This window comes from Astyanax mexicanus, chromosome 11 (assembly GCF_023375975.1).
Source record: "Astyanax mexicanus isolate ESR-SI-001 chromosome 11, AstMex3_surface, whole genome shotgun sequence".
NCBI lineage: Eukaryota > Metazoa > Chordata > Actinopteri > Characiformes > Acestrorhamphidae > Astyanax > Astyanax mexicanus.
In genome coordinates this window covers 25,276,478-25,564,227 of record NC_064418.1, presented here as the reverse complement: position 1 = coordinate 25,564,227, position 287,750 = coordinate 25,276,478, and the positions used below count along the sequence as shown (strand labels likewise).

Below are 287,750 nucleotides of genomic sequence, written 5' to 3'. Positions count from 1 at the left end.
TTTGTACAATTATATAAATGACACTAATATTTTGCTATGATATTGTTAACATCTTAAAAGAGAAATCTTATGTACAATTACAATGTACAATTTAAAAGACTTGGGTTGTAGCAAAACATGATAATAAATACAAATTTTAATAAAAATTTGTACTCCTCCACTAGCATTAATACAACCCTTTTTTAGATAATGCTCCTATACACCATTAATAAGCTCAAAGTAGCTCCAAACTTCATTGGTAGAATTCTGAGGACTCTGACATTAAAAACGAGGCACTAAGAACTGAAAGTGATTGTTTATACCAGACGTCCCAAGTCTCCTGGAAGTTGCGGGAGTCTACCGCATATTAATAACGGCTCCCTGATGCCCGCAAGTCAGATAAAATCTCCCAGAACCTAGAACACTGTAGTATAATATAATATAATATAATATAATATACAAGTCCAGATCCGGGGGTACCTCCCTGAAATTATTTTTTGCAACTTGGGATGTCTGCTATACACACAGTGCCTTGAGGTAGCTCTCTGTGTGCTGCCATGTTGAAATTAAGTCACAATATGTTGACTGACAAATAAATTGGTTGGATAGGGGAACAGATTGCTAAATTAATTACATGGAATAATTATCCGTTTGTCTTATTAAGATTTGTGAAGTCCCAAAAAATGAAGACAATATGAGTAATAGTAAACAGTATGAAGGAAGTGATGTCACTGATGTCAAAGTTTACTTTCCTAAAGCGGATGTTATCCCAAGGTGACAGGGTGAACAGAGAATTCTAGAAAACATTTACAAATTTAAAAATGATATTAACAAAAGCTAAATGAATAATTCACTATTATTATGATATATTGTACTCAAGTAATACATGGAATAATTATTAGAAAACATATATTGTTTTAAAGCTGTGTTATTTAATCATGTTAAAGGATTTTTTTTTATTAACCCCGCCCTTTTACATAAAAGAAGACTGAATAAAATGTGCAAAAATGCTTTAAAGTGAATTTAAAGTGAGTTTAACATTCCTGTATATTTCTAATAATGTGTTCATTCGGAGTAAATCAGAGTAAACGTTTTGTTACACACATCTTTCAGACACAAAATGCACATTATATTGATTTCAATCCAACTACTGTCTCTCTTGCAATATATATATATATATATATATATATATATATATATATATATTAAAAAAGCAAATCAGCATATTTCATATTCTCTTTAACAGGTAAGTTCTGTAACTCTAGGTCCAACAGTTGGTGCCAACTAGTTCATAGGTTAGGCCAAGATTCTTGAGCACAGGCCACCCTCTAGTGGACAGTCTCCAGAGTGGAGACAGAGCCGGTTGATATCATCAGGCCTTAGAACAGACAGATAGAAACAATTAGGCCTAATGAAGGAAGCTAACCATCCGTACCCACAGAAAGAGGACTGGAGTGTAATGAATCAGAGCGAAACCACACTGCACGGGTGAGTGAAGCAGCGGGGCGCTGGCCTAATGGAAATGATAGAAGTGATTAGCCTTTAATGTGCGCTGAATGAGGATATCAGATATCATAGGCAATGCATGGGCCCTTCTTCTCCAACATGGGAAGGTGCACGTTCGAGACATCAGCAGGCCAATGGAAACGATCATCATTCCTGCATAATCAGTAAGAGTCTGTCAGATTAGGAAAAAAAAAATACTACTACAACAACGTAAGCGTAAGTGTGCAGCATTGCAGAAGGGGGGGGGGGGGGCTGTTGCTCTGGGAGCTGAATGTAAATAACATGATCTTTCAGTGCCATCTGGAAAAGATTGGGCCTTGGGTGTCGTAGCTGCTTTTCGGCCTTGTACATGCGAGGGCCTGCATTATTGTATTTATTTGTGCTGCTACTAAAGCTTCAGTCAGCGGACGGGATTATGTAGTGAGGGATTGAGAGCATATCCTAAACAAACAGCACTAATAATTCCGGATTTGGGAGATATCCTGAACAATAATGGATTTACAAGGCAAGAGCATTTTTTTCTCTCTTTCACAACTTCTTCGTTTTCCAGATATTGAAACCAGACTGAGGGGGTGAGCGCGCCTCTATGTGGTGGTGGCACCTGGCCAGCTTCTCTACCGTCACTTTAAACAACTAGTATGTAAGAGAATAAGAAAGTAGGGGACAGAGAAAGGAAGAGAATAGCCAAGACTCATTAGTACGGCTCATTATACTCACAAATACACAGGCTGCAGAGACTAGTATTGCTGAGAGGAGACCAAGAGCTAGAAACACTGGACTGCAGAGACTGTAGAAACTGTAGCGTTTAAGACAAGAGTTTCCCAGGCCGAATCTTTATGCTGAGATCACGTTTTGCCTCTCACATCTTGTCTCTCTTAATGAACCACTGGCGACTTCCATCTGGCTGTGTCTCTCCTCTCCTTCAGCGTGACCTGTGACCTTTCTCTCCCTGTCTTCCCTCTCGTAATTGCTAAACAATGTTTGCTTCTTCCCTTTCTGTAAGAAATCTACAAAACCCAATGCGCTCTGTGTCGATTCCATGTCGAGCGTACATCTTGATTAAGTGGACGATTCCTCTGCGGGGAATAACAGCTGGACGGAACCCAGAGCGAAGTTAAGGAGTGACAGCGGGCCTGTGAGCGAATCCACAGCGAGCACTCTTTCTCCAATGCAGGTCTGCTTTTCCCATTCAAGCCTCCTCACAACTGTCTGTCCATCATGCCTTCCCTCTCTCTTACTCACTCTCTCTCTCTCTCTGTCTGTTACTCTCTCTCTCTCTCTCTGCTTTGTGCTCCAGGTAGTTAACTCATGCCGTACTGTTAAGGTTTAATGGCTTGTGATTGTCCATCTTTTTCTTGATTATATTCCAGAGGTTTTCAATTTTGTATTTTTTTTGTTGTATATATATATATATATATATATATATATATATATATATATAATGTATGTACCAGAAATCAGAAAATGTGCAATACAAAGGAGAATCCTAAAAATTCTATTCAGGTTCTAGATGAGTCCATTCCTCAAAACGTGACTGAAGTGAATGTGCACCTGCCAGTGGCATCAAGAGTTCGACATATAATGGAAACGGACCTGTACGGAAAAATCTAATTTGGAGTTTTCAAGAAAGTAGTCAGACAGTTTATAGTTTTTGGCCACAATTCAAAATGTTGAACCTGGGACTCAGGCTAAGCACTGCCACTATGATCAGGAGATCGCCAGTTCGAATCCTGTTCATATAGCTTGCCATTGGCTACCGGAGCCCTGAGAGAGCACAATTGGCCTTGCCTTGGTCTCTCTGGGTGGGTAGATGTCTGGGAGGGTGATGTCTGCAGCACAAAGCATCTGTGAGCTGATGTATCAGAACCGAGTCGCTGAGCTTTTCTCCAAGTGCACTCAATCGTGTATCAGAAGAGGCATGTGCTAGTTTTCACCCTTCTGGTATTGGGACATCACTTGTGATAGGGGGAGTCCTAATGAGTGGGTTGGGTAACTGGGTAAATTGGGGAGAAAATGGGGAAAAAACGCTGAACCTAAAAACTCTTTAACAAGCAACATCCCAAGAGTGAAGTATGAGGGAAGCAGCATTCTGTTGTGAGGATGTAGGGACGTTTGACTCAACAAGGACTGAACTCAAGGCAACACAGTAAAAGTGTAGGAAAACCACAAGAATCCACTCAGCTGAGAGAATAGATCCTGCTGCTGTTAAGAGTTTGACTCTGGCTCTGAGTGTTATTACAGCACTGTTGTATTTATTTATCCTGAAGTACTTCTGGGCCAGAAGAAAGCTCTGCTCTACTCTGTTCAGTTTGACTTATCAAATCCTACAGTCTTACATCATTGATTTTTCAAGGCCACTTCTGCTGCTTAGAGATTTGGGCATGAATTACAGCCCTAAATCAGAAAAGGTTGGGATAGTTTGGAGAATTTGTAGTTTGTAATTTCTTTTTTTAAATTAATATACATTCATTCCTGCATTTCAGGCCTGCAACATATTAAAAAAGCAGATGATGTCAACGTTACTTCCACCAATGATTTCTCAGACAGCACTGCATCAACAACTGTCATTTAACAAAAGCTGATAGAACCATATGGTCAGTGAATTACTTTGGTAAATATTTGTCAAACACTACAGTACAAAGTTACATTCACAAATGCCCCTTAAAACGTTCCTTTGCAAAACAGAAGCCTTCCCTGCTGGCATTTCAACGTTGAATAAACATTGAATCAATGTTGAATTAATATAATTGACAATTGATATAGCAACGTTGTTTCAATGTCATACATTCAACCTTTAATAAACCATAGCTCACTAAAATTATAAAACCCTCCGATTAACTAAGTGTTAACAATAAACTTATATCACTGTAGTAAAGCTGAGTATTAAGAAAGTCACCCACCACTACTAATCTGATTCAACATCTGATCACTAAAACAGTAAAACTATTAGAACATGAACTAGATGTTAAATTAAAAAGCAGTTACTGCAAATAAAAGTAAAACAGTGTTTCATTCCTCCATCCAACTGTTTTTAAAAATTATATGGTGATAAAATGTAAAATGCTGATTCAAAAGGCAGAAGGTTGAGTACATTATGTTGATTCAACGTTAAAATTTCAACCTTAGCACAACCATTCAGAGGCGTGCAGACATCGACATCAGGTGGTGCTAAACCAACTCTGCCCTTTATCAACCAAAGTGCCCTTTTGAAACTTCGTTTTTTTTGTTGTTTTTTTTTTTATATTATTTTATTAAGATTTTACTGAGGCCAGTTTGAAATGATCTTTTGAAAACCTGAGCGATTAAAAACGAGTGAAAACAGAATGCCCTGAAATCAGCTCGCACACACCCGACCTCTCTCTTCCTCTGTCACATGATCCCATGCGGTCGCGCGCAAGGCACACTAGATGCGCTGCAGCAGCAGTTCAGTTCAGCGAGTCTTCAGCACAGCACGCACGGCAACAGATAGGCTTCTTCTCCCCCGTGTCCACCAGCCAGGTAACATACACATAAAAAAAATAAATGCCCTTTTCCCCCCTGAGCACTTGCCCCCCCAAAATGTCTGTGCACGCCACTGCAACCATTGAACATTAAATGTTGATTCAACGTTAAAATTTCAACATTAGCACAACCATTGAACATTAAATGTTGATTCAACGTTAAAATTTCAACGTTAGCACAACCATTGAACATTAAATGTTGATTCAACGTTAAAATTTCAACGTTGAAACAACAACAGACATTACTTCAGTCATATTTCAACCACTTTTCAATGTTGAAGGTCAGTTGTGTGCCAGCTGGGTTACGTATACCTTGTCCAGAAGTGGCATTGTTTTATCTGGGCTCAAAGGCATCTGAGACAGACCATCACACAGTGGAAACTGTGTAAGACGTAGTGTTGTAAGATGTATCAGTAATCCAGATTACAGACATAAGGCAAAAAGGACCATCTGTCCTGCTACACCAGCAACAAGTCAAAAAGCCCAAGATCTGTCATGGTCTGGAGTTTTGACAGTACACTTCTGTGATGCAGCATTAATGCAGAAAATGTCATTGAGATCTTAGAGCAACATTTGCTGCCCTCAAAATGACATATTTTCTAGAGACATCCAGGCATTTTCAACTAGACAATTCAAAACCACACGCTGCATACATTACAAAGGCATGGCTGTGCAGAACTGTAAAACATAAAAATTGGAGAAACATTTTGGAATGCGTCATAGGCCTGAAATGCAGGAATACATGTATTAAGAAATGAATCTTCCAAGCAGACAAACCTTAAAATATCTTAATACTGAGTCTATACTGTCTGTTAGAATCTAAGTATATTTCTATTTTAATTCTACGGGATTAGTTTCTCAGGGAGACGTCTGTGAAAAATATTTCACACTTCTACTCAGTGATAAAATCCTTGCATCCGGACTGCAATTGAAAAAACAGGAGAACCAGTGAGTTTTTAGGCTTTCTCAGTCACATGACATCACGTTCAGTAGCTCCTCCATTTCCACTTGCTGTTGTGTTGACGTGGATCTTAGTGGAAATGGAAATGTGCGCCCAAAGTGTAATTACAGTGAGTGGCAGTGGACAAATAGCTATTTTATTAAAGGTGAGGTGACGAAACTCAGAGATGTGCGTCCGGGCGGGATTAAAATGACTGGAGAACCACGGAATTCAGCAAAAAACATTAGGTAATTCAGCCTGTAATTTTCTCAGAGGACGTCTGAGAAAAACATATACATGGTTGTTCCGGACAGGAATAAAATCACAGTGGGGTCCTGTGGTAAAGAGAAATTTACCCCAGGACCCCCTGGGAAACAAATCACGTCCAGATAAGGTTTAAGTATAAGAAACACTGTTGTTTTTATCCCAACTTTTTCAATTTGAATAGAGTTGTAGAACTGGCCTCATGCACCCTGGATGTTCTGATTAGTCTTTGTCTGACAGCATTACTATTTTTAGCATCACTAAAAATCTTATTGTAGTTTTAATGTTATGTTCATTATATTGTAACTGTATTAGCAAAGATGATAGTTTAAAGATTCTATAGATGAAGGTTTGCTTTAAAAAATCCAAAACATTTTTTTCTATTTTTATGTTTTTATTTGTCAAACTCCAGCAATGCCACAGGCTGAAGACAGACATAAAACAAGCCTTTGAAATCATCCCACACTGTGCTGTGTTCACTGATCTATTGCCCACTTGAGGAAACACTGATCTTTCTAGTCATGAAAGAGCACCACGCGACTGTGTTTATGGACGCTTGGCCCAGGCTGAAGGTAACAGTGTTCTGTCATAGAAAGCCAGGCCTCTCTGAATGGTGTCGCCTGTACATATTTGAGCCAATAAGGACCAGGTGATGGACCAGAGAGCTGAAAGAGGCCAGAAGCCCCACTGACACGCTGACATGCTGTCACACAGATCGCACAGCAGTGATAAGAGAGTGATCAATGGAGGCTGGACATGAGCACCTGCTCTGGATGAAAGGTCACATTCAATCAGCGGAGAAGTGCTAAGCATTCACAGACTGTTCAAACTAGCCGTAATGACGTCCTCTGAGACACGTCAGCGTCTCCTTAACAGCTGAGACTGCTTAAACAGATTGCTGCATTAAAACAATCACAGTTTTAAAAAGGACAAAAGGTATGATATTTAGTATTTGGGAATATAATTTAAATATGATTTTCTTCTTGGTAATTATCTCTCCTTCTCTCTTCTTCCTTTGCTCACTCTCTCGCTCATCATTCATCTGCTATTGATTTCTCTCTTTCTCAGCCTCCTCACACTGGAACTCTTCCATACCAATGGTAAGAGGAGTGGAGCAAAGCAAAATCGAGGAAGGAAGATGAAAAGATGAAGGGGGTGAAGAAAGGGAGAAGAGTAGAGTGAATGTAAGAGCAGAAAGGGGAGACACAAAGTGAAGAGGAAAGCCCTTCGCTAATTAGGTCTCCTCCACAAAGCCAAAAGGAAGTGGGCCTGCCAGCTCCTCTTTCCCCCACGATCGCTCACCCCAGCTAGGGCAAAAGTGCCTGGGGCAGCCCCCCTCCCACCCGCCCTGCTGGAGCTCCCAGAGTGTGAGGTGCCACGTCCAATATCCCCGATTTCTCTTCACTGCTTTTGGAGTCCTGCTCTGTGCTGGGGGACAGCGGGGTTCCCACACTGATGTTTCTCCCCACCTCCGTCTGAATGAGCCGAGATTACACTCCTGCCTTGAGTTACGTGCCGACTTGTTAATTTGACTTCCTTTCATAGTCAGAGTCAGAGAGAAGAGGCTAGAGGCAACAACTGTGCATTTTCCCATATTGTAGAATACGGGGATTGAGTCTAGTCCTGAACTAGATTTTCTCTTCAGTGAAGAATCTCCATTCAGAATGTTGCATAGTCCAGGACTAGCCCTAATCACTGTCTGTGAAAAGAGACCCATGTGTTTAACTTCAGTTCTGTATGGTGACTCTTGTATAGTTATCTGTATATGTTTGGTGGTTTTATTTGTTTTGTTTGTATGTCTACCAGAAAATTTCAGTCAGTATGCAACAGTTTGATAGGAAACAATAGGTAAAAGTTCTTGATTTTAAGTAATAGTATTTGATGTAGGCCCCTTCATCAGCCCTGGTCTTGTAGCATCTGGAGCCTCACAGATCCTGCCATACGTGAAAGGCAGCCCTGCCGGCACTTAACAGTATTAGACGTTATTCAGATGTAAAATGTTTGTCATCTAATGTCATGACCAACATTTACTTGAAACTAACGCCTGTTGACATTGGTGGCAGGCTGGGAGAGGTAGAGTTTAATCCCTGTTAAACTGGGCCAGACCGAACTGATAGCGTTGGGAAGGATGAAGGGAAAAGGCAAAGCATTCAGCATCTGAAAACAGCAATTCCAGTATGATAGAGAAATTAGATGGATAAGAGATGAACCTGTAGCAGATAGCCTGATGTCTCATTGTGAAATCACACTCTTAGATCCACTTAAGAAATTCCACTGGAGAGCAGAGGGGGATTCTCCCCAACCTTGAATGATAACACTTTAACGACTTTTACGACCATTTGCTGGAAACATCTGTCTCGCTAAAAGCATCTGAACAAAAGACCCATAAACTTTGGGGATTAACATGTCACCTGCTGATCCGCTATCTTCGGAGCACACCTCTTAAACAGTCACATCTAATTTACACACTCACGCACACAGTTTGACCCTTTAACTGGTCAAGGACCCGTGGGCCATTTAACAAGACAATACTGCCACCCGCAGGAGAAGAAAGGAACTTTTCTTGGAGCACGAGGCTATGATCGAAAAATTACATATGTATATGCTTTTACAATAACTTAAATAACTGTTGGTTAATTCTAATATTGTGAGAAGCAGGGTATCAAGCAATGTGATGAAACACTTTCTAATCAAGAGAACAATTTTGAGGTTTACCTTCATTTTCTTCTACAGGTTCCAGGCTGAAGAATTATGTCTTGTTTGTCATTGGTTGAACTATTGCAACTAGTCAGCATAGTTTTAACTTTTGTGTTGGTTATATAGATACATTTTCCGGTTTAGTAAAGAGCAAAGCATAAAAGTATAAAGGTATAGTGAATTTCCGATTTAAAGGGTTCTGAAATGATGTTAACCAGAGCAATAGGACCTGCATTCCTTAGTGGGGGAGAGGTGTGAATTACGACGGCCACAGATTTACATCTTTGAATACACAGGCGAGTCTGCCATTTCAAAAGGGAAATTTAAGGCTGAAAAATGTTAAAACATTAAAAACAAAATGTGTTCTTAAGACGTGAATGAACATTAACTACAAAAAGAACACGGAGGGCAACAAACTAGCAGTCTGGTTAAAATAATTACTTAAAAGCTATCAGGGCATGTTTCCACAATACTTTAATCAGGTTAATAACTAGATCTTGAATTAATGAGTTTGGAGTTCATAACGAGTTTCTTTCTTTCCTTTCTAAGAGTCCGGTGCGTGTGAGTTAGTGTATTCCCTGGTCATGTGTTATATTTCTTTCCATTCTTACACCTCAAAATCAACTATGATTATCTAATTGTCTGGTTAGGATTTCAGTTCTGAGATGTTTATTCATATCACTAAAATGCTATGCAACAGTGGGTGAATGTGGGGAAATTGTGGGTTTTCTATGTCAAAGTACATTTTAATAAGCAATGGTTTAATTTGATCATTTAAGAATGTTAAGGTTTAAGTTAATAAAGAAAAAAAGGGGGAAGTCATCTAGGCAAGACTCCACCTACCTGGAAGATGATTGGGTTTTTAGAAATTATACTTGCAGTTAGGAAACCTATCACAAGTTAGGGCCAATACGTCACGAAGGGAACGTGTTTTCCAATAAAGGGGGATGTTAGTTCATTCGGTTGGGAGTTCGTGGTTCGCAGTTCGGAGTTCGTGCGCTTTTTAGGTTTAGTTAAGTTCAATTTTTTTTCTTAGAAGTAATTTTAACTTAGAGTTTTAGTTAGAATTTTGTACTCTCTCTTTTGTTTTACTTTCTCCTAGATTCAGCTTAGTGATTCTTAAGTTTTTGAGTCATAGATCTTAGCTTGAGCTGCGCTTGCAGCGCATCCGCGCTGACCAACACAAGTCCAGCGATTATCAACAGAATTAGAGAATTAGGTGCTTCCAGCTATTGAACCACCTTAGCGCTACGGAGCTGCCTATAGTTCACCGCTCATCTTTAGCGTTATACATCGCTCGCCGTACCAGACCCAGACGCGAAGAGAATCCTGAATCAACCAGTTGCCCGGAGCGAGGCTCCCGCTTGCCGTTGGAACCGAAGCCCTGCTTGCACCGTGAAGTCCACCTGAAGAACCCGCTTCGGCCACTTGGATCGAGCTACCCTTCCTGGCGGTCGACACCAACGGTTCCCTTCGCGGCAGAGACGACACCGGTTGCCCGAGGCCGGTCAACGCAAAGTGAGGCGCTGGTTAAATCTCTAATTCTCTGGTGGCGTTCTGTTGGTCTGGTTAGGTTGAGTCTTGCTAAGTCCTCAGTTATAGTCATTCCCGGTTGAGATGGTGGTGATCCCTGTCAGTTCCATAGTTCTAATGTAATCTAGTTAACTCAATTAGCTTGGATTTAGAGCGTTTTTGCTTCTTTAGTAGTTAGTTCGTTTATAGCAGTATATAATCACATATAATCTTGTTTAATCTCCTAATATTCTTATAGTGGGTTTAGTTAGTCATATTTAGGTTTATCTCCTAGTGGGTTATCATAATTACTTCCCCTTTGGTATATTAAGCTGGGTATTGATTTGTTTATTTTTATCTACTTATACATTTCGGTTGTTTGGGTTATTCATATATGCGATGAGAAGGTTTGGTTGTAAGACTGTTATCATCAGCGTGCTTGAATTTCACTCTCAAATTGTTGTTTGAATTATGCCCCTTATCTAATTCTGCATATATCCATGTATTACTTTTATTCTAAATAAACATTACTTGTTTTAGCCAATTCTTGACTTAAGTGTGTTCCTCCCGTGGTTCAAAGACTTTCTGAAACCGACAAGAACTCACCCTGAGGTTAAATATAAATTTTGTAGCTAGCCGCTACTGGCGCCCTATTAACCTTTAATATTAATATTAAAATTAATATTGATATCAGGTAAATAGTTCGGTATCCATTGTAACCACTACATATTTGGCGCGGCCGACGCGGGGCCAACGTCACATCTCTGATCTACGGGAGAAAGCACGGAGTTAAGAAACGTATTGGTGTGTTGTGTTTATTAAATATCTACCTTACGCTCCGCGTTAGTAAAACGCCAGCGGGCTGGCGAAAGCTAACCGGGTCACTCCTCTGTCTGTGTGCGCGCACATCTATATACATCTATATATATATCCAACTCCTTTGTGTGTATGTGTTTTAAAGAGCATTGGTAATCACTTGTGAAACGCCTCATATTACTCGCCAAAGAGCTGATCAGTGTGAGCGCGTGTGTGTATTGTAGACGCCGCTGTGCGTCTGCTTTCATTATCACTGTTATTGGTGCTTTACATTTACCCGGGGTATCTAAACAGGCTCAGCCGACAACTATTATCACGTGAATTATATCAGCGCTATTTGTAAAGGCCTCAGCGAGGTTGCTGTAGCTGCGGATTTCCAGTGCAGTAAACCCGCTTCCCAGTTTAAACGGCCCGTGTGCGCGGATTTCCGCACCCCGGTCGTACTGGGACCCTCTCGTGTGCCCCGCGGCTTTGCAAACCGCGGCGTAACGCTATCCTTTTAGGTGGTAGAGAGGTTTACAGTCGCGAAAACGCGACGGGCGAGGATCACGCCCTCAGCGGAAGCCCCGCTTGACTCAGACTGTGTGAAGTAAATTCCTGCGTGCTGTGCTCCTCTCTGTGTCTCTGTGTTAAGGTCAGCAAGACCGTTGTGTTCCCCACAAAGCTTGAAAGCAACTGAGCTCTCAGGAGCTGAGGTTTGTCCTCCCACTCAAGGGGGCGGGACTCAGTTGTGTCACCGGTAGGCGGAGCCTTCCCCACCAGTGGCCTCTAGTCGCCATCTCGTGGTCAACTGTATCAGTTACATCTTGCCTCAAGGCTGTCTTACCTTTTCGTGCCTCTAGGGGTAAAGCTATATCTACACTGCCCTCTTCTGGTCGTTTGGGTGAATACTCAGGTTAAAGGGGGTTGCAGTTCATTTATACGCTATTTTGGGAAATTCTTGTAGTAAACTGTGTTTACGTGTGGTTGGTGTTGGCTTCATATGAGTTTTGACATACCTTAATCGAGATATCCTCTTCCCCTGCTTTCTTTGCTTGGTTACTGTTATATTTTAAATGTTGTATCATCCTAGTTATTATTAATACTAGTAAGTGCCATTTCCATTCTTAATTACTAGTAAGTATATATTCAAAATAGAATTCACTTCAAATAGATACATTTAGATAACTCAATTGTAATAATTCACTATTTTGTTCTATGTAGCCATCCTACTTCAAACATAGTGTCAACTCTCAAAGCTAACTTGCTTGTCAGCTGTTCTACTCACATTGCTTACATTAAATATATTCATTTGAGCTAACCATAATATCCAGTATTTTTAAACATTCAAGTTATAATCATTGGTTGCTATAAATACCTGTTATTTAGGTAATCCATAGTAGCCATTCATTATTTTGTTTTGTCAAACATATTATCCACTTCTTCTTGTTATTCTAAATACAGGCATATAATCCTTATCCTATTTAGTCATATAAAAAAAAAAAAATTTAAATAAAAAAAAAAAAAAAAAAAAAAAAAAAAATCTGCTCGCTAATACTGAAGGTAGCTTAGACTCTGTCTGAGTCACTTTGTTGAATCTAAATAAATCAAAGCCTTATAGACATACATACATCCGCTCTATGCTGGTTTTTGACAGGATTTGACTGTGGTGTTTGGTGACAGCAGTGCTATCTTTAATTCATCCACAGTCATTCAAACCTTGTCAGTTACCACCTAGTTAATAAATTAATTAATTACTAATAGGTATTTGACAATTTTTATGCAAAACTATTAAAACTTATACCTATCCAAGGTCACCCAAATAAAATTAAAATAATAATTATCCATTGAAAAAAAAAAAAAAAAAAAACTTACACTTTTGGCTTATTAGATTCACTAGGGACTACGCATCAAAAGTTTGTTACCTTAGCATCAATCCCTCCAATCTCAGCAGCAGTGCTAAGTCACCCATCCGGGACTGGCTTCCAATACAGCTCGCATCGCTTGACCCTCGTCAAGTCAAAATGAGTTCTCCAAGAGAGGCAGGGTCCCCGCTCCTCAGCGAGGCTGAGTCGGTGGACCAAGTAGAAGCCACTCTTCTTGATTTAGTAAGCTGCCGCATTCCAGACTATGCTGAAGGCGTGCAACAGGCAGATGATGCCCACCTTCAGAGTTTGATGACTAGCTGTGTGGACGACCACCTAACTAAATCCCTTAAAATAAAAGAACAAATAGACACCGTATACAAAATGTCCCTCATACTCTGGAGACAACTCCAACTCTCACAAGAGAGAGAGCAACATGCTACTAACCACTGTACAGCTCTCCAGCAAACTAACCAAAAACTCAGGGACGAATTGGCGCAATGGCATAATACTGGTTCAGAGATACAATCCCAACAAGAAGCCCTTGAACATAAAGTAAAGTCACTGCAGGAAGAAGCCGAAACAGCCACAAAACTTGCCATCCAGTCACGAGGTAAGCTGGAGGAAGCCCAGGAGCAGCAGACCGAACTCGAGGCTGAACTAACACAGGCTATGAGTGCTTTAAGATTAGCTCGTATAGAAAAAAGGGATGCAGAAACGCAGTTGGCAGAGTTCAAATTAGAACGGGATGAGACATATTCCCGGGGGCCAAAGGTAAGCCCAACAAAGGGTAGACCAGCGACCCCACATCTCTTTAAGACGGAGGTACATACTCCTACGCCCGTAACTTCCATGGGTTACCAGGGAGGAGCTGAAGCTCCTCGATCACCCATCAGAGTCAAACCGGAACCGGCTGGCCCCAAAAAGGTGAACCGGACCCTGTTTGGCTGGGACGAATCTGAACGCACCCAACGACCCCAAACAAATGCAGATATGGCCAGGCCCATAACGCCCTCAGATAGAGATTTGGATAAAGTTGCCCGCAATATCAGCCGGTTTGAACCTAAGCCTGGCTGTCCTAATGATATCCACCTTTATCTAAATGACATTGATTACTATCTACGGCGCTTCCCTCTGGCCACCATAGACGACAGAATCTATCTCATTAAAATAACATCCAACCGCGACGTTAGCAGTTTCATTGAACGCCAACCACCACACGTAAGGGGGAACTATAGGGCTCTCTGCCAAGCATTGGTGGCAGAATTCTCTAGCTTCTCAACCCAGTTAGGCCTCTCTGCTGCATTCGCGGTGAGGCAGAACAGGCAGGAGGGTCCCGAACAGTACTACTATCGCCTCAGGCGCGCTTACTTTGGCTTCAAGAATGAACCAGAGATGGAGGAGGACGAAAATTTCAAGGTCCTGTTTGTCCAGAACCTCCATCCTTCAACCAGCCACCATTTAGGTGTCTCGGCTTGTCCCCGCACCCTGACTAGTCGGCAGCTAAGAGATCTAGCTCTTAGAGGCTTTGCAAAAGTTCAGCAAAGTTTGGGTAAAAAAACCGACTCCGAGGTCCTTGCAGTAGCCAGTAACCCTTGTATGGAACTAGAGGGGAAGCACAGCTTCCAGGGAACAGATAAGACTCACGGGTCCAGACCCTATAGACAAGAACCAGCCCAAAGTCAGCAGGTCGATCCACAGCGACGCCGCTCACCTACTTATAAGGTGAATCGCGGCCAGGGCAGACCCCATCGAGGTCGAGCCTCCCACCATCAACGTGGTGGCAGGCCACACCATCATGGGAATAACAGGCACTCTGGACCAAACCAGACTGCAAAAAGCCCTAAATCATCACTTGACAAAACCCTTAACGGCCTGGAGGCAGGGGATCTTGAGTTAATCCTACAATGGGTTAACCAAATGCGCAAGGAGAAAAGGGGTAACCTCAACCAAGGGCGCAACATCCAGGAGCAGTCGAGCACTGCTCCCCATGAAAAAGACCCCAAACGAGCTACTTGGGAGCATGCCCAAGACACTGCACCTAGTGCAGTCCTAGTTGTGGAACTAGACACTGACCACTCTCTCAAGGAAGAAGACCCATTTCTAATTCGGGGGGAGCTTCCTTTCCGACAGTTCTTGGGCCATCTGAGCGAAAGGGGGGTGGCCAGAAAATTCTATCTTGCTACTACTTTGGAGGATGAATTTGTGCAAGATGCTCTTCTTGACACGGCATCAGACATCACACTGATGTCCATGTCCCTTTTTAACCGAGTGCGGGCATCCGCTCGGCGACGGAACAGGGAGATACAGCTGAGTAACTGTTCTCTCAATATCCAGCCCTACTCACACACGGGCATCACCATACATTCGATGGCCCTAATTCAACTTACGATTGGGCCCGTGACTGTTGTTCATCCAATTCATGTGTCTCCCTTGGAGTCCATCCCATTCCTCGCAGGAAAAGATCTTCTTAATCGGTTCGAGCCCCTTATCGACTTTCAAGGTCTTAAGATCTGGGCGCAGGTTCGGCAACCCCTTCCTGTTCTTCCCTCTCGTGAGGAGGAGATCCAGTGCTACCGTCTTTGTGGACAGTTCCAACCATGCAAGGGACTGATCGACCCCGTGGTTCCTATGGAGATTGAGGAAGAGCCTACAGCCGCCGTTTCACAGTTTACAAATCCTTCTTGGCCTCCAAGCTCAGTCTTGGAACAACGTGACACCTTCTTGTGTACCATGGTCCCATCTGAAAATCCTGGGGAATATTGTCCCAGAGTGGAGAAGGGGGTCACATTGGACGACTTCCAGGTGGATGACGTGGTCATCGCCCTGTGGTCGGACAAATCCGCAGTCAGCCAAGACTTAGTAAACTCATTATCGGCAACCCATGCTAGCTTTCATTTCATTCAATCCCAGGGAGCTTTTCCGCTTGGGCCCGTTCCTCAACCCACCTTGCTGGCAGTCGGCACTTGTTCTTTGACCGTCCGGTGGAACAAGAAAGAGTTCACCCAGCTTTTTCTTGTGGTCCCAGACTTACCTCATTCCATCTATGTGGGCGGTGACATGTTGGTCAGGTTGGATGTTCAGGTAGACACCATCAATAACATCCTTTGGTCCCTCACAGACACTCAGGCAGATGGCTCTTACCCTGAACCAGAGTATCTGCACTCGGGTCAGACCATACCTGAAGTTTGTCAGGTGGCAAACAACCAAGCCATCACCCTACCGGCAAATACCAAAAATATCGGCCTCTACCTGACCATCCTACCTGGACAACAACTATGTCACCCCCATGCACTGTTCCAACCCTCACATCGATTCTTTGATCTTGGTCTGACCGTGGAAGCCACACCTCTTGTGGAGTTACGTGCTAGGTCAGTGTACTTGTTCGTTCAAAATTGTACAACTCAGGACATAGTGATTCCCCAACTCACAGAACTGGGTTGGCTGGTTAGCACCAAATTTCATGACTTTGAACTGCGGCTTCCAGTCATCGGTCCGATTCCTCAGCAGCTGCTCCCAAAGCAAGAGTCCAAGACATTATACACCCGACCGTCTGGGGCAATTGCTATTTTTCCTGTCTTGGAGACCAATGAAGATGCGTTGTACCGCATTGATCTGACCCACAGGGACCAGATGGTCTTGGATACAGTCACTGTCCTTAGTCTCGATTCTGTCCCATCACCTGACACTAACACAGTCCTGGTGAAGCAGAAGGAGGAGGCCGACAGTTTTCCTTCAACTCAAACAGAGTTTGAGAAGCAACTACAGCAAATGCTGTTAGATGCGGATGCCTTGCAATCAGACGAAGAGCGTGTAAAGCTCAGAACAGTGCTGACTAAGTATCGTGCGTCTTTCTCTCAAGATTCTATGGATTGTGGATTGACCCACATCCATATGATTCGTATTCCGACGCATCCCGACGCTGCTCCTGCTTACGTTCGCCAATACAAGATTCCACTTGCATCATACGGGCCGGTGCAAGAGATCATAGATGATCTCTTAGACAAAGGAATAATCCGACCATGCAACAGCACCTACTCTGCGCCACTTTGGCCGGTGTTGAAGCCCAATGGCAAATGGCGTCTGACTATTGACTATCGCCGCCTAAATGACCAGGTCCCTCTTTCTAGATGGCCCATGACCCAATTGGAGCAAGAACTCCCTAGGGTCAGAGATGCCAAATATTTTTCAACCTTAGATGTGGCATCGGGGTTCTGGACCATTCCGGTCCATGTGGAAGACCAACACAAACTGGCATTCACATTCGCCGGCCGTCAATTTACATTCACCCGCTGCCCATTCGGATATTCCAATTCACCAGCTGAATTCAACATCTTTCTCAACAAAGCTTGTCCTGATGCAAGAGAACGAGGAACCTTGATTTATGTTGACGATGTTCTTATCCGGAACAACTCTCTCGATGCCCACTTGGAAGAGATTGATCATGTGCTAGATCAGCTCACAAAAGCAGGTGCGAAAATATCCCTAGCCAAATGTCAGCGGTGCAAAACTAAGGTCAACTATGTGGGCCTTTTGGTTGGTCCAGATGGTGTTCTCCCGCAACCATGTCGTGCCCAAGGCATCATGGATATCGCGGAACCAAAAACCATCCACGCCCTTCGCAGCTTCTTGGGGGTATGCAACTACTCCCGCCAGTTCATCGAAAACTTTGCGGAACTGGCCAAGCCACTGTACCAGCTGTTAAAGCAGGATGTACCTTTCATTTGGGGTGAGGCCCAGGCACAAGCCATGCAAACCCTTAAAGACAAACTGGCATCGGCACCCTGTTTAACCTATCCGGACCACAGCAGAGAATTCTACCTTCAAGTTGGGTTTTCAGAGCACTGTGTGAGTGCTGGTCTATACCAGGTACACGATCGAGACAAGAGAGTGGTGGCTTATGCAAGCAAAGCTTTGATGGCTCCGGAACTCAAATACTCTGACTGTGAGAAAGCACTTTTGGCCACGGTCTGGGCAGTGAAACACTTCTCCAACTACCTTGGGGGACAAAAGATCATTGTAGAAACGAACCACCAGCCAGTGGTCTTTCTCAACAGTCAGCGCATTCGAGAAGGTGTGGTCACCAACGCACGAGTCGCCTCCTGGTTAATGGCCCTACAAAGTTTTGAGGTTGAGGTGCGCTATGCGCAAAACTCGAGATTACCTCTAGGCACTGATCTGGCGGCATGTCAGCGGTGCGAAACTGACATACCGGCCACATCAGGGCCCATTCCCAATCTCGCCTCCCAAAAACCCACAAACCATCGTTACTTTGACCCCAAGGAGTGTGAAAACATTCCCACGGTCTACGTAGATGGATGCTCTTTCCGACATGACCAAGAAGGCCTCAAAGCTGGTGCAGGAATCGTCTGGCTTGATGACAATCCTTGCGAACCACAACAGTTCAAACTAGGATCACAAACTTCTCAGTATGCCGAAATCGCTGCCATACTCATCACAATCCAACTTGCTATCGACCAGGGGGTAAAAACCCTGGTAATCTGTACAGATTCCAACTACGCACGTCTAAGTTTCACATGTCACTTGCCAATCTGGAAAACCAAAGGTTTTCTCACATCTGGCAGGAAAGCAGTCAAACACACAGAGCTGTTCACAGCCGCGGACTACCTGGTAGTTCGGCATGACATGCTTGTCTACTGGAAAAAGGTGAGGGGACACTCACGTGTCCCAGGGACAGACAAGACATACAATGATCAAGCTGATTCACTGGCCAAAAGAGGTGCCTTGGAAGGAGTTTCATGGGTCTTTGACCCGTTGAAATACCCAACCCAACCCAACCCCACTGTTTTAGCCGTGACTAGAGCACAAGCTAAACAAACCTCAACAACAGAAATCCCACCCTGCGCTGCGGTCTCCATTGATCCAGAAATAACAGATGCTGATTTGATCACGCTACAAGACGCAGACCCCGACATCAAATCTATTAAGGCTTTCTTGCTTGATCCCACCAACAATCCCATAACCAGCCAAATGCTGGAGGCATCAATTCCGCTTAAACAACTCTTGGACAACCGCGCATTCTTGAAGGTGGTCAAGGGCTTGCTTGTTCATGTCACTGAGACCCACACTTCTCCTGCGTTCGTGGTGCCTCCGTGCCACAGGGGGGTAATGTTGGGGCACGCCCATGACTCTCCATCAGCAGGTCACAAAGGGATCAAGGAAACCTATAGGACACTCAAACAGGTGGCCTTTTGGCCACGAATGCGGGAGCATGTAGCTAGTTACATTAAAGGATGCTTGGTGTGCTGCCAGTTCCAGCCGGCGAATCCTCTGCACAGGGCTCCCTTACAGAGAAAGGGGTTAACCTTCCCGTGGTCGGATCTGCAAATGGATTGGGTGGGCCCGCTCACAAAGTCTGCTCGAGGGAACAAATATTTCCTCACAGTCACATGTGCATTCACCAAGTGGGTGGAGTGTCTTCCAGCCGCCAATGACACCGCTATAACCACAGCGTGTCTCCTGGTTAATCATATCTTCACCCGGTTTGGTCTTCCTTGTAGGGTTGACTCAGATCGAGGTACTCATTTCACGGCAGAAGTCATGCAACAAATGTGGCACGTCCTCGGTGTAAAAGCCAAGTTGCACGTGAGCTACCACCCCCAGTCCTCTGGTCAGGTCGAACGGGCTAACCGCACAGTGGTCAGCATCCTCAAGAAATTTGTGGCCACGCATCACCGCGACTGGGATGTGAAATTGCCATTGGTACTCATGGCCATTAGGGCAACTCCTCACGATTCCACCGGCGTCTCTCCATTCGAGGTGATGACAGGCAGACAGATGACACTTCCGCTACATCTGTTATATCAGCCAGGTGGAACAGATACCTCAGTTGCCTACACAACACAGCAGTACATAGACGATTTGCAGAAACACCTAAAATCCACTTTTGCTTTTGCCCAACAGCACATGGCACGAAGTGCCCAGGGTCGGAAGGCCTACTATGATCAGAAGGCGTCCTATGACGAGCTTCAGGTGGGAGATAAGGTGTGGTACTACATTTTCGCTCAACCTGTCGAGAAACCCCAATCGAATACGGGTAGGCTGGCTCGCAAACTCATGCCTCGCTGGACTGGACCCCACACAATCACGGACAAATTGTCCCCGGTGGTGTACCAGATCCAGATCAGCCAAGGTTCTAAGGAGCCAACCCGCAAGTGGGTACACCGCAACCAAATTAAGCCACACCAAAGCCCTATGGGACAAGTCGGGGCCGCCAATGCCTTGATTAGAGTCTAATCAGGTGGACAAAACCCCTGCTAGACCCCTAGGTGTTTAGCAACTCCTAGCTGTACAACTGGCAACTAAACTAATAACTTCATTTTTTAAATTTAGGAATACATTGATCTTTGATCCATATACAGTAGTCTGTTGTTTGCAATTTCAACCCAAGTACCATTACACATCGGCCGATCAAGCCAGCCAACAGAACCATCATTTTGTGCCTGGGAATAGGATATCACTGATTGTTAGCCACTTATCTGTTAGATTCTACTTCATTGGTGGTTCACACTAGTACACCCAGGTTAATCATGTACATTTGTCTCGTTAGGAAGATGAGGACTCTCCTGCTCCTGACGCTCGTGCTGGGGACGATCGTTGCGGCCCCTGATGTGATCTCCCCCGGACCTACCTCAGGAGTAGTTCTTAGGGATAATTCGGGACTACTAATCACAAACTGCCGGTTACATACCCAAAGGGTGTTTGTACGACTGAACCCGGAGGAAGTATGTAAAAAGAACTTCCCTGATTGGTCCCGCCAAGTGGGGTGGGCTGGGCATTGGTGGGTACGAGAGGCAGTAAGCCATGCCGAACGAGACACCACCCACATGCTACAACAGCTGCAAAAATTTGCGGTCACACAGTCTGAACTGAATGGGGCTCAAAAGAGATCCAAACGGTTTCTTGCAGGTTTATTAACTGCTGCCGCCGCTGTAGGCTCACTCCTTGGCGTCGGCACATCCGCTGTTAATGCCGTGGGCCTAGCCACGGTCCGCCGTAATGTAGGGGAACTACAGGCAGAACTACCACACATCAAGGACCAAATAGACACCCAACAGAGACAGCTACAGGCAATTGGACAAACTTTACAGGGTACCATTGTGGTCCTCAATACCCACACGGTAGCTTTAAACAAAACTCTGCAAACGATCACCTCCCTGACCCGGGCAATCCAGACAGATATGGCTCACATCCAAGTGATTAACATGCTTTTGAATGACATGCTACAGGAAGTGGGATCCTCAGTAGACAGTCTAGCTATGGGCAAGATACCAGCTTATCTGGTGCCTTTAACCCTGGTACAGGAAATCCTCAGTCGGGCTACCCGAGAGGAAGTTACTGATCTCCAAGCACATTTAGCCTATACACTCGGAAGTGCAGTACCTCTTTATGTCAATCCAGAAAATAGAGAAGTAGCTTTTCTGGTCAACTTACCTATAATAGCTGCGGAAAACATTTATCGCTTAAAAGAAGTGGTAAATGTTGGGTTTTGGCAAAAAGAAGCACACATCAAAATTCAGACTCCGACCTTGGTAGCTTACCAAGACATCAATCCTGGACTTTATCTGGCCCCAAATTTGCGCATGTGTACCCTGTCCAAGGATATACACTATCTCTGTCCCAGTAAACCGTTCACTCGAGAGGGTGCCGGCAATCTTTGTGGCCTTAAGCCCATGCTCACTAAGGACCAGTGTCCTGCCACTGTCACTCATAGGTACCAACAGGTCGAGACTCAGGTTGAAATCGTAGGGAGCCGGTGGTTGGTAAATACTGCGGCACGGGAAGCGGTGTTGTCCTATGACCAGCATGATATCGATGAACGTATTCCCCTTCCGGAACAAACATTTTGGGTAGACGTACCACCTGGGGCTACTCTGCATGTTGGGGAATGGTCCCTGTACCACTTAGTACCTGATCAATATGAGAGTGAAATTGAGGTGTCTGATTTCTTTACTACCCACTCCTTAGAACTCAGCCCTGACACCCTTGGTCGGATACAGTATGAGGGTCCCCAGTCTATCGATTTGACCCCCATCAATAATGTCTTAAAAGAGATCGAGTCGCGTCCCACATGGACAGTCCAACCTGTAAGATACTCCTGGTCATTGCCCGATACCTTGTTAGCTGTGCTGGTATGTCTGGGGTATGTAGCAACCTTTGGTATAACGTGTTTTTATCGTAGGAAGACCGTGAAGCTACAGAGACAAATGGATTCATGGTCGGGTAAGGTGGTTAGATTTGTGAGACGTAGAAGGGGGGGTCAAGAAGTGTCAGTGGAAACTCAGGAGGACGCAACTGATGAACCTATGCAGGTAGCTGCAGTAAGGGAAGTGGTTTAGCTCTGGTTTGGATAACGCTAATGCAGCCTGTTGTGTACTGACCAGCAAATGCCACCAGTAAGAGTTGAGATACCCAGTAACCTTTTTGTCCACAGCTATCTACGTCATCTCATCGACTGATAACCTGGATCTCTGCTGATTATCACCCGATGGGGGGGGATATGTAGCAGATAGCCTGATGTCTCATTGTGAAATCACACTCTTAGATCCACTTAAGAAATTCCACTGGAGAGCAGAGGGGGATTCTCCCCAACCTTGAATGATAACACTTTAACGACTTTTACGACCATTTGCTGGAAACATCTGTCTCGCTAAAAGCATCTGAACAAAAGACCCATAAACTTTGGGGATTAACATGTCACCTGCTGATCCGCTATCTTCGGAGCACACCTCTTAAACAGTCACATCTAATTTACACACTCACGCACACAGTTTGACCCTTTAACTGGTCAAGGACCCGTGGGCCATTTAACAAGACAATACTGCCACCCGCAGGAGAAGAAAGGAACTTTTCTTGGAGCACGAGGCTATGATCGAAAAATTACATATGTATATGCTTTTACAATAACTTAAATAACTGTTGGTTAATTCTAATATTGTGAGAAGCAGGGTATCAAGCAATGTGATGAAACACTTTCTAATCAAGAGAACAATTTTGAGGTTTACCTTCATTTTCTTCTACAGGTTCCAGGCTGAAGAATTATGTCTTGTTTGTCATTGGTTGAACTATTGCAACTAGTCAGCATAGTTTTAACTTTTGTGTTGGTTATATAGATACATTTTCCGGTTTAGTAAAGAGCAAAGCATAAAAGTATAAAGGTATAGTGAATTTCCGATTTAAAGGGTTCTGAAATGATGTTAACCAGAGCAATAGGACCTGCATTCCTTAGTGGGGGAGAGGTGTGAATTACGACGGCCACAGATTTACATCTTTGAATACACAGGCGAGTCTGCCATTTCAAAAGGGAAATTTAAGGCTGAAAAATGTTAAAACATTAAAAACAAAATGTGTTCTTAAGACGTGAATGAACATTAACTACAAAAAGAACACGGAGGGCAACAAACTAGCAGTCTGGTTAAAATAATTACTTAAAAGCTATCAGGGCATGTTTCCACAATACTTTAATCAGGTTAATAACTAGATCTTGAATTAATGAGTTTGGAGTTCATAACGAGTTTCTTTCTTTCCTTTCTAAGAGTCCGGTGCGTGTGAGTTAGTGTATTCCCTGGTCATGTGTTATATTTCTTTCCATTCTTACACCTCAAAATCAACTATGATTATCTAATTGTCTGGTTAGGATTTCAGTTCTGAGATGTTTATTCATATCACTAAAATGCTATGCAACAGTGGGTGAATGTGGGGAAATTGTGGGTTTTCTATGTCAAAGTACATTTTAATAAGCAATGGTTTAATTTGATCATTTAAGAATGTTAAGGTTTAAGTTAATAAAGAAAAAAAGGGGGAAGTCATCTAGGCAAGACTCCACCTACCTGGAAGATGATTGGGTTTTTAGAAATTATACTTGCAGTTAGGAAACCTATCACAAGTTAGGGCCAATACGTCACGAAGGGAACGTGTTTTCCAATAAAGGGGGATGTTAGTTCATTCGGTTGGGAGTTCGTGGTTCGCAGTTCGGAGTTCGTGCGCTTTTTAGGTTTAGTTAAGTTCAATTTTTTTTCTTAGAAGTAATTTTAACTTAGAGTTTTAGTTAGAATTTTGTACTCTCTCTTTTGTTTTACTTTCTCCTAGATTCAGCTTAGTGATTCTTAAGTTTTTGAGTCATAGATCTTAGCTTGAGCTGCGCTTGCAGCGCATCCGCGCTGACCAACACAAGTCCAGCGATTATCAACAGAATTAGAGAATTAGGTGCTTCCAGCTATTGAACCACCTTAGCGCTACGGAGCTGCCTATAGTTCACCGCTCATCTTTAGCGTTATACATCGCTCGCCGTACCAGACCCAGACGCGAAGAGAATCCTGAATCAACCAGTTGCCCGGAGCGAGGCTCCCGCTTGCCGTTGGAACCGAAGCCCTGCTTGCACCGTGAAGTCCACCTGAAGAACCCGCTTCGGCCACTTGGATCGAGCTACCCTTCCTGGCGGTCGACACCAACGGTTCCCTTCGCGGCAGAGACGACACCGGTTGCCCGAGGCCGGTCAACGCAAAGTGAGGCGCTGGTTAAATCTCTAATTCTCTGGTGGCGTTCTGTTGGTCTGGTTAGGTTGAGTCTTGCTAAGTCCTCAGTTATAGTCATTCCCGGTTGAGATGGTGGTGATCCCTGTCAGTTCCATAGTTCTAATGTAATCTAGTTAACTCAATTAGCTTGGATTTAGAGCGTTTTTGCTTCTTTAGTAGTTAGTTCGTTTATAGCAGTATATAATCACATATAATCTTGTTTAATCTCCTAATATTCTTATAGTGGGTTTAGTTAGTCATATTTAGGTTTATCTCCTAGTGGGTTATCATAATTACTTCCCCTTTGGTATATTAAGCTGGGTATTGATTTGTTTATTTTTATCTACTTATACATTTCGGTTGTTTGGGTTATTCATATATGCGATGAGAAGGTTTGGTTGTAAGACTGTTATCATCAGCGTGCTTGAATTTCACTCTCAAATTGTTGTTTGAATTATGCCCCTTATCTAATTCTGCATATATCCATGTATTACTTTTATTCTAAATAAACATTACTTGTTTTAGCCAATTCTTGACTTAAGTGTGTTCCTCCCGTGGTTCAAAGACTTTCTGAAACCGACAAGAACTCACCCTGAGGTTAAATATAAATTTTGTAGCTAGCCGCTACTGGCGCCCTATTAACCTTTAATATTAATATTAAAATTAATATTGATATCAGGTAAATAGTTCGGTATCCATTGTAACCACTACAAACCATACAAGCATAGTCACATAAAATATAAACAATTGGTCACCTTAGTTGAGTTGATACCTAGTAGCACCTGCTTTGACTGAATTCTTGTGCCCATGTTTAGCCATCTTTTTACAAACATTGAGGAGTTTGACACACGCCTTCTGATTTTGTCCAAATAGAGACAAATATTTATATGGTCTGTTACCTTGCTATCCTGCCACTGAAAACCTCCCATCCATTTTTTTCTCTTCACACCCATGTTTTTTTTTCTCTTTGACATAAAGTTGCATGAATTCAGACATGTTCAAACTGTGTCTCACTGCCTTACATTACAACTTTGGAAAAAATAAGAGCCACTTAAAATGTATGAGTTTCTTTTATTTTACCACCTCTGGAATATAATCAAAAGGAAGATGGATGATCACAAGCCATCAAACCCAGCTGAACTCCTTGAGGAATGTTTGCATGTGACATAAAGTTATTCAAAAGCAGTGTGTAAGACTGGTGGAGGAGAACATGCCAAGATGCATGACAACTGTAATTAAAAAACAGGATTATTCCACCAAATATTGGTCTTTTTGTTATTTCAGCCATTTCTCATTTTCTGCAAATAAATGCTCTAAATTACAATTTTCTTTTGAAATTTGGGAGAAATGTTGTCTGAAGTTTATAGAATAAAACAACAATGTTCATTTTACTCAAACATATATCTATAAATAGCAAAATCAGATAAACTAATTCTGAAACTGAAGTGGTCTTTTAATTTTTTCCAGACTGTATATCGGATTTCAACACCATTAATGAAAGTGCCAAAAAACGGAATAGAAAAAAACATATTCAATATGTTTTTTCCACTTGTATCACATATGTATCACTCTTAACCGCTTACTATGCTGTTGCTATATGTCCACCGCCATGCTTTACAGTTTGTAATGTGTTCTTTATGTCTTTTTTTACTTTTTACTATTTTTACTTTTCCGTTCACAGCACAGTTTTAAAACAGACCTGGCTTGTCTAGGTGTTCTGTAACAAAGTGTAAACATTGAGTTTTGTGACAAGGCCTCAGGTAGGTTTCCTGTTACTGTCTCTGTCTCTTTATGAAAATCAGAATCTCTGTATCTTTCTGCATAGTGGAGATTATCAGTATGTCTTCAGGTAAAGTATATTCTAGCTTATTATTTACTTCCTACATTGTACAGTTTAGACTTACATCATGTATTAGCCTCTGATGTATTTTCATAAATGCACACAGGTTAGTGCAATGGTCTTTGACCATGTAAGAATATTATCAATATTGTTATCAGTACAAACGTACTGATAAACAACATGCAAATATGTACCGACCAAAACATCTGCTAGATGTGTACATGCTGGTATTAAATAGCACCAGTCCTGTCCACGTGAAGAGACTGTATGCTAGTGCATGTTGGATGCTTTTTAAGGATGTTTAATAATATAAAAAAAATAAAGTAATCTGATCACAAAGCGTACGCACATGTCTGACAGACTGCTGCCCTTCCATTTCAGAGCACCTATGCACTCTGTGCAATCTGCAGTGCAGATGTGGGCCTCGGTTACAGTCCCTCTCTGAGTGGTGTTCACATTTTTATCTGAAAGCATAAAAAAATCAGATAAAAGCAACAGCTTGCTTTAACTGCCGGAGCTGACAGGTTTGTGAGATTTGCCATAAAACGCTCAAAAGGAAATAAAGGATGAGAGGCAGAGAGGGACAAAGTTAACACCAAAGAAGACCTATACACATATCTCTCAGAACCGCTGAAGGCTGAGCAAGGATGCATCCGATATGGAAAATAAAACTTACTGAAAGCAGGCCTGTGAGTCTGTGCACTGTGCATGATCTTGAACGGTCAGTGACTTGAATATGGCGCTCATACACTCTTAACAGCCACACTTTTCATGCTCTTCGTACAGCACTGTCTCAATGACAGCATTGTTTCCAATCTGACCTGGCTGTATCTTTTTCATTCTATCTCCTGTCAAGACTTTATCAATTTCAGCGCAGTAGAAGTGCTGCAAATCCACTTCCACAACACATTGACCTGTGTAAAATCTTTAAAGTTAATTTAATTTGATTATTTAATTTAGTAATAAAACAGATGTGCATTTTTTATCCTACTGAGCCCTTAACCATAACATTTCCAGCATGTTTAAGTGTTCTGAATGTGCTGCCTCAGGTGTGAAATCTTTGGGCCACAATGAGTAAAGGTATTAATGGAGAAAAAATGTTAAACACCCCTCTATCTGTTAAGAATGGTGGTGAATCAATCACTGTCTGGGCTTGTGTTACAGCATGTGACACAAAATGGGCAATGTTTCACTTGTAGTGAGAAAAAATAATTAAATTAAACAGCAACAAAAATTGGAAGACACCAAAAAAAGACTGAAACCTGTAAAAAAGAAAAGGAACTACCTTAAGAAGAATGAGCTGAAAGTTTTGCCCTGGCTCTAACAGCTCATTCACCTAAATCATCTGTGAAAAATCTTTGGATATACCTAAAAATATGCATGTTAAACAGCCAAGGATTTGTCTCGAAGCCTTAGCCCAAAAATAGAATAAAAAAAAAAAAGTTTAAAGAACCGTGTAGGGTACCCAAATTATTGCTTTGGACCTTGTTCATTTTTTGTTTTATCTTCATTAAACACTGTTGTAATATCTGTTAAAATAAAATCCAAGATTGCTGTAAAACTGAACAGTTCCAACAGTTTTATTTACATTGTGATTTACTTCATTTATGCTTCCACAAATTATACACGCCTAGCCACTCAAGCCTGTTAAGGCTAAAGAAGAATGTGAAAGCAAGTAGACTAAAGCAAGTCCTAAAACTAACTGCTAGGAAAAAAAACTGACCAGAGCAATGATTAGGCATCAGGTCTGTCACCAGGAAACTGTGATCTGGTGGTGCACAGGGATTGAGAGGAGCCCCTACAAGGCTAACAGCAAAATGCTAAACTCACCATTGAAGGAAGAAGAGTCTGCTGGGTACAATCTCTTCTGCTGACTGACTTCACACTGTTCAATAAGGTATATTTATAAAAAAAAACATCTTGATCTGGTTACCGTGCTAAGCTAGGCTAGGTGAGGTTATGCTATGCTATGTGGTTCTAACCCTTCATGGGGATGTAAACCAGCAAATAGGCATATTTAAAAAACAGCATGTATTTTTTGAGGCAAAACACAACACAGTTGTGAATGAAAATGTAAAAACACTACTGTGCTTTTTAGCCACAACCTCATATTTATTTTTAATACAACTGTACAATAACTAAATAAATGTGTCATTCTCATGTCTTTCATAAAGTAATCGACAATTTTAAAATTTCAGTGTAAGTCATAACCCAGTAAATGCAGAAAATCAGTAATCTACTCATTTATATGCACAACTGTAATCATCTAATGGTAAAAGTCTTCCTGTCCTATTAGGCTATATGTGCGGAAACAGCTTTCAAGGACTTAATTTGATCTAAAAAAAACTGAAAAATATTATTTACATAACCAAAGAATAATCCAATAACTGCAGAAATCTGATTTTTCTTCTTCAATTATTTAAATGGGCTGCGAGTGACACATTGTTTGGTTATTTGTATATTTAAATACAAACTCTTTGTCAGTAACCTTCCTTTCTCAGCATATTTGTTTAAATGTACAATTAGTTTATACAAAAACCAGACAAACCAAGTCTCCCAGAAGCTGCGGGAGTCTCCCGCATTTCGGTAGTGGCTCCCTGATGCCCGCGAGTCACATATAATCTCCCAGAATTCAGAACGAGTGCCCCAAGAGCGCACTGCACACAAACGTGACAGACTTTTTTTCTCTAATCGGGTGTGGGAAGGAGAGAGAGAAAACAGAGAGGGCGGGCAGTGTTTTTCCCCCCTCCCGGACGGGATTTGTTTAGTGGGTGAGAGAAAGCAGATCATGGCCGAGGCAATATTAATAATTATTGTAATATGATATGAAATGTTTTTGATGTTGTGCATTTTTTTGTGATATTGTAACTGTCAATTTACAAAAAAAAAAAAGGAAAGCAGAGGCAGGGCCTTCCAAAAAGAAAAAAGATAAAACTCATTTCACCTCTGAAAAAAAAAAAGTTAAATTAATTAACATAAAAATAAAGTTTTGTTATCCTTTGGTGTGTGTGCAATTTTTTTTTGTTAGTTTTTTTTTATGGGGGGGTTCAGGGGATCCCTGAAATCAACTTTTGCAACTTGGGATGTCTGCTGTTTAACAATATATTTTTCAAGCTTTGTTTGAATGAAAAAATTGCATGTTAACCTTTTACTTTAAATTACATTTTATACAATTTGCTTTGTGGGGGTGGGTTTTTGCCATTTCCACAGTGCTTTGTGGTTAAGTTGAATAATAATTTGAAGGTTGTTTTTGTCTTTCATATCTCTGGGTTTGCTTTTACTGTATGTTTTGGGTCATTGTCCATCTGTACTTTCGAAGAGCCGTTCTGGCACTCTCCCAACTGTGATGTAAAGTGTCCTGACACTGCTTCCATTTTCTCAATAGTTTGTGCCTTATGTAAATTGTCTATATAATTTATTTTAATAATTTTCTACCACAAAAAAAATATTTGTTAAAATTCACATACTCATATAGACCCAGTTTACACAGCTGTCCCTTTAGCTCCCCCAGGTGGACATGTCATCCTGAACCTGTCTCACATTGGATCTGGTACAGATGAGGTTATAGTTCAGCTCCATGTATGTGATCTTTTTCTGTTACCTTCTCTTCCCCTCTCACACTGTCTCGTGCTGCATGCAGGGCGAGAGAGCGCAGGGCAGGAGGTTGGTCATAAAAGCAGACAAAGATAAGAAAGCCAGGAACACGAGTACATGTGATTGAGAGGGCCAGAGCAGAGTCACTTTATCAAAGGCCTTTTCCTTCCTCTCATAAATACCACATCGATGAATAAAAGCCCTCACTCTGCTTGGCGGACACTCACTCTAGCTCACAGATCTGCTCAACACATGAGCGGCCCTCACACTCCCACACACTGCCTGAAAAAGAGCTGTGCTCCACAGTGTATAAAACATACACGCTGCACACACAACTGTAGTGTACACTCTAAAATAGAAACCATTCAGAAATTCATCATTTCCAGTCAATCATGGTTATTTTAGTGATACAAAGTAAAATGACTTATCATCAGAACAAAAGCAGAACAAAAACAATGTATGTTGTAAAATCTGAAAAATGTACAGTGATTGAAAAAAGTGTTTGCCCCCTTCATGATTTCTTTTTTTTTTTTTGTCACTCCTAATTGTTTCAAATCATCATACAAATTTTAATATTTAAAAAGACAACCTAAATACACAAAATGCAGTTTTTTAAATAAAGGTTTTTATTATGAATGGAGAAAAAAACAAACCTACATGACCCTGTGTGAAAAAGTAATTGCCCCCTAAACCTAATAACTTGTTTGACAACCCTTAGCAGCAAAAACTGCAACCAAGCGTTTGCAGTTACTTGCAATAAGTCTTTCACAGCACTGTGGAGAAATTTTGATTCACTCTTTTTTGCAGAATGGTTGTAATTCCTCCACATTGGAAGTTTTTAAGGCATGCATCTCACTTTTTATTGCATCTCAGTAGGATTCAGGTCAGGACTTTGACTTGGCCACTCCAAGTTAGCCATTCAGAGGTGGACTTGCTGGTGTGGTGGTTCATTGTCCTGCTGCAGAACCCAAGTTCATTCCAGGTTAAGGTCACAAACAATTCAATTCAATTCAATTTTATTTATATAGCTCTTTTTACAACAAATGTTGTCACAAAGCAGCTTTACAGAGAAAAACAGGTCCACCCCTCTTATGAGCAGCACCACAGAGATGCCAATTTTATGGTGACACAGTGGCAAGAAAAACTCCCTTTAAGAGGAAGAAACCTTGGAAGGAACCAAGACCCAGTCAGAGGAACCCATCAGTACAAACAAGTAACAAACAACAAACAAATAACAGAACAAAACAGTACAGAGAATGAGCTATAGCTAATGTAACAGTACACAAAATTAAATGTGAGCTATAGCTAATGTAACAGTACAGAGAATTAATGTGAGCCATAGCTAATGTAACAGTACAGAGAATTAATGTGAGCTATAGCTAATGTAACAGTACAGAGAATTAATGTGAGCTATAGCTAATGTAACTACAGAGAATTAATGTGAGCTATAGGTAATGTAACAGGTACTAATAAAAATAAAAATGTGATGGGCACAAATTATAGAGCTATGGCTAATATAGAAACAGATACTGAGTGTGTTAATGTTGATGAGTGCAGGGTTGCAGAGCCGGAGTACAACACAGCGGGCAGTACAACACAGAGGGCTGGACATTCTCCACAGCAAGTCTGTCTGGTTCTTAAGCAGCAAAAAAGCCCCAGAACATCACTCTACCACCACCATGTTTTACTGTAAGTATGATGTTCTGTTTTTGAAATGCGGTATCACTTTTACACCTGATGAAATGGAAAATGCTCCTTTCAAAAAGCTCAGCTTTTGTCTTGTCAGTCTACTATGGAAGCCCATTTCCGCCACCTGAAGAAAACAAAAACTAAGTCATAATTATGAGATAGAAAGTCATAATTATGAGATAGAAAGTCATAATTATGAGATGACTTTTTATCTCATAAATATGACTTACTATCTCATAATTATGACTTACTATCTCATAATTATGACTTACTATCTCATAATTATGACTTACTATCCCATAATTATGACTTTTCTATCTCATAATTATGACTTAGTTGAGGACGTTTTTTTTTCTTCAGGTGGCGGAAATGGGCTTCCATAGTCTACAGAGTATTTACTCAAAAAAGGCTTGGGTATCTTCAAGGTGTTTTCTGGCAAACTGAGCCTTAATGTTCTTTTAGTCAGCAATGGTTTTCATCTTGGCACTCTGCCATGGAAGCCATTTTTGCCAAGTCTATTTCTTATTGTGGAGTCATTAATGCTGACCTTAATTGAAGCAAGTAAGTCCTACAGTTCTTTTGAGGTTGTTGTGGGGTCTTTTGTGACCTCTTGAATGAGTCCTTGTTGCGCTCTTGGGCTAACTTTGGTTGGCCATCCACTCCTGAAAAGGTTCACTACTGTTCTACCTTTTCACCATTTGTGGATGATGGATCTCACTGTGGTTTACTGGAGTCCCAAAACTTTAGAAATGGCTTCATAACTTTTTTCAGGCTGATATATAGTATCTTTTAATAGTTTGGTTTCTCAGGCAGGTCCTATTTAGGTGATTTTTTGATTGAGAAGAGACGTGGCAGTAATCTGACCTGGGTGTGGCTAGAGAAATTGAACTCAGGTGTGATAAACGACAGTTAAGTTAGGTCTTAACTGGGGCAAACAGTTTTTCACACAGGGTCATGTAGGTTTGGATTTCTTTTCTCCCTTAATAAAAAAATGTTTCCCTGTGTTATCTTTGAACATTATCTAAATTAGTTTAATAAAATGACATGTAAGGCTGGCAAGTATGCTAAAAAATAAGAAATTGTGAAAGAGGAAAACAATTTTTGACACCACTGTAAAGTTCACTTTAAGTAGCGTCTCTCTTTCACACTGAAGTTATAATGAGTGAATCGACCTGGACTGTTTTTTCAATGTTGACCAATGTTGGGAGTAACGGCGTTAAAACCCTTTTTTCAGTAACGAGTAATTTAACTAATTACTATGACTGTAACTATAACGCCGTTACCATTTCCGACACCCCGTTACTGCACGTTACTTTACGTTAACTTGAGCTTCTGGCCGCTGTGCCTGTGGGTTGGCGTGGTGAAGTGAGGCACAATTGTGACTATTTGCGCTCTAATCAATTCAGTGATTGCCGTGGACAGCCCAAGTTCCGAATTAAGGACGTTAAGCTCTTTTTTAGCTGCTCCGGTTTTTGTGGTGCTGCTGCTTTCTCTTTTAGAGCTTAGATTCTCTTCCCGAACCCTACCTGACCCGAGGACCGACCCGAAATCGGGCTCCTATTTTTATTTTATATAAAGCTCTGGTGTTTATATAAAGCTCTGGTAATTATTATTGTTCACTAAAGCGAACGAAATAGCGAAAACTGAAAGTGAAAAAACATTTGTGTTAACTGAATCTAATAAAAATGGTAATTAAAAGGAAAAAACATAACTATCTCGAACTGTATTTTGTGTTTATAAAACTAACTAAAACGAACTGAAATTACTGATAGAATATCCTCATTTTCGTGTTTAATTTATTTATAAGCGCTGTTGTACAGCGCAGTTGTACAGCGGGAGGTGTTGTGCCAAGCGCGCAGCACCTCGTGGTCCTTTAGTTCTTGTGTAAAGCGCTCGCGCTAGCAAGCCCACCCTAAAAACTTACTGAACAGAAAAAATAAAAACAAAATAAAATTAAACTATAATAAAAATGAAAAATGTAATCACGTAGCTCTGGGCGCACGTGAACGCCTCCGCGTTTGACTTGCAGCATTGTGTCTAGCTGTTCTTAAAAATCATTTAAATTAAATAATAGTTATATGCTTCTATGTTACAGTGTTAATTAACATAATTCTGATCATATTTCGCTCATTCAATCAGCCCGAAAACAGACAGTTTATGGGGCGGATCGGGTCGGGCTCATAATGACAGTTTATGGTTCGGGTTTGGTAAGGCTCGGGCTGGGTCGGGTCGGATTTTTTGGGCCGATCTAAGCTCTATTCCCTTTTGGTGAAGCTGTTATATTAATACCATTTTAACGGGCATTAAATTGTTGTTTTAAATTATTTTGTTTTATATATACATATTTCTTTTGAGTGTGACTTGGTTTGTTTAATTTCATCCCTAGACGCGTTTTTCCGCTTTTTTCAGTATTACAAGTTTTAGTAATTTTCTTTGATTGTGTGGAGAATTTCGTTTTATTTTTTTGAAATTCGTTAGATTATATTTTTGTCAACATTTTGGGTTTATTTTCGTTTGTTATTTTTCTAATAATAATAGTAAATGCATAATTGATATTCCTTTTTTTTTGACCAGCGAATAATAAAAAGTAACGAGTACTTTTACTGGTAACTAATTACTTTTATAGTGGAGTAACTCCGTTAGTAACTCAGTTACTTTTTTGGAGAAGTAACGAGTAACTAAAACTAATTACTTTTTCAAAGTAACCTGCCCAACACTGATGTTGACTAGTACTGTGCAACCAATCAGAAGGGAGGTAATTAGAGTAATAAAAATGCCCTGCTTAACTCTAAAAGTCAAAGAGAGTTTTTAATTGGTAATATTAAACTCTGTTTCTACTTATTCTTACCAATAATTAAAACAGGCAAATTTAAATAAAGTGCAGTAATATGAAATGTAAACATGAATATTATTCAATTAACTCAACCAACAAATATTGTCAGCCAGTCACATATTTTAAGAAAATACTAAACTGATATAATATCACACTGTGCTTTATCTGCTGACTGTGTTTTTACTTTGTTATCAAACTCAACTCTGAAGCCAAAATGCGGCGCTACCTCGCGCGGGGCACAGCCCCGCCGACCGCGGTGCTTCTTCGCGCGGGACACAGCCCCGACGACCGCGGCGCTTCCTCGCGCGGGAAACACAGCCCCGCCGACCGCTGCGCTCCCTAGCGCGGGACACAGCCCCGCCGACCGCGGCGCTACCTCGCGCGTGGCACAGCCGACCGTGGCGCTACCTCGCGCGTGGCACAGTCGACCGCGGCGCTCCGCGGCTAGAATTGCTGTATTTCTCCTTTCTCCTCTTGCTCTTACTCTAAGTTCTCTGCCTCTCCTACTAGTCTAAACTTTGTGTGTCCCCCGGGTCCTAAGCAGTCTGATCTCCCAGTAGACAGAATACACAGAACATATCCAATCAATAACCAAAAATAAAACATTAAAGTTTTGTCACCAGAACCAGCCAGAGACAGCTGGATAAACTCAAACTTTTTTATTTTCTTAACAGGAAATTAGCAAACTCAAATTAAAGGGCGGGGGAAGGACGGAAACAGTGTCCTCACATGCTTCATCAGCAGTGCTGCTGTACTGCGGGGCTGTGCATTACTGAGAGCGTTCGTTCGCTCTGTTAATGCGCGCACCAAAATATTGCGGTTCTTCCAGGTGTATCGAACCGAGCAGGCCGAACCGAACGGTTCGATAAAATACAGAGAACCATTGCATCCCTAGTTAGCGGTTAGCAGCACTACTCAGCTCCAGTTAGCAGCATAGCCTGCCACGGTTAGCAGCACTAATTAGCCGTGGTTAGCAGCATAGCCAGCCATGGTTAGCATCATTGTTTGCGGTTTTAAGGTGCACTGATGGTTTTTTGGAAAATTAAAGGATTTTAGTTGCGGCTTATAGTCTAAAAAATCCAGTATATTTCTCCTCGTGGGGGCCATGTATCGCTGGTGCAGAGCTGCTTTGGTGACACAAAATATACACAATATTAGACAGGTAGTTTAAATGTTATAGCTGTTCAGTGAACATTTGTTTTTACATCATTCCATCACAGGCTCTGACTTCACTGCTGACCAAACACAGCATTATACAATGACCACTGTCTGATAAATAAAGAAGCCTTAGTGTTTATTTTTAGCTACTAGACTGCTAACCTCTTTCTAACACAGACAAATACACTATGTTGTGCAGGATATGATGGATTGTTTTGAGGAAATTGGGCCTATATAAAGCAGCTTCAGATTTAAAACTGCGTCTTTGACCAAAAACTCAATTTATTACTGTCACATCTATTTCCATTATATAAGCTGCAAGTTGGCTTTGACAGTTGGCAGCTGTGGTTAGGGCTGCTATTTCCCAAAAGGCTTTAAAAAGATTTGGTCTATCTCAGTAGGGTTTAACAGAGATTCCAAAAGATTTCTCTCGACCAGAAAACCGCCATAAACAGCTCATAGGATGACTGAAACGTCCACATGAATAAAGTGTGTGTGTGTTTATGTGTATATTCTTCTCTCGATCTCTCTTCTATATAAATGTCCTTACACAGGCTGAACTGAGGGTGGAGTTGGGGTCAAAGTGAAGCAGGGCAGGGGTGGGGGTGACAGAAGCAATCAAACTAAATGTTTACACAGACAGAAGTTCTATCTATCATGTGTTACTTGTATCTGCACTGTTAGGCTAAGCAATTGAAAAATGTCAGTGGTTGTGGTATGTGGATTATTTTGTTTGTGAGGAAAAAGTTTTTCCTATTATTCATTCTAAGTAACTGAGGTTTATGTAGAACACTGGGAAATAGTACTATGGAGCCTTTGGCAGAAGGTTTACTTAAAATTTCCTAAAAATGTTATTGCATCTCCTAGAGCAGTGGTTCCCAACCTTTTTCTTCAGGGACCCATATTTTTACCATTGTAAGCTTTGGTGACCCAACATAAACCCCCCCCCCCCCCACCTCACCCCCCCCCCCCCCAAAATGTAAAAGATGTAAGTGTATAATTGGGTTGGGGGGGGGTGGTTAGAAATGACAAAAAAAACTGACATTTACTATAGATGAATAAAATAACACGTAAAAAAGGAAAAATTGATACATAAAAAATAAGGAATTTTTATCTTATGAAGAAAAAAATAATTAGATCAATAAAATAATACAACTATTTAAAATGAATAAAAAATAATTAATATAAAATAAAAACAAACAAACAAAAAAAAGAATAATATCAGTTTCAGTTTCAGTTTCAAATCAGTAAAACAGCTCACCAAAACCTCAACCTGTCCAAATATTGGACAATAATTGATTAACTTTACAGGCCCTCACTCATTTTCATTTATTTAACTAAACTGAGTTTTATATTCTTATATTATTATATTATTATATTCAGCCTCGCGCTGAATTCAGCTCCGCGCTGCCGGAGAGAGCGCCCGCGCGCGCGCCAGAGAGAGAGAGAGAGACAGAGAGAGCGCAGCGCGGTGCGGTGCTTACCCTAGACTATATATAGTATTAAAATTAAACCCCTTAAAATCAAGAGGGCTTCGCGACCCATCGTGGATCTTTGGCGACCCATAGGTTGGGTCGCGACCCATAGGTTGGGAACCACTGTCCTAGAGTACCCTGGAGAAATGAACCAATAGCTGAAGATACTCCTGGATGTCATGCTATGAAGGGGATGTGGACAACTGTGGAAAATTGAGGGCTCCAGTGATGCTGTTACTATGACCCAAGGATCGCTGCTTCAAATCTTAGATCACGATGCCTGCTGTCAGCAGCCAGAGTCAGAGAGAGCACAATTGGCCCTTCTTTCTCAGGGGTGAGTAGATGTTGCTCTTTTCCCACATCACTCCTAGTGTAGTGCTGGCCAAAAATAAAAGTGTGACAAACTGTGACTATGAGAAATAGTCTTTCAATTCTACAAATACAAGGCTAAAATATCAAAACTCAAAAATGAGGAAAATCACATCTGTACACAAAGGTAATTTCTGTCAGTAATCTAATAATATGTTAGTATGAAGCTAACAACAATGATCATTAACCATTTTTGTCCATTTTAGACTAAATCCAGTCATTCAGGGGTAGTGTTGTTCAGTAAAAGTTTTGTGCTGCAAGCTAACAGCTTTTGCTTTCCTTAGTGGTTTATACAGAAGTGGCACATTCTCTTTCAATCTCTCCATCTCTTTTCTTTTTCATCCCTGAGCTCTGCGCCTAATCAGAGCTTTAGAGAGACGTGTGCCATCTCCTGGCTTTCTTCAGCTTGTTTCTTAGTATGTGCAGCTTGATTTCTGGCTTTGTGTATGTGTACGAATTGAGTTCTGCAGTGGTAAATGGCATATCAAACACACACTCACATACTGTCCTAATCCAGGCCTTGTCCTTCAAGTACAGTGATGGCTCCTGGTTTCTATTTGCCATCTGATAGTGCTGATTTTTGAAGCATTTCAAGCTTTGCTTCATAAAACAAAAAATGTATAAAGCTAATGTGGCGCCACTCTTCATTTAGCTAATATGCTTTTGTCTCTGTGATTCCACTTTAAAAGCGTTGTGGGCACGGGGCTGCTAAAAGGAATTATGGATAGCATCTTCAATGTGTGTGGTGAGTAGGTTTACAATAAAGTTTTTTTACAATAGAGATGAAGAAGAGTTTAACAAATCTTGGTGAAAGTATAGACCACTGAAGTTGTGCGTAATTAGTCTGTAGTCCTCATACGGCTACCGTGTCTATGGCAGTTTTTCCCTATGAGAAAAATGAATAGGGTTTCCAAAAACCCACCTCTGTCACATTCTGTGGTAAATAGATCTGTTCAGACCCCTGTACGTTTTATTCTGTGGACATTTACCTCCTGAACATCACTGGATCCTCGTTTAAGAGTCATAATGAGAAAAATGCTAACTTTAAGCTAATGCTACAGCGTAGTGAACTTACCTCCCAGCCCAGCTGCAGAGATCAGCCGGGGACTTTTTTCGGCGCAACACCAGCGAACTCCGGCCGTAAGTTAGGAGCATATTACACACAGCTGATCCAACTAATGAACTAACTGCCCTTACTGAGGAGAGCTGAGAGTGTCACAGCAAAAAATCACTAAAACAGGACAGTGATACTTCAGAACCAGCTGTAACACGCTTAAAATTTACCCTCTTTATTATGCAGTGAAATAAATTGGTGTTTCTGGTTCATTGTCGCCTCAGTGAGGGCAGGTATTTAGTTGATTAGTTAAATGTTAGTTGATGATTTGGGTCAGGTGTTGTAATTAGTATAAACTGCAGGGAAGCGCTGCTGAACTGAGAGACACTTTCTCTTATTATCTGCCTTTTAAAGCTCTAACACAGACTACACTGCTCAACATTACTGAAAGAGTTTTCCCCTGTTTAAATGCTTTAATGATCCTCTGTGAAGAAGCGTAATAATCTAAAAATCGATCTGACCGTTCACTGGTGTTATGCAGAATCCAGTCCGGGGTAATTTCCAGCTGCTGTTCTATGACGTCAGTTAAGTATTAGCTTAAAGTTAGCATTTTTCTAATTACTACCTTTAAACGATCTCAAAATTCAGAAGATCCAGTGATATTTAGGAGGTAAATGTACACAGAATAAAACGTACAGGGCCAACTACAAAATGACGACACGACACGACGGTCTATTGCAATGAATTCAGATCATTGTATCTTACATGGACACAGAGTAAACCATATTTTACCAGTGGTGAACCACAACTACAGTTGCAAGAAAAGGTATGTGAATCCTTTGGGATTACTTGGATTTCTTCATAAATTGATAATAAATGTGTTCTGATCACCTAAGTCACAACAATAGACAAACACTGTCTACTTAAACAAATACCACACAAACAAATTGTATGTTTGCATGGTTTTATAGTAACAATCACAGTAAGGAGAGGGAATATGTGAACCCTAGCTAATGCCTTTTCTAAGCGCTAATTGGAGCCAGGATTGTGATGAGATTGGATATGATGGATTAAATGTGTTGGTTAAAGCTGCTCTGCCCTATAAAAACACACACCTGTTTTTATTTGCTGTTCTTAAGAAGCATTGCTTGATGTGAGTCATGCTTCGCACAAAAGAGTTCTCAGAAGAGCTACGTTTAAGAATTGTTGACTTGCATGAAGCTGTAAAGGGTTACAACATTATCTCTAAAAGCCTTGATGTTCATGTGTCCACGGTAAGACCGACGGTCTACAAATGGAGAAAGTTCAGCACTGTTGCTACTCTCCCCAGGCATGATCGTCCTGTAAAGATGACTGCTAGAGCACAGCGCAGAATGATCAATAAGCTAAAGACTTACAGAAATCTCTGGCACATGCTAACATATTGGTTGACAAATCTACAATAAGGTAAACATTAAACAAGAATGGAGCTCATGGTAGGACACCACAGAGGAACTCTGCTGTCCAAAAAAAAAACATTCCTGCACGTTTGAAGTTTGCAATGTCCCACAGCACTACAGGCTACATATACTGTGGACAGATTAAACCAAAATTGAGTTGTTTGCACGGAACACCAAAGCTATGTGTGGAGAAAAAAGGCACAGCACACCATCATCAAAACTGTGAAACATGGTGGAGGGGACATCATGGTTTGAGGCTGCCTCAGGGCCTGAACGGATTGCTGTCATTAACGGAAAAATGAATTCCCAAGTTTACCAAGACATTTTGCAGGAAAACTTAGGACCACTTGTCCGCCAACTGAAGCTCAGCAGAGGATGAATGATGCAACAGGACAACGACCCAAAACATAAAAGTAAATCAACTGAATAGCTTCAACAGAAAAAAGGTACATTAATGTACCTTTAGTTACAGACAGATGTAGAGTTAAAGGCCAAGATCAGAGGGACTAGCTCTTTAATACACAACACAGACATACACACATACAGGTTTGGTATCATTAAAAAAAATCTACTCTTTAAGCAGCATATACAGTGATTGGAAGGCTACTAAAAATAGCCTTACGCGCACTTTGTTTCTTTCTTTTTTTACTCACTTTCTCTTTCTCTCTCTCTCTCTCTCTCTCTCTCTCTCTCTCTCCAGCTGTAGCAAATTGAGTGTCTGATTTTGATCAGTACTGTTCTCCGAGCTCTGCATTAGATTACAGTCACACAGCATCTCTGAGAAAGCACAAAGGAGATGGGTGTGACGAGACTGAACATACTGGTCTCTGTACAAACACTCAGAAACAAATAAACATCTACAAACAGGAACAAAGCGAACACAGCTCAGCGACCTACTGATCAGACCCCTGACCAATCAGACATTTACATCAAGCCACACGAGGCATGAGGCCCAAATTTGTGCATAATATGACAGTGATTGTCCGGCATTTTGCCATTTAGAAATGAAGAACAGGAAAAAGAATGGAAAATTGAACACTGCCTGGGGAGGGTGTGCGAGGTAAGGAGCTGAAAAGCTGAGATGAATTTAGATCGTCTTGGACGCATGAAGTAGAGTACTAAAGCAGTCTGCCAGCAAATACACACACACACACACACACACACACTACAAGGCTCAGCTCTCACTCCCTGTCTATCACACGTCAGTAGATATACTCACAGAGAGAAGAAACTCATTTATGTAAAACAGTGGAACTCTTTTTTAGAGTATTTAGTATTTAATGCACATTTAAATAAAGATGTCTTTCAAGGGTTCCTTTGTAAAGAACATTTATACAACCATGACAACCTAAAGCATGATTCAAAATCTACGCTAAAAAAAAATGTACAATATATTACTGGAAAAAAAAAACAGATTTGCTATAAAAATAGTGGAATCTTATTGAAGCTATACATTACCAGCCTTTAAATGTTCTTTAAAGAGTTTTTGAATATTAAAAACTTTTGAAACAGACAAATGAATATTCGAGTTACTGTGGTTATAAAGCGAATCATTGCTGAATAATTAATTAAGGTATTTTTGGCCATGTTCCATGGCAGCTAAAGAACACTGCACTGACCTGTTGGATATGCATGTTAAATGTAAAATGTCCCTTGTCTATGGGCAATTGCCACCTACTGTGCTGTCCACTGTGGGTGGCAATTCCTTCCATGACATATTCTTGGTAGAAATGTGCCACTGTAGATCCAGGCATGCACAACTTTAGAAGCGGAATGTCCATGAGCATGAGCATGGACACTCACAAGACAAACTCACAAGATAAACCACCAAAACTTATACAGGTGTGAACATTCCCAGGCCATCCCTAATAAATCATGAACACTTTACATACTGCTATCCGGTGGTGTTTGGCATGTCAAGGTATTCAAAAATATATATTATATGGGATGCTAATCATGCACAAAAGAATATAGAATCATAACAGGTTTCCATTTCATTAGCAGGTGCTTGTGACGCAGTGGATAACACCACCCCCTGCTAGTAAGCTATCACATCATGTGGGAAACTAGAGTTCAGTTCCAGGTCTGGGTGACTGGATGCTGTGTTACACCAATAAGAGTCCTTGGGGAAAACTCCTAACACTACATTGGCCCACCTCTGTAATAGAAATAACCTTATAAGTCACAGCAGTGCCAATGTTACACGTTATAGCACAAACATTGAGTGTATTATTGCGATCATGCCACAGTTCCATTATCACTGTTTTTTTTTTTTTTTAAGATTTTGAGTTAAAGAGGATCTGTTTGGTCATAAACATTCTGCAAGTTAAAACAGTTCCATTGCTGCTTCATGTGTAGCTTCACTGTTTGGATTGAAAGTGCTGTTAGGTTACCTCTTGTAACAGCCAGTATTTAGTTATGTGCACACTGTCCCTTTAAGAGACCCTTACGCCAAGCAGGCATGGTGTACATGGGTAGCTACGCTAATAACACAGAGAGGCAGAGTGTGCAATGTTGTTCTGTACCACTAGACCCACTGGACCCATGCTTCTTTGTTTTGCTTATTTTATTTTCCTAGTAACGCCTTATATGTTCTTTTGGTGTCTCCTTAGTTCATGTATGAACTAATAAGTGGAATGCCGCCAGAGTGAATTTCTCATCTGCTCCAGTGTGCTTCATGTTTCACCTGCCCAGAGGCTCCCTATCCGGGCTGGAGCATTACAACTGCGCCCAAACAGGAACTAAATAGAAACCAAAAGCACATATAAGGCGTTACAATGAAAATAAAATAAGCAAAATAAAGGAGCATGGGTCCAGTGGGTCTAGTGGTACAGCACAACAACGCTCTGCATCTCTACATTATCAGTGTAAAGGGACAGTGTACACATAACTAAATACTGGCAGTTACACTGTATGTGGCAGGGTAACACATGAAGAGCTTCTGTTACAGTGAATTACCGGCTAATAATGTCACTCATAAAACGCCTCACAGCCAATCACATTGCAGGGTCAGAACTAACGGTGGTGTAATGTAGGTTTTACTATACAGGTTCTACTATTGATGTTTTTATAGAAGCCCTTTTCAGTACTAGGTACTAAAATGTATCAGAATCCACACAGTTGTTTAGATTTGGACATTGTAATCTGCAGTGACTGGTTCCTTCCATCTCCCAAATCTGTTAGGTCAAAAGAAGAGAACAGACGCATACACACACACCCACACACACAAAGCAAGAACACATACATACACAGATGCACACACATGCAGATGACTAATACTGACCTCATTCTCATGCTCAAAATTGAACGCCAGTTGCAGTGGAGCTTCAACACTCCAGAGCATCCTTTCCAGATTACTCCGGATATAGAACAATTTTTTAATCTTAGATAGAAGTCTATTTTATTCCTCTGCCCATCTGAGCTCCATCCAAGCTCTTTTTCTCTCTTTCTGATCCGAAAGCATGTCTCCAATTTTACTTCTAAATGGTTAGCTATAATCACACAGCTTGGAAACACCTGGTTTTGTGGACGATTGACTCTGAATTGGACCGTAGCAGGTCTAACAATGAGGAGACCCTCGGACCGGTCCAACAGAAACCAATCCAAGTATCCATGAATATATCATGTAGATTGTGAACATTTAAATGAAGAGGACACAGCTGCAAGAAAACGTTCTATAACGTTAACAGTGATCACTGCACTAAGATAATGAATGGTTTGTGTCCTAAACCCATGATTTTAGTAGTTTAGACCTTTGGTGCTGTTTGTTTCAGGACGTATGACTACCATAGTCACGCTCTGTGCAAACCCAAACAGCCTCATTGAAACCTGCAAGAGGAGGTTTGAGATACTGTTCCGGTGCAGTTTAACATGATTTACTACCCAGATAATTACTACAGCTATTACTAAATGGAATCTGTATGCGTGCTCCATACTTAATTTCACTAAAATACATGCTATTCCGGTACAGAGGATCCTCTTCCTGTATTTACGTTCTTGTTCCCATTCTAGATAGGTCTGACCAATAAGCAGAGACAATACATTTTGTTGCATATGCAGTTTTTTATTGTGTGAAATCAAACCAAAATAAGTGGGGGAAATGCTCCAAGTTAACAAACCCAATACCTTTTTATAATTTGGACCAGAGAAACCAATTACAGGTGTGAAAACAGCTGGGGAAATCTTTAAATTGTCTTGACATTCACTTTTCAAGTCATAACAATCTTCTACACCAAGCTGCTTTCATCCTAAAAGTTTTACAAAAACCATATTGTTTATAAAACCATTTATAGTCTACTGTAAAAGTTATGTTTTATACCTGTAAGAAAATGGAAATGTTTAGATATAGTGAATAATTGGAACGCAACTGTAGAGCTGTCCAGAGTGCTGAACCATCTTCAATAACATTAATTTATTTTGATTAAATCAACCTTGTCATCCAGTACGACCACACTTGTCAACCAGCATGGCCAGTGTGACCATTACAAGTGCAACACGCATTATTCTGGTCAATAGCTGGTTTACCAAATAGTTTACTAGAATATGGTCTGCTTGGATGGCCAGCTTTTTAAGCACATTCATAATCAAAGTACATATAAGATCATCTGAGACCTGCTACCAGGATTTTTCAACAGAAGAAATGTTGGCTGAGACATCTAGTTTTTTAAACATGTCCTGGCTGTTACTAAAACATTAGTTCAGCAACCTGTCTGCACACAGTAGGAGAAATGCTAACGAATATGTGTTGCTCAAAATCTAAAAATATTTAGGTGCATTTTTTTTACTTTATTCTACTTTCCGAAATTAAAGGAATTAGTTATATTTATTGAGGACTCACTTGCAGACTTGCATAAACTGTTTCCAGATACAATTCATTTTAGAATATGTAGCATTAGATATTTACTTTTAAACACAATTGCAAAGTGAGAAAAAATAATGTAAAATTAAAAGTTTTTTTTCTTACAGTGACCACTGTGCCTCATATTGTTAACGTTCAGTACATGAAAGAGAAACTAGAGATTGGAAGCTCAGTATCTGAACCTGTTGTTGCTCCTGAGTCTTTTTTTCCATTGGAAAACTCTTGTATCAAATCAACAGATCATTCTTTCTTGTGCTGTATTGCGTATATAGAACACTGTGACAACACATGCCTCGGCATATTGATGGGCTGGCTAAGCTGAGCAGCTGATGTTGCTGAGAGACGGCGGAGTAAAGTGTGCGAGTGCTGAAGCAAGGCCTGATTTCCAGCATAGACTGTGGTGAGTGGGTCTCTTCACACGGGCACAACATCAAAGAAAGCGCATCCATCAGTGTGCCTCAGCTCCAGATTTATGATTCTAGACAGTGACAGTTGGACAGTGACAGATTGAGAGGGATGGGAGAGGCTTTATTAGCGAGTTCTATTTGACAGGCTCTAAATTCTTAGACAGTGAAATAGCAGTGCAGCAAACGCCAAGACGCCACTGTTGGAGAAAGACAACAAGCTCGCTCCTCTGAGCTGGAGGTTTAGTAAAGGTTGGAAGATGAAAACATGGACTCATCCCTTAGATGAGTAATAGAATCTAGGAAAATGAATCATCACTAACAGTATTCTCACCACCACCGACAATAACAACAAGGCACTGAATATAAGGAAAAAGTATTGAGACATCTACTCCTTTCCAAAATGAAGGATATTTACCACTTAAACCCTAGGTTAATTATTTAGTTATTAATTTAGCATATTTTGTGGCATCCCACAGGGTTCTGTATAAAAAAAATGTAATAAATAGTGGCGTGTGAAGAGAAGACCTGATTATACCTACTATAGACACAATGTTTAAAGGGTTAAAAAAAGTGTTTATACTGCTTTTGATGGAGTAACTGTCTCTACTGTCCAGATAAGAAATTTTGCAGCATTGTTGTGAGAATGTTATTGCATTCAGCAAAAAGAGGGGCATTAGTGAAGAAAAAGAAAGATGTTGGATGATCACTACCCCACCTCATCCCTCTCACTATAGTTCACCCAAGTACTTTTTGTTTTATTTGATGTGGAGGAATCATTTTTGGTATATCTTGTTTAATAATTTAAGTTTTATATGTGTTTCTTTACATATAATTTAGGCATTTTAAGTATTCATTTAGCTAATAATAATATCCTAAAAATATCAAGCTATTTGAACATTTAAATTCCCTGTCCACCCTGTCATCTTGGGATAAACTGCCCTTTTATGAAGGTAACCTTTGACTAGATTGACATCACTACCTTCAAACTGTTTTTTTTTTTTTTTTTTGCATGCGTTTGCAGCATTCAATAATATTACTTTCACTTAACATTTCTCATATTGTTTCTATACTTAGCTGAGGTAAAACTTAAAGGACCCTTATGTAACTAATGTTCAGTAGTAAATGATAAAATGATCAGGATGGATCATCAGATATTAAGGAAACATGTTGAGTGAAAGCACTGACAGCTCTTGTCAGCATGGCTTCAGCAGAACGTTCCTATTTTAAATCTGCAGGCCGTCCCGGATTTTGTGTTTGTTTTGTCCTCTGTCTCCTCCTGCTGCTCCTTCCCCAACACTAATTCCGCCCACCGAGGTTGCCAGCACTACAGCAGCGCAGCACAGCAAAGGAGCTAGCAGAGCTGGTTCAGTTAAACCTCAGCTGCTACACAGCTTAAAAAGCCTCAGCATGTCTCAAAACAGCTCAGTGACAGGAAGCAGGAATATAACAAGAGTGAATACTGGCAGTGAGTTCGAACGGTGGAGACTTAGAGCTCAAAAAGACTACAGAACTGACCCAGAGCTGCTACTTTTCTGCTGAACAGGTAAGCTAACTGGCTAGCAGTCAGGTACTTTCGCGGAGCCGCGGTCAGACACACCGCGGAGCTTGCGCAGTCCGGCACACCGCGGAGCTCGCGCGGTCCGACACACCGCGGGGCTCATGCGGTCCGGCACATTGCGGAGCTGTAGCTCTCCCTCCTGTAACATACAGTCAATATAACTCTAGATACTGGTTTTAGAAGAGTTTAGAATTGCTGTATTTCTCCTCTCCTCTCGCTCGTACTCTCCGCCTCTCCTACTAGTATTAACGTTTTTGTAGATGCAGCCTGCTAAATTTGGCAACCCAAAGTTTCGTGGCTGGGTAGGGGTGGGCGGAGCAGACTACTCTCTGTGGTGTTTTGAAATTGGACTGCTGTAGCCATTTCACACACTCGCTCTCAGGTCCTACATAATGCACCTTTAAGCTGTCCATCCTGTCATGGTAAAATATAAAAGTAATGAAAATAATTTTAGAAAAAACTGTAAAAAGGTCACTGTAAACAATTCAGAATGTTTGCAACACTGGGTCAACTACATTTCAGTGCCTAAATTGTCCAACCTGTCATTCTTGGACTTCTGCATGACAGAAAACTTCACTAGACTCTAGAAGGCGCTTTAGTAATTTTATGATTGGGGCATAAAAGGGGTCAGTTGCCCCCTACCGCCCCAGTCCTGAGTTTGTCAGTGGCATCTATTGCTTACCTCTAAAGTTTTTCAGTGTAGAATGAGGGTTTTTTTAAGTGAAGAAACCAGTCAGTGTTTATTGTAGAGAAGGCTGGTGTTTTTGATCAAACAGGTATATTGTGACCAGCAGACTGTGTTATTTTGGCTCAGGACCATGTGGAACGAAAGGCTACAGTGGTGAAAAACAGTCAAGCATCCAAACTGAACTAAATCTAGTTTCACTAGAGCGTATGTGTGTGTGTGTGTGTGTGTGTGTGTGTATAGAGGAGTTGTGTGGGCTAAGACAAAAGAGACGGCCAGCAGTGCAGGAGAACACCCCGCTGAATCCAACACACATGTTGTGGGCAGACGGTGTTGTAGCCTGAGGGCAGAGACAGCAGCAGCAGCAGCAGCATGAGAAAGGTTTTAAGAATTAAAGTAAAAAAGGCTCAGATCTGAAAGAAAGATGTGAGAGAGGGAGAGGGTGGTTGAGAGAGAGAGAAAGAAAGAGAGAGCAAAAGATATGATCATCATCAGAGCCAGCTGTGGATTAACCCAGTTCCCACCTCAGTGAGAGCAGGTCCGTCAGCACTTGTTTGTGTTTCTCTGGGGAGGAGGCCATCAAAGCACGAAGCCCTGACCGCTGCCCTCAGTCCATCAGCCCACTGCAGACCGAAACAAAACCAGTATGTGGAGGAAGACTGTGGGGGACTTCGAGAATATGATTTCACGGATTAAACAGAATAAGTGGAATAAAATTACTAATGAGAAAGAAGGAGAAAATCTGATTTAGCTTCTCAACCACCACTGTGTGAACAGTATGTGACTAGAGTTTTGTTACAACCTCGTTTACATGCTATGGGCTACTCCATCCTCACACACAAGGTCACACACATAAACTAAATCTCTTCTGTTTTTCACTTTAAAAACGGACCCACCCTGGATAAAAAGATCTGAGCAACATTACAGGCACTTCAATTGCTTGACTTATATTCATGGGTATCAACCAGTAACCACAATCTACTGATCTCCCACCCATGGAGAATAACCTTCGAGCCACTGATACAGTACTAAATAATATCATGCGTGTTTAATGTGTGGCATCAGTATCATATTTATCTAGAATGAAAACTCTCCTCAATCTCTTATTCAGACTTTTTGTTTGTAATTTTTTTTTCTTCCCAATTTGGAAGACCAATCCCTCAACCCATAAGTTTTCCCCCTATCGCTAGTTATACTCCCAATCATGTGCATCTTGACTAGGTAGCTAATGTGACCCAGCTCTGATACATCAGCAAACAGATGTGTGTGCCCACCAACATACCCTTGGGAATGATATGTGGAGAGAATCCCATCTATTACCACTTGTGCACTCTAAGACTCCAGCAGCTGATGGCAAGCAGCATGACCCAGGATTTGAACCAGTGATCCTTGGATCATAGTGACAGAGCCTTAGTCCATTGGACAACTTGGAACCAATGAACCTAACTAACTGTGCCCTCCCAAGGTTGAATTTTTCTTCTATTTGTTTCCTTTTTCAAAAATTGTATTTGCTTATTTGTAGTGCACACATATGGGGTCTTTGTTCAAACTGTAACATGACTCATTGTATTCATTTTAATGTGATTGGTTTTCTCATTTTATTAACAACAAAAACAATTAGAAGAATGAAACATATTTGAATAATAAAATGCTTTTTTCAGAGATAAGCAGGTTTTTGTGTGTCCTATTTGTTTACCTTTTTAAACCTACTTTGTTTGGAGAAGCCAGAAACCTCCCGTCTTGGTGGTTATAGGTGGCATTTTTCTGCAAAGTATTAAACAAAAAGGAAGGCTTTTTCATTTGGAATGGAAACTGGTTAAAATGGGAGTTAGTAAGTCCTATTGTCCACTAAAGAGGACATTAAATAAAAGCTGTGTTTTAAAATGGCTAAAAATACTGTATAATCCCAGATAATGCTGATTACCATCAGCAGCCAAAAGTGCACAGTTGGCCCTCTCTCCCCTCATCACATCATTTATTTATGCTTTTTAAAGTGACTATATGTAATATAAACAAATAAAAGTGTATTATATACAGTGTAACTATAAATACATTTTTTGGAGTATAAGCTTTATGTGTTGTACATACTTGCTTGGCTTAATTTGTTGAATTAGGCAACTAAACAGTGATTATGTTTCAATTGTGTATTTCTTTTAACCAGAAGTGTGCAAACATACTATACTGGATCTTACACTGTAAATAAATCCAACTTTTTTTTACAAAACCCAACGTTTTATCAAGTGGATTGACCAAAAGGCCTTACCCTATGTCTGAGTAAAAATAAGTGTTAAAGTGTCAGCATTTGGGATTTTTTTTGTGTTGTTTTTTGTGCAAGATAAACATTTTTACAGTTTAGGATTTAAGGGATTAAGTCAACAGTATTAGAATAATACATCTTAGGATTCATAACCACATAAGTATTCTGCATCATAAATATCTTAATTCTCTTAGTTAAATTAAAAATATATGAACAATATTAAAAATGTAAAATTAAGGTACAATTTAAACATATTATTAATATCTTAAATTTCCAGACATCTGCATTCCTACATCCATAAGACTCATACTTATATAAAGTATATAAAGAGTTTATTTAAGAGGGTAAGAAATTTAAGACAGCAGAATCAAAAGGATGTGACAAAAGCCTGACTGTACACCTGGGGGTCATGGGAGGGATACACACATTAAACACAATCAGAACAAAAAAGTTACTGTCGGCCCCTTATTCAGTCATGTACAATGTGAGGACCAGGCCCACAATGCTGACAGTGGCTTAGTTTATCTGTGTGTGTGTGTGTGTGTGTGTGTTTCTATGAACAACTAGTATTGGTATCAAAGCCAGGGGAAGAGCCGATTCCAGTAGATAGGGGTTGGGCTTCTGGGGTATGACCCTACCTAACGCATGTGTCCCACGAAAAGAGGACAGGTCACAGGACCAAAGCAAGAGCGTCAATGACCAGGTAGGAACATCTTACTTCATACAACTGCTACACATTTACCTTCCACCCATTAAGACTGTGAACAGGGATTACATTATATTTAAAAACCCTCTGTTCAATATACATAATATGCACTGACTCATATCTACAAAACACACTGCCTCCAATAATAGTAGCAATTTAACTTGTAGTTTTACAATTACTAGCTGAAATTAAGCTTTCATCTTTTTCTGATTTGCTGTATCCAAAGTTTGTTTCATATTTTACTCTATTTTTAGATTCAATTTGTTAATTATTTAGCAAAGCTGGAAAAACACAGCCCCCCTTCTGGAAATGTACCTCAACAATATGCTTTTAACAGTGTGTGAATGCAGCTATATGGTGTATGTGTGGAGCACCATTGCTGGTTGCTCTCACCATTCACATGCTGCTGACAGCTCACAAAGCCACATTCACTCAAATTCTGTATCTCAGTCTGACACATGACCATTTATGTAAATAGCGGAAAAAATAAAATCTATTAATAAAAGTAAAAATAACTACAAAGCAATGTCATACAAACATCACATGAACTAGGCTGTGTCTTTGCTCATAGAAAACCTAAAGGGACAGGGCAACTCATTTAATGTTTTTCTATAAATATTTTCATTTTATTATTTATGTTCTGTTTGACCTTTTTCTCCTCTTTGAAATTAGTGTGTAATACTCATTAAATCTACTGGATAACAATGTTGTAAAAAATATCTCTGAAAGCTAATAAAATATGGAAGTGTAAAATAAGTTTAATTTTGGAATACTTATCAAAATGTGTGTACCATAAATTCTTTAGTACCCTTAAAAGTACTATTTCAGTAATAGTACTGTCTAAAAAGTGTTTTATTCATTTAATATGAAAATATTACTTAATGTGGAAACAAGCAATTGGAAAGATTTATTTAATATAACTACATTTAGTTAAGTTAAATAAAGAAAGTTCTTTGTTTTAGGTTCTAAAACTAAATTAAACTAGTACTGAAAAAATGTAAGCTAAAAAATAAATTTAACTCCACTAACAGTTAACAGTGGAACTTCTTTGGTGGTGAAATATGGTTGGCCCTGTTTTTGTCTTTTTATTGTACTTTGGATTTAAAGTACATGGCAAATATCTGAACAAATGGAATTAAACACCATAAAGAATTAAATAAACAAAATGAAATCATTTTCTCATATGCTTTAGTATATGTAAAATATTCGCACCGAAATAGATATGTCCATTTAACTTTACATGTATTTATATAAATTTACATAAAAAATATAAATTCTTTTGAAAGGTAATTCAGTGTTTAGTGTGGTGCACAGAGCTTTATTTTAAATACATTTTAAACCAAAATCAAAGACAAGATGATGATGTAATCAATTCAACTGTTAACTTGTTTTCTCGGCTGCCACCCAGTGTCCTGAGATATTGTTTTTCTTTTTTTCTTTTTTGTTGGTCCTGTGATAAAAAGGCAGTGTGGTTTAATTACTATCCATTTTCATAAAACTATAATAATAATAATAATAATAATAATAATAATAATAATAATAATATTTTTTTAAACTAAATATATCTCTGTTAATTTTTTTTGCAGGCTGTACTGCACGCTGTTCTGAAAAAATGAACAATCTATTCTGCAATCGGTGAGTTTACTGTTTACAGTTATAATCACATAAAGAATTTGTCATATTGGGAGGTTGATATATAAGGACAGGCTTTTTTATGGTTCTGCATTAAACACTGTAATATAATTTTCAGAGTAGTAGTCAGACAAAACCTGGACTGGTTCATTTCCTGTTAAATATACTGTAGATCTTATCATTATACTGAACTAAATCGTTAGAATCAGATAATAAATACTGTATTTGGCGACAGTCTTGTTAGAAACAATTAAAACATTCAACAAAGATCCATTTTTTGATCAGTTGCTGTATGGACATATACCTGAACTCTGATAAATAATTGACTGAATTGGTGCACAACTTATTCCAATATAAGTCCAGGACAGATCCTGTCACTTTAAAATATTTACCCATTAAACAAAATTCTCACCCCAGATTATTGACATATATCTTTATGAATACATTGGCTGTTTAGACGATGGTATATGTTAGTAGTTGTATATGTAGGTACATATAAACTGGAGAGATTATGTTATGGTGGCAGTGCTTCAGTCTGACTGAGACTGAAGCACTGGCATTGGATGGTCAATGTGGGTGAAATCCTGGTCCCCCCATGAAGCTTGTCCTATGCTGGTAAGCTAGCTGGTAAATTGCATGGTGCATTTGATTTTGTCAATGCTTTGGTCCTGCTGGTCATGCTGGTCCACTGGCTTGGCTTGCTGGTCATGCAGCCCATTATTGCTGGTCATGCTGGTTGTGTAGCTTGAGCAGACTGATTATACTTGTAGACCAGTTTATCCCCCTCAAACTCAGACAAAAACATACTGATCAACCACCATCTATGGGGTTATTGCATTAATTATATTTTTAGCATAGCAATTCCAGTACTTTCAACAATTTCAGTAGAGCCAGAAAGCCAAGTCAGAATGTAAAACAATTTGTATGTCAGAGTATGTAAGTATATAGGATTTGTTCCAGTAATATAATATTAATAATATTGTTTATTGTGACTGAAAGCCTTATATACAGAAATTGTCTACGAGGAAAACAAATAGGTGAATTTAATTTCCACATGAAACACTACATAAATGCAGTTAATATGTTTACACTAACTAAATCCCTAGATTACTAGAGGCCAATACAATTTCAAACATCTTAAAACACCACTCCTAATTTAATCATGCTTACCTGAGTGGATTATACTAGGTTATACTATGTAGGTCCAATAAACTTCTACAAAACCCTTTACATCCAAAATATATAAAATAAATCTTTCCTCCATTATTTCTCTATGATTAATCTTTGTAAAATATCCCTGCCAGCAAAAACATTATACAGCTCTGCAACAAAATAAGAGACCATTTAAAAATGACAAGTTTCTTTGATTTTACCAAATTAAAAACCTCTGTAATATAATCAAGAGGAAGATGGATGATCGCAAGCCATCAAACCAAGCTTAACTGCTTGAATTGTTGCACCAGGAGTTGCATAAATGTATCCAAAATCAGTGTGTAAGACTAGTGGAGGAGAACATGCTCAGACACATGAAAACTGTGATTAAAAACCAGGGTTATTCTACCAAATACTGATTTCTGAACTCTTAAAACTTCATGATTATGAATTTGCATTATTTGAGGTCTGAAAGCTCTGTATCTTTTTTGTTATTTCAGCCATTTCTCATTGTCTGCAAATAAATGCTTTAAATGACAATATTTTTATTTGGACTTTGGGAGACATGTTGTCTGTAGTTTATAGAAAAAAAACAACAATGTTCATAGCAAAATCAGAAACTGATTCAGAAAATGAAGAAAAAAATATTTCTTGGGTCAATCATTATCAATCATCTGCTGCCACCTACAGTCACTAATAGCACATGAACAGACTAACAGACCACACAACGCTGCCATTTTTCTTTCCTCTGGTTTACAGCTTCCCTGATTTATTCTGATAAACCGATAGCTGACATTAATACTTCAACACACAGAGAGAACACAGAGCGCCTCATATTTAATCTAATATAACCTGCACATGTGCAGCAGATAGTAATATAAAATGAATCTGTGAGACAGTGTGGTGAAGTTTTCCGCGGTGAGCTCCCCCTCCTGTTCCCCTCAGCAACAGCAGAAGCAGTGGTGGAAGTAGTGGTGGTAGTGGTGGCGGTGTGAGGGCTGGATCACGCCGGGCTCAGGGAGCAGGAGAGCGGACTCAGAGCAGCACAGTTAGCGGTCTGGTTCAGGTGTGTCTGTGTGTGTTTTCACCGGGCGGATAAAAACAAGGCTGTTGAAGTTTAGAAGGACCGTGCTGTAATTAGGACAGCAGGTCAGTCTAGCCAGCTAACCAAACTATAGTTACAGCAGAGCTGATTACACCATTCACCTCAGACCAGGTAAGAGTACTGTCCATATTTAACTAATATTTAACCTGGTTAACGGTTATAGTATATTACTGTTATATTCTCTGTCAGGGGTTCTGGTAGTGTTATTGACTGGTGTATTTTCTGACCTGTTCAGGCTGTTGAGTGTGTTTATAGATAGCATGGTGGACTTCATGGACCTGGTGGTCAGAGTGAGGAACCGTGTTTTTACCAGCAGCCAGTGTAGTTTAGCACCTTAGTGTAGGTTAGCAACCGGCTAGCTTTAATTAGCTTTAAGCTAACTAACATATGTGAAACTACTGTCTTCAGCTTTCTACAAATATTATCCTCTGTATCCTCTGTATTAAACATCACAGCTGTTATTCTATCATTGTTTAATTGCTGTGTTGTTTAATTGCTGTTATGTAATTGTTGTTGTTTAATTTGTAGTGTTGTTTAATTATTGAGTTGTTTAATCATTATGTTGTTTAATTATTATATTGTTTAATTGTTGTTGTTTCATTGCTGTGTTTGTGTTGTTTAATTGCTGTATTGTTAAATTGCTTTGTTGTTAAATCATTGTTGTTTAAATGTTGCTGTGTTGTTTAATAATTATGTTGTTTAGTTGTTATTGTTTTATTGTATGACCATTCAGCCTTAACTTATTTCTGTACTATTTCTGGTTTAAGTTTGCAAGTTTGTCCTGGATATTTACAAGTAATACAAAGTTAAAAATATGTGTAAAATATAAGTACACATGTATTTATCACTGCTGAGTGATAAAAAAAAATCTTGAATATATTTTTCTTCATGTTAATCATTAATGTGCATTTCTGAAGTGTCTTTTGGCCTTGTTCACTGAGTTTGCCTGAGCACAAACTCAAATCACACTCTGATCAATCCACAATATCCAAAAATATGTCTAAAAAATGAGTTTATAAATCATAATCACATCTGTTGATGACATAGGACCACTGATTTAAGCAAAACATTTAAATCTGATTATAGAAGAAAAATATATAGAACTAAAATCCATCTTTTAATGCTTCATACATATTGAAAGTCAATATAAGAAGATTATTTTAACTAAATTTGCAACAATCCTGTTTGTGCATTAATCATTAAATATCGACACATTGCAAAGAGTAGCTGTCTGTGTTAAATTATTTAAATAATGAAAAACAACAAAATGGAGATTCAGAGTTTTGTTAAAAGAGCAAAACATGTAATGTGTATATCATGGAGTTTGTTACTTAAAGTACTAAACTGTTGGTTAAGAATAGGATTAGATAAAAAAATATCATTCTGTTGTTTAAGGTTTTTTTTTTGTCTTAGTTGAGGCTGAGGTACTTGTTGAGCATGCAGTATCCATGTGATTAATATTTAAACAGTATGAAACTTTGCACTAGGCCTGCATGCTATAAGAAAATACATTTCTGGTGACATATGTTCAACTTTTAGCATTTGACACAATAAAAGACAACAATATAGTAAACACCACATTAGAAGCTAGGGTCACTTTGGGGTCACATTTACTGCCAGCGTAATCTCTGCTGTATTTATATGTGACACAAAAGCTTTATCTCGCAAAGCAGATTGAGAGTAAGCTATTGCCTTATAAAAAGCAAATAATTACACAAAAAATAAACTGTTGAATATAATTTGAATGGAAGCCTTAAAGGGCCAATGTACTTATTTAGTTGTTTTTTTTTCTTTGATGACAAATTAGATATTATTTGTGTTCTTTCTAATAAAGTTACCATAGCTGTGTAGTGAACAGTGTTTTCCCAAGATGGCAGTTTAAATATTCTGAGACCTAAAGAAATCAAAGCAGATCAGTCTGGGGTGCAGTAAGAAGCTGATCTCTGTGTTTGCTGTGATGACACTCTAGCATGCAGCTCTCAGTCAAACAAACTCTGAGCTTGTTTGTTCTGAAAATGAAAAGCCGTGAGATTCGTTCAGGTTCGCTGACCACAGCAAAGAGAAAAGCACAGGTCTCACGTGGGTAAGCCACGGTCAGAGTATCCATATGTTTAAGCTATATGTTTAAGTATCAGATCTCTGGGAATTGCTTTCATTGATCAAGATGTGTATGTTGTTATCTCAAGATGTAGTAGAAAATGAGTGTTTGTTTTAATAGAAATAACGTTGTTGATAAAACTAGAAGTTTATAGTAAATAAATAAACAATGAACCTATTAGGGGAAAAAAGAAAGTCTGTTAAGGCGTTTAGTTAGTTGGAAATCAGCACATCAGTTTTTTGGTTAATATTTTTGAGTTTCCAAAGCATGTTTTTTCCTCTTATTAAATATAAGTATAAATAAAAAAAACATCTACACACAATATTATTTATAATAATGTTTCATGTTTATTCTGATCCAGTTTATCTTCAGTGTATGCGATGTAAATTAATGTTGAGCTTCAGTGAATATTATAGGCAAATATTTATTTGTGGATCGGTTCTCTTTTTTTTAAACTTTGTTAGCTCCTAAAAAGATTGACTGCCAGTTTCTCCATTTCATTTTAAGTAGCTCACAGGTAAATAATTGAAAGTAAAGTTTTAGCAATACTTTAGTGGCATATTTGACAGGTAATGACGAATCATATTATACCCACAAAATATCAAACAATGTATGTGTCACTGTTGGCAGCTGTTTGTTTTTTTTAAGTTTTTGCATTGTGTTTTTCACACAGTGATAATGAAATCTAGGACCTGACATTTCATTTCAGTGTCATGTAATGGGTGACTTGCTTGAAACTTGGTCTCTTTCTGGTTAATGTTTGCAATACAGTACAAGGTTCCTTTTGGTTTAATTTTCACAGAGGAAAAAAGAGCAAAAACATACCAAAACCAGCGCTGTCAAGTCTGTGAAACTCTGAAAATATTAATTTTAAGTATCATAAGATATCATAATACCAGGATAAATTCTAAAATGTATATTCTACTGTGATGCTAAATTTTATCAGTCCCCTCAAGTACTAATTAAGGTGATCCTTTTTTTAATATAATAAATAAGCACAGCTTTACATGCAGGAATCAAAACCACTACCTGTAATAAAGCAATGTAATTTCTAATGCTATGTATTGTTTTATGGGAAAAGACTTCTGTATTCTGTTATAAAAACTCTTTAGCGTGTCTTTGAGGATGTTATGGCTGTTTTGCTGTGTAGGGAGGGAGCCGTCTGTGGCGAGATGGCTATGGTATGTCTGACTGACTTTGAGGAGTATGCCAAACAGCATCTCTCCAAAGCTACCTGGGACTACTACGCAGCTGGAGCAGATGAGTGCTGTACTAGAGATGACAATCTACTGGCGTACAAGAGGTACTTTATCTTTTCTCTTTTATGGACGAAAAAAATACTGTTAATTATTTATAAGGCACATATAATAGAAACTGGTAAATGTTTAAAATAGTCTTGTGTGTTCTATAAACGTATTTTCTGGTCTGGAAAAAAGTTATACTGTATTTTTTAACACTTAGTTTGATATTTTATGCCTGGGGTTTGCTTAATTGAAATGGCTCTCATCATGTGACAAGGAGCTGGTCTGTTACACCACTAATAAACATTATTAAAGATTCAAAACGTAGCCATGTTTATTCCTGCCCATTTACATTTGAGTTATTGGAAATACTTCAACCTGGAATGTTTTTTGAATGAGGCAGATTACATTGAAACAGACATTAGTTGCAAATATTAATCTTAAATCCACAGTCAAAAAAGTGGATTTCATTCTAAAAGAAAAAGAGAGTTTGCATAGTTTCCATAGTCACTTTTTTATAAACCACATATCTGAAGTCTAAACCCCTACATTCTCATTTAAATATATTTTTAAACAATATTTTATTACACAGCAGTACTGTTTTTTTAAACGTTTTTTTTTTTTTAACCTGCTATGAGGAGCATTTTGAGATATCGGACTATAAGACGTCCACACAAGTCACCTTCCATGCATCCTCGATAATGAGAGAGGAGCAAAAAAACACATCTTAGTTGTGTACTTTGTTGTGTACTTGGCTAACTGCAAACTTCTAAAGGGAACAGTACTTTGGCTGCAACTTATGACGTTTCCCGAGTCCACAAGAACACAAGTACAGACAAGAACACAGATTGAAAAACACTCAAACTTTTTGGCAACAAGCACTCTAAGTGGGTCTGGCGTAACAGTAAGTATGATAAGTATGTGGGAGGATCGGTGATGATATCAGGACATTTAGAATGTGGTGGGTCTTTCAGCAAGATAATGACCCTAAATATGGGCCAAAACTGCTCAAAAATGGTTTACAAGGCACAAAATCAAGCTCCTCTCATGATCATCTCAGTCCCCAGACCTCAACCCAATAGAAAACTTGTGGGGTGAGCTGAAGAGGAGAGTGCACAGGAGAAGATCCCTCTTTCTGTATTTTCCCATCTTATGAAGAATTATAGGAGAAGATTAAGTGCTGTCTTGTTGGCAAAATGGGGTGCTAATACCAGGGGTGCTAATAATTGTGGCACACATAATTTAATTTAAAATATTTATTTCTTTATGTGTAATTTTTTTCCCCACGAAATAAAGGCACTTGAATTAAAGCCTAATTGTTTCTCTCTTTTTTTCACATTGTTGTCCTATATTATATAAAATAAAATAAAAAATAATAAAAAAAAATTAAAAAAAATATATATATATATATATATAAATATAAGAAAAAAAAATCCACTTCTTAACCAGAGGTGCCAATAATTATGGAGGGCGCTGTAAATGTCAAGTGTAAAAATATATGATTTAACCCCTTTTTTCTTGCTGAAATCACGTCCAGGATTCGCCTGAGGCCACGGATCTTGCGGGACGTGTCCGTGAGTGACACTCGAACTACTGTGCTGGGCACAGAGATCAGTTTCCCTGTGGGTATTGCACCCACAGCTTTCCACTGCCTTGCCTGGCATGAGGGAGAACTGGCCACTGCCAGAGGTAAGCATGAATTCAGGAGCACATGCATGAGCACTTTAAAATGATTAGAATGAGTTACAAGACTTCTGCAGCTGTACATCATTGCTCATCATCTGAGTTCATGTATTAACAGATTAGTTGTTTTTATTGAGGGACAACAGTGACAGTAAACATTAGCCACTAGATGGGGATATACTGACATTTTTTGCAAATTCTATAATTAAAAGGTTTCATGTTACATGTATGTAGTTGTAATTGGCATGCTTGGTGTTTAACCATATAGTTCTATAATAAAACCAAAGATGTTTAATGTAGATCAAACATCAAACCATTCTTTTTATTATGTTTAAATAGACTTGCTGTTATGGTTTATTAATATTGATGTATTATATTGTAAAAATAAACAAAATTTGAGTTAGTTAGTGCTGATGTTTTTAACTGGGGTCAGTGTACTTGTCAAGTATGATTTAGGCATGCATGGCTTTACATTGCCTTATAGCCTTATTACAAAAGTAAAGATAAACTTCAGACATCAAAGCAAATCTAAAGTAAGCAGAACAGTGTAGTAAGCAGATTTCCTGATTTTATTTTCTAAATCCTGCTCTATGTCCTTTCCCCACAGCCACAGAGGCACTGAACACCTGCTATATTGCCAGCACCTACTCTACCTGCTCAGTAGAGGAGATTAGTGCTGCAGCACCCAGTGGTTACCGCTGGTTCCAGCTGTATGTATATCGTGACCGGAAACTGTCGGAGCAGATAGTACACAGAGTGGAATCACTAGGCTACAAGGCCTTGGTGCTCACGGTGGATGTGCCGTACACAGGCAAACGCCGGGATGACATTCGCAACCAGTTTAAGCTCCCCCCGCACCTGAAAGTGAAGAACTTTGATGGTATCTTTCAGGTAAGAGTACAGACATGCGTATGGACTTGTGTGTATGGACTGTATTCTTGTCAATTTTATACTATTTCTAATAGTATACAGACCATTAACGACCAGTAATCATTACAAGGAATGCTGGAATTTTAGCGGTACATGTCCACTAGCACTTTTCTTAAATGCACGTTGCCGTGCCGGATTTCTTTGCTCACCGTGTGGGTGTGTTCGTGGTGATCATTAATTTAAATAAAGCAACAGATGTAGTCAATAATAAGTTTAAGATTTAAATGTTGTAATTAACCTCATTGTAATCTATAGTTGTATAAGTCTGAATTCCTTCATTTCAGCTTCTCTTCTGTGGATGAAAGGTGCCTGTTTTGTGTTTGGTGCTTGTATATTCTCTTCCCCAATTGGCAGGCGGTCGGTTTCATTACAGTGAAGTTGAGCCCTGCTGAACTTTTTTGCTCTCTTTTTATTAAAATAATTAGGATACGTCAGGGCTTAAGTGCTAGTGGACACGTACCATAACTTTACTAATAGGTTGCCAGATCATTCCAGTAGTAATTAGTTAATAGCTTATCCCTGTACACTCTGAGCTATTACAAAAAATATATATATCCACTCCAGTAACTTGAAACGTAGACCATTAACATGTGTGTGCCAGGTGAATGTGCAGTCCAGGTGTTAATAAGAGCAGACTTGATTAATGGCCTGTGAGACCCACCACAATAGAGATCTGCACTCCAGCTGGAGTCCTGTGGGACCCACTTATCTTTCAGTGCTAATTTTCAGTTTTGTATGCAGGGGCAATGGTTAACCAGCCCAGCGTAAGCAGGAGCAGGACAATACATACATTTGGAGAAATCCCATTTTATATTAAACATATTGAAATAACAAATAAAAGGAGAACAATGATAAGATGGAAAATACTCTCAGTCTAACACAGAATCAAGCTGAGGAGCTTGCAACGATATGAACAGTATTCAAATTCTTCTCTTGTAGCAAATACAAATAATAAATATAGCCGCAAGCGGCAATCATCGGGTTCAAGCACCAACTTGCACAATGGTGCCTACTGGAGCATTGAATGGTGATGTGTAAGAAGGTCTAATATGATTGGAGATGCCCTGTCACATTTAGAAATTATCAAGTTTTTCACCTGTTATTAATGTTGAGCAGAGGCCTTTCAACCTGATCAGTGCTTAAATTCACATGTAAATCTAGTGAACTTTGTAGGATATTCATTAAGTGAGTTAGAACTAGTCAAAAGGTGTCTACATGTTATTGGTATTGATCAGGTGGCTTCAACCAGAATGTTCACAAAGTGGTATTCAGATTGACCTTTGAACCTTTGCAGAACAAGCTGAAATGTTTGACCAAACAAGTTTAAATTAACACAAAGGAGTGAATGTTCTGATGTGACATGTAATTACGAAGTTATTATAAATCTAGTTCTGAATTAAATGGCGCTTCATCAAGCACCAACTAGCACAATGGTGCCTACTAGAGCATAGGATGGTGATGTGTAAGAAGGTCTAACACAATTGGAGACATTCTGTCACATTTAAAATGATCAAAAGTCTTTCACCTGTTATTAATGTTGAGAAGAGGCACAAAGGAGTGAATGTTCTGATATGACATGTAATGTCAAGTTATTCTTAATCTAGTTCTGTATTAAATGGCGCTTCATCAGAGTGATATTGTACAGAGGTCTTTAACATTGTGAGATTACAGCAAATACTGCAGAGTTACAGCAATTTAGGTTAGAAATTCCAAGGACGCACAGATTGCTTGATGCCTGGAGAGTATTGTATGTGAAATTTTCACAAATGTTTTTAATGAACATTTACCTAGAGACTCTACAGTGTGCAGCAAGACTGAAATGGAGGTGATAGGCCAAATATCCAGAGAGTAGTTTCAATATAGCTATTTTCAAACAATTAGCAATTATGAATGAACAAAGCACTTTTTAAACATATTGTTTACATATTTCAACTTTTTCTTAATGAATATTGAAGCGCATGCTCTCACGAGTGTTTTGATACCAAACATGCCAGGATTGGTCAAAATTCCTAGGACTAGTTTGCAAAAGTAGGTTTTGCATATTATGCAAATTAGCACAAAATCTATATAGACGGAAGTGCATGGTCCAAATTGGAGAGTTGTTGGTATTGACCCAAGGAATCCATCAAAAAAAGAATTTTGAATGTAGGTCTTATGGTTTTTGAGTTATTGAGAGAATTGTGAAAAATGAATTTCCTTGTTTATAGCGCCACCACTTGACCAATCGGTGCCATTTTTGTTGTCCACCGAGATGCACTGATCCTACATCTACCTACCAAGTTTCATTTCTCTATGACTTACGGTTTAGGCTGCACAACTGTTTTTACAGGAGAAAAAGAATAATAATAAGAAGAAGAAGAAGAAGAAGAAAAATCTTAGCAAAAACAATAGGGTTCTACGCACCTTCGGTGCTTGAACCCTAAATATACAATCCAGAAAAACAATGCACCACCATTAGAGGTGCATTCACTAGTAGTATGTGAGTAAAAGTAATTGTCAAACTGTGTAATTTAGTCAGAGGCTACAGAGGCGCATAGTCTACAGTGAAATTACTTGTAACAAAAAAAAAAAAAAAAGGATTACCAAGCTAAAAAGAGTGCTTCACACAAAGGTGCAGGACTGTTTAGGACTTTTGGAGCCAGAAGAGTCAAATTGAATCAAACTGAATTCTCTGTGAGAAAAAGGCAAAAAGGGAAAACAGACAACAGTGGTAAATGAGGGTTTCATTGGTGGGATAATGAGAAAACAGAGCTCATAAATATTTAGACTGATATCTCTTTTTCAGTAATATTAGACGGCTTGTAGCACAACCACTCAATGTTTTTTAATGAAACAGGGCCACAAGATGTGGAGGAAAAAAAAAGCTTTAAAACAAAATTTAAAGGAAATGAGACAAACTAAAGAAGTGTCTGTGGAAGAATGACGTTCCTTTTTTATACAGCACGCTCCAGTGTATTCTCTGTGATAAGCCCAGCTGTTGTTTACATGGCATGAACTGTTCAGGCAAATATCAGATATGAGTCACATTTAAAAAGATAATCTGAAAATTTGAATTTTTGCATTGCGTTGTATTAGGTATAGAATTTCAGTACCACAAAAAAGTATTCAAATTCAGAATCTAAATGGTCAGATGTACATGGTCAATGTAATTTTCTTTGCTATTCGCACTGCCACATAGACAAAAATGATGTGTCTTATATTACGAAAAGGTCAGATTTTGTCCACTGTTACCTGCTGAGTGAGCATAGCCTGAGACTTCTCTATTGGCGCATTATTAAATCAACATTATGAAACATTGTGCCTCCTGCTACAGGAAAATGCCGGTCCTGAAGAGTACGGAATTCCTGCAAACACTCTGGATCCATCAATCAGTTGGAAAGATGTGACTTGGCTGCAGTCTCTCACCCGCCTGCCCATCATTATTAAAGGAATTCTGACTAAAGAGGATGCAGAGCTGGCTGTTCAGCATGGAGTCCAGGGGATCATTGTGTCCAATCACGGTGGAAGACAACTAGATGGAGGACCAGCAACGGTGAGGAAAAATATTGTTTTTTACATCTAAGTAGTAGTGTAACAAATCACAAATTTCATGGAATAGATCACGGTTTTTGAGTCAAGGTTTGGATCTTTTTCGGAGAGGAATAAAAAAAAAAAAAAGGATTTTGTATTGGGTCTCTCTAGCTTATCATTAGTATGCAAAATAATCTATCTGTATCTGTATTTATGACCCCTATATTTGTTTTATTATGTTTTTGATAGATTTACTTTATTATTGTTATGAACATCTAATGTATAAATAATTGTTTTATTTCTAAAAAAAAATTCAGTCAAAATAGGAACCATCTGATTGGCTGCAGTAAGTGCTGGGCAATTGTCATGATTAATTTGGTTAATTTGGATTACAGTTTTAGTGGGATTTTTTAAAATGGTGTAATTGCGATTAACCATCTTATTCTGGCATATATTTAGCTAGAAATAAATTCTATCATTTCTAAAAACTGCATTGTCATCGCTCTCGGTGAGGATCCATGATTTTTTGTGGAAAAAAAAAATAAAATTGCTCCTTCAAAGTTTCTTCAGTGACTTGTTTAGTGCATTCACAAATCGGCTTATTGAAGAATAATCCAGTGTACGTCAGTGTGTAAGTTTCTCCTGTGTGTACACAAAGTCTGTGTTATTAAATCAATTAAAATCGAAAATAGGATTTTTTTTTTTTTTTTTTTTAGCAATATGGCACAGAACAGGTTGCAGTCACATATTGGTATATCTGCCCTAGATTTTTGACTAAGTGCCACAATGTTTGGAACATGCTGCCTTCACGTGACATTAAACATATTATGCGCACAGGTGTGATTATTCGTGTTTTGTTCCATCCCTAGTAAATATGTATTTAAAAAATCACCTGTTTTTTTTTGTTTTTTGTTGTTGTTTTTTTGCTGTTCTGCATTTCACCTGCTTCTTTCTTTATCCTTCCTTCATTCCCTCCCCAACTCACTGTTTTTCTTATTATGTCCTTGTCTTTTGCTTTGCTCCTGAACACAGATAGACTGTCTGTCTGAGATAGCAGACACAGTGCAAGGCCGGATTGAGGTGTACATGGACGGTGGGATACGCACAGGCAGTGACGTGCTGAAGGCCTTGGCTCTGGGAGCTAGATGTGTGTTTATCGGAAGACCAGCAATCTGGGGCCTTGCTTACAAGGTAACTGTGGGGGAGTGGGGCTAAGAATTTGCCAGCAAAGTTATTAGTGATTCACAGTTATTGGCAGTGTAGTATTCACAGTTAAGGCCATTAGCACACAATTTGTTGTACACTGACACATGTTTCTCATATTGCCAGGGTGAGGAAGGAGTGAGAGAAATCCTCCAAATTCTAAATGATGAATTTCGTTTATCCATGGCTTTATCAGGTATGCATCAAACACGTTACAGCATTTGCATGTGTGATCTGTCTCACTTTTGACAATATTTACTTACAGACAGTGTTCATACCCCTTTTTCTCTGTTTTATTTCATCAGGTTGCAGAAATGTGTCTGAGATTAACAGGAACCTCATCCAGTTATCTAAACTTTGACCAAAGGAAGAAAATAGCAAATAGAGTTGAGCTAAACATGACAGAATTGGTTCAGTTACACTAAAATGTGTTCATTTCATGGCAACAGTATCCCAAACAGATCAACATACAGATCAGAAGAAGAGTGTGGTTAAGAATGATTTACTCAATATTAATATGTGCAAAAACTGCAGAACACTAAATTTAATATTAATACATAATTAGTCCATGTTTAATAATTATGTGCTTTAAGGGAAACTTGCTGTATTTAACTGTATAAAAATACAGTTAATGAAATACAATAATGGAGTTTCCTTGCAGACTGCAGATTAGCAAATTTGCTAAATTGCTGTCTTTGAGAGCTAGTAATTCTTTATCAATGAGTGATAATGTTTTAAGAATGAAGCGCTGGTGAGTTTAGCCACAGGAAGGTATCAAAGTGAATGACTGGTAAAAAAAAAAATGGATTGAGAGTGCAGACAACAAACTGTTGGGCTAATACACAGGCTTGCATCTGACTTTTTTTATATATATAATTTTTTCTATCTTAAATTTTGTGTTTTGTTTTAGAGGGAGAGGGTGAATGGAATGGAAAAGGGCTTTATTGAGAACTTTATAGAGAGGAGGGTAAAAGGATGGTTTGTGGGGGACCAGTACATATACATGCTAGTGTGTTGTACGTTAATTCCCAGAAATAAAATGTAAACTAATTCCATATAATAAACTGCTCAGTGTTTTGTATTGTCTTGATTTCAAGTGTAAAGCAACATTATGTGGACTAAAAATAAATTAAACTCTGCAGCTTTAGGGGAAGCCCAAAAGCAAAAAATGCCAGTTCTGACCTAATGATGCTAAAGTGATTTAGTAACTTAGCTAGCTTGCTAGTTGTAGTAAACAGTTGGCTTAAACGGGGGCTCTGAGTGGTCCAGATTGCCAAGGACATGTCAACATGCGCTTTCAGATCTTTCTGAAGACATGTCTTTACCACATCACATTACTCCTAATGTGATATTGGTCAGCACATGGATGTGTTAGCTAAAGTATTGAAGCTGAAAAGACATGGCTTCACATGTGTCAGAGGAGTCATGTGCTAATCTTCACCCACCTAGTATTAGGAGCACTGATATTGAACGGGTTAGCTCATATGAACACAGATATGATAACTGGCTTTCCAATTAATAGAAAATGGGGTAATTCAAAATAAAGATGTTATTCTAAAGATCTTGCATGTTCAGAATTAGAATTTCACAAACAGGCATGCAAAACCTCAACACTGTGACTGTTTTTTGTAATTTCCTTCAGACACATCATTTTGAGACAAAAGACATCTAAATATAAATGCATCTTCTGTTAAAATACTTCCTGACAGCGTTCTTCTCGCACTGCTGTGATGTGAATCAGCTTTTGGTGTGGTCTTTCATTCTCTACACTTTAAAGTGTTTTTCTTACAGCTTCTCCGAAAGCAAGAGATCAAAAATAGGGAAACACCTCTATAAGATGAGACACATCATAGGAAATCTTGGTCCTACACAAACACACACACACATGTATATCTAAATAGGGAAGGTTCTTGTTAAAGTGTACTACTTAGAAAAGTAGGTCTTTACCAGAAATGTGAAGACCTTTAGGCAATAGTATGTTAAATGCTGCAAGGCTGTGTTTGTGTGTGTGTGTGTGTGTGTGTGTCTGTTTTTTTGTGCAAAAGAGACAGAGTTAGAAGCAGAAGTGACACAGGAAGTCAAAGAGGCTTGTGGTGTACAGCTCATATGCCTCAATTTAAAGAAGCGGTTTGCAGTGCAATGCTCAGTGCTGTGATGAGACGAACACTTTGAAACTCCACTGAGCGTGTCCGTTTGGGTAAGAACTCTTTCATGGGAAACCCTTTTCCCGCTTTTCTTACATTTGTTCTAAATTCATGCTGCTCTGTAGAATGTTTATTGGCCAGTATTTCAGAAATGCATCATGCATTTGTACAGTTCTATAGAAGTGAACTGTGGGTTAGTCTGCTAAAGATGAATCTTCATCTGTAGTCTGTCAGTTTTAGCCAGGTTTAATCTGGGGAAAGGCCTATATCCTGTGTGCATGCATGTGTTAAAGATATAAACACCTGTTACTATGGCTTTTATATGTGACGTGTTCATGCTAACCCCGTTTCATTTCCTTTTTTCAGACAGTCTGCTTTGAGAACATGTTCTCTGAATGTGGGATGTCTGTGTCATCACAATAAGGTGGACAACGTTTAACTTCACGTATCATTTTGGCTGTCGGCAAGACTTTGAAGAGGCAGCTAACAAGATATGGGGTAAGAGTTCACTTTATTCAGTTTTTACAGGACAGCTTGTAGATGATTGAAATGAGTAGAGCATAATTTATTATAGTGCCTATTTACTAGCGCCACAGATCTAGAAAATATGGATAAAAATTATCGGATCACTTTTTTTTCCCCCTTTTTTTTCAAGAACAAGTGCAACATACAGAAGCAAGTAAAGGAATAAAAACATTGAACACAAGATTAAAATGCTGTTAATAACCCAACATGTTTTGCAAACCCCTCCTTGGCAGGGGAAAAGTAAAATATATACACATATATATATATATATATATATATATATATATATATATATATATATATATATATATATATATATATATATATATATTTGGCACAATATATTCTGGCAGTGGCCCTCTCCAGCAAATTTTTTATTTATTTATTTTTTTAAAGAAAGTGTGTGTTAAAAGTAATTTCTTCTCTATACGGGATTTCAATATCAATGTTATGGCTGCTGTAACAGCTGCTATTATTATTTTCCTTTGAGAGATATAAAGATCAAGAGTGGAGTTTTTCCCAAGGAGAAAAGCGTAGAAGAGAAAGGAAGGTCCAGGTCTAGGAAACTGGGTAACCGAGAGATCACCACATTCCAAAATGTAAACCCTGGGAGGCACTGCCAGAAAACATGCATGTAAATGGCGAATCAAATTTTTTAGTAATATAAGCATAGGCTGGGTGATATGAGTAAACAACTGTGTAAAATATCTTAATATGTTTAAGAGAAATCGAAATCTATTATACAATGTTATGAAAAGCAAGTGTAATGTTAAATTATCCAGATTTATTTGTAATCACCAGAAACACTATGTTCTATACTCAATAAATAAATATTGTATATATATATATTTTTTTTTCACTATGTGATATATTTTTTTATAATACAAATAAGGCAGGTGGAATTTTTGTGTCATATCATTGATTCAGCAGACTGTACTGGTTTATATTGTTTGAAATAAGGTTGTCGGGCTGCTCCATTATTTGCGATTGAGATTCTGCATCATAATTTGCACTAGGCTGTATTCAGAGTGTCATCTCTCCAACCTTCAACAAAACCAGATAACTTGGACAATATTACAATATTTAAATTGCTTATGTTACAATAGATAAAATAAGATAATTCTTTATTAATCCCCCAGCGTGGACATTTGTAATATTACAGTAGCCCAGCATTTTGTCTGGCATTGTCTGACTGTCTTATGTTGTTTTAAAAAAATCTTATTGGATTCAATCTGCTTTATAAACAGAAACAGTGGAGAGGAGGGAAAAATGCATTTATCCCGCAGACTGTCCCGTATAGGAAGCAGAGGACAGAGAGAACCACCAAGACCCCCACCACAGGCAGAAAAACCCCCAACCCCGGCCCCACCAGCTGCCACTGCAAGACCACCTGAACCTGCTCCAAAACCTCCAGAAGCAAGTGCTAAGCCCTTAGAACCTGCTCCCAGACCCCAACCTGTCGTTTCAAAGACCCCTGAGGTCGCTCCAAAGCCCAATATTCCTCCAAAACCACAAATACAGGAATTCAACAGCACAGACCATGGAAATGCCATACTTCAGGTAAAAGATTTCATGTGGTTATTAGTAAATCATTTTTAAACACTTTATATTACCGTATATATAATTTGTGACTACATCAGCAAACAAGGTTATGCCCTTCTAAATTTAAATAGACCTAAAAGTGCTGTAATACTACCGTATTATGCAGGAACCATTTAAGCCTTTTAATGATAATTCTGTTATCGACTTAGCATATCATATATTGATATGACCTAAATTATTTTTGCTGATACTACCCATTATGTTTTTACAGTAATTTCATGCTTAATTAAGAAATTAGGTTCATTGCTATTTTAAACAGTGTAACTGCATTATTCTGCATTATTATTTTGCCCTCTAAGACAAAATGAAACAAAACTGTCACTGGCATGGTACCCTTAAAAATACTGTATGTCTTCAGCACCTTAAGTTATAGAAGATATTTGTGCTTTAGTTATAGTTGCAGGTGCTTTCTCTTTTAAGAGACACAGTTAGACATGAAGGATTTGCTTTCTTCGTACTTGGTAAACAAAAGTTTACCTTTACTGTACATTTTTACAGATTGTGTATTTATGATTATATTCGGAGCAGAAAAAGGTCTTCCACTTGCAAAAATATAATTTATCACATTAATATATCAATATAACAATATATCATCTAAACAAAAATAATTATTTTTGCAGGCCAGTTACATTGCTCTACATGTAAGCAATTGAATTCATGTGGGTGTTTGGCTAATTTCATTAACCATGTAGTGTCAGTTAATGGAAATGGCTATGTCTTCTCAGGGGCTGGATCATTTTCGCTGTGATAAGACGCTGTGTGATGTCACTCTGGTGCCCGGAGACAGCAGTGAAACTTTCCCAGTTCACAGAGTGATCATGGCATCAGCCAGCGATTACTTTAAGGCCATGTTCACAGGTACGTCTCAAGCTCTGTTTTTTTTTTTAGTATTTATTAAATATCAAACGCTGTAGGCTACATTCATGGCACTTATGGCACTAATTACTTTATTTGCATGTATTTGTATGTACTGTTATTGGTCATTACACTGATGACGTTACTGTGACTGATTAATGCAGTAATTCAATCAACTAAAACAAATCTGCTGACTCTCTGCAGGGGGGATGAAAGAACAGGACCTGCAGGAAATTAAACTCCACGGTGTGAGCAAAACTGGATTAAAGAATATTATTGAATTCATTTATACTTCTCACCTAAATCTAAGTTTAAGCTCCCTCCAGGACACGTTAGAGGCAGCCAGTTTCCTCCAGGTGCTTCCAGTCCTGAACTTCTGCAACCAGCTCTTAAATAGTGAGGTATGTGGGAGTTAAAGCCTGTCTATTTTTCTTCTGAATTAATTGATTTTGATTCTGAATCACTTGTCATGTTTAAAGTACTTTTAAAGTACTTTAGAAATTATTTCAGTTGTGATGGCTGATTTAGATAATTGAGATCAAATATAGATTAGATAAATAATTAGATTAGATAAATAGTTTAGTTTTCTTTAGAGCAGCAACACTGCAATAAATAGTAATAGCAATTGCCTTGGGTATTTTTTCTAATACAAGGCATATTAAAACATTTTTTAATGTTAACTTAATTTTCAGTGATCATCATTTTAAACACATGTTATATATAATTTATTGCTTATTTTATTTTTTTGTTTGTTACTGCAAATAATTTGAAATGTGAAGTTGCACGTAATTCATATTAGAATAAGATAATAAGTATTTTCTGCAGCAAAACTGATTATGTATTATTATGTACTATTGTTCATTCTAAAAGGATGTTGAGTATATTTATTTTTAAAGTACCCATAATGTCTTTTCTCTTTATATGACAGGTCACCATTGAAAACTGTGCAGAAGTTGAGCGCATTGCTAGTGATCTTCTCCTGGAAGATGTTCAGACCCACATTCACAACTTCGTGTGCCAGAACTTTGCAGCTTTGGTGCAGAGTGGACGCTTTCTGGAACTGTCCGAGGCCACCATAACCTTTGCTCTGTCCAGTGACTCTCTGAAAGGCTTCTCGGAGATGGAGCTCTACCGTGCTGCCCGCGCTTGGCTGGCGCACAGTCCCAGCGAGCGTCGGCCTGCTGCGTATTCCCTGATGCGGCACATCCGCTTCCCTCTGATGACCCCTGCTGAGCTCCTGCAGATATCTCAGGAAGATCAGACAGATGAGGGCAGTGAAGGGGAGAAAAAAAAAGAGGAGCCTTTCATGCGTTCTGACACAGCCTGTGTGAACCTCCTGTTGGAGGCCAGCAACTACCAGATGCTGCCGTTCCTTCAGCCAGCTCTGCAGACAGAGCGGACCCGCATTAGGTCAGACGCTACACACCTGCTGGCTCTGGGTGGGGTGATGAGGCAGCAGCTGGTGGTCAGCAGGGAGTTAAGGCTATACGATGAGGAGGGAGAAGGTACGTGGAGGGCTCTGCAGCCCATGGAGGTTCCTCGTTACCAGCACGGCGTGGCCCTCTTGGGAGGATTTCTCTATATTGTTGGTGGACAGAGCACTTACGATACGAAGGGCAAGACTGCAGTGGACAGCGCTTACAGGTACGACCCTCGCTTTGACCGCTGGCTGCAGGTGGCCCCTCTAAATGAAAAGAGGACATTCTTCCATCTGAGCGCTCTGAAGGGGAAGCTGTATGCTGTTGGGGGGAGGAACGCCACAGGCGAGATTGGTGAGTTCCAAGAATTAAAAAAAAAAAAAAAAAAAAAGCCTTAACAACACTGTGTGTGTCACAAACTGATTTGTCATCCAAGTAGATCGCACACATTTAGTGGTTTTGACAGTCATTTGGTTGGACCTAATATGCCTGGAAAAAAGCAAAATAAAATGTCTTCAGGATTTTAGTAGAATTTTTATTTTATTATTCTATTTAAAGCTTTTAATAATATCAATTTCTAATAGCAACAATATAACAGAAATACTCTTGACATGCGAAATGTTATGAGACAGTAACTAATATCATGTGCCATGACTGTTTGCTATGTAAAATGGAAGCTAAAACAAAAAAAAGTTTGCACTCCCTGTGAGATGCACTGAATGTCAATGAGATTTCTGCCTAAATCATGTCACAATCATTACCACTCATTGAACTGTCTACTGTGGGTGATAATGCCAGCTACAATGCATTCCTAGTACACATGCGATACTGTGGATCGAGAAACGTGGCTCAGCCCCGATAATTCAGTTTGTCTTGCCATGAGCATGCTGGCCAGTGTTTAGCCTCATTCACAAGATAACACCTCACAACTTATACTTATACAGGTGTAGGCATTCCCAAGCCAGCCCTCTAAAGTAACACTTCATGATCGACTTACTTATGTTAATTTACTTAAATTAATTATCTATTCAAGCACTTATTCTGAGTGTACAGTAATATGATATGACCTTAATAGTTAATCAAGATCATATAATTAAATACAATTCTATATTTTTTTGTACTGCTATTATTTACAGATACAGTAGAGTGTTACAACCTGAACAAGAACGAGTGGACCTTTGTTGCGCCCATGAGTGAACCTCATTACGGCCATGCTGGGACAGTACATGGAGGACTTATGTTTGTGTCAGGTAAGACTCTTTTTTTTTTTTTTTTTTTTTTTTTTTTGTATTTATTTATTAAATACTTTTCTACTTTTTTTATTTCTGACATTGGAAAGAAGCCAAATCATTGTGTAACTCCCAGTCCGGGGAGTATGAAAAACAATCAGTGTGAAAAGATCACTGGTTTCACTCCTCCACTGCTTTTAAATTTGAGTTTAACAGAGGACTTGTTCAGTAGTTACACCACAATGACTACTTTCTAATAGGAACTCAAAAAGGGAAGCTGTGACTAGGATGAAAATAAACCGAAGCAGCAGACATGCTAGAAGCATTACTCTGGGCACAGTTCACTGCCTACCGTCAGACCTGTTCAGGAATATCACATTTCACCAAAGGAGCCTTACACTTGAAAATTAACTTAACTATTCAGGTCAGCTCAACTGTTTAGAGCATGTCTTCATGTACTGACCTTTGTTAGATTCTGACTGTAACAGACCTCTGTGTGGGTGGGGGCACTTATTGTTTTGTAGATTAGTTCAGGTCCTTTAGGTTCCTCTTCTTACCACATCCTTCCTGGTTGCAGTTACTACCAGGCTTGTGCTACATATTCTCACGCCAGGCGTTCGCTACCATTGTCTAATGTAAAACTGCGTTTATGGACAGAACAACTGAGGCCTCTTGCTTGAACTGTGACAATAATTATGTTATTGATTTAATGTACTATATGTTGCTATAATGTTAAACATTTCGACGCCCTCAATATTGCCCATTTTGTTCACTTGGAATTGGTTGACTTTGTTTAGACTTTGTTTTGTGGTGGTTTTATTTTATTTATGTTTAATTCATGCTGAGTTTTTAAATATTTTTAAATTAAAATACCAATGTTGAAAATTAATAATAATTAAACTAAGTATTAGATTAAAAGTTAATTGTTTTTTAGAAGTAATGTATGAAGTGTTGTTGTTGTTGTTGTTGTTATTATTACACTTGTTATTACAATTTACAGATAACTAATAAGTGTGTAATAATATGGTAATATTATGTTAACAAATTGTATTTATCTTTAAATTAAATATCAATATATCTATTTCCCATTTGTTACTGATTAATAAATCAGTAACAGCTCCGCAACAAAACAGCTCTGCAACAATTGGGTATTAATACAATGATACTAAGGTAGCAAGTTGTATTTAAACATTAATTAATTGTATTTGTTACTAAATAATAACAATAAATGGGTAATTGTAGAGGTATCAGGTCAGTGACAAGTAAGTAATGGCATGGTTATATTATCGTAACAATTGTGTTTATTATTAATTATTTTCTAATACATTTTCTAGTTGTTACTAAATAACAAATTTGTAAAATTATGGAAATATTATACTAACATACCGCTTACTTATTAAATATTTTAGTAATATTTACATTTTAATGATAATTTGTAAAATATAGATAAAACCTTTTTTTACATAATAAATTATGTGGACATTTTCTACTCATTAAAAAATAAAAAGATTGTAATTGTAGTGGTAATCAAAAAGAAAATAATACATTAATGGTAACAGGAAATACTTAGCATAAATTAATCTGCCGCTACAATCACAATATTTTAATTGTTAAGGAGCTATTTATTAATCAGTAACAGTAGGAATTGATATTTAATTTATGGATAAATTCAACTTGTTACCATAATGTTACCATATTATTACCCACTTATTAGCAATCTACCATTTTTGTTATTATTATTATTATTATTATTATTATTATACAGTGGTATTAAAAAGTTTGATCACCCCCGATCATTTTCAGAATTTTTATTTATAAATCATTGGTTGTTCGGATCAGCGATTTTGGTTACATATATCATATAGCAGATTTCTCATAATTGGATTCACCTGTGTATGTAGGGCAAGAGTCAGTTAGCTTACCTAAATTTTATGTTCCAGTAATTAGTGCTAAAGGTATTCAAATCAATAAAATGACAAAGGTGCCAAAATGTATGATCATGCCTGATTTAGCTTAAAGAATTATTGCACACTTTCTGTAAATTCTATAAACTTTATTTCACTTCTCAAATATCACTGTGTTCATCTTCTATATGATATATTTAATAGAAAATCGATGATCTGGACAACCAACGATTTATAAAGAAAAATCTTGGTTCCAATAACATGCATTAAGCACCCATAATACTATAACCCCATCCTTTAGATGCACATGATGAATGTGTTCAAAGTCTTCTTCGTTCCATATTTCAGGTGGAATAACGAGAGATGCCTTCCAGAAAGAGCTGTCGTGTTACGACCCGGACACAGACTCGTGGAGTCGTCGAGCAGACATGATGGAGCTCCGTGGTCTACACTGCATGTGCACTGTGGGCGACCGCCTCTATGTCATGGGTGGAAACCACTTCCGCGGAACCAATGACTATGATGATGTTCTCAGCTGTGAATACTACAGTCCCTCAACTGACCAGTGGACACTGGTGGCTCCAATGCCCAGGGGTCAGAGCGATGTTGGCGTGGCCGTGTATAAGGGGAAAATTTACGTGGTGGGTGGTTACTCGTGGAACAGTCGGTGTATGGTGGACATCGTCCAGTGTTACGACCCTGAAAAAGACGAGTGGGAGAGGGTGTTCAATGTGCTGGAGCCTCTTGGAGGAATACGAGCCTGCACCATGACTGTCCACCGTCCAGATGCTTCTGTGGACGAAGCTCAGATTCAGGAATGTCCCGTCCTAACAGCGAAGAACTGAAATACAGAGCACAGATCGTTTTTTTTGTGTGCCTACCTGTGGCACAGACTTGTGGGCACTGGTACCATGCGTTAAACACGCAATTAGTGCAACAATAATAAGATTAACTTTCGAGAAGTAATGGGTTCATCTTTATATGAATTAATTGCTCTTTGAATTATTTTTTTTATATATTTGAGCCTGACTCTGTGCCTCCGTGTGAAGAGTCATTGTAAATGTCTTGTCCTTCATTGTGTGGTTTCATAAAGTGATTGTTAATTTGCTTTTATATCTGCTACTGATTAAAGGTTAGAAGATGCTGTACAGATGCTATACAGATAGAATTTTGTCAGTAACAAGATGAGTAACAGTGAATAGTACTCAGGGTATCTGCAGATCCTTATAAAGTCTTTGGAAAAAAAAGCAATAATTTGTTTTAAAATATCTGAAATCTCCCAAAGTTTAAGAAATGTCACAGACTGTAAATAAAATGTTGTATCTTAACTCCCTGGACTGTCAATTAGATCAACATTTGGAAGTGAAATGATAGTCCAACAAAAGTACAAAAGAGGAAACTAATGTAGTGCTTTAAATACAGTTTTGGTTTTATTACTGCTCATTGCATTTAGCAGTTTCTAAATTTAATATGCACATTAGCTTGCTGATTTTGCGGTAAACTGAGCTAAGCAAACCAATTTCATTATTTATGCCTCTGAGAGGTGCAATGTTCATGTAAACCAGGGGTGTCCAAACCGTTTCCTTTTTTGGAGCGGCCCGCGAGGTATTTTAGAAATAGAATGAAAGTTGGCCCGCTGCTAAGCAGGTTTTTATAATGTGAGATTCAAAGTTTAGACGCTAGGTGTCAGAAACGGGCCAAAGAGTCTAAAAGCGGAGAGAGTGTGCAATTATAGCGCAGAAAAACGGGCCAAAGAGTCTAAAAGCGGAGAGAGTGCACATTTCAAGCGCAGAAAAACGGGCCAAAGAGTCTAAAAGCAGAGAGGGTGCGCATTTCTAGCGCAGAAAACCGGGCCAAAGAGTCTAAAAGCGGAGAGAGTGCGCATTTCTAGCGCAGAAAAACGGGGCAAAGAGTCTAAAAACGGAGAGGGTGCACATTTCTAGCGCAGAAAAACGGGCCAAAGGGTCTAAAAATTGTCGTAATTAAGGAGTTTAATATTAAAAGACATCATGAAAATAAACATCAATTAGAAAAATCTTAGTTTACACAACACTGTCAAACATAAAGATAGTAAGTCAAGTAAAATAGTGTGTAAATGAAATAATCAGGAAAAAAGTATTATTTAAAGTTGTATATTTCATTATTTGTTTTATTATAGAGTTTGGCCCGTGACTTCAAATATGTTTCTCCTTCTGGCCCCCAATAAAAAAAGTTTGGGCACCCCTGATGTAAACATTAATTTATTTGGACAGCTAGTGGAGGCAGTACTGTAGGCATGGGGAAATCATAGGCATGGGTGGCAGGTAAGTCAGTTTTTGCACTGGACTATATTTAAAAATACAGAACAGTATGCAGCAGAAGTGCAGTTCCATATTTGGCAATTTATGGTTGTTTAAATATTGGTCACAAGCTTACTGTAGCATTAGTAATAGTGTTTTGTGCTTGTTGATATTTTGTTTTTGTGATTATATGATTTTTATTAGTGGGATTAAAAGTCTTAATGTTTTAAATGTAATTTCTCCTTACCTGCAGATACCCTGGTACTGTATTTTTTTTGTTGTTGTTGTTGGATTAGCTTGTTTTTTTATATGTTTCTTTTTTTTTCTTTTGGGTTAAGATCTTATGATCGGGAGATCGCTGGTTCGAATCCTGTTCATGTAGCTTGCTATCAGCTACTGGAGCCCTGAGGGAGGCCTTGCTCTCTCTGGGTGGGGAGATGGCGCTCTCTCCCCACGTCACTCCAAAGGGTTCTGAACAAACACCCAACGATGCGCGATTAGGAGGAAAAGATTTTGAACTCCTGTGTAACATGATTTGACTGTAAGATGCTTTGTATTAGAACATCAGCCAAATGCCTTAAATGTAATGTAAAACGTCTTGAGAAAAAGATCTTTGTACCATTTGTCCACTTAATAAAGGTCTCAGGAATAAACAGCAAACTCTCCAGTTGAATGTACAGACAATATAGGAAAAGAATAGAGCAGTGCTTCCTAAATCAATCATTATGTCCCCTTAACTCCAGATTTTTGCTTTAGGCCAACTCCCCTTGTAAGAACTCCCTTGCCAATGTTAGAAATGGGAAGCATCAAGAGGTCCCTGGGTGCTGATTGGAGAACCAGTGTTATGGAGTATTTATTGCACATTCTTAGCAAAACTAAGCACTTTATCACTTAAAGTTTTTAAAGCAGCAGTATGTAGAACGTTTACCTTAAAATAACAGCTTCAAAACTGTGAAATCTGCTGTAAGTAATGCTGCTTAAAATCCTATAATATTGCTCTACCACCTTAGTCAATGACATTCTTTAACATTCAGTATTAATTCTGTATTTCCCAGTGAGTAAAATGCACATGTGCCACAAGTGAGAGAGCTCAAATACACTTTTCACTTATAAATACCAAATCCTGCATAATTCTGCTTTACTGTATTTTTTCCAGTTTCCCCATATAATCTCAGTTTAAATCTAGGTTTGTTTTAACTCCCTGGACCTTTTTTTATTATTTTTTATTATTATTATTATTATTATTGTTTACTATCAATTTGATCAACACGAAGAGATAAAAAAGCCTGAAGGTGAGACCATGACGGCTGTCTCGCAAACAAAGAAAACAAGAGGAAACAAATGTAGTGCTCAGACATCATTAACCTTGAGGTTTTAGCCCTGACTGATTGTGATTTGTAATCCCAAGGCGGCACCGGCTTTGTCCTTGACAGCAAGCTTTAAAACATGCCTCCCTTCTGATGTCCCTGCCAGCCTTAACATCACATCCTTTCCCCTCACATCTGAGTGTCTGTGGAATATTCTGGCAGGTGCAGAGCGGCAGAAGTTGTGGAGATGTCTCTCGCCGGAGATGTGTGTGTGTTATCGGGAGCTTGTGGTTTTCTTGGGGAGAAGCTGGTCAGGCTGCTGCTGGAGGAGGAGAAGCTTGCAGAAATTCGACTGCTGGACAAAAATATCCGACCGGAATTAGTACAGTCTCTGGAAGGTAAACTCTGATCAAAGTATTTCTTGTTTTTTTTTTTTTTCAGTCAATTAAAACATCTATTCCTTCTTATCCTTTCATTATTTCAACTTAAAAACTTAACATTTACTGTGCTATTGATAGTATATAGGGGTGAGAAATTTGGCTCTAAAATAATATCACTATCATTTTATAGTATTTTTGCAATAATGATACTTTAGTCAAAATGACAAAACACTGAATTAAAAAAAATGTCAAAAATACACTACTGCAACAAAATGAAAATGTAAATTGTATTATTGCATAGAACATGATATGGCACACCCCTTACTGAGATAGATTTGTAACAGAATTCAATGATCCAGAATTTCATGATACTAATGATGCATCCAGGACTAAAGTAAAATAAATGATACTGGACAGATATAATCTGTCTCTATTAGATTTATAATGGAAAGTGAAAACAGTGTGAATTTTTCTTTTGCTAAAAACATCAAAAAAGTAGTACCCTGATGTGATAATTAGGGGTGGATGATATGGCACAATATTGTAGGGTATAATATCATTGACGATATTGAAAAATGTTAGCAATATTATTCCGTACGATACAGTAAGGCACACCCCTAGTAGTATATTATATAATCTGTCCAAATGTGTTACATTTTAGTATAGATTTAGATCCAAAAATATATATTTGCTTCTCTAAAGACCCATCAGTTGAACTTTTCATATATTGTAATTTGGAAATATTTTAATTTAAAAAAAAAAACTTTTAGCCAGATAGTCTTATATTTGAATCATTTTGTTTCACGGTTTCTAGATCGCTGCGGTGACACAAAACTTAGTGTGTTTGAGGGAGACATCAGAGACAATGAGCTGCTGAGGCGAGCCTGTAGAGGAGCAACACTCGTATTTCACACTGCCTCTCTTATAGACGTCATTGGAGCCATCGACTACAGAGAACTGTACGAGGTCAATGTCAAAGGTAGGAAATAATTTTGTAAGAACTGTAATGTATTTTCTGCAGCCTGTAAACTCATTGCAGATATAAACTTTTTTAATTAATATTGAATTTAGTCAGGGGTCATTCCTTTAACTTCATACAGTACCTCATCTTAGCCTACAGAAGACAAATGGAAAAACTAAAATCCCACAATACTGTGCTGTATGTCCTACTGACAGACTGTTAAGGTTGTATCTAAATCTGTGTTGGACACAGAGGAAATGTTCCCTCCACCTCTAACCCATCTGTTTAGTGAATACACACATACATGATAGTGAGCACAGTGATATACACACAGTGATATAGTGCTGTATCTCAGTGCTCAGTGCGATAAATACTGAGCCACAACGGCACACAGCATGAATATCAGCGCAATTATTAGGTTTACATTTTTATGTCACGTGACATAATTTGTTTCTTTGGAATTCAGGTGCACATTTTAATCAAGTAAATTCAAAAAACCCTAATAACTTTTTTATTTAACCTTTTTGCTATTTTCTAACCTGAGACACTGGCTATGGCACACATCCTTACATATATCCTGTTATTTTGCTTCAGAAGGAAATGCTGAATTAGCTTTTGCATTTAGCCTCAAAAAGTTTTCAGGTTTTAGGCAAGGTGATTGTTCAAATCTGTTATTGAGCTATGTACAGTTTTCCATTCTAGTGCAATTTTTAGGATATTTTTACTTGTCCAGGTAGCACTAAATATGTAAAATAACATAATGCACGTGTAACAAACTTTTGTACAAATTTATTTATCTCCATAAGTGTAGCTAGAAAACAAAAACACCTTAAAGTTTCTGGATATGATATTTTCTTGCAATAAATGTCGCACTAGAGCATCAGCATGTAGTACTAAAACAAATGCTTTGTATTCAGCTGTATCCTTCCCTTGATGTCTTCACATGCCTATATTAATGTTAAACATGTTCGATATTTCACTTTTCATTTTTGCATTGTCATCACACAATGTACAGGGTGGGCCAGGTGGGGAATTTCACAAGAAAAGCAACGGTGTGCTTGGTTTTAAAATTATCTTTATACTTTTATTTACAACTTACTGACCACTTATAAAATGTGTTTAAAGTTCCGCCCATTGTTTTGTATTGTCAATGCAACCCTCTTCTCCCACTATTTACACACTGATAGCAATTTGGCCATTTCAAGGGAGAACCATTGCTTGGTGGTCATTTTTTGCTCTTTCCCAGTTGCTAAATGGTGCTATGGCTTGGTCTCGTAACTACGCTCCCAGTGATGCTACTATTGATCTACAGTATTCTTTTAATGGACCATTCCTTATCAAAATGTTTAGGCAGCGTCTATATTTAAATTATGTAAAAAAAATTGGAAAGCATTGCTTGGTGAGACCATATAATACATTCAAAACACCTTATTCCTTTATTTTCCCAGGTACCCAGCTACTTCTTGAGACATGCATCCAGGAGAGCGTGGCTTCATTCATATATACAAGCAGCATTGAGGTTGCTGGTCCCAATCCTCGTGGTGAACCTATAATCAACGGCAATGAGGACACTGTGTACACCTCGTCCTTAAAGTTTCCCTACAGTCAAACTAAAAAGGAAGCTGAGCAGCTTTGCCTGAATGCCCAGGGAGAGCTGCTTTCCAACGGGGGTCGACTTGCTACCTGTGTTCTGAGGCCAATGTACATCTACGGAGAAGGCTGCCGCTTCACTTTAGGCCACATGCGAGACGGTATCCGAAACGGCGACGTGTTACTGCGGACTTCAAGTCGCGAGGCTAAAGTGAACCCTGTGTATGTGGGAAATGTTGCTCTAGCACATCTGCAGGCTGCTCGAGCCCTGAAAGAGCCACAGAAGAGAGCTGTGGTCGGAGGAAACTTCTACTACATCTCAGACAACACGCCCCCCATCAGCTATTCTGACTTCAATCACGCCGTTTTGTCTCCGTTAGGCTTTGGCATACAGGAGAGGCCTGTCCTACCTTTCACCGTTCTCTACCTCATAGCCTTCCTCGTTGAAATGCTCCAAGCTGTGCTCCGCCCCTTCCTGCGCTTCACTCTGCCCCTCAACAGGCAGCTTCTGGTTATGTTGAACACGCCCTTCAGCTTCTCCTATCAAAAAGCACACAGAGATTTGGGATACACTCCTCGTTATGAGTGGGCAGAAGCACGCAAGCGAACTACTGATTGGCTGGCATCTGTGTTAGCCAGAGAAAGAGAACAAATTAGCCTGAAGTGAAAGCCCACAATGTCGTGCTTTATGTTCTACAAACAAACTAAAACTAAAGTTTTTAAGAAGCTTTGAAATGATCCTTGCCTGTCAATTTAAGGACATTCCTTAGTGACACAATAAGGCATGGGGGACCATCTACATTTACAAAAGAAAAGTGTTCTTTATTTTATGGCCTTACTTATTTATAACTGGTCCAATTTTATACTAAACCATTAAAATGTATATATGAAATAAAAAAATATATTTGTATTTGCCGTTTACATGCAAATGCAGATGCTGTTGCAAAGTAGTTTTACTTAAAGTAGAAATAGCAGTAGTCTATAAAAAATATATAGTGTGAAAATATAGTGTGAACATTATCAGTTTGTGGCTAACAACTCCAGCAGATCTGACTATAACAGTCTTATTAAAAGGAGAAAAAAATATTTAACAAGTATATCTTACGACTAGATTGGTCCACCTTGAGCTGCATAAACTTCACAAATGTGTGCAAAAGTCTCTAATAAGTAGATCATATCTTTCTGATAGTCAGCTGATCATGAGCTTCAGTAGAACAAAAGGACTTTATCAACCTGACCTTATTTGTGTAGACACAAAGACTGTAACTTAATCTTTTTTTAACATTTACCCATAAATCATATTTTACTTCATAAAAAATAACATTTCATAACATTTCTTTGTTTTTCCATTTTTTTTATTTGTTTAAAATGTTCTGTTATTTATAAGTTTGAATAAAGAATTCAAAAGGCATCTGCTGCGTTTTCATTGTTCTTTGCTTGAGTAAATAAATCAACACAGTTGAATAGGGACATACAGTATATATGACTTGAATTACCATCTAAACTAGATGTTTAGGTATTTAAACTATGGGTCAGGAGGTCAATCAAACCTGCTGGAAGTCCAACCCCCCAGCTAAAGCAATTTTCAAAGACAGAGTGAATACTGCCAAAGGCCAGAGTCCAGCAGCTAGACAAAAACAAACATTTAAGCCCAGTGAGGTCATGGCTTCACAGCCAGCTGCAGCACAATGAACACAGATCATTTGTTTCACATTGCAGGAGTTAGAGCCTTCTCTGTCTGCTACAGCTTCTCCGGCTCTGAAGCACAAGATGGATGCGGGCTGTTAATACCACACAAGTGCTGTTGTGCTGTTGTAGGTAATAAAAGCACAGCAGGGCTGGACGGGAGGGCTTGCCAAAAGCTCCCTCATCTCACTTAATCGGATATTGTAACATTTTTTTCAGTGCCAAGCAGTGTGAAGCAGATTGTTCTCTGCTGTAAATTCCGCTATTAAGTAAATTCCTGACCTGCCTTGCAGTGCTGGCTGCAGGAAAAGGACAGAATGGGGTTTGGCAATAGTTAGAAAGTGAAAGGTTTATGAGCACATTGGAGTAACCAGCCTAACCAAAAAGAACTATAAAATAATCTCTGGAAGGATCTAATTCATCCTGAGGAGAAATGGCATGGAAATGGATCAAGTTCTGCACACTTCTGTCACTCTGTATCGCTTCAGTGATTGGTAAGTGCAAACTGTTCTACATATGTTATAATTATTGCACTTTAAACTGTTTAACAAATATTTAAACATTGGCAAATGGGGTGCAGCACTTTCACTTTCACTATTCACTGTATAAATATACTGAAATAGTGATTAAAAATATATATATGTTGGTTACCGGTATATGCATTATGATCCTTCAAGTTAATTAATGACAAAAGTATACAGTAGCTGTAGTTCAATTAATGGAATTAGTTCAATAAATAAAAAAAAAGAATAATAATTTACACTATATGTACTGACTTGGTCACACTACTTACCTCAAAAATCAAGAGTAAACCTGTCTAAAAATGTCTAAATAAAACAGGCTCTTCCAAAATCTTCTCTTAATAATGTCCTAATCATCTGCACCTTTATACATTTTGTGGATATCAGATAAACAGTGAGACACACAAGTGCCCACAATAGATGATAGTGTTTTTGTTTTTTTAGGGAATATGTGTACATGTATATGGTATTACAATGGTAGAAAATGTATGTATAATTCAACAAAAATGATAAATAAAGCAATACCTTTAATAATAAATATGAAAAAAGTGTTGCTCTTATTTTTCACTATATAAAACATAAATTTAATTTTCTTTACTTATAAATTAAGAAATTTTATAAAGCACATTTAATTTTTAAAAAAAGAAAATAACTGATTTCTTTAAAAGTTGAGAAATTGTTTATGTGATAAATTATTTTAGACATATTAAGTAGCAATAAAAATTCTCATAGAAAAATTGCATTTTTGGAGAATACATTTTTGCAAATGACATTTAGTTATATTAACTCCATAAATCACTATTTATATGGATATTAAAATCACATGTTTATATGTTAAAACATATTTTAAAAGGACAAAAAAATATATGTTTGTTTTTTCCTCTGTACTTTTTCCATTGTATAAATCTTATACATATCCTCAACAACCTCATTATCCACTGCACTGTTCACTCCTGTTATGTGTCGTATGCATTTAGTACGTGATGAAGCATCCAAACCACAGTGTGCCGATTTCAACAACACCACCTGGTTAGAATACAAGCAGGGCACTAAAGTGCTGGTCCAGTATCTGCTTCTGACCCGAAAGAATGCAGACTGTGCCAGCCTCTTCACCCAGGACTGCCTCAATCACACCCAGCAGCACACTGCATACTTCAACTCCACACTCAACACTATAGTCATCATTCATGGATACAGGTAATCTGCTCATGCTGCTCATTCATAAAACCCATTCATATTACCAGCCCTTTTTTATCAGGGATAAATCTATCATTCTCTCTCTTTAATGTACTGTCATCTCTTTCAGGGCTATAGGCTCTAAGCCCTCCTGGGTGAGTGGCTTAGCCCAGGCTTTATTACAGCAGGAGGATGTGAATGTTGTGGTGGTTGATTGGATCTATGGAGCATCCTTTGCTTATAACCTGGTGGTAGAGAACTATAAGGAGGTGTCTGTGCAGATATCGGTTCTTATTAATCAGTTGACGGTAAGAGAGTTATATAGTATATTCTTCTTCTTCTTGCTATTATTTATTTCATTCAACCCTTTGATGTGTAACATGGGTTATAAGTGTTTGTTTCCTATATCTTTTTAATAAATTTATTTAATAATTTAGTATTTAAGATATTCCTTAATCAACTTGTTTTTGTTATCATTAAATTTTTTTCTTTCTTACTTTTTGTAATGAAAGCCCTTTTTGTGTCACTACCTCTGTAATGCACAACATGAGGCAAAAGTGGTACGAATGCATTTTCTATGTTACTTCACATACTCCAAGTGTTTCTATAATATATATTTTAAATAAATTTGTCATGTATAATTTTCTATGTATAAGTATCTTTTTGCTTTTTTACTTACATCTTTTGTATTTTTACCATACGTTTACACACTGGTCAGACACGACCCACAGCTCCCAGCTCACAGCTAACTCAGTATTGTTTTCAATTGTTCTAACATTACCTAAGAAACTATTTGATGCCAGCAGTGAAAGATGACTGTCCATAATATGTACATTACTTGTCAGAAAATATATCGAAATATTATTACCTAATATATCGTTAATATATCGTTACCTTAATTCCTATTACTTTTGTACTTCATTATTGTAAGTCGCTTTGGACAAAAGCGTCTGCCAAATGTAATGTAATGTAAATATGGTAGTTAGCTTAGCCAACTACGCAGCTAAGCAGTTATTACTGCTAGTACATTGGTTGGCTGTTTAGCAAATTAGTTAGCTTAGCTAAAGGTTTGTTGTTGTTTTTTTCAATAACGATTTTATTGATATGACAGCGATATGACAGCGATTGTCATATCGCTGTCATATCACTGTCATATCAATAAAAATCGTTATTAAACTAAAAATAATAATAATTTGAAGAATAAACTACTTAAAAATTAATGGTAACGTTGGTTTTTATAGTGTGGTATTTTATACTATATAGTAGTATAGTAACAGTTTCAAATATTCAGTAGAAACAAAAGTAAAATCTGTAAACCTTTGTAGATTTTGTAAATAACAGTCACTTACCAAGATTATTACTTCTATACACAGATTGTGTATATAATAATAATAATAATAATAATAATAATAATAATAATAATAATAATAATAATAATAATAATAATTGAACGAAAAATGTACCACAACAAACAAAATTATAATATATATATATATATATATATATATATATATATATATATATATATATATATATATATATATATATATAATTAATGCTTCACAGAAAATTCTATATATTCAATCATGAAATAACCTGATTTCAGTAGATAGAACAAAGGAAAACTCAGCCAACATGAAATAACGTGTCTTTTTTTAAACTATTTCTTTATTTATTTTATACAATTTACCCCATTGTCTCTTCAATTTACAAGGCCAATTATCCAACCTATCCAAGACTATCACATGTGAAGTCAGCCACCGCCTTTTTTTTTTTTTAAACTGCTGCTTATGTAGCATTGCTGAGTAGCCAGCGCGCTGCAATCTCCTGATCATAGTGGAAACGCTTAGCTTGCTAGACCACTCGGAACCCCCCCAATTTGGGACATTTTTGACCAACGTTGTTTGTTAGAGGGGGTGTGAATATGTTTTGTATCAAAGGGATAGTGGACCAGTTTTCAGCTGTGTGTCACTGTATTTTGTCCTTGCAGACCTACGGTAGTACATTGGAATCATTCCATTTAATTGGAGTAAGTCTTGGAGCTCATGTGGCAGGATTTGTGGGGACCCTGTTCAAAGGCAAGCTGGGCCGAATTACAGGTGAGAAACAGAGAGAATTTGTCCTCCTTTTGCTAAAGTAACAACCTCTGCTAGACAGGATTGTGAGGCAGGAAGTCCCCCAGTCAAGTCTGAATTGAGGTTTAGTTATCTGACCTTCAATTTTATTGGGTTAACAGCTAAACACAGCTATTAATGCTCATATCTAGCAGTAAACTGTCTTCAGCTTTCCAATGTTAGGACATACAGATGTTGGACAATTAAACTGAAACACCTGTCATGTTAGTGTGGGAGGTTTCATGGCTAAATTGAAACAGCCTGGTGGCTAATCTTCATTAATTGCACATTGCACCAGTAAGAGCAGGGTGTGAAGGTTCAGTTAGCAGGGTAAGAGCACAGAGCACAGTTCAAAAGAGGACAAATTGTTGGTGCACGTCTTCCTGGCGCATCTGTGACCATTTCGGTAGTGGCTCCCTGAAGCCCGCGAGTCACATATAATCTCCCGGAATTCAGAATGAGTGCCCCAAACGCGCACACAGGCCACAGACTTTTTTCTCTAATCGCGTGTGGGAAGGAGAGAGAGAAAACAGAGAGGGTTCTGATTGGCCTGTTCTCTGCAAAGAGTCTGTGAGACAGCCAATCAGTTTTTAGTGTGGGCGGGCAGTGTTTTTCCCCAATATTAGAGGCAATATTAATAATTATTGTAATATGAAATGTTTTTGATGTTGTGCAATTTTTTTTGATATTGTAACTGTCAATTTTTTTCAAATAAAGGCTTTTTTTTCCAAAGAAAAAGAAAAGGAAAGCAGAGGCAGGGCCTTCCAAAAAGAAAAAAGATAACTCATTTCACCTCTGAATACTCTAAATTTAATAAAAATAAATAAATTTAATTAACATAAAAGTAAAGTTTCGTTATCCTTTGGTGTGTGTGCAAGTAACCTCCCTGAAATCAACTTTTGCAACTTGGGATGTCTGGAATATAGGCACTGTTCAGTGGTGCTAGCCAAAGTTTCTGGAGAACATTGTGTCCTTAATGAGTCCATCTTTATGGGGTAGTAGTAAACAATACTGTAAAAATTCACTTTTTTGATCTTGATCAAGATAAAGATATTGATAGCCTATAAGAACTAATTAATTCTGCCTCTGGGTTTTACTAAATAGAGATTCTGCTTGGTAGTGCTGTGCAGTTTGATTGTCTCTTTCTCTATGTCTATCTATAAGTGTCAGTGTGGTTGAGACAGAGTACATTTTTTTAATAAGTATGTAGATTCTAAATGTACTTGCTGTGACTAATTACAACCTTTACTAGGGTTTTTCCAACCAGCTGGCCGTATGTTTGACACCCCTGCTCTGTATTTCAACTACTTCTCAAATTTAGAATCCTTGACCTTTTAAAAAGCACAGCGCTCAGTCATTCTGTGCTGTAAGTTTGCTTTCACTTTCATTACTGTAATGTTGTTATATTGGGGCACCACTAAACCATCCTTCCCAACATGTTTCCACAGGTCTGGACCCAGCAGGCCCCATGTTCAAGAACGCTGATCCATTCGATCGCCTGGACCCTTCAGACGCCATGTTTGTTGAGGCTATACACACAGATTCTGACTGTGAGAAAGTAACATTCCCTTTCATGACCTTGTGAATATTTGTAATAAAATGGGGACAGTATCAATTTATGGAATGTTGTTTTTCATGCGTGTATAATCTCTGAGCATTAGGATGGACTAATAGTTGTAGTAATTGCTGTAAAACTAATGATTTACAGTTATTTCATCACTTGTATGCTCTGTACTGTTTTAATTGTTTTTATTGTTTGGCAGATTTTGGCATCTCTATTCCTGTTGGACACGTGGATTTTTTCTTAAATGGTGGAATGGACCAAACGGGATGTGCACGATCTAGGTTTGCTTCAAGTATGTGGAAGAGAAAGTTGAGTCTACACTGTGAACCCACAAATAGTTTGAAATCCAATAAATTAAATTAGTTTTTTCAAACATAACTCAACTATTTTAAGTAGTGTAAAATACTTGACTAGAGATCATTGAGTTCAAACAACTTATAATAACTGAGTTTAGTGTATTGCCATTGACCACTTTTGTCATTGGCTTGTGTCACAATCTTTTTGCATACAGGGTGTGTCCCCCAGTTTCTGACATGCACCCTCAGTGTGTAGTGATTACCCCCATTCTAGGTGAACTTCTAGGACTGCCTGGCCATTATGTTGTAGGCTGTAAGAGCAAGCATCCTTCCCTGAGCTCCTAACTCTATGTTGGCACAAATCTATTTTATTAAGCTGGCCATAACTTTCTTTGCAAAATTATTGAGCAAAGCATTTGATACAAAAAAAAGCATGTATAAAAAAGAAAAAAGCATCTAGAAAGCATAAATAAAAATTACTTTAAATTTAACATAACTTAAAAAAATCAAGATGACACAAGAAGTTAATTCAACTCATCCAGCGTAAAGCTGTTACAATAAGCATAATTAATAAAATGTAATTACACCCTTTTTATGAGCAATGAATTTTTACGATAGTCTGGCGAAAGTATTGATGGGGTTCATTCTCATGTAAACAAACACAACGTTATTTTTTTGTATTGTGGTTATGTCCATATACAGTGGTATGAAAAAGTTTGGCACCCCTAAGAATTTTTATGATTTTCCTTTATAAATCATTGGTTGTTCGGATCAGCCATTTTAGTTAAATATATCAGATAGCAGACAAACACAGTGATATTTAAGAACTGAAATTAAGTTTACAGGATTTACAGAAAGGGTGCAATAATTATTTTAAAAAATCTACTTGTTAAATCTGTCTAGTTGAATAAAAGGCAATACAGTCTTCATGTAAATGAATTCAGTCTACATAATTAAATGGTAAATGAATCAGCAGTAGTGATTAGCTGAGAATCCCTGTTTGTTGTCAGTTCTTATTTATTTTCCAGTGTATGGCTATGTGATCTGTGACCACATGAGGGCGCTGCATGTGTATATGAGTGCACTGAATGGAACCTGTGCCCTGACTGGGATCCCCTGCTCCAGTTATGAGGAGTTCTTGGATGGGCGATGCGTTAGCTGTGATGAGACTTTTAATGGTACCTGTCCTCAGATGGGTAAGACGAGTGGCTGTTTAGCATTTACAGCCTGTAATATTCTCTGATGTGTTTTAAATAGACACTTCTTATAGTGCACTCAAAAACATATTTAGGTGTGCTTTAGGTGCTTTTAGTGAGTTATTCTACATATGTGTGTTTTTTATGCCAGGTTTGCTGAAGAACAGTGGGATAACAGTATCACCTCTTCCCAAGCATGAGAAGGTCTACCTCCTGACAACATCTGAAACGCCGTTCTGTGGTGGGTTTCACTGTAGAGAACTGTCCTGATCAAAAAAAAAAAAACCGTAATTGTACCTAAAACATATTGTTAAATGTCTAAGTACGGATTTATATACTTACTTAAAATATATTAAAGTATGTTAAAATTATGCTTTCATCAAATTTTTGAAAGTAAACTTTGATCATTTTTTAAAAAACAATACAATATAGTGTATATAAAAATATAATATAGTGTATTTTTAAAGAATAGACCACTTTTAGTTTAATGTAATTCAATACACTTCTAAAATACATATTTCCAAATATACTTTTGTATATTTTAAGCAAAGTGTGTTAAAAACAACTGTTACAGTAGTTCACTTAAAGTACAGTGTATCATGTAACTTTTTAGAAAGCAAATTAAATTACTACTGCTATTTAAAAAATGTATGTAAATTTGTAGCGCGCTAAAAATTGTAGTACAGTATATTAAAATATATTTTCATTCCCAACAAAGTATACTAGAAGTGTGCTACTTACAAAAGACAGGAACAAGAAGCATGTTTGTACTCTAATGTAAATATATTTAACATCAATTCTTAGTAGATTTCTAATATACCTGGTGTATAACAGTGATAAAGTTGTAATACTCATTAAATGTATTATAATTTTATATTTTTTATTTTTAAAATATGGGGTTACATACATTAAGTAGTACATTTAAATATTACTTAAGTATATTTGAAATAGTTCCATTTTGGTACAATTAAGGACACTTTAAGTAAGATTTTGTATTATTTTTATACAATTCAAGTATAATAAGTACAAAAAAAGTTATTTAATTTTAGCAATCTTTAAATATACTAAAAGTACACTTGAGTGCACTATTGCATAATAATGCTTTTATATATACAGTGCCCTCCATAATTATTGGCACCCCTGGTTAAGATGTGTTCTTTAGCTTCTCATAAATTGAGTTTTGTTCAAAATAATATAGGACCACGATGGGAAAAAAAGTAAAGTCCAACCTTTAACTCAAGTAAATTTTAAGGGGGAAATAAAATCCCTGACTAAGAAATAATTATTCTTCATAAAATCACCTGTTCCACAATTATTGGCACCCCTAACAATTCTTAGGAAATAAATTTAATAAAAGTATTTCTGTCACTTCTACAGTAGTTTACGAAGTTGATCAGAGTATGTAGGAACATTTAATTAGTAATTCACAACTTCCTGTTTCCCTGGGGTATAAATATGACGTGACACAGAGGCCATTTATCTTCAACATGGGAAAGACAAAGGAACATACCATTCAAGTGAGGCAGATGTGTGTTGACCTTCACAAGTCAGGCAATGGCTACAAGAAAATCGCTACTCGCCTACACCTGTCCATATCTACTGTCAGAGGAATTATTAAGAAGTTTAAAACAACTGGAACAGTGGTAAACAAGCCTGGACGAGGACGCAAGTTTATTTTGCCACCACGCACAGTGAGGAGGATGATAAGAGAAATAAAAAGTTCTCCAAAGCTCACTGTTACAGAATTGCAACAAATGGTAGCTTCTTGGGGTCACAAAGTCTCCAAAACAACCATCAGGCGCTATCTACATGCCAACAAGCTGTTTGGGAGGCATGCACGGAAGAAACCATTTCTCACTCACAATCATAAACGCAAACGTTTGGAGTTTGCTAAGCGGTACTGGGACTTCAACTGGGACCGTGTGCTTTGGTCAGATGAAACAAAGATAGGGCTTTTTGGCAACAAATGCTCTAAGTGGGTCTGGCGTAACACAAGAGCTGAGTATGCAGAAAAGCACCTCATGCCCACTGTGAAATACGGCGGGGGATCAGTGATGCTGTGGGCCTGTTTCTCTTCTAAAGGCCCTGGGAACCTTGTTAGGGTGCATGGCATCATGAATGCTCTAAAATACCAGGACATTTTAAAACAAAATCTGGTGGCTTCTGCCCGAAAGCTGAAGATGGGTCGTCACTGGGTCTTTCAGCAAGATAATGACCCTAAACATGTGGCCAAATCTACACAGAAATGGTTCACCGCACACAGAATCAAGCTCCTCCCATGGCCATCTCAGTCCCCAGACCTCAACCCCATTGAAAACCTGTGGGGTGAGCTGAAGAGGAGAGTGCAGAGGAGAGGACCCAGGTCGTTGGATGATTTAGAGAGAATGTGCAAAGAGGAATGGTCAAAGATCCCTCTTTCTGTTGTACAAAGTATTAACATCAGGGGTGCTAATAATTGTGGCACACATGATTTGATGTTAAATAATTATTTCTTAATGTGGGATTTTTTCCCTACTGAATAAATTCACTTGAGTTAAAGGTTGTATTTTACTCTTTTTTTCCATCGTGGTCCTATATTATTTTGAACAAAACTCAATTTATGAGAAGCTAAAGAACACATCTTAACCAGGGGTGCCAATAATTATGGAGGGCACTGTGTATATATATATATATATATATATATATATATATATATATATATATATATATATATATATATATATATATATATATGTATACTTTAATCTACTTTTTTTCCCCACAAGGGTGCTTTCAGCTTTGTGTGCTGTATATCATAAGGCAATGCATGGAAATGTTCTAATCTGCATCCTTAGAAATGTACAATATCCTCTAAAAGTATTGGCCAAAAATATCCTGAAGTCACTCACCAGCAGAATCCACCAGAATCAGAAGATCAGATTGCAACAAAATACAGAAATGCACCACAAAATTAGTTTTTTTTTTGTGTGTGAATGAATCCAAAAAGAAGAGAACCTTGAAATGAAAGAACCTTAAAATGCAACAAGACAATGACCGAAACACAACTAAACAAACTACATAATCACAGAAAAAAGTGTATTAAACTATTATTTTACCAGGTTTTAGACCACCTTTTAGACCTCCAATTAAATTGCTTACATATACAAAGAGGGGACCAATGGCACCATTATCTGAATTGTTTAACTCTGCAAAACTGCTGGTGAAACCTGGCTTTTTTGCTTCACTATTAACTAACTTAGTAACAATTCAGACAGTTCCTTCTAAATACCAACTATTTATCCTTAGAGTGTAAATAAGTCATTACAATCAATAAAACAACTATTTTATTGTATTGTATGATGCACCATAGCTTTGTGAGTGCTGGTGGGCTGTTGTGCAGTTGGTGCCCTTTTAATTAGTTTGTCCTTCAAACAGCCTGAGTCTACCACTTCTCTTTAGTCTAGCGCAAAAAAACACCAACAAGAAAATATGGTCTTGTCAATACATTTTTGGGGGAGACCGTAAAATTCCTCATTAGTCTATTAAAAGCTAATCACCAAGGACTAAACTCTTACAACTCCTCTCAAATCCTGTTGATCAAATGTCTTTTTCTCCTAGCTCACCACATCCTGATTGAGCTGAAGGTCAACCGTCTGGAAAAGACTGCTGAGGTGCAGGTCAACCTGATTTCCATGAATGGTGCTGAGACAGAGAAGAATCTCAGGCTGTGAGTACCACCTGCTTTCAAACACCTCCCATTTATCCACCTACCACTTCTTGTAGTTCCTACTGGGTAGAAATGTGAACACATTTCTTGTTCATTTGTATAAACTGTATACTGTTACGACCCGGTCTAGGGTCAGGCCGTAACAGAAAATGAGAGTGGGCTCTCTCCCCAGACCCTCTGCCAGACCAAACACCAGACACCAAAAATGAATTAAAACAGGATGAATTTATTGATAAAAATAAGGGAATATGACTTCAGGGGTGAGCGTAGGCCAAAATAACAAATAAACCAACTAACAAACAAAGACAACTAACTGAACTTGCAAAAATAAAGAAAACTAAATACACAAACTACCCTGACTCCCTTTCACCAAAACAGGAGAAAAAGGTAGCAAAACAAAATGGCACTCACCCCCTACTTTACCCAAAGACTAATGTATATTAAAGCAAAAACTAAAGCAACACACAGAATGCAAAATGGAGGTGACGGGTTGGTCTGAGCAGGAAGTTGTTCCAGGTCAGGAAAGGGGAGGAGCCCTGAACGTCTCTCCCAGGTCAGGTTTCCTCTAGCCCTTTTATACAGTGCGCCCCCGGTGACCAATCCTGGTCCTGCAACTAAAAACTAAACAAACAGCACAGAGGGCACACAAAGAAAAACCAATACGACCAGGGGTCGTAACAATACCTATCATCAAAAATATAGTTGCACCTAGAAGGAATCAGCCAACAGGAATCAGGAATAAAACTTGCTGGGTAGTTATATCAAACTGTCACTAGAATAGTAGTGAATTCTCATCATTAGTAGTGAGTTCTGCTTTTGTCTTAGTTTTGGTGACCAAAAAAAAAAATGTGTGGAGGCACTGTGGTCAGCACCAAGATCAAAGGTTTGTTTTTTTTAACGTGTCACATGTCCAGAAGGCCTGGTGGTGTTAACACTTCACCATACATAAAACATCTGCAGGAACTGTGTGAGAGTATTTAAAACATGAATGAATAGATTATCACAGGACACCATTAGGAACCCCTACCACTCCATGCTGAAATGTCTGGCATTTTGTATTATAGTTGTGTCAAACAGGCATTGCACGCTACTTCTTTATGTGTAGCTCAAGAGTTGCCCTAATCGGTCTACATTTTTAATATTTTATTTTTCCATATTATATATATTTTTAATCTTCCTTCCGAACTCCTTCTAGGTGCTAATCTTATTTTTTTCAGTTATTTCTTTGTTGATAAGTGCATACTCATTGCTATAACGTACTGTGAAAGTGTTAATGTTTTCATCATATTCTCATAACTGTTCTGCATTTACACATTTCAGACAGACAGATGAAATGATTTATAAAGCAGTGATCGGGCATCCGGAGTGTCTCTGTAAGATCGACTCCATTCAGCTGAAGAATATTGGAGCCCGATTCTACAGACAAGGGAACATTCACTTTGAATACATCTGCATCTCTGAGATCCTGAATATGAGGTAATTTGTTAGCATTGTTATCTGTTCCTTATCTGCTCTTATTAACACCACACTGTTAGTGTGCACAAGTGAAGTGTTTAAATCTATTTCAATTTGTGTGTGTGTGTGTGTGTGTGTGTGTGTGTGTGTGTGTGTGTGTGTGTGTGTGTGTGTGTGTGTGTGTGTTTATAGGGTGAGTCCATTGTGTGTGGAGAATATAAACATTGGAAGGGGAACTCCATGGTCATATGACTTTGTCCAAGTGTGCTAAATTACTAAGAGAGCTGAAATCCCCTGCACACTAGACAAGATCTACGGAAGCAAGGTGTCAAACACATTGGTAGCAAGACAAACTGCATCTAAATATACACTGTAAAAACCATAACAATAAAACTACCTGATTAATATTGCAGAGGCCCCCTTGTGTCACCATAACAGCTCTCACCCATCGAGAAATGGACTCCACAGGACATCTACCCAAGACCCAGGCACAGAGACATTAACAGCAGGTCCAGATCTTTAATGTCCTTTGCAGGGGCTAATTTTCTATGTGTAACCTACCCCTAACCTTAGGTGCTTCTGTAACCAAATAATCACTTCACCTGCCATTTTTTTTAATGTTATGGCTATTCCATCTATTTACAGTTTATTATATATTTCTATTTGCTTTACACTTGAGCAAAACATATATATCTGCACACTACATATGTTATATAAAGTGGTTATATACATAAAAAAACAGGACTGGTATGTTGTAAACAGTTAAAGTCAACAGCATTTATTTAAGTGTTCTTACAGAATCACACATTTTTACATGTATAATGTGTAAAATACCATGTACAAATGCATCAGTTATTAACAGCCCTTATTATATTATGGAGCAACAGTAATTACATGTAATTAGTAAAATCCTGGAGGTACACTGTTTTTTTTTTTTTTTTGTCTGGTTCATGTTTTATAGTTATATGCTAAAAATAAAACACACTGCCCCTGAGTTAAAAAAAGGCTATGTATGCACAATCAGCCAGTGAAAAAAAGTATGCACGTTTTTATTTTTATCTTAGCTCACTCTAGAGATTTTTTAGCAGATGTTAGCTAAAAGATTGATTCTATGAACCAATTTTTCTTTTGTCTTTTGCTATACTGGAAGATCAGCATTTATTGGGTTCATAATGTCATGTCAAAAAGCCTTACATTACAGATCCATCCACCACCATGCTTAACAGTGAAGATTTGTGTTTTTTTTACTAATGAATTTTGTTATGCATGATCAGCTTCTGAAATGGCTCTTTTATTGTCTAAGGGTGTGCTCACACTAGGCAATCCGTGCCTTGCCTAAGCACGGTTTCCTCCCAAAGCACGGCTCAATTGACTAGTGTGATCGCTACGAACCGTGCCATGGCCCACCTCTTTAAGCGCTCACTTGGACTCGGGCTCTTTACGCCTGCAGTTTGAGCGCGATCTGTGTCTGAGCATGGAACACGATAATGTCAGTGATTTCTACAGAAACATGGGGGGGTGTTGTGTCGAATTCAGCTACGCCATTAGAAAAAGCACCCTCTCTCGCGCTGTATCACTATGTATGTAACTATGACTGAGATAACCATGAATAATGCGGATTATCTTCGCTTTTATCAAGAAGACGCACTCCTGAGAGAGGGTGATTTTCATGGTGGGGCTGCTAATGTGGCAGGACAACGGCAAGCCCACTGAGCAGTAAATGACGTAAGCGTGCTCGGGCACGGATTGTTTAAACGCAGTGTGAGTGCAGGCCAGCGGGGGAGTGGGAGTGGGCAGAACCATGCTGCAGCACAATTTAACCAAACTGTGCTTAGTATGAGTACACCCTTGGAATACCACACTTAAACCAATGTTAGAAATATTAAAATGTTTTAGTCGTGTTGGCAATGGCATATCACGGTTTGACAACCAATAACATGTTGGGTTTGAGGAAGCCTGCATATACTTTTAAATATGACAGTAATTTATAATATGCTTTTAAAAATTATACTTTTTATGTTATGAGGTTTCTAAAGAGTTATCTGGGATTCTTAGTATTAGATCAAGCTGTTAAACAACAAGATATTTACATATTTTCGCCTTCTTGCCCTATCAAGGGTGCCATTAATTCTCAGCCAGTGAATGTGCAGACCAGGACATGAATTTATCTAATCTACTCCAGACAAAGATTTTGCAGGCTGGCATAAGTGTTATTTAATACAATTGGCCCCAATAAAATTACTGTCTAATACTGTTAATCTAATACTGTGAATAAAGACTGTTGTAACTCAATATGCTGTTGTATTCATGAGTATCTTGTGCAGAAATATATGTACTGTATGTTATGTTACAGAACACAGCATGATGTGAGGAAATTAAGAAGCACAGTGAGGTTTGATCCCAGGGCGGGATGGACTGAGATCAAATGTGAAGTGAAACATCCTCCCTACTTCCTTCCAAATTACAAAGCTACAGTGTCTAAAGACAAACAACAACTGTGACAAAAATAGTTCAACTGCAATGGAAGCAATGTGGAATTGAATGTAATAGTATCTACACACTGGCAACAACGCTTTCTGACTTTGTGGAGTGAGGCCAGGGGAAGGGATTATGTGTGCTTTCCTAGTAACCTCAAATAGTTAAATCCTTTTAAAAACCTTCCTGTGTTGTCCATTCAGTGTGCTTGTTCTTGTCGCTAGTTAAACATAACCTATGACAACAGAGGAAATGAGGCACTGGTAGTGGCTGTAGTGAGGCTCTAGTTCTGCTGAAGACCATGGTATGCTTTGTTTATGGATTAGACTATTTTTAGAGCCTTGGGGTGTCCGTGGGAGCCAGTGGAGCCCGTCCTCTTTGGGGTCGATGTGGAAACCTTCCAGGAGTGTCACCTTCTGTTAGATTTATGAAGAGAATCAAAAACATGAGTGGTCATGTACTTACTGTCTTAGCATTATCATAATATACAAAGAAATAGGTGCCCTTCATAATAACAACATTGACCAATTTCTTTATTTCTTTCTAGCCTATGATGCATGCTAGAACTCCACCCAATCCCATATTTCTCATTCCTCCACGGACCAAGTGTCAAGGTCAGCATTTCAATGACAGTGGAGCCCTCCTCTTCCCTGCAGCTGTCCTGCTATCTAACACCACCCTTTCCTACTCCTTCGTGAAATGCAATTCCACACGCAGCTGATGTAGAAATGCCTTTGGAAAGAAGGCAGTGCTGGGATACTGCCATTTTGGGTCTCTGGGTATGGTGGCCCACTAATGCTGCGTTCCATTTGAACTCAAATATCGGAATTTCCTCGTTCGAATTGGGCAATTTGAACTAGAACACTCTTACGGGTCGGATGTCCTACTCAAAAGGTCAGGATAGCCTTCTAAAACCCATGCTCAGAATCCAATATGGCTAGTTTCCAATGATACCTAATATCTGAATGTTTAACTGGAATACAGTCAACTCGGCTGCAACAGCATTCCCAGCCCTGACATCAGACACCCAACGTTTGGGATAAGCGCAAAGAAACACATTGTCATTTCAGTCTGTTCTCCAATATTTTTTGAAAAGTAAATTTGGACGCTAATTCAGATGTTGCAATTCCCAATTTTTATGTACAAAAAATTTAATGGAATGGCCCCACTGGTCGAATTTCCTACGCTAATAGGCGAGAGAGCTTTGCCAACCCCAAGTTCAGAATGCAGGAAAGGTGCACTGCACATAAACACCAGTAAAAGCAGTAGTATTATTATACAGTTTATTAGCACATCTATCTATTTGTGTTTCATAAAATTAGTCATACACCCAGTTCTGTCCAACTTGTATCTGTGGACATGATTCCATGATATTTGGATGCACAAAATACTAAACAATGCATTATCAAATTACATCGCTAGCCAACTAGCAGTAGACTTTCAATGATAGCTGGCTAATAGCTGAGTGTTTATCTGGAAGGCAGTCAACTTCCCAGCTCAGCTCTGTTTCATGGTGTTTGGATGCATAAAATGTGTTTTTATCAATTGGTATATCTAGCAGTGCTAACTGGAGGCAATGCTAGCTAACAACGATAGATGATATCTTAGCTGGAACATGTTTAGCTGGAACACAGTCAATTCTGGTGTGGCGTCATTTTTAGATCTGACATCCGACTTTTGAGGTAAATGGAATGCAGCATTAGACTAAACAGATGTCTAAATTGATGCTTACCAATAGAGGCATTCAAATAAATAGTGACACACTATACAATTAGCAGCTTCAAACTTCATCCATGCAGAAATTCCATTCCATTCACCCGTTCTCTCTGTTAGTCAAGTGCTCAATGCCAAATTAGTGCACATGTGCCACTTCAAGCAAAACAAGCCCCATTCCCTGCTTATCGCTCCCACCCCACTCACTTATGTGTACTTACATGTAGCTTAAGAAGTGGCCCAGTGTGTTAGCGTCAGCGCCCCATTTTCTACTTCAAATAATCCCTCTCACTCCCATAGTCCACTAGCGAGCCTATCATATCAGCAAAGTCCTCCAGGACTAGGCTGGTTGAGTCCTCACCAGAGGGCATCTCAGTGTCCGAGGGCCAGGGCTGTCGCTGAGAGGCCTGAGGGTTGGGCATTGGGTCCTTCCCCTGCCGATGCTGTGTTGATGGTGGTGCATCTACATGCTGGTTGGTGGGTGTTGGCTCCAGGGTCCCTGAGATCTGATCCCCTTGGCTCCCCCTGGGTGGGGAACTGGCACTGTCCCTCTCGCTGCCTGGCGGGGAGGGTGCAAGAACATGGTAGAGGCTGGGCAAGCGGATGTCAAGGCGTACCCCACTCTTGGCAAAGAGTTTGTCATTCAGTGAGTACAGTTTGTCCGCAATGTCGCTACCAAGCATTAGAGAGAAGAGACGAGCAATGAAGCGATCCTTAGATAGCAGGAGATATAGGCGTCGTCGCCGCCAGGAGATGTATCGGCAATCGGTCTCTGCTGTCAGGGTCACCTGAGGGTAGGGGAGAACCAAGATGGTGAAAATTACATTGCTGAACATACAGTTTTAAAAATAAATAGATAAACACACTACATGCATCATCATATTAAAAACTCTTAAGATATTATTAGAGCATTACAAGAGATACCTGGAAATTCCCCTCCTCCGTAGGCCTGAGGGATTCCCATTCAGGAGAATCAAGGAACTGATGTGGGAAGATGTAATGAAGGAACTGTCCTTCTAAAGACACTCGAATCCTAAAAATAAGCGAAAGAAAAAGAAGAACAGTGTTTCTTTTTGATAACTGTGAGTTATCCGAGAATCAAATGGTTCTGAAGTTAATACAAGTGCTCAGTATGGCTGGCGATACAACTTTAAAAACCCATATCACAATATGCTCAAGAGAAATGGCAATATAAGTATATACAGCACCATATATAGAAAACCTTTATATCTGTGGACCTAAGCAATATATATCTATGTTTTAATAATAAACATAAAATAAATACAGTCTTGAGTTTGTAAATTAGAGATTGTAAAATAAAATCGCCATGCTGCTCATTTTAAACAGAAAACAAACCATTTCAATATAACAATCTTGCAATGCATTTTGTTTGTAATGAATTTGAACACACATGGTAACCCACAACCAAACTGTGATATTACAATATGGTCGGTTTTATCTTATCTAAAACAGTTTCAAATATGTTTAAAATCAGTCAACAAATCAAATACAAAATGAGTGAATGTCAAGCTAAAGTTCTCATTTTTAAAAACAAATGACTGAACCAAACCTTAGATGACGAGGTAATGTGTTGTGTAGTTTAGTATCTACTAGAAAGTAGCATTCAGAAAAAACGGGAAAAAATATCATATTGTCGCTGTCCAATAAGAAACAAATATCTATTTTTTTTCAAATAATTTGAACAGACAAACTGTCCCTCACTTTGTATCAAAATGTTTTGATGAATGGACCAATATAAATTCTCCAAAATTACATGAAATGAGCTCTTTTTACATTGACTTCCTTTAAAAGTTAAGAAGGTTTTATCTTTCTCCTTGGACAGTGACGATATGATATACATAGTATAGTTTAGATGTACCAAACAGCACCACTTTGATCTCAAGCAGCCCCACAAACCTTCCAGAAAGGAGAAAAGAGAGTTGGTCAATAGGTGTTTTTCCCTCTATAGCGTAGGTCTCTTCAGCCTCCAGGGAGAGCACTCTGTTCTCGCAGGCAGCAGTGATCTCTTTGAACACCTGCACAGGTACATCCAGCGGCAGGTAGACGGCAGAGTAGAGCGCAGAAAGCTCCTCGCTTGATAAACCTTCTTGCAGCAGCCGAAAGATCAGGTGGCACACCTGGAGGAGGCACTGCAGCATCAGCACCAGGTTCCAGATGAAGACATCAAGGCCACACACGGACAGCCAGCCCCACACGGCCAGACAGATGAAAGCAGGAACCAGAAAGCTAAAGATGTAAAGTGCTCCATAAGCCCCACTTCCACCCATGTACCCCAAAAAGAGGATAGTGTTCCCCAGATGGTAGATGGCACCCTCTGTAGTGTTGAACCATCCATCACAAAGTGGGTGACCGTAGATTATGTCATCAAAAAAGGTGAAGTTTTCGTTGCTCATGTTGTGCTAGTGGTATTCTCAGAACATCCAGTCAGAGGCAAAGAGCTTTATTCGGCCTGTCTCTGAGACGTGTCCTCAGGCAAGGGTTCTTCTTTTCTGCGTCATAGGAAAGAATCCCTTGGGTTAAGCCAGAGAGCTTACAAAGAATGTAATAAAAGAAGTGTGAAGGAGATTATTACTACTTATTCCCTTTACTCACTATTAAAAAAACAACAACTAGAAGAAAAAAACGCCTTCATTTCGTAAACTTCTCCATCTCTTCTGCACCCTCTCTAACTTTTAAATTTTCCCTCTATCACCTACTATGCCTTTCCTCTGCTGTTGTCTCTTCTGGACACAGCACTGAGCCCTGCTAGCAACACAGAGCAGAAGAGCTGAGGGGTGGGGGGGCTTTGCGTGGGGGGGCGAGACACCCCTAGCAGGATAACCATGTTTGGAATTGAAACCCAAGGAGGAAAGAGGGAGGCAGAGACAGAAAGCAGACCAGCTACTTAACATAACACACCAGAGCAGCGAGAGAGAGAGAGACGATAACAAAGTGACAGCAGGGAAAGTTTCCAAAAGTGGCACACAGATTTTCCAACGCCTCGGCAGATTACAACAGTTTCTAGATTTTCATTCAATAAAAGGAATATGTATTTCCTTCCTGGATCAGCTGGACAGTGTGAGGCTTTGGCAGGGACTTTGGCATGAAGGCTGAAATATGTGTAGAATTACAGAGGTCATGTTACACTGTTTACTGCCCTCTCCCTCACAGTCCCTCCTCGTATCTTACGACCCAACAACCCCTACCAGAGGGCTATACACCACTTTACCCCTCAGCAGGGTTCAGGTGTTACGTCGTTGGCTCTCATGTCTCATGTTCTATAATAATTCATCCTCTATAGTCCTAACTGTAGTAGTAGTAGAACCTTGAAGGCATCTCCAATCACGGGTAAATCTTTGTTTCTATGTTTATGACATAAATAATTACTTCTCTAAAATATTCCTTCCAAAAATCATTGGCTGTGGTGGGTTATAATGGAGATGGTGTGTATATAGTTTTTTTCCAGAATATACAAAGGTTGGACAGACGTACATAATGATTTCAGATTTTTAAACAACAGTTTTTGTTGCTATAACCAGGAGATAAAATAAGAAAATGTTCCCTTGAAGAATCACCTATTCTCCTTCTGCCCCGAATAAAGTACAATACAAATGGATGCATTTCTGAGAACTGCAGAAAGTGTTTCAATTAATGCGTTTACCAACTTACCAGCAAATATGGATTTATGTTTTTTAATGCAAATGAAATACAGTACCAAAGGTTTGGACAAATATTCTCATTAATATTTGTTCTTAAATATTATATTAAATACTTAGGTAGTAGACAAAAAAGTGTTGGTCTTCAAAAAAAAAAAAACTGACATAAAAACCCAACCCAAAATAATGTGGTTTGGGACGCAAGTTGGAGTGCAAAATGAAGGAGAACCAGGTTAAGGTTAAATTATTTTCATCTCTTTTCAGCAGAGCCTCAGACAGTAGTTTTACTTACCGTATTTTTTGCACTATAAAGCGCACTTAAAATCCTGTAATTTTTCTTAAAAACATCAGTGCGCCTTATGCAACCCCGGCTAACCCCTACTAGCACTGCTGGAGCAGCATTATCATTAGTCGCTAACTGCAGCGCTAGCTCTTTTGCCGTTCAAAGGTGAGTATATCGGACTGTAGCCTGCGCGTTTACAGCGTTAAAACAAGCTACATGGGACAAACCACTAACTAATATTGCCCTCGGTTACCAGAACACTCAGGGTTGTCGGGCGGCATTAGCTGCTAACCGCAGGTAGCCTTAGAGAAAATATGGAATTCTAAGCTTACTTTAAATAAACTGAAGCGCTTAACTCACCTAAATAAACAGTTTTAGGAGGGATAACAAGGCAGAGCGTACCTCAGGGAGCTAACCCCTGCTAGCTACATTAGCAAAGAGCTCTGCAGTGACACTATGCCGAAAATATACACCAGAAACTGAAAGTTAAGACTCAATATTTAACAAGTGCTCAGCACCTGTAAAAGTCCTTTAACCATCCCAGGCTCTACCTCATGAAGCTGACTGAAAGAACACCAAGAGTGTTCCTGAGTCAAAGTAAAAGGTGCTACTTTAAAGAATTTAAAATGTAAAATATATTTTGGCTTGTTGTATTAAATATTACTCTACACTGCAGAAAATCATAATAAATAAGAAACTGGTTCTGGTACTGGTCTTGTTCTTCTTCTTACTTTAATCAGATTTTTAAATGGGACTTTTAAGATTTAATTAAATCTATAAAACAGGAGTATGCTATTCATATGCCCATTTAAATAATCAGATAACTCATAAATCAGACACTGAATGCCTAAAATTACCATGACATTAATGTCCATAGTGAGTGTATGTGAATGCCTGACCAGAACAGTAAATGAAGAGTTTAGATAAGTTTATTCCACCGATAAAGCATACAGTACCTATTATCTGAAAAAAAAAACTGTTTTAGGTGCAAGCAGAAATGCAATATTACATGTTGTGCTAATTTGTGAAATCAAATTAATCAAATTAACTCTCTACTATGAAAAATCTACTACTTATTATTTATTTTGCATATCAAGACATTTTCAACAGACTGTTCTATGTACTTTTTAACCACTAACCCTACAAATAATCTGTCAGTGTCTCAATTTCTCATAGAACACATCACACTTTTCCTCCACATTCCTGAGCCAGAGCAGTCCTGTGCATGCCAGGCCCTCCTGTGGCACAGATAAACAGCAAAGGCGACACTTCACAGCAGTCGAGTGCCTCATCCATACATGGCACAGAGCCAGAGAATGTTAGAGCAAATGCATGCATGAATCAATGCTACTGCAAACCCATGGACCAGATTTTCACATAAATGTACAGCTAAATCTTCAATCCCACTAATAACCTTCATATTTCACACAACCTACGCAACATTCTTTGCATTAAAGCAGTCTTACAGTTCAAATCATTATTTTTTTTTTACTTTTTTGATACATAGCTTAAATGATATTTTAAAACTAAAACATAGGAAAACAAAAACAAAACAAACAAAATGTGATTTGTAACTCTTCCCTGCAGTGGTGTGCTCCACATCTATGCTGATACTGCATTTCTACCTTCCCCCAGTTTTCACAATACATTTCCGCACAGGAGTGCTGCTCTGACACCCCATTCATTATGGCCTTAGTCACTAAAACAGAGCGCACTCCAGCACACCTTAAATGAGACACTTCATTAATTTCAGTCCAGATCCACCTACAGAATAGCCCAATGTGGAGGAGAATAGTTGAGATAAGCTGAGAGCAGGCCTGGCCGCTGCAACTCTATTTTAGGCACATGAGCATAGTTAAGAGGAACAGCTGTCGTCACCAGACAAACTCTGAGGAAAAGCCTGTTAAAGAGCTGCAATCCAGACACTTTCATACTGTCACTGTGTATTTTAGGAGGAAACAGGCAGTTTACCTAAAATGTCACCCCACAGACACTGCTGTACAGTGTCAAACAGACTAACAGACTGTCACTTTAAATACTAAACTACTTTAAAGAAAATCTAAGGTCCAGAGGATGGTTAAAGAAAAACTTTTCTTATTTAGGCCTTTATGCAGCCTTTTACACTGCATTAACAAATTATTTTACACCAGCCAGATTTCACTAGAAACTAATGTTAATGATCTAACGTAATGCTTTTACTAATCATGTATTCATGTGACATGGGAAAAACTTTTAAGATATGCTTGTGGACCTGACCTGCATTTTAAAACTATGCACTTAAAACTAGCCACTTAAATCAATCTACTGAGCCTAATGTTAACCTGGCTATTACAATTATTAACCACAAACGTAGGTGTTTTTTTAGATTTAACTGTTTTTAATTTAACTATGTACAACATTATTCTGTCATTATAGCATAAACCATTATTTAAACTATTTTTACCATTAAACCATTACTTAAACTATTTAAAATTTAAAAGTGTAAAAAATTTAAATAATTCTACAAATTTTACCCAAGTATTTTATAAGTATGTGGACTTGTGAACTCTGAGGTTAAACTTTCCTCTCAGGTGTTATTTTTACCTTGTGCAGGCAAATAATTAATTTAATCAAATTAATTTAATCTTAAAATAAAACTTAAAAAGAAGATGAAAATGCATAACATTGCATAGGATGTTTATTCATCATTTACAGAAATATTTGAAACAAAAATAGAAAAATCACATTTGTAAAAACCAAAATAGAAAGAAAGAACAAAGAAATCTTCCCTCTGTAGAATAAATAGAAGTAGTCCAAACGCCGATCCACGGTGAGCTCTGCCCTGCAAGAGCCGAAATACAGATTTATTAAATGAAAACCAACAGCTGTTTCAACAGAACACATTTACAACTGCTAAACACAAATAGCAGCATGGTCATGTGACAGGAAATATGCTGATGCTGCATTCTTAAACTGCTGATAACACTATACAGTGATGAAAACCCCACCCAAACTGATTACAGGGCAAAATAAGAGATTTTATTAAGTAACTCTTTCTTTTAAACCCACATACACACACTCCATTTTACAGTATACTCTATGGGAGAACTTGTGTAACAATTTGGAAAAAAGCTGGAAACTCTAAACTCTAGAGAAGCAAAAGTAAAATGTTCAGCAAAACAGATTTACACAATCTCCACTTCCCTGAAGTACAGCTGGTCAGATGAGTGGGATTTATTAATGGCAGAGTTTAGTAGAGGTCAAGACAGAGCAAAATACTTCAATTTATCAATGCTGCCATTTATAGACCAGATCTGCCAAAATGCCATACATGCAAAAACAACTGAAAACAACTTTACAATTAAAATATTACGAAATAAAAACTGTATTGTTTTAAATAAATTTATAAAATCATAATTATAATTTAATTAATAAGTAAATATTGGTAATAAATAAATATTTAAATAAGTACGCCCAAATAAGTTGATTTATATTTATTTTCAATTACTTATTTCACTATTACTTTTATTATCCCTTCAGGCAGACAACAGAATAGAGCCCTTTCAAACCCGTGGCAAATATTGCTTTTTAATAAACTTACTTATCTTTTCCTCTCTAAAGAATACTTCTGTTATTGCAGTTTTGTTTACAGTCTGTTCAGCTGACTGTCATGACTCACATGCAGAGACTACTGCTGCTACTGTTATTACCCCAAGATTGTGGCTGATGATGGTGCAAGACTTATGCAGACAGGAACTGTGACACTTTTTGCTACACTGACTTGCTTGGGCAAGAGTCATCTTGGTTCTGTTGCTTAATAGATCTCACTTTTGCTCTGAACAGTGATGTTATCATATCATACCACAGCGCTTAAACTACAGCTGCAGCTGTCAAGTACTAAACTTCAATGTTCCAAAGTAACAAAGTGGAGTCCTGCTAACAAAAGCACAAAAAATAAACCTAAAAAGAGGCAATTGGTACCATTAGCTTTAACTTAAAACAAGGTAGCTTTTATGAAGTCAATTTAATTAGGCATTTAGCATCACTGGTCATGCTTGATACCAGTTTACAATTTCTTCAAAAGTTGTGTGAATTTAAAGAGCTGTGTTTTCATGATAACTTGGCTTGTTTTCCCTGTGTTAGTCTGACTCACAAGTGACTGGAGCAGAACTACATGGGTAAATAAGTAAATACAATATTAGAATAGCACTTCTGAGGTAAATGTGTGACTAGAATTGCACTGCTTGTCTGCTGAGATATTAAACATGTACAAGGTTTATTAAATATGTTTAAATTAAAACTTTTTAAATTGCTATATCTATTAATTTATTTAATGGCTAAAAAGTGGCAAATTTAATGAAAACCATGGTCAAATATTTTCATTTTAGTGCAAGTAAAAAATAAATACATGCAAACTATGAACAAAAATAAATATTTAATCTTTTTGTGTTTACTCCTGCTATGACATTATTCCCAGCTAAATTTTATATATTTTCATTCATCAATGAAATCATTTATCATTTTTTTATTTTATGCCATATCTGGTGACATTCAAATAATTTAAATTATTTTTTTTACTTGACTTACACTAAATATACACATAACACACAGATTAATATATTACTATATATATATGTACAAGTGACAATCAGTGTGAAATGTGTTCAATACTTAATGGCAGGCACAAACTTAAATCATTATATCATCAGTTACATGAGTTTGATGACTTCAGTCTCAGAATAATATAGCAAGTTAAAAAATGACAATTTGAAAGTACTACTGTGTACTAATGCACGTCATTTTGTAATGATAAAAGATACACCTACCATTTATTTTCACACCTCTGATGTTATATTTTAAAGCCAAGTGCTCTCATACACTCCTTGTGTGCCTCAATGAGATTTGTGCAACTTTCTTCCCCCTTCTCAATAATGCTGCAAAGAAAAAATACTATACATGAACCACAAATGCCAAATATAATAACACAGTTATTATTAAACACAGTAGATTGTTGTTAAGAAGTGAGAACTACATTATTAAGAGCTACTAACGTCATTTTGCAATTACTCATTAGCTCCTCATGTCTACAGCTGATTTTAAAAGCCTAATTTACAACTTTGTATGTCAATACACAAACTGAAATCTGACTGTACTTCCAATGTCCTTACCAGGCATCCCTGGCTTTTTTGGTTTCTGGGCATGCACAGCATGGTTTCAGAGGCTTTTTCTCTTGTGCCCCCTCGATTGCAGGGGCAGCCTCTACGCTGGCAGCAGATATGGTCGACATTATCTTTCTGAAGAAGCTGTAAAAGCAGAGCAAAACAGTCTTTGGTTAATCCTACAGTCTTACATAATGATGTTCATTAAAAAAAATAAATAAACTTGACAGTTACATAACAAGGTTCACCAAACTTGCACATACACTCATTGGCCAATTAACCTTGTACTTCTACCATACAGAAGCACTATTCAGATTTTAAATTTCTGATTGTAGCCTATCTGGTCATTGTTTTCAGTTGCCATCTATCATACTGATCAACTGAAAGGATTAATCATAGGCCCACTGACTACATTATTGGAACACCATTCTCAGCACAGCAGTTACACTGGCCTGATTACTGACATTGGGAGAAGGATCTGGGCTGATCTACTGTCTTGTGTGTCACCACACTGTATTAGTTCAGTAGTTCATGTTATTTACACGATGAAAGACAAACCTATTAATAAAACAATGTGTAATAGTATTAGGATCACATATGCAGGTATGAAGCAAACAAACAAAAAAATCAAAATCAAAAAGTCAAAATATGTTATACTTTGGATGCTTCAAAGTAGCACCTTTTGGCTTGATGCCAACTTTGACCACTCTTAGCATTATTCTCTCTGTTGACTTAATGAGGTAGAACCTGGAATAGTTCTCCAACTGTCTATAGGTTTAAAGTTAAAGTTAAGCTTAAAGTTCTAGGTTGTTTTATTTTTGTAAGGTGTTTGTAAAGGCCAAACCTCTCTTTTTTGCCTATTACCTTACTGTAAGTCTTCTGTTATAGTTGTATGTCTTTAATATTAATCAACAATGTAGAATATAATACATATAAACAAATATTAATGAGAATGTGAAGGGTACTCTATACAGCAAATACATACAATTTAGAGAATCAATAAAAGGAAAAAATATTGTATGGTTAAATTAAATCAAATATAAAAAGACAAATGGGTATATCTGAATGAGTAATAACAGTATCATGATAACAGAATACAAGTAAAATTAGATATTAACTCGACAATGTATAATGTACATGAATCTGTAAAACTGCGTTTAATACAAACCACACAACACTAAGTTACACATATTAACCTTAGCCGTTAAAAAAGTTATTTCTAAGCAACCGGTTTATTATAACTTTAGCTTATCTGCCCCAAAATGTATATACACAGCTGGGAGGCAACAAGTAGTTAAATTCATAATTAAAATGAGGGAATGTCCGCTAAACCTCTGAGCAGGTTTATAGTCAGAAATCTGTCTCTCTTCAGAATCCAGTTGGGTTAACCTCTAACAGAATCACTGGCTGATGTAACCTAAACTAGCAGATGTTTAGATAAGCTGAGCTCCTGCGCAGATCACAGTACCTCTGTTTCCGGCTTCTATCAGCCTTCCGCTGCTTCACATGTGTTTCTAACGACTGCGATCTGCGATTATAGGAGATATTAAACAATCGATAAACTCCACACTTACATAAACAGCAGCAGCAACAGCAGACAAAGCGCGACCTTCCTCACACAGCGTGGAGCAGCCTGTACAACATCCGGGGTACTCCGGGGAGAACCTTTCATCAAAATAAAAGTCATTAAGTCACATGTAACGTGCTATTTCAGCGTGCAGTGACTTTGATCCTTTAATGATGCGTTTAATCACTTTAATGTACAGTTTCATATGTTTTTTAGAAAATAGTTTAAATTACTAGTTAAAAATGTTAAACATCATGTTAAATCAGCGACACATGATAAAGCAGAAAGAAACATTGCAACAGAGTTAGTGTTTTCTTATGTGTGGCAAAAACTCGTGTCACGATTTTATTTTCCTCTATAATTTTTTTATTTTATTTTAGATTCAGCGCTGTCCTGTACACGTGTTTTATGCTTCTGGTGGACTCTGGTAGGCATTTTGTGTACAGCTTTAGAGAAAATCAAATACATCAGAATCTAAGATACAGATTAATTGCGTTATAATGATCTGATTAACTTAAACAAGTTCAGGATAACATGTGATAACTTGTGGGCACACATGAGAACAGTACACTAACACTGCTGCTAGTCTTATTTAAACTAACATTATATCAGTGTTCTCAAGTCTCACGCTTTGAGCGTGTGACACACGCACCTCAGCGATGTTAACACGCTCACACGCCACACATGGTATTTCTCACGCTTGCGAATTCATCGGCTGTATATTATAATGTACTCTCGTTGAGCCAATCAGAATATAGATCACTCTGTTGTTAGGCAGACCTAGTCAAAGAGGGTGGAGTTTTAGCCAGAGTGTCAGGCGCAAAGAACTGTTCGATTGGAAAGTTCTGAAACACACGTCGGTGAACAACTGAAGGAGAACGGTGGCAAGATTTTTCAGGTTCACTATTTTATGTCATTAAATTAAACTTTAAATGCAACATTTTCGGTCACTGGTAGACACATTTGTGGCCAATGTGTGGCCAGTGCTACGTTGGTCCAAATAGTTCCTTAAGACGTGCCAGTCGGTGTGCCAGTTGCCGTAAGATGTAAGATACAGGGTCAAGGTTCTTGTATTCTGGTCCTTCCATTAAAATGAATAGCTTTCCCTTCTCCCAACAAACCTGATTCAACTAATCAGCTCATTAACAAGCGCTTTAGAGATTCAATGGGTTTGTTGGTGCATTGCCAGTCAGCACCCAGCTGAAAAAGTAAAGTAACATTGGCAATAAAATAGACAGGTATCATTTATTTGCATATCATTTGTACTTTAGATTTTATCCATTTACAATAACCCCCCCCCCCCCCCATAAAAAATTTGCTTGTCTATCAACGATGGAAAAAAGTTTCATTTAATGTAATAAAAAAGATAACCTGAGAAATCTACATTAATGGTACGATACAATTATAATTGACATGCACAAGAAACACTCATGAAATCAATTTCATATTATAATGAATGTCACGAATCCCAATAAATTGTCCGGGGAATGTATACATAATGTCAAGATTCTGAACTTGAGAATGCTGTCCCAAAACGACAGGTAGTTTAGCTAAAGTTTTGTTCAGAATTCCTAAACTACAAGCCTGGCTGATTCAGCAACAGAAAGGATTTTGCTCACTAGGTGCTCGGTACCCAAAGGTCCAAACCTTGCAAACGTCATCCAAACTCATCATGTACAGTATTTGTAATATTGCAAGGTCACACATATTGTATTTAGCTCTGTGAGCTGCTGCTGCTGCAGCTTTTCTGAGTCCAGAGTCCATTAAAATGAACTTTTTTGTCAGTAGGTGGCAGTTCCTGAACCTGGAAATGAAAATCTCCATGGACTTGGTCATTGTGTTATTGGTAATAATTTTAAGTTTACACAGAACATTTCTATGTAATATTACTACTTACTGAATGAGCAATTTGTTAGGAGAATCTGTACAATTAGTCAGTCATGCAATTAATCAGCCAATCATGTGGCATGAGAGCAGTGCATAAAACCATGCAGATGCACAGTGTATTATTAATTACAGCAATATATCACAGATCCCTTGCATTTGTTTCATTGCACTTAAAAACGATACAGGGCACTGTTAAACTGGAATCAGTTCCCTGCTACAATCACAGGTATTGTGAGTCCAGTGGGGTCTTTCCAAAGTGCAGAAGCAGAGTATTTTCTGTATGTAGTCAGAAATAACCTCAAGGCTGCTGCACACAGCAGCCATAAGATTTTGTCAGCTTAATACATATTTTGACTGCTGCATGCTTACTGTAACTTGCTGCACTGTAACAGTCTTTACATTAAAACAATAAAAGTAAATGCGACAAGAGAAAATTAAATGTATTTCTTGTATTGAATGTTAAAAGACAGGACAATGCTAGAAAAAGGATGCTAACAAACTTTTGACCATTAATACTCTAAAGGACAACCATCCAAGAGTTGCTTTACAAAGCTTTTCAACCACTTTAACCATTTAAAACCAGTTACCAGCAAAAGCTGGTCTTGAGCTAGACAGGCAGTCAAAGAAAAGACAGCAGAGAACAACCATAACAACAGTTGCACAAAGACCGTTAGGGAATATATTTTCAGTAGTACATAATAAAATGATCAGTATGGGTCATCATATATTAAGGAAACATGGAAAGTTCAGTCCAGTATTTTATTACTAGAACTGTGTGGTATGTCATGGAAATCTGTGTGGGTGTGGTCTCTGTCTCCTCCTGCTGCTCATTTCCAACACTGTAATCCTAAAGTGGGAAAGAAGCCATGGAAGCTAGCAAGCAAATCTTAGCTGCTACACAGACTAAATATTCTTGGCATTCATTGAAAAAGCTCAGTGATCAAAGACAGAATAAAACAATAGTAAATATAGTCTCACAGAGGGAGAAGTTTTCGAGCTCAGAAAGAATACAAGACGCTGTGCTGCTACTTTTCTCCTGAACAGGTAGCTAAGTTACTTTGGCTAAATAATTTATCATAACCACTAGGTTAGCTTTCTAAGGACAGGTATTTTAATTCATTTAAAATTTTGAGTGTCATTTAAAATTTTCAGTGGTCTGTGTGCAACTGGGATAACAAGGCAGAGAATACTTGAGATAGCTAATGCTAGCTAGGTTAGCTAATGTCATCTGGACTATGCTGGCTAACCCTGCGTTCACAGTAGAAAGCGACGTGACAGATGAACATTCATTTTCTATGGCAGGGCTGAGGGACAAGTGACACGGAGTTTAAATGTTCTCAATTTTATGCAAATTAATTATTAATTAATTATGACACAGTGAAGCGACATTCTAACTTGATTTACCTGATTTCTTTCAACTTATTACATAGGCAGTCTGAGGTCTTCAAGCTTCTGATCTTTAAACTTTTGGTTCCCTTCACATTTTCTTTCCACCACACAGATATAGCCAAGAGTCTAGCAAGCTCGGGAGTCATAGCTGAGGTTTTGCTAGTATTGACCCATGCCCTTTACTGGGCAGAGAAGAAGAAAAGAGGGGGAGCGAACTCAGAGTATTTGGGCTGGAGTTCGGGGCAGCTTCGCTGTAAAGCGTGAAGCCGAAGCCCCCCCCCTCTCATGAAGAGAAACATGAGGAAATAGAATAAAATTAAAGAAGGAGGAAGATGGGTGTTACAGATGAGAAGGGTGGACGTGAGTAGGTGCAGATATATAATATTTCAATTTAATTAATAAACAAGATAAATGAAAAACAGAAGACAAACACGGATAGCGCAAAAAAACTAAGAACTAAGAAAACTAAGAACAAAACTAAGCTAAACAAACAAGAATAACTAGAATAACTAGAAACTAGAAAACTAGAATAACACTAAAACAAAATTAACAAACTTGGCACACTTACTTAACAAAACAGACCTGGACTGAAGAAACAGATTCAAGGAACACAAACTACAAAACTGGTACATGCAAATACAGATGACACAAAAAGACAAAAGACTCAACAAGAAAACACTCATACAAGGGGCTTTTTATACACAAGGAGGGTGAGGACTAGTAATGAGGGGGCGGGGTTACAAACAAGACACAAGGTGACAACAATGGCTAGGGTGGGGCTAAGGCGGAGACAGGGAGGAGACAGGGACAAAAACACAACAGTAGCACATGGCTGGGAACACATGACAGGTAAACAGAGCAGAAGCACAAGGGACCAAATGAGGGAGAAATACAAGACAGACATGGGCTAAGGTGTGACATTACCCCCCCTCAACGGCGCCACTACCAGAGGCGCCGAGAGAGGCAGGGAACAGGGGAACAAGACAAGACAGAACTATGACAGAGGAACTCAGAACAAAAGAGGTGACTGGACTGTGGATGGAAATAGAGACTGGACTAAAGACAGGACAGGGGGCGGAGACTGGACAGGGGACAAGGACTGAACAAAAGACTGGACAGGGGACATGGACTGAACAAAAGACTGGACAGGGGACATGGACTGAACAAAAGACTGGACAGGGGATAGGGCTGGACAAAAGACTGGACAGGGGGCTTAGACTGGACAGGGGACACAGATTGGACAAAAGAATGGGCAGGGAGCTTAGACTGGACAAAGGGCTGAGCCTGGACAGAGGATTGGACGCTAGACTGGACAGAGGGCTGGACACTAGACAGGGACAGAGACTGGACAGGGGGTTGAAACACAGACTGGACAGTGGCCGGGAACTGGGACTGGACATGGGGCTGAACACTAGACAAAAACGCAGATGGGGTAGTGGACGGGAACAAGGACTGGACAAGACTGGACAGGGGAACTGGGACAAAAACATTGACAGGGATGGACACGAACACAGTGACATGAACAGGAACTAATACAGGGATAGACACGGGTACAAATACACTCATAGACTGGAGCCCAGGACTGGTGAGGTTCAAAGTCTTAGGGGCCAGCCTGGGCAGAGTTTGAGGGGCTGGAGCAGGAGACCTTGGAGCAGGTCTAGGAGCACACGACCTGGGGGTGTGCTTAGTTCTGGGAGCGGGCACAGGGTCAGAGGGGGCCGGAGCTGCGGGCACAGGATCAGAGGCGGCCGGAGCCGCGGGCACAGGGTCAGAGGGCACCGCTGGCACTGTAGCTGAAGCAGTGGGTACCACATGGGCGGCAGGCACTGCAGACATAGGAGCAGGAGCGGCGGGCACCGCTGGCACTGGAGCTGGAGCTGAGGCAGCAGGTGCTGGAGCTGAGGCAGCAGGCACTGCTGGAGCTGGAGCTGGGGCAGCAGGTGCTGGAGCTGGAGCTCAGGCAGCAGGTGCTGGAGCTGAATCTGAGTACTCCTCTGCCAAATCCTCCCCACCTCTGTAAGGATTATCTGCTACGTCCATAGTAAAGGTCGAGTCTTATGTTACAGATGAGAAGGGTGGACGTAAGTGCAGATATATAATATTTCAATTTAATTAATAAACAAGATAAATGAAAAAACAGAAAACAAACAAGGATAGCGCAAAAAAATAAGAACTAAGAAAAATAAGAACAAAACTAAGCTTAACTAAACAAACAAGAAACAGAAAAACTAGAATAACACTAAGAACACAAAATTAACAAACTTGGCACACTTACTTAACAAAAGAAACCCGGACTGAAGAAACAGATTCAAGGAACACAAACTACAAAACTGGTACATGCAAATACAGATGACACAGTTACAAAAGACTTGACAAGAAAACACTCATACAAGGGGCTATTTATACACAAGGAGGGTGAGGACTGGTAATGAGGGGGCAGGGTTAAACAGAGGTAAACAGAGCAGGAGCGCAAGGGACCAAATTAGAGAGAAACACAAGACAGATATGGGCTAAGGTGTGACAATGGGGAGGAGGTGGGTGCGATGTTGTTAAACGAACAGGTAGAGAGGAAGTGACGGTTTAAATAGGGAAGGAAGTGGGAGGAGTGAGGGCGTGGATCAATCTCCCAAAACGTAGTTATGATACATAACTCCACATAAAGTGGCCAAGCGATTGGGAAGATGGGGGGCGCTGGAGTGGGAAGATGGAGTGGGAAGATGGGGGCGATGGAGTGGGAAGATGGGGCGATGGAGTGATAAGAAGAAGTGTGAAGATGGGGGCGATGGAGTGGGAAGACGAAGTGGGAAGATGGGGGGCGATGGAGTGGGAAGACGGAGTGGGAAGATGGGGGCGATGGAGTGGTAAGACGAAGTGGGAAGATGGGGGGCGATGGAGTGGGAAGATGGGGGGCGATGGAGTGGGAAGATGGAGTGGGAAGATGGTGGCGATGGAGTGGTAAGACGAAGTGGGAAGATGGGGGGCGATGGAGTGGGAAGACGGAGTGGGAAGATGGGGGCGATGGAGTGGTAAGACGAAGTGGGAAGATGGGGGGATGGAGTGGAAAGACGAAGTGGGAAGATGGGGCGATGGAGTGGGAAGATGAAGTGGGAAGATGGGGGCGATGGAGTGGGAAGAAGAAGTGGGAAGATGGGGGGCGATGGAGTGGGAAGATGGGGGGATGGAGTGGAAAGACGAAGTGGGAAGATGGGGCGATGGAGTGGGAAGATGAAGTGGGAAGATGGGGGGCGATGGAGTGGGAAGATGGGGGGCGATGTGTGGGAAGATAGGGACAATAGAGTGGGAAGACGGAGTGGGAAGATGGTGGCAATGGGAGACAGAAGAAGAGAGAGAGGAGGGGTGGCCACACTCAAGCATCGCCCTACGAGACTGCAGGGAGGCGGAGACGCCAGCGGGCCGAGCGGAAAAATGCAGGTTGGAAGGGAAAACAGGGAAGGGCGGGCCACGGGAGTGAAGGAGCGGCGGCGCCGGAAGCGGCAGAGAGGGAGTCGCCGAGAGAGAGAGAGAAAGAATTCCTGAACTCATTTGCAGGAATTTCACTGAACTATGTATATGGAAGGCACAAAAAAATGTATATGGAAGGCACACCTACAGTCGCTCAGGAGAGCGAGGAGGCGTGGCCACGCTCGAGTACCGCCCAGAGAGGCTGCAGGGAGGCGGAGACATAGCCCGCCAGTGGGTCGGGCGGAAGGACACCAGTTGGAGGGGGAAAAGCAAACCAGACGGCTCCAAACCAAAGCAGTGAGCCGCCGGAGGGGTGCGTGCAGCGCCGAAAAGGATAAAGAGGAGTCCTGCGGCGGAGGTGGCGGAGAGAGAGAGAGAGAGAGAGGCCGCTGCAGACGACAAGGTCGCGTGGAGGCCTCGCGAGAGTAGCAGAAGGGGATTAGCAGCAGCAGCTGGCCAGGTGTCGGAGAGAGAGAGAGAGAGGCCGCCGCGGAGGACAAGGTCGCATGGAGGCCTCACGAGGGTAGCAGAAGGGGATTAGCAGCAGCGGCGCTGGGAAGGTGGCGGAGAGAGAGAGAGTCCGCGAAGATCGCGTAGAGGCCTCGTAGGGGCAGCAGGAGGGGATTAGCAGCAGCGGAAGCGGCAAGAGAGAGAGAGAAGAAGCCGCAGAAGGCCTGAGGAGACCGCACGGGAAGTGTCAGACCAGGTCGAGGAGACGCCAGCTGTGGCAGCTGAGACAAGACAAACCACTACCAGGGAAGGCAGCCTGGAGCAGTGGCAGTGGAGGAGCTAGGGTGGACGGGAACAGCCGGTCACAGGAGACAGACAGGTGCGGAACCATCGTGTACCAGGTAAGGAGCGGGAGCCAACACCACATGCGATGTTGTTCAAAGAGCAATTAGAGAGGAAGTGACGGTTTAAATAGGGAAGGAAGTGGGAGGAGTGAGGGCGTGGATCAATCTCCCAAAACTTAGTTATGATACATAACTCCACATAAAGTGGCCAAGCGATTCCTCATATTTGTACCTTATTTCCCCCGCAAAAAGTATAGATTTCAAGTGGGAATAGAAATGTCTGGATGAATGCTATATGTATATTAAAAAAACTCTCACCATGTATTGTTTTGAAAATGTAAATGTTTGTGTATTGTTTTTCAATTAAGTGATCAAGTGCAATGAAATGTAATGTAGTGATTTTGCATTTAATTTTGGCACATTTTCTGCATGTTAGTTAGGAAAAGCAATGCATTTTGTGGATTGCATTTACATTTTTTTGTGTTTGTTTTTCAATTTGTCACTAATTCCTCTTCTTACTCATCTCCGTTACATCCATTTTTATACCCTTTTCTGGGTGGGACAGAACATTCTAGAATTATCCATGCAAGGTGTGATCATTTGCCTAATTCTGCTAAATCATTCAAACTGTGACCCAAAGGAGGAGGTGATCTTCTATTCTAGGGCTTTCAGAGTTTGTCTTGTTCTTTTCTCGCAAAGAGGAAGTGTAGTTTGCAAGCATAAAGAATGTATGTGAAACAGGACATTCTGTGATCACACAGGATGCTACAATTTAGAGGAAGAATCTGAAAATCCTTATTATATGTTGTCAGACATGCATACATTAGTTTTAACACAATTACATGTAAAACTCCTATAAAAGTGTTGAATGGAATTAATTGTTTTAAATGGAGTTTATTATTTCAGTTTCCTTTACGGAATGTGAAATAGTCTACTTGAATAAGTATGAAATAAACTTTAAACAAATTTTAATTGTGAACTGGCACAACACTGCAACCTCCTGGTGTTAGGGTGAATAAGGTCTTCATTAATGTCTTTCCGTTTTTAGATGGCACCACTTTTATTTCATATCGTTCTCCCAGTGGAAATTTTAGAGTTACTGTTCAACAGTGGAGCACAAACAGTATCAGCTTTTGGCCAAAGCTGCCTTTGTATGTAGCTGCCTCAGAATATGGACATCTGTTTGGTGCTAGAGAGAGCTCACCTCTTGTTTTTTCACAATATCCATGTCACAATTTGCAAGAGTCAATATTTAAAATGCATGATTTCACCAGAATGGCAAAAAAGTAAGACTCATTAATCTGACCAAACAACCAAGATGCAATGTTACAATACTCAGACTCTGCAAGACTTATTAGTCTATTATAAGCATTAGATTAAAATTTAGTCTTTAAAAAAAAAAATCATTTCATCTTTTAATGTAAGTAACAGGCAGGTCAAAGCCAGAGACTAATCTTAAACAAACAGACCAATGGACTATTTCAGCAAGCAAATTAATTATAAAAGCCATTCTTATTAGAGTTAGCACTTCACCCCAGCCTTATTGTAGTACACTAACAAAATGCAGGACTAATCAGTTCTCACTCAGTCTAGCCACACAGCTGTACATGGTCTGTCCATTAAAATGGATTAAGCTTAGCTAAGCCTCAGTAGTAGCCTGCCTTAGAAGAGGAATGTCCTGCATACTGCATAATTATGCTCCTGTAGTATCCTTTAGTTAAGGCTACTTGAACTATTAATACATTTCTTTAATAATAATTAGTAATACACAATGTTATTCACAAACTGTAAGAAACTCTTTTCTCAAAACGATGATGTTTTTTTTTAATGGAACTCTCTAGGGATAAAAGAGCAGTTACTCATTGCGTTATGTTGAACACCACACTGAAACCTAACCCAGTGTCATGACACCCAGAGCATTTACACAGAGATTAGCAGTGTAACACTGAGTCTGTAATTCAACACTGTAAAATGCATGCTAAAGAACAAATGATCTGTAGCGTTCAGCAGTGTGTGGAAAGCACATAACGTTCCTGCAACTTTGGTACTTTACTTAAACAAATATTGACAATGCTTTTTCCAAGGTATTAAAAAATCCTGTTTTTACTTTTATTTTATATTTTAAATATATATATATATATATATATATATATATATATATATATATATATATATATATATATATATATATAAAAAATGATTCACACGCTTTTTTTTTTGCCATTTTTAGCAATACCTTCCATTGCACATGCTCAATCTTTAATCGTCTGTGTAACAATTCACCCCAGTATCACACTAAGTCCAGGTGTTCAGTTCTGTCAGAATCATCCAGCTATCTGGTTCAGATGGCATGTAATCATGATATTCAAAACCACCCATTGAGATATCGAGCCAGTTTACATTTCAGTGCCTAAGTTCATGGGTGCATGAAGCGGAGCAGCTGAATAGTTGATGAGGCTGTCGAGGGAGACTGGCAGTGATGAGGTGAGGGAGAGAATGGAAAGTCTGGCACTTGCTTTGTCTTTGCCACCCTGCTTGAACTGAGCTGGAGAACAATGGTGGAAAATTACTGTGTGTGAGGGAGAGAGAGAGAGAGAGAGAGAGACAGAAAGAGAAAAAACTAAGAGAGAGAAACCTGGCGAGAGAGAGAGAGAGTGAGACAGTGAGGGAGAGTAAGTAGGAGAGAGAAAGAGAAGCTCAGCACAAAAAGAAGTCCAGAAATAAAGTTGTCACAGAGGTGCAGTGATGTTAAAAGTGGCTTCGTGATCACAGTGCTTAGTCAGGGAGCAGAGATGGAGAGGCCAGCACCTGGAGGAGGCAGGGGACGCTTCAGCTGGGACTGCTGGAGAAATCTGCTGCTGCCCCAGTTAAACAGGCAGTCTCTGTATGTGTATGGAAGTGAAGTGGCTGTGGAGAAGGAGTGCATCAGACAGAGAGAGAGAGGAGTGTTTGTCATCCATCCCTTCAGTCCATTAAGGTACTGTATGCTTTTTCTAAATGGTTTCTAATTGGTTGATCTTGTTGAGATGAGATGAGCTGCAAGAATAGCTCTAATTCTGCTTTCTTCAGGAGTTACTACATAATGTGCATGGTGGCCATCACTTTTCTCAACCTGATTGGGATCCCAATAGAGATTGCCTTTTTAGACGGTCAGTCCGGCGTCGGCTGGGAGGGTTTCAACGTGTTCTCAGACACTCTGTTCCTGATTGATGTAGGGCTCAACTTTCGCATGGGCATAATTCCAGAGGACGGTGAGGTAACCAATTCAACAAGACTCAAGAAGTCAAGAACTTTACTAGCAGTTGCAGAAATAATATTTCAATATTTCAATGTGTGTCTGTTTAAAGTTTTAACACACATTAACACACATTTTCACATTCTGTCCATCACACAGGCAGCCATTCTTGACCTGAAATGCATTCGACAAAATTATTTAAAGAGTTGGTTTGTGCCAGATATGATCGCAGCATTTCCAGTGGGTTACATAATACTAATTGCGGTAAGCCTCAGTTTGTTTATTAATGACAAATGACATGAGAACAAGGGACATGAGAACTTTGTGTCAAAGGTTGAGTGTTAATGTGTTACAGGATCTACAGTACCACAGTGACTCTCCCTCCTCCAAAGCCAGTAAAATGGTACGAATTCTTATGTTTGTGAGGATCATCAGTCTTGTCCGGTTGCTGCGGGTCTCCCGGCTGGTCAGGTTTTTTAATGAAGTTGAGAAAGTAAGTGCATCCTTTGGGTGCAGGTGTAATCTTTAAAATTGCACATTTTTATATTGATTACATCTTTAAATAGTTTACATCTCTTATGTAACATCTGATGTAATTTTTTGGTTTATTCATTATTTTATTAGTTTATCATTTCTTGATTGTTTGTATGTTTTTGGTTTTTGCTTAATAGGTCTCAAACGCAAACCTGGAGGTGGTTAGAGTCTTCTTCAGAATCTTGTCTTTGTTTATGATGATTTTTCTTCTGTGTCACTGGAACGGCTGTGTGCAGTATTTCGTTCCGATGCTGGAAGAGTTCCCCACAGACTGCTGGGTCCGCCGTGAGAATCTGATGGTACATGATTACACAGCATAACACAGCATGTTTACTGTGCAGCACAGATGGAACTACAGATGTGATATTTTAAACATTTTTTGGGCTCCATTAGTTAACAAAATGCAATTTAGTGAGTCACTTGGATACTCTAGAAATGATTATTCATATTGTGATTGAGATAGTATGACTTAATATCTCATAATTATGTCTGTTTCAAAATGGTTGTTTATGACCTGAAGATAATCCCAGAATGAATCCCTATGGCAGGGTCACCAACCCTGCTCCTGAAGACTCTAGCTGTAACCAATAATCAGCCCCACCTGATGCATGTAATTACTACCTAGTGCTTGAATTAGATGTTAGATATAGGATGAAGGTGTCAAAATGATGATGTATAATCTCAATAATAAGGTACTGGTTTAGAAATATCAGTCATGATTGAAAGCGCCTCATAAATATCACATATGATCTCATAATAATGATATAACATCTCAAAATCACCACCTATGATTGTATAAAAACGTGAAAGTGTGTCAGAAATATCATGTATGATCTCATGATAATGAAATGGTATTTAATTAATATCCATTATAATCTCGTAATAATAGCACAGTGGCTCATAATTATTACCTTTGATCTTTTAAAAATAACAGTATCTCATAAAGGTAATTTCATTACCATCAAAAAATCAACAATGGTCTCATCAAAGACACAATATGTAAATATAATTTTCATGTAATCAGTATCTTAAAATGAACACTTATGATTTTATTTACAATAGATTAAATGAGATTCGATTATTAATTATTATTAAATTGAATCTAAGAATAATATAGTATTTTAAAAATCATCAGTTCATAGTAATGAGAAGGTCTCTCTATATTATGCTATGACATTCTTATGAGATATGAGCATAAGATAATTTGTTTTTTATGATAAACATGCCATGTTAAAGAGATAACATATCATTGTCCTGTTCTCGTCCTGTTCTGTGTCTCTCCTGTCTGTCTCTGGGTTTTTCCTGTCCTGCTGTTTGTTTATTTACCTTTCCTAAGCACATGGCCCTCTCTGTGTTCTTCTTGTATCCACCCATGTCCTTAGTGCTTCTACCTGTGTTCATTTGTAGCTCCACCCCCTTATTACCTGTCCCCAGGTGTTTCCTGCTCACTCCATGTATATTTTAGCCCCTGTGTTTTCAGTGTTAGTTTTTGGTTTTACGTCAGTGAGGCTACGTGATTCTTTTGGTTTCTTTATCCCCCATGTACTCTGTGTTTCTTCGTTTTTTGTTTCTTTTGTTTGTTTGTTCCTGTTTATCAATAAATACTCACAAGTGCGTCCTCTTCCCACGTCTCATTCCTGCTCCCACCTGACACTCATACAGTATGTCATAAATGGGATTATGTAAGGTAAAATAAATTAATTAAGAAAGTAGCTTTTTTCTAATATTTCAAACAGACTGTGATACTTTTATTTTTCTGTATATGAAACGTTGTTGTTGACCTTTTCTTTATTTATTAAACAAATAATATGAAAGTCTGTTTTACAGAATGCTACAGTGGGGGAGAAGTACTCGTTTGGTGTCTTCCGTGCACTCTCACACATGACAGCAATATCTTATGGTTCCAGCGAGACACCAACAAGTAAAGTTTATTACTCTGATCAGTCTGTAAATGAAATGCGTTAGTCTAATTGGCCTGCTGTGTATAATTAGATGATTGGATATATTTTATTATTTTGAATATAGATGATGTGGAGCTGTGGATTGTCATGACCAGCATTGTGTCTGGAGCTCTGATGTATACAGTCCTGGTTGCCAACACGGTTGCACTGATGTCAGATGCAGATATCCCAGCAAGAATTTATAAGAGCAAGGTACAGAAGAAGAAGTCAGTCAAGCAGATAAATACGGGACAGGTGTACAAATGTCCTGAAATGGTATTTGTATATGATATGTATATTATCCCCTCATAGATGAATGATTTGGAAGACTATATGATCTTCTTGAAGCTTCCCAAAGCCCTGCGTATTCGCATCAGCAATTACTATCAGACTCGTCACCAGGGAAAGTGGTATGACGAGAAGGATGTTCTAAACTGGGTGTCTTCATCCCTTAAAGAGGTATCATGGAGTAATACCATTTATATTCCAAAAGTAAAGATTCTGATGTTGAGCAGATTTTTAGTATGTTTTTATTTTTTGAAGGAAATTTTGATGATCATGTGTTCGAGGCTGGTGAGAAAAGTACCCATGTTTCATAAGTGTGAATCAAGCATCATCAATGCCATCGCCTCAGAACTCCAGTATGAGGTTTTCCAGGAGGGGGATGTCATCATTCGTCAGAATACTGCAGCTGACCGCATGTTCTTTATCGAGCGTGGACAGGTAGTCGTGGAGACTGACTGCTTTCACCAGGAGCTGTCTGATGGAGACTATTTTGGAGGTATGACAGCAGACCGATGTTGATTTCAAACTTATAATATTCTGAATTTACGATAGTGTATGTAACATATATGTGTTTTTACTGGGACCCAGTTGGGCTTTCCAAATTGGTCCCATCGATACAGCCCATCTTATCCTTATTGGGTCCCATTTGGGCACCATTTACAGTGTACATCCCAGTTTAAAACAATAGATAACGCCTTCTGGCCCCATCACAGACATCCATAAGTGAGGCCAACATAGATGCCATGGACAAAACCTTCTGGTTGCCAGTAGGGCCGCCCATACAGACCCCACACTGGCAGGTTATTTTGGACTAGGCTGGGTACATTTGAGCTCTGTCTTTATGTTTTGCTAAACATCTGGGGATCTGGACCGTCTAATGATTTTTGACATCAGGTGTGAGAACCACTGATAAAGGAATTATACACTTAAATGCTGTGATATATTGTTTTAATAGGAGGTCACATGTATTTAATCCTTTAAACTAAAAGTCAGGCCCATAGGCCCATATTTAAAGCCCTTACCCTCACCTTACATTCTGTAAAATGACCCTTATATCTACTTATATCTATAACTTGTTCATTAGCTAGAAACAAATATATAGTGGTAACTAAATAGTAACTTTTATGATTAATGACAGAATAATACGCTTTTATTCATTCCTTTTGTCAGCCTTTTGCCAGACCAATAAGAGGTTGTTTTTAATGACTCATCTGGATACAAAAAGGTTAAATGGAAAAAATATAATACAAAAAGTAGGATTAAAAAAAAAATCACTCAAATTTTAAAACAAAAGTATGAATAATGTTTCTTGCCCTTTCCAGAGACATGTCTCCTGACCAGAGGAAGACGTCTGGCTACAGTCCGAGCTCAGACTATTTGCCAGCTCTTCTTTCTGTCTGTGGAAAGTTTTCACCGTGTCCTTGAAGACTACCCAGAGGCCATGAAGGAACTCAAGAGAACAAGTCATCTGGGCATGAGCTTTGTTTGATGTCCTTCAAAAAATACTAATGGTTATGTTAAGGGTCCTCCCCATCATATCATCTTTCCAGAAGGCCAAATATAATAATAAGTATGTACAGGAAGAGTTTATTTTTAGATGTATAATAAATGAGATTTCCATTTGACACTCAGATTCCTCAGGGACTTTTAAGATTAAGATTAAGATCATTCTTTAAAGCCATTTCTGCAGTTCATTGGAATTTAGCTTAGCCTTTACATTTAATGTATGTGTGGTGGTAAAACACACACAAACAACGCACACACACACACACACACACACACACACACACACAAACACACTAGTGACTGAGCAGTGAACATGCACATTTGAAGCAGTCACTTTATTCAGCACCCATGAATCACGAGGTTTGGAGCTTTGCTTTGGGCACCTCAGCTGTAAAGGTTGCCAGTTCAGGGGATTTAACCTTCCAGTCCCAGCAAACCTCTCTAACACTTTAGGCCAGGACTGCCCCCAGTCACGTATGACTTTTACTGTGATAATATGTGAGGAAATGTATTGCAAATGGAAAAAATAGAAATTTTCTAATATCCTTCTCACACTCATTTTTGGAGTCCTTTATGTAGCCCTTGAAAGGACATGAGGGGAAAACAATTACGCAGGTTTTTAACGTGAGTGAAAAAAATACTCTGCTTGTAAAATGCAAAATGACTCGACTTGTTATTTTTTTTAGGGCTGGGATTACTAATTAATAAATTATCTTAAGAAATTAATTGGAGAAAAAAAAACCTCATTACTCACTCTGGCCTGTAGATGGCACTAATACCTCATTCACTTTTATCTCCTCAAACCCACCTGTTCTGCCAGTGCTTAAACTCAGCACGTTTCCTTAATATCTTATGATACATCCTGATCATGTTATGAGTTACTACAAAAAAATAAAATGCGAAAAGTTTTTTTTCCACATTAAACCTTTTTCATGTTAAAACCCATGTAATTATTCCCCAAAAGTCCTTTCAGTGGCTCTGTATCCTTGTTATAAACAAATGAACAACATTATTTTGTGTGTTGAGCATGGTACACTTTTATTGATTTTAATACTCATTTCTGCACACAATCTTAAACAAACAACAATACTCATACATCATACTAGTTCAATACAATAGCTACTGATAGGTGCCCAATGTATATATATACTGTATTTGTGTTGTACCGTATCATTGAGCAATACAAACTAACACTTGCAGTATGTTCAGGGAATTGTTGTTGGTATAGATATCTGCTTGAATGTGACATGAATAATACCCTATCCAAATACACACACTGTTCCAGAAGCCAGCCTGTGCTTGTATTCATACTGATAGTATGAGGCCTGAGGAAAGTTGCACTTCATCTCCATTTTTCCTGGTACAACATGGATAGCCACACCAGTGCCAAGCCCCTCTTGCAGCTTTTTCAACATCCGATTAGCCAGATAGAGCCTGGCTTTGCCGGGATCTTCTTCAATAGCTGCATATATCTCAGGAGGCGGGTTTGGGATCTTCCATTCCAGGTCCACTATCAGCTGATGGATGCGACTTTTATCCAGAGAGGAAGGGGTGTCCCTGAAGCAGGCGACTATATTGGAATTAGGAACCTCTGAGCAAACAGAGATGAAGTGCTCAGAGCTCAGGCTTGGCTGACTGCTCTGCTCTTCAGCTCCATCCTTGTCTTCAGCCGCTACCTCCTGCCAGGATCCAACAGGGGGGTGTACCATCACAGCCCAGCGCAGCCAGTCGTAATTTCGCTCTAAGGATTTTAGAATCTCTGCCGCTTGCTCCTCCGGGGTGTGCGTGTTCCACTTAAGCTCTAAGATCTGCTTCTTGACATCCTCTTGAGCCTGTTCCCTGAAGTATCCAGAGCAGAGCCCTCCAGTGGATTTTAGCTTCCTGTACAAGGCAGCCATCCTGTCGGACCAGCTCTTCATAAGGAGGGCCTGATCTCGGCCTGTCAAAGAGGCTTCAATAAAAAGACATAACAGGCCTGTCCCAAGGACAAAATTCACCTGAAACAGACCAACAAATGTATGAAAATAAATGAATTAATTAATTAAATAAGAATAGTGCTTGTAATTTATTTGTCAACACAGAAATGTATATTATTGTTATACAATAATTGTAAAACTGTCATTGTAATGCTATAAGCAGAACTTATGTATTGGCTTTGGCATTAACATCAATGCAGTACCTGAATAAACAGCAGAGAGTTATCAGCTGTCATTGATTTGTCCTTGGTCTTTAACTACTGAAATGTACTTTACTTGAATGCGTATCAAGGTAATCTTACACCTTGGGAATAACCTTGCCTTTCAAAGGAGCCTAATTAGAAATCCACTGGCGGTCAAAAAGAATTGCTCAGCTGTACACACAGCACTGTATGTCGCACTGATTACTGAGTAACTGTTTACTGTTTACTGACACTGTAAAATGTTCAGATATTAAACCAAATATAAAATCAACCACCTATAAAAACATTGAGATCCTGAGGGACTGCATGTATGTTTGTCCTAATTAATGCCAGTAGCTAGTTTACTTAGTATTCAGTGTTGACAGATGTGCAAATAAATCACCCAGCACTGACCCCAAGAGTGGACTAGTTGAACAGTTAGTCCAACAATTTTGGTTTGAATTGGGGATTAGGGGATTTAATACGAGTGGGTGATCATCCAACATCCTGACCTCACTAACTCTAACTAATCAAATCCTTATAGCAATGTACCAAAATCTAGTGGAATCCCTTCCCTGGACAATAGAGACAGTTACTTAAACAAAAGCAGGGTAAACTGTATTTTACACCCTTGATATTAAAAATAGTAAAACAATGACGCAACAAGTGTCCCTCTACTTTTGTAAAGAAAGCAGTGAAGAATAAGTTGGAAGGAATTCATAAAATGAAATAAAGTAAAAAAATATGACCAAGCAGTGTCATCACAATAAACATTTAAGCAATAGTTTTTGACTGCAAATGTATGCACTCATTTTATGTGTTTACTCCGACACACAAATAAATGTAGATTACACACTGTATTGACACTGACCTTCACACAAAACTCCTTAATTTGCCAGCGTCTTGGCTTGCGTTTTTGAACCAGCTCCTCTAGCAGTGTAGGCTGATCAGTCAGGACAGAGATGCCCATCATCCGACTGTACAGTGCTGTCAGTTGCCTCTCCAGACGATACTCTTGGACAAAACGAAGAAACACTTCCTTTTCTCGCTTTGTAAACTCTGGCTGGGCTCTCACCGATGCTCCTAGCTGACTGTATACCACAGCTAAGTCATTTTCGAGACAGTGGACCTCCTGATCAGTCAACAGACCTGGGCCAAAGGAGCTAAATTCATGATCAATGTGGTCCAAGTTCTTCTTCACCAGGTCCATGTCATCAGATGTGGCATTGCCATTCAAGTAAGTGCAGATTCCTTCTACTAGCACACGCATGGACTGCATGAAGCCAACTGGTTCCAAAACTTTCCCAAAAAGTGCCATGGTTTTAATCAAAATAATGCAGATTATCAGACCTAGAGACAAGATAGCAAAAGTAAAAATTATTTTTTACTTAAGTCATTTTAATGTATAAGAGATAAAACAGATAACAGATGTAGCTCTGGGAGAAATGAATGGTAAAGACTCACCACAGCAGAAAAGTGGTAGGGTTTGTGGTGACCTTCATTGAATCCAGAATTTATACTCACACACCAGAACAAACAAAGATTTGATAACATTTTTACCTAGTTGCCCTTGAAATAACATTTACAGCATGAACAATAGCCCAGTGGTGTTTGCTGGGAGATTAAATAAACTAACATGACATATTCACATGCTACACTGAAGTAGCTTATATGAAGGCTGTTATTTGATTAGTATGAAAGCAATCATCAGTGCTCAAGACGCAACTGTAAAATGCATGGATTTTCCAGTTATTTACATGACTGTTTTTGCATTCATTCTTGGTATCGTCTCAAGCAGCTTCATGGGGAGCTTCCTGGGATGTTTTTTTCCCCAGCAGACTATGGTGTAAGTGGCTACCCCAATAAACTGTAAGCCATTAAGTTTAAGTCTTTATATTAAATATAATTTGAAAAACACAAAGTATGCACAGACATTTGACTGGTCCTGAGCACTTACGCTTTACTAATATTGCTAATGGACTCCCTTTTCTCTCCAGACAGTTCAAATTCTTTATGACGAACCAAAATTATGCTGAAAGTAGCTGTTTTAGTCATGAAGGGATGTTATGTTTAGTAAATATAGCATATTAAATGAAATTTTAATTACAGTACTAGTCAAAGTTAGAACACACCTTATAATTCAATGTTTTTCTTTATTTCTTTACTTAATTAATCGTCCACATTGTAGATTAATATTAAAGACAAAACAAAAATTAAAGGACACACAGAAATGTTTGTCCTCCACAATTGAATGGAAAACCCATTGAACAAGAAGAGGTGTGTCCAAAATTTTAACTGTATATGAATATTTTGAAAGGAGATGTAAAAGAATAGTTTAGTATTGTATTGTACAATATATTAAAAATATAGTACAGTGTAGTATTGTATAGTATAGTATATTAAAAAAAAATATGGTATAGTATAGTGTAGTATTGTACGGTATACTATATTATAGTATAGAATAGTGCAGTACAGTAGAGTATAGTATATAATTAATATAATATAGTATTGTATGGTATTTCATAGTGTAGTATAGTCCAATATAGTATAAAATAATTATAGTATTGTGTAGTACAATGTTGTACTGTATAGTATACTATATTATAGTTTAGAATAGTATAGTACAGAATAGTACATTATTTATATAATATAGCATTGTATGGTATATTATAGTGCAGTGTAGTATAGTGCAATATAGTATATTATAATTATAGTATAGAATGGTATAGTAGAGTGTTGTATTGTATAGTATACTATATTATAGTATAGTGCAGTATAGTGTAGTATAGTGCAGTTTAGTGCAAAAGGGTATAGTAAAGTATAGTAAAGAAAATCACAGATTACCTCAAAGCTGATTGGCTTTAACTTTGTAAATCGACACTTCCGCCAAACCACGGAAGCGGCAGATTTGAAAAGTGTCCCGTAAACTCAGAGCGGTACGGCTATTCTCTTCACTTTAAACTCTTTATTTGGACGTTATTGTGATTTTTTATGAATCCGTTTAAATACAGTAGGTTAAATCCTGGGTAATAAATAAAGGCTCTGACTGTAGAACACAGCTGTAGTGATTTTGTTAACGGTAGTTACCTAGTTTTAACTAGCCTTAGTTAGCATTTTCTGCTAATCGGTTGTAAACATTGACAGCTGGTGATTTAGCTACCCTTAGCTGAGTCGCTGACTGATGAACCAGGGCGGTTTCTGGTGTTTATTTATTGCTCTTGACTGTGTTTTCTGGATGTAGGCGGAAATATGGCTGCAATGGACATATCAATACGATTCTTCACAAAACTGCGAAGTCTGGCCGTGCGCTTAGAGACAGAGAGAGCGAACCTGGAGCACACGGCCAGCCAGAAACTGGACGAGGAGGACGGTAAACTAACCTAAACTAGTTAACTCAGTTAACTGCCTACTGTTACATTCTTTATTGCAGGACTTATTTAGCTAACTAGCGATGGTGGACCCTGACTTTTCTATGATGAAAACAGTGACGTAGAAACGCAGTCCGGTTATTTCTTTTTTGAAACAATAAAACGATAATCTTAAAATAAAGCATTGTTTTTTGGCTCTGTTGAAACCCATTAGCTATAGGGTTAAATTTGACGTGGCTTAATTTAAAACAAAGAATTGACCTTAATAGCTGCGCCACTCATGAAATCCTTAAGTGACATATACTGTACAACCTGAGCGCATCACAGGACAGTGTGTGAATGTGTGTTCGTTATTTACAGAATATAGGTGTGCTTAAGATTAAACTAGCTCCATTTAATGGTGCATTTCTTGCTTCTACAGGTCTGTTCCATTCGGTTTCATTCATTTTTACAATTCAGATACTTTATTTAAATGTTTTGCATATTATATATCTGGTTCTGACAATTTTTAAAACAAAATGTTACACTACAACTTATGAAATTTTTACCATTTACGTTACTTGAGGATTTTAACCTTAAAATATTTACAGTCATGTTTCCACAAAAAGGAACATGAATGAGCTGCTCACTGAATTTATCTATTATTCAATTTGAAAATTGACATCAATATTTAGAAGTTGGCCTGGGCTCTTATGGGTTAAACAAGCTTAAGAATTTAGTGATCTTATATCATTGTAATATTGACAGACATAATTGTGAGGTATATTTATGTGTTGTTGTTATCACAAGTAGTGGGATATTTTTAATTTGCTTTTTAATTTTATTATTTATTTATTTATTTATTTATTTATTTATTTTTAAGAAGGGACGGAGAGTGGGGCAGTCCAGGCACTACATGAACTACATTCTGAGGTTAAAGGGTTTAAGGTAGGTGACTGAGACCTTTTTGATTATCATTATCTGTTCAGGCAGCATATTGGAACCTAATGCGACAATCTGTCCAATACACCTGCTATTTCTGAATTTATCTAAAAGTATGCCATATTTGCAGAAACTGGTTCAAGGACAGGTGGCATCTCAAGATGATGGGTGTGGTGAGCTGAGGAGCTTTATAAAATCATGCATGGTGTTAAAACAGCGAACCACAGAAGACATAGAAAGAATCAAGAATCATTATGAAAAGTATGGGTACAAACCTCGAAAGAACTTCCAGAAAAAATCAGGTATGAGTGTTCCATAAATGTAGAGTGTCAAGAAAAACTGTAATTATTTCTTTATTTTATTTATGTAATAATGTAAACGTTTCTAACAGCACCACAAACGTATTTCTGTGTGTTATTCGTTCTTGGCTTCCTGAGCTTTGAGTAAAGAGCTTTATGTAAACATCCCTAATGGTTTACCTTGTTTTCTAGAGGTAAATGGCCATTGCGAGACACAGGCTGGGCCCATCTTAGAGAATCAACCAGAGAGAGAGCCGGCTGACGAAGAGTCAGGAGATGCTGGGGAAGATGTACAAGTTCAAGAATTAGCCCAGGGTCCTGAAACACCTGATAAGATGCTCCCTCCAGCTGTTGACCAAATGCGCACTCCGCAGCTCGCAGATTTTGGCCTGTCTGCACTTCACTTGCAGATGGTGCTTGGCAATGCAGAACAGTCTCGGGAAGTGTCTCATCTTCCAGCTGTGGCTCTCACACCACCACCACCACCGTTAGTGATGACCATAGAACCATCCCAGCCAAAGACACCCAGGTGTTCTCTCATTATGGATGAGGATGCTCCCACCCCTCGATTAGAAGACTTTGGAATTACAGAGCACACAATGTGTTTAAATAATGATTTCACCATGGACCTGTTCCGCAAGAAACCACCAAAAGGAAGGCAGACTTACAGGTAGACACATGTTACTAGTCTTTTAGATGTCTTTTAGTGTGTCCTTATAGAAGAACAAAATGAGATGCATTTTCTATCAGCACATTTCTCTGTCTGTAAGTTTTCAGGTTGCAGAATACATTAATTACTAGGTTTATGTTAGCTGAACTAGATGCTACAAAAGGCCCCCAGCTAGGGTGGGCAAAAAGATTCGATTTTATCGATTAATCATGACATTTTTCTCTTTTTGTGCACATCAGAGACATTATCAGTACTTAAGCACTGGGAAACCATGTGTTCTATTACTGGTGTAAATCACACTTTATAGCCACTGTACAGTAATATAATAGAATAAAACAAACCCCAGAAGTGGGAGCCAGTCACTTCAGTGCCTGAGGGGAAATTCAGGGTTAGGATGATGGATGCTGTCTTGTATGTGAATGTTAAATGAAGATCAGTGTACTTTTTAAACGTGGTATTTCTGTGCTTTGTCTTTGTAAAGATGTTGTAATGTCACATATAGTGAAGACCCCTGTCCAAGTATTACAATACATGTTTTGCCATATGATATTTAAAATACTGCTTAGGAATTTCCTCAGATATTACAAGATGCTAGTATTTACAGTATTCTATTGGGTCTGATATGGGAACACAGCACATGTTTATCATCTTGTACAAAATGTGAGTTGTAAGTAAAAATTGCCTGTTTTCCATTTCTTTTGTTAATCATCTTTTTATCGGGTTTTCTATTATTTACAACAATATAAAAAAAATAAAATATGCAAAAGTATAACAGGTCCGGGAAATAGTATAATACAGACGATGAAATAAAGTTTGTATCTCTTAATGCAATAAACATTTCTTATATAAATATAAGAACATTTCTTCCGGTGCCAAGTCTGAACACAGAAGGGATGTAACATAATAAGATGTAGAGATACACATCTAGAAGGAAACTCAGTTAGCCTTTTCCAGATATAATTGTAGATACAGTTTAGAATTCTGGTGCACCTAGTAGGTTAGTTTTCCACAAATACTATTTGTTAATCTGCTTCAACCACATCTTTTTAGAAGGAATGTCTGTTTTAACAATAATAATAGAATACACCTTCTGGTGAGATAAAATAAAATATATAAAAGACTAATGATCCAGTTAGGAGTCTACAGCATTTAAGAGATACACTTCTGAACACATAACAAACTGTATGCCAGTTATTTCTTGTAAGGCCAAATGGATTTTCTTTCCAGTAATCCTGTAGATTGACACAAGACCAAAAAACATGTAGACTTTTTTCCATTTCTTACAGAACAACTGAAGAGACTGACCATCGACCACCTCAAAGTCTTCCTACTCCGCCGTCTTGTTTCCCTCATGAGAAGATTTCTAATGGTAATTGAAACTGGTAAAAATTGTTTTTCTTTTTAAAATAATTTTAGCAGGACTTAAGTCTATATTTTTTGGTTTTGAACTTACTGTAGTATAGATTTCTTTGCTTTTCTACCCAGGCTGAATGCATTTTGAGGTTCATGTATGGTGCATCTTGAAACCTATACATCAAATTCTTCCTGAGGTGTGCACACCCTGAATTGTACATTACTGCTTTATGAGTTTCTGCTTCACAGAGCTGTGCTTGGCTTCACCCAGAATACATAGTCTCCCTCTAGTGGCCAAAACTAAAATGAAGGGAAATGACTATATTCAGCTTTTTTGGAATGGGAGCTGTGTTTGTTTTTGTACTGCAGCTATAAAGTTACTCTGATGTTTGGATGAAGGTTACGTATGCAGTACATACTTGTTTCTTGGAGAGCATCTGCAGCACCCTAAAGACTCTTTGTTTCCTCTTGTTTGCACAGAGAGCATGGAATCCCCAGAACTGCCTGTATTTTGTACTCTGGACCTTAAGATGAATAAACAGTCTCTTCCATCATCTGCTGTACCTGACAGTCCTCAGTCCCCAAAGTACACCAGTAATTCTGCGTGTACACCGCCTCTCCCTGCGTTTGAGACGCCTTACATCAGCAAGCTCATCAGTGCAAAAAAGGTGAGTCAGATGTTTGATATTTAATACAAATCAGTAGCTACCAATCATGCTCCAGGTTTCCTGAACTAATTTATGCACTATTTACTTATAAAAATTAATATGTTCATTTTAAATGTTGTAACTGTCACTGCCCATAATGAGTGTGCCATATTGCATGGTACACAATAGGCTTTGAAACGCCTTTTTTGGTACAGTGCATGACCTGCATTAACATATTACTCTTTTAATCTTGCAAATGCACTTCAAAGGCTGTCGCTATAGTTGCTCCTGAACACATTTTATGTCATAATTAGTATGTCTTTATACTTTCTTTAAACTTCTTTTTAACATGTAACATTTTAGCTTGATTTTTTTCTTCTGCTTGTCTTTGTCTAAATTGTCACTTTACTTATGTATTCTGAATTGCTTTTATATTATATATATTAATTGGATTTATTAGCATTACATTCCACTTTGATTATTTTTTTTGTTTTTCTCCATTATGTTGTTTTAAAAAACGGCAGGAAAGTAAAGATTTCTTTGATATTACTTTTATACATATGGATTTGTTTTATGTTTACACCTTATCTAGTTCTTATGGATTTAACTGCACTTTTCTCTTGTCAGTAGCTGTATCATATTCATGCAGTTTCATGCAACATCAGAGAGTCTCTACCATATACACTTATTCTGCTACAAAGAACTCAAAAGTAGCAAAGGGGTTGCAGCTGGTGAATGCCTGACTTGACAGCCTCTGTAATTTTATTCCTGTCTAGAACTACTATGTATGTGTTTTTCTTAGATGTCCTCTGAGAAAAATTACAGGCTAAATTACTTACTGTTTTTCTATTATATCTATTCGTCCACTGCTACACACCATAATTACACTTTGGGCGTGCGTTTCAACGGAGTACCACATAAACACAATAGTGAGTGGAAATGGAGGAGCTACTGAACGCATGTCATGTGACCAAGAAAGCCAAAGAACACTCTGGTACTCCTGTTTTTTAATTGCAGTCCAGATGCAAGAGTTTGATCACTGAGTAGAAGTGTGAAATATTTTTCACAGACGTCCCCCTGAGACACTAATCCCATCCAGATGGGCAAACAGTAAAGAAAAGTTTCTTTTCTGTCAGAGTATCTTCATCATCGTATACATATGGTATGGTCAGCTAAACTAGCAAGTAGTAGTACTTTTCCAGTAGAATGTTCACAAATATATTAGCTAAATTAGATGTGTTTGTTGTATGGAAAAAACTGTATGTAAGAGAGCTGGTAATTTAAATTCTGTGTTTATCCACATTAGAAGCAAAGCCTTCTGAACTGTTTTATATGAGGATGAAAATGATGCCTAAATCCACTGTCCTTCCTCAGGACACCAGACAGAATGAGCAGGATGGACTCGGAGGATCAGTGAATAGCATGCCCAACCCTTTGGAATGCCCAGCTGTCAGAGTGTCATCGTCAGACATGCCACAGATGCCAGTCAGTTTTTGTCCGAAAGAGGAGACCACTCCCGAAATGCCAAAACTACAGTCTTTATTCGGCCGCTCTTTACCTTGTGTAAGTAGATCTTCCTAAGAATCGCTTAATTAGTAGTATTTAGGTGTAATTTAAAGCCTATTTCAATCCCTTCATGATTGACTCTGTGGAATGTAGATGGGGGGAAATAACCGGGCAGGCATAACTGAGCCACCACCCCTTGTGCTACATGCCAATGATGACCACACTGAGGATTGGTGTCTGGCCACCCCACGTGTTCGGATGAATTTCCAAGAAGAGCCACGCACACCAGAGATGCCTGATATGAGTTCCATCACACAGGATATCCTTAAAGTAAGAAGTGACCTTGTCATTCACTCTGACACAGTTCTGGGGAGTGCTACAGACAGAAAAAGCAGAGCACTTTTCATACTCCCCGTTCACACCTCCTCACTTCATGTGACCAGTATCCGGTTTTTGGTCACATGCATTTACACTATAGTCAGATGCATGTCTGGTTAGTCTGAAACAATGAAATCTAATTGCTGTGGTAATTGGCCTGTCACGATAACTACTTTGTATTGAGTTATATAATGCCACAGGAATAATGGCAGTAAACAATATTATTGTCATGGTACGATCACTTAATGCCACTGATAAAATCATAATGAGTAGCACAATAATATAATATCATTTTAATTAAAAATATACTTCTGCATTAAGGCCACCAAAAATTAACTTTAGGTCATGATCATATATTGTATGATAAATGGATAATGTTATTATCATGGCAGGCATATGTGGCAAGTATTAGTGGTGACCACCTCTGAGTGTGGTCTTTTAAGTAAGGGTTATGCATTTGAATACCATTTTTTTTTTACTGCACAAACATTTATCAGATATATTTTTGTATACACAACACATTGCTCGTGGAGTTGAAGGTTCTGGGGTTACACAAGATAGCCATCCTTTGTTCTAAAAATAGATTAAATTAACTTGTTTTGCAAAAAAAACATGCCCAAAAATATCACCCAAGGATGAAATTTTGAGGTATATAATCAAATTAAATTTAGAATTAATTGATTCTATGTTGTTTATATATGTGTATTATGTTATTTTTGTTCATGTGTGAACTACACTATATGTCAAAATATAATATGTGGACACCATGTCCCATGAATGCATTCTTTTACCTTCATGTGCACTCACTGCTGACATGGATGTGCAAATGCACTCACAGCTTGTCTGGTCCCTGTAGACCAGTACTGCCAAGAAAATAGAACTCTGGAGAAAAAAAAAACAAGAACTATTGACACCAAAAATAGAGCGGTATAAAGCTCCCAGAATTGAGCTGTGCAGCAGTAGAACTGTGTTCTCTGGAATGATGATGCTCCATCCAGTACTTTCAGGATAAGTGATCATCCAACATCAATCCAGACAGCTGGTCTTTAAATGCAATAAAATATTTTTTATTACTCTTGATTTCAGAAGAAGCAATGAAGCATGCATTCATTATTATTTTTTTTTTATTTCTGTTTGCTTGCTTTCCTAATAGCTTGTTTCTCAGGCTAATAGCAAGCAACACTCTACTGCATCGGTACAACAGAGCTCAAAAGCTAATTCGCAGACTTCAGCACCTGGGAAAGAGAACAGGTAAACAGCAGCTGGACACTATTGCAATATTTTTACCTGCTACACAGCTTTCCATCTGAGTGTTATTTTTTAATGCACAATAAACAAAATAATGTGCATGGGTCCTTTGGGTATATATTTATTCTATAAAATGTATGCACACACATTAACGTATATTGGATATATGTTGTGATGCTGTGCAAAATTTGCAAAACTCTTACTCATTTTTTATTAAACAATAGTACATAGAAAATGAGATTTCGCAGATAGCTGAACCTTCTAAGAGATTCTATCCTATTCTATTCTACCCATTGCTTCACCAACTTTTTTTTTATTAGTACCACTTACTTTTTCAGCATTTTGTGGCCCTGTCCCAACTGTCTTGAGATACGTTGTTGCAATCAAGTTTTAAATGAGTTAATGATATGTGATTTAAGTTCTATGGTGAATAAAATAAGGGTCTGTGAAGTTTAAAAATCATTGCATTCTTAGTTTTACATTTATTTTGCACAGCTTCCAAACATCTTTGTAAATTGTTTCTGTAGTTTTCTCCATATAACATTGTATATCGCTATTTCTTTTAACATTTTGTGATTTTTTTTAATCGCATCCCCTGCTGTGCTGCATGGTAATGTGGAAGCAAGGTTTACTGCTGTCTGTCATTTAAATAACCCATTGAAATAAACTGACATTATCCAGCATGCTCAGAATTGATGAGGATACACTTTTACATATTGGAACCAATATCTCTTCTTTTTATATGAACTGTTGTTCTTTGTGACAGAGCCCGGTGTCTTGATCATGTGACTGAGAGAGAGTTTAATGGACTTACCTCTTACATGAAACAAATCCCCCTGACCAGTCTGAACCAGGCAATCAATAAAATGAACCAAGTCATTAAGGAGCGACATGGAGGTCAGTGGAAACTCAGCATTCACTGCTCGCATTAACAATTAACCACAGCCTCTTTGGCCATTCTCTATTGGGATGGGCTTTTATGCCTAATATAGTTCAACACATTAAATATTTAACACTGCCCTCTGTAACAGATGGTGACCCCAACTCTGAAGCATTTCAGATGGAAGATTTGAGGAAGATATTGGAGGTAGGACCCCAGTCTCCGATGTATATCTTGGCTCTGGTTGAGCTGAAAAGGTTGGAGAGTGTGCAGGGGAGACCTGCAACGTTCAAGATCATCACAAAAACATGAGAACTGGACTTTTGTTAACTGTGCTTCATTATGTTGTCTATTTTCTGTGTTTAATTGTAATATTCAATCTGATGGCATGCTATTTTATGTTTGTTGCTTCTAAAACATTAAGATAGCAAGTACAACTCAACCCCCTGACTCGATTTTCTGTTTATTCTTTATTTTGATTTGTTGGAAAATTGCACTCCTTTGCTTTGAAAAATAAAACATGCACATCATTTTATATATACTTAAAGTGCTTAGAAGGTACTCTTCTGGTTGCTGTGTACATGTTTACATTTTATAGCCCTTCCCTCCACTCTTTCTTTGTAGACAGTTCTTCAAGACCAATGGGAATCAATAATAACCCAGTTGTTCAGGTGGAATCATCTGTGGACAGACACTTTATTAAATGGTCATGACTAAAATAGAGGTGTATTTAGCACTGTAATGTGCTTATTCAGAATTTTTATTTCATTGAATACTTACATTTCTCACAATTTATTCTCAAAAAATACGCTCTAATTTATGAGACTAAATTGTGGAATGTCTGGTGATAGTCTTTTAGCCATTTTATCCACCAGAAGACCTAACTAGCTTATACTTTGTTCCCTTTGCCACAATGAGAAACAAAATTTTTGGTTTTTATTTATTTAAATTTAGTTCACATAGCTCCACTAAAACATACCAAGCAAACTCAATAAAACCTCTAAACCCATTTGAGTCTTTTGAACAAGTTTTACTATAAAGCAACTCTTTAAACAACTTTTAAAAACAGAATTGCATTTTCTAGTGCTTGCAACTAAAAAAAAAAACGTTTAAAGATAACCACGCAAGGTAGAATTTCTTGCACTAATATTGCAATTTTTCCTGTAGACATTCTAGGCTACCTCAAACTCACCAGCATTTGGTTTTCTAAGCAAATCCTTCAAATGTTTTTAAAACTCATGAACTTGATGCAGAGGAATTGTTCTTCCACTCTATCAGCTCACTATCAACCACAAATTGAGGCAATAGTCACACCCACAGGATTTATTCTTGGTTTTCACATAAAAATTCATGTGAGCTTTCTTTACTTCTTGGTCTAGGTATGAAAAACAAAAAGTGTGTTCTGGGCAAGTGCATATCTATAAAAAAACAAAAAAAAAAACAAATAAAAAGCCATCTCCTTTGTTGCTCTGATTTATATTCTAAAGTGGCAGATTTACCAGCATTTAGAATAATGTTTAATGCCATGATTTATTGATTATTATCATCTATCTATTTATCTATCTATCTATTATTATTATTATTATCATCATCATCATCATCTGATGTAAGAACTGTTAACTGGAAATAAGACATTTTCTTGATAGCACACACAGACAACATTTACTAGAGAAAAACTTTTATTCACCATTAAGTGTTACATGGAGGGTAGGGTTAACCTTAAAAACTCAAAGCCAATAAATCCAGTATAAAAATTCTGAGAAGAAAACGTAGACAACAACAAAATGTAATCATGTAGACAAGACCACACAGGCACCAGGGTTCTAGCATGGAGAGACTCAGTAGGGTCTCATACGGCCTGGCATAGGAGGAGCACGGTTGGGAGGAGTAATGGCAATGTCAAGGTAGTCTCCTATCTGAAAGCGCTGAGACTGCAGGGTCATCGAGTCATCTGCACCCTTGCGCCCAGATACTGTGTTACCGATTTCTTTGACCCTATAAAAGCAAAGCAAAAATTCTAAAATTATTATATATCTACAGTCTACACGCCTCAGTCAGACAACACCTAGGACTGTAGATAAAAAAGAAAAATGTATTAAATAAAAGGATGAGTTCACATAAAACTGTGATCATACTAAAAATCTATCTACAGATGACAAAGAAATGGTTCAAAACTAGGTTTAACTGTTACAAATAAAATGGTGTTCAGATGCTTTGGGTTGAGTTGACTCATTGAGTAAATAATTCAAAACATAGTTTAAGCTCATGCGTTCATATCACACGCTGACCTCGTCCACACACCCTGGAGTTACTCACACACTGGATTATACTTAAGAACACGGGTTTGTGACTGAAAAATTGAGAAATAGTGCACTAAACGAGTCTCAGAAGAAACTTTGAAGGAGAGATTTTTATTGTTTTCCACAATTAACCACAGATCCTAAGCAGAGAGTGATGGTGCTGCAGTTTTTAAAGCAATAGGATTTATTTCTAGCTAAATATATGTTATATAACTTTTTTTTGGTACAAGCTCAGTTCTCAGTCTGTGGGAGGTGCCGGCAAGCATTGTAAGATAGATAAACACTTCAGAAATGAGTAGCGTTTTTTTAAATGTTTTAGATTAAAATGATAAAATGTCTATGTAAAATCACAATTACTCAACTTTAAAAAAATCGCATTAAAACTAATTTAAATTAACCAAATTAATCGTGAAAATCGCCCAGCAGTTCTGAAAATACATGCTATTTTTTTCTCTCCAGTGACTGTTCTGCAATATGTTATTGATCCAGGGATTAAGACTGCAGTGCTTCTGATTGAACCTTGTTTTCTCAGTTCAGATGAAGACCTGGAGCAATGCAGGGGCTGTTTGGAAGCACGCGTGTTACTCAGTAATATAAGTAATTTAGGGTCTATTTAGCTTGTTACACTACTTTCAGCATTCAGTCCACCATTCTATTGATCTAACTCGCTGAATGTTTCTCAAAAATTGGTTGTAAATGCTCCAAATAATCAAGTCACTGTACATGAAGTGTGCACACGGGCAACTGTAGCAAAGGCAGTTAAAACCACTAGATGCTTTAAACTGTGGATATTAAACTGTTCAAGGGTTCTGTTCAAGAATGTTGACTGTGGCAATAAGAATGAAAAATTGAAACAGAGACACAAAAGGCTGAAACGAGAAAATATATACTGCACAAAACAGAACTGTCCTACATTACCTGTAGCCTGGTCTTTTAGGGTCTGGATAAACAATAGCAAACCCGAAGTGTGTGCCTTTCTTTCGAGCCTCAGGATAAACCTCCTTTACTAGACTGGTCAGCTCTTTCAGGGTGGCGTCCATCCTGTTTTTAAACACACACAAGACACAAGAGGTGTTAAAGCCAGGAGAAGATTTGAGATCTCCTCTTATGACTATTATACTTGTTGCTAAAGGTTATTAAAGTCAGAAAGAGAGAGGGAGGAAATGAGCTGAAGGAAATTGTCCTTAAAATGTAGTGGACTTTCATTCGTTAATATTTCTTTGTGTGAAAATAAATACTTTGATAATTTTAAATTAGAACTATTTTTCTATATATAGTATTTAGGTCATATAACAACAATAACAATAGCTTGGGCATCACTTTAAATGGTGCTGTTTGTCTACAAATAAAAAACTGAAGTTGTTATGTGCAGTATATTATTTGAAGAATATTGAAAAAAAAAAGAAAAATGGTAATTTCTTTGATTATACTAAATTTAAAAGCCTTTGAATATAATCAAGAGGAAGATGGATGAGCACAAGCCATCAAAATGTATTTTTTTCACCAGGAGTGGCATAAAGTTATCCAAAAGCAGTGTGTAAGACTGGTGGGGGATAACATGCCAAAATGCATGAAAGCTGTGATTAAAAACCCAGTGTTATTCTACCAAATATTGACTTCTCAACTCTTAAAACTTTAGGAATATGAACTTTTTTTCTTTGAATTAAGTCTAAATGACAATCTTTACAATAATTACTATATGGCCATAATTTATAGAATAAAACAACAACAAAGTTAATTTTAATCAAACATATACCTATAAATTGCAAAACCAGAGAAACTGATTCAGAAACTGAAGTTATCTCTTCATTTTTCTAGAGCTGTATATAGATAATTAACTAGGTTATATCGCCCGGCCCTAGTTACAGACAGTCAAAACCGGACATAAGAACGTTCACTCACCAGGTGTAAATCTGAAGCTCGCTTGATGGTACATTTCCTCGGGCAAACTCGTCCATTCTGTGATGCCTCCCATTATTTGTGGTGAAAACTCTAAGCAGCAGCGGACACGTCTGTACACACACACACACACACACACACACACACACACACACACACACACACACACAAAAACACACACACACACAAAAACACACACAAAAACACACACAAAAACACACACAAAAACACACACACACAGTCAATCCATGCTAGCTAGCTAGTTAGTTAGTTAGCTAGCTAGCTAGCTAGCAAACTGGATTTATCCAGCAAGTTGAATTGGCCGTGCTTACAGAGGAACTATTAAACATCAAAATAGACGTTTCAGAGCTAATATCCATCAGATGGTTAACTAATTTACTCCAAAAAAGTTTAAATATTAATTTATTAGTTAGCTTTAGCAGATTTTAGCTGGCTGATTCTGTATGAACCAAACTGCAGCGGGATGCTAGCGTTAGCTCCACACTACCCCCTCACTAAACAAACTAATGTTCAGCGCTAACAAACCTTTTCTCTATCGACCGGCTTCTCCGGCTCCTTCTTAATTTCCTCCTGGGTCACCCTCGACTCCACAGCCATCGTTGGAACCCTCTTTCTCTGACCAGAAGCTCAGATTTAAGCTCCTCTAAACGCAGCGCTCTCGCTAATTCAGGTTCGCTAGCTTTAGCTGCCTCCCCGCCGGGCGCTTGAGGATGACCCGCTGTAGCGACCGAGCGCCTCGACCAATCACAGCGCTGGTGTTCTGTCGAGTTGTGCTACCCATTGATATGTGCTACTTAGCGGCTCTGCGCGTGCGCAAAACTCTAATTTTTACTGTTTTCATGTTTTTTTCCAAGAGTTGGGTAACTCAATTCCAGAAAGTAAAAATCCATCCCAGGGTCCCATGTTTTTAATCACCTATATTGCCTCATCTTTATCCTGATACAGCGATTCAGGCTATTGAAATGTCATATCGACACTTCTCATGCATGCAGCATGTATTTTTACAGTTAAACATACAGTATGGTTGCACGGTTTGACAGGGTAGCACAACTCGACACAACACCAGAACCGGGGCCCCACGGATGACGCGCTCCGAACCCGTCAGTGCGTTTGTATGGCAGTCCCCCCGCCGCCATTTTGGGAGTCAGAATATCAATCAGTGGTGTGTGTGTGTGTGTGTGTGTGTGTGTGTGTGAGTGAGAAAAAGACTGGAGCCCCGCGCAGCTCCTGGCGCTCTGTAACATGGTTCACACGTGCGTGGTGTCCGGCTGTCGGAACAGGAGGACCCCCGGCACCGCGCTGTCCTTCTACAGGTTCCCCAGAGACCCCGAGAGGAAGCAGCGCTGGATCGCCGCGGTGAATCGTGAAGGCTGGATGCCAAACGAGGGCAGCAGACTCTGCAGCACCCACTTCATTTCAGGTAGAGGTTCAGCAGCTACAGCAGCACAGTTACCTTTACTGAAACAACAGCATGGCCACACCAGGCTGGTAAAGATGGTTGACCAGCATAGGATATGGTTGAGTTTGAGTTTAATAATTTGGCTGGCCTGGAAGCATAGATAACCAATAAAACCAAGCTCAGCCAAGCTGATACAAGTCAACAACCTTGGTGAATTTGGTCATACTGTTCCACCAGTTTAGTCATGCTGGTCAGTCAACTTGGTCAAGCTTGGTTATATAGGCTATCCAGCTTGGTCAGAATGATCATGCTTGCAGACCAGCCAAAGTATTAAACTCAAACATAAACTCAAACCCTATGCAGGTCAAAAACTAAGCTGGTCAACCTGCTGGAGCATTCTGAACTGGCCTTGCTGTTTTTTTTTCAGCAGAGATAACAGCAAGACCAGTATAATGAGCCAGGACCAAGCCAGGAGACCACCAAGACCAAGCTGGTTGGTCAGCATAAGCAACAAAACTAAACTGGTAGACCACCAAGCCCAGCATTACCCGCAAGACCAAGGTTGTTGACCAGCAAGACCAGTGTAGTTTTTTTGGACGCTGGTAGACCACCAAGCCCAGCATTACAAGCAAGACCAAGCTGGTAGACCAACATGACCATCAAGACCAAGGTGGTAGACCAACATGACCATCAAGACCAAGATGGTAGACAACCAAGCCCAGCATAACCAGCAAGACCAAGCTGATAGACCAACATGACCATCAAGACCAAGGTGGTTGACCAGCATAACGGGTCAGACCAAGGTGGTAGACCAACACAGCCATCAAGACCAAGGTGGTTGACCAGCATAACGGGTCAGACCAAGGTGGCAGACCAACAAGACCATAAAGACCAAGGTGGTTGGCCAGCATAAGCAACAAAACTGGTTGGCCAGTGAAACCAAGCTAGTAGACCACCAAGCCTAGCATTACTAGCAACACCAAGGTGGTTGACCAGCATAACCAGCAAGACCAAGCTGGTAGACAACCAAGCCCAGCATTACCAGCAAGACAGAGGTGGTTGACCAGTATGAGCAACAAAACCATGCAGGTTCTCCAGCATATTCTGCGAGACCAAGTTGGTTAACCAGCATGACCAACAAGGCCACACTAATTGACCAGCATAGCCAAGCATGACCAAAATCAAACAAGACACACTATGCAGGCAAGAGCTGGTTAACCATTTAGCTTACCAGTCTAGAGTATATTTTCACCTGTCTGACCAGCTTTTCAACCACCTTAACTATCAAAGACCAGCTTAGACCGTGTGAAACCAGCTACCACCATTTCTGATATTAAGCTGATTTTTCTAAAGCAAGGATATTACATTTATACCTCATCTTTAAATGTGACAGCTTATGTTGAAACAACATATTTATTTAGTATGGTTTTATTGTCTAATATTTACACTCTTTGTCCATATCACAGGTAGACAAGTAAAGAACCCACGGTCTCCAGACTATGTTCCCTCTGTTTTCACTTCAGCACCTCTGTCCCCGAATATAAAAGAAGCCAACGCCTTTGAACCCTATGACAAACAAGAGGCGCAAGTGGAGGCTGCTAATGCCTTGCTTTTCCTGCAAGGGCAGGGGCGTCTGAAAGAGGGCCATAGCCATAACCACTGTCAGGGGGATCCAGAGAGTGCAGCCTCTTCACTAAACAGCTATGATGAAGAGGAGGAGGACGACGACGATGATGACGACGATGAGAGGGAAGAAGAAAGTGTATTAGAAAGCGAGGACCAGATCAAACAAGAAATACCACTGAGAAACATTTGCACACAGTCAGTCAACTATGAGGCCAGTCTCAACGCCCTGAGAAAAGAGAACATTGAACTGAGGGGGTCCTTAGCGAAGATGTCCCTCACGGAAACCTCGTTCCGGAACGATCCAGAGAAAGTTCAGTTCTACACAGGATTGCCAAACTATTTTGTGTTTGAGACTGTAATGTGGCTGCTTGTACCACATATGAAGGGAGACAAAAATGCCAAGCTTTCAACATTCCAGCAGTTACTTCTCACGCTAATGAGACTTAGGCTTGATCTTAGGAATCAGGATTTAGCTTACCGTTTTGGAGTTAAAGTTGCAACAGTAACCAGAACTGTTCATCGAGTCATCAACATAATGTTTACCACTCTGGTACCCACAGCTGTGTATTGGCCGTCAAGGTTGGAGCTTCGGAAAAACCTTCCTGCTGCTGTGAAGTGCTCACATCCAGACTGTGCCGTGATAATTGACTGCTTTACCGTGTCCCTCGAAAAAGCAGTCAGTGTAGATGTAAACCCTCATTGTGCAGCATCAGCAGCGGACATGGTCCCTCAGTCTCCTCACAAGGCATTTGTCAGTGAGCTCAAATATGTGATTGGTGTTGCCCCTCAGGGTGTTGTCATGTTTGTTTCCAGGGGGTCACCAGGGAATGTCAGCGATAAGACTTTAGTACAGAGTAGTGGTCTCCTATGTAAACTCCTGCCTGGGGATGTAGTATTGGCTGAGAGAGATTTTGACATTAGAGACTTGGTCAGTGCTTGTAGGGCTGAGCTTAAAATCACTAGTAGTGATCATCATGGTGAGATCTTTACAGGTGACCAACATTTAAGAGAACAGGCCTCTCTGGTCACTGTAGAAAGGTTGAATGTGTATAATCATGTGGGGAGGGTCATACAAATGGTCAAGAAAAGATATTCTATGCTCACTGGTCCAGTGGAGAGTCCTTTTACAGTCCTAGACCGTAGTTCAGGCGTGACCACTTTTGACAAGATAGTACAGGTTGCCTGTGCCTTAAACAACCTGTGTATATCTGCTGTCCCACTAGAGTAGAGTAAGGTAAATTTGTGTACACATTTTGCATTCATACCGTTTCACTCCATATTTCTCATTCCTTTAATTGATTCCATTAAGGCTTTATTCCATTTAAATTATGATGCCAGAATTTTCTGCTTTCAGGTAGACAGTTTAAACTGGAACAGGTCTCCACAGGTCGGGTTCCAAAAGGAGATGGACCATCTTAGATGGTCGAGCAAGCTTCACACTGAGCACTCTCTCTCTCCACGTAAAGATGTATTAAATGCTAAAATGCTTTTGGCAAACTGGGTCCAAATTTCCTACTGAGTAGTTTGGAAGAGTCTCACTAATTACAGAATTAAGAATCCAAGATGGCTGTACCATACACAAACAGTAGTACTTTTTTTAGCACTTCTTTTTTATTTGTCTCATTAAGTTAGTTGTGCAGTACTGTCTAACTTCCATCTGTAAACAGACTGTATCAATGGTTAGCAGCTGGTATCACTAAAAAGCTAAAACCATAACCTGGTAAACTCAGGTAAATAACTGTCAAACCAGTTGTGGTAAACTTTTTAGCTTGCCGTCAGAAATGTTTTGAAATATTATACACTTTCCTCATTTACCATGTTTAACTGGAACGCTGTCAACTCTGGTGTGACATCTCCAATATCTGTGGGGAAAGGGATGCAGAATAAGTATCTCACCATCATAAGCATGTTGTGTAAAATTATGGCTGCCCATTGTTTTTTGTGTTTTTTTTTTGCACTTAATTATTTGGAAAACTAATAAAAAAAAAGAAGTGAATGGTCCAAAAAATGTGGAAAAAAATCAAATAGAATGCTAATTTTACTATTTATAAGTAGCATTATCACTGTTACTATAAACATACTTATGATATGTATTTTCTGATTAGAACATAATGAACTACACATTCCTTTATCTGAACCACATAAAACCAAGGGCATCTGCAGTTAGATCTGGCTATTAAATGTATTTCTAGTGACTTTATTCATATTCCAATCACTTGTGGTTCTTTAGTTTGACTGTGCAAAACTTTCTAAAGAGAAAGCGTTATAATGAGAAACCAATGTCTGATCAGATCTAGTCTATATATGTCCAAAAGTGTACCAAGCATCAGCTAGAGACGTATAAATCTCTCCCAAAACTGGAACCTACATGGTCCTAAATAAGATGTGTGTCTGACTCATGGCCATGCAGCCTTAATGAGAGTGGTCATCTGAATTCACATTTATCCAGCTTTACGAACTAGTAAAAATAGTAAAATTGTGTAATTTAACACCATCAGATACTAAGTTTGGTTTATTCTGGGCTGAAGTGGCTCAAATGTTATTGTTTGGATTAATGTGACACAGGTTCAGTAATTTAGTATTTTTGGTAATTTTGAATATAACACTGACAGTTTTAAAGCAGATCTCCGCCATTATGCTACATGCAGTCAGGTTCATGAGGTAATGAAGGAACAGGCCATATCTGCTCACAAATCTCCAGTTAATTGTCTGATTACCTGTGAAAGAGACGGTCCAGTTTTCAAAGACAGTGTTTGTCATTCTTACGTCTTAGTGCCTTAGCCTGTATACTGGCAATACAGTGGTGTCAAAACAGCTGTTGTTTTGTACATGGTTGATACATGTTTCATATTTTTATTTCATTAGGCTGTTGACATTGAACTTTGACTATTGGTAGTATACTTTTTCCTTTTGTATTGGTGTCATAATGTTACTGAAAACATAAAGCTATAATAAGTTATTTTTGTTGTTTTCTATGTCAACACTAATAACCTCCTGCATGTTGTATTTGATTTAGAGTGTATTTTTATGTTTGTGCCTCAGCATTTGCTGAGCTTGGGCATTAAGCGCACACAAACTGTATGACCGCCCCCTTTTGCACAATGTTAGTATTTCCCATTTTCTGACATAGTACATTTTGCTGCATTTGGCTATATGTTTGTATATGACTGCTGGAAAGCTTTATGTGGTGCATTTAAATTACAGGTTTTACGCAGACATGCAGATTTGCATTTATAATGTGTAAATCATAGAATTTGCACAAAGTCTGCATTACTTAAAGACTTGTTACGCTGCTTTACATATGTGTGCTTGTATGGAGATACTGCTATTCTATGCTAATGTAGCATCATGTTTATTAAATATACCCTGTGTATATTCCTTCCCACAAAATTATTATTGTCTTGTGTTCTACTTCTTCTGTGTGAACCATGGCATTAGATCTGTTAAAACAATTTTCATAATCACAACAATGGTGAGGCCAACTTTGTCCTAACATTTTTAATATAATGTCTAGTGTTTGTCTATTCTGGTATATATTATAGTTCTACTGTGATATGCCGCATCAGCTGTGTACCATGGGAGCTAAAGGACACTGCACTGTCCTGCAGAATAAGCAGTTGAGTGTCCTGCGTTGAGTGTGATGTGGCATCTTTGTACACATGGACGGTTTAGCCAGACGCGACTGGTCATGATCATTAACCACCCACTGTGCTGTTTACTGTGGGTCTTGATAGGCAAGTCAGTTTACTTGGGGGCCATCTATGCAACGTGGCTGGGCAGTTCTGTCCACTTGTACAAGACCTGTATCTGTTTAAATGGGGAGAAATACTCAAAACTGAAGGTGTAATTACAATATGAATAACATATTTTACAAAAACTTTATAAAAAGCTTTTAAACTTTGGCTCAAAAAAAGATTTTTTCTGCATTTTATGGCTACTGCACCTGAGCAGAACTCCACAGCAAGGGAGGCTTCCCCACCAGCATGCTGACCCTTTCCCAAGGTGGCAGGAGCAGGACCACATATACAAGTAGAAAAATCCTACAAATGAATAAATAGTCTGGGAAATTATAATAATCACGCAGTGATCTCCATGCATAACGAACAGAAAGAAAACAACGAATCAATCAATAAGATTATTAATAATGATGCATATATTCATTAGTTTAATGTTTTTTTTCTAAATCAATCTCTTCATCCAGTGTACAGGCCTAAATCCACCTCTAGTACAAGATTCTTGATCTGACTGCAGTCAATGCTTAAATCTTGATTAATGCATTCAGCACTGAGAATAACTCAAAGAAATGTAATTCTAAAGCGAACTTCCTGAGTATTACAGACGCATGACTGGCACTCAAGTAAAGCTGCAAAGAAAACAGAAAGCAGTTTCAGATTAATAGCCAATGCAAGCGAAAAAAAAATCTTCAAGATATTACTGATAAATATCAAAACAGAGGTTGAACCGACAGACACTCGCACACGGGGGGACTATATCAGCATCTCTAATTCACCTGACGGCATTGGTTTGGACTGTGGTAATGGGACAGCGCTGTATTGCTGTTTAATAAATACATAAATAAATTTTAAGCAAAAAAAGTTGAATTATTCAATTCATATTAGCACTGTGGGTGGGAGTGGCAGAAATGTGTATGTGCGGGCAGGCAGGCACATGATTAAATCAAGTGTCTTTTGGTAGGTGCAAGATTAAAACAAGCAATTTTTGGGCAGGTGCAGGATTAAGCGATTTTTGGTTAGTGTAGGATCAAAAAAAGTGTTTTTTGGCGGGTGCAGGATTGAAACAATCGATTTTTGGCGGGTGCGGGTTTAAACAAGTGATTTTTGGCGGAGCAGGATTAAAACAAACAATTTTTGGAGGGTGGGGGGTTAAAACAAACGATTTTTGTGGGCACAGGATTAAAAGAAACAATTTTTGGTGAGTGTAGGATTAAAACAAGCGATTTTTGGTGGGTCTGGGATTAAAAGAAACAATTTTTGTTGCCCGTGGCATTAAAATCAGTAATTTTGGCAGGTGAGGGATTAAAACAATCAGAGAAGCAGACATTCGGGATTAAAACAATCGGGAGCGGGTTTAAAAAAGCAGTCCTGTGCAGACCTCTAACATAAGGTAACACCTTATGATCAATTTACACACTGCTATCCCACGAGTAGGCCTATGTTGTGAAATGTCAGTATTTTTATGCAAGAACAAGATAATGTTTACTGTGGCATGCAAATGTCAGAGCACCTTGTGATCCGAGATGCAAGGTTGCAAGAAAAAGTAAGTAAAGCCTTTGTGATTACATGGATTTCTGCAAAAATTGGTCATTAAATGTGTTCTGATCTTTATCTAAGTCACAACAATAGACAAACACAGTCTGCTTAAACTAATACCACACACAAAAATTATGTTTGCATGGTTTTATTGAACACAACACGTTAACAATCACAGTGAGGGGGGAAAAGCTATGTGAACCCCTAGGCTAATGACTTTTCTAAGATCTAATTGTAGTCAGGATGTGATGAGATTGGATGTGCTGGTTAAAGATGCCCTGCCCCATAAAAACACACCAGTTTTGAGTTCTTTTAAGAAGTTATTATTAGAAGCTTTGCTTGATGTGCAGGGGCGTAGCAGCAAATTCTGGGCCCTGTACACCCTCTATGTTAATGGGCCCCTATCCATGCCAGTAAACAAAGGAAAGTGAGCGAAAAAAAAATCAGGATTTTCATGGGCCCCTCTCCCTACTCGGGCCCTGGGTAGTCAGGTCCACTTTTCCCCCCACTACCACGCCCATGTTGATGTGAATCATGCCTCGCACAAAAGAGCTCTTAGGAGACCTACATTCAAGAATTGTTGACTTGCATGAAGCTGGAAAGGGTTACAAAAGTATCTCTAAAAGCCTTGATGTTCATGTGTCCACGGTAAGACAGACGATCCACAAATAAAGAAATTTCAGCACTGTTGCTACTCTCCCTAGGCGTGGTCTTCCTGCACAGATAACTGCAAGAGCACAGTGCAGAATGATCAATAAGGTGAGGAAGAATCCTAGAGTGTCAGCTGAAGACTTACAGAAATCTCTGGCACATGCTAACATTTTTTGTTGACAAATTTACAATAAGGAAAACATTAAACAAGAATGGAGTTCATGAGAGGACACCACAGAGGAAGCCACTGCTGTTCAAAAAACATTGCTGCACGTTTGAAGTTTGCAAAAGAGCACCTGGATGTTCCACAGCACAACTGGCAAAATATACTGAGGATAGATAAAACCAAAATTGAGTTGTTTGGACGGAACACAAAACGCTATGTATGGATAAAAATGGCACAGCACACACTCATCAAAACCTCATCCCAACTGTGAAACATGGTGGAGGGTGCATCTTGGTTTAGGGCTGCTTTGCTGCCTCAGGGCCTGGAGGGATTGCCGTCATCAACGGAAAAATGAATTCCCCAGTTTACCAAGACATTTTGCAGGAAAACCTAAGACCATCTGGACGCCAACTGAAGCTCAACAGAGGATGAATGATGCAACAGGACAGCGACCCAAAACATAGAAGTAAATCAACAACCGAATAGCTTCAACAGAAGAAAATACGCCTTCTGGAGAGTTCCGACCTCAACCCAATTGAGATGCTGTGGCATGACCACAAGAGAGTGATTCACACCAGATATACCAAGAATATTGCTGAACTGAAACAGTTTTGTGAAGAGGAATCATCCAAAATTCCTCCTGACAGAAAATGTTTGGTTGAGGTTATTGCTGCCAAAGGTGGGTCAGCCAGTTATTAAATCCAAAGGTTCACATACTGTTTCCACCCTGCACTGTGAATTTTAACATGTTGTGTTCAATAAATCGATGCAAATATGTAATTTTTGGTGTGGTATTAGTTTAAGCAGACTGTGTTTGTCTATTGTTGTGACTTAGATGAAGATCAGAACACATTTATTTGACCAATTTATGCAGAAATCCAAGTAATCCCAAAGGATTTACATACCTTTTCTTGCAACTGTATAACAAAGTACTTCACAACTGTAATTAAGTACTAAAATGCTGTATCTGCTGTATCTATTATTATTTTTCTCCGACTTCCACTTTTACTTCAATACATGTTTTCCATGAGTTTTATACTTTTAGTCTGATACATTTTGCACTACATCCTTATTCGGTACCAGGAGGATCGCCAGTACTTTTTAGGGCTCAGGAACCGCAAAAATAATCTTCATTGTCTCATGCGCATGCACAAAACAACACTATTTATTCTGTATTGTCCCACTCTTGATAGGTTCTATGTGTGCCTGCGCATACATGTGTGTGCCCATGAGTCAGTCATGGATATGGGTTGTTTTGTTTAAAATAAAGGGCCATATTCAAATTCATGTAAAAGAATAAAATAAAAAAGGAAAAAATATATATTTCATTGCTCAGTGTGAACAGATGCCCTGAAAATTCCATACTGCTCTGCACTGTCACCGGGTTTGCTGAAGCTGCTCATCATTGGGTGAATTAAGTGACCAAGTTGATCTTATAAGAAGACCTTGCTGCTCACATTCTGCCTTTTGCTCTACTGCCTTCCTGCACTGACAACATTGGAGCTTTGTTAGTTTGTTTTGAGATGGAAGAACCAGAAACATCACCTTCAACTTGGAGTAATGGTGGTGGTGAGGGTGAGGAAGGAGACCCCTTGCCCTATTTATGCTTTAAAGGTGGAGGGATATAGTTGATCTTATTTATTTTTTTTTTTTTACAAATATATAAGCTCTGTGTTTTAAGGTGCTCTAATCTCTTTGCCTTTGACAGGTTTAATTTAGATTTTACAATAGTGATAGACTAGTGACCTTTTATGCTAAATTTGTTAAAATACCTCAACAGTAGCATTTCTTTTGGGTAAGGATGAAAAAAAAAACACTTTTCCTACTGGGTGTTCGGGAGATAACACAAGATAATGCAAGAATATCATATATATGACCTCCAAAAAATATATCATTGAAAAGTTACTCGATTTTAGTAATTTAGTTTAAAATGTAAAAGTCCTATATTAAACATGGTTTACTCTGTGTGTAATACCGAAATAAAATAATTTTAAAATGATATTCTTCTGATTCTAATAAATGTTATTATTGACATTTAAGACCATTTAAATGCCACTGACATAATGGTTACCATGTTAAAGACTTTTTTAATCATATATTGGGAAATTAATACTTTTCTCTTTACTTACTGCAGTCCACACAGCAAGTCGCAATTACTGAAGCATTGGTCATTGCACAACTGGCTAAAATACTGTTCACTATTATAAATATTATCAAACATACAAATAAACGCAATAGATAAAATCACGATTATCAAATATTACTGATGTCACGTCCATTTATTGTGTTATAAGTCAATAATGTATTTTTTTTTCACAAATAATAAAAAACATCTGTACTGATGGCAAACGCGTTTCCATGGCAACATGTTGATTTCCATGTTATACAATAATTTTCTTATTGAAAGAGCGAGTCGGTAAATCTGCGCAGGAGTTAGTTGTTAATAGTTAAGACACGATATAAAGTTACGGGTGTTTGGTGCAGCCGGATTTAGTAAAAAGGAGGTTTGAAACTAACCAGTGCAGTTAACTAAGAACTTAGTAGAGACTTTACACACACACTTTTAAAGGAACTGAAGCTGAAATGGTGCAGCCCTGGTCAGGTTTGTGATCTGTGCTGGGTCTCAGGCCCGGGCGGCAGTAGCAGCAGCAGCAGCGGCAGCACAGTCCACCCCGGCCCGGCCTGGCTTTTCCACAGCGGCGCGGCGGCGGCGGCGGCGGCGGCGGGGTCGCTGAGCGGGGTGTTGTAAATGGAGGAAGCCCCGCCTAGACTATGTGCAGTGCTGACGTGCGTCGGTGCCTCACGTGACTCCTAAGGAATGTTAACAATGCAGTAAGTGTCCAACTTTGTGCTGCATTTCTAAATCTGCCGAGAGGAGCAAGAAAATGGAGGACGAGCTCAGCATATTTAAACTCTGCTTTTTATAAAAACGAGTCCGACCAGCGAAAACCCGAGAAACCGATGTTTAAATCCCCAGCTTTCCTCTGTACACGGGATTTACAGTTCTATCAGTTGGTGAGTAGACCCGCAGCTTTATCACTTTTCGGGCTCTGGGGAAGGGAAGCGCGTGAGGACGAGCCGCTGGAGCTGCTGGAGGTTTGTTTCTCCGTCGTGGTTTGTGTAGAATTGTGGTTAAAGTTGTGTTTGGTTGGTGAGAGGAGCCGCAGCAGCAGCAGCAGCAGGCTGGAGTTTCTCCCTCAGCTGGAGGAGGAATGTCGAGCTGCTTCAGCGGGTCTGCGTTCCTCTCGCTCCATTCGGCCAGAGAGCTCCAACTCCTCCAGGCTCTGGGAAAAGGCCTTTAACTGACTCTCTACAGAACTTACACACCACTAAAACTCTTATAACACCGAGGAAACAGTGAATAGTAACACCAACTGTGATTTAACTGTGATATAATTAAAAAAAAAAGCTCAACAATTCACTGCCTTTTTGAGTAAGTTGTGATTTTGGACTTCTCTCATTTTAAATCCTAATAATAGTCTCATTTTATTGTGTTCTCAGTAACATTGTGTTTTCTAGTGTATTTAAGCATGTTAGATTAAAAACATATTAAAATGGGAATGTATTTGTATTGACAATACGTGCTTCCTGTGCTCTTTAAATATTTTTATTCAAGTGGGTTTAATGTTACAATTAAGATGAGCCTTAGTTAAAGACTAGAAAGTGTTAGGAATAAGCTTAATATAATTAATAATACCATATTTTTAAACAGGTAGTATCACTTTGCTTATACAGTAGCTATAATACTACTCGTACTATTATTTAATTATATATTTTTTAATTACATTAATAATCATAAAAATAATTAAAATCTTTATTATTATAAATACACTAAAAGTATTACTGTTGTTGTTATTATTATTGTTGTTGTTGTTATTTTTATTATTCTAGTGTTTTCTGTGAATGAAGTCCTCATTTCTGTGAATGGATGGTCTCAGGTGTGCTGCCTAATAAAGTGATCACACATACATACACATACCAGTAATATTAAATAGTGCACTATAGTAAATGTACACTAGCTAACTTATATAAGCTATGTATGCCCAGATGATTATGGACACTACAGTACTCAACTACAGTACTTTAGTTAGGTTGCACCCACTGCTGTCACAGATGTGCAAATGCACACACAGGGATTACACAGACTGTGTAGTCCCTGTAGAAAAGTATTTCCAATTAAATGGAATAAACCTGATCCTGTTGATACCATGCCTAACCATGTATTGATCTGTAGAGCAGTGAAACTGTGTTCTCTGAAATGATGCTGCTCCATTCAGCACTTTTGGGAAGACTTGAGAGGGGGGGGGGGGTGTGAGTTGGGTATGGGGTGAGTTGAGGTGGGATGGTGATCATTCAACATCCTGTCCTCACTATTGCTCCTCTTTTGTTGCTGAACGAAATCAGAACCTCACAGCAGTGCTTCAAAATCTAGTGGAAGCTCTTATCAGCACAGAAGACACAGTTACTCCAACAAAAGCAGGATAAATTCTTGTTCCCAACACTTTTGTCCATATAGTGTGTACGTTTCCTCGTTGTTTAACATGCACCAGAAATTGCATTTTATAATTGTATTCTGCATTTTAGTTACAAGTTATTAGTAACTTATTTCAGTAGCTCAGTCAGTGAATAATAACTCTTCTCTAAAGCTCTACCCACCATTCTGCACATCGCACCTCCAACCCACATCAAACACACCTCATTCAGCTAATCAGGGACATCTGAAGGCTGTAATTACTGTATATGGATCAGGTGAGACTGAGTGTGGTCTGATTTGAAATCTGCAGGAAGGTGGATCGTATGTAGCAGGTTTGGCTTAACCAATTTGGCTGATATGTCTTTTACAGTATGTACATCATAGGCTAGACATATCATACAATGTATGGACATGACATCTATCATTTTTGCTGACCCCAGTACTGGCCACGGGGTTTACATCACGAGAAGAATCTATTAATGTGAATGACTTTGTGGCATGTTTTATAATAATCAAAAGTTAATTTCTATTTAAAAGGTATATAAAATGGCACGATTATGCTATTACTGTATATTGTCATTATATAAAAATATATAGTGGTATAAATCTTTGACATATATATCTTGGACAATAATTGTCCAAAAAATATTATTATGACAGGCCTAAAGCATTTATAGTGGTGTAATTTGTTAATGCTGGCTGTATGTCGTGTTTCAGATATTTGTTTTCCATATTATTTTAGGTTCAGTATGAATGCGTAATGTTTATTTAATTTCTCACAGTGAGTTTTGTGGGTTTGGGTGTTGACTGATGTTTGACACTGTGAATAGTAGCTGTTGTGGACAGTGAGTGTAGAGTGCCCAGAGAAATGGATATTACAGTGTAGAGATGTGTGTTAAGCCAGGTACACCACATGTGACAGTACAGATTAGGTCATGTTTTCAATCTTTGTGTTGTGGAAAATTTTTACTGAATCGTGTTGAATATATTTTGTACTCTGAACATTCTGGCTTGTTTTGAATTAATTCCATTATGTTACACAGAGCTTATCTTATCAAATAGCTTACCTGGTTCTGTGTTGTTCAGCTTTGTGTCCATTGAATGTGTTCTGAAAAGAACCTGTGGGAACTCCTCAACTGTTTTGTTGCTTTAAGTTTGTGCTGGGGACCTGAGGTGGTGATGATGGTGATGATGAAAGCCTGCTGAAGGCTGAGCTGTGACGTCTTGGGACTGGTATGTGTATCTGTGACATTCATTCGGCAACTTTTAATAGGAGGCAGTGACCCAATGTCTATAGTAGTACACCTGATACTGAACAACTGTGATGTTTGTTTTTATAGTGTGTTGTTTGTTCTGTTTTGTGCAAGTTTTGTGCAATATACTCAGGACCCAGTGGTTAAAATGTTTGTCATATGCTGTGTTACTTCAGACTGTTATAAACTTAAAAATAGTTTTCTTTTTGTAAATGTGGTTTGTGTAAAAAAAATTGAAGGACAAAAAAATACTTTAAAATAGTCCAAACACAAAGTCTGTGCCAGCTTGGTAAGACAACACTTACATGAAGAGAGGTTCATCAACATCGTTAGTGCTTATTAAATATGCTAAGAAAGCACTGATGTGTGAGTAAATTCAGGTCAGTGCTGATATCCAATAATTTTCATGTGCACATCTGCAAAGGCTGATCCATAAACATTTAAATATGTGAATACAAATCAAACATCTGAACTAGAATTTTTTATAATTTTGTTCAGTGCAGCAACCCAGGGTCACCTAAACACTCAACTCTTATAGAGTAAATTACTTGATATTTAATGCCAATAATCTACAGATAATTATTATATTTTATTTTTAAATCTGGTATTATATAATTCCTGCTGTCTTTTGATTTTGCCTTTTGACATCTGTATGTCACTTTGGTCAGCTTTGACTTTTAAATGTGCTCTAAAAATGAAATACATTGCTTTGAATTTAATTGATGTAGCTATAATCAGACATCCCATACCATATTGTGCTTTCAAATGGTAATATACCTCGACCCAGCACTAAAAGAAAGATATGCTCTGTGTGGGCTTTTTGCGAAGTAAGAAGTTATCACTTTTGATGACAATATAGATAAAAACTGACCTTTTAAGATGCCAAGAAATGTTAAATATTTTGAATAATGTTTTTAATTTAATAATGTGGATCTAACCACATCTCTTATTTAGCTCTTGCATAGTCTATGAAAGCTATATTTTCTGATTGAACTTTATTTATTTATTGTATCTCCCAATTGGCAACAAAGCAATGTAAAAATGTAAATGAGATACAAGGCTTTTGTGTGAAAGCTAATATAATCAGTTCACTGCCATATTCATACATGGTAATTTTCTGAAAGAATTGGAGACAGCATCATGGGGGGCACCCAGCAATACTCGTGATTGAATTGTACCGAAGCACATTTTGTGTTACAGAAGTAAAACAGACAGATACACTGGGTGTATACATATATATGTTTTTGCTGTCATGCAAACACCTGTCCATTTTTTGTCTTTTTGACTTTTTTTTTTACATGATATCTAAAGTTCATGATAAATGGACCAATAGAAATGCTTCAAAATGTCTTGGAATATAATCTTTTTACTCTGACTTTCATTGAAAGTTAAGATTTTTTTTCCTTATCCTCTGCTGCTTCAGAGAAACACAATTTATGTCCAACTGCAATATATGTTCTCTGCTTAAGTCCAGAATATGAATGCATTTACATTATTACATTCTGAGGTCCAGCCTTTGTGAGCGCATTTCGACCCCTATGGGTAGTTCATTGGGTAGTCTCTCTGAAATTGTCATATCAGAATTAATATGGCTAAAAACACCTTATGACACTTGCAGTGGCTAATGCAGTATGTCTGGACCAAAAACTGCAGCATGTCCTAGAAACTCAATTTGATAATAAAAAATAATAATTGTAATTGTGTGCTGCAGCTGTTCTCATCCTCGAGTTGAGGCATCTCTACAATTGTATTTATTTATTGGTTTATTTGGAGATGCTGGTCTTGTGATGACACAGTATGGCTTTTCATGTTGTTACTTGTGGAATGGAATGCTTTGTACTCCGACCTGATGCTGGAAGCATCACAAGAATGGAGACTTAGGTTAAAGATTCTGGAGATTGAGCAACGTGCTTGCATCCTGGAGCAAGGCATCACCATCATGCTTGTATAGGTATATATGTATATATGTATATATGTTTCAATTAACCAATCAGAGTAATGCAACAATAAAACTCTACAAATTGAACCTAAAAAATATATATACTCAAAAATGACTTTGAAGATTAGGGCTATACAGAATACATACCATGTAACAGTAAACTGGTGTGACATATTGACACACTGACATATTACATTTCAGCTTAAGTGATATCATTAGTGCTGTAAAGTTAATTAACAGTAATTGGAGGCCCATAAAACAGCAGAAGTAAATTCAGTTCAAGCAGTTTCTATTAGACCTTAAAGTGACAGTACACAAGTTTTGGAGGTTTGTACATATAGATAAGCACATTGTGGTGTGGTCAGCTCTTAGTGCAGAAAAATCAAATGATTTTAGCAAGAAAGTGGTCTTAGTCTCAGTTCAGTTCTAATTCTGTGCGTGAATGAGCACGTGAAGACTGAGAAAACTATTCTGATATCTCTGTGTTCACAGTAGCTCTTGTATCGGCGGCATTAGCAGCTAATTAGCAGTTGCTCAGGTAACCAGCAAAAGTTGTAGTGGCCAGAAAAACTACTATGGGGACCTACCACATACCCTGTTTATAGAATTAATATATATTTGGTTTTGCTGACTGATGCCACTTATTACAGTATGTATCTTCCCACTTAGAAATAGTACTGCTTTCAGTTAAAAAGAAAAAAAATCTTCAAAATGTACTGCATAGAGCCACATGACTATAGCTTGCTTTTGCTAAGGCCTGTTTATTGGCAAAAACTTGGAGATATGGTACATATTATGGTGCTGAGTTTAAGATTTAGTATATTGCAATACTGTAAGCAATGCAGTATATTGTGGTTATTAAAACAGATTTTAGAAAAAAAAAACTGTTGTAGTACAAAATTTACACATTAATATTTATTAAATCAGGGAAATTTATATTTTACACAATCAGAACAGTAAGATTTAACAACGTGATTTAAAATGCTATCTAGTTGTCAGTGTTTAAACAAAACACAAAATGAAGCACCATCTAACACCAATTTCTACATGTAAACTTATAACTAAAAATTAATGTGCTTTTGAAAGTTGTGTTGCAATATGACATTGCAAAACAAAATATCACAATATAATACAATATCTTTATTTTTTCTACACATATACTTCAATGGGCTCAGTACATGAACACACAGTGTGGAAATATTTTAATAATTAGATTACCTCGACTAGAGATAAATGTAAAAAAAAAAAGAAAAAAAAAACAGGCCTGGATAATGCAGGATAATGCTTATAAGTAGTGTTTAGTCATAGTTGTGTAAAATTAAGTGAATTTGTTGAGGTTATTTATTTTTCAGTTAGAAACTCAGTACATGTGTAGTTTGACCAGCTGTTCACCAAATTTTGTGTCCGAGTGTAGTTGGTCAGTTTGGTTAGTGTACTCTTTTTGTTCGAAATTAGCACTGCTGGTGTTTAGCAGAAACTATCTGATAATGAATAATGATAGCAGTTTATCTCTTTGGGCATGAAGCTCTGCTTGCGTCAGAAAGACATGTGCCTCTTCTCCTCATCCTCCGGTCCTCCGCCTCGGGAGAGTAGCAGCGCAGTGCTGGAATGCACACAATGTTCTTTGAAATAAACCAGTGCAGAGGTGCTAATTTCTGCTCAGTCTTGAGTATTTCACACACACTGACACACTGACGCGCACATAAATAAATCAAATATTTTTTTAATTTATTTTATTTATGTGGCCAAAATCAAGGCTATAGGTTAGACAGTGTAGGGGGGGGGTTGTTATGATAATTATATTGTTGATTTATTCTACCATAAATTGCCATGACCTTAATTAGTGGTAAGCAAAAAGGATAATAATATCACAATATTTCATTTTTGCGATAACTATACATATCTTGGCGATATGACAAAACACTAAATTAAAAAATGTATTATTACAAGAATACACTACTGCAACGAAAAGAAAATTACATTTTATTGTTGCATACATACACCCCTAAGTGAGGTATTAAAAAAATACCAGAATTTTTATCAGATTGTAAAAGAAGTCAGTGATAATGCTCTCCAAATATCTCCATATATCCAAAGCGAAGGTAAAATAAATGATACTGGACAGATATAATCTGTCTCTAGTAGATATATAATGGGAAATGAGAACAGTGTGAATTTTTAACAGCTAAAAAGTAGTACCTTGATGGGATAATTAGGGGTGGGTGAAATGGCACAATATATTTTAGATTATAATATGGTTCACGATATTCAAAAATGTTGGCAATATTATTGCATAAGATACGATATGGCACACCCCTAACCTTAATACATATTGCTGACCTCGCTTTCATCCATTGTGTTTCCTTGCATTTGTGTTTATTTACATACAAATGAACATCACCAATATTCATTATTCGAGTCTCACAATGAACAGTGCATTGATGCACACAGAGTAGACTGAAGTGCAGTTGCCCCATGTGATTGCTTTTTTATGTTGCAATATGATCATAATATTATTAGTGGCATGAACTGGCCTTAAATTGACAGTAATATAATGTATCAGAATTATTTCTAGAACAAAGTATCGTTCAGTAGATTTTTTTTTATTGTGACAGGCCTATTTAAAGGAATTGATAGACCTGTACACACTGATACACATTATTTTTTTTAAATAAATAAATCAAATAAACAAAAATTTAAATAAAAAATACACACATCAAGTCTCACTTCTGCCTTCTCTGTCTCCACAGGTAAAGATGCAAACCATGCCAGAATGGAACGAACCCACGAGTGTGACCCCTTTCATGTCATGGGAGGAAGGGGAGTGTGACCCCTAAAAGGGGGCGATGTGATCTATTAGAAGTCTGAAGCCGGAGACAGAAGAATTTTTTTTTTCCAAAAGTGTCCCAATCTCTGCTCAAATCTGCCCCACTGCAGGGCCTTATCTATTTAGGTTAGACCCATTCACAGCTGAGCCTTGTCTCTGTGTGTGTGAGTGAGTTAAGTTTTTGTGTAGATTTTTCTGTGATTTTATTCTATTTACACTCTAGCTTTGTTTAAGCACTTGGGATGTGTAAGTGAGTGAGTGCGTGAGTGGATTTGCTGGCTTTGTACAGTACCGGTGAACGCTTGTGAGTCAGCATTAGTCCAGGTCAGGTTCACCCATGAGGCCAAAAACGTTCCCCGCTGCCCCGTACGTGGGCAACACGCGCCAGCGCCTTCAGGAGATCAAGGAGGGACTGAAGCAGCCGGCTAAGCTGGTGAGCCAGGCGCTGCATGGGGGCAGTTCTCGAGGAGAAGGGGGCCGTGGTGGGGACTGTAAGGGTAAAGACCAGGCCGGCAGGCAGCAGCAACTCCGACAGCCACAGAAGTTCAACAACTACCAGAATGCACTGCGAGAGATCCGCAAGTCTTTGATGCCCTTTGCCAACGAGTCGGGTCCAGCGTCCAGCTCAGCACACCCCAGCGGAGATGTAAACCGGCAGATGCTGCAGGAGCTGGTCAAAGCCGGATGTGATCAGGTAAAATGTTTCTGTATTTTTGATTTTTTGTGAATTTTTTTTGTGTATTTTAAGTCCAAAATGTCCCAACCTTGCAGGAAAAACAGAAAACATTGATTTACAATATTTAGACCAGCTAAATCACCAAAACCTTGAGTTTGTAAAGCCTTTTTTATTGTAACTGTTGGATTTTATGTTTTTAAAGTGCAATACCAATTCTCTTTAGTGACCAAAAGGAAGATTATGGTTTGGTTCAGTAGATAGATTTAGACAGTTCTTATTTTATAGAGATACAATTAAACATACACACATTTATAATTCTTACACAGGAGTGTATCGATAGTTCACATATTTTAATGTTTGGAACAAGTTTTGTGTAGTGGTGAACTGGTACACAAATGTCATGGTATGAGTATGTGATACAGACAAGACTATTTACCAGTAGAGCTAGACAATATATCCATATACTAACAAGTAGTGTTGCCAGGCCCCCGAGTACGACACGAAACGAAGATAACTGCTTAATCTGACATAGTGAACATCGTCAGAGACGAAAATGTTGTGTAGTCTGAGTTTGGTATTAAGACTTGAGAGTTCACCACAACTGATTTAACTATCCTTTACTGGTGTTTAATTGTGTACCTAATCAAAACGTGACACTTTTTCTGTCCCAAGTAATCATTGTTAGCGATTCCATTTGATATCAAAGCATTATACTGTATTTATGTCCAAAGGTAGACATTGATCAGTACTGTGTGTACCACAGATGTAATGAGACAAATACTCAGCTAGAAGTGCAAGTAAAGTGAATTATACTACTGCTTTTACTGCTGTTAATATGCAGTGAAGCTATCTTGGATTCTAAACTCTTTCCAAGTAGAAAATGCAAGTAAAAAACATCCAACATCCAAGTTAAAATGGAAAACGGCATTACAGATTTCGGCGGTGCAAATGCACTGTAACTACTGTAAGTTATAGCATGTATTGTTAAGTCTTCTTGTGACTGCATTCACTAAACCCTGAAATATACATTCCTAGGTTTTAGATCAAAATATTTTATATTAAACTTTATTTTATTTATTAAACCTCTGAAACTTTTAAGATCTGTTATTTCCTGAACAACAGAACCATAATAAAGAAAGTCCACAGTATAAGCTCCTGTTTTCCTATTTGGATAGTGTGAACCCATGTGCCAAGTTATGATTGTTGCCACTGTTTTCTGTAAAAGACAGCAAAAGAGTGACCCTGGGAAGAGAGTGAGGACGATATCTGCAATACAGCTTTAAATTTGACAGTGTTTTGAACATTTATACTTTTAATATTGATTCAACCACAACTAACTCTGTATCCTGTGTGGGTGTGCATGTGAGTCTCCCTGTCTGTCTGTCTGTCTCCTGGAAATCATAGACAGAAATTGACCTTCATTAAGTTCCAGTTGCTATGTGTGTTTTTAGTTGTGAATGTGTTGTTAATGTATGTGGGCTGAAAACTGGTGGTGTCAACAGGTGATGTCTGTGGACCGTTTCAGCTATGTACAGTATGTGCTACAGCGGCACACACATATAGACACTACACAGCAATAGCACGCTATGCTGTGAGTAAACAGAATAGCGAACATAGGTTTTAGTGTTCCAGTGACTAAAAAGTCTTTTCTTATTTTATTTCTAATAGAAATATGAATGTTCTGTTTGTTGAAGGAATTTGTGATAGAATTTGATTTCTGATATGAATATTTAGTATTAAAAAAATACTGAAACACGTAACTTTATTTATTACTCTATTACAATTTGAATGTTGACATTGTACTTTACATTATTTCAAAATATTGTGAGGAATTGAGCAGTAGGAATGCTCAAAATGGTATAAAATTAATACTTTCTAAATTGACTTCTTTTAACAGTTAAGACGTTTTTTTTTTCCTCTGGAAAGTTGTCAAGTTGGAGAACGATAAGCAGTAAATAAGACAAAATGCCAAAAAAGTATTTTTTCCTGTTTTGTTTTTCATTATTTTATTTTATTTTTTTCCCATTTTCTTCCCAATTCACACGACCAGTTACCCAACCCACTTATTGGGACTCCCCCTGTCACTAGTGTTGCCCAAACATCCGAAGGTTGAAGGCTAGCACATGCCTTCTGCAATACATGTGAAGTCAGCCACCATTTTTTTCGAGCTCCTACTAATGCAGCATTGCTGAGTAGCATCACAGCACACTCGGATCCGATACATCAGCTCACAGACGCCTTGTGCTGCGGACATCACCATTTTGGAGTGATGTGGAGAGGGAGAGCCATCTACCCACCCAGAGAGAACAAGCCCAATTGTGCTCCAGTAGCCAATGGCACGCTACCTGAACAGGATTTGAACCGGCGATCTCCTGATCATAGTGGCAGCGCTTAGCCCACTGGATCACTCAGAGACCCATCTTTATTCTTGGTTAAAAAAAACAATGATTTTTTTTAACACATTGATGTCCCATGTGATCGATTTCCAGTTGTACAACAGGATGTGTTTAGAGTTGTGGCGTTCCAGGAATGAACATCCACACTTTCTTATCATACAAAATGTGTCTTATTTCTTTTTTACATTACTAGGCATTTTATACATTTTAACATTCTTTTTCAATTCATAAGAAATCACACCCTCTCAAAAAATGCCCTCTGATAGTACATGAGTCAGGTATTGTGTGTGAACTTTTCACTGTTTAATTTGTAACGTACAGTGGACCCCAACACAATGACTGCTGCTTGCCAATTTGAAGCAGTTACATAATATTCAGTACAGAAATGTTGAAATGGCAGTTGGATTTCTCAATCTATTGAACAGTTCTTTTCTTTGGGAGGCCTGTGGAACATCTCCAACCAAGAGAGGAGAAGAGGAAGGGGGTACTTTCGGCAGTATACGAAGCCAATCACCTTTTCCCCTGAAAAATAAAAGTATTCAGATATATCTGACTACATTTGATTACTTAAAGCACTATATTATACTGAAGCACTGATATGTAGAACCAGTTTTTGTATAAAGACAATCCATATATAAAATATGAGGACAGTGGTGCCTGTGTTTTGTATATTGTAGCACAGTGGTATGTTTTGAGTAAATAAGAGAAAGCTGTAGATTTGGTGAATTTGTAGATAACTTATGTACTGTAGCTGAATTTTTGTAACAGGCCCATGAGCAGATCGTTATGAAGCTGCTCGGCATTGAGGCCGTGTGTCTAAAGTGGCGCTACGGGCCTGAGAGCGGCCCTGTGATTGTGAGGCATGTGAGGAATGCTATGCTCAAGCCCATGCACAACACCACTGAGAAATCCACCACCGCACAGTGGAATTATGAGGCCTAGCCTGAGGGAGCTGAGCTGCCTCTGTGACAGGCTTTATGACATGGCTAAATAGAGCCTGGAATGGGGCTTTTTTGCTCTTCTGCAGTGAAGTGGTGTGACAGTTCACACAATTTTATTTTGCTTGATATAACACGGAGGTGTCTTAATTAGTAGAGTGGTTAAAATGTGTCTCATGCTAATATGTTATTGCAGTTATTTATTATATAAAATGGAATCTCATGTTTCCATATTCTTTTATAATAATGTGCTACCCATAAGCTGTTAGCCTTGATTTAGAATCTTAAGAGCAGTCTGCTTTTTCTAGCTGCTCCACCAACAGTGTGTTGGAGTTTATTGTTTAATACACGTGCACATAAATTGTTGGAATTAAAAATTATTTGTATCTAATTTATGGCTTGTTTTCTACAACTACTATTATGTGGAAATCTGGGTTGGTCTTAAAGGAGAAATGTACTGTTGTGAAATGGACTTGGGTTGTAGTGAAACATGAAAATGAGTACAAACTTTTTTTGAAAAGCCCACCTCAGTTTGCTCCCAGCATTCCAAAATACAGCGCTTTTAGACAAAACTCATTGGTAAAAAAAGGGCTGACGAGCACAAATGAAGGGGTAGGATAGATATATTCTCATCAACACCTAAAATTCCTATATTTCCACTGAATTAGTTTTGCAATTTGTTTCCTTATCCTACCTATTTGTTTAATTTTTAATAAACTACCTGTGCATTTTTTTTTATAGTTTTCAGTTCAAATATCAGGGCCCTCAGAATTCTACCAATGAAGTGTGGAGCTACTTTAAGTTTGTTAATGGTGTAAAAATAGCCATATGAATGGGCAATGCTATGCCCCTGTCACTAGTATTGTAAGCAATTGTTGGGAGCTTCGGCTAAAAGCACTGCATTTTGCTGGGTGTGAACTGAGGTGGGCTATTCAACAATTTTAATAATGTCTCCTAGAATATAAAGCTGCATTTACAGGTACCTTATCATAGTTAAACACTGTTGTGTTCTCTTCTGCAAGCAAAGCCTACAAACCTAAAGCAGAGCTGTAAAACCGGCCAATTATAAAACCCCAAAAATGTATGTAACAGTCTTGACTTTGATTATAAATAATTACATACCCAAAACTTACCTAAAGCCAGTCCACTAGTAAAAACATTTTGTGGCTAAATACAAAAGCTATTTCAGAAGAATGTGGAGGTGAGGCTAAGGCTAAAATATATATGATAGCTTAAAGGTGAAACTAACTAAGAGCAGTCTGGTGCTAGCCAGCTGCTAGTTCTAAAGCTTACCAACCTTATCTGACCTTACTAGAATTTCTTCACTTGGAAATAAGTATTAAACATTCTTGTTAGAGTGTTTAAATATATAATTGAGTTGGCTAGGCTAGGCTAGGCTAGGCTAGGCTATGCTATGTGAATGTGGGCAATCATAGTGCTGTAAACCATCAGCATGTATCTTACTGAGGCAAGATAACACGGTTATCTAAACATTTTATTCATTTATTTAAGATCAGTTGTAAATAATGAATAAATGCTTTATTCCTTTCAATGCATTATGTGGACAAAAGGACAAACATTTAGTACACCTACTCAGGAGCTTTTATGATATTTTTAATACCACTCAGCATCATATTACAGGACCATAATGGTGTTCTTTGAGCTCTTTCATTCATTTGAAATTGTTAGTAAAAGCAGACTGCATGGGTGAGTGCAAGGTGATTTTATATACCTATTGCAGTGAGACAGAATTAAACACCTACATACAAGAATTAAGGGGTGTTGTATACTTTTGACCACATATTGTACGTGAATTACATAGTCGGGCACCAATATGTGGCTCATTCACACTAGACCTGATGTATGCAATCTTTGTACAAATCTACCTCCATGTCATTTAGGACTTAAGGTGCTGATCTACTGACACTGAAGGCTGCTGTGTTTTTATTTAAAAAACTAGTGATTTCATTATACTGGAGAACTAGACAGCGTCCTCCCTGCTTGTGGTGAAAGATGAATTGGGACAGTTTGGACACACACAGGAAGTGTTTCCATTCAATAGCAGCTGGGTGGAACAGTTTCCCCAGTGGGAGTGACGCATACAGCCGCCTGGGATAACACACACAGTATATGACTGTATGTGTCACTCTTTTTTCTATGCATTAATTAATTTTTTATGTAATTTCATATGATTTTTCTCTATGTTTTTTATGCTTTTTTAATTGTAACCTCTTCAGCACCAGACACTGACCCTTAGTCAGTTTCCTGGATAAGTATAAAGCTTAGTCATAGACTGTTATGTTCATTTGAATGGAAAATCCATATTAAAGTGCTGCAACATCCTAAACTGGATTTTATTTCATATTAGTGATTTGATTGTCTTTATATAGTATTAATAATTTAGATATAATATGCTTAATCATCACTATTATTATTGTATATATTGTTGTAACTGCATTTTTTTCTGGGTAAGAAATGGCTGCCACTCTGCTTCCAGTGCTTTCCTGGGCTACTCTGGTTAGATTTTATCGCAGCTCCTGGTCCGCCAGTTACACAGCAATGCAGTGCTGGGTTACATAATCACCTTTTAGGAGGAAATGTTTTGCTGGGGGAGGAGGAGGGGGGGCTAAGGGAGGAGATGTAGAGCACTTTAAACCCCATCCTTCTTCTGTATGCCAAATGTAGATGAGTTACAACATGTTTGTTCTGTTTATGGGTGTGTTTTTGGGGGCAAAGAAGAGCTGTGATACTTGAGCGATTGTGTGAAATGTTACTTTTTTGAGGGGTTTTTTTTGCAAATCTTTACAATCTGTCTAAATAAAGTATCTGCATAGCTGTGTAGTATTACACCTTTCCATGCAGATAAACAGAAATATAGGAATTGTTTTAAATTACAGCGATTAAGTTACCATTTTGGAGAAATTTAATTTTCTTAGGCTAATGAATATACAGTCCTGTGAAGAACAATACTATTTTTATCTTGTATTGTTTGCTTAGCTGTGTCTGTCTATGATTATTAGATAGATAATAAATACATACTCCTTCACACAATATGCATGAAACACACACACACCTGACTTATTTTACCATTCATTTGCAGATACAGGATAATTGCATATACTGTCTCACACATTAGTCATGAATGAAACACATAGTCAGTGGTTCCCAATAAATTCTATAGGAATTTCTATAGAAACATGGGGTAAAATATATAAAGTTTTGTCAAATATATGAAGTTGAATTTTAATTTTAACCATATCAATAACATGTTATTTGAGGAATAATCAGAATATGAAGTGACAATAACTCATTACAAAGGTATTGCAAGATAATATAGCAAGTTAATAAAGCAAGGGATATTTAGTTTTCTGTGATAGGGGCACAAAATAATATAGTATACAAAGCTATGATTTCAGGGCAGCTATTCTAATGTTACTGAAGACTGATATTACAATAAATACAAATAAACAAGCTGAGAGTACTTTGTAATATGATGACACTGACCAGCCTGACCCTAGTTTATCAAATCAGTCTTTCGTTAAAGTGTAACAGGTAAGCTGCTAGCAGAACAGAACCGGTCCATACAGTGACTACAGTTTACAAACATGTTAATACCAAAACCTGTGTTTTTCTACTTATATAATGTTCTCACAGAGAGAAACTCACATATACTGCTGTGATAAACACTTTTGCTAACTGTCTAAAGCTTTAGTAAAGCACTGTGATTGTTGCAAATTATCCAATAATGGTGTGAATAACACTGTGGGCAGCATATCATCAGGATCTTAATTACGTGTTTCGGCATGAGCTGCAGATGTGTTTACTCGTGCTGTTTTTTGCTAAGGTTTTGCTGTACAGGAGCGTGAACCGAGCAAGATGGGCGGCGAAAGCTTCCAAACACTTGCAAATAATCACTTTCACATAATTGATGTTTACTGTGAAGTGAAGTGAAGTGTGACGATGCTAAGTTGTTTTGGGAAAGGTTTTTTTTTTTTTTTTTTTTTTTTTGATAAGGTCTGTCATTCTGTGCATCTGTTTGCACACATCTCTAAGAGTACTCCATATGGCATTTATTTCTGCATGCTATGGAGGAATGTGATTGAGTCAAATCGGGTCAAAGTGAATGCTTGTACAAGAAGTGACACTGAGTCACTGCTGTACAGCCAGCTAGAGTTATGTCACTCCAGTCATAGAGACAGTTTGTTTTTTACAAATGTTCAGTAAAGCTGGAGGTTTTGTTCGGCCCAGTTTTTGAATATGTGTATGTGTCTGGGTGTGTGTGGGACTGTCTGACTGGTTAAATGTCTGTTTCTTGTAGCAGTGAAACTGGTGGTAGTGACCATGATGACTAGGGTATGAATGTGAATGCAGAAATTTTGGACACATTCCATAGGAAAGGAGGTGGTACAGAGACAGATAAAGCAAGAATAAACAAGGCGGGTTTGATTCTCACAGATAGAAGTAGAGATTTTCACATAGCTGGAATATTTCCTCCTTGACTCGTGGAATGTCCTGAACATCTGTCGCAGTGACAGCCGAGGTCACAACCATAACGATCTCAGTCAAGCCAGACCCAACCCCTGTTTTAAGTGTTGTTTGTGTGTATATGTGATGTGTGTGTGGGTGTGTGGGTGTCTGTATGTGTGTGGTGTGTATTTGAATGGCGCCTTGAAATCTCAAGGGAGACAAGAAGGCACACTGCCTTTGAGTAGGCAACACTGGAATTTAACAAATAACCCCTGAATAGAGATAGACTCTATGTTTTTATTTCCTCTATGTGTGTGTGTGTGTGTGTGTGTGTGTGTGTATCTATGAATGTCTGCATGTGTGCCTGGAAAAGGGACCACATGTGTAAATCACACACACAGACACACACATACATACAAACAAGAGGTGTTCTTGATCAGTAACTCAGTCACACTCAGGGAATGTGTGGAATTCTTGTGGCTGTGGCACATGTTTCAGTTCTAACTATGTACCCAGTGTGCCCACAGTTGCTCTGCCTGCCAGTGGCTTTCTGAGCTCATCTTGTTGCAGTCCCACCAAGACAGCTGGTCAACTGCTGGAACTCTGAAACTGATTAAAGTAGAAATAGATATAGATTTGCGTGTTGGCCAACTGTTGGAAAGACTCTAAATGCAAAATATTACAGGCAGCAAAGATTGGAGACCTATTTTAATTGAATTCCATCTGCAGTACCACATTCGGCGGCAAGAGGCAGTATAAGATTGAGTGAGTGGAGTTGATGTGTCTTGGTAGAGTGAGGTTTAGGCAGAATGTCTTCTGAATGAGATCATGTGCCATTCTGGGGTTTTCCTCATATAGGTGTGGGTCATAGAGTTGTTTTTTATTTAGGACACACTTACAGTGTTACAGATTATGACAGGGTAAGGCTTCATTCTATGACTTGGTGTCTGGGATCTAAATAAAGCATAAATGTCTGTCTGCAAATAAATTGAATGAGAAATGAAAAAAGTATCAGTGTAATTCACTGTTTAAACCCAGAGTTCTAGGCCTCCACCAGAACAATGCGCTACTATTGCACTACTATGCTTTGCCTACTGTGACTGTAGCATTGCACGCCGGGCTAAAGTAACAATGTGTTCTAGGAGGTGCGAACTTTTGTTTGTGTGCTGGCACAGGAAGGAGCTGGTCCATGACCTGCAGAGGAAGCAGGTGCATGGAATGTTATCTTTACTACAACCTGCTGTGAGTGGTGTGTGTGTTGGGCTGCTTGTGTAAAGTATTAATGCCTTTAATACATGACAACAGTGTTGAAATTCCTGCAAAAATGAAAAAAAAAAATCTCACAAACGTCTTTTTATGCTTTTCTGTTCAGGAAATGGCCGTGCGTGCATTGAAACAAACTGGCAGTCGCAACATAGAGGCAGCATTGGAGTATATCAGTAAGATGGGCTACCTGGACCCCCGGAATGAACAAATTGTGCGCGTCATCAAGCAGACTTCCCCAGGTCAGTTAGTCCTGCACAGTCTGTGTAGACATATCATATATGTTTTAAAATGAAACCTAAAGCTTAACTATGTGTACCCTGTCCCCCTTCATAGGTAAAAATGGCATGCCAAATTCAATGGACCATAGACCGGCAATGGAGGCACCTAACGATGGTGCAATGCAACCTTACCACCAGATGGGAACACCGCTTTATGATGGAGCTGGCTATGGAGCAGAGGGAGAAATTGCACGGCCCTACATGGGCGGCCCACCAGTCATGAACTACATGATGTCACCTGCCGGCTCACCACAGGGTTCTGCAATGGGGAACCCCATGGGTCGTCCCCCCAGCATGGGTGCCTATCCTGCAGGCATGGCTCCTCAAAATGCTCAAGGGACACCCATGTACCCCCCTGGTCCCGCCCAGCAGAAAAGCTATGCAGGGGGTATGGATCAGGCAATGATGGGCTACAGTGTGCCTGGTCCACCCATGCAGCTCCAGGCCCAGTCACCAGGGGGGCCCAACCCCCATTATGAGTACAGACCTCATATGATGGAGCCAACCAGCTATAGTGTCAAACGGAGTGCCTCCTTCCAGAACAAGATGCCCCCTCTGGCACCGCAAGGCAAAGGGGCAATGGGCCAAAATGGGGGTGGCTACCCTCCTAACCTTTACTTGCCTCCCCACTCACACCCTCGTCAGGCCAGCCCAACCTCACACCCAGTCCACATGATGTCTCGCTCCCCAGGAGGAGCAGCTGCAGCGGCTATGGGGGAATTTTCAGATATTCCCCAGGGTCTTCTTACACCTTCCAGGGTCAGCCTCAACCTTGATCTATATGACCACCACTGGGCAAGTGCTCAGGGCCCAGAAGCAGCTCCTCCAGCGAGGCAGCCACAGGGGCCTTTCAGGAGTGAGGTACGTGTCCCCAGTAGGACCAACTCTTTTAACAATCATCAAAAGGTCAATGTGAGACAGACAATGCCCCCTGCAGCCAATGTACCTGGCAAACAAGAGGCAAACGTGGGCCCACCAAACACCATTACAGCAGTGACATCTCCACCCATCCAGCAGCCAGTTAAGAGCATGAGGGTCATGAGGCCAGAGCCCAAAACTGCAGTTGGGCCGTGTCACCCAGGCTGGCTAACTGCACAAGCCCAGGATGCTCCTGAGACTCATGGGTACTTGCCAGATGAAAGCTTTACTTTGGAATCCAACCAAGAGCCCCGGTGTCCACCACCACCTTACCCCAAAACACTGCTCCTGTCTGGAGCTGCAGCAGGACCAGAAACAGCACCTTTAGAAAGCGGAGCCATAGCTGGAGCTCCGGACCACAGTGCTGCAGGCAGGCCCGTCCCTAATGTCGCAGCAGGAAAGCAAGAAGAGCCTGTCACCAAAGACAAGTCCAAGCCAGGAAAAGGAGAGAAGACTGTGAAGGATAAGAAGCAGATTCAGACCTCACCAGTACCAGTGCGGAAGAATGCCCGAGACGAGGAGAAGAGAGAGTCTCGCATCAAGAGCTATTCACCTTTTGCCTTCAAGTTTTACATGGAGCAGCATGTAGAAAATATCATGAAGACCTACCAGCAGAAGCTTAATCGCAGACTGCAGCTGGAGCAGGAGATGTCCAAGGTAAGCCAGCTCAAACTAATGCTCTGTAACAAGGATTCCTAACCTTTTAAATCTCACAGCCCACTTACCTCACAACAAAAGGTTCTGTGGCACATTGACCATTTAAAATCAATTAACAAATACTGATATTTGCAATGCTATAATCAAATTGATTGCTAGGCTGTAACTGCTTCAGAATAGTTTGTTTCAAAATACAATGTTTTTACTCATTTATTCATGATTGGTTTGCCAATCGACCAGCCAGATTTTGTCATTGTCATAAGAACAATTTACTTAAATATGTATTATTTTTGCAAATTATTTACTTAAATCATCTTATATTCTGATAGTTCAAATATTTTTATATATTGAAATGTTTTTTTAATTTTTGTACAGTAGCCCCTAGCAGTACCACTGTGCCCCACTGGGGGGCCGCAGACCACAGGTTAAATAACACTTCTCTATAATGTATTATGAGACCGCTTCAGGTCAAATAATCAATTACCTCCTTTTTCCCTCTCCATTCTCTTCCAACATTATCTCAAACTCTACATTTTATTTTCTGTTTCACTAGGCTGGTCTGTCAGAAGCAGAGCAGGGGCAGATGCGAAAAATGCTGAACCAGAAGGAGTCCAACTACAATCGACTGCGCCGGGCCAAGATGGACAAATCTATGTTTGTGAAAATCAAAACACTTGGAATAGGGGCTTTTGGCGAGGTGTGTCTGACCCGTAAGGTGGACACGGGGGCTCTGTATGCCATGAAGACTCTTCGAAAAAAGGACGTCCTGAACCGCAACCAGGTGGCTCATGTCAAAGCCGAACGAGATATCTTAGCCGAGGCTGATAATGAATGGGTGGTCCGGCTGTACTACTCGTTTCAGGACCGGGACAGTCTGTATTTCGTTATGGACTACATTCCTGGAGGAGACATGATGAGCCTGCTGATCCGTATGGGAGTTTTCCCTGAGCAGCTGGCCAGGTTTTATGTGGCCGAGCTCACACTAGCCATTGAGAGTGTGCATAAGATGGGCTTCATCCATAGAGACATCAAGCCTGACAACATCCTCATTGACCTGGATGGACACATCAAGTTGACTGATTTTGGCTTGTGCACAGGGTTCCGTTGGACACACAACTCAAAGTATTACCAGAAAGGTGAGAAAGAGAGATGGTGGCCTTAAACAACTGTGTTGTGTCCTAGATTAGATTCTTTGTAATTTATTTGATTTTTTTTACTTTTTTTCATGCTACTTCTATAGGGAACCATATTCGTCAGGACAGTATGGAACCTAGTGACTTCTGGGATGATGTGTCTAACTGTCGCTGCGGTGATCGCTTGATAACACTGGAACAGCGGGCGAATCGTCAGCACCAGCGTTGCCTTGCACACTCCCTGGTGGGCACTCCAAACTACATTGCCCCTGAAGTGCTGCTGCGGAAAGGTACAAAACAAAGTTTTGACAAATGCTCTCTGTTGTGCTGTCTAATATAAAAATATTTTTATTTCCACTGTGTCTGTTCTTTGAATAATACATTGAAAAAAATTGCTATTTGTATGCAGGCTACACCCAGCTGTGTGACTGGTGGAGTGTGGGAGTGATTCTGTTTGAGATGCTGGTGGGTCAGCCTCCATTCCTTGCTCCAACCCCTACAGAGACACAAATCAAGGTCAGGAACATTTCACCACAGAAAAATGTAACATATCTTGATATTTTACAGTGCATTGCAGTACTTTGTTCTACATTTCAACACTCGAATAATGTGCATTAGGCCTGTATGTTGTGCAAGAATAGCCATTAATCATGTAATGATTGTCAGCAGAGTAAAATGATGTTATACAGATCCTGCCAAGCTATAGTGGAATGACAAAAAAAAATTATATTTTTTCCTTGAAACCTGGGAATTATGCATTTAAAAATGACAATTAAAATTAAAGTAAATATTGTAATGTTTGTTTTGTGTTTTCATTTAAGGTTTTGTGATGTGGGACGACTTGTCATGTTGGTTTGACTTTTTGCTTAAACTTGTCGTCTAAAGTCGCTTGTCTTAAGTGCCAGCTTGAGTGCATACTCTTTGTAAAGAAAGAAGGAGATACACCAAAATCATAGAGGTTCAAAATTTAAGCTTTTTTCATTTTTTTTATTATTTAAATAATTTTTAAAGATGGGTTGAATTATAAAGGGATTTATGCATAGTGTTTTTACTAGTGGTCTCTGATTTTAAACCTTGCTGTATATGCATCTGTATAATGTTGTCATTTTTTTCAAGTTCTGTCTTTGTCACAAATTCTGACAACACGAAATGTCATCAAGCTAATTTAATATTAGCCTTTTTCTTTTTTTTACTTGTACCTTGGTTAGTAGACTTTCTCAATCCTGGCTCTGGAGGCACCCTGCCCTGCACATTTTAGTTTTTTCCTGCTCCCAACACAAATGACTCAAGTAATCAGGTCATTACCAGCCCTTTCAGAGTTTCTGGAATGTATTAAGGTAGAAAAATCACTAAAATGTGCCTCAACTACCAGGATTGAGAGATGTTGGCCTAAATGCCCCCCCGAAACACCCCTCATGTATCATTAGCACTATGATATGAAACTCACATCCAGTCCTCGGGCAGCTGCAGTGCTGCTTCAGCAGTTTTCAGAAGTGGGATTTACACAACAACAGCACGTTCATTTGCCTGCTGTCCGAATGCAGTGTTTGCTTACTCAGAGCCTGGAGTTTATGGATAGGATAAAACGCCACACAGATGTTCTGTTGTTATTATTATTGTACCTTAACATGAAATTATCTTATATTTTTCAGGTGATAAACTGGGAGAGCACACTGCAGGTCCCCCCGCAGGTGAAGCTGAGTCCTGAGGCTGTTGACATCATCGGACGCCTCTGCTGCTCAGCGGAGGAGCGCCTGGGCAGCAATGGCGCTGGAGAGATAAAGGCCCACCCTTTCTTTTCCCAAGTGGACTTCTCCAGCAACCTTCGCACTCAGCCTGCTCCATACCGGCCTAAGATCGCCCACCCGATGGATACCTCCAACTTTGACCCTGTGGAAGAGGAGGGGTCTCCGGGGGCGTGGAGCGACAGCGGGGACAGCACTCGTGCTTGGGACACCCTCTGCTCTCCAAATGGCAAACACCCTGAACACGCCTTCTATGAGTTCACTTTCCGCAGGTTCTTTGATGACAACGGCTGTCCGTTCCGCTACCCCAAACCCCTTGAAGACATACAAGGACCCCCCAGCAGTAGTGGAGTGAGCAGCATAAGCCCTGAAGAGGAGGAAGAAGAGGATGAGGAGGAGGAAGAGGAAGAACAGGGAGAGGGCTGTGAGCCTGTATATGTGTGATATGTGGAGAGAGGGTCCACACGCTTCATTAAATAACACACAGGCCATCAGGTTATATCTCTATGGTGTATGTTTATGGTATGGCTGGAAAGGAGATAAGATAACAGCAAGATCAAGTAATGGAAAGAGAAAAATAACGCCATGCGAAACAAAAAAATAACGCCATGCGAAACAATTACATTTTATTACTCTTAACACAATCCTGCAGGATCTTTTACTTGTTCAAGGATATATGCTTCTAACTGAAACTGCTATCTGGGACCAAAAGCACACGTCGCGTAGTCTACTCTAGGGATATGGACTAATGATGAGTCTACAGACATGCCCCCTGTGGATCTCAGTCAAAGCACTCCTTTCTTACGATCTACTGTGTCCCATTCCTTGATTCTCCAGCCGTGTTGGTGTGTGTGTGGGCTGAGACTGATACAAAGTAAATGCAGGATGCTAACACTTCCTCCAGGCCTCTCAGCCTCTTTGGTGATGCCGACACAGCCATTCCTTTCTCCAGAGGAGCAACTGTCATCATGTTCACTGCAGCTTGCAGTGGTGGTGGCGGTGGTGTTATCCAGTGGTTAATTATTGACTGTGCCTTACATCACCTATATGACCAGACAGTTTCATCAAAATGCTTTTACACACTGCTTTATCCAAAAGCATACAAGCCCACATATGTTGCTTAATAACTTAGCCATGTAAACAACAAAGCATAGGAGACCAGATCAAAAATGCCACAGGAGAAATGATGGCATACATCATAAATTACGATATGGCTCAGGTTGTTTCCCTCTTTATGAGGAAAGTGAGGAAAATTGTGTATAAAAGACAGAATATTATGATTTTGCCTCCTAGTGGTTTTGAAAAAAATCACAGTAAATTACAGTGAAATGCTTTAATGATTGATTGATGGTTTTGAACTCACATCAGCTAAATTTGTGCCATTAGCTGTTTTTCCAAACTTGAAATCTTAAAGTTAGCCATAAAACATGTATATTAATGCAAAAATATCATAATAGGTCTTTAAAAGTTTCCACCAGAGACCTATTCAAAGATGTTTTCAGCTGTTTGCTTTATGTATGTGCTGTATATTCAAATACGGATGCGTTTATGTGTACCTCACACTTTTCTCAGATATGAACTTCGTGCCTTTAAGCTGGTTCTGTCATCACATTCAGTTTTGTGTCCACTTACTTTCTAAAAATCAAAGAATCTGGGTCTGTCCTATTGCTTAATATCAGCAACTGGGCATATCAGCTTAACTACTTTTCATCAAGTTATTTGTTTAAGCATAATGAGTAATGTATTTAGTTGAATAAGGTCTTAAGAATCAGGGGATTTCTTGCTTATCCTTATGTAGATCCACTGGCAATACGTATTACCCAAAGAGGTAAACTGTTCAATGGATGAAAAATACATAGTTGGCAAAAAAAAAAAAAAAAGTTACCGCACTATCCTAAAACATGTCCACACACATACACTACACAGTATTATAAACAGGCAGTCTTCGACTGAAGTGCGATCAGTATCTTATCAGGCGGTAATGTAAAGATTTAAATATGACGGAGAAAAAAGATGGCAAAAGAAAAAAAAAAGAAATGTATGTGATGGTATGACTATGTGCAATACAAAAAATACATTATATAGTTTTCTAATCACACAAATAGCCTTTTCCATTTTATTACTGAGATACACTATGTAAAAGTAAATATATATTGGTTTATGTATTTTCAGTATAGTTACCTGACCCAATGCTGCTCATTGTTAATAATGTTACAAAGTACACTATCATCATACTTTCATATATGCTTTTTCATTTTCTATTTTTGTAAAAAAAAAAAAAAAAAGTGTGTGGTATTGGTTGACAGTGTAATTGATGCGGGATGTGACGAACTGTGTGCCTTCTAATGAATGTGTGGGTGTGTCCACCACATGCTGATCAGTATTGAGGATGAGATGGAAACGTGCCTTCTTCCTGCCCTCAGGCTGGTCCCGAAGGTTTGGGAGAGGGCATAGAGAAGAGTGTGAGGAGATGAAAGAAAAGAGGAATTCAATTGGAGTGAAAATGAGTTATGAAATGAATTATGAAATAATATGTTGAAGGAGTTGTAAGAGAGGAGGCAGGGTTGATCATTAACAGATTTAATGTGCTTATTTTGAAACTCATGCAAGATGAGTGGCCAGATTGAATCTTATTAATATTAATATTGTAAGTCCATCAGATTTGATCACTGATGTTTATGTGATCAACCAATGTACAAAACAAACTATATATACCAACTTTAACTTGACAATCATTGATATACTTAACTGTTTAATTTGCTCAAACCAAGCGGTTATATCAATATTGGTAACCCATATTTTAAAACAACTGATAAGCTGACTGAACAATCCACAAATGGCTCTTGTCTTTAGTCTGGAGCTAACCACCATACATTTGAGTATATTTAAAAGAATATATAATCATCTATGTAATTTAATACTGACATTATACATTTTGTCCCAATTAGTCTAATTTGTGGACTTTAAAAGCTGAAGTGCTCAGTAGAGCTTGACAGCAGATGTTCTGCTTGCCCATGTTCATCAGGATGGACCACTCAGTGAAGAATTAGTGTTGTAGGAGACAGTCCTCATAGAGTCAGTTTAAGAGGTCGTGTGTGAGTGTTTGTGTGATGTTTTGGATGGATTTTCTATATTTTACTTTTGAAAGTGCTGACTGACAATCTTCGATTGACTATAATGTAATCTGATAATGGGACTTTTTCTTGTGTGCCTTTTTTTGTATTTCAGAGCTTGAGTGGGGTGGGACTTCTTTTGACTTCTGTGATCTTCCTTAATGTATTATATAATACAGTTACTATTGGATATATATTTATACAGATATACATATTTTTTGTATCTTTATTATTTTTCATTTTTCTGAGCTAACTTTTGAACCTCTATGTCTACAGTATTACAGACAGCAAACATTTGGATTCATATCTTTTTTACATATATGTATGAACCAAGAATTTGTTAAAATGCTTTCACTGTTCTCACTTGTGTAAATGTATATGTCTAAATTAAATTAAATAAATCAACCTGTTGTTTTCATTATTGCTAAAAAAAGAACTTACCAATCAGAATGTACTATTGTCACTCATATCTATTGTAATGTAATGAAATGAATGGCTTAAAATGAACATTCTGGTATTAGTGCTCAGTTTAAAATATCCAAATGGGAATTATATCCAAATGAGGGACAATTAATGTGTTCAAATTATAGTAGTATGTAGTAAACTAAAAAACAACAAAAATGGAGATACTTGTTTTTCACTGGACAGCGACGATATAATATATATGTTACATTGATGTAGAAAGGTTACAATACAATACTTAAAAATAAATGCTTGGATACAGTGTAATGTCTCTGCCTTATAATAATGATTGTATTAGTATTTTGTTATATTTTGATCACAATACCACAAAAATGTAAATATCAAAGTTATGTTATAAATTAGACAACAACAGTGAGTTATCAGCTGCAGATGGGTGTTTGAATGTTGATTGTCCTATATAGAGACGCTGTCTTCTCTAAACCATACTTTTTAATTGTATATTTAACATTATTTAAATATACAGACAATGAAACTGAAACACCTGGTTTTAGACCACAATAATGTTTTGTCCCGACCATAGACTGTGTATAGCTGGAAAAAGCATCATCTCAAAAGTGAAGCCACCACAGATCAGGCGCCCCCTGCTGTTCGGTTGCAGAAAGCTGTGTAACCCCCCCACACCCATAGGTTTCAATGGCAAAACAGACAAATTTCAGTCACGTTTTTTCCAATATACTGTAATTCTACCTCCATTATTTTAATGCAACAGCTAGTGTACCCTCTGCTTATATTTTCAAATTTTTATATCTCCACAGAATTTGTTTTTTTAAAAACGTTATTCAGCTCTATTCAAAAAGGTGTGGTTATTTTAAAAGGGCTGGGTTACACCTAGCCGGGGTGGGACCAATGACTGTATGGGTGGGACCGTAGACTGTGCATTGCTCTGTGGAGGCAGCTCTCAGGGGCGGGGTTATTTAAACGAGTAGGCTGTCTCTTCACAGTCTTTCTCCCTCCTCTGGTCTCGGGTTTCAAGATTGCAAACATGGCGGAAGATTTTGACTTCATTTTCATTGAATGAATGGAAACAGTGACACTGCGCCCATCTTTTTTACAGTCTCTGGTCCTGACGGACAGTTCTGGTGGAAACAGGAGAGTAATTTTATGTTTTTTGGATACAGTCCGGGTTAGCACCTGAACATCCCTTTCAGACAGCTTCCTCTTGCGTCCACATTTTTTTTTAATTTTTTTTATTTTCCCATTTTCTCCCCAATTTACACGGCCAATTACCCACTCATTAGGACTCCCCCTATCACTAGTCATGCCCCAACACACCAGGAGAGTGAAGACTAACATATGCTTCCTCCGATACATTTAAAGCCAGCCACTGCTTCTTTTTGAGCTGCTGCTGATGCAGCATTGCCGAGCAGCCAGCGCGCTTGGAGCAAAGCGCAGCGGCTAGGTTTGGTACATCAGCTCACAGACGCCCTGTGAGTGATGTGGGGAGAGAGCGTCATCTACCCACCTGGAGGGAGCAGGGCCAATTTTGCTCCCTCTGAGCGCCGGCAGCTTGATGGCAAAGCTGCATGAGCTGGGGTTCGAACCTGCGACCTCCCATTTATAGTAGCAGCGCTTTAGACTGCTGGATCACTCAGCGCTCCACGTCCACAGTTAATCCTGTTGGATACCGTGGCTCTTGATACATCACAAAGACTTGCTGTCTTGGTCACAGATGCGCCAGCAAGACGTGCACCAACAATTTGTCCTCTTTTGAACTCTGGTATGTCACCCATAATGTTGTGTGCAATTGCAATATTTTGAGCAAAACTGTGCTCTTACCCTGCTAATTGAACCTTCACACTCTGCTCTTACTGGTGCAATGTGCAATTAATGAAGATTGGCCACCAGGCTGCTCCAATTTAGCCATGAAACCTCCCACACTAAAATGACAGGTGTTTCAGTTTCATTGTCCAACCCCTGTACTAGCTACACTGCAAAAAAATGTTCAAGGCATTAAATCGTATTTTTTTGTCTGATAAGAATTTTTGTCTTAATAATCATTGTAAATAAAAGATTATTTAGCTTAGTTTAGGAATGTATAATCATTATCAGCCTTACTTAGTATTTTCATCTTGTCATAAGTATGACATGTTTTTTTTCTTTTTTTTTCCACCTATCTATCAATTTAGCTAGGCCAATTGTCCCTAACCATTCAGCTGCTACTCAGCTGTATATATTAGCTTAGCTGAGTAGCAGTATCACTAGTGATGCCCCAACACCAGGAGGGTGAAGACTAGCACATGCCTCCTCCGACACATGTGAAGTCAGGCATCGCCTTTTTTCGAACTGCTGCTGATGTAGCATTGCTGAGTAGCATCACAGCACAGCTCACAGATGCCTTGTGGGCATCACTCTATGAGTGATAAGGGGAAAGAGCGCCATCTACCCACCCAGAGAGAGCAAGGCCAATTGTGCTCTCTTAGGGCCCAGGCAGACGATGGCAAGCTGCATAACCGGGATTCGAACTCAATCCAAGTATCATATATAGTCTACTATATCATTATTATGATATAATTATGACTTAGTATCTCGTAATTATGACTTACCATCTCAAAATTATTTATTATGGAGGACCCTTATTTTACCCAAGTGGTGGATGTGGGCTTCTATAGATAATATAGAGGTAAAAAATGTGTAGTGTGTAGTGTATGAGTAGTATGTAGTGTTTAGTATGTGTAGTGTAGTGTGTAGTGTATGAATAGTACGTAGTGTTTAGTATGTGTAGTGTGTAGTGTATGAATAGTATGTAGTGTTTAGTATGTGTAGTGTGTAGTGTATGAGTAGTATGTAGTGTTTAGTATGTGTAGTGTGTAGTGTATGAGTAGTATGTAGTGTATGGGTGGTATGTAGTGTGTGGTGTATGAGTAGTATGTAGTGTATGAGTAGTATGTAGTGTTTAGTATGTGTAGTGTAGTGTGTGGTGTATGAGTAGTATGTAGTGTTTAGTATGTGTAGTGTGTAGTGTATGAATAGTATGTAGTGTTTAGTATGTGTAGTGTAGTGTGTGGTGTATGAGTAGTATGTAGTGTTTAGTATGTGTAGTGTATGAGTAGTATGTAGTGTTTAGTATGTGTAGTGTAGTGTGTATTGTATGAGTAGTATGTAGTGTTTAGTATGTGTAGTGTGTAGTGTATGAATAGTATGTAGTGTTTAGTATGTGTAGTGTAGTGTGTGGTGTATGAGTAGTATGTAGTGTTTAGTATGTGTAGTGTATGAGTAGTATGTAGTGTTTAGTATGTGTAGTGTAGTGTGTATTGTATGAGTAGTATGTAGTGTTTAGTATGTGTAGTGTAGTGTTTAGTATGTGTAGTATAGTGTGTATTGTATGAGTAGTATGTAGTGTTTAGTATATGTAGTGTAGTGTATAGTGTATGAGTAGTATGTAGTGTGTAGTGTATGAGTAGTATGTAGTGTTTAGTATGTGTAGTGTAGTGTGTAGTGTATGAGTAGTATGTAGTGTTTAGTATGTGTAGTGCGTAGTGTGTAGTGTATGAGTAGTATGTAGTGTATGAGTAGTATGTAGTGTTTAGTATGTGTAGTGTAGTGTGTAGTGTATGAGTAGTATGTAGTGTTTAGTATGTGTAGTGCGTAGTGTATGAGTAGTATGTAGTGTATGAGTAGTATGTAGTGTTTAGTATGTGTAGTGTGTAGTGTATGAGTAGTATGTAGTGTTTAGTATGTGTAGTGCGTAGTGTGTGAGTAGTATGTAGTGTTTAGTATGTGTAGTGTGTGAGTAGTATGTAGTGTTTAGTATGTGTAGTGTAGTGTGTAGTGTATGAGTAGTATGTAGTGTTTAGTATGTGTAGTGTAGTGTGTAGTGTATGAGTAGTATGTAGTGTTTAGTATGTGTAGTGCGTAGTGTGTGAGTAGTATGTAGTGTTTAGTATGTGTAGTGTATGAGTAGTATGTAGTATGTAGTGTATGAGTAGTATGTAATGTTTAGTATGTGTAGTGTAGTGTGTAGCTGCTGCTGCTGCTGCTGAGCGCGCGCGCCAGCCTGCGTTACCGCTTCATCCCAGCATGCAGCGCATGGCGCGTCATTGAGGAGAGACCATGATGGCGGCGGTCGGTGCACCAGAAGTGATTTCACAGCTGGAGAGCGCTGCTAAAGTTTTAATGGTGAGAGACTCCGGCGCTGTTTCTTCCTCCGCGGGTGTGTGAGGTATTGTGCGAGTCTGCCGGCGGTGAGCGGTGGAGGTGCGGGGCTGTGTTTGGAGGCGGGCGGGAGAGCGGTGCGTGGCGGGCGCTCTGAGCTCCTCAGCCCGCAGGAACAGCACGGGCGCTCGCGGTCCCTCCGGTTCCTAAACGGAGCGGACTGAGCCTGGTCTGAAGTAAAACTCGGGCTGTGAGCCGGTGAGGCCTGCGGTTCCCCCGGTAGAGCTCGGTACGGGCTCTGGGGGATGTTTTCCCTCCGTGTTTAAAGTGTGAGGCTGTTCGGGAGCATCACTCTCCGAGAGCTAGCGCAGAGAGAGAGAGAGGGGCACGCTGTTGATTCAGCCCCGTGCGCGTGTTAACACCGCCAAGTGTAGAACAGCTTCAACCAGCGCGCGGAATATAACCGATAACTAGCGGGATTAAACCGGTAAACTTCATCCCGGGCTCTGAAACGCGCCCGGTAGCGCTGCTGAGCAGCGCTGAGCAGCTAACTTAACTAGTTAGCTAAAAAGTTGAGAGTGGAGCGGCGTGGAGAGACACAGAGAGAGATGAGCTGCTGTAGCTTAGCTTAACTAACCTAACCTAACTAAAACACTGATACGAGCCCGTTAGCCCGGAGCTGAGCCTCAGGTCAGGTGTATCTCCTCACATTGAACTGAATAAACACTAAACCCAGAACTAAGACTTTACCGAGCTTTATTAACGTCTAAATTCATTATACTTTATATACTTAACTTTATATAACTTCAGCCATGCGGTCTGACCCAATTTCCTCCTCCTATACTAAATAAATTATACCAAAGTACATTAAACATGGTAAAAATATTTAAATTTACCCGAATTAAGACCCTTTAAAACATGTGTTAAGTTACCAACAGCACTCTGTCCTTCATTTTACCTTATAAAGTTCTAAGTGACCATCTAACTGAACAGCCTGAGAGCATCACAGCACAGTGTGAATCTTTGTTCTCTTACCTAAGCTTGTTTACAGAATATAGCTAGATAGGTGTGCTGGGTTAGTGCTGGAGATAAAACTAGCTCCCTTTAAACGTGTATTTTAGCTTCAACTGCTCTGTTCCAACATTTTAACAATTCAGACACTTTAATTATTAAAGTTTTTAGGCTCTATATACACAGTTTAAACCTCCTTCTAGAAAAAAAAATGTTAACATGTAGGTTATGAACTATATGTTGTCATTTGTGTTGCATCAGGATTTAAAGGAGAAATCCAGTGTGAAATGGATTTGTGGTGGTGTGAAACAGAATAATGAGTACCAACTTGTGTCGAATAGCCCACCTCCGATCACCCCAGTATTCTGAAATACAGCCCTTTTAGCCTATGCTCCCAAAAGGCATACAATAATAGGGGCATAGCGCTGCCTACGTAAAGGAATCGCTGCTTTTACACTGTTATCAAGCTCAAAGTAGCTCCACACTTCATCGGTAGAATTCCGAGAGCCCTGACTTTTAAAATGAAGTATGAACTTTAAAAGTGCACAGGTAGTTTGTTAAAAACAGTGTTTATTCACACAGTACCTTAAGGAAGTTCTCTGGGTGAATATTATAATTAACAGCTGCAATGCATCCATGCATTTCAGCAGAGTTAATTTTGCCATTTGTTCCCCTATTTTGCCTATTCATCTGTCAAATTATCGTTGCTTGCAATGCCCAGAAAACTACCTGAAGATACTGTGTCTGTATAAACAGTGATTTTTAATAAACTACTTGTGCAGTATCAAAGCTCTCATTGTAACGTTTTGATTGTCAGGGCCCTAAGAGTTTTAATAATGAAGTGTGGAGCTACTTTGAGTTTATTAATGGTGTAAAAAAAAAAAAAATCATTTCTTTGCATGAGCAATGCTATGCCCCCATCACTAGTATTGTAAGTCTGTTGTAGGCATCAGCTAGAACTGTTGTATTTTGGAATGTAGGTGGGATATCTACAAAATTCCTACTTGTTATTCTGTTTCACTACACCCCAAATCCATTTCACACCGGATTTCTTCTTTAACCTTAACATATTTGCAGTCACGTGCCCACAGTAAGAGAAAAATACAATTAGCTGCTCACTGAATTTATCTGATTTCATTTTGGGGATTTGTTATCAATATTCAGAAGTGGATCTGAAAATGTTAAGAAATAAACTTCATATCATTATATTCCTAGAGAATTGGCAGTACAAATGTGATGAGAAAGTATCAGTATTTATTAAAAAAACAGTATCCCTGTACAAAATAATAATTAGATAATAAATATCGAACATCTCTTAATATAAAAAATATTAAGAATAAAAAATAAAAAGAATAAACAAAGTCTTCATGTTATTTCCCTGAATCAGCAAACTGTACTGTTTTTTTTTTAGATATTGTGATAAAATGTCACAGACGGAAAAAAACACAATGAAAAATTAATGGCACTTTCCATATATTGTACAAGTTGTTAATCTAACCCAATTGTGACATGCGTAGCCCACAGTTCTCTTTTTTCACCCCATTTTAATATTATGTCATGGTTTGCTAGGCCTGTGCAGATTACACAAACACATTTTAGATTGTCATCACCTGCTGATTCTCTATCCTTTCAGAGGTGAATGTGTGACATCAATCCCAGAAATGGCAGAAAAAACGTGATGCTAAAGTTTCAGTATTTATTCATAACACTGAAAAACAGAATAAATTGCACTTTTTTGTATTCCTTAAAGCAAATGTAGAAAAAGGCAGTTTCAATTATGACAGTGATTATACAAAATACAGGTTACTCTATAACTACACTGCTCATAAATTACTTTAAATATAAAAACATGAGTAATTCAGACAAAGCCAAACATGCCCTCGAAACACCAGCCAAGACTCAAATACGCATTCTATGATGAGCTTCCATGATGTCTTAAGATCCGTCAGAGAAGCACAGTTGTTTATTTAGTGTTACTTTTTGCTTTTACTGAATATTTTTGGGGAATTAAGGTATTTTTAAATATTGCACTGAAAATTGGTGTAATATTAATTTAATGATAATTTCAATCATGTAACATGGGTTGGTAAATGTGCACTTGTAAATTGTTGAACAAAGTTACCAGGGTCGACTGATTATTGTAGAACTGTGTGTTTGTATTCACACTGTTTAGCTCCAAACTAAGGTAATTACTGTAAATTTGCATCTGTGGTAAGTGATTTAATCAAATCCAAATCTGGCAATACTGGTGACAGACTGTGTAGTCATCATCAGGCACACTAGTCATCAGGCTAGTTCTTAAGAGAAAAAGACAGTTCAGAAAAAAGCAGAGCATGAAAACAAACAAAAAATGGATAATGTTTGCTGTTAATTTGCTTGAGGATGGCTTTTGTACTCTCCCATTGAGAATGTGGCCATTTGTGGCTGTTTATTAACACCCTATGTGTTTTAATTAGATATTAAAACTTCACCCAGATGTTGGTTGATTTATTTAATTATGTTTAAGAATGACCAAATGTACGCATTTTCTTTGTAAAACTGTGCTAGTTATGGAAAGTTCATGAATTACTATTGGCCCACAGTAGGCATATCATAATGATCATTTTTTATAGGTGATACATCAGCTAAAAAATAAGTGAGATTTAGTGAGAGTGATATTAATAGTATTTTAATTTTTTGCCAATTTATGCCACTGATATGTTTATAATTTATATTGATGCAAGTTCACCCTTCCAAATGGCAATAAACCTTTTAATAAACAAAAGTTAGGGAAATTTGCATGTTTCTGTAATTTTGGAAAATTAAAAAAAAAAAAAAACATAATAAGCAATCAAAAATAGTAGAGCAAAAAAATCTGGTCATTTTTATGTTCTGTACAATCATTTGTAATGTAATTGAGACAGGCCTGACCCAAAGTTCTAATTTTTGTATCCTTTTATATATTTCTCCTGCTTTAAAGATAATGGAGTTCAATTTCTATATCTTAAGTTTTGCTATGTGAACACATTTTAATTTATGGTCATTACCCCTGATCCTTTCAGGTGTGAATGTGTAACATTCATTACAGTATGATCTTTTTTTCTCTCTCTCCGAATCACTAGTTATTTTAAAGTTTAGAAGATACTATTGTTTAGAGCATATTGTTATATTGTTTAAAACAGCGAGTTAATAACACTGACAGGCTTGCTCAAGGACCTTTATTGTGGCTTATTTTTATTTCTATTTTTTTTGGTGTAGTGAGGTCTTCTCTATTTGTGTAAGTTTAAGTAACAGGAAATCCCTAGTAATAAAGCCCATTCACTAATCCAATGTCCCAATGTCTTTTGTTATCTGTTGGTTTTAGTTCAGCTGAGTTTCTGAAATATAGAATAAAAGTCTTTTGTACTGATAGTTTTGTGGAAGTGTTTTTAAATGTCACAGATCTGTTCTAACCTAGTAAACAATTCTGTATTGTGAGGCAAATTTTTTTTTTTTTATGTAAGGGAAGTAGTTAAATCCAGGTTTCTACATTAGGTAGGTATTTAAAGTTAAGTTTAAAGTAAGTTAGGACAGACCAGAGGGTTAAATTAAATTAGATCAGGGGTTACTGTGCCCAGATCATCCAATAGCTAGCATGCAGGACTATCCAGATGACTAGTATCTACTTACTCTATAATCCCTACCTAAGACCTAGTTTGTTGAGCTGTAACTGGGGCTGGATGATCTGTAATATATGGTAATTAATTAGTTATAATTTAATTGAAACAAATGGGGAAAAAAACTGCCCAAACACCCCCAAAGCTATCTGTAACTACAAACTTAAAAGAAAAATTGTACATTCATGTAATACACCCTATTAGTGACACTAATCATAGTGCAGTGCTCACTTTTATAATGAAACTTTACTGACAGTCTAAATGTTGAAGTCCAGTGTCTGTAAACTAGATATTTTTATTTTCTGATCTAAGGGTTGAGATGTATAATAAAGATTTTAACTGATTACACCCCTGATGATCTATGCTGCATTGGTTATTCTTTAGCCTTTAATCTCCTAAATATTTATAACAATCAGGGTTTCCATTAATTTTGCAAATACTGTACACATTAATTAAATTTTAGCATGAAATGTTTCCTTCTACTACAGACATGTGAAGAAACTCTAGATAAAGCGACATTTGACACTCCTGTGTCCTTGTTTTCAGCAGAATCATATTTACATTGACTTGCAATCTTTTTTCATGGCTGTGTTTAGGTCTGTCACAATAACAATATTTTCAGGATCCCAGGGTCCCAGAAATTATTGCGATAAATGATATCGTCAGTTTAAAGCACCGCTATATATGTACTTTTTTTCTTGCTTTACGGCTCCCCAAAGGAGCTTTAAGACAATGTGCCACAATAATAATATAGTAGCATAATAATACAATAGCACCATTTTAACTTGAAATGTATTATTATTATTATTATTATTATTTTTTTTTTTTAATTAAAAACAGAGATTGTACTGAAATAATTTCCTAACCAATAGATCACAGATTTGAGCAGTGCAGCACGACTTTCTAAAATCTTGCTTTTCGGAAACTCATTGGCTATTATCGTCATCTGCAAAAATGTTTCGTATTATAAGTGGATAATGTAATTATTACGACAGGCCTAGCTGTGTTGAATGCAGTTTAGAGACATTGTGCAGCATCTCCACCAAAACAGACTGCCCTTTTTGAACTGGATTCCAGAAGATTTTTAACATAATTACATCATAATTTTATCATAATTGCACAGGCAGATGCAACAGATTTCTCAGGAGCGAATGTCACATTCTACTATATGCCAGAGGTGTTTTGTTGGATTCAAATATTTGGGAAGATCAATGAAGATGGGTAAATTGTGGCCATGAAGGGATACACACGGTTAGCAAAAATATTCAAATGGGCTGTAGCTTTTGAGTGATGAGTGACTGATGTTAATGAACCCAAAGTGGGGCCAGAAAACATTACCAACTTTACACAAGGCAGGTTGGGCTTATAGATTGATGCTGTTGGCCCTAAATTCTGACACTATAATCTGTGTGCCTCTACAGAAACTGAGATTCATTAGACATTTTCAAGTGTAAGCTGTTCTCTTCTGTTGAGTGTGTGTTAATTGCAGCCCCAGTTCTCTGTTCTTGGCAGAAAGATGTATGTGGTCTTATGCTGTTTTACACCCTCTGACACTGATGGTTTGGCTAGTGCAAAAAGGGTACTGACCCAGTGTGTATCGAGAATTGCATTTTTTTTACAGTATTGTTCAGCCCTGCCTTATAGGCTGGTGTGCTGAAAACCCCATAACGCCCCATTGGATAATTTAAGTTATTGCATCAAAGTGTGTGTGAGTACCGGTAAGGTTTCATTTGTGTGAAATGTATGTAGTAGTTTTCTATGGGTTACATAGTGCCATAGTGTGACTGCTGTCATACATTGGCATTTCATTACATTACATTTTCAGGTTAAAGAAATGTGTATGTGTTGTCTTAACGTTTGCTGCATTTACACTGTGTTTGTGTTCTGTGTGTGTGTGTGTGTGTGTGTGTGTGTGTGTGTGTGTGTGTGTGTGTGTGTTTCAGGCACCGCCGTCCATGGTCAGTACAGAACAGAGGCAACATGCAGAGCACATATTCCTCTCCTTCCGCAAGTCCAAATCACCTTTTGGTGTCTGTAAGCACATTCTTGGTAAGTGTTTAATTCCTGCTTAAAACACTTCATGTCTGATTATAGTTGGGCTGTATGATTTTTTCATACTGCAGAAAATACGGAAATAATTGAGGAATAAAAGCAGAATTCAGGTATAAACACGGAAATGCACAAAATTAAACAACCTAAAAAAGACAGACTGTGAGAGGCACTGTAGCCTGATGCTGGTGTTTGACCTTTATACCTGATGACCAGAGTAATATACAAATATCATACACACACCATATTAAACATTAGGGGTGTGATGAGACACTAATATCACGAGACGAGACACAATACTGGGTTCACGAGAACGAGACGAGACAATATTTTAAAATAAAATTTCAAAGAAAATGTCAAAAATGATAAATGGCTTAAAAACTAGAGTTTTGTTTGACAATCATATAAAGCAAACTCAACAGACTGGTTTCTCACACACATAGATTCTATAAAAATAGAAATAAGAATAAAATATATATAAAAAAAAAATTCTAGGTCTTTATATAGTGCAAACAATAAGTGCAAACCACAACCAGTCATATTAAGCCTAGGGTTTGTTTTTTTTCCTAAATCTTTTGTAATTTAACTATGCATAACCATAACCAGTCATATTAAGACTATGCTTGAAGTGCAAACAGACATAACTTTTTTTTGGCTAAGGGATTAGTACACCTGCCTATGAAACAGTCACGTGTAGGACTTACTTACAGTATTTATATATGGTTTGTGTCTTGGTCATTCTGTTATCGTTTATTGTTTCCACTATAAAGCCAAAATGCAGCCAGACATACAACTTAAAAGTAACAGAAGCATCTTTTATGCAAATGCCTGACTTTTCCTCTTCTGCTGAGAGCTGCTCTTACTGCTCAGCCATCATACTCTATCACTATCGCTACTGTGTTGCCAGATCCCTCTTAAAAAGTCCACAACTGTTTTTTTTTCCCGTGAGACAGGTTTAAGCTTGACGAGAAATATCATCACGTTTTAATCCCGCGAGATTTTGTGCCACGAGATCTCGTCACACCCCTAATATAAAGTAAAACTAACCATATCCAGCCCAGTAACATCATTCTGATCTCAAACATCAATGCTTAATATCTCAGGAAACAGTTAAATATAATATTGAGCATAATTTTGAACATAATAATATAATAACACATAATATAATAATGAACATAATATTAAACAAAAGAACCTAATATAATACTAATCTAACCAGCGCAGTGGCATCCATCTGTTATCAAAAATATGTGATTATTTCAGGTGGGAAAACAGTTAGTCACCAAGTTAGCTGTTAGCCATTATGGCTTGTCTGTCATTTGGGCTTCTCAATAAAAGCACCAGGGCAGATAATACACACATAAACATGTTTACAAAAATCTTTGACTGTATTGGCTAAAATAAACAAAGAACATCAGTATTTTATGTATTTTATTTTAAGTAAACATTTGATCAAAATATAGTCAAATAGACTATAGACTCTTTTATTTTAAGCATTTTAAACAGGGCTGATATATTTTATGATTCCAGAGCAACATAGTTCAGTTATTAATGTAAAAATTGTCTTACAGTGTGGTTACTCTTAAGACATTTGAGTAGCCTAGAATCTCCTGAAAATAACCTCTGGCATGTGTGACCTTCTGTAATTGTTTTGTAGTTTTTAGGAGAAAATAGGAGCAGGTATAATTAATTGGTCTTGGCTTGTAAGAGAAACTAGTGCATCTGAAACAATTAATATCATTATAAAAGTTACTTTAACTCAGTAATTCAGTGTAAAATGTGACTTATAGATGTGTATTATATGCAGAGTGAGCTATTTTAAATGTTTTTCTTTTATTGTTCATGACTTATGGCTTATAGTCAGTGAAAGCCCTAAAATCATAAAGAATATAAGAAACACTCTGCATGTAATACATCTATATAATGTGAGTTTCCATTTTTAACTGTATTACTGACATAAAGCAACTTCTTAATTATGTCAGGTGTCCTGAATAAGATTGTATCAGTTTCTCATTTCTAATGAATTATTGTAATCTTGCATCTGGATGTAGAAAAAATGTATACACTTTTGTTGTTCTTATTAGATTTGTATCATATAACTCAGTCCAGCTTCTCTCTGTCTGTCCTGTTACTGTAGTTATTGTTTGACACATTGTAGAGACACTTGTGTCCATCTAAAATTGTCATAGATCATCTCATTATTCGATGATTCACTCACTGTTTCAGGCATATAAATTGTGCATGTTTAAAAAAATATCAGTGTCCATCAAGCACAGGATCTTGATCCAAAGCCTTGACTTTTTGCTTCCCTCAGAAGTTTGACTAAAAATTGTATAGTGTTCACCAGGCTTAAGAGAGTACAAGATGACCTGATTTTTAAAAGGCATAAAGTTAAGTCACAAACATTTCTTGAATGTATTGTAGGTCAAATAATTTATATCCATCCTGTATAATATTTAAAATAATAACAAAAAAGGAAGGTATGGAAACAACTTTTTTGGGGTGTTTGCTTTTAGGAGAATCCAGTGGTCCTCTGGTGTTCTTTTCAAGAAATCCTGTTCCATGTTGTTTCCAAACATGCCTTTGTCCAATATGCATGAGGCATGTTTACGGTGTTCACTTGAATTTTCAGCTTTGTGAAGTTGCAGTAGCTGTTTCCAAAAATATGAAAGTTTAGTGGCCATGCTTCATTCTGAACTAATGCACACTAACAAACACTGCCTATCTGTCTGTCTCTCTTTCTCTCTTTTCCAGAGACCAGTAAGGTGGACTATGTGCTGTTTCAGGCTGCCACGGCTATAATGGAGGCTGTGGTCAGAGAGTGGGTTCTGCTGGAGAAGAATAGTATCGAGTCGCTCCGAACATTCCTCCTCACCTACGTCTTACAGAGACCGAAGTAAGTGAAGTGATGAGCATAAAGCTGATTCTTTCCACTATTCCTAATTCTCTTAATTAAACCTTAATTGTTCTGCTTTTATTTTCTTCAGTCTACAGAAGTACGTCAGAGAGCAGATGCTGTTAGCAGTTGCAGTCATAGTGAAACGTGGCTCCTTAGATAAATCAATCAACTGCAAGAGCATCTTCCATGAGGTCGGCCAGCTCATCAGCAGTGGCAATCCTATTGTGGTAATGTGAAATATTTAAAAACTCTATAATTACTTTCAAAAGAAGATAGGGAGAAAGTTTAGCAGATCAGTCTCATACAGCAGGAATGGTTGACTGTAGAGGTAGAAGTGACTATTAGTGTCCACTAGGGGGTGCTGAGTGTTTGCTGAATTATTGAATCAGTAGTAGTAGTTGTTCTGTGCAGATGGACGGTTCAGTGGAAGTTGTAGGAATGTTGTATGTAAATGTCTAGCTGGAATTAACAATATACATTGCCTTAAAGATAGTCTATGATAAATTTTAAAATAAAAATAGTTGAAAATGCTTACGTGTACAACACATTCCACTGTTTTAGTATGCTTATATATATTAACTAGTAAATATAAAACGTTGGCTAATTTTTTTCAAGTGTTCACTTTTTTTTTATTTAATGGGTTTTCTTTATTTTGTTTGTTCTCTAAATTGTAAATTAATATTGAGGACATACAAACTGTGAAGAGACCTCTTGAATTATATGGCAAACAAAAATTAACAGATGGTAATTTACAGACAAATGTTTCTAGATTTTTTTTTTCTAAATGTTTGAAATATTTATTTTGAATAATTTATTTGAAATATTTATTTTGGATAGAAAATTTATAAAATGAATAAATTTGGTGTAAATTGTTTTTCTCATAAATATCCTAAAAATATGTATAATTTTTGAGGGCCATATTACCCACCACTAGCTGGTACTGTGTAATTAATGAAAGTGTAAACTGATTGCTTGGTTTTAATCTGTGGATTTCTGTCTGTGTCTCTGTAGCAAACTCTAGCCTGTTCAATCCTGACTGCTCTGTTGAGCGAGTTCTCCAGCTCCAATAAGACCAGTAACATTGGCCTCAGTATGGAGTTTCATGGCAGCTGCAAGCGTGTCTTTCAGGTCAGCCATCTCCTGCTAATTACTGATTTTCTCATTATTTTTATGATCATTATATTTGTATTTAATGTGTGTATGTGGTTGTTATAGGAGGATGACCTCAGACAGATTTTTGTCCTCACCATGGAGGTTTTGCAAGAGTTCAGTCGAAGAGAAAACCTCAATGCCCAGATGTCGTGTGTGTTCCAGCGTTATCTAGCACTGGCCAATCAAGTGCTTAGCTGGAACTTTCTCCCACCCAATCATATCCTTTTCAAAGAAATCTTGTTGATTATTTTTATCTGAACATAATCTGATCTTTTACAAACACTAACACAAAGACCCTCCTTAGTTGTTGTTATTGTTTTTTGAGAATTTCAGCCAGTCTAGACTGCAGCATCACCTGGTAGCATTTCTAGCTTGGGGTTGGAAAGATATAAATGATACTGTTCTTTTATGTCTAAACACTTTAAGCTTGGTCCTTATTGTGTAATTATTCTTTAATTGCAGCTTAATTTAAATATTTCTATATAAGGCTCCTCCTCCTAGTCCACTCTTGCTCAGCTCGAGAAATAATGTAAAAATTAGGTTGAATTTGTGTTACACAAGTAAGAAAAATTTAATCAAACTATTTACACATAGCAAGCAAAAAAAAAGATTTTACCCCCATATACAGCTGTTTTTAGAGAGACTTCTAATAGACTGTAATTGGTTGCTTAAATGTTTGATACACATTTGAATAATAAGTTACTTTATCAATGTGGAATATTTTCCTATGACGTGATCTTGTAATGTAAATGGATTTAGCCACAGACTGTTCTCTGTGGAGAGACGGCGTGTTTGAAAGTCATATACATTTATAAGGAAACACTTGAGATTTAACAGAAAGTTAAACAACTGAGGTCCGTTTTTTTTTGTATTAAAGCAACATTTTTAGAGGGAGCTTTTTTAGAAGTACTACATGTGCTGTCTGTGGTTGGCTGCTTGGAGACTGGGTGTTGCAGCGGGTGAGATAGATATCTATAGATAGATAGATAGATAGATAGATAGATAGATAGATAGATAGATAGATAGATAGATAGATAGATAGATAGATAGATAGATAGATAGATAGATAGATAGATAGATAGATAGATAGATAGATAGATAGATAGATAGATAGATAGATAGATAGATAGATAGATAGATAGATAGATAGATATAGATAGATAGATAGATAGATATAGATAGATAGATATAGATAGATAGATATAGATAGATAGATAGATATAGATAGATAGATAGATATAGATAGATAGATAGATATAGATAGATAGATAGATAGATAGATATAGATAGATAGATATAGATAGATAGATAGATATAGATAGATAGATAGATATAGATAGATAGATAGATAGATATAGATAGATAGATATAGATAGATAGATAGATAGATAGATAAAAATATTTCAAATAATCATATGGGCATATGGCCCAGCATATGGATCAGCTATGACACGGTGTTAAGTTTGTGTTGCTGTTAAATTGAGCAAATAAGAACAAGCAAAGTGATTATTTCTAATATCCATGACCGTTGAACATAGGCATTTTGTCTTTTGAGTCTTTTTAAGGTTTTACCACAGTCAGTGGTGAAAATAGCAACAGCAGCTTGCTGCTGTTACTCACAGCTGTTCCACACAATTTGTCATTTTCCGGAACTCCACCTCTGCGTGATTAGAATAGCAGGTGTCTGAATTACGTGTTCTTCAGCAGTACTTTTTCACTCCTAACTTCTAACTGAAATATTTTCTGGTCCATTTTTATACATAAAGCTCACTAGATTATAAGGAGATTTTAAGAGAGACTATAAGGAAATAAAGGAAAGGTCTTGCCGCTGGGTGGTGGTGGAGGGTAACTAACTAAGTTAAGTAAAGCTAAGTAAACAAAACTGTAAAAAAATACTTTTTCTTTTAAAGACAAACGAGCACTGGATGTTAATTTATTTACAGTAAGCTTAGATTCCCGAATTTCTCCAGCACTGAGGCTAGAGCATTAGCATTAGTTGCTAGCGGTATTAACAGTCCGACATTCTCCCCTCTGAACGACGAAAGAGCGGGTAATGCTAATGCTGCTCCAGCAGTGCTAGCTGGGGTTAGCAGCAGGATACAGGCCGATAGTACTCACCTGTGAATGGGGGAGATAGCAGTTAGCGACTAATGCTAATGCTACTCCAATCGCGGTGCTGGAGAACTAAACTGAAACTCCTGTATAACGCTGTACTTCAGCATAGTGACTTTACTGCTCATTACAACCTGACTGGTAAAATTCATACATAAGGCGCACTGGATTAAAAGAGGCATTGTCGATTTTTAGGAAAATTAGAGGATTTAAGTTCGCCTTATAGTGCAAAAAATGTATGATTTTTTCCAATTTTCTGCTTTTTTTCACCATAGTGTTAATTAAATAGCCTAAATGTGCATGATGGCAATTGGCCAATCTGTATTCAGCTAACCATCAACTAACCCAGGCATATAACATGGAGATGTCTGTGGTAATGTTATTTGATTTCTCTGAAGTGTAAATGAACAGACAGGATGGCAGTTATGTGTTCCTTTACTTCTGCCTTGTGTGTCAGAATGAGCTGGATGTCCGTGGTTGTGTGTGCAAGTGAGTGTGTGTTAGCTCTCTGAGGTGCTAATCCCACTCAGGCTGGCCGTGTGCCTTTCTGTCTGTTTACAGGGATCTGGGATGGCGTCGGTGCCAACCAGGGTCACGTATCACTTTCAAAGAAGGCCTGTGCCTGCCCCTTATCGCTCCCAATAAGTGTGCCTTCAAACACCCAAGTCGTTGAGTGTGTGCCGAGAATGTTGAGCGGGCGCATGTGTGTCGGTGTGTTTGTGTAGGCAGACTAAAGATCACAGTAATTGCTGGCTGGGTGGTATGTAGAGGAGATCCTCCTTTGGGACAAAGAGCATGTTTATTAAGGACAGTGTTGAGGGGGGAGGGAGATGGGAGGGGGGGTGCATGTGCAGTTTGTGTGTCGGTACTTGTGCATGCACATATGTTGACCTAGGGTCTGTGCTTTAAATTGCGTTTTTGACAGCCGCTTCTGTTTTACTTTTGTCAAAGTGCCGCTGTGTGTCTGTACTCTTTGCTTTGGCATGCAGATCATCTGTCCGCACCCCCTCCTGGTGTGTGTGTCTGTGTGTCTGTGTCATGTGTGTCATCTGTGCAAGGCCAAACATGCCCTCTTCCTGCTCCATTACTGCACCGTGACTGAATCTTATTGCTCCCCGCTGCAGTGGCATGCAAAAGATGAGGCACTGCTGGTCAAAATGTGTAACTATGAATAGTCACGTTTAAAATAAACTGATTTTTAAAGAAGAGTTTTAATTAGCTTCTAAAAACTTTGTCTTGTTTACAGTTAAGGTACAATGTTAAATAAAAAATAAAAATCAGACTCTTTAAAACTTGTCCTAACATTCAGCAGCCAAGCAGCTACCTAGTATTCTGAAAAAAAAAAAAATTAAACTAATTAAAACACACAAGAGAAAGCTTTAAGAAAGCAAAGTGGCTTAAGGTAGCTGGTTTCTCAGTGTGTAATGTAATTTAAGAAATGACGGTTAACAGCAGGTCAAGTTGAGGTCTAGCGGTGGAGGTCAACGTGAGGTCTGGAAAACCTAGAAACCTTGCTTGTAGGATTGCTAAAAAGGTGGATCAGAACTCCTGACTGCGTACATAAACAATGCACAAATATTGAGTATTTTTTCATTTAAAGTATTATAAAAATGCTTTCTGTAAATTATTTTTATTTTATTTATTTTTGATTATTATTTTTATTATTAGTCCATTTTTACCCATTATCTAATTAGTGATAGTAATATAGTATAGATAGTAATATATTGTGCCTAGCAACATATTGTTACCAATAATAATTTTGATTTACACGTTTACATTATTGTTGTTTTAAAGCAATATATAAAATAAATATATATAATATATAATATATAAATATATATTATATAATATATAAAATATAATATATAAAATAATTTCCATATATTGTGCAATAATTCAATAACATGCAACTAACTAACTGCCTACCTTTCTGTTTATACCACTGGCCTTGAATAAGATGGCTACAAATCACTACCAACTATATGTTTAATATTTGCTTTATTTCTATCACCTCTATTACGATTATATCAGTACACCTGAGCATAATATAAAGAGTCATCATTCATTTTGAAGTATACTGACCAGAGGAGAATGGGGCCCAAACTTTATTAACCTTAGTTTCTTTATCCAGCTCCAAGAGTGTGTTTCTTTGTCATTTTTGCTCACTGGGGATTTTATGTTTTGACTTTCTTTTTTCCTGCTACCATTACATTACATTACATTTCATTTGGCAGACACTTTTGTCCAAAGCGACTTACAATAATGAAGTACAAAAGTAATAGGAATTTAGATAACCCATTTTTAGATAGGGCTTAAAGGAGGTCGAAGGGAAATAAAGGGATAGAGAAGTGAAGGAGGGGAAGAAGGAAATGGGGTTAGAAGTAGTTAGTGTGTTGGAGGTGTTAGGAGAGTAAGTGCTCTTTGAAGAGCTCTGTCTTCAGGAGTCTCTTAAAGATAGCGAGAGATTCTCCTGATCTGGTAGGGGAAGGTAGTTTGTTCCACCATTGGGGAACTCTGTATGAGAACAGTCTGGATTGCTTTGTGTGAGTGTTTGTTTGGCAAAGCGAGGCGACGTTCATTGGAGGAGCGCAGCGGCCGGGAGGTAGCTTAAGCCTTCAGGAGTGATCAGTGCAGGTAGGAAAGAGCCTGTTCTTTCATCACCTTGTAGGCGATTGTAAGAGTTTTGAATTTGATGCGAGCATCAACTGGTAGCCAGTGGAGCTCAATGAGCAGCGGGGTGACATGTGCCCGTTTTGCTTGGTTGAAGACCAGACGTGCTGCTGCATTCTGGATCATTGGAGTGGTTTTACTACGCAGGCCGGGAGGCCAGTTAGCAGGGCATTGCAGTAGTCGAGGCGTGAGATGACGACTGCTTGTACCAGGAGTTGGGTGGCCTGTTGCGTCAGAAACTGTCTAATTTTCCTGATGTTATAAAGCGCGAAGCGGCAGGATTGAGCAACCGAGGCCACATGGTGCGTGAAGGAGAGCTGGTCATCAACCATAACACCCAGGTTCCTAGCAACCTTTGTCGGTGAGAGAGAGAGAGAGTCGATGCTTATAGAGAGGTTGTGTTGAAAAGATGGTTTTGCTGGTATGACCAGAAGTTCAGTCTTTGAGAGACTTAATTGAAGGTGATGCTCCTTCATCCAAGAGGATATGTCAGAGAGACACGACGATATCCGTGCAGAGCAAATGGTAGGAAAAGCCATGTGAGTGGATAACCTGACCAAGAGAGGCAGTGTATATTGAGAAGAGAAGGGGACCCAGTACCGAACCCTGGGGAACCCCAGTGGATAGGGAGTGGGCTGAGGACAGCTGTCCTTGCCACGACACCTTGAACGAGCGCCCAGTGAGGTATGATCTAAACCATGACAGCACATTGTCTGAGATCCCCATGTTTGAAAGTATAGTTAGGAGGAAGTCGTGGTTGACCGTGTCGAAGACGGCCGAGAGGTCCAGCAGAATGAGCACTGAGGACTGACCTGCAGCTCTAGCAGTTTTCAACGCTTCAGTCACAGACAACAGAGCCGTCTCGGTAGAGTGTCCTTTTTTGAATCCAGATTGGTTCTGGTCCAGGAGGTCATTCTGGGAGAGGAAGCCAGAGACCTGATTTAAAACTGCTCTCTCAAGTGTTTTAGAGAGAAAGGGTAGTAGTGAGACCGGTCTGTAGTTATCAACCTGGGCGGGGTTGAGAGAAGGCTTTTTAAGCAGTGGTGTCACATGTGCTTGTTTGAAAGCAGTTGGGAAAACACCAGAAGTTAAAGAGGCATTGATGGTGTGAGTGATAGCCGGAATGATTGCAGGTGCGATGGTTTGTAGTAAGTTTGAGGGAATTGGGTCAAGCGGACACGTAGTAGGACGGCTACGTGTTAGGAGAGCCAGTGTCTCGTTCTCAGTGAGAGAAGTGAATGAGGAGAGCGCAACGCCTTCGGTGGAGGGACACCGGGCTGCAGAGCATGTAGTAGGACTGCTATATGTTACATCAGTAAACTGGTTGCTGATAGCTGCCACTTTTCCAGTAAAGAATGATGCAAGTGTTTCAGCAGTAAGGCATGTATATCTATAAAGCTACTTTGCAAAATCAACAGTTGTAAACACTGCTGTGTAAATAACTTTGATTTAATTTAAGTGTGATGTGTCTAGTCTAAACTTTCGCATGTGGCTTATACACTTAAACACAATGCTGAAAGAGCTAACTTAGTACATTTAACTGGAATCTTACTGTCTATGTAAGGTCATGTTTAGTTTAAGTTTGTCCACTAAGGAGCCATTTGGGATTTATCCCAAATCTAGCCACAACGTCAGCCCACCTAAAGCAGATCATCCAGGGCCTTGAACTGATCAGGTGCTCTAAATGCTTGAGGGTGTTGACAGACGACTCGGACATGTACCCCCACGGGCCCGTGCACACACACTTCTAGAGGGGTTTTTAAACCAGGTCGTGTGTCCTTGGTTTAGAGAGGCAGAGGCAAGTGTGTAGCATGTCTGGATTGCTGGAGTGTGTGTGTGTGTGTGTGTGTGTGTTGGATCAGTGAGGGACTTCAGGAGGGGAGGGATTTGATGCTTGATGCTTAAACCCTCTAATAGCCTGCACATATATATTGGCTATCTGGCATTGAGCCCCACTCAGCACTCTTATAACGGTTATCCTAACTAAATACTCCCTCAATGTTTTTCAACGCTCGGTTTCTGGAGCCCATATTCAGAGTGAACGTAATTACCCACCGACGCGACCACATGCTTCCTCTTCAGCGCAGTCTCACACCACTCCTACTGCTAGATAAGACACTTTATATTTAACCTATTTATAACTCATCACTCGTTCCCCATTCATTTTCTCCTCAATCATAATGCACACTAATTCTGTAATGGCCTGCTTGCTTTGGTAAGGGTTGTAATCTTCCTTGATAAATTCAGATAACCTTATAACTTTCACATTCCTGTCACATTCCTATCATATTCCTATGCTCATATACTATTACCCTGCGTTTACGCTGGCGGAGAAGTCACTCGCGTCGCCTCAAGTTTGTCTCTTGTGGGTGTGTTCGAGGCTGCTTTATCACCTTACTAATCTAACTAGCTACCTTTTGAGCCGTCTGCTACTTTCTTCCATGCTTTCACGTTTCTGTATTTGTTTAAAGATGCATCATAAAGAAAAAACCAAAAGAATAATCAGCAGCTATAAGCCTCTCTGTCCATATTCCCAGTAGTGTGATAACATGGCAAAGTACGTTAAGGAAAATAAATGTACACAAAGCAGAAGCTGGGGACCTCAGGCTCCTGTGTCTGCAGTTGATCCAAAGAATATGTTTGGCCAGTCAGTTCAGAAATGGCTCTACTTCCCATCGTAAATTATTTGCATGAAGTTGAAGAAATCTCACCTCGATTTGTCGCTTGTCACTGTGTCGCTCACCGCTTGTTTCCAAATTGCAGCTAAAATTGACATCTTCTCATAGGTAACTTAGCCTTAGCTACCAGGTTAGTTTACCAAAAGACTGACTGCATTTCTCTGTGTAAATTTCCCTCACATGACCCGAGTAGCAATACTGAGGTACAAATATGATTAGAATGGGGAATCTAAAATAATTGATTGATTAGAAGTGCACTGCTGAGGTAAATGTGTTGCACTTTATTGGTTTATCTGCTCTAATATTAAAAACATTTGGGTGTTCAATAAATGTTTTTAAATTGTTTTAATTTTCTTTAAAAAGCAAAACAAAAATACATTTAGGCAATTTTATTTGTTCAGTTGTAAAAAACGAAGCATAAAATAAATGTTTAGCCTTCAGCCAAATGTTTCATTTTGTTCAGTTTTCTCTTGTATCTCAAAGTAAACATTAACCAGTTTAAAGATCCCGTTATAAGAATGATTCTTTATGGAATAAAAAGTGGATATTTAATGGTAGCACTCAAAACTTTAAGCTGTTTATTTACAACCCCTGGCAAAAATTATGGAATCACCAGTCTTGGATGAGCACTCCTTCAGACATTTCATTCTGTAAAACAAACTCTGATCAAAAACATGATACAATAATAAGGTCATTCCAAAGTGCAACTTGTTGGCTTTCAGGAACACTCAAAGAAATGAAGAAAAAACATTGTGGAAGTCAGTGAATGTTACTTTTATTGACCAACCACAGGGAAAAAAATATGGAATCACTCAATTCTGAGGAAAAAAGTATGGAATCATGAAAAACAGATAAACAAAAGATGATTCAAAATACATCACTGGTATTTAGTTGCACCACCTTTGGCTTTTATAACGGCTTTCAGTCTCTGAGGCATGGACTTGATGAGTGACAAACAGTATTCTGCATCAATTTGGTGCCAACTCTCTTTGATAGCAGTTGCCAGATCAGCTTTGCAGGTCGGAGCCTTCTTGTGGACCATTTTTTTCAATTTCCACCACAGGTTTTCAATTGGGTTGAGATCTGGACTATTTGCAGGCCATGACATTGACTGAATGTGTCTTTCTCCAAGGAATGCCTTCACTGTTTTTGCCCTATGGCACGATGCATTGTCATCTTGGAAAATTATTTCATTATCTCCAAACATCTGTTCAATTGAAGGGATGAGAAAACTGTCCAAAATGTCAATGTAAACTTGTGCATTGATAGAAGAATTAACCACAGTCATCTCCCCAGTGCCTTTGCCTGACATGCAGCCCCATATCATCAAGGACTGTGGAAATTTGGTTGTTTTCCTCAGGCAGGCCTCTTCATAAATCTCACTGGAACGGCACCAAACAAAAGTTCCAGCATCATCACCTTGTCCAATGCAGATTCTTGACTCATCACTGAAGATAACTTTCATCCAGTCATCCACAGTCCATGATTGCCTCTCCTTAGCCCACTGCAGTCTTGTTTTTTTATGTTTAGGTGTCAATGATGGTTTTCTTTTAGCTTTCCTGTATTGAAATCCCATTTCCTTTAGGCGATTTCTTACGGTTCGGTCACATACATTGGCTCCAGCTTCTTCCCATTTATGCTTCATCTGTTTAGTTGTACTTTTTCGGTTTTCAAGACAAATGGCCTTAAGTTGCTTGTCTTGACGCTTTGATGTCTTTCTCGGTCTACCAGTACGCTTGGCTTTAACAACCATTCCATGCTGTTTGTATTTGGTCCATATATTGGATACAGCTGACTGTGAACAGCCCACATCTTTAGCAACCATGCGTGAAGAGTTACCTTCTTGAAGAAGTTTCACAATCCTCTCTTTTGTTTCAAGAGACATTTCTCTTGTTGGAGCCATGGTTCTTGCCACTCTAATTCGTCCAGCAGCCCTCCAAGGTGTCATGACTGCAGGTGTTTTTAACTGCAGACTAACGAGCAGATCTAATCTGAGGCAGGTGTCCATTTAGGGAAAGGAAATTGACTGGGTGTGTCCTTATTTTCTACCTTCAATTTGAGTGATTCCATACTTTTTTCCTCAGAATTGAGTGATTCCATATTTTTTTCCCTGTGGTTGGTCAATAAAAGTAACATTCACTGACTTCCACAATGTTTTTTCTTCATTTCTTTGAGTGTTCCTGAAAGCCAACAAGTTGCACTTTGGAATGACCTTATTATTGTATCATGTTTTTGATCAGAGTTTGTTTTACAGAATGAAATGTCTGAAGGAGTGCTCATCCAAGACTGGTGATTCCATACTTTTTGCCAGGGGTTGTACATCTCACCACTCTTTACATCAGAGCCTTAAAAATTCCTCTATTTCCTCTCCTCTTGTTCAACACACAGTTTCTAGACTCATAGCCGGAATCTACAGTACTGATGCAGCCTTTCTGTTTTTACTGTTTGTCACTTCGAGTTGCCCCCTTGAGTCCTTGTTGGTTAGCTTGTTTTTGTAAAGCATAAATCTGTCTTTTGTCGTCTGTATATAGAACACGAGTGTAGCTCCACACCCTTACCCCTCTCCTTCCATTCAGAATAACTGTCTACTCAGCAGCTAGAGGTCCAGAGATAGGACTATGTATGACTGTGCTTATTATCAGCGTTTTCATTTCCTGTTTCAAATAAGAGATGCTCGTGAATCTTTAAGCCACTTTTGACATTGTGAGCCGCCATAAAATCTATTCCTGGTCCTTATGTCATTTCTTTACATGATTTTCTTTGAGTGTATTGTGACATTCAAAACAGCAGCAGGGGGAGAGTGTGTCTTTTTTTGCTGACTAGAATAATGTGAGAACTAAGTGCATCTGATTTTTGTTGGACTTGATTGATTTTAATCTCTATTTTATTTTTAGATGGGGCAATTTTGAAGACCTTAAAATATCTTTAAGAATGGTGTGTGCACATAAATTAATAGAGTAGATTAATTTATCATCAATCAAAACCAATAGCGTTACAAAATGTCATGTGGTGTGACTGTATTTTAAATTAATTGAAGATGATCACAAGCCATTAAATTAAGTTGAACTGCTTGAATTTTCAGGAGTGGCATAAAGTTATCCAAAAGCAGTGTGTAAGACTCGTGGAGAAGAACATGCCAAGAGACACGAAAACTGTGACTTAAAAAACAGGGTTATTCCACCAAATATTGATTTCTGAACTCTAAACTTTATGAATATGAACTTGTTTTCTTTGCATTATTTGAGGTCTGAAAGCTCTGCATCTTTTATTTCAGCCATTTCTCATTTTGTGTAAATAAATGCTCTAAACAACAATATTTTTATTTGGAATTTGGGAGAAATGTTATTTGTAGTTTATAGAATAAAACAACAATGTTAATTTTACACAAACATAAACCTATAAATAGCAAAATCAGAGAAACTGATTCAGAAACTGAAGTGGTCTCTTAATTGTTTAGGAGCTGTATATATTTAAAAGTAAAATTTATATATATATTTTTTATGCTTCATGCCGTAGACCCATTTACAGTTCTGAACTCGATTTCTACTACTACTACCGCTCTCAGGTACCTCTCGTACACTGAGATGCTTTTTTTTAGTTAAGCCAAGTTCTGAGAAATCTTTTTAATCAGTGTAAGATATTATTGATTTATTGTGTTGACGGGATATCCAGCAGCGTTATTGCACATACTTGCACATATTTCACATACTGTTATTTTTTGTAGTCTGTACTGGATTAAAAAAGTAATCCACATTTTGTATCACATTTAATTTTTTAAAGATTTAGTGGTCAAATTCAACCAAGGCTTATACATATACATACAGTATATTAATTATAAATCAAAGTGAAAGCCATTAATTAAATTTCTTGGTTTATTGTAAAAGTTTCATTGAGTTATTTTGAACATTTCATTTTATTACTTCAATAAATTCATACAAAATGTCAGGAGTAGCAGAAATGTCAAAAGTCTATGAAAGTTGAATCTTGGCATCCTAAATCAAAAACCAGTTGAATCGTGTGTTTGTGTGTGTGTGTGTGTGTGTGTGTGTGTGTGCGAGTGTGTATGTCAGTCAAGCGCTCTCTTGTGCTTGCATGTGTCTCTCTGCAGGGAGTGACTGTAGGTCCAGCCCAGAGGAATGCCTGGCCTTTGCCGGTAACTGGCCTTGATCACACATTCCTGTGGGAGTCTCTCTCTCTCTCCATTTTATTTTTCTCTCTCTTCCCTTTCTCGCTCTCGTGCTCTTTCTTTTCTCTTTCACTCTCTCGCTCATACTATTCTCTCTATCTCTGTCTCCCTCTCCAGCTTCTTCTTCCCAGTGGGTTACGGAGTCAGTGACCTTGAGGCACAGATGAGGTGGGAGGGGACTGTTGGGTTTAACTGTAGTAACACTCTCAGCGAGAGACAGAAGGAGGCAGAGACGGAGGAAAGTGGGAGTGAATTATAGCAACTTTCCACTAAAGAGAGGGAGGAATTGCAGCTGACAGAGCAAACATTTAAGAGGCGTAGAAGGCTAAACTTAAAGTAGAGGAAAGAAGAGGATAGTTCATATTGTAGAGCCGGTGCCTGTCTGTATGATGCTGCTGTTGACCTTAACAGAGACGTCACTGGGCAGACATTACATTGCCATGTTTGAAGCTACTCAGAACGTGATGCTGAAGCCTACTGAGACGTGGAGGGAAGCCCTGCTGGACCACAGAGTCATGGACCTTTTCTTTACCGTGAGTACTGTATCCTGGTTTCTGTATATATTCATGTAAGTGCAGTGCAATTAAGTAAAGAGCTTTAAATGGTGTCTAGTGTGTGTAGGTGTGTATATAGAAGACTTAAAACACTTTCCTTTGGCTGTGAACTTTATCCGAGTCCTGCTTCCATCAGGAAAGGTTATTTTTTTGTGTTTGTTGTTGGGCATTTGTTGTGCTTTAGTTTATTGATGAAGAAACTTAATATTTTTGTAAGGTATATTTTAACTGGCTGTGAAAGCATAATTAAAATACAGTATGTTTAAGGGCTGGAAGAAAATCTTGATTTTATCATCAAGATAAAAAAACGTTTGACAAACACATCCAAAGAGCTGCAAAAGAACCTCTTGAATAGCAGCAAACTTAAATTGCATTACCTGTGTTCATCTACGAGGGTGGTGTAACTGATATAACTAGATTGGAGTATCATAGTGAAAGGCTGCATCTAATTTCTACTTAGCCTGGGAAAAATGGATGCGTTCAAGAGCTTAAAGTAATTTAGGATCTTAAATTATTGTGTTTCATATTGATATTGATAGATCCAATAGTGTTATTGCACGTCACACTTTTTGTCCAGTTCATGCACTCCTTTTTTGTATAACATTTTAAGAAAAGCAACTGTATGCTTTATTTTGCTTTATTTTGTTATTATTATAGTCATTACTATTTTTCTGCACGTCTGTACTTTTATATTTGTTTTTTCATCAACTGATTTTTGATTTATGCTATAATTATTCTAGAAGAAAATGAAAAACTAACAACTATTTTGCAGTAAAAAAAAACATTGGACTGTTTCTTTTAAAGCAGATAAAAAATGAGATGTAGTTAGAAATGGATTAGCTACAGGAAGAATGCTGATTGCTCTGAATAAAAAGTGGAATGAAGAAACCACTCACTGTGATGAAGATGCCACACCAATCACACTAAATGAGACAAAGTGAAAGCTTGAGAATTTGTAGGGAAACCCATATGCAGCCCTGGCTGATCAGAGAGATCCTGATGTGTGGAACAAATCGGTCAACTTTCCTTCACCGTCTAGAGCGTGGCTGCCAAACACCGCTTTACTTTCTTCCATTACATGTGCATAGTCTCCCTTTGGTACCTGCAGCCAGATACTGCTCTAATTTCTCCATCACTAGTGGACTCTGCTGTACTCTCCTGCTACTGTTCTCCTGAGGAATTGTGTCTACGAGCTGCCAGGGTGTTACTGTGTTATTGTGCATCACCTCCTGAGGAGCAGCTGTTAACTGGTGGCTCCTGATTAACACTGCTCCTGTCTTTTATGTGGGATTGTTGAGGGTCACTCTGCTCACGCTCGGGGTCAAGGAGGGTCAGCAGTATCATTACAAGCCCAACTGGAGACATTTTTGTTTGTTCAGTGGGCTGATGAGACAGTCCTGTTCTGTCTTGTGTGTTATGCTGTAGATGATGTGATATGAAAATTTTGGTTTGAGCTTTGGTTTATTGAGACCAATCTTTTACAGAGTAAAGCCTGCAGTTCAAGAACAGTTTTTATATTGTGTATATATATACTGATCAGTACAGTACTGATCTATACATTTTATCGCCCTCCATTGCATTGAAAAAGATCTTCAAAACCTCACCTTTACAGAAGAGAGATAAAACCTTCTTAACATTCAGCTTTTATTTTTTGTAATTTTGGAGATGTTCTTGGTCCATTAAATAAGACATTTTGACACAGTGTAAGGAACAGTTAGTGTTAAATGTTTTGTCGTAAACAAAAAAAATATATATATTGGTCAGCAACACAATGTATTTGTTTATCCATATACATGGATGTGTACACACTTAATTAGCCCTTTATTAGGAACACTTTAGTAATACTGGGTGTGGCATTTTTGCTCTCAAAACATTTGCTGGTACATGTTCATGGTTATTTTATTCAGCAACATTTTTCAGCAACACAATAATATCTAAATTATATAAAATAAAATGAATCTTCCATTTAATAACTGCAAATGTGTACAGTCACTGAAAAACACCGTTCATTATAACTGGTTTCACTTATTATCCAAGAAGAAGCCATTAGTGACCAGCAGCAATGTGCGATTGCTATTACTGGTCCCAGACTGTACCAAATCAGCCTGGACTGTTGATACAACACAAGTTGGCTTCTGCATTGTTGACTTTTTACATTACCATCTGTGTATATTAGCATAAATTAAGATTTATGCTAATGTGGCAGGCTAATGTAGTTTTATTCTGTTAATTGTCCAGTTTTGGTGAGCTGATGTCGGACCTGATGTACTTTTGTAGCCTGTTCATCTCAAGGTTCAACATGTATGTTGAAATTTTTCTGCTCAACAGAATTATGAAGAGTACAAAGTGGTTTTCTGAGTTACTGTAACCTTTTGATTGTAGAATTATTGACCTTTCTCATCTGTTAGACGCTTTCTACACTGTCCTGTGCTGAAGATCCCAGGAGATCAGCAGTTTTAATACTTTTACCCCCTATTTTGATGGTTGAGGAACTTGATTGACCTTAAGAACCTAGCTGCTGTCTTCTGTATCTGATGATAGTGATAATTCGATATTGTATTGCTCTGCTACCACATGATTGGCTGAGTAGATAATTGCATAAACGAGAAAGTGTTCCTAATAAAGAGCTCCATCAGCGTATATATAAAATATATGGTGACACCAGGGAAAAATCACAGAAGATCTGAACATGAGCGGTATAAGTATAGTAGCCTGCCTGGCTGAAGATAAGTCAGCTCGGAGTCTGCCGCTCCAGGTTTGTCACTTTGGGCATCTCGTTTTGTGTGTGTGGTATTTGCAGAGGGTGGAGGGCTTGTTTTTATTGGGTTGAAGTGTAGTCAGCTGTCTTTCTCCATATCTTGCTGTGTGGCGTGTTTTTCTATGCGTGCGTGTGGATCCATCAGCTGCTTGCGCTCACTCCTCAGCTGTGATTGGGGGGGCAGGTGGGGCGTGCAGACACGCGCTGCAGGGGTCAGAGGTGACTGTGGTCGGGTGGCTGGATTAGACCCTGGTCCTGGATTAGGAGCCCCTGTTAACAGCCTCTGATCCCTCGGCCTGTCGGTCAGGGTCTCAAGCTGGCAGACGGGAGGCTCTTCCATCTGAGGCCTCTGTCTCTCTCTCTGTCTCTCTCGTGATGGAGCTCTGAGTGATCTGGGGGCTTGGAAAGAGACGAGAGAGCCGGAGAACCAAGCTCAGCCGAAAATAAATCCGCACTCTTCTCTTCACACCTAATAAAGCCATGGCTACGCTAACATTTTCCTACCCAAACCCAGCTCTGCTGAGGAGTGTTTTTGTTTGTGGTTTGGGTTTATTTTTATATACACATGTACAGACACCCCCTCTCTCTTTTTCTTCCCGCCCTCCCTCGTTCCTCATACACTTGGGCAGCCATGTAATTGCTGTTAGTAAATCAATGTTATGATTGGAATTTTTTCCCCATCTCTCTTTAGGCTAGGGCTGCCCCAATCAGATTATTTTTGAGCCTTGATCCAATCAGCGTGTCTTACCGTTGACTTTTAGCCAATAGCGATCCAGTCTTTGTATTTGTTTAAGTACTTCAATACAGCTCCACCATTTAGATAAGACATGCTGATATTAATACAGTATTTTTTTCTTTATTTTTAGTTTGTATAATGAGACATTCTGGACCAAATTATTCAGTTTAGCTTTAAAAAATAGTGTAGTATCTTAGAATCAAATTTCTCCACCATGAACATATTCATATCTTAGTTCCTATACAACACTGCAGTCAAGTCATTTAAGAAATGTGCTTTGATTTTTTTATTTTTTTTTATATATTTTTTTTTGGGTGGGGCAGTGTTCATTTAAAAGGTGGCAGTGGCTGACTTCACTCTCCTAGTGTTGCAGACACTGCTAGTAAATCCATGTAATCAGGGATTGGGTAATTTACGTTTTAAATTGGAAGAAAAATGTACATTACCAGTCAAAAGTTTGGACACATTCTCATTTTTATTTGTTTATTTACTACATTGTAGAGTGATTTTAAAGACTTCAACTATGATGGAACACGCATGCGGTTAAATAGTAGACTAAAAAAGTGTTTGTTCTACAAAAACACCTGATATAAAAACCCAACCCAGGTGGTTTGGGACAGGTTGGAGCATAGAGTGAAACAAAAGCAGTTAACAAGTGCTCAGCTCCTCTAGGACCTCATTTAAGACAGCTGATGAAGCTGACTGAAAGAATAATGCCAAGAGTAGGTATAGTTGGCGTCAAAGCAAAAGGAGCTACTTTGACGAATCTAAAGTAAAATGAAAATGGGTGTGTCTAAACTTTTGACTAGTTCTGTATTTACTTAACCTCACCTCATTTCTGCTAGGCGGGCAATTATATCCATTGGTGGCCTTGGGTCTACCAGATGGCATTCTGAAGTTAAATCAAATACTCAGATAATGAAACCTGAAATTGTTTAAATCAAATCCATGGAAATATGCCTAAACCATTTCTCTAAAATGCAGGTGGTGAATGTTGGAATTAGATCGGTTGGTGTCCTGACCATGTTTACAGTAGTCTAAACAGATTCTGCTGTTGTTATGCCAGATATAGCCTGATGTGTTTGTGATTTGCCCTTTGCTTTAGTGGACCTGATGGAGAGATGAACTGTCCAAGAACAAAAGGCAGGAGAAGATCTGATCCTCCCAGGAGATGCATAAGAGGCTTTGTCTTCTTTCTAATAATACATTGCTGCTCCCTCTTGTTCGCTCTCTCATATATTTTCACTTAGATGTCCTCCTGCCAGCCTCTAACTATAGTTGGACTTCAGGCATTTGGAATAGTTTGCGTTGTGTGGATGTTCTTCAGTGCAGCTGTTTTTGCAGAGCGTGCTGCTCACGTAACTTTGGCCTTGCTCTTCTCTTTCTCTCTCTCTCTCTCTCTCTCTCTCTCTCTATGTTGAGCTCTATCTTATTCTGTCTGTGTCTCATCTACCTCTCATTCCCCTCCTCCCATTCTTGTCCTCCCTCCCTTCTGCCTCAGCCCAGTGAATGATTTCACACTGTGGAAAGAGAGCCCAGTCCTCCAGTAGTCAGGTCCCATGCTACAGCGAGTACTCCAGAGGCTGTGGATCATCAGTCCAGCTGGTGGAGATTGAAAGCGGTGACTGGGTTGACAATTTATGCTCAGTCTTCATGCACCAGTGTTTGTCCTTATCTTGATCAAGCATCCTGCCAGAACGCTTGGACACACTATGTGACTGTGAGAACGTGGGAGAAGGATTGAGCAAAAGGGAAAAAGAGAGGGAGAGAGTCGGTAAGAAGGAAAGAGGACTATGTGCCAAACATCCGCTGTGCAGTGGAACCACATGTGCTTCTGGTAGAGGAGAGAAGGAGACTGGTCTGGACTAGAGAGACGCGCCGTTAGCCATGGTGCCATTTTGCTAAGATCAGGCATCAGTCGCGTCTCCTAACTTCACAAAGACTTGAACTGTGATTGGGACTTAATCTATGCTTTGAATTGAACTCTATTAGCAGCTTTTTGGAGAGTGACTGTCTTTACTTTTGCTGACGCTCCGGCTGAAGGTGAGCAGTCCTCTAACTCTCTCTAGTTCTAATTTGTGCTGCATGGGGAAACTAGTACTAGTACTATAATGACCTGCAAAATCAAAGACGGACCGGTCACTCGTGGGTAAGGGTTAGTGGAGGAGAGAGGATTGTGTAGAAGGAGGAGTGTGTCTGTGTGAGTATATGAAAGAATCAGACAGAAAGAGGCTTCTCTGTGTAATTCAGAAAGACTGTGTGTGAGCTCCCCAGCCGTGTGTTTGGTCAGCTGCCAGTCAGCCAGTCTACAGTTCCTGCTGGACTCTTTGAGGGGGCCGGTCTGGCTCTATTTCTACAGAGAAGACCCACAGGGGGCTATATACCCTCACACATTCTTTTACTTTGTCTCTCTTGCACCTCCTGTCCTGTTTTACTTTATTGTGAGCACAATGTTGAAGATCATGCCTCCTGATCTAAGTGGTTTCAGGCTATTGGTGAGACAAAAAGAATTCAGGACTTATTTGTATTTTCTTGAATTTAAAAGACTTTATTATTAATGTGCTTTTTGTAGGCCTGTCATCATAATTATATTATTGACTTATCTAACAATGCATGGGCATGACCTCAATAGTTTTCGCTGACCTGAATTTGTTTGGCTATTATGTTTTCCGTAGCAAGGAGAGCCCATTAATATAAATGTCAACTGGGCCAGAGTGTTCAGATTTTTATTTCTGTTTAATGTTTGGGAATATCTTCCAATTCCAACGTTTGAATATTTGTACTAATTTTTACGAAATACCATTATACCTTTGGCATAAAATGCCCTAAATATGTAACAATGACAATAAAATTAAAACAATTATTTGTGGTAAAAAAATATCATCCAAAGGAAATTAACTCTCATGATAGACCTAATGACGTGTATTCTTTTTGTATATCTACCGATACAAAATCTATAGTGAGCTTGAGCTGATTGATGATACTGTCAGAAATCACAAAATATTTTGTGTCTAGCACAATTTATTAGTTTAAATATAAGAAAAGAACGTACCTTATCAGTGGCTTTTTTTAAGGTATTCAGTTATTTATTTACTTATCCCAACTGGTCAAATGTATCCTGCACCCGTTCTCATGCAAGTTGTTTGTTTGTGTTTTGATTGACTGACTGTCTCTCTGGCTCCCTCAGGTACACAGAAAGATCAGGGAAGACTCCGACATGGCGCAGGACTCCCTGCAGTGCCTGGCTCAGCTTGCCTCCATGCACGGACCCATCTTTCCCGACGAGAGCGCTCAGGTCACCTATTTGGCCCACTTGGTGGAAGGACTGCTCACCATGATCAATGGGTCAGTGAGAGAGAATCTGTTTCTGAAGTTTATGCACTTACCATGAAGGAAATCTAATCTGCCTGATGATGTCACCTCTTTTTGTTTTGGCACAGTTGAAAAAAAAGACCCATATGATAATTAAAATTTAAATACTCTTAATCATAAACACTGTTACCTGTTCATTTAAAAGACAATTCAGAATAACCAAAATTTTAAGACTATCCCGACCATGAGCGCAATGATTTGAAGCCAACAAAAAATGCTGGGGGGATTTTAACGTGGACAGCAGCACTAATCCAACATGACTGCTGTAAACATTTTTTTTTGCATAAGCACACCATTAAATTAGCAAAATTAATTCATTGTAATCAGGCTTGTAAAACCACAATATTTATATGGGTTGTTTATACATCAAAGAACAATTTAGTGATTAAATGTATTTATTAAATATTTAAAAATATTTGTTAATCAAATGCTCAACTGCTCTGTCAAAAAAATGGTGGTGTTGACTTGAAACACTGGAAAGCATACACATACTAACTGCCAGACTGCAAGTTTAAGAGCACAGGTTGATATGTGTGTTGCATTATAATTTAAAAAAGCCAAAGCCTGAGAAATGAACATTTGTTCAAAATCTACAGCTACATATCTGCAGCTAGCTAACCGGACAGTGAAAAAACTATTTGGACTGTTTTTGTTTGTGTTTAAACTGTGCTGTCGTATTCTGCTTCTGTAAGTTAATTGCAGTAGTGTAAACAGTTTTTCTCCATCAAGCCCACAATTAAAGGAAAATTAGCGTATTTCATAATGTCATTTTAATTAGGTATGTAAAACCATATTATTTATGAGTTGTTTTTACAACTCAAATTTGTGCTTTTTTTGTAAATCAAATTTGTGCTAAAACTAAAATGTTTTAAAGTTCAGATCCGAAACAGCATCAGGTTGCGTTCTCACATATATATTAAGTGTGGGAAGTTTTGTGGTGGTCTCAGCTGTAGTGATTCCTGTGGTTTTCTGTGACCGGTGGAGGGATGGCTTTGTTATTTTAAATAACCCATGCAGACCTTCTTCTGAAATGATGTAGGTGATCAGGGTCTTTCTCCTTTTCTCTCCCTGCCGCTCCCCCTCTGCCTCTCTCTGCGCTCCGTAATCACCTATTCTTGGAGCCTTTTTCCAGTTGCATCATCGGAAAACCATGCGGCAGGTCCGCCAATCTGCTGTGATTGAACGGTTCTGCTTGCAATTTAAATCCATCTGATATGGGTTAGAGCCTCAGAAGGGAGCATAAGGGAAGCAGACCTCGAGTGCTCCTCCAGCACTCCTGAGGGGAAGCATTCCGAGAATCCAGGTGGTGTTTCAGTGTTGCACTGTGCGTGTGTGAGTGTGTATAAAGTGTTAATTGTTTCATATCTTTGCTTGACTGAGTGATCATTTTCATACAGGTTTCCAATGAGTGGAATTTAAAGGAAAATATGGTTTGGATTTCTTATAATTAAAAGCGTCACAGTTCTTTGCTTTTCTGTTCTTTTATTGCCTTTTCTTCTGTAGGATTGTAGGAGTTCACTCAAGGTTTTGCGTCTGTTGCTCGGGTTTTAAAAGGGCTTTGTAAACCAGGCTTAGTCAATTGAAAATTACACCACTAGCCTTGACTTGTGTGTAAGCGTATCATCTGAACGTATTGTTCCACTGAACTAAAATTAGCTCTAACCTTTATGAAAGCCAAGATGGTTATGCATTTTATTCTGGAAGATCAAACTCCAAACACTTGATCAATCACCACCAACTGCTTGAATCCATTATCTTTTTCTTTACTGTCTTCAACAGGATTGAGATTGAGGATTCTGAGGCAGTGGGCATCTCTAATATCATCAGTAATCTGATCACCACATTTCCCCGGAGCATTCTTACTGCTCTACCCAGCGAACTCTTCTCCTCTTTTATAAACTGCCTCACAATACTCACCTGTTCTTTTGGACGCAGTGCTGCCCTCGAGGAGGTGGTGAGTAGAGCATAGTGTCCATCTGCTAGATTAAATGTCTTTATTCGCTCATAGACTCGTTCAGTATTTTTTATATAGAATTTTCTGCATAGTGAACTGACTGGGGCATGACTAGAAGACTGCGTTATAAAAAAGTGACAAGAATTTTTGATGTATTCCTATTCTGACTCTTAAACATATCAGACACGACTGCCATATACACTTTTGAACTGGAGGTTAGCTTATTTCTATTTTTTTTTTGTATTATTTTTTTTTTATTACTGAAGTACACAAGGTTCGGAATGACATAAAAAGCTTAAAGTGTGCATGCCACCGGCATTGTTATTTATTTGAGTAGTTGATTAGTCAACGACTATTTCTAATTTCCTACGCACATTTTACCTCTCCTGCTCAAGTGTGAATGTCCCCCTGTTGTCCAATCTCTGCTTTGCACAATAATTGTTTAACATAACTTATGTCAGTATTTTTAAGACTGTCCTCCATAAGCATTCTTTATACCCTGTAGCTGGATAAAGATGACATGGTGTACATGGAGGCGTATGACAAGCTGCTGGAATCATGGTTGACGCTGGTGCAGGAGGATGAACACTTTCCCCGTGGCTGCTTCATCCAACCAGCTGTGCAGGTCTTCAACTCCTACATCCAGTGTCACTTGGCAGCACCTGACGGCACCAGAAACCTGGTAAGAGCAGCTTAATGTAACTTTATTTTATTTATTTTTTAAATATTTTTAATAGCATTCAACTCACAACTGCTTCCATCCAAAAATGTTGACCATCAGTGACATCAGTTTCCACATTTTAGGATACAGTTTTATTGTAAACAGCTCTTTTTCCTCCTTTTATAGACTGCAAATGGTGTGGCTTCTCATGAGGAGGAAGAGATAAACGAGTTGCAAGAGGATGACAGAGAACTGTTTTCAGATCAGTTGGCCAGTATTGGCATGTTGGGGCGCATTGCAGCAGAACACTGTATCCCTCTGCTCACAAGGTAAGAGGACAGCTGCCAGTTCCACACCTGCAGACCCGTTTCAGTTACACTGAATATCAATGACGAGCGCAGCCTAGGGTTGGACAGTCATTTTAAGTCTGTTTTTTGTGTATAAAAATGTAGAAATAACAATTATAACAGTACATTTCAGCTTGTAATTTTTACATGGTTTGTTTGTTTGTATTTGTATTAAATATTTATTTTACTGTTTTTTTTTTTTGTTTTTTTTTTAGAACGCACTGCATGCAGTAGTAAATGTGTAAATGCTGTATTTTATTCACATAAACACCATAACTAAAAGAGATTTTGTCACCATACAGAATGTATATTTGTGAAACAGGCCTTAGAACAGAACATGGTTGGCAAACATGTGGCTTGTGGGCCAGAACAAAGCTGATAAAGGTTCTAATCTGGTCCACTAAATACATTTAGAACCCGTGTAGTCAGTGGCAACCTTTCAAATTTAACGAAGACTGCACTTATTGAGTATTTTAAGTTGTTTTTGTTTTTTTCTGATGTATAAATAGTAAATGTGACTTTAGTTGGGATAAAAAAAATGCTTAGTTTTACAGGCCTATTTACCACCCTGTTATTTTGCCTCAGAATGAGACATGCTGATTTTCCTTTTATTGTGGATTTGTGGGGAAATAAAAGTTATTTTATTAGCTAGTTTACGGTACTGCAACAGATCACAGAAGGCACTTAGCCAAGCCTAGCCTAACACCTTAACCCTGCTGTCCTCCCAGTGTCTTGTCAGCATGGTGTGTTTGTTAGTTAAAAATATAGTTAGCTTTTTGCCTTGCCCACAGCCTCTCTAAAAGCTCTGCAATAGTTTGATGCTGTTCCACTTGTACACTTTAAATATCATTAGCACATTCTGGTAGTTCTCCATAATCAAGCTAAGAACTTTCATGCCCATTTTTAAAAGAACTGGGCACAGTATGCGGTTATCCAGTAAACACTGGATTGCACGTGATGTGGCGAGTTACCTCTAATGAGTTTGCCACTCCTGCTTTAAAGTCAATGGCACAAAGCAATCCTTTTTAACCACTTCTTTTTTTTTGTTCTTGTTAGTTTACTGGAAGACAGGGTCACACGGCTTCATGGGCAGCTCCAGAGACACCAGCAGCATCTTATGGCCTCTTCAGATCCAGAGTCAGTGGATCGGAAAGTACTAGACGACCTCTACGAGGACATTCATTGGCTCATATTAGTCTCAGGTCTGTTCTAGAGATCCTTTGTTCAACACCAAAAGTTCATGCGAATTATTAAAGTGTTGTTTCTACTATTTAAGCTTAATGTTGTCATGTGTGACTTGAATTCTTAATGATGAAAACAGTTAAAACTTGTTTGCTTTGGATATTTGTATAGGTTACCTTTTGGCAGATGACCCTCAGGGTGAGACGCCACTAATCCCCACTGAAGTGATGGAGTACTCGATAAAGCACTCCACTGAAGTGGACATCAACACCACCCTGCAGATTCTGGGCTCACCTGGAGAAAAAGCCACTTCAATCCCAGGCTGCAACAGGACCGACTCCGTCATCAGGTGAGAAGACTACAAGTCTACAATGCATAATACCTCACAGTGTGGCAAGGTGTTAAGTCGCATTATTATTTTTCCTCTCTCTTTTTCTCTAGAGGGCATTGGCTATATTGCACAATGTAAATCACAATTTACAATTTTCAATTTTCCCCGTTCTGTTACCTTACAAACATACTAGCACATGTGTAGTAGGGCTGCACAAATGCTAATTTTGGTAATCAACTACTCTGAAAATTATTGTTGCGATTAGTCGATTAGTCTGCGATTATTCTACCATGCAGTCAGTCTCTGGAGCCTCTGTATATGGCTTCTGTTCCTAGCTTTTTCTATTGCTTTAAAACTACAGAAACAGCTGAACATGGGATTTAAATACCATTTAAATGTCCAGAAGACACAAGTGTTAAACCTTCTAAGCAAGTAACCACTTGGTCAGTAAATATGTAATCTCTTGTGACAGTCACTTTTGGTGACCAAGCTGAAGTGTGAACACTGACTAAATAAAAATGAATAACTGAGAAAATTAAACTGCTAAAAACAACGCAACACAAGTAATGCAAGTAATTTTATAGAATTCAACCAAAAAAGAAAAGAATAGTATGGTAAATTGTATAATAATAAAAGAATGCATATATAGTTTTTTGGCTTTTTAAAATTTCAGTGAAAAAACATATGGAGTTGGTGTATCGTTGCACCCTCTGAGATTCCTGTCACATTGAGCAGATTGAGCAGAGTTTACAGCTCTGCTTTTACCAGGAAACCTGAGGTCAGTGGTGTCTCCACAGTGCCATCATCATTACTTGAGGCATCTCTGTCTTTCAGGTTGTTTCTTGTTTAAGATGCACAGACTGTTTGTATACTGACCAGCTCAGTGTCTTTCATGGTATGTTTATGTGCATAGAGCTTACATGCACATAGTGTGACTTGACTTAAGTGCAACCGGTGTGTAGCTGTCAGCAGCTTAACTATCTGTGTAATGTCAGATGAATGCTATTTTCATGCCAGACAGAGTCTCTAGTGATCAGCTGTTGTGCAGTGGGATTGGACGGCTGGCTCTTCGCCTTTGTGGACCACAGAGGCGGCCAGTAAAGCAGGCTGTAAGCTTCTGGTTACTTGAGATTGGCTGTGTTCAAAGTCCGGCAGCGGGAAAGGGGCACTGTGTGAGCAGCACGGTGCAGCGCGGTGCGTCTGATCCTCCCTGGTAGCCGCAGCTCCTTCACCCAGCAGGGAATGTCCTGGCCCTGTCCCAGCCAGAGCGGCCACGCGAACAGCAGCCCGAGCCTGGCGCCAGCCAAGGCTTTAATGCCACACCCCACACATTATTCAATTAGAGCCAGGCCAGGTGCTGCTCAGACCCTCACACAGAGGACAGGAGAAAGTTTGTGAATGGAGGGCAGAGCGGTTTATTGGTGTGAAGGGAAAAGGTTAAAAATAGTTAAATTCAAATAAATATTGGGTATTTGTTGACTCTTTTTTTTTTTTAGGGTCTAGGCTTATCTAGCTGAGATGTGTAATGAAATAAATAATCCCCTCATCGATTTAGCCATTTTTTACTTAGGAAAGTGATCCCATTAACAATAATTAACCAGTATGTTGACCTAGTTTAAAAACAGTGTTTTTCTTTTTTTTTTTTTTTGGTATTTCAGTTCCAGTGTGTCAGTAGTCCTGTTAGTTAAAAGTTCATTGTGTTTTAAAAGGGTGTAACCGTATTATAAGGGATGCACCAATGTGGGAATGCTGTGCTGATTAGGGTTGTGCTGTATCGTATTGTATGCGATAATATCGCCAACATTTTTGGATATCGTGAACAATATTATACCCTGAAATATCATGTCATATCACCTACCCATAATTATCACATCAGGGTACTACTTTTTTATAATTTTAGAAAAGAAAGAAAAAAATCACACTGTTCTCATTTTCCATTATATATCCACTAGAGACAGATTATATCTGTCCAGTATCATTTATTTTACTTTATTCCTGGATATATAGAGATATTTGGAGTGCATTATTAGTATCATGACATTCTGAATCATTGACTTCTGTTACAAATCTGATAAAATTCTTAATTTTTTTATATATCTCAGTTAGAGGTGTACAATATTATATCATATATGCTATAATTAAATTTTATTTTCATTTTGTTTCAGTAGTGTATTTTTGAATTAATTTATTTATGTTTAATTCAGTGTTTTGTCATATCACCAAGAGTATCGATATCTCGAAAATACCATGAAATATCGTGATATTATTTTAGGGCCATATCGCCCACCCCTAGTGCTGATGCCTATATCCAAAATTATACATGTATGTATTTGCCGATTGCTGATATAGTACTTACTAATTACTATTACTGTTTATTAACTTGGAGAGATTACATACCCCGGTATATCTTGAGAACTAATGTAACATTTATTTTCCTTACATTTTAGCTTTGAACCAATTGTATGCTAACAATAAAATAAAAGGTTCTGCCTATTATTGCTAATTATAGCACGTTTATATTGCTTCGCTATCATCCAAAAACCTTGTCTGCTAAATGGCAACTTTTACAGAGGGTGAGGGTAGTAAAAAACGATGCTAGTAAAAGGTGTTATTCCAAGTCATTTTATTAATATTTGATTTCTATTTCTCGGTAAATTTGGGCACAATGTGAAAAGTAATCATATGTCGTTTTCACAATCTCAAGTGAAAAACTGCATAAATTGAGATACTTGGTTTTTGGGCCGCAACAATGTCAAGGACAGTTTTACAGAGTATTACAGAGATTAGTTTTGTTTGACTCATCATATCTATAACTTTAGAATTAGTTTCAAATGGCCAGTGGATGTGAATTGTTAATTATGTTCATTATCTGCAGTCTGATAGGGTTTCATACAGGTCTCTTGGCTTCATCTGCAGCTCTTTCTGACAGTGTCCTGAAGGGGGGTGCAGAACACGGCATTGTGTTATTGGAGAAAGGATATGGAGGTTGGAGTCGAGGCTTTGAGAGGATGCCGTGTTGATGAGTTCATGATGGGTCGGGGAATAGGAGAGCTTTTAGAGACAGTAGGAGGACAGCGCAGGAGTGGAGGATTTGGAGAGACAGTAGGTTGGTGGATAGGGAAGGGGAGCTTGGGGTTGGATGGAGGTTAGAGGATTTGGAAAGACAGTGGACTGCAGGATTGAGTTTCCTAATAACAATGTCCGAACCCGCAGCTCTGAAATGTCAGTTAGGTTTTGTTTTTGCAAACAATGTGAAACATTTGGCTGTGCTGCGCTCGCTCCACACTGCAGGGATATCTGTCTCACAGTCCAGTAAGCTGCAGTAATCCCTTTCTTATGTATCCTTCTGTTCTTTCCACTGGAGGTGTGGAGGAATGAGAGTTTGTTAGTGTAGGTTTTTGTTGAGTCTCTGAGCATGCGGTGGACTGTGTGTTCCGTATTCTCTTCTTCAGCTTATTCCTCCCACCCTTCAGTTTCTCCATGTTTTCCCTGCTCAGTCTTCAGTCAAATCAGTATGTGTCTTTCACTGCAAGGAAAAAGATGAAAAACTCAGCTTTATTAAGTCGACACCTCCCCGCCTTTCAGCTTGTTAAGAGTCCATATTTAGCTGTGACTTTATTATCTGTTGTGTAGTACTGACTGTTACTAGCAAAGTCAAAACTGCATGCTTTCTGTCGGCTAGTGCAAGAAACTGAAAATAAGACAGCAGTGGTCCTATGTGTTCTTGTCCTTACAATGCAGAATAAAGACTGTCCTGAATCAAATACAGATTGAAAGCTATGAAAAATATAACCCACTATTAGAAAAGGTTTGGACGGTATTGGGAAAATCTTGTCATCAGGATCTTTAATATGATAATTTTCATTGCTTTTATTGCTGAAATTTGTGTTTTTTTTAAGGTGTGTGTTATTTTGTCTTATTGTACAGCACTTTCTTTTAAATGTGCTAAAGAAATAAAGATTATTTTTTTTAACTATTAATGAGATTAAAAAATAAAATAATAATGTGATGTCAGCAAGTGATTGTATTTATGATTTTGTACTAAAGCCGAATCCATTAGTCTTTGAGGAACATTTATTGTCAGGGGATCTCCAGTTTGAAAAACTGGAAGGAATTTAAATAATTTCACTCTGCTTTGCATAATATAAATAAATGATTTAAGAAATTTGAAAGAATTTATTTTTATAAAGGGTAAGATAACCTATTTTTAAAGCACATCCATGCAATCTTAAAACCAAATACTGCACACATTAGGAAGGCATGGCTGTGGAAAAAGTGGGCAGAGGTACTGGACTGGCCTGCCTGCAGACCTGACCTGACCCCAGTAGAGAATATGTGGAAATCAAAAATAAATAAATAAAAATATGGGAATGAGAACCCTGTACTTTTACACATTTAGGGTGTGGTTTCAGAAAGAGTGGGACAAAATAACACTTTAAAACACTTAAACGCTTCGTATCCTCTGTTCCAAAACCTTGCAGCATGGCAATACGTGGAATGTGATGCATGGATTAATGTATATTGACAATTGAAAACAATGCATTGATTTTTTTCTCTTTTATTGTCATGTTTTCTGCTTTGGGGTTGTACTTTTTAGTCGACATGTACATTAAACCAGCTTCCACTATTCTTTATGGTATAGCTGAGGTTCTAACTTTGTTCTGCAAGGACAGTGTTGAGGGAAATTATTAAATAAAGTAAATTTAGAGAAGCTCTGCTGAGTAGCTGACTACTCAAATCTGTATAGTCTCTTATCGTTTCTCTTTGTCTCTATCTTTCGCTCTCAGATTGTTATCAGCAGTGTTGAGGACGTCTGAAGTGGAGTCTCGGGCGACGCGGGCGAGTCTAACGCAGCTGCTGAGTCCTCAGATGGGTAAAGACATTGTGTGGTTTCTGCGACGCTGGGCCAAAACATACTTGCTGGTGGATGAGAAGCTGTATGGCCAGGTGAGCTCATAATACTGTGCGTGTGTTCGTGCGTGCACACATACAGTGGGGTGAAATAGCATTTGCCCCCTTTCTATTGTTTTGGCTTTTTTGTCATACGGATATTTGTCTGATTATCAAACAAACCTTTAATATCAAAAAGATAACCTGAGTAAATATAAAAAGCACTGTTTAAATGATAATTTTATTTATTAAAGAAAAAAAAACAATCCAAACCAATCTTGCCCTGAAGGGTTTTCTTTGGAGGATATTATTTTTCTGAAATTAGTTGTCAGATGTAATGGAACACACACCTTCCAAAAAGTTGCACTTTTGTCCAAGGAATATTAACGCAAAGTCTTGGGAATCATCAAAATGTTTTTTTAGTAAATGTGAGATGGGCTGTTGTGTTCTATTTGGTCAGCAGTGCTTTTTTTGCCTTGGACCTCTACTATGAACACCATTTTCACCCAGCATCTTTCTTATTATTAAATCATTAAGAATTACCTTAACTGAGGCAAGTGAGACCTGCAGTTCTTTAAATGTTGTTCTGGGTTCGTTTGTGACCTCCTGGATGAGTTATCCATGCCCTTTTGGAATCATTTTGTTCAGTCGGCCCGCCACTCCTGGGAAGGTTCACCAGTGTTCCATGTTTTCTCCATTTGTGAATAATAGCTCTCACTGTGGTCCGCTGGAGTCCCAGGAAGCCTCAGAAATTACTTTGTAACCTTTCCAGACTTTTTGAATTTCTTCAGATCGCAGCATAATGTGTTGCTTTTGCTTGCTTTTTGAGATCTTTTAACTGCTTCATGTTGTCAGACAGGTTATATTTAATAGATTTATTGGTTCTACATGTCTGGCAGTAATTAGGCCTGGATGTGGCCTGATTGAAATTGAATTCAGGTTTCCAAAAAATGTGATTTAATCACAGTTAATTTATGGGGGGCAAACACTTTTTCACACAGGGCTAGATTGGTTTGGATTGTTTTTTCTCTTAATAAATGAAACAATTTAAAAACTGCTTGTTAGATTTACTTGGGTTATATTTGTCTGATATTAAAGTTTGTTTGATAATCTGAAAAATGTAAGTTTAAAATTAATGCAGAAATCTGTACTTTCACACCACTGTATATAAAACATGCATAAAAATTTCACATTATCACTCCACACAACATTTTTATTTATTTATTTTTTTTTTTTTGCTTCTTTTCTTTCACTTGGCGTCCTCAGATCAGTATGCCGCTAAGCACAGCTTTTGGGGCTGACACTGAAGGAGCGCAGTGGATTGTGGGGTATCTTCTAGAAAAGGTCATCAATAATCTCTCAGTATGGAGCTCTGAGCCTGAACTAGCCAATGACACGGTGGAACTTTTGGTCACTTTGGTGGAAAAGAGAGAAAGGTAAGTGTGAGTTACTTGTGTAAGAAAGGAACTGGGGGATTAATTATGTAGCTAACTGGTCCATTATCTGTCAGTGACTAGGAGGCGTGTGTTGTGTTTGTGCCACCTGTTGGTAAAATGAAGGTATTGCTCTTTAGAATGAAATTAAAAATCTAAATATCTGTAGCATTTTTTAAATGTGGATTTGTTAACTTGTTTACCATGGTTCTAAGTGTGTCCTTAAGCTTCTAGTGTTTAAACAGTCTGACAGGATGAGAAAATGGAAAATGATTAAAATGCATTAAAAAGTAAACAGTAATGATACTGTTTTATTTATATATATATATATATATATATATGTATTTATATACGTACAGAAATGTTGCATCTTGTGGTTTCAAATTACAAGAGTTTGTTCATTGGCAGTTTAACAGGCTATTTTAAATAGTGTCATTAACAACCGCTATCCAGTACTATGACTGGCTGGCAGTGCAGGAATAGTGTGATGCAGGCCTTGGAGTGGGGTGTTGATTGAAATTAACTCTGTAAACAACCAGCCCCAAACAATGCAGCTGCACTAAATATTGGTACAAAAAGAATGCTCCACTATGCATTGCCAATTTTCCATGATGTTTACTGTAATTGTTTTAGTATCATAACATAATTTCCAGAGCATAAATGTACACAATTCATACATGATTTAAATAAACTTTTCAACATGATTTAAAAACTACTTTTCAACATACCAAAATATTTTTTTTCTCTGGTCAATTATTCTATCTTAACATGATTTTTTTTTTTCTCTTTTTGTCAATTAGAGCAAACATTGTAGTGCAGTGTGAGAACTGGTGGAGTCTTGCCAAGCAGTTTGCGAGCCGAAGTCCACCACTACACTTACTGTCCAGCCCAATACAGCGCACCCTGATGAAGGCCCTGGTGCTCGGAGGCTTCGCACACATGGACTCTGATACTAAACAACAATACTGGGCAGAGGTCTGTATATGGTATTGTGCTGTGTTTTTGGGTGTGTGTAAGCTGGGTAATGCATGATCAGTCTGAATATTTCTAGAATGTCACTGAAAATTACTGAAAGTTAGGGAGTTTGTAATCTGTATACTCATTTACATGAACATATAATATTAGCATAATCAGATAATAGATAAGCTCAGATGTTTTTTTTTATCTGTAAAATTAGATTTTTTGCAAAAGAGTACACATGGGCTTTTTACAAGGTGTGCCTATTTTTTAATTGTTCTTTTATATGTAAACCAATCAAAAATAAACATTCTTTTATTCTGTTTGTTTCTGCCTCCTCTTTGTGTACCAGGTGCTGCACCCACTCCAGCAGCGATTCCTAAACCTTATAAACCAGGAGAACTTTGCTCAGATCTGTCAGGAGGAGGCAGTGAAGCAGGAGATTGTGGCCACTCTGGAAGCACTTTGTGGCATTGCAGAAGCAACACAGATAGACAACGTTGGCTCTCTCTTCAGTTTCCTCATGGACTTCCTGTCCAGCTGTATCGGCCTTATGGAGGTCTATCAGAACTCTCCAGAAACTGTCAATCTCATCATCGAAGTGTTTGTAGAAGTGGCCCATAAGCAGATCTGTTACCTGGGAGAGGTAAGTTCTAGCTTACAGGTACAGTTTTTATACAAATGTATGAGAACCCCTGACATTACATAATTCTGTGTATTATAATGCGTAATGTCATCATATTGTAGATACCATCCCCTGTTTAGCTTTACCTTTTTCAGAAGGCACAGAAAAAAATTATACAGATAGATGGAAGAATAAAAATATTTGCAAATTTCAGAAGCAGATGTGACTGAGTCAGTTAAGATATTGAAGCTGAAATAAGTCTAGTTTCTACAGTAAAACAATTAATTAAAACTTTCAGAGTCCTCTATTAACCATTAGCTTTTGAAATGCTCCTCAAAGTCACCTGAACTGGGTTTGTAAATCTGTGAGTAGATTTTAGATAGACTGGACAGCAAGATGGCATATAAGAGAATTTGAAATTATTTTAAAACTGTTATGTAGGGCTGGGTAATATAATTAAAAAAAAAAAAATCCTGATATTCTTCATATATAAGCAATTCTCAGTTATGATTTTTAGTTCTTAAAAATCTTTAGTTTTTTTAAGTTTTTAAAGAGACCGCACCATTTAAAGTGATGCACCAAACTTTTGTTTTCTTCACATTTCATTTATATATATATATTTTTTTTATGAATAGTAAGCAGCCCCCTTCAACCTTACATGCAGCTTTCATATTAAACACAGAGCAAACATAACATGCTTGTATTTTAGTTCAGGAAAAGTGTACAATATGAAAACCACTGCCACATAAGAGTTCTTTACAGGTCAAACAAACATTTGTTTACTGAAATTTACTCGAGCAACTTTTATATATAAGATCTTGATTATACCATTTGGAAAACTCCATTAAAACAGACATTTAATTAATCAAATTAATAAGATGAATTCGGTGTCCAATCATGTATTTTTGCAATGGTAAGTATTTGCAGAGGAATTATTTTTATATGTAAGTTTGGGATGGGCTGAAACATATTTTGGTCGAAACAAAAAAAAAAAAGAAATATTTGCATAAAGGCCAAATACCAAACACTAGGTTTTTATTTTAATCATTTTGCCACTTTTTCACCATTGCATAAATGAAATTGTGTGTTTGTGAGGTTTAGGATTCTAAATAATGACTAGTTTTTGTCCTCTGTTGCAGACCAAGTCTATGAAGCTGTACGAGGTATGTCTCACACTGCTGCAAGTCTACTCTAAAAATAACCTGGGCCGTAAGAGACTGGATGTAGCAGCAGAGGAGGACCAGTACCAGGACCTGTTGCTCATCATGGAGCTCCTCACCAACCTACTCTCCAAAGAGTTCATTGATTTTAGTGATACAGGTACGAGCCCTTAAACTATACAATAGGGGTGTGACGAGATCTCGTGGAACGAGATCTTGCGAGATTAAAAACGGACTATATTTCTCGCCAGGCTTAAACCTGTCTCGCAGGGCAAAAAAACAGTTAAGTGTGGAGTTTTTAAGAGGGATCTGGCAACCCGATAGTGATAGAGTATGATGGCTGAGCAGTGAGAGCAGCTCTCAGCAGAAGAAGAAAATTCAGGCATTTGCATAGAAGATGCTACTGCTACTTTTAAGTTGTATGTCTGGCTGCATTTTGGCTCCAGTGGAAACAATAAACGATAACAGAGTGACCAACAAGACACAAACCACATGTAAATACTGTAAGCAAATCATACACGTGACTGTTTCATAGGCAGGTGTACTAATCCCTTAGCTCTGTACTGTATTAAAAAAAATGTTCTGTCTCTGTTTGCACTTCAAGCATAGTCTTATTATGACTGGTTATGGTTATGCATAGTTAAATTACAAGAGATTTAGGAGAAAGAAACACAAACCATAGACTTAATATGACTGGTTGTGGTTTGCACTTATTGTTTGCACTATATAAGACCTAGAAAAGTTTGATTTTTATTTTTTATGCTTATTTCTATTTCTTATAGAATCAATGTTTGAGAGAAACCAGTCTGTTAAGTTTGCGTTATATGATTTTGTCAAATTAAACTCTAGTTTTCAAGCCATTTTTCATTTTTGACGTTTTCTTTAAAATTTTATTTTTAAATCTTGTCTCGTCTCGTTCTCGTGAACCCAATATCGTGTCTTGTCTCGTCTCATGATATTAGTGTCTTGTCACACCCCTAATATAGAACACTCCCATCATACAAAATTCTTAATTTTTAAAATTTATTTTGTTGATCATATTAAGTGGAAAGGGCTTTTTCATCACCTTTGTAAGAAAAGCCATTAAAATACAGCACAGCAACTAGAGAATAGGAAACAAGCTTTATAAAATACAATGGAAAAATCATGCATTGTTTCCCCTCCTATATATATATATATATATATATATATATATATATATATATATATATATAAATAATTGAAACAGTTGTTTGATCTAAAATCGGAAAACTGCTAATCGTAAAAACAAAACAAAAAAGCAAGCTCCCCTCAGATTATCACTTTGACCTCTTTTACACCTGATCAATTCATGTATCTTAGGTTTTGAATAATGCTAGGTTTAAACACCCAAACACAAATATAAGTATAAAGGAATGTGGTTTAAAACTTGGTGATACACGATACAATCCAGATACACATGAAGTGATCAGGTGTAAACTGATCTGTCTTTCAAAGTAATGTTAAATGTTAAATGTTGTCCATTTAAAAAAAACAGAATGTAAGACTGTAAAACGTAAAGGCTTTCAAGCATAGACAATTTGTGGCATACCACATTGTTCAGTGTATATCTGTATTTAATAGCCAACATGTGTGAATAGCTGAAGCTGTCATTCTGCCATATCACTAGTCACTCAAGCAACACATCTGTTAAACAGGCCTTGTTTCCCCCAAAAACTCATGGTGATACATGCATCACAGACCCTTTAAAATCTGTGTAAATTCCTTACAACACTTGTCCTTCAATTTAACTCATTTAACAGATTTAATGTTAGGTTTTGTATCAGTATTCAGAACTGAATCTGGGCTCTTGTGGGTTAAATAATAAAACAGATCTGTGTTTCTGAACTAGATGAAGTGTTTCGGGGGCAGGAGCAGAGTTCTGGAGCTGGTCGCACAGTGTCTGCTGCTGATGTGGTGTTATTTGGGGTCAACATTGTGCTGCCCCTAATGTCTCAGGACCTCCTAAAGGTAAGAATGTGTCCTGATATAATAAGTTTGTTCTGTGAATTTTTTTAAAGGAAGTCTAGTTTTTCTGTTACTTCAGAAGTGCTGAATAGTGTAGTCTTATGTTCAAATGCAAAATGACTGTACAACAATCTGTCTTGCAGTTTCCTTCTCTGTGTAACCAGTACTATAAGCTCATCACCTTCATCTGTGAGATTTTCCCAGAGAAGATTCCTCAGCTGCCGGAGGAGCTCTTTAAGAGCCTAATGTTCTCTCTGGAGTTAGGCATGACCTCGTATCCTTTTACTGAGTGTTTTTTTTGCACCCGTTTTATAAAGGTGATGTTTCAGCTAATTATTAATTTGCACTACTTGAGACATTATTAATCATTACAGTTTGCCTTAGTGTAATGCCTTAATTCATTATTTACGTCTTTTTGATTAATTCAAATTTAGTTATTTTTAATAATGTCTTAACTAGTATCAACTATTCGTTGAGACACCATTCAACAATGTATATTATTGTCGTAAGTGATTTTTATTGTAAAATGTTACTGTGATCTTTTTTTTTAATGTATTTGATTAGAACAGAACGTTTCTGGTACATAAGGACTGAATGTTTAGCTACAGTGGTTGGCAGCAGCTTGCTGTTACCTTTTTATTGTAGTTATTTTGTTAAAATGGATTATTAATGAACGTCATTGTGGCTTTTACCTTAACATCCGTTGTGCAGGATGAGCTCAGAAATTAGTCAGTTATGTCTAGAAGCTCTGTCGCCATTGGCTGAGCAGTGTGCCAAAACGCAGGAGAAGGATACCCCATTATTTATTGCTACTCGACATTTCCTGAAGGTGAGCGTATGTCTTTTGATTATCGTCATTCAAATCATGCAAGCTCTGATTGTGTCAGAATCTAATGCTGCTTTTTCTCCTTCCACTTCCTCTCCAGCTGGTGTTTGATATGCTGGTACTGCAGAAGCATAACACTGAAATGACTGTGGCAGCTGGAGAAGCCCTCTACACCCTTGTGTGCCTGCATCAAGTATGTATTACAGCTTAACTACGACAATAAATTCAAAGCCTTGTAAAGATACCTGCTTATGTAGTGTTTTTTATTTTAATTAGGAATATTTATAAAAGGAGTTTATGTACCCAGTCTTTGTAGCAAGATCTTTAATGAGGTATTATTTCACTGCATGGTACCCACACTACCTGCTTAGTGTGGACAGGTTTTTGGCTTTTATGCGGTTCAACACTCTGCAAGGCTCATACAGCACATTTTATTCCCTTACTCTGCTTGCTTAAAACCACAAGGGAGCAGATTCTTTTTGCATATATAAGTAAAGTACCTATACTACTTTTTTACTTTTATACTACTAGTTTTTACGGTTAAAAACCATATATTAAATAGATCTGATCAAGCGTTATGACCAAGCAGAAATCGACTGCTCAAGCAGAAGCCAGTTTTCCTTTAGACCACCCACAAGCTTATCGACCGTTTCTTGCTAACGCGTCATTGGCCGCCGCGCCTGTCTTTCTATCCCACTCGTTATGTTTCACTATACCACACGTCCATGTACACCGGATTTCTCCTTTAAAGTACTAAGTGTCGTGTTGTGTTTCGCAGGCGGAGTACTCTGAGCTGGTTGAGACTCTGCTCTCCAGTCAGAGAGATGCTGTGATCTACCAGCGCCTCGCAGATGCCTTTAACACCCTCACCGCCAGCAGCACACCTCCAACAATGGACCGCAAACAGAAGGTGGCCTTTCTTAAAAGCTTAGAGGAGTTTGTGGCCAATGTCGGAGGTTTGCTGTGTGTCAAATAACCACTGCCTCCAGCTTCTCCTCATCACTTCGCCCCGTCTATCTCACCCACCTCTCTGGAGAAGCCCAGCAGAACTATCAGGTTGTTTGAGATGCGGATCTCGTCCCCCCCCCTGTCCTGGGCCTCCAAGCACACTTACCTGTGGAAGCAGAGGGAGTGGGAACATTGGTTAAAGAGCGCGGACATGACTCGTCCGTCATTCATCTCAGTCCAAGCTGATCAGCGTATGCTTTGCCAGTGAGAGAGGTCTTCAGATGAACTTGTCAAGGGTGAGGTGGTGGGGAGGGAATACCCGTTCTGACATTCTCCACCTCTCTCAAGACAAACGCACTCACTTAAATGCCTCTCCTAGAGTGCCTTTTGTATTTTGTTCGTCATGTCTCGGATCCAGTGCTCTCCATGACAGTGAGAAGAACTGTGTCTTAACTGCAAAGCCTATACTCATCACTGTTGGCTCCAGAAGAGTCCATGTTTGGCCTATCTGTCTATTACTGCCTCACAGCTTCTGTGACAGGACTCTAGATAAATTTAGTCACTTATTGGGAAGCTTATTAAAAGCTTCATTTTAATAATTCTCAAATACAGGTGGCCAGTCATCAGTATGGGCTAAAATCATATAAAAGGTGTATAGGCTTTAACTAATCCTGGCACTTAATTTCTAATCATGTTAGAAAAATGCACAGCTAGAGCTGTGTACACAGTGCTGATGTGGTGAGGCCTTCCAGCATGCCATTCTAATGTGCCATCATGACTGACCCACTCTGCAAGCCCAACTTGTTTGTTCAGTTGAATGTTCAAAGTGGAAGTAGTTGAGGTGCAGTCACTATTGCAAGTAAGTGAAATTATCTAGAGCCCTGTGGTCGTGTAGTAAGATAAGCCATAGGAGATATAGAGTAGTAGTAAATACTTTGAGTGTTGATTGTCAGAAAGGCCATGACAGAAGCCTTTCTCACTCCTCAAAGTGTGGGAAAGCTGTTCTAGAAAGAAACCAAATCATCACTTTGTGTTCATTAAGGGTGTACATATATTTTCAAGAAAAATTTAAATGGAAAATGAAATGGACTGAAATTTTATAAGATTGTAGATTGTGGACATTTAAGGATCTTTTTTATGACTTCACCTGAAGGTAAAGGGGCAGTTGGTTTTTTGTTGATCAATTTGTACTTTTACTCTTTGCTATCATTTCTCCCCATCACAGTTATTCTGGAAGCCATTTCAAAAACACTTTAGATCTGATCAAATTTTGACATTTCTAATACACACATGGGGCCACTGGAAGATAAGACCCCCTTACTTTTATTTTTTCTACTCTTATATTCTCTAGGTGGAACACACAAACTAGCAAACACACACATTCAAAAAAAAGAATTGTTGAGCAGCCAAGTGGGCCAACATTGCTGTAGCAATAAAATACCAAAAATGTTTTTTTTTTTTTTTTTTTTTTTTTTTTTTTATTCCTTTATTTTGGTTCCATTGTTTAGAGCACTAATCCTGATGTTTTTGTTTGTTTGTTTGTTTGTTTTGGTTGCCTAAATTGTAATGTAAAATGTACATAAACTTATTATATAAAATTAGTTTTGTGTCCTGTATTTTTTTTCATCTCATTAGACTGTTCCTTAAATAATTTTGATCCTTGATGTGTTTTAAAGAAGTGCATCGTATTTAAGTGCCTACTTTTATTAATGAAAATCGTTGATGCCACACAAACCTTGTATTTATTTATTTTTTACATTTTAACAGTTTGAATCTGATAGTTGTTAATTTTATGATAAATGGACCAATACTAATTGTTCTATTAAGAGATTTTTTTCAACCTAATTATACCTTTTTTAAGTAATTTAATTACATGTAAAATGAAAATACATCATAAATCATAATAGTTATAAACAATTAAATTTGAACTATTTCTTCCTGCAAATTGTATTAAACAAATAAGGTTTTAAAAGAATCCCAAGTTTCGCAAATTTAGCAATGCTGATAATCCCACCCACACTTTTTAGCTGTGATGCCCCAACACCAATTTTCCTTTGATATTTAATCAACTGAAGACTGACATTCCACAAATCAAATACATGTAATAGAGAAAGTACATCATTACACTGTATCTGCGTGGTACATTATATCACAAAATGAGTACATCCCTCACATTTCTGCAGATATTTAAGTATATATGTTCATGGAACAACACTGACAAAATGATACTTTGACACAATGAAAAGTAGTCTGTGTGCAGCTTATATAATAATGTAAATGTATTGCTCCCTCAAAATAACTCAATAACTGTCAGTCTTCTTGTAGCCTCAGCCATCTTCATGTAGTACAATTCGTCTTTTTGATCCACAGAGAGTTCTTTGCTGTGAGGTGCCATGTTGGAACTTTCAGTGACCAGTATGAGAGAGTGAGAGAACTGTACTACAAAATTGAACACACCTGCTCCCTATGCACACCTGAGATGTAGTAACACTTACGAGTCACATGACATTTTGGAGGGAAAATGAGAACAGTGCTTAATTTGGACATTTAGGGGTGTACTCACTTTTGTTTTATTGTGGTTTAGATATTAATTACCAGCTGTATATTGAGTTTTTTAGGGAGGAATAAATTTGCACTGTTATATAAGCTGCAAATAAATTTAAAAATTTTTTAAATCACTTTATATAAATATTTGAATCACTTTCTTAATTACTGATTATTTCTCAAAAGACTAACTACATTACAACTAACCCAGCACTCCTGTTTTACTTTATTTATATTATTCTGTAAATAAAAGTGAGATGGAAGAACACACATTCTCACACTGTTAAAGTGGAGCTGCAACGTGAAAACGACAGCGTGGCCTATGCGACACAAACGAATCCATGGAGGCAGGCCAGAGAAGCGCCTTTTGTAGCAGAGGTTTGAGAAGCTTCTGTCAGTGAGGTACAACTATTGGTTTACTCACCCCACTCCACTGTTTCACTCTTAACATGTGATCACAAAATAAAACTGGGCCAAAGTAACAAAAGTACACAGTTTTGTTTTGTAAAATCACTCACTTGCTGCCCTGCTGAGAACAACAGGTTCAGTGTTCAGATTTATAGTGTTAAATATATCAGGTCAAGAAAGACTTTCTTTATTTTATATTTTTTATAAAAACAAGTATTAATGTTAAGTTAATTCAAGAGAAATGGTCTTATTTTTATAAAAACTTTTTTTTCAGGAAATAGTTCAACTTTAAATGTCAAGAGATGCATTGTTGCAGTTAAAAATGCATTTTCCAATTAAGGGAGTATTGGCAAAACTGGTTATAATGTTTATGTTAAGGCGGCGGGAGGTGGTGTCTGCAGCTGCTGAAAGTAACTAATAAAGTAACTTAAAATCAAGTAATCCATAAAGTAACTAAGTTACTTTTTAAGGAGTAATCAGTAATCGGATTACCTTTTCAAAGTAACTATACCATCACTGATTGTAAATCAATTATGGGTCACTAGATGTAAAATGACAACAGAATGTTTTCTCGTATCTAGTGATAAAGTGATAAAACGGTGCATAGTCAAGTTAAAACAGAGGCAAAAACATGATAGACAGAAAAAAAAATAATATTCCATAGAACTTTTTAAATAGTTTATAATATTTGATTATTAATAATATATAGTCTTTGCGTAGCTAGTCAAGTCTCAGGATGTTCAGTTCATGTGATTTAGTGACTTTCTGAGTTAAAGTAAAGGACAAAGTGCTGTCAGGAACTTTAAACAACTTTAAAAGGTCTGTGGCGTATGCATATAGCACCATGGGTTACTTTTATTTTGTGTAAAAAAAAAACTAAGTGTGATCCAGTGACTGTAATTAGCTGTGTAAATAAACGGACATGAATGTAGCGGCAGTTTTGTGGTTAAAATAGTCATCCTGTAAAACTTACAGGCTTCGCAGTGAAGAGATGAATTGTATTTAGATGTGAGAGAGCGTCAGACTTCATTATTTTAAGAGAATTTACTCACAGTCTCGACAGCGTTTGTACTACAGCCTTCTGAGCTGTTTGACGGTGCACGTGGGCGTTTCAGAGCGAGTGTTTGTCCCATAGCGTGTGCCGTAGTTGACAAAACGTGTGTGACTGAGAGTTAGCCTAGCCTAGCCTAGCCATCTGTGTTCCTGATGCCTGTACTGTGACAGTTGTGTGGAGCGGGTATCCTCTTCATTAATAACAGTAAGATACATTTTAATGTCTTTTTGACATTAATATGGTATTAATTATTTGTAGTTAGTTGAAAGGCGGACTTGGGTGTAGCGCTGCTGTAGCCAGTCTGATTCAGTTCTGAGTTCTCAATTCAGGTCCGTGGACCCGAGTTAACCTACCGTGTGTCCAAGAGTATTATATTATATTGTATTATATATATTTTTAATAATATTATATAAAATAAATGATTATAAAGCCGGACTCTGGAGAAGCTGCACGAGCCAGGTTGGTATAGAGGGGGGTATACCAGTGCAACTTATTAACACATTGGAACACAAACCCCTCAAGCAGCTTGGACTGTGTGCCTTCCTCCAGACTTTGGGACTTTGATTTCCAAAATGAAATACAAAGTTTACTGTTGTTTAGCCATCCATTAAGTCCAGGTCATTTTAATGAACATAATGTTTCCCTCTGCTGACAAGCTTTATAGAGATGTGGATTCCTAATACCATTTTTCACAAATTAATCTAAATGCCATTTCCTGCCACTGGTGTATATTTAACAGGCTGTTAATCACCTAATTTTACCTACAAAAGTGATTTAATTCAATGACTATTTTAGAGTCAGTCTCAGCTCCCTTGTCAGCAGCTCTAGCTCTGTGCAGCTAACTGGGCTCTCCAGGAACACTGTCTGTGTCCTGTTGACCGTGTATTCACACTATTAAGCTTAGCTAAGCAAACTTTTAACACACAAGCAGCTACACACCATACTACAGCAATACTGAGTAAGCTAGCATGACTGCTAAGCTCACAAATACCTGTAATTTTGGCTAACTTCCAACAACATGAGTCTAATGATTTATGTTAACAAAGAATTTAAATATACATGTATACACAGTTTACCTCATTAAAAATGCTTTAATGGTTTAACTCTCTGTTAGACACATTTTGGACGTGTTTTGGGCACAAATAGTTGTATCTCTCTTGGGCTGTTCCCAAAGCAGCTCCTAGCCTCGACCACTACTCTACACTAGGCTTTTGACTGATATGCAACTGAACCAATTACCTTGCACTAACTAGAAATTCACTAGAAATTAGTGAATTAAAATGTGTAAGCACAAATATTGTACAACAAATAACATTTTTTTAGAATATCCTATACAAACACTTCATTTAAATAACAGGGAAATTCAACAGGGTTACATAATGTTTTATGATAAATGTGTTTGTTATTATAAACTAATATTTATGAAATGGCTGAAAAAATTAGTAGACTATTATCATCAGCTTAAAATATACTTGAAATAGATCACTGTGTCTGTGATGAATCTAAATGAGTTTTACTTCAGTTAAATTGCTGAAATAAATACAAAAATAAAAACGTTTTGATAATATATATATATATATATATATATATATATATATATATATATATATATATATATATATATATATATATTTTACATGCATATGTAAAGACCCCTTAGAAGCAGCAGAAATGCATTTACTGGAATGAATTATATGTTGAATAGGAGTTAAAGTAGAATTTGTGATCTTGAGCTAATCATCCAACATCAGTAACTGATATTAATAAAACTCTTGTAGCTGAATGCCATCAGATACTGACACTAGTCTTTAAGCATGTAGTGTAAATGATTCTCAGTAGAGTGAAAGATATTTTTTCCCTAAAAAATAAATCCCTGTCTGGGTAAATGCTCCATGGTGTATTTATATTGATTTTCACAAGGTGGTCCCTTTTTCTTGATTTACCTTCTGTCCAGCACAATTTAGTGTTTCCAATCTTTAGGATGTTTAGATCTGGTCTCCTAGACTGGAATGTCAATTAAAAAAGTCAATTTAAAATGTTGTGTAATCCAGTACTAGGATTAATCTGTCTGTGGAACTGCTTCATTATGTACCTTAATATATACAGACTTTGAAATTCCTCTGCTTTTTTTGTTACTTGTAGATTTTCTCCTCAACATGAGTGACAGCGATGAGGATGACATCCCTCAGCTATCAGCTGCTACTCTTGCAGCTTTACAGGAGTTTTATGCTGAAAGGATTAATGAAACGGGGCAGGAACAGCCTGAACAGACAGACAACTACACCGTCGGTGCCCTCAAGGAGGACTGGGTACGATCTTACTGACTAATGCAGTGTGGAACAATTAAATGGCACTAAACAAATCAATAATGTTAAATAAATTTCATACATCATTTGAATTATTAATGGCTAAATTAACTAGAATTCGGTTGTGTCCATGACCAGCATATGAGCCAGTTTTGGTACAGTGATGAGACAGCTACCCGGTTAGCTGAGGAAGCCATCCAGCAAGCGGGAAAACAAGGAAGGTTAGTATTCAAATAGTAACTTCTCTAAGGATCACACACACCATTAATTCACATCCTCCCAAAAAGGAGACTACTTTTAACGACTAGCTTTTCACTTAAGAGTGACCTAAAATGGAAAACTAAATGGTAAATGGTATTTATAATACATGCATATTGAGAGTTTGGTACATGTAAGATACAAAACTTGAACCTCAACTCAACCTCAACCCAAAAACAAGTATTGTTGCATAATAATATTGAGACAAAAGTTATTGTTGATATTTGTGACACTAGAGTGCAGCATTTCACCTCCAGAATATGGTTTAGTACCTGAATCTAAAGCGAGGGGAGCTCCAACCCTTCATGTGGTGAGGCAAAAGCAAGAGAAGCAAGCAAAACCAAGTCTGGAATTTTTTCTCCTAACTAAAGTCACATACTAAGTATTTAGACATCAAAGAACAACTAATACAAAATATTAAATAAATGCATTTTATGACACCTTTAATTAAAATTGTATGGCATTTGGTAAACCTGGAAGATTTTCCCTTTGGTATTTACACAGCAAAAATAGTAAGCACGCCAAAATACAACAATTACAACAATTGATTGGTCAGATCAAGTAAATACAGGAAGAAAGTTCTGTGTTAAAGACTAGTACATATTTCCGTGCAGTTCAACATGAAGTGTTTTTCATAGCTGTAGTAATTTAAAAACAACAACAGCAAAATATATTTAGCTCAAATTGTGTAGTACATTTGATACTTAGGATCAATGTCAGATTACATTACTCACCACAAACAAACAGCATGGTTTGTACTTCAGTCAATAGTTTTCCACAAGGGGGTGCTGTTAGTGCTCACATTGCTTTAGTTCAGTTCAGTAGCAGTAATTCTTAAAATACAGGAAATTAAATTGTACTAAAGACACAAAGACCTCTGCCCTTGATCATTACACCACTTTGTTTGTTTGTTCTGGGTTGCAGGATAGCCTGTGTTAGTGCACCAAGTGTGTATCAAAAACTGAAGCAGCTGGAGTCCCAAAGAGAAGATGGCTCACATGGTGTCTCATCCGTGCTGTTTGAGTTTGACCGTCGATTTGCTGTTTATGGCGAGGAGTTTATCTTCTATGACTACAACAACCCACTATGCTTACCAGAACACATTCTTCCACAGAGCTTTGACTTTGTAATTGCAGATCCTCCATACCTGTCAGAGGAGTGCCTCAGCAAAGTGGCACTGACAGTGAAATTCCTGACCAAGAGCAAAATGCTGCTTTGTACAGGTGGGTTCATGCCAGGATTACTTACCAAATTCCTATTAATACAGACAATAAAGTAATGTTTTGTGAGTTGTTTGGGGCTTTTGATAATGAAATATCTTGAAATTCTGAAGAAAATACATGCTGTATTTATTATAAGGCTGAATTCATATTAATATATTTTACCATAATGTGACACAGATCAGATTTTTCTACGTTTGTGTAGACCCGTCAAATGTTATATTTTCAAATTAGATTTGAGTCACTTTTATATGTGGTCCTAGATCAGATACATATTTGATTTCTGGGTATGTGCCATGCATGTAAAAGATCAGATCTGATTTTATGCGTTTGGTACTTTAAATCAGTGCAGGAAAAATTGGCCTGATTTGAATTTTCTCACCAAATCCAATGCTCATTTTAGGCTGTTCTCATTTTTTCTTGCCAATATGCAGCCAATATGTGCTGCTAAATTTTGTTTGAACAGAGACAATAAACCAAATATTTATATGTATATTTATCCCGCCACTGAAAATCTTCCTCACTGCTTTCATCGATTTGTCTTCTTCTTGATGTAAGTCATATAAATTCTGATCTGTCTGTTCAGATTGATTTGCTTCGCAATGCATCATATATGTATTGGCACATAAATATACCACATATGAAAGTGTCCCAACTTAGAATTACATCTTATGTGTCAATCTGAATGATTCAGTGAGGCTTGTAATATGGACATAGCGTAATGTTTTGTGTTCCATGATACAATGGAAAAGGAGCAAAACCTTCATGCCATAAAAATGTACATGCTAAGTCAGACCATTTAAATTTGATTGATGTGTTTGACTTTTTGTTAACCTGATTTCAGGAGCCATCATGGAGGAGCTTGCAGGAAAGCTCATGAACTTGAAGATCTGCAGTTATCTACCGAAACACAGTCACAACCTTGCCAATGAATTCCGGTGTTATGTTAACTATGAGTCGAGCCTCCTTTCTTGAGCAGCAGGATTGGAATGGGACCTGAAAGCTGTTTGAGACGTTATTATAACCTCTGACTTTCTAAGTTTGAATGAGCAGTTAGTAAGTGGTTGGTCATTTACTGTATTGGTTTTGTGTGAATTGCCATATCTAAAAGGTTTAAAGTTATGAATCTTGACTCTTTTAATGCTTTTTTTTATTGTTCATAACTTGTACATATTTATAAATATTAGCCACATACTTCTTGTAAACACTGTACACTAGATGCAAGCAAATAAAATGCATATAATTATAATAAAAAAGGAATCATTGTGGTAAATAATGCACTGCACCATTTTCTGAAATGGGTAAATAAAATATTTACCATAAAAATGTCTATAAGCGAACAAGCTAAATCTTAAAAATGTAAAATGTTCCAAACATCTGGAGTGGGAAGTCACTGGTGTATTTAAATTAAGGAAACACTGGGACATCCAAGCCTATTCCATGAGTTGTAGCATACTGTTGTATAAAGTGTGCAGCTTTACCAGTTCAATCGTCTCAGTTTGTCCGGTTTTGAGCTTTGCTCTGTTTACTGCTGAGACTCTGGGCGTCCTGCACTGCTGGAACACAGGTGCAGCCTACCGGCACAGACACATAGCTCTCAACGTAGGAGTGACGTCCCCCCACACAGGAGCCAGTTCTCCTCAGCACTGCTGTAGGGATGTAGACTGGTGTGCTGCGGTACAGCTCACTCTCCTCTCCTTTAGGACCAATCAGGCAACCCCTACACAGACAGTAGGCCTCCGGGAGAAAGCGTGGGTATCTGGCTGGATCGTGGCTGATCCTTTATTCAAATCAAGAAGAAATGGATTATGGAACATTAGATCATATGGGACCTGAAGAATAACTGCTTTTGTATGATCAACATCAAAATGGAACACATGATTTGACAGTACTGATAGTTATACTGGATAAAGATACACTCATGGAGATTTTGGGCTTAATGTTCCAGCAGCTTCTAGTTTATAACAGTTCTGTGCTTTAAATGGTTCTTTATTGTTTCTGAGCGGTTGAATTAATTAATTTTCAGCTTAGAGTGAGATTAAACAGTTTAGGTCTACATCCAGACCTTGGCACAGATAACTCATACTTGTGTATAATTGTTTGAGCTTCATCAAGATTTTTTAGTTATTCAGAAATGGCTTCATTCCTGTCTTAATTCCTGCATAAATCTATCATCATTTTTCTCAGATCTCCACTAAACTACTTTGTACTGAGTGACAATCATGTCCATGAACCATGACCACTAGCAGGAAGTTAAAGGAGAACTCCGGTGTGAAGTTGACCTTGGGTGTAGAAAAACATGATAGAGTATTAACTTTTGCTGAATAGCCCACCTTCATTCTACAGCTTTCCGAGGTCCAGCAATTTCATTCCGTTTGTCCAAACCCCCCTTAGGCTGGGTGATATGGGGCATATTTTTGCCCCTGCAGATACATCACTTCTTACACTTTTATTCAGGCTTAAAGTAGCTCCACACCTCATTGGTAGAATCCGGAGAGCCCTGACATTTAAAACGAAGTATTACGTAAAAAAAAAAAAAAAAAAAAAATATATCCCGTAGCATTAGCTAAATATATACAAATGAGGTTTGGAGCTACTTTGACCCTGGATAATGGTGTAAAAAGCAAATTGCAAATCTGCAGGGGCTAAATCTAAAACACCCACTCTAAATGGAATAAAATTGTCAGATCTCAGAAAGCTAAACACGGTGCAACATTTTATATCAAAATAACTTAAAAATCACTGGGATGCTCCACTGACTTGTACATGGAGAAAAGTGTAACTGTTCCTGTTACTCTGGGCTCTGCACATTGCTAAATGCAGTATATAACTCTGGAGGAGTGGGCAGAATAATGCTGGCAAGATCTGCGTAATCCTGCATAACTCGTCAAAACTAGTGCTTAACGATATAGCCAAAATGTATATCATGGATTATTTCTTAATTTCGGTCAACATAATATAATTTGAATATCAGCATATAGCAGTATAAAAGCCACCACCTGTAGTGTATTTCATGCACCCACGGAAGCCTATTAGGTTCTGCTGTTCTACCATTTTATTTTATTTTTTTTTACCTAAAATGACAAAACATTTATAGGAGTCACATGTCAGAGGTTATTTTCAAATGATTTTAGGCTGCTTAAATATGTGTTAAAAAACAAATGTGTTGCTCTGTAATAAAAACATATACCTGCCCTGTCTAAAACACTTACAAAGAAGATGCAGATATTACGTTTTTTTTTTTTATTATACCAATTTTTATAAAAATTTTCCTCAGTAAAGTCCAAATAAAATGTAAAAAAGTGAATATCCTTTATTGTTCTTAGTTTGCAAATATAAGAATAGAGCTGATCTGAGGACTTTTATTATAAACCTTGCAATAAGGGATTAGCTAACAGCTAACTGGCAATGCTATGCTAACTGTATTTTTTTATTATTTTTGAGCTGAATTATTCACTGTTTTAATAACAGATGAATGTGTTTGTGCTGGGTAGAGTGGGTATGTTGTGTAATTTAATATGATATGTGGATTATGACTTTAGTTCACTCGAGGCCCAAGTATTACCCTCACAACACCGAGATGCAGCTATCAGCTCAATGCTAGACAAAGCTGGTGATGCTAATGGTATTTCCGAACTAAATTAATCAAATATTAAATATTAATCACTGTTTTTATTAATGTCCACTATTAATGTCAAAAGATCAGCATGTAGTTAACAGCTTGCAAACACATTCTTACAACCACTCACAATTAATTTAATTTATAAGTTATAACTAGCTAACCTACACAAAACATTACTATAAAATGTTTCTGGTGATTAGTGTAAAACAGTGAGGCTATTATTTTTGTGTTTTATTATTGTCTTTCACTTAGACCACATTGGGTAATGTAATGACCTGTGATCCACCGTGCTGCTTCCAAGCTAGAAAGCTAGAAAACGCACTCCGTTTGCACTACATTTACCCATACGGACGTGAGAGCAATTGTGGCACGTGATAACACAGCAAGCATTCACCTTTTTTATCATATCGTAGATTAAATTAAGTAAACAAAACTGAACCGAGCCGCCAGCCTGTCTCTGCTGTAGTATCCGTGTCCTTAAATCCCAGTACACAGAATATTAAAAATATTATCAAATATCATTATCAAATTATTGTCCAGCCCTATGTAAATTTCATAAATATTTTTTAATCACCTCAGTTCTTAACAATTCTGCATGTTCCAGCTTGTCCAGAGTTACACCTCTGACTGTTCGGTGGGCCCATTGTTTTTCTATCGTGTTTCTTTAAAACTTTTCTTTTCTTTAGCCTTTCACAATGTATATTTATCACATGAAGGATTAGTGACCTAGACATCAGCTATAAAACAGAAATAAACAGATTGCTTAAACCATCCCATATTGCCTCATAAAGCAGAAGATCTGTATTCACCTCACAACAGACCAGTGATTTAGACACACTGTATGTATTAGGAACACCAAATGACCAAAAGTTTGTGGACACCTGCTCATAAAAAGTGAAGTAACTTTGTTAATTCAGACACACTCCATATTTTATTATTAGCTGTTTGAAGAGAGACCAACTGACTAAACAAGAGGACTTTTCAAGGTTTTCTTGTTGTTGTTTTTTGGAATAAAAACTTGCAAACACAACAGCACATTTCTGGAAAAGATTGGACCCTCCTTGTCTAGTTTATCAACCTGACCAAACTAGGCTTCCAGGTTACAGAAACTTGACCATGTTGGTTGACCAGAAAATAAGCACAACCATGACAGTTCACCTGAAGAAGCCATTTCTGCAAGCACGCCACAAACAGAGTCGCCTGAGTCGACTCGTTTGTGGCGTGCTTGCAGAAATGGCTTCTTTCACATCACTCTCCCATACAGCTTCTCCTTGTGCAAAGTGCACTGTATTGTTGACAGATGCACAGTGACACCATCTGCAGCAAGATGATGCTGCAGCTCTTTGGAGGTGGTCTGTGGATTGTCCTTGACTGTTCTCACCATTCTTCTTCTCTGCCTTTCTGATATTTTTCTTGGCCTGCCACTTCTGGGCTTAACAAGAACTGTCCCTGTGGTCTTCCATTTCCTTACTATGTTCCTCACAGTGGAAACCGACAGGTTAAATCTCTGAGACAACTTTTTGTATCCTTCCCCTGAACAACTATGTTGAACAATCTTTGTTTTTAGATCATTTGATTGAGTTTTGATGAGCCCATGATGCCACTCTTCAGAGGAGATTCAAATAGGAGAACAACCTGCAATTGGCCACCCTAAATACCTTTTCTCATGATTGGATACACCTGGCTATGAAGTTCAAAGCTCAATGAGGTTACCAAACCAATTTTGTGCTTCAGTAAGTCAGTAAAAAGTAGTTAGGAGTATTCAAACCAATAAAATGATAAGGGTGCCCATACTTTTGCACCGGCCAAATTTTGGTTTAATGCATATTGCACATTTTCTGTTAGTACAATAAACCTCATTTCAATCCTGAAATATTACTGTGTCCATCAGTTATTAGATATATCAAACTGAAATGGCTGTTGCAAACACCCAAATATTTAGAACTAAAAATTGATTAAGATTAATAGGGGTGCCCAAACTTTTTCATATGACTGTATATATAACTGAAATTGCTGATCAGAACAACCAATGATTTATAAAGAAAAATCATGAAAATGATCAGGGGTGCCCAAACTTTTTCATCCCACTGTATGTATTGCTTTTTTCAGAAAATAGATATTATATTTAAATTACTTTTTGTTAAAGCACAAAAAATACTTTAAATAATGTGTGGGCTGAGAGTAATTTAGTTATCATTTTGCGTATAAATTGTAAATGAAATATACAGAAAGCACTGTTAATAGTGAAAATGATGTAATTAGCAGTAAAAAAAAATAAAAAATAAAAATGTTCATTGTTTTCTGGGAAGTGTAGGAGGTGTGAAATGCCCCGTATGTCAGTGCTGTAGTTACCTATAAGCCCACGGTGACAGGCTGAGGAGGTTGACGGGGGCGCGCGAGGCTCCGTTGGGACCTAGGCGCGTGCCCGCGGGGCAGCTGAGGTTCTGTGGTCCGGGCACGAGCTGCAGCGTGTGACTGAACGCGCTCAGGACTCCTACAGATAAGCGCCCGAACATCTGCTCCAGCAGCTCCTCCGGCAGGTCCGCGCACGGCCGCGTCCTCCACGTCCTTCTCCTCACCTTAATCACCTTCAGCGCCTTGTTCAGCCCCTCCGCGCTCCACACCACCACCAGCACCACGAGCAGCAGCACGAGCGGCACGCAGCGACCAGCCCGCATACTCACTCTCCAGCCCGGAGTCCTCAACCTCACACTCACACACACAGACAGACAGACTACAGACTAGAATAAAAACCCGCTCTGCTCCTTCAGCTGCTGCACAAAAAAACTTTCGTTCCCCCCAAATACTCCCCAAGTGTAATCCTGCCCCAAAAACGCTGTGCATCCAAAAAGACTCGGTCTGTGCTGGTTATCAAGTTGAATCAATGCTGAATCGGCTCTTCTTTTTTCCAGAGGATTTCTTCGCTCGAGTGGCTGTGGGAAAATTCCGCACACTGCTGTGAGTTTGTGTGGGTGGTGTCAGCTCCGAGGATCAGGCCAAGTTTTTAAGGGGAAGTTTAGAGAGACTCAGTGAATCCTGGACTGATGGCAACTGTCTGTTCACAAACACTGAGAAAGAAGTGAGAAAAAATACTGCAGTAATTCAGGCTTTAATCTAAGACACATCAGCATAAGTTCATCGTAAAATGCAAAGTATTAAATTGAAAAACAAGAATTATTGAAAAAAAAAATCTAAAGTCTAAATTATACAAAACTAAGTTAAGATAATGTAAGTCAAAACTATTTATTGGATGGCAGTTTCTCAGGACATGTAGATGTGCAATTTGCTTGACTATATCCAAGGATATTAATATTCCTACAGCTTCTAGTTTCGTATCAGTACTGTACTTAAAAGTGGCATTTGATCTAATTTCTCCTGAGCTGATGATGAGAGTAGACATTTTGGGTGACATGGTGGCTACAACTCCCAATAACTCATACACACATACTTACGACGCAGTGAATCCTGGACTGATGGCAACTGTCTATTCAACAACTCACTGAGAAAGAAGTGAGAAATTAACTGTGCAGTAATTCAGACAATCTTTAATGCTCCAAAGCAGGAAATACATGTTTCAAATGATAAGTAAAGTATAGAAAGTATTGACAATAAATATTAACACACGAATACAGAATGCAGTACAGCATACATACAGTTGTACAGTACAATGTATGTGGCTAATGTACACTGCCACACAAAACTACAACCTATGACTTTTGCCTGCAGAATATGCATGCGCATGAATCCTCCTGCACTGAATGTGAATGTGATTTCTGCCAGTCTTGTTTGTTTGAACTGACAATTCTAACCAGATGCTGACAATCACAATCATTACCACCCACTGTCCTGTCCACTGTGGGTGGTAATACCATGACATATTACCATTACAAACGTGACACTCGTCATGTGGATCGAGGAATTTTCGCAAACACAATAACACCTCACAACTGTGGGAGTTCCCAGGCTGTCCCATTTGGTAACACCTCCTGATCAATTTAAATACTGCCATCCCATGACTTCTGACATGTCATTGTGTGGTAGCTTTTTGAATTTTAAGTCAATTTAAAGTCAGTGTAAAAAGATTGTACTCCAAGTTACTTGGGAGCATTTCTACTAATTTATTAATCATGAGAAGGTAAATAGCAACTCTCTGATTAGTTTCATGTGGAATATAACTCTATACAAAACTATATAAAACTATACAAAAAATATTGTGCATATATTTTTTCCTTGTAGAATTTTTGGGTATTGTGCTAACTTTGAGACAAAATTCCTCTATAAAAGTATGTGACATATAACACAGCAGAGCCACAGATGGAAACTGTATTAGCCATTATCTGAGTGTGTTGAAAGCCCACATATGCTCCTTTTCAAAATCTGTCTTCATATGAATGTTCTAACATTGAATGGAAAAAGCGTACACAGTGCTGGAACAATAGAAAAGCTAAAAAACGTGGTCACTCTGGCAGTAAGTCGTCCCCCAGTTCCTCATCTTCAAACTCATCTTCATCTGTGCGTTTCTTGGCTGCAGTCTTTGGTCTCTCTATTTGTGGCCCCAAGGGATCAACATACGAAGCATCTGAAAATATAATAACCGAAAAGAGCTGTCTTATTCATGCCATTTTACAAACAGCAATCATGCTCTTCAGTGAGGTGTGTTTCCACTTCACACCTAACCTGTAAAAAGCTTGCAGACACATGATGTTAAAATGTAACATTATAAGCAGGAATGTGGCACGCTCAGGTCAGAATCAGCACTGCGACAGTCTGACAAAATATACTGCTGCATACAGCTTACAAACCTGTGACTATTGGACACACTGCAGAATTAAATGACAATAAAAAGTGGTTTCATTGAGATCTGGGATGTTAAAGAGTTTAGCATACACAGAAAATACCCAGCCCCCATTAAGCACCCATTAAGTGTTTTGATCACAGGGGTATCCTATTCAGAATTTCCCGAATTAATACAGGAGAACTTTGTAGTTCTATAATTACAGACTGTATTCCATCTGTTTTACTACATATATTATTAGTGTCCTTATACATTTAAAAGAGGTTTTGTTCTGAGAGCTAGAAAATGTATGCACAATAAAAAAAGCAGCCTGGTTATATCCAAGCAAAACGGTGCGTAAACTGACATTTACATATACACACGTAGAAATCTCAAAACTAAAAACAAATAGAAACATGAACAATAAGTTCAAATAAATAAATAGTAATATAAATTATCCTATGTATAAGTCACATTTTGATTGGTCTAAAGCTCTGAAGGTGTTGTTGCTGTTGCTTACCTATCTCTCCTTGGGAGCTTGCCTCATATGGTTCATTGGATCCTGGAAGTGATCTCAATGTGACACTCAGCCTCTCACCCTTGGCACTGGCACCGTGACTACTCTGTCCACTGTCTGAGAAGCATGGAATAAAAAAAGTCCAGATATTTAATCTGCTATCTAGTTGTAAAACCAGGATATTTCTCTGAATATAAAATGACAAGCCCTTGAACAATGTCCAGTGCAGCGTCTGTGTCTTAATGGAATTTATGAGGCACCAGCATATCTTTGCCATGCAGCTGTATTTCACCTCTTGGCTACACTGATATGTAATGACACCACCAGTACACAGTGGGATAGACGTGAGTAAACCCAACATTCACAAGCCAAGAAACCATGGAAATTTTAAAAAGTCTCCAAAACAATAAAAATACAGAGAGCAGTAAAATCTAAAATCTTTATTATCTCACCAGTGCAGTCAACATTACTGGAACTTAAAAAATATTTTCTCCTAAAGTAAGGATAAAAAGGCTTTATATAACATTTCATAACCACAATCAGAATTGGCAAATTAATTTGTTCCTATGTAATATAGTTTTATATTACATTTACAGTTTCCTCTTTCCACCTCTAAAACAGGGCTAAACAGATTATTCACAAGCCATTCACAAGGTCAAATAAATATATTTTTTACATATTTTTATATACATTTTAATAAACATATACGTATTATAATATATGTTATATAGTTAGACATCAGGAAACACCTTCTCTCATTTTCTCTGAATATATTTACACAGCACGAAGTTTAACATATTATGGCAAAAAACATACAGAAATAGGTCAAGAATATTCATCCTTTTTTTTAATGAGCAAAGGAACTGTAGAGTTATTCAATACACTCAAATGGTTTAAAATTGGATGTTTTACAAGCAAAAATGTTTCACAACTCTTTGGCAACTGTTGCACATTATGTCTGCATCTCATTTTAATGTGAGGAGACTGTCATAACACCATAAGGCAAACATTAAACCAATGTTTATAAGATCATGTTTATGTTTTTCTGTTTTATTTCACGTCAAGCTTTTCACAGAAGGATTCTGACAAAGTGGGTTAGAACGCTTCTCTTATTTGTATGCACTGCGCCATGTACTGCTCATATTCAAGCTACACAAGCATATGTGCAACACAGCACATACCTCTACCCCGCTCCAGAGCAGGGCTGCGGTTCATTTCAGTGCGAGAGACTGCTGGCCAGACAGGGAGTGTGAAAATAGGGAAATGAAACACAGTGAAGAACCACAACTCTGCATCAAGCTTCTGACAGTATTGTATTCACATATGACTAAACAAAATATGAAGCTTGAATTAATAACAATTTGCTACATTAGTTGCAAAAACACAATTTAGGCTCTTTATATCTAATCTTATGTTAGCTACAGGGGTATTCATAACACTGGTTTTCATAGAAGCATTAACTGGACTTAAGTTGCCCCCTGAAATGTTAACAGCCATGAAGACCAGAAACAATAAAAAACAAAATCGGAATAATATCAAAGGTACAATCTGGAGAAAAATCTAAATTATTTATTACTTTCGCCAGATGCAGCTGATCGTTTGAGGGTTATTAAGCTTATATTGGGTGATGATAAGCTTACACTGCAATCATAACTAAACAAAGAGCAGAGCAACAAAAATGATCAGAACAAAAAAACCTTTTAACTAAAATGTAATATAAGTATCTCTACAGTGAATATGTACAACACACTCTACTCAACTACAAAGACCTGGTTACTGATTGATAAAATATTTATCATGTCTACATACAACTTACATCAAAGCTACAATAAGGACATACATAAAGTATATTACTTGGTTTCTGTGGTGCTCCTGAAGGTTATGTAATGATGTTAATAAGATGATAATTTAAAATCAAACCAATAAAATCACATTTCTTTTATATAATTATACTATGAATAGTTTGGGTATGAAACTACCATTAACCTCCAAGAGCATCAGTCTATTTCTGCTCTATTTGTTTCTTATTATAATATAAGTCGTACCATTTGGTTTCTTTGGGGGTGTTTGGATAGGACTTGGGCTGTTTCCTACTGTACATGCACAAAGTGTAAAAATTACACAATAACCAAAGATACACTGGTACTATATAATAACATTAAGACTATATATAATGAGTATAATTTATCTATTTTTATACTCTGTTAAAAGGGGAGATCTTTAAAAATGATTCATTTTCATCAACCTACATGCCAAAATTGACCAGGATATATATAAAAACCTATATAAAAACAGGAGACAGAAGAGTATTGAAAATTAGCTGTGATTAGGCTGCATGTGAAAGTGCAGAAGCATATCTCCAAATGTTGCAGGAGATGGGAAATAATTAATTAATTAATACATTTTAGTGCACCACGTCATTAAGTTCATGTTTAATGTACTATATGAGGACTACAGCTACTGCATTACTACTATCCTAATCCTGGAGGACCAACACAGGGTGAGTCAAAAGTCATGGTACGCTTTTATATTAGAAATGAAATATGGCGGCTTTTGTGATGGCAATCATTATTTGGACATAGCTTAAAGGCAGGCCTTCTCACCCTTTAATTTCTATGACATTCAGATGTCTGTCTTTTTTCTTATCCTTTTGTTTCTGAAATAAAAGGGTGTCCTGTGACGTTTGACTCATCCTGTTCTATACTTTAGATAACAAAAGCAAGCGTTTACAGTGCCAGCCCTACTGGATATGTACTAATAGGTATGTAATTAGGGTACCACTTGGTTTGGTAGGGGGAGTACGTATTTGGCTTTGGCTACCACCTTTATGGATACAATGCCAGGGCGGGTAGATGTGTAAAATCAAAGAGAAAAAATGAGATACTGCAAAAAATGATGCACTGTAGATTAGATACTGACAAGTGTGGAAAAAGAATGGTCCACTCACCACTGCTGGCACTGCCCTCTCTCCGGCCTCGAGCACTGTTCTCCCTCCCTGACTTCACCCTCTACAATGTTAAAAAGATACAGACGCATCAGAAGAAAATATCTGACTGTAACTTATTAATGTTTTTGTAATTTGTAATAATTGAAAACTAAAGGGAAGTTTCAGAACAAAAAAAAAAAAAACATAAAAGCAATGCAGCAAGAAAATCTGAATTTTCAACAGGAAGGGGGATAATATACTCAATATTTTCTTTCTCTGAATTTACAAGCCCTTCTTGATTTAAAAACAGCTGTTTCTTATTTAGATACAGGCTGCATCTCACTTGCGTGCTTTCTCTTTCACTCTCTCAAGCCAGGCACTTCAGCACTGATGTATGACTCACTCATAAAGATAAAGTGTAACAGGGGAAGATATGCTTCTTTTAGGACAGCAGTGATATAAACTTTACCTGCTCTCTGATCTCCTTCATCTTTTCCACTTTTTTTAGTTTGGTGGCGTACTCCTGCACCTCCTTTAAACCCATATCTGTGCATAATCTCACAAGGAATCGCAGACCTAGACAACAGAAAAAATATTAAAGCTATTAAAACTTTGCTGACAAAACTGAAAAGAAAAGTTGTGTCCAAAAATTGTGTACTTTACATTCTGCATTGTCTGGGAACTTCCGATGAATGTCTTTATATGTCTCAAGTGCTTTCTGATAATTTCCTGAATGAGAAAAAATAAAGTGCACTAGATGATTCAAAGAACATTACTAGACAATTTAATATTTAATTAGCCAACAGATATTTTTCATACCACTTCTCCTGTAGCAGCTAGCCACCATCAACTGCCACACAACCTGATTGGGCCTGAAATTGATTTGAACACAAATTTAAACACATTATTAAAATATACCTTATTCAATTAAAAAAATAGATATGAGTTTACATATTACTATACAGTAACTTACTGTATAAGTGTTGCTCTCTCAAAGTACTGAATTGCCTTTTCACAGAATTGAGTGTCAATATAATATGCTCCCAACCATTCAATGACACTAATGTTTGAGGGAAAATATCTAAAAGACTAAAAAGAGAAAAATACTTTAATTAATGCTATTATAGACTGGTACAGCAGTTACATGGACATTAAATAGAATGAATATAATGTAAAACATAAATATATTCACTGTTCATTAATAATATTATTATTATTAATACCAGAATTATTAGACACAGAATTAGAACAAAGCTCTTGCCTCATAATAGTACTGGAAAGCTTGTGACTTGTCACCCTCACTGTCATACAACTCCCCCAGTTTAGCCAAAACCCAAGGATCAGTTGGAGTAACACTGATCAGCTGCATGAGCCATTCAATAGCCTGGTGAGGGTCTTCCAACATTTCATATCTAAAGGATAATTAAGGAACTGATAAAGAACAGTTTATTCATATACCATTACTGGAGTATGGAATACTGCTTAACATAAGTAAAATAAAATACAGACACAAGCTGTAAAAAATACACCTCCTGTGTGTTAACTATCTAAGTGTTAATTGTGAGAAAGGATACAGACTAGCCAGCTGATACATGACTTGAGCGCTGTTCCTCAGTATGGCATGGAGCTTTATGAAGCTGTCGAGGGCTTCTTCTAGCCGCCCCAGCCGCTTATGTGTCAACCCTACAGAAAGACATCAGGACCATGATCAACAACAAGCAACCTACAGAACAGATACACATATAGACCTACGGGTAATGAAAAGGCTGCCCATAATGTTATCTGATATTTAGGACTAAAATGAAAAGAGAAAAAGAGAAAGAATAAACAATGAAACCCTGACCTAAGTTATATAGAGCCTCTGTGCAGGATGAGTCATTACGCAAAGCTTCTTTATAAAACTCTGCTGCTTTCTCATAGTCTTGCTTCACAAATACTGTGTTGCCTTTGTTAATGAGGGCAGCTGGGTTGTAGCGGTCAGCGTTCATTGCCAGATCTGCATAGCGGTCAGCTTGATCGAAGTCCTTCTCCTAAAATGGAAAAAATTACATTCAAATAAACATTTTATCCATGCTTTTTTTTCAAAATATTTCAATATATTTCTGTGTTATTCACTTTCAGTTTTTAGTTCAATATATACACAAACCTATTGGGACACTGGCTCATTTATTGTTTATTCTAAGTAATCAAGGCAAATAAAAAAACATTAATCCAGCTAGTTTATTATTTACTAGTCTCTAGTCTACTGTTCAAAAAAGGCCAGGATTTGACTGCATTCAGCAAAAAAAAAATATCTCACCTCCAACTCCTCATCTCCTCACTAAAGTACTGAATGGAGCACATTCATCATCATTCTGGACAGCACAGTTTTACAACTCAATGCTTGGGGACTTAAACCTCTCTAGTGCATGCATGGTATGGTGAATGGTGCCAACAGGTTCATGTTCATTTGCTTCAGAGAGAATCTATTGGCAATATTCCTATATAGGAATGCATCTGCATATCTGCGGCAAGAGTGAAACTTAAACCAGCTGAATGCAATTATGTTTGTGGGTTAGAACGCCTACAAGCATTTTACCATACAGTATGTGTATGAGTTCATAGTGCATTACTTGCATAATCTTTACTTTAAATACAATCATTTAATAAATACAGTATGTAAGAGTGAAGAAAAAGAAAAATTTTGCTTGCTTAATTTATTTGTAAATGTGTAAAATTTTTAAAATGTAAGGTGAAACTCTTCTTTGAATGCTACAGTCTACTTAAAAATAGTTGTAATCATATGTTTACTTTAGGAGAACTATTTTGAAGTCAAAAGAAATGTATTTTGATATGTCATATGGCAGTACCTAACAAACTGATTTTGTGATAATATTGTATAGTGGTGCCTTTAGTGAGCTGAATGTTTTTGCATATAAGATTTTATGTAATTCAAAATACATATGAATTTTCATTCATGTAATAAGAATTTTTTTTTTCCAGAATTCTGACCTTGAGTCCATTTTCTGCTCCATTTTTACTCACCAAGAAGTAGAGGAAGGACAGGTTAGTAGCAGCCGCACTCTTTACCCTGCTGTCTTTTTTCTCAAACGTCTTCAGCGTCTCCACTGCCTGTAGCAGACATTTGGATTATTCCTCAACCTGCTCAATCTAGCGGTTCCTTGTGCAAGCTATTTAACTATACTAGCATAGTAATGCATTGTGCTTATATATTTAGGAGGATTCATAAGCAAATTACCACAAAAACAAAACTTAAAAAGCTACTTATCAAAAATAAAAAGAAATGACAAAACAAGTGACAGGATTACAATTCTAACCCAATGGTGTTATTGCTGTGTTAATTTCTTATTATACAATAGTGATTCATCACTGCTGTGTTTCTTATTTTAACTTTGAGTGATCACTCATTCAAAGACATAGGCTGTGACAGGACACACATACCTCAGCCTCAAGAGGCATGCAAAAGGAATTGTGGAAAAAGAAAAACAGGGAATAAATTTGTGATACATTCAGGAGGTAGATAAAAGGGGAATATGAAAACACAAAATGAAAACAGACAGGCAATGATAAACATACACATTCACACATACATTAAAGAAAAGCACAAAAATGTTGAAAGTAATATGCCTTATGTGCAACCTGCCTCACCTGGTTAAAATCCTTCTGTCTCAGGTAGGTGATCGCTTTGTTGATTTCTAGATCATTCGCCAGCTCCACATATTGTGAACTTTTGACCATATCCACACACCTAAAAGAATAACCAGGACATTACTTTCAGCTTTTATTCTCAAATGTATTTTAGTTTACTTCAAAAATTCTTTGGCCACACAGAAGTTAAATATTTCCTAATTTAATATTTTTTATCATATTTTACACAGATATTTTCAAGGTGGCACTGTGAACAGTAACAAAACAGACTTAAGCCAGGCGGACACTGTGCGATTTTTGTAATCGGATGCGTTCTGGAGAGCTCACACTGCACGTTTGAATCGTTTGTCGTGTATGAACAACGCCTGCGATTCATCTGCACACACTGTACGGTCCGACTGACCTGCTGCGACGGGGGAGCTTACACTGCACGTCTAAACGCAGCCCGTAGGCGGAGCTTTCTTTGCGTACAAACTCTCGCTTCAACACATGTCGCCTTGCAAAAGAAAGCGCTTAGTTTTGCTTATTTGTGCCCTGTTGTGCGCTGAAAGTCCACGGAAGAGACGTACATGGACTCGCAGGTGGCTGAGGCGACGTGGACTCTACGGGTTGTCCGTTTTACAGAAGGAGAGCGCATAGAAAAATGACTGCGCGTCAGGCTGCGAAAGAAACACCAGCAGCTTAAATAAAATAAAATAATTTTATTTTTTATTCTGTTTTTTGTTTATGTAAAAACTGGTTTTGCAACACTGAATATTAAACAAGCAATCGATTATTCACACTGGATAGGGACCATCATTTACAGTGCCGCTGAGCATTAACAGTTTAAAAGGGATTAAAAAATATATATAAAAAATAGAAATAAAAACTGACATTTATTATAGACGAATAAAATATATACGTAAAAAAGGAAAAATAGGACCTTTTAAAAAGATCATAAAAATTGACATAAGGTAAAAAAATTATATCTTATGATTAAATAATTAAAATGAATAAATAAAAAATATAAAATATAAACTCATTAAAAATTCGTTTAAAATAACCCAGGCTTTCTGCAGAATAATCAAAGTTTCAGTTAGTTTCAGTTTCAAATCATGAAAACAGCTCACCAAAACCTCAAACTTTTCTTTATATTTGACAATATTTACTTACAGGTCCTTTGCTTCTACTTACAGGCCCTTACTTATTTTTATTCAACTGAACTGAGTTTTATATTATCTGTAGCCTGGCGCTGAATTCAGCTCCGCGCTGCAAAAGAGAGCGAGAGAGAGGCGCAGCGCATTTTGTCTGATTTATCTTGATTAATTATCAGTACATTTATTAGCTTTAGTAAGTTTAATAGCATTAATTTTACTACACTTCTCCGACCTTATTTATTAAAACGTTTATTTTAGAAGACAGAGGTTATCCTGCGCAATGCCACGCGCTGCGCTAAGCTGGCTTTGCGTGGCTAATATTCTGGAGCACTGGACGAGATTTTTATTAATAAATTAATATATTTATAATTTTAATAAATTTGCCCTGGCAAAAAGAAACGAATTATAAAATATAACTTTATATTTCTGTGCATGTTTTAAGTTTTATATAATTGACGGGCAGCACCAGACGCTGACAATGTGCTTTATTTTTCAGATATAATAGCAAAGTGAAATAAAATAAATTTATGTTTGTCAAAGTTATTTTCTCTTTTAATTTATCTTTTCAAAAACTCCAGCTATTGACTGAGAATAAGCATCTGTTGAAATTATTAAACAGCAGAATGCCTGTGTCTGCTATATTAAGCTATAAGTCTGTGTACCGAACATAAATATAAATCCTTATAACTGACAGAAATAAATATGACTAATAATAATTTATAGTTACTGTGCAGATTTTTGGGAAACAGGTCGTGACGTTAAGAAATCGGCCCGCAAAACAGCTCACACTGTGAGACAAGCGACCAAAATTTCTGGCATGTCAGAAATCCCTGGTTGCGTCCGACTGCTCATTCGCAGCTCGTATGGGCAATTAATCGGACATCGCTTCCCCTCTCACACTGCACGACAAACGACGCACGATCAAGCTAAAATTCGGCCCGATCATGAAATTCAGTCGCATCCGACCAGATCGGGCTTAAAATCGGGCTAAAATCGCACAGTGTCCGCCTGGCTTTGATCTGTTTCCAACTGTGATTTAAGTACATATCACATGTGGCATATATGATACATGGCAAGGCAGCAACAACAAAAAAAGACATCCTTAGGGTGGTGTTTTTTTTTCTAATAAAATTAGAAAGCACATATGACCACTGTATGAAGGTCACATTATAGAGATCCAATAAATTGGGTGATACAATTAGACTGGCACTACTTTAACTACTGTGTGAATGTAGCTTTTATCTCTTTGTATTTAGAATTCATATAATTCCTAATCAACTTGCATAAGTGCAATAAGTCCATAAGTGTCATTATACACGCAATACAAACTCACCAATCAAATCCTGCTGCAAAAGAGGTTTCAATGGCTGGGGCAATAAGCTTTGCTGAGGTCATGATGCACTTTTCTGCCAGTGCTTTTCTACAATAGAGAGAACAATATGTTCCATTCAAATAATCATAATCAGAATAATATGTTGTAAGCAACTTTATCATTTGTCATCATAAAAGAACACCTCTCTCGCTCCATTTGGTGGAGCTGATCATTCTTGATGGCTTCAATCACTAAGTTTGTATGAGGATCATCCTGAAAAAAAGGCATTCATCCACAAAATTACCTACAAATTCTACAAAAAAATATTTAAAATACCATTAAAGAACCTGGCTTAACTATATATATATATATATATATATATATATATATATATATATATATATATATATATATATATATATATATATATATATATATAGTTTGAACTCACATTTGCTGGGATATACTTGTCTTCTTCATCAATACCCAGAGGAACACAAATGAGTTTCTGGAAAGATTTCTTCATCTTCTCACGGTCTCCAATGGCATAGTAGCAGAGGATTAGGTTGAAGCCGGTCTTTATGTTGGGACTCTCGCTCATAATATGCTCTAAGGATGTAATGGCATCTGAGTACTGACCCATTCGTATAAAAGCAACACCAATGTTCTGCATGATCTTGATCCTATGACAGACAACAAAATGTCACCAATAAGACACCAAGCAGAATTTAGAAAAAATTGCTTTACAAAAAATGTATTCAAATTTACCTCATCTCTGTGTGTGCATTGGAGATCTGGTCTAAAGCCATGCGATAAAACTTTATTGCTTTGGGATAGTTCTTCTGTTTAAAGTAGATGTTAGCCATGTTTACTTTCAACCGTCCTTAAATACAACAATGACAAAACTACTGTTAGAGATTGCATGAATACAATGAATATGTTTCACATCACCTGCACTTTTAAAATGTGAGAGAAGCAATTGAAAAAGAACTAGTGGCAGAATGGTGTTATAAGAGATAAGTAAGATTGAGATGAGTAATCCTTATACATTAAAATATATCTATGAAATACAAAATATTCCTGCACACAGTTGCCTAAACTTTATACATACTACCAGTTCCTAAAATGCTTACTGTACATTAGATCACAATATTTTAACCGGAGGCCTCAAAAATGAAATGAGAAGAAATAAATTGAAATCACTCATAGAATGGGTATCTGGATTTTTTTTGGACATGTCTATAGATGTGAAGTGTATAACCCAAAGATGTTAAAGTGTCTATGATGAAATTAGTATGTCTATTACTTGGAAAACTAGAAATGCCTGTACATTACCTGCATTATTGAACATCTTGTTTTTTACGATGACCTGGTAAGTGTTAAGGGCTTCTGTGTTCATGTCATTGTTGGCATACTGGTTTGCCAGATTAAACAGCACCTAAACAAAAAAACATCAAATATAGAACCCACATTTTTTTATATATATATTTAATTTTTAAATATATAAAAAATTATTTTATTGAGAAAAATTGTCTTACTGAGTAGGTTAGATCCAATGTGATATGGTCTGCTGTTCCAGTTTGCTCTCTTTGTCTCACCAGTGCTCTTTCTTTTCTACCAGCTTCTTTGGCCTTCTCTAGAGCCTGAGTCAGCAACAAAAAAGTAGACAGATGAGATGCAGATAGTGCTCAAAATTCCGCCATCAATCAGTAACAACAACAATTTTAAACACCTTCAGATTTACAGAGAGCAGCAGTATTTAGCTCACCAGCTGGAGATCTCCATTTGCTTGGGCCATGCAACTCTCCTCGATCAAATCATTCACCTTCTTTTCCAAAATCTTAATCTTCTCTTCTGGACTAAAGCCAAAAAAATGTGGTTACACAAGATAAAAAACTAAAACCTCTATGTGTGATGTACAGTTGCAAGAAAAAGTATGTGAACCCTTTGGAATTACTTGGATTTCTGCATAAATTGGTCATTAAATGTGTTCTGATCTTCATCTAAGTCACAACAATAGACAAACACATTATGCTTAAACTAATACCACACAGAAAATTATGTTTGCATGGTTTTATTAAACACAACAAGTTAACATTCACAGTGCAGTGTGGAAAAGTATTTGAACCTTTGGATTTAATAACTGGTTGATCCTCCTTTGGCAGCAAAAACCACGACCAAACATTTCCTGTGGTTGCAGATCAGACCTGCACAACAGTCAGGAGGTATTTTAGAGCATTCCTCTTCACAAAACTGTTCTTGGGATAGCTGGTGTAATTTTTCTCTTGAGGTCATGCATCTCAAATGGGTTGAGGGCAGGACTCTCCAGAGACGTATTTTTTCTGTTAAAGTCATTCGGTTGTTGATTTACTTCTATGTTTTGGGTCGCTGTCCTGTTGCATCATCCGTCCTCTGTTGAGCTTCAGTTGGCGGACAGATGGTCTTAGGTTTTCCTGCAAAATGACTTGGTAAATTTGGGAATTCATTTTTCCGCTGATCAGTGCAATCTGTCCAGGACCTGAGGCAGCAAAGCAGCCCCAAACCATGATGCCCCCTCCACCCTGACTTCTTTATCCACACATAGCATTGTGGGTTCCTTCCAAACAACTCAATTTTGGTTTCATTTAGCCAGTACTGCTGTGGAACATCCAGGTGCTCTTTTGCAAACTTTAAACGTGCAGCAATGTTTTGTTTTTTTTGACAGCAGTGCTTCCTCTGTGGTGTTCTCCCATGATCTCCATTCTTGTTTATTGTTTTCCTTATCGTAGATTTGTCAACAAAAATGTTAGCATGTGCCAGAGATTTCTGTAAGTCTTTAGCTGGATTCTTCCTCACCTCATTCTACGCTGTGCTTGTGCAGTCATCTTTACAGGACGACCATGCCTAGGGAGAGCAGCAACAGTGCTGAACTTTCTTCATTTGTAGACCGTCTGTCTCACCATGGACACATGAACACATTAAAGATATTTTTGTAACCCTTCCCAGCTTCATGCAAGTCAAAAAATCTTTAACGTAAGTTTCTGAGAGCTCTTTTGTGCGCGGCATGATTCACATCAAGCAATGCTTCTTAAGAACAGCAAACGCAAAACTGGTGGTTTTTTTTTAAGGGAAGAGCAGCTTTAACCAACACATCCAATCTCATCAGACTGATTGGATTCCAGGTTGGCTGACTCCTGGCTCCAATTAGCTCTTGGAAAAGTCATTAGCCTAGGGGTTCACATACTGTTTCCACCCTGCACTTTGAATGTTAACTTGTTTTCTTCAATAAAACCATGCAAACATATCATTTTTTGTGTAATATTAGTTTAGGCAGACTGTGTTTGTCTATTGTTGTGACTTTTGATGAAAATCAGAACACATTTAATGACCAATTTATACAGAAATCCAAGTAATCCCAAAGGGTTCACATACTTTCTCTCGCAACTGTATTACTGCAACTGATATGACAAGAACGGAGTGGACATTGCAAAATAAAATAAAAAAATAGGAAACACACGTGTCTTCATTTTTTGCTTCTAATGGAGGAGCCGGTCCCTTTGATTGCCCAAGTGGATCAAAGGTTGAACCTGGAAAAAAAAACAATTAAGTAAAAAAATGATAAGACTAGAATTGTAAGCAGAAAATGTAAAACTAACAAGAGAGAAACAAGTGTACAAATTTAACTGAGCTATATAGGTAACTGTATCAAATTAATTATTAATTAGAATATCTAATCTTTACTCACCTCTGGCCAAAGAAGAGGAATATCCTGCAGCCCGCACTGCAGTCATTGGACGAGCAGCCCCAGCATCCTTTAAAAAGGGCAAAATATGATAGCATCATGCTGGTATGCAATTATCTTCTCTTTAATAGCTGTTTATGCATGGCTGTGGCATCAACAGGGATGTAACCTGTGATCTCCCAATAGTTAAGCCAGTACATAGATGACTGTGCAACTTAACAGTACTCATGTGTGTAACATTTTATGAAATAAGTAGAAAAAATTGGCATTAATAAGCTGTTACTTTTTCTAGAAAGTTAGCATTTGGAGCATAAGAGATTTTGTTACAACAGGGATAAAATATATTTGCTGTATGCTACTTTTACCTGTACAGCTCCAGTTGCAGGCCTTCCCATTGAAGAGCCCATAGGCATCCGTGACTAAAGGAACAATAAATAAAGAACAGGATTTAAATAAAGAATTAAATGTCACAATGACATAGTCTCAGGTACTCATATATATTCAGTGGAAAAATGACAACAAACAGCATATCTGAAATAAACTGCTATTTAACACCAACGTTGTCCAAGCAGTAACTGTATTTTTTCACTATTTTTTAACTAGTTGATCACAAGTCATAATTTGCAGTTTAAGGCATAAATTCACAATACATACACCAAAAGAGGTTCCTATGGGTCTTCCACCAATGGCAGTGCCAGGAAACTTTGCAGTCATCTAAGAAAAAAGATACAGGGTCATGTTCAAATGTACTGTATTGTGGCGGCTCTGGGTTGTGTGTGTGGCTGCCTGCGGGCATGTTTCTGTTCTCCTGTGTGCGAGGATGACAGGGGTGGGGCATCTCCCTTGGGAGGGGTTATGCAGAGAGGGTGGGCACCACTCTGGATCTGCCATCTGGGAGACACACAGCTGGGTTGGTGGCCTTTGGGCTATTTGAGCTCTGTGGGTATGGTTTTAGCTCTCCTAGTCTTGTTAAAGACTGTAAGTGAGTGGCAAGCCGGTTCAATAAAGGAGCTGTTGAGCATTCAGCATGAGTCTCGCGGGTCTTCCTTCCTTTTCCATGCCACAGTATATTCAAAGAACGCTGCAACATTCATGGGTATATAACAGCTCATAAACACAATGCATACATGATCAAGCAGACACAATAATACATTGTCTAAAAACATGTTTCTTTGTTCTCAACTGACTTAAATGCACTAAAACTATGTGAGGTGTCTAGTCCTGGTAGGGGACAGTGTAATAAAAATCTGCACTGAACCAGGAATTTTGATTAATATGGCAAATCTTACCGGAGGTCGTCTGCCATGGCTGGTCCTAACAGCTTGCTGAAAGCCAACATCATTATCCAGGTCCTGCACAAAAGGAAAAGGATACATGAGGTCTGCATTGAGGTAAACATTTGTCTGCTGTTTCTGCTGACATTGCATATGTTGAAGGCAAGTTAGCTACCTCTGAGTCAAACGTTGGATTGAAGTCATTGTACCCTGTGTACAGGTCATCTTCATCCTCTGCAGCAAGATGAATATTCTCCATCATTCTCTTTTACAAAAGAGCAAACATGGTTAAAACATGCAGAGATGAAGTCAAAACAGGCACGCTATTCAACAGGTGTTATAAAAATTCCAATTTTAGGTGGCTTGAACTTAAACTCCACTACATTTCAAACATCTTACATTTTACTCAACTACATTATGCAAACAGAAACTAAGGAAAATGGTTCATTTCAGGATATCTAGGAATGAAGAATTCAGTCCAGCAGCATTAAACTTTGGAAGTGCATATGCCTGCATAAGTGGTGAATGTATTTCATATACAGATGCAGTATAGTAAATGAAAACTTATTGTAAACCTGTGCCTAAAACAATAAAATTATTTTAATAATCTTAAACTGAAACATTGCACCTGGTTCAATACCTAATAGAAATTGATTGTGCTATCCATATAGCAAAAGAACACTGAATAAGAATTGATTTATTTGTGCAGATCGATTTTAGTTTCAACATTGATTCTATTCACATTAAATACGTATACATTGTTTGTATTATGTTGATTTAGTTTGTACTGTGGTGGTGCAGTGTAGAAAGGGACATTTAATTAAGAATTATTAATATAACGTTAATTGTTTGTAAGGAACAACTTTCACATAAAAGCATTGTGAGCGCAGATTCAGAGCCCCATCCGTTCCAAACCTTTAAATGAACGTCAACATTTAGTGATGCTTTTTAGACTATGTTAAATAGGTTGTTTAAGTTGTTTTTTTATCATCAACCTTAAAACATGTAATGCAACCAAAAAATATATTTAATGTTCAATGTTCAATGTTGCTATAGGGGTAGGGTAGAGTCTTTTACTACTTTGACTTTTGATGATACGCACATCGTCCACCACTGCTAATTATTGTCAGCAGCTAACGTAAAGCTAGCTAGGTTAGTTAACTTAGCTAACTAACTAGCTAGCATGTTAATGCCTGTACCGTCTAATTAATTACATACTTGCTCAAGGAGCTCGCTAATAACTAACGTTGCTAGTCTTGTCGGTTAGCTGGTGCAGTTAACCTAGCTAACGCTACAGTTAGAAAACTAAACAAAACGGAACGATGCGCGCTACATTACACTATTAGCTGTCAGTAGAAAACATAGCTAAAACATGTTTTACTTAAAATGAAATCAGTTTTACCCACTGCTCAAGAATTTTCCTTTTTTAAACGGTCCTGTACGCTCTGGTAAATCCAATGCTAGCTAACGCTAGCCAGCTAACACAGCAACACCAGCGTTGCTAGGATACAGTGAGTGTGGCGCTAACATAGCTAAAGCTAACTAGCTAACTAGATATGTCGACATATTTCAAATTTACCAACAAAACGGAGTCTTTTACGGATATTTTACACTAATATACAGTCAACGCCAAATAGAAAAAACTACACCCGTTGTATTTTCGTCTCGGACTCTACAGTAAAAGCCTAAACTGCGTTATTTTGGTGTCTGTCGGCTACCGTAGGTTCCCAAGCCCCGCCTCCGATCGTGTGATTTCCCAAGTTTATGCTGGGTTTGGGACTGTTTGGCTGGAAATGAATTGATAGTATCGTGTTAGATCGTGACAGCAGCGCATCATAATGGCCTCATCTAAAGGGAAGATCATTACAGTTGTAGGAAGGTGAGCAGACTGTGCTGTTTAGTTCAGCTCCATATCTCAGTTAGTAAAGAGAAGCTTTAGGCTAACGGTGGAGGTGGAGAGCAGTGTAAACTGCTGGCTCTGATCCTGCTGCACTTCTCCGTCTGCCTGAAACTAACTACGACCTTTGATATTTAGGTAAACTACTAAAGAGATTAGCCAGACTAATGAGACAACATTTATTAAACGTTCTACCAGTGTTCAGTTAGTTAACTAGCTATTTGTAATTTTTTGCTGACTGCCTTCATTCATACCTTCTTTTCTGTGTGCATTAGCATTTTGTTGTCAAATAATATAGCTAGTTAATAAAGATATTCATAGCAGCTCGTGTGTTATTTGTAGCTGTAAACTATTCTCCATGTCCAGAACCCTATAGCTATCTAGAATGATCTGGTTTCTTTTCGTAGCAAAATGCTTCATTAAAGTTTTCTTTTTCAGTGGACTGATCGGTCGTTCCTGGGCCATGGTCTTCTTGAGTGGAGGATACAAGGTTAAGATCTATGACAACCAGCCAGGACAAGCATCCAGAGCCATTGCAGAAATCAAGTGTGTGAGAAAACATCATTCATTTGAACTCTCAATGTCGTTCCTTCTTTTTTACAGCTCTGGAGAGAAAATAAGAGACCACTTATGACCAGAGACCACAAATGATTAGTTTCTTTGGTTTTACCATATTAAAAGCCTCTTGAATATAATCAAGAGGAAGGTGGATGATCAAAAGCCATCAAACCAAGCTGAACTACTTGAATTTGTGGCATAAAGTTATCCAAACATGGAGAGGAGAACATGCCAAGATGCATGAAATCTGTGATTAAAAACCAGGATTATTCCACCAAATATTGGTCTCTGATCTTTTAAAACTTTATGAATATGAAATTGTTTTCTTTGCATTATTTGAGGTCAACTTCTCTAAATGAAAATATGTTTATTTGGGATTTGGGAGAAATGTTTTCTGTAGTTTATAGAATAAAACAACAATGTTCATTTTACTCAAACATATACTATAAATAGTAAAATCAAAGAAACTGATTCAGATGCTGAAGTGCTCTTTTAATGTTTTCCAGAGCTGTATATCACTGTGTTTAGAGTAGGGCTGCATGATAATCTGAAAAATCCTTTTTTTTCTTTTTTTTTTTTTACATTTTACAACATAATGTGATAATAGAAATTATAGCCTTTTTCCATTAGAAACCACCAGCTGTTAATGATCCAACATAATTATATTATTAATACACTCAGTGTATCCAGTATTGGAGTTAAATAATTTAAATTGGTCAGATATAATATTCCTGAGGTAGATATGCCATAAAATTTATAACATTAAATTAAATTGACCTTACATTCTGCAATATAACTATTAGATTTATGCAAAATGTGATGAGGTTTACATTGAAACAATATATTGTGTAGCCCTATGTTAGGGATTTCTTACTTGGTTAAATGCTATCTTGTGAAATGGTAGCAAACAGTTAAAAATGTTTTTCTTTTTTTAGTTTAAACACAAACAGATCAACAGCGTAACAGAGCACAGTCTGAATAAATGTTTTACCTAGCAGTACATTCAGATTTCACAAGCTTTACTGCCAGATCCAGTGTTTTATATTATACACTGTTTAGATTGTCCTACATAGTTAGTACCTGCATGTGCATAACACAATATGTTGGATTGTAACCTGGTAGCATGAGTCACTTGCGTTTAGTTACTACAAAACAATAACTAAATCTGAGATGAGTTTAAATTATAACTGAAAAACCATGATCTCAGCCAACCATTAACTCTACTTTAGTAGAATGCTGTTTGTGCTGTGGTGCACTTACTCATTATGAGTAGCTGAGTGTTGCTGAATTTCAGTTTTCTGTCAGCAGAGGGTGTAATAGGACATGTTCTTGCTTGTTTGAGCTTCAGCTTACTGTATGTACTGTATGTTATATGAATTTTTGTTATATGCATTTTAAACAAATGACGCTATAGTGATTTGCTATATATGATAGATGAAGTCAGGTTTTTAATCAAGATGACTGGAAACAGATGAGTTTCAAGGACAAATTCTGGCCTTTACCACACAAATTGTTTTAAAATGCTGTTATGCAATAATCAAAGAGGCCTCCAGAGTTATTGATGCTCATCCATCTGAAAAAAAATACAAAGTCCTTCATCAGGCAAGTTCTAGACAAGAACGATGTGCATGGCTAGGTAACAAAGAGGGAGCCACTCCAAAAACAACTGTTGCCATAATATATATTAGTGGTGCCAATCGATAAAAAAAGTATAGAAAATAATCACAATAAAAGTGTGTAAATAATCTCAATTAATTAAACTTCCTTAATACTAAGCTTTGGAAAATGGGTATTTAAATGTGAATAAAAAATTGTGTTAAACACTTTTTAAATCCAATACCTAACTGTATTTTTGGGAAGGGTACAGTAATAATGACATAGTGTGGTTTAAACCTGGCAAACTATAGTACACTTTTTTTACTGTATTAAAATATCTCAGGGTAGTTTTTTTTTATGCATTTTAAACTACAATGTTGTAATGTGTTGAGAAAATAAAAACTAGTGTAGCTCCATATTCCACCTTGAACAGCTTGGAAGGAAAAAAAAAGGAAACGTGCCATCAACAGTGTGTTTGTTTGTGTGTGCATGACTACTTAAGTGTAAGAAAGAGAGAGAAAGAAATAAGAAAGAGACTATAAACTTCAACATAAATTAAAAGCTAATCTGCCTTCTGAACTCAACAGTAAGCGCTGCTCTTATATTGCTAAATAAAACTGCAAAATGACTAATGTGAATGCCCACATTTTGGGGGCAATTCTGAATCGATATATTACATAGCCATAATTCAAACACAGTAGTCTCACCCCAACTGTGAAGCATGGGGATGACAGGTTATGGTTTATAGTTGCTTTGCCCTGCAACCTGGACAACTTTTTATTAATATTGCAGTTGATACAAGGAAGCGATGGGCCAGATTCTTCCAATCCATTGCAAGATTCATCACCAGTTACAGTAAATGTTTGTTCAAAATTATTGCTGCTCAAGGGGCCACCACATATTTAAAGCTAAAGTTAATTTATTTCTGACTAAGGTATTAAAAACAATTAATACACATGCTAAAACTACAATGTTTTGTTTGATCTGGTTTGTTTTAATCTAGTTTAATGGCTTAAATGACTGGCTTAAAAGTCTGATCACATATCAGGCAAGAATATATGCAGAAATTTAGAAGTGTAAATGGGTTTACATATTTTCTAGTAACAAAATGATTTACTGCATCATCACGAAAGAGTTTTATTGTCTAAACAATAAATGTATTATTTATTGTAAAGTTTTATTAAATGTAAAGTGGTAACTGAAATGTAAAAAAACTGTAAAAGTGTATTGTGCAGAATGAATTAGTTGTAGAAGTTTATGTTTGGTGTATTCGTGTTTGCAAACATAAAAGTGTCTTTATGCCTGAACAGGAAGCAGGTTGAGGAACTTCAGGAAGCTCAAATGCTCAGAGGAAAACTCAGTGCTGCAAATCAGCTTAGTCTGCTCAGCAGCCACGAAGACCTTTCAGAGGCACTAGAGGGCGCATTTTTTGTTCAGGTACAGTATTGGCTCAAAACATCAGTCTTGTTAGTTAGAATTTTTTTTTTTTATAATTTTAATGATTTTCCTTTATAAGTCATTGGTTGTTCGGATCAGCAATTTCTTTTAAATACATCATATAGCAGATATTTAAGAAGTAAAATGAACTTTTACAGAAAGTGTGCAATAATTCTTTAAACAAATTTAGGCAGGTGTATAAATTTTGGGCTCCCCAACAGAAAAATGACATTAGTATTTAGTAGATCTTCCTTGCAGGAATAACAGCCTCTAAACACTCCCTATAGCTTCCAAGGGGAGTCTGGCTTCTGGATGAAGATATTTTGGACCATTCTTCTTTATAAAACATCTCCAGTTCAGTCAGGTTTGATGGTTTCTGAGCCCGCTTTAAATCACACCACAGATTTTCAATAATATTCAGGTCTGGGGACTGAGATGATCATTCCAGAACATTGTACTTGTTTCTCTATATTAATGCTTTAGTAAATTTAGAGCAGTGTTTAGGGTGTTTAGGGTCATTGTCTTTTTGAAGTATCCAGCCCCGACGCATTTTTTTTTTACTTTGTCACTGATTCTTAAACATTGTTCTCAGAAATCTACTGATATTGACTGGAATCCATGCGACCCTCAACTTTAACAAGATTCCCAGTACCTGTACTGATCACACAGCCCCAGTGTTTTGTCTTGGAATGCTGTGTTCTTCTTCTGACATGCATACTGCCCTCCAAATAACTCAATTCAGTCCACTGCACCTTATTCCAAAATGAAGCTGTCTTGTCCGAATGTGCTTTAGCTTTAGCGTACCTCAAGTGACTCCATCTGCAGCAAGATGATGATGTAGGTGTTTGGAACTGGTCTGTGGGTTGACTTAACTGTTATCATCCTTCTCCTCTGCTTATCTGAGATTTTTCTTGGCCAGCAACTTTGGGCCTTAACTAGAACTGTGCTGGGCTGGGCAGAACATTTCCTCACTATGTTCCTCACAGTAGAAACTGACAGCTGAAATCTCTGAGATAGCTCTTTGTATCCTTCCCCTAAACCATGCATTATGCATTACAAAAGCACAATTTTTTTCTTTTAAGGAAAAGGTTTATAGTAATAAAGTCTTGCTTAATTTCCTTTATCTAATGAGACCATGACCTTTTTAATATATATGACCTTGCCTTTAAACACTTGGTCAGTGTGTGTTCAAAATATAAGTGAGTACATTTTTTTAACAGCTCTTTGACGTTTCTGTAAATGCCTTTCAGTAAATTCTTTGGTATGATAAGCTGGTTTTATTGTGAAACATTACCTTGTACGTTTCTGTTCTGTTTCAGTTTAAGATGACTGTGTGTGTCTTGTTTTAGCAGTGGTATGCCCCCTCTCTGGTTTGTGTAGTAAGATAATCTGCTTAGTAAGAATGATTTATGTAGTAAGAAACGTTCTCAAAGTGCAAGGAAGAGCTCAGGACAGTTTGGGTCATTTGGTTTTGAGTTTGTGGCAGTGATTAGTGTGGAAATAAGTGCATAAGGTAATTGTATTGGATCTCATATCCTTTGAGACTAAGAAAAAAAATATATAACCTAATTAAATTTTGAAATAATTAAAAATAATGTATAAGTTTAGCTTGAAATAAACAGGTTAATTTGAGTTTTTATTTATGTGTATTAAAAAGGACTTTATGCAGCTTTGCCATCAAGCTGCCAGTGTTCAGAGGGAGCACAATTGGCCTTGCTCAATCCGGGTGGGTAGATGGTGCTCTCCCCATCACGCTAAAGGTGGCGCCGGACGGCACGAGGCGTCTGTGAGCGGATGTATCAGAATCTAGCCGCTGTGCTTTCCTCCGAGTGCACTAGCCTCTCAGGCAATGATTAATCAGCAGCAGCTTGAAAAAAGGGGTGACTGACTTCACATGTGTCGAAGGAGGCGTGTGCTCGTCCGCATCCTTCAAGAGTCGCAGGTGCAACCGGTGATGGGGACGCACAAAGGGGTGGGACAATTGGATGACAAAATGGGGAAACATCAGAAATAAATTTATATAAAAAAAAAGGACTTTATAATTCTGATGTAGAAAATTTTTATTTACATTATGGTCCAAAATTATTTACACCTACTGTTAATGTAAAAGACAAATGTATTGTGTATCAAATACTGGATAGCACCTCAATAACATGTATATAAACTAATAAAGTCAGGGAATATTTTACTATGTTATTTAATTACAAGTGTGCTAGTTATTACTGTGCAGTTTTACCAGACTAAACGTAAATTTTGCCAAGCCAAATGTGCAAAGACCTTACTCCATTACGTTGATGTTGATCAAATGTTGCCAAATTTGTCATGTATTTTTATAAATGTATTTATTTATTTACTGTCTCGCAAAGTAATATGTTCTCACTTCTATCTAAAAACTTAAATTTTACTTCATCTCTGTATGATTTTGGTTGGCAGGAGTGTGTGTTTGAGGAGCTGGAGGCCAAGAAGAGCGTGTTCCAGGCCGTGGAAAATCATGTGGGTGAGGGCGTCGTCCTGAGCAGCTCCACCTCCTGTCTAATGCCGAGCAACGTCTTCTCTCTGGTCCAGAACCGCACACGCTGCATTATATCCCACCCGGTCAGTGAGGCTTGTGTTTCTCACACCTTTGCTTTTGACTGTTGTGTTACTTTTTGTGATCCAGTATGAATGAGATACAGGTCATGCACTTGCTTTTCATTCTTGTTCTCCTCAGAGTTTGACTTCATACAAAATTAGCAGAAATAATCTGAAGTTTAAAAATGTACTGATTTCCTTTTGATAAAAACAGTAGTTTTTAAAAACTGATTAACTACTGGTACTAATATGGTAAAATAAAGTAATACTACTACAGCTGAACTATGGGAACATGCACAGCTATATAATTGCTGAGCTAGTAGAATGCTAATTTCGTCATGTTTTGGCTTAAGGCAGCCACTTTTACAGTCATGGGTCAGTGGGTAGGTACATACAGGATAAGTGCAGTTTAAAACTAAAGCATTTTTTTAGGTACATAGTTATTGTTTTATGTTTTAAATATATCACAGGAGTATTTAATTAGATTTCAGTGCGGTCCAAATAGAGAAAATATCATTTTTAACTAATAGTCCGCCTATTAGTGACCTCTGATATATCAGAATGGATATAGGATTCTAGCCTATGTTCCTTGTTATAACAAAATTAAACAATAAAGGATGATGAAATGATCAATAATCAACAATTTTTGAAAGGTTAAAATAAAATGCATCTTGTATATCTTTTTTCTGTGTTTTGTATGAGTTTGAAATTGATTGTACACTGGCATGCAGAAGTTTAAGCACTGCAAAACTTCTGTTACTGTTAATCTACTATTAAATCAAAGTATGATTAAGTAAAAGATTACTAAAAAGCAGATAATTGCTTTTTTTGTTATAAGGAAGATTGTTTCACTCTTTCACAGTTTCAACATAAAAAGTAAAAGAGCCTGGAGCAAAAGGTTGGGCATCCTGTATGGTCAGTACTTAGTAACACACCCTTTGACTGGTATTACATGCATTTCAGTTCTTGTTTAGGGATTTTTAGCCTGAAGGTTTTTTAGTTCTGTGAGATTTTTGCGGTAAATTGCATGAACTGTCCTTTTGATGACTGTTCACAGATTTTTGATGATATTTAGATAGGGGACTGATAGGACCTAGTTTGCAGCTTGCATCTTCTGATGTAGTCCAGTGTATGTAAAGGATTTGTTTAGGAACAGTTCTCCTCTGATAACAATACCAGGAAACTAATATTTGGTTTGTCTAACTTGAGCATGATGCTACTTTACTTCTTTTACTCTAAACCTGCACCAAACAAAAAAATGAAAACTAATCTTCGAAAAATGTTAAAAAGTGAGTTGGTTCTCTTTAATTCAGCTTAATTAACAATTGTTCAAAGAGTCAAACAACAGACTTCGCTCCCAAGTGCTTCTTATGTGCTGAATCTGCAATAAACATTCCAAAAAATGAAGGGGGCCAGACAGCACTTGTATAATGTCCAGTATATTTATTGATCTATTTACTAGCGGGTCTGGTTTTGGTGAACACGCTGAGGAAGGCCTGAGGGTCGAAACGTTTGTGTTTTTTCTGTGAGTCAAATAAATATACTGAACATTTATACAATTGCTGTCCGACCCTCTTTTTTGTTTTTCAATTAACTCTTGTACAAAATCCAACTTAACCAAAGTCGAAACAACAATAAAGTTTAAAATGAGCCAGAAAGAAAGCATTAGATGTCATATGATCAAGAATTGCTGTATGTTAAACAGAAAAAAAGAGTAGCAGAATGGAAGGAAGTTGCAGATTGGACTTTGACTCCATCTTTTTCCTCTTAGTGTAGAAATTATTGTCCCATCATATGAGGAGAAAGGTCTTTGTTTTGTAGCCATTTGCACTGTCCTTCAGAGCTGAATGGTTCACTCTACTGGGTAAATGTTTAATCCCCAATGCCAAATATTAGGGAGCAGCAAGACCTTCACACTGAAAGAGGAAACAGACATTAGCATCTATTGAGAATCTATTGAGTGCGTTCTTTTCCTTAAATTACGTCATGCTGAAATTTTGATGTAACTTTGTTTAACCTCCATCACAGGTAAACCCTCCCTACTATGTGCGCTTGGTGGAGTTGGTTCCTCACCCAGAGACTCTTCCTGTGGTTATGGACATGGCCTATGAGCTGATGACAGAGGTGGGACAGGCACCTGTGCGTATTCTGAAGGAAATTGATGGCTTTGCATTGAACCGTGTCCAGTACGCCATCATAGCGGAGTGCTGGAGATTGGTCAAGGTGAGCCAGTTAGTTTGTAACTGTCGTGACCATTGCATTAAAATTATACTGTATTTTAGAATTATAACAGAAAGAATAAGTAAGAACTTAAGAAAGAAAGTTAATTTTAGGTATGCACATTACACACGCCATTAACAGTTTTGTCAAGTAATTAAATAAACCCTAAACAAGTCACAATTATTATCCCAAACAGTTCCCTCAGTATAACAAGCACCTTTTTGATCTTCTGTTGCAAATATCACAGATATGGAGCTTAGTTATGCACTCAAATCCTGTAATAGGTTCCTGGACTTGCAAAGAAAAAAAAAATAATGGCTGCAATTTTGGGCTTATGTCCATCAGTGTGCTCCACTATCTCAAGAAAAAAAAGGCAGGACAACATGGAGAAGGAGTATATGCCGACTCGCCGGTATTTGTTGCAAAGAACACAAGTGTATCATACTACACCTGGAGATGATAGATAACACAATGTTTTTACACTGTTTCTCCTGTTAGATTTGCCAAGCAGTCGGCTTATCTTTGCTTGGACAGGACATTCTATCTTTACCTGTATAGGATTTCTGTGTTACAGTGTATCAGATGCAAAAACTCCCCTGAGAGATTCTGTTGTCACTGAGACTGTGTTATTTGTTACACATCTCCTTGATTTTCTGAGCAGAAGTGGCCTTGTGTTGAGTTTTTGAGACGCAATTTAGTTTCCTTACACCAGTTTCCATAGTAAAAACAATCCAAATAATGGTGGAATAGTGGAGGCAGTGGAAGAGTCTTTTAACCACTCACTTGGCCTGTATGCTAGAACTGTGTTTTAGTTTTCCCTGCACTGAAGAGCATTAGCAAAAAAAAAAAGTATTATGTAGTTTTCTACAATTTAAAAAAAAAAAAACACATTGGATGCAATCACTTTGGCTTGTAGAACATAAAACCTACTAGAACGACAATCATTTTGTGGTAATTTAATTTTAGAATAAAGTGTGTTCACTGGCATTGCTAGTGATGTTTTTTTATGAACAGTGTTGGGTAATTAAACTTCCAAATTGGGTAAAAAAAAAAAAAAGGCAAAATTAGAAATAATTAATTTTTAAATAAAAAGTAAAAGAGAAAATTGTTAAATGGCTATGTACCGGCACACCAGCTATTTTATTTAGTATTTATGAAAATACTTCTTTATCATATGGGTAAATTCTTTAACACGTCTGAGAATTAGAGGAAGACTGAGGTAAGGATTGATTGACATGTATAGACTACTTTGGCTTAACTTTGTTCTCTTTTTCCTTTTCTGTCAGTGAGCTTTGTTTTAAAAGAGCCCTGAATCTTTTATGTTGCAGGTGTCCCTTTTTTGTTTGTCTTTCTTTTTCCTGCTGGCAGCCCAATCTTCCTTCTGCCACACATGTAAATAATCTCAGCTGGATGTTCCATAGCTGTCCTCTTTTTAACCAAAAAAATGTCCTGTTCAGGAACTAGTGGTGTCACTTGTTTCCTGCGTCACCAACAAAGATTGTTTAGCACAGCCTTAATGGAACCTGAGCATGTGCTTGAATGCCAGTAGTTCCATTTAGCAGTTCAGATTTGGATGCTCCAAACTTTACCTTTTTAAAGGGTTCAGGCTTGTCAGGTGGCATGAAAGATAAAGTGTGCTCCTGTGCTTAATTATGAGAGCGTAGACTACTTTCCTTTCCCTGAAATGTTTGTGTTGTCCTCAAAGGTCCATATCCTGAGTGTGAGTAGTGAAGTGGGAAATGCTGTGTGTACCAAAAAGAACTCAGGAGTAACTTTTACCATTTGTGTTCAAACTGAGTTCTTAATTTTTATGTAATAATATTCCAGCACTAATGTTTATTAATTCTAATATTAATATCTAATACTAATATTAATTATTTTTTATATATATTTTCTAGTGTGTGAACAACTTAATATAATAGTTTTTGCATACCCTACAGATCTCTGTGCATAGTGATAGGATCTTTCAGCAAGAGTGGAATAAATGTATATTATATTATATTATATTATATTATATATTCTGGTACATACAATCTTCTGGGTGCTAGGCTAAGATTTACATGATTGCACACTGGATGATTACATAAATAACAATCAAATGCAGTCTGCATGAGATAATTTATTCAACATTTTAGCAGTTTTTTATGTTTTCAGATACCTCAGGGTATGTGTCACATAACTAAGATGCATTTGTTTACTTTTCAAAGTGCGAGTTTTGAAGATTGCAAAATAAAACACTTAAAAAAAAAAAAAAAAAGAATTTATCATTTTTATGTTTATTAAAAATTGCTTGATCAAACAGTGACTTGTTTGTTGAGAAAATGAAACGGACAGTGTTAGAATAAGCTGTTTTTCACAAAGGACAGACACTGCCTGAGGAAAGCCTTGAGGTAGGTCTTCAAAGGCTTACAAGCTTATTTATTTAAATCAGCATTAAAGTTACAATAAACAACTGGTTGAGGGCAATGCCAGCAAACATTATCTCTTAATGGCCTTGCAATATAGATGATGTTTCACTTGGTGTCTGATGATTGCAGACATAAGCAAAATTGGTTGCAGCCTATGTTTAGAATGTGGTTTAACCTGGTGGGCGGAAGAACTGGCAGTGAAGCTGGACGCACAAGAAGTATTGGTTGAAAGACCCCTCCAGGTCACTCTGTGGTGAAATGTGAAGTATGTGTTAAATGTGAGTTCACAACATTCAGTGTTCACATGTATTGTATTTTGAGTACTGAAAACTAATGTTTAAGTTAATCAAATGAGAAACAATAACAATATAGACCTAGATTGTTAGTTAGTGCTAACATTTTTGTAGTAAATTAGTAGACAACATATGTGTATGTGTATTTCTAATTTTTCCCATTTTCTCCCCAATTTACACGGCCAATTACCCAACCCACTCATCAGGACTCCCCCTATCACAAGTAATGCCCCAACACACCAGGAGGGTGAAGACTAACACATGCTTCCTCCAATATATGTGAAGCCAGCCACTGCTTCTTTTCAAGCTGCTGCTGATGCAGCATTGCCGAGCAGCATCACAGCGCGTTCGGAGGAATGCGCAGTGACTCAGTTCCGGTACATCAGCTCACAGACGCCCTGTGTTGTGGACATCACCCTAGGAGTGATGTGGGGAGAAAGCGCCATCTACCCACCCAGAGGGAGCAGGGCCAATTTTGCTCCCTCTGAGCGCCAGCAGCTTGATAAGCAGAGGTTTTGGCCTCCCATTTAACTCAAAACACATTTTTGCTCAATAATAATATAGCTCAAACATCTCCATACTTACTATATATACAACTACATACCCCCTCATTCACTATATAAAGAAGTACACAAGGCGTAACACTACACTTTTAATATTTCAAATATATAAATTAATATAAAGTGTTCTATTACAAATATGTAGTATTCTATAGATTGTGAATCTTTAATTTCATAGCTTGCATAAGACTACTTGGGAAAGGGAGTAGGTTTATTCCTCTTTTGTTGTATTTTACATACACTAGAAGCAAGGTTGACAAGATTTTTTAACTCTTAAACATTTTAAAATAAGTAGGCAGGAATTTATTTAATTGTTTTAATATCCTGATATGTGGAAATGGGGCCTCAAACTAGCATTGCATGACTGGATTCATATGGTGTCACATTTAAAGCTAACTATTTAAGCTAAAATAATCTACCTTCATTTGATCACAATGTTAAAATTCACTAGTGTTTACAGTATCGTTAGGAGTTCTGTTCTATTAAACTGACTTAAATAATTCATCCATTTAACCATTGCTTTTGTTCTTTTTACAAAATCAATGATATCTGCAAATTGGCAGTGAGTATTAGGGCGTGACTTTATCTGATTTTTATTTAAACATTTCTCAAAGTAAATGTGACTGACTTTTGTGACGTCACTAAAGATAGAAGTGGCTACGTAACAGTCCCCCCCCCCACACACACAATGCACAAACTGAACACACACACACACATAGGCTAGGCTTAGAGTTTGAAACACAAACACAGTCACACTCAGAGTTCAGTTTGGGCCATTGAGAGAGAGCCAGTGCTGGAAAGTGGAGCAGCTGAGAAAGCTGCTGCTTGCCTCCGGTGATTACCGCAGAGGAAAGGCCTCTTTTCAAAACTCCCGCAGCCAGTGCGCCGCCCAGCCATGGCCAGATAACGGCCTCGTTGTTGCCCACGGGAAACGAACAAAGACCACCCTGTCCCCCTCCCTGTCTCTACCCCCCCTCTTCTACCAGGTCTGTGTCCAAGCTTTGATTTCAGGTCGGTCAGGCAGTAGGTATCTGTAGCCTGAGGTAATGTGAGTGCAGAGCGGGCCCAAAGCCTGGCACTACCACCCCTACCCCCCTATACCGTCCCATTGTTCTGAGGGTACAGTATTAGATGATGAGGGAAATCCAATACAGTGAGAGCAGTTTTAGTGCTCTTCTCCTGGGATAAGAGGGAAAGACGGTCACTGTTTTCAGCTCAGACTAAGGGACCAATGTGACCAAATGTGCCAGCTACAGAAAATGGCAGGAAGTTCTTCTCTTAGGATGTAACCTTTCATTACATAACAGGAAGTCACAAGACTTATTTCAGCCTGAGTAAAAAGGACTTGCTAAAAATGGAACAAATGTAAACTTTTGTTAATTTTGTTAAGTTTAGACTGCAGTCATATCAGATTTGTTTCTCATATCAGATCTGTTGAGATGACTGTTCGCCTTATTATTTGCACGTGATTCGCATTTACAAACATCACAAACATATCTGCATGGGTTGCTGTGGTATCGGCATCAGTAACTAAACTTTGGTGCTTTTCTGGGACCCCCGCACTTTCATCACTGACTTTGATGAGCATCCAGAGCGTCTAGGGTGACACATCTGATTCTGCATTCCAAGCCACCTCCAAATGTGGCTTGGTTTTAATTAGAAAATTAAATCTGGATACAGTCTAGATCAGGGGTGTCCAAACTTTTTTTGTTTGGGGACAAAAGGAGAAATATATTTGAAGTCACGGGCCACAGACTCTGTAATAAAACAAATAATGAAATATACCACTTTAAATAATACATTTTCCTGATTACTTTCATTTACACACTATTTTACTTGACTTACTATCTTTATCTATCTTTGACAGTATTGTGTAAACTAAGATTTTTCAAATTTATGTTTCATTTCATGATGTCTCTTAATATCAAACTCCTTATGGCAACTTTTAAACTCTTTTGCCCTTTTTCTGTGCTATAACTGCACACCCTCTCCGCTTTTAGACTCTTTGGCCCGTTTTTCTGCGCTACAACTGCGCACCCTCTCCGCTTTTAGACTCTTTGGCCCGTTTTTCTGCGCTACAACTGCGCACCCTCTCCGCTTTTAGACTCTTTGGCCCGTTTTCCTGTGCTACGACTTCACTCGCGCCACGTTTAGAATCTTTGACCCGTTTTCCTGCGCTACAACTTCACTCGTGCCGCTTTTAGACTCTTTGGCCCGTTTTTCTGCGCTACAACTGCGCACCCTCTCCGCTTTTAGACTCTTTGACCCGTTTTTCTGCGCTACAACTGCGCACCCTCTCCGCTTTTAGACTCTTTGGCCCGTTTTTCTGCGCTACAACTGCGCACCCTCTCCGCTTTTTGACTCTTTCCCCCGTTTTCCTGCGCTACAACTTCACTCTCGCCGCTTTTAGACTCTTTGGCCCGTTCCTGACACCTAGTGTTCAAACTTTTAATCTCACATTATAAAAACCTGCTTAACAGCGGCCCAACTTTCATTCTATTTGCGGCCCGCGGGCCGCAGTTTGGACACCCCTGGTCTAGATATATATGTATACAAGCGTTTTGGCTGTTTAAAAACACCTCCAAGGTTTTTTAGACTTTTTTTTTTTTTTAGACTTATCTTTGTTGTCATAAAGATTGAGAAAAAAACTTTTTGTAGACTCTGCACAACCCATGCAAGTTTCTGGCTTAATCTATTATATTTTATGTATGAGATATAAGTATATTGTAAGTGTGTTATATCTCAGTAACATAATACAAGAAGATGATAAATCCTGACAACCTAACATCTGGTGTTGCGCATAGGGCTCCCCTATGCTATACTCTCCCACTCACTTACTATTACCTACGCAACACTAACAAGATCCTCCACCTAACAGCTAGATTTCTGTAGCCGTGTATGATCTGATCAGCAACACATAATCGTAACATGAAGACCCGACTCCTTACAGCTAAGTTGCTGTGTACGTTTATGATCCAATCAGCAACGTTTAATTTCTCATTTACTTCCTATGTAGTAAACAACATAAGACATAAAACTGATGACTACATGTACAGAGCACTGCATTTGTTTTTTTTTTTGACAGGAATAAATGCAAATATGTTCAATTATAACTATACAATGCAATGTTTAGATATAGAATCTTTAATTGCATGAATTACATAGTGCTCAATATAGAGAGTACTGTATGAGTTCTGATTTTCATCCTTCATCATTATGTTTTAATGTATATTAACATGAACTACTATCATATCATACATCACTGTGCCAAAAAAAAAAAAGTTTTACAGGAAAAAATCTGATCCTTGTGAACAGAGCTGGAGTTAAACATGAAATATGTGTTTCACTGCACTGTTGTATTAAATATGTATATAAATATTGTAAATATTTACCATGACCGTAATTTCAGCATTCAAACATTACCGTCCACAATGGGGGTTTAATTACATGTGTGCTTGTGTTAGATATTTTAAATAAATATGTTCGCACACCTGAGTTTGTTGTTTTTGGTGTATTCTTCAGGATGGAGTGATCTCAGTGAAGGACATTGATCTGGTGATGTCAGAGGGTCTGGGCATGCGCTATGCGTTCATCGGCCCCATTGAAACCATGCACCTCAACGCACCAGAGGGCAAGTTACTTTTTTTGTTAATGGAATTTAGAATAGCTGAATGTCTAAAGGATGATTTACATAATTGCTTTAGAGTTTTCATTTCATTTCGTGAAAAGTTCATTTTGGTTTGGCTACCCTTTGGTTAGTACAGAGGACCAGCCTTTTATTAGAACACATGACTGTTACCACTGCATGTCCCACATGCCCTGTGTATGTTGATAAATGTCTAGGTGTGAAAGAGACAGAGACAGAAAGCGTGTGTGTTTTAAGGAGGCCTCATGTTCGTGGTGAATATGAGAGGACAGTGTGAAATCTGCAGGATGGTCTTGCTCTGCAAGGCCATGTGAATACAAGGCTCTCTTTTGATGCTTGCAGATGAACTAGTGCTCTCACTTCACTTGCCCTGTCCCAACAGCCCTATTTTTATAACCTTATAATACAAATTATAGAACAATTTGTCAGTGTGAGGCTGTCAGTGTATTACCAAGTTTAATCCTTATTTATGCAGTATGTATGAGTGCTGTGTTTAAGGAAAGAACTGAGGCTGAGGATTTTGCTCTTGACCGTTCACATCGTCTCTCTGCGAGCAGCTCATGAAAGCACTCATGCTTATTCATCTGATACTCCTCAAGGTTCTGCACAGTGAGACTGAGGAAAACAAATCACTAGAAGTTTCACTTAAAACAGTCATTCTGGCTGTAAATCAGAATGGTTTACGACTAGAGCCAAAGCCTTTCTGTCGTACCTGTTTGGGGTCATTTGTAAGGAGTTAAGCTTCAAGAATTTCACAACAGAGTAAGAAAGAGCTGGTCCGTATTTGGTGATTTTTGCTTTTTGTATGCATAGGGTAGTAATGTAGGCTAGATTTGCTCAAGCACTATAACCTACTTGGTTTGACATACAAACACAATTTATATGATTCATGTCTAAAATCTGTCTCTTCAGGTCTAGAGGACTACCTAAAACGCTACCGAGAGGGCATGAGGAGAGTGCTGTCTAGTTTTGGGCCTATTCCTGAGTTTGATGGAGAAGCGGCAGCTAGAATCAATAAAGTATGAGCGATTTTTCTGGATGTAATTGTCTAAATTAAAATCTAGTTGAAACTATGCCATTTGTACCAAACCCCCCAACAAGGGTAGAGGATGTCATTTAGTATTTTATTGATGCAATCTTCCTTCACAACTTGCTTAGTTTGCCAGTATTTGATTAGGGATTCCACTAATTACAGACATTTTACATTGTACACCAAAGCAAGAAAGGTGATACCAGCTGTAGTACCACTATGTGCATGCAGTTTATGGGAAAGTATTATATGTAACTATACTTTTCAAAAGTGTAGGGTATATACACTACACTATATGACCAAATGTATCACCAATATAATGATTTCAAATTACAAATGTGGGCTAGAGGAGTATAAGACCCCAGCATTGAGCTGTGGAGCAATATAACTATGTTCTCTAGAATGATTGTGCTCCATCTAGTACTTAACTTCCATTCAGTAGTAAATCTCCCAAAAGCAGGATAAAGAGAAATCTGTAAGCATGTGTCACATTTTTGTCCCTGTAGTGTATATAGAAGAATATAATAAGAGTTTTCCCCTACCATGCAATACAGGTAAGAATGGGTTAATCTTACTTTTAATTACTTTATTTATCCCTGCAGGAAATCTGTGAGCTCATCCCAAATGACCAGGAGCACCTCTCTGCCAGAAGAGAGAGAAGGGATCAGCTGCTGATGGGATTGGCTAAACTGAAGAAATGAATGAATGAATGAATGAATGAATGTCATGCCCCATCTCTCTTTCACACACACACACTCTGAGCTGAAGCAGTGATTGAAGGAAACAAGAAGCACAGGCTTGCTCAGGAAGGGTTTTTTACACTGGAATATCTGCTTTCAAAAGTGGCTGGAGTTCCAGTTATTAAATGTTTGATTAATTAATTAAAGCCATTGATTTCTGAATGACAGACTGAATCTGTTTTATAATCTCAAATATGAAATTAAATATGAATTGTGTTTAAATAATGGAATATATGATGAGCCTAACAGACTGAATCCACAATTAAAGGGAATATCTGTAAAAATAGGAACCATTCGGGTCTATGTCTTTTTTTTCCTCCATGGTGTGTTAGACTCAGCCTAATGGAATGTCAAGGTAATAGCTTTGGTTTGCTTTAGTTTATCTATTTTAACTTGTGACTGTCGTATGATTCATCTGTGGGATGCCAGCACATCCTGATAGAAAATTATAAACATTGTTAAATAATCAAAAAAGAAAGGCAGTGGGTGCACATTTTACCATGTATCCAATAACTAGAATAGAATGTGCTCATTGGGCAGTTTCCACATAAAGCCAGCAGGTGAAAATGTTTTAAAGTTAATCCATGTAGTCTGTAGATTAAAAGGTATAGCCAAACATTTTATATTGTGGTTAGAAAGAAGAGGATGAAAGTTAAAGTAATAAAATTTGCACATTTAAAGCTGTGTTGGCTTTAGTTCAATTCAACATGGTATAACTCTCAGCAGGTGTCCAACAAAATGTTAAAATAAAAGTAAAGCTGTCCATATATTGCCTTTTTTTCTCCAAAGCATTCATGTAAAACCTGTCAGAACATTCAAACCTAATGATGAGGAGGTTTGAATGTTCATCACAATGATATTTAAAAAGATTTAAAGAAGCACCAGTCGACGTGGAGGACTGGAAGCATGGGCTTAACTGTCAGAGAAAGGTGTGACTGCTGCTTCTTGTAGCTCCACCCTGAAGAGCAGGTGCAGCCTTCTTCACAGGGATACACTAAAGCCTAGTCTCCCTTAACCTCAGATCACTCCAACCTTCAACACCGCAGAGACACTCCACTCACACGGCTACAGGCTTCAGTCCGGCTTAATATGATGAAGTAATTTATCTATAGAGCCTAATTATGGATTTGCCCTGATTCATCCTGTAAAAAGAGGTAAGCAGAGATTTGTTAAGCACCCTGTGAATCTTTAACTCAGCGGCTAATGGACACTTAGCACTGATTTTATCGTGTGGAAAAAAATATTAGTATTTTGACCTTTTTGTACTGGCTTTAAAGCCTAATAAAATAAACATAATCTTACTTTGTTTCTTACCTGTAATATACAGTTTTAGTCAGTAATATACAGTTTAGTAAGTTAGCGAATGTAAGCTAATTGTTGCTTCTTTCATGAGGAAAATTTAAGCGAAAAATTAGCTCTAGGTCTTTAAAAGCTCAGCTTTCCTGTGTAATTCCTATGTATGCTATGTAATTTAATTTATTTATTTATTTGTTTTTCAACATGAGTAATAAATTGCAAGTAGAAAAACACTTATTATAAAATTCTTACACCAAATAGGGGAAAAAATACTTTTTAATTCTAGGGTTATATGTAAGCTATATAGAGCTAACGCCAGCCCCTTTGCATAATTTTTTATTTTTTTTCTCTTCACTCAAGAAAATACTTTTAATGCTAACAGTTGCCCATTAAAATGTATAAAATTGTAATAAATATACTGACCATAAAACATTTTGCATTTACTTCACTTAACAAGTTAATATAGTGAATATACAGCTCTGGAACAAAACAAAAATATCAAGAGGAAGATGGATGATCACAAGCCATCAAACCAAGCTGAACTGCTTGAATTTTTGCACCAGGAGTTATCCTAAAAGTTATCCTAAAGCAGTGTGTAAGACTGGTGAAGGAGAACATGCCAAGATGCATGAAAACTTATTAACTTGTTTTCTTTGCATTATTTGAGGTCTGAAAGCTCTGCTTATTTTTGTTATTTCGGCCATTTCACATTTTCTGCTAATAAATGCTCTAAATGACAATATTTTTTATTTGGAATTTGGGAGAAATGGTGTTCATAGTTTATAGACTAAAACAGCCATGTTCATTTTACTCAAACATAAACCTATAAATAGAAAAAAAAACTGATTTACTGTTTTTTTTTCCAGAGCTGTACTTTTTATTAAACATTGGATCTAAATAATCTTTTTTCCCTTTTATGCACAGTTTTATGTCCAATGCACTCAGTTTAACTTAGTCTTTTTTTTAATAAATCCTGATAAGTTGACTTAAGAGTGTTGGACTGGAGAAAACACCAAAACACAGCTGTAACTGCAGGAGGACTGAAACCACTGAACTAAAACAGCTTTAAAACAGCATAAATGTGACCCTGACAACTTTGGCTGCTTTTCCAGGAACCTGGGACACCGAGTCCTGCAATTTGCTTTTGAGAATCGGTTGTCACATTAAAATAATCTTACTATTAATCTTGTACTATTTCCAAACTAAACACATTTAGTCTTTATCATTTAAGCAAAAACATAAATGTCTTTCTTTTTAACCCATAAGACCCAACCAATTTCTGAATACTGATACCAAATTCATAATTGAATCAACCTATGTGAGCAGCTTCTTGAGTTTTTTTTTTTTCTTATCGCAGGCACACGACTGTAAATATTTTGAGATTAAAATCCAGGTGTAAAATAAATGACGCAACAACAATATGATATGGAAACTCAAACCATTTAATTAAAGCATGGGAATGGTTAAATGGTGGAAACCAGACATGTAGGAGCAAAAAATACACCTTTAAAGGGATCTAGTTTTATCTTCAGCGCTAACCTACCCCTCCTACATTCTGTAAATAAGGTGAGATGAACGAACACACATTCTCACACTGTCCTGTGATGCTCTCATGATGTTCAGTACATGTGACTTAAGGGCTTCATTAATTAAAATGATAGAAAGAGACATTAAGAAGGCTTAAGGCTTTAAGAAACATTACACTTTAAATTTTAAAGGTTATGTGATAGATACGTCACCATGGGCTCTTTTGGGTTAAAGAGAATTACTATTTCTTCTGGCTTCTTGATCTTCTCTTATATACACACAGACACATGAGAAGGTGTCTCTATAATGACAGATCATTTGCAGTTTAACATTAGACCAGGGGAGTACAGACTTTTCTGCAAAAGAATGGGTGTGGCTGTACGTTTTCTTTCTAAATGACCAGCAAAACACCTGATTCCACTTGTTTAATCAGTTGGTCAGTCTTCAAATGGCTATTCACGCATGCTTCTACTTTTCCTGTAACAAAAATCTTTAGCCACCCCAGCCCTTTACTGATTAGAAGAGATGTCTCTTCATTATACTATCAGTTTATTTAAAGCTAATTCAAAGTCTTCTAACCGTTTTTTACATTTTTACATGTTTTATGTTTTGGTATTTAAGAGTTTTTCTTTTAAATGTCCAAAAAGAACACCAAGCATTTATACTGGCATGAGACATTAACCTTGGTATTATTTGCTCTCAGTCTAAAATGAAACTTGTGCCCATCCAGTGTCATCCAGGGCTCCCTGATTTAATTAATTTTCTCTCTGGTTTGCAGGTGCTGTAACAAGCAGTAAGCAGAATGAGTTGGGGAGCACTTTACTCCCAGCTGGGAGGGGTGAACAAACACTCCACCAGCCTGGGAAAGATCTGGCTGTCTGTTCTCTTCATTTTCCGAATCACCATCCTGGTGTTGGCCGCAGAGAGCGTCTGGGGGGACGAGCAGTCAGACTTCACCTGCAACACACAACAGCCAGGCTGCAAAAATGTCTGTTATGACCACTTCTTCCCAGTCTCACACATCCGCTTCTGGTGCTTGCAGCTCATCTTTGTGTCCACCCCGGCTTTGCTGGTGGCCATGCATGTGGCATATCGCAAGCGTGGGGTTAAGAGAGACCTCATAGCCTGTAAAGGTGACAAAGCCAAGGAGGAGGACCTGGAGAATCTGAAAAATAGGCGCTTGCCCATCACAGGCCCACTGTGGTGGACCTACACCTGTAGTCTGTTCTTCCGGCTCATTTTCGAGGGCGGCTTCATGTACGCCCTCTACTATGTCTACGATGGCTTCCAGATGCCACGTCTCGTCAAGTGTGAGCAGTGGCCCTGTCCAAACAAAGTGGACTGCTTCATCTCGCGACCAACAGAGAAGACAGTTTTCACTATTTTCATGGTGGCATCCTCTTGCATCTGCATTGTGCTTAATGTGGCAGAGCTGGCCTACTTGATCATTAAAGCTTTGATGAGATGTTCAGTTAGAACCAAGAGAAGGCGCTCGTACGCCCACTCAGACAACATGAATAAAGATAAATCTTACTTGCAGAACAAAACTAATGAGATATTATTATCATCAGCCTCTGACTGCTCTGCTAGCAAGTCTGTATAGGACCTTCAGTGCTAAACCTTCAGTAAAGAGGACAGAGGACAGTTTAAGTGTTCAGTCAGCTTGTTTCATGTTGCCTTCCATGAAAGAATTTGAACATACCAAGGTAGTATTTCTGTCCCTTGATGAAACAAACGTTGCACTGTTATTGACATTAATACCTAAACACAATTGTCAGTGATAAAAAGAATGAGGAGGGTCTAAATCTGCACAAAGACAATGATGACACCTAGTGGTCAGGACATAATAAAGATTTTTCACTCGTTTACTGTTGAGTTTAAAGTGACTAATCTGTCCTGTTTTGGGGGCTACTAACTGACATTCATATTGCATTGTCACACAAAGAGAGACATAATACTTTAATGTGTTTTAAAGTGTAAAGCCTAGGCTATTATAAACTGTATAGTATTAAGAATGTGATTATGGGATATCAGACAAGGCCAAGGACCTTTTTTGTGTGTTTACAGGATTTAATCTCTTCTATGCTTTAAGAATAACAAAAATGCATTTTAGCTTTTTGATTTAAAATTATGTGTTTAAGCTGAATAACCTATTAATAATCTGTTCAATGTGGATCTGGATCCATGATGGGACCTAATCATATTATCATTATATTGTTCAATAAATGTGTTGTGCCAGTTCACTCTAACATATAATGTGCCTTCACAAAGTTGAATGTTGTGCTTATAATTACTATAATATAAAACAAGATGCACAATTTTTTAAATCTTTTTTTGCACAAACTCCCCCAACCATAAAAATTATCATCTGTCTTCATTGTTTACCCACAAGTTGCTCCTCCACTATCTAGGTATAGCGATGCCCTTGCACCAACCCTTACAGTAGCTGTCACAGCTATCGGTTTACAACTATGCCTTATTATAGTTTCTGAACTTATCACCCTGTACTCTATTAATATGGATACATGTAATATGTTATAAAAATGATCTTAGGTGCCTGTATGTGCTCCTCTAGGGGCCAGTTGTGTGTAAGTTCAAGCATAGGCTAGTTGTAACGTAAGTGTTTAGTGTATTACTAAATCAAAACGGGTTGAACCACATAAACTAGTATATACGTAGCAGCTTGTAGCTACTACATATTTACACCTAACTCTGAGCAGGAGTAAGATGTAACTACACCAATGGAAAACAATAATGGCTTGTTTGGAGCGTTGAACAGGATGACAGGGTGTTGGGATATACAGGATTGTGGTGCAACAGATTTAGTATGTTTCGTAGTTTAAAATGAATTACTAGTATCTAAGGACTTAGTAGAGTGTTTACACACAAATCTAAGAAGGAACGTACACAAACGTGGTGCAACTGTTATGTTACAAGTATCACCTGTAGCATAGGTAAGCCACCTACCTGTGGACAGGTGGGTGTTTTGGTCAATAGAGCATAATATTAGCTGCCTCCCCACTAGCATTTAAGAAAATGTCTTGTATTTCTTGAGTTTTGTGTGTTTTACATTTACAGCTCTGGAAAAAAAAATTAAGAGACCATTTCAGTTTCTGAATCAGTTTTTCGGATTTTGCTATTTAAAGGTATATGTTTGAGTAAAATAAACGTTTTATTCTATAAACTAAACTCCAAATTAAAAAAATATTGTCATTTAGAGCATTTATTTGCAGGAAATGGCTAAAATAATAAAAAAAGATGGTGAGCTTTTCACAGTTCAAGCAGTTCAGCTTGGTTTGATGGCTTGTGATCATCCATCTTCCTCTTGATTACATTCCAGAGGTTTTCAATTTGGTACATTTTAATTTATTTTTTCCAGAGCTGTATTTTTGTGACAGTTTGGTACAGTTAAATGAGGGGGGAAATATGTATAGGTGTAGTATGTATTTATGTTTTTGCTAAATTTGAGTAAAAATTGCACATTTGAGTTCATGAAGTCTGATTAATACATTTTAATAAATTCTTACATTCATCATTTTTGGGTGAGTTTGTTTTTGACTCTTTGAGAGCTGTTGGTGTTCTGCCGGTGGAAAACCGAAGGAGGGCGGTGCGTTTCCGCGCTATTTTTGTAGCTAGAAGGGTTATATCAACATTAGCTGGGTGGAAAGTGTTAAAGCATGCGTTCACAGCTGATTGATATGATTAATGAAGCAGATAAGGTAGTAACACACCAAATAAATTACTAAACTACTGGTCCAGTGTAGGTTTAGGGAGCTTTATGAAGGATAACAGTATGTATGTATGTATGTCTGGGCTGCAGTCAGTGTGTGAGGGTGAAGGCCTGTGTGGAGCTGAAGTGATGGGCAGAGAGGGGCGTGGCGAGC

General features: G+C 38.1%; 19 protein-coding genes and 1 long non-coding RNA gene across 35 annotated transcripts; 13 read left to right on the top strand and 7 right to left on the bottom strand.

Moving 5' to 3' along the window:
- The first annotated feature begins 8,989 nt into the window (after positions 1-8,989).
- LOC125805064 (uncharacterized) lies at positions 8,990-22,653 on the top strand. The gene is made up of 2 exons (XM_049485406.1): positions 8,990-10,404; positions 20,629-22,653. Exon 2 carries the CDS (start codon positions 20,633-20,635, stop codon positions 22,415-22,417), a length of 1,785 nt encoding a protein of 594 aa, XP_049341363.1. The 5' UTR covers positions 8,990-10,404; positions 20,629-20,632; the 3' UTR covers positions 22,418-22,653.
- Positions 22,654-54,068: 31,415 nt separating this feature from the next.
- hao2 (hydroxyacid oxidase 2 (long chain)) lies at positions 54,069-66,132 on the top strand. Of its 2 annotated transcripts, none has more exons than XM_022680452.2 (8): positions 54,069-54,364; positions 57,652-57,804; positions 59,280-59,431; positions 60,033-60,316; positions 63,669-63,887; positions 64,898-65,056; positions 65,195-65,264; positions 65,374-66,132. In XM_022680452.2, the coding sequence occupies exons 2-8, from the start codon at positions 57,674-57,676 to the stop codon at positions 65,427-65,429; spliced, it is 1,071 nt and encodes a 356-aa protein (XP_022536173.1). In that variant the 5' UTR covers positions 54,069-54,364; positions 57,652-57,673; the 3' UTR covers positions 65,430-66,132. The 2 variants fall into 2 exon arrangements, with proteins under 2 accessions (XP_022536173.1, XP_007255667.1); XM_007255605.4 differs by having other exon boundaries at positions 54,070-54,514.
- Positions 66,133-66,263: 131 nt separating this feature from the next.
- si:rp71-68n21.9 (kelch-like protein 9) lies at positions 66,264-77,684 on the top strand. Of its 2 annotated transcripts, none has more exons than XM_022680451.2 (8): positions 66,264-67,265; positions 67,583-67,710; positions 68,985-69,297; positions 70,065-70,197; positions 70,399-70,595; positions 71,123-71,966; positions 72,749-72,862; positions 75,094-77,684. In XM_022680451.2, the coding sequence occupies exons 2-8, from the start codon at positions 67,706-67,708 to the stop codon at positions 75,588-75,590; spliced, it is 2,103 nt and encodes a 700-aa protein (XP_022536172.2). In that variant the 5' UTR covers positions 66,264-67,265; positions 67,583-67,705; the 3' UTR covers positions 75,591-77,684. The 2 variants fall into 2 exon arrangements, with proteins under 2 accessions (XP_022536172.2, XP_022536171.2); XM_022680450.2 differs by having other exon boundaries at positions 67,579-67,710.
- A 570-nt stretch (positions 77,685-78,254) lies between these two features.
- Positions 78,255-82,673, top strand: hsd3b1 (hydroxy-delta-5-steroid dehydrogenase, 3 beta- and steroid delta-isomerase 1). Its single transcript, XM_007255602.4, has 3 exons — positions 78,255-78,729; positions 79,526-79,690; positions 81,121-82,673. Exons 1-3 carry the CDS (start codon positions 78,579-78,581, stop codon positions 81,927-81,929), a joined length of 1,125 nt encoding a protein of 374 aa, XP_007255664.3. The 5' UTR covers positions 78,255-78,578; the 3' UTR covers positions 81,930-82,673.
- Positions 82,674-82,931: 258 nt separating this feature from the next.
- Positions 82,932-97,268, top strand: pla1a (phospholipase A1 member A). Of its 2 annotated transcripts, none has more exons than XM_022680449.2 (11): positions 82,932-83,442; positions 84,447-84,666; positions 84,776-84,953; positions 86,636-86,744; positions 88,208-88,309; positions 88,523-88,615; positions 89,648-89,815; positions 89,967-90,056; positions 93,413-93,521; positions 94,842-94,997; positions 95,169-97,268. In XM_022680449.2, the coding sequence occupies exons 1-11, from the start codon at positions 83,382-83,384 to the stop codon at positions 95,245-95,247; spliced, it is 1,365 nt and encodes a 454-aa protein (XP_022536170.2). In that variant the 5' UTR covers positions 82,932-83,381; the 3' UTR covers positions 95,248-97,268. The 2 variants fall into 2 exon arrangements, with proteins under 2 accessions (XP_022536170.2, XP_022536169.2); XM_022680448.2 differs by having other exon boundaries at positions 82,933-83,442; positions 89,630-89,815.
- Positions 95,739-101,962, bottom strand: popdc2 (popeye domain containing 2). 2 transcript variants are annotated; one of them, XM_007255604.4, is made up of 4 exons: positions 101,082-101,960; positions 100,089-100,197; positions 99,526-99,952; positions 95,739-97,867 (listed from the first exon to the last, which is right to left on the bottom strand). In XM_007255604.4, exons 1-4 carry the CDS (start codon positions 101,576-101,578, stop codon positions 97,785-97,787), a joined length of 1,116 nt encoding a protein of 371 aa, XP_007255666.3. In that variant the 5' UTR covers positions 101,579-101,960; the 3' UTR covers positions 95,739-97,784. The 2 variants fall into 2 exon arrangements, with proteins under 2 accessions (XP_007255666.3, XP_007255665.3); XM_007255603.4 differs by having other exon boundaries at positions 97,770-97,867; positions 99,386-99,952; positions 101,082-101,962.
- A 3,800-nt stretch (positions 101,963-105,762) lies between these two features.
- On the bottom strand, positions 105,763-109,912 carry LOC103026843 (cytochrome c oxidase copper chaperone). 2 transcript variants are annotated; one of them, XM_007255599.4, is made up of 4 exons: positions 109,816-109,912; positions 108,251-108,385; positions 107,909-108,016; positions 105,763-105,924 (listed from the first exon to the last, which is right to left on the bottom strand). In XM_007255599.4, exons 2-3 carry the CDS (start codon positions 108,367-108,369, stop codon positions 107,932-107,934), a joined length of 204 nt encoding a protein of 67 aa, XP_007255661.1. In that variant the 5' UTR covers positions 108,370-108,385; positions 109,816-109,912; the 3' UTR covers positions 105,763-105,924; positions 107,909-107,931. The 2 variants fall into 2 exon arrangements, with proteins under 2 accessions (XP_007255661.1, XP_007255662.1); XM_007255600.3 differs by lacking the exon at positions 109,816-109,912 and adding an exon at positions 109,710-109,793.
- Positions 109,913-119,597: 9,685 nt separating this feature from the next.
- Positions 119,598-126,020, top strand: hcn5 (hyperpolarization activated cyclic nucleotide-gated potassium channel 5). Its single transcript, XM_007255601.4, has 10 exons — positions 119,598-120,317; positions 120,410-120,596; positions 120,735-120,839; positions 120,931-121,068; positions 121,247-121,408; positions 122,937-123,030; positions 123,135-123,262; positions 123,362-123,508; positions 123,593-123,830; positions 124,657-126,020. The coding sequence occupies exons 1-10, from the start codon at positions 120,133-120,135 to the stop codon at positions 124,821-124,823; spliced, it is 1,551 nt and encodes a 516-aa protein (XP_007255663.2). The 5' UTR covers positions 119,598-120,132; the 3' UTR covers positions 124,824-126,020.
- Positions 126,021-126,099: 79 nt separating this feature from the next.
- Positions 126,100-128,525, bottom strand: LOC125805065 (uncharacterized). Its single transcript, XM_049485407.1, has 3 exons — positions 128,463-128,525; positions 127,870-128,348; positions 126,100-126,837 (listed from the first exon to the last, which is right to left on the bottom strand). The coding sequence occupies exons 2-3, from the start codon at positions 128,314-128,316 to the stop codon at positions 126,100-126,102; spliced, it is 1,185 nt and encodes a 394-aa protein (XP_049341364.1). The 5' UTR covers positions 128,317-128,348; positions 128,463-128,525.
- Positions 128,526-129,845: 1,320 nt separating this feature from the next.
- Positions 129,846-138,829, top strand: ska3 (spindle and kinetochore associated complex subunit 3). Of its 2 annotated transcripts, XM_007255598.4 has the most exons (12): positions 129,846-129,934; positions 130,240-130,368; positions 131,229-131,293; positions 131,418-131,589; positions 131,779-132,256; positions 133,543-133,625; positions 134,090-134,277; positions 135,631-135,819; positions 135,916-136,092; positions 137,294-137,391; positions 138,155-138,285; positions 138,420-138,829. In XM_007255598.4, exons 2-12 carry the CDS (start codon positions 130,248-130,250, stop codon positions 138,578-138,580), a joined length of 1,863 nt encoding a protein of 620 aa, XP_007255660.3. In that variant the 5' UTR covers positions 129,846-129,934; positions 130,240-130,247; the 3' UTR covers positions 138,581-138,829. The 2 variants fall into 2 exon arrangements, with proteins under 2 accessions (XP_007255660.3, XP_049341362.1); XM_049485405.1 differs by lacking the exons at positions 129,846-129,934; positions 131,229-131,293 and having other exon boundaries at positions 130,280-130,368.
- A 1,100-nt stretch (positions 138,830-139,929) lies between these two features.
- Positions 139,930-143,240, bottom strand: sap18 (Sin3A-associated protein). The gene is made up of 4 exons (XM_007255595.4): positions 143,014-143,240; positions 142,471-142,580; positions 141,487-141,609; positions 139,930-140,263 (listed from the first exon to the last, which is right to left on the bottom strand). Exons 1-4 carry the CDS (start codon positions 143,083-143,085, stop codon positions 140,107-140,109), a joined length of 462 nt encoding a protein of 153 aa, XP_007255657.1. The 5' UTR covers positions 143,086-143,240; the 3' UTR covers positions 139,930-140,106.
- Positions 143,241-143,488: 248 nt separating this feature from the next.
- On the top strand, positions 143,489-148,906 carry LOC103025519 (uncharacterized). The gene is made up of 2 exons (XM_007255594.4): positions 143,489-143,908; positions 145,354-148,906. Exons 1-2 carry the CDS (start codon positions 143,731-143,733, stop codon positions 146,739-146,741), a joined length of 1,566 nt encoding a protein of 521 aa, XP_007255656.3. The 5' UTR covers positions 143,489-143,730; the 3' UTR covers positions 146,742-148,906.
- On the bottom strand, positions 147,323-154,428 carry LOC111194925 (uncharacterized). Its single transcript, XR_002651375.2, has 3 exons — positions 154,162-154,428; positions 149,457-149,553; positions 147,323-147,375 (listed from the first exon to the last, which is right to left on the bottom strand). It is a non-coding gene; the product is annotated as an uncharacterized LOC111194925 (long non-coding RNA).
- Positions 154,429-154,443: 15 nt separating this feature from the next.
- lats2 (large tumor suppressor kinase 2) lies at positions 154,444-180,085 on the top strand. 3 transcript variants are annotated; one of them, XM_022680446.2, is made up of 9 exons: positions 154,444-154,615; positions 159,101-159,278; positions 162,017-162,787; positions 171,943-172,075; positions 172,170-173,689; positions 174,243-174,825; positions 174,930-175,112; positions 175,232-175,338; positions 176,475-180,085. In XM_022680446.2, the coding sequence occupies exons 3-9, from the start codon at positions 162,431-162,433 to the stop codon at positions 177,009-177,011; spliced, it is 3,420 nt and encodes a 1,139-aa protein (XP_022536167.1). In that variant the 5' UTR covers positions 154,444-154,615; positions 159,101-159,278; positions 162,017-162,430; the 3' UTR covers positions 177,012-180,085. The 3 variants fall into 3 exon arrangements, with proteins under 3 accessions (XP_022536167.1, XP_007255655.2, XP_049341357.1); XM_007255593.4 differs by lacking the exon at positions 159,101-159,278; XM_049485400.1 differs by lacking the exons at positions 154,444-154,615; positions 159,101-159,278 and adding an exon at positions 154,657-154,696.
- Positions 180,086-184,173: 4,088 nt separating this feature from the next.
- On the top strand, positions 184,174-232,968 carry xpo4 (exportin 4). Its single transcript, XM_007255591.4, has 23 exons — positions 184,174-184,279; positions 190,845-190,950; positions 193,705-193,846; positions 193,938-194,076; positions 194,861-194,977; positions 195,065-195,218; positions 207,068-207,180; positions 213,883-214,040; positions 215,847-216,021; positions 216,527-216,703; positions 216,869-217,011; positions 218,086-218,231; positions 218,383-218,560; positions 223,330-223,489; positions 224,699-224,868; positions 225,666-225,840; positions 226,175-226,468; positions 227,587-227,767; positions 229,478-229,596; positions 229,737-229,867; positions 230,305-230,422; positions 230,520-230,612; positions 231,198-232,968. The coding sequence occupies exons 1-23, from the start codon at positions 184,214-184,216 to the stop codon at positions 231,393-231,395; spliced, it is 3,453 nt and encodes a 1,150-aa protein (XP_007255653.2). The 5' UTR covers positions 184,174-184,213; the 3' UTR covers positions 231,396-232,968.
- A 1,230-nt stretch (positions 232,969-234,198) lies between these two features.
- Positions 234,199-240,393, top strand: eef1akmt1 (EEF1A lysine methyltransferase 1). Of its 2 annotated transcripts, none has more exons than XM_022680445.2 (5): positions 234,199-234,313; positions 237,516-237,682; positions 237,818-237,900; positions 238,862-239,160; positions 240,002-240,393. In XM_022680445.2, exons 2-5 carry the CDS (start codon positions 237,530-237,532, stop codon positions 240,130-240,132), a joined length of 666 nt encoding a protein of 221 aa, XP_022536166.2. In that variant the 5' UTR covers positions 234,199-234,313; positions 237,516-237,529; the 3' UTR covers positions 240,133-240,393. The 2 variants fall into 2 exon arrangements, with proteins under 2 accessions (XP_022536166.2, XP_007255651.3); XM_007255589.4 differs by lacking the exon at positions 234,199-234,313 and adding an exon at positions 235,441-235,577.
- A 13-nt stretch (positions 240,394-240,406) lies between these two features.
- Positions 240,407-245,869, bottom strand: il17d (interleukin 17d). Its single transcript, XM_007255588.3, has 2 exons — positions 245,132-245,869; positions 240,407-240,937 (listed from the first exon to the last, which is right to left on the bottom strand). The coding sequence occupies exons 1-2, from the start codon at positions 245,455-245,457 to the stop codon at positions 240,652-240,654; spliced, it is 612 nt and encodes a 203-aa protein (XP_007255650.3). The 5' UTR covers positions 245,458-245,869; the 3' UTR covers positions 240,407-240,651.
- A 435-nt stretch (positions 245,870-246,304) lies between these two features.
- On the bottom strand, positions 246,305-263,859 carry ift88 (intraflagellar transport 88 homolog). 7 transcript variants are annotated; one of them, XM_022680442.2, is made up of 27 exons: positions 263,806-263,859; positions 262,263-262,352; positions 262,103-262,165; positions 261,468-261,527; positions 261,179-261,232; positions 260,817-260,883; positions 260,589-260,658; positions 258,861-258,951; positions 258,631-258,735; positions 258,428-258,530; positions 257,861-257,975; positions 257,544-257,775; positions 257,295-257,365; positions 257,114-257,200; positions 254,645-254,744; positions 254,021-254,107; positions 252,840-253,026; positions 252,571-252,679; positions 252,258-252,408; positions 251,970-252,085; positions 251,816-251,868; positions 251,660-251,725; positions 251,466-251,572; positions 251,018-251,078; positions 249,252-249,299; positions 248,074-248,187; positions 246,305-247,358 (listed from the first exon to the last, which is right to left on the bottom strand). In XM_022680442.2, exons 2-27 carry the CDS (start codon positions 262,347-262,349, stop codon positions 247,237-247,239), a joined length of 2,526 nt encoding a protein of 841 aa, XP_022536163.1. In that variant the 5' UTR covers positions 262,350-262,352; positions 263,806-263,859; the 3' UTR covers positions 246,305-247,236. The 7 variants fall into 7 exon arrangements, with proteins under 7 accessions (XP_022536163.1, XP_022536162.1, XP_022536161.1 ...); XM_022680441.2 differs by having other exon boundaries at positions 263,737-263,826; XM_022680440.2 differs by lacking the exon at positions 263,806-263,859 and adding an exon at positions 263,490-263,786.
- Positions 263,858-281,202, top strand: cryl1 (crystallin, lambda 1). Its single transcript, NM_001319964.1, is given in 8 exon segments — positions 263,858-263,966; positions 264,423-264,530; positions 267,449-267,575; positions 270,009-270,170; positions 272,175-272,369; positions 279,150-279,258; positions 280,186-280,292; positions 280,906-281,202. Coding segments are annotated over 8 exon segments (948 nt in total). The 5' UTR covers positions 263,858-263,925; the 3' UTR covers positions 281,005-281,202.
- An 832-nt stretch (positions 281,203-282,034) lies between these two features.
- On the top strand, positions 282,035-287,401 carry gjb8 (gap junction protein beta 8). Its single transcript, XM_007255587.4, has 2 exons — positions 282,035-282,197; positions 284,645-287,401. The coding sequence occupies exon 2, from the start codon at positions 284,669-284,671 to the stop codon at positions 285,467-285,469; it is 801 nt and encodes a 266-aa protein (XP_007255649.1). The 5' UTR covers positions 282,035-282,197; positions 284,645-284,668; the 3' UTR covers positions 285,470-287,401.
- Positions 287,402-287,750: the final 349 nt, after the last annotated feature.

Bases quoted from the DNA above. Each gene is read 5' to 3' on its own strand.
- ift88 (XM_022680442.2), bottom strand. From the start codon at position 262,349: ATGATGGAGAATATTCATCTTGCTGCAGAGGATGAAGATGACCTGTAC. The intron at 251,079-251,465 runs GTAAAGTTTATA...TTAACATTGTAG, and splicing joins TGAAGGAGATCAGAGAGCAG to AGGGTGAAGTCAGGGAGGGA. The intron at 248,188-249,251 runs GTATGTGCTGTG...CATGCTTCTCAG, and splicing joins TGCTCTGGAGCGGGGTAGAG to ACAGTGGACAGAGTAGTCAC.
- lats2 (XM_007255593.4), top strand. From the start codon at position 162,431: ATGAGGCCAAAAACGTTCCCCGCTGCCCCGTACGTGGGCAACACGCGC. The intron at 162,788-171,942 runs GTAAAATGTTTC...TTTTCTGTTCAG, and splicing joins TCAAAGCCGGATGTGATCAG to GAAATGGCCGTGCGTGCATT. The intron at 174,826-174,929 runs GTGAGAAAGAGA...CTACTTCTATAG, and splicing joins CTCAAAGTATTACCAGAAAG to GGAACCATATTCGTCAGGAC.
- LOC103025519 (XM_007255594.4), top strand. From the start codon at position 143,731: ATGGTTCACACGTGCGTGGTGTCCGGCTGTCGGAACAGGAGGACCCCC. The intron at 143,909-145,353 runs GTAGAGGTTCAG...TCCATATCACAG, and splicing joins CAGCACCCACTTCATTTCAG to GTAGACAAGTAAAGAACCCA.
- LOC125805064 (XM_049485406.1), top strand. From the start codon at position 20,633: ATGAGGACTCTCCTGCTCCTGACGCTCGTGCTGGGGACGATCGTTGCG.
- xpo4 (XM_007255591.4), top strand. From the start codon at position 184,214: ATGATGGCGGCGGTCGGTGCACCAGAAGTGATTTCACAGCTGGAGAGC. The intron at 218,232-218,382 runs GTCTGTTCTAGA...ATATTTGTATAG, and splicing joins TTGGCTCATATTAGTCTCAG to GTTACCTTTTGGCAGATGAC. The intron at 218,561-223,329 runs GTGAGAAGACTA...TTTCGCTCTCAG, and splicing joins AGGACCGACTCCGTCATCAG to ATTGTTATCAGCAGTGTTGA.
- popdc2 (XM_007255603.4), bottom strand. From the start codon at position 101,578: ATGAGCAACGAAAACTTCACCTTTTTTGATGACATAATCTACGGTCAC. The intron at 100,198-101,081 runs GTTTGTGGGGCT...GCTTATTTTTAG, and splicing joins TCTTTTCTCCTTTCTGGAAG to GATTCGAGTGTCTTTAGAAG. The intron at 99,953-100,088 runs GTATCTCTTGTA...CCCTACCCTCAG, and splicing joins CGGAGGAGGGGAATTTCCAG to GTGACCCTGACAGCAGAGAC.
- ska3 (XM_007255598.4), top strand. From the start codon at position 130,248: ATGGCTGCAATGGACATATCAATACGATTCTTCACAAAACTGCGAAGT. The intron at 130,369-131,228 runs GTAAACTAACCT...TTTATTTTTAAG, and splicing joins GAAACTGGACGAGGAGGACG to AAGGGACGGAGAGTGGGGCA. The intron at 137,392-138,154 runs GTAAACAGCAGC...TCTTTGTGACAG, and splicing joins GCACCTGGGAAAGAGAACAG to AGCCCGGTGTCTTGATCATG.
- pla1a (XM_022680448.2), top strand. From the start codon at position 83,382: ATGGCATGGAAATGGATCAAGTTCTGCACACTTCTGTCACTCTGTATC. The intron at 83,443-84,446 runs GTAAGTGCAAAC...GTATGCATTTAG, and splicing joins CTGTATCGCTTCAGTGATTG to TACGTGATGAAGCATCCAAA. The intron at 89,816-89,966 runs GTAAGACGAGTG...TTTTTATGCCAG, and splicing joins TGGTACCTGTCCTCAGATGG to GTTTGCTGAAGAACAGTGGG.
- gjb8 (XM_007255587.4), top strand. From the start codon at position 284,669: ATGAGTTGGGGAGCACTTTACTCCCAGCTGGGAGGGGTGAACAAACAC.
- il17d (XM_007255588.3), bottom strand. From the start codon at position 245,457: ATGCGGGCTGGTCGCTGCGTGCCGCTCGTGCTGCTGCTCGTGGTGCTG. The intron at 240,938-245,131 runs GTAACTACAGCA...ATTTGAATAAAG, and splicing joins CTGTCACCGTGGGCTTATAG to GATCAGCCACGATCCAGCCA.
- eef1akmt1 (XM_022680445.2), top strand. From the start codon at position 237,530: ATGAGTGACAGCGATGAGGATGACATCCCTCAGCTATCAGCTGCTACT. The intron at 237,683-237,817 runs GTACGATCTTAC...GTCCATGACCAG, and splicing joins GTGCCCTCAAGGAGGACTGG to CATATGAGCCAGTTTTGGTA. The intron at 237,901-238,861 runs GTTAGTATTCAA...TCTGGGTTGCAG, and splicing joins CAAGCGGGAAAACAAGGAAG to GATAGCCTGTGTTAGTGCAC.
- sap18 (XM_007255595.4), bottom strand. From the start codon at position 143,085: ATGGCTGTGGAGTCGAGGGTGACCCAGGAGGAAATTAAGAAGGAGCCG. The intron at 142,581-143,013 runs GTTTGTTAGCGC...GTGTGTGTACAG, and splicing joins AGCCGGTCGATAGAGAAAAG to ACGTGTCCGCTGCTGCTTAG. The intron at 141,610-142,470 runs GTGAGTGAACGT...GTTTAAAAACAG, and splicing joins GAGCTTCAGATTTACACCTG to GATGGACGCCACCCTGAAAG.
- hcn5 (XM_007255601.4), top strand. From the start codon at position 120,133: ATGGAGAGGCCAGCACCTGGAGGAGGCAGGGGACGCTTCAGCTGGGAC. The intron at 120,318-120,409 runs GTACTGTATGCT...TGCTTTCTTCAG, and splicing joins CATCCCTTCAGTCCATTAAG to GAGTTACTACATAATGTGCA. The intron at 123,031-123,134 runs GTAAAGTTTATT...TTTTGAATATAG, and splicing joins TTCCAGCGAGACACCAACAA to ATGATGTGGAGCTGTGGATT.
- hao2 (XM_022680452.2), top strand. From the start codon at position 57,674: ATGGCTATGGTATGTCTGACTGACTTTGAGGAGTATGCCAAACAGCAT. The intron at 63,888-64,897 runs GTGAGGAAAAAT...TCCTGAACACAG, and splicing joins TAGATGGAGGACCAGCAACG to ATAGACTGTCTGTCTGAGAT. The intron at 65,265-65,373 runs GTATGCATCAAA...TTATTTCATCAG, and splicing joins TTTATCCATGGCTTTATCAG to GTTGCAGAAATGTGTCTGAG.
- LOC103026843 (XM_007255599.4), bottom strand. From the start codon at position 108,369: ATGTCGACCATATCTGCTGCCAGCGTAGAGGCTGCCCCTGCAATCGAG. The intron at 108,017-108,250 runs GTAAGGACATTG...TTTTCTTTGCAG, and splicing joins AAAAAAGCCAGGGATGCCTG to CATTATTGAGAAGGGGGAAG.
- si:rp71-68n21.9 (XM_022680451.2), top strand. The intron at 69,298-70,064 runs GTAAAAGATTTC...ATGTCTTCTCAG, and splicing joins ATGGAAATGCCATACTTCAG to GGGCTGGATCATTTTCGCTG. The intron at 70,198-70,398 runs GTACGTCTCAAG...GACTCTCTGCAG, and splicing joins CTTTAAGGCCATGTTCACAG to GGGGGATGAAAGAACAGGAC.
- hsd3b1 (XM_007255602.4), top strand. From the start codon at position 78,579: ATGTCTCTCGCCGGAGATGTGTGTGTGTTATCGGGAGCTTGTGGTTTT. The intron at 78,730-79,525 runs GTAAACTCTGAT...CACGGTTTCTAG, and splicing joins ATTAGTACAGTCTCTGGAAG to ATCGCTGCGGTGACACAAAA. The intron at 79,691-81,120 runs GTAGGAAATAAT...TTATTTTCCCAG, and splicing joins GTACGAGGTCAATGTCAAAG to GTACCCAGCTACTTCTTGAG.
- LOC125805065 (XM_049485407.1), bottom strand. From the start codon at position 128,316: ATGGCACTTTTTGGGAAAGTTTTGGAACCAGTTGGCTTCATGCAGTCC. The intron at 126,838-127,869 runs GTCAGTGTCAAT...GGTCTGTTTCAG, and splicing joins TTAAGGAGTTTTGTGTGAAG to GTGAATTTTGTCCTTGGGAC.